Source organism: Dasypus novemcinctus, chromosome 15 (assembly GCF_030445035.2).
Source record: "Dasypus novemcinctus isolate mDasNov1 chromosome 15, mDasNov1.1.hap2, whole genome shotgun sequence".
NCBI lineage: Eukaryota > Metazoa > Chordata > Mammalia > Cingulata > Dasypodidae > Dasypus > Dasypus novemcinctus.
In genome coordinates, this window is record NC_080687.1 from 16,566,184 (window position 1) to 16,806,664 (window position 240,481).

General features: G+C 39.7%; 2 protein-coding genes across 2 annotated transcripts; one reads left to right on the plus strand and one right to left on the minus strand.

Moving 5' to 3' along the window:
* Positions 1 to 8,229: 8,229 nt before the first annotated feature.
* On the minus strand, positions 8,230 to 42,206 carry FGF9 (fibroblast growth factor 9). Its single transcript, XM_004467548.5, has 3 exons — positions 39,919 to 42,206; positions 30,187 to 30,290; positions 8,230 to 9,397 (listed from the first exon to the last, which is right to left on the minus strand). The coding sequence occupies exons 1-3, from the start codon at positions 40,193 to 40,195 to the stop codon at positions 9,152 to 9,154; spliced, it is 627 nt and encodes a 208-aa protein (XP_004467605.1). The 5' UTR covers positions 40,196 to 42,206; the 3' UTR covers positions 8,230 to 9,151.
* Positions 42,207 to 94,600: 52,394 nt separating this feature from the next.
* Positions 94,601 to 223,680, plus strand: MICU2 (mitochondrial calcium uptake 2). Its single transcript, XM_004467547.4, has 12 exons — positions 94,601 to 94,879; positions 121,433 to 121,577; positions 152,886 to 152,917; positions 153,002 to 153,077; positions 167,124 to 167,171; positions 168,180 to 168,262; positions 189,323 to 189,388; positions 201,259 to 201,356; positions 213,466 to 213,637; positions 220,635 to 220,743; positions 221,381 to 221,538; positions 223,002 to 223,680. Exons 1-12 carry the CDS (start codon positions 94,670 to 94,672, stop codon positions 223,104 to 223,106), a joined length of 1,302 nt encoding a protein of 433 aa, XP_004467604.1. The 5' UTR covers positions 94,601 to 94,669; the 3' UTR covers positions 223,107 to 223,680.
* The last annotated feature ends 16,801 nt before the right edge of the window (positions 223,681 to 240,481 follow it).

Here is a 240,481-nt window from a genome sequence, read left to right on the forward strand (position 1 = left end):
TAGTGGTTTTGATTTGCATTTCCCTAATGATGTCAAACATCTTTTCATATGCTTATTGTTCATTTGCATATCTTCTTTGGAGACATGTATATTCAAGTCCTCTGCCCATTTTTTAAGTGGATTGTTTGTCTTTTTGTTGTTATATATTCTGTATATTAAACCCTTATCAGATATGTGATTTGCAACTACTTTCTCTCATTCTGTAGGTTGTCTTTTCACTTTCTTGATAATGTCCTTTGATAAACAAAAGTTTTTAATTTTGATGAAATCCCATGTCTGGTGATTTTTGACTGTATGCAAGACATTGCCAATTTTACCTTGCTGGGTGCTGGATATGTTTTTTAGTTCCATAAATATTCTTTATCTTTATTCTGACTTGATGTTAACTTACTTGGAAATAGTTTGATCATTTTGAGTGATGCTTCTAAAATATGTTACATGAAATTGGAACAGTGTTTAGTTTGGGGCTGATTATTCCCCACTACTGTGAATCTAGACACTTTCTAGTCTGGCTAGGAGAAACAAACATTATTTCTGGTCCTTTGTAAATGCCAAGCACCGATACCCATTATCCTTTAAGGTGTTTCTTTTCCCATCCTCAGGTAGTTTCCTTTACCATGCATACCCTGTCACTTTCTAAAGAGCAGTAACTAATCAAGTATGCTTATAAGTTGTTCATACATTCATTTAATGGTCCTTAATATAGTTCCTTCACTGTGCTCAGAACCATTGGGTGTGGTTCCCAACATAGACTTGTGACAAGCTGTCACATGTTTCTGAGATTAAAACAGCTAAACAGAATTTTGGAACTTCACTGCTGTTCTGAACTAAAAATAAAGAACTAATCATTATAAAGCATGCCAAAATGTATGCTGTATTACATCATATTAACTTTATGCATGTTTCGTTTTTCAGAGACACTTATTAATTCAAAGTCAAACCAAGAATAAATCCTTTGTGGAGCAATTTTAAACACTAGTTGAATAGGAACTGAAAGAAGATCTCCAAATGGTATAAGTCCATTATTTAAAGTGCTTCCTTTAAAGAGATGATACTCTGATTTAAACCACAGCCCAGTCCCCTTCCCTAGGAAGAATAGATATTTTCCATAAGGGAGAAAAGAAGAAAAGTAACAAATAGATCTTTAGTATAGAGTTTTTTATAGCTTATGTCAATTAGCTTAGGACACTTCCACAAGGTGAAGGCATAAGTCAAATGGGTCAAATATTTGCATGTTGTACTAATAACTAATTTTAATAATTCTGGTTCCACCTTCATAATCCCTGGAACATAGTAGATAACAATAACTACTTGCTGAATAAATTAATAAGTTGCAATCAAAGGTTCTCTTCACTTAAATTTTGGTGGCTTCCAAGTCATACATTGGATATTATAGGCATGTAGAAAGATCTTGGGTTTACCTAACATTAAAAATCAAGTGTCAAACAATTTTTTTAAAATTTGTTTTTAAAAATAGCACCAAATGTGACCCATGACTATAAAAAGTAACTTTTATTTATCCAAACTACAAATAATATTTGTGATTTATATTTTATGTTTAATTCTTCTACAATCTAAGCTTTTGATATTTGAAAATATACAACCAAAGTATCTATAGAAACTAGCTCATTAGGACATAGAACAACTCATTTGAGATGCACCAGTTTGGTCACTTCAAGGTACTGATTCATTTGACAACACTTAGGACCACATGGCACACAGAATCGGGCCAGAACATGGACATTTGCTTTGGGCTTGGAGGTATGGGCTTTATTTTTACTCTGCTTAATTTATATGTCTCAACAAGGAGCTTTGTTAATGCAATATAAGTCATCCACCTAATCATCTATATTTATAAAGGGATAGGCATTTTGCATCTGGAAGAAAATGAAAGCTCTGAAATGAGAATAATAAAATTCAGCCTGTTTGCATAGGAAATATGCCAGGAGGAAGAAAGAAAAAGCATATATATAGGCACATTACAGTCACCACAAAATTTAAACTTGCTTCTTTCAAACAGATCATCAGAAGAAATGGCCTGATTTCTAGTTTTGCATCCACTTACCAAAGAGACATTCATTATCTTCATTTATCTCTAGATGGCACTTCAGATGCTCTATGGATGGCAGCATCATGGAAATGTTCTGCAGTTAGATTTTTCCCAACCAGGGATGGTCATGATGTATGTGCTGAAGAATGGAGAGTTTCTTTTCTTGCCAATATGCCCTGCTTTGGATACTGTTGTAATTCAATTAGCCCTCATCTCCTAAGCCAAATTTAAGATCATAAAATTCTTCTGGGGAAATTCTAAAGACCATCCATCACACTCTGTCAGTTCTTATTCTTTAACATGTGTTTAAACATGTCTACTCCTTAAATGTGGGTTAGAGAGAAGGGGATCCCAAGAGAGTGGGAAGTCATGTTACCCCTATAACTAGAAAAGGAAACCAAAGCAAACATAAGGAAGCCACAAGGAAACCGATTAACTACAGATTTGTAATTCTGGTGAAGACAAATAAAATGAAAGGTTTTATCCATCTAACCAAAATACATAATTTCATCTCTGGTATTAAAGTTATGGTGATATGCCCATTTATATTTTAATCTGATGGGTTCAGTGGGAGCAGACTAGGCATTTTCCAAAGCTTCATTATTTCTTTTAGCCCAGTAAATGACGTCTTCACTGAGCTCTGATAGTCTTAAAACACAAATCTACAATTGATAAACTTTTGGATTTCCTTTGCCTCTTCCCTTGGATTTTCCCAAAGGGAAAAAAAAATGGGGTGGGATCCATTCTGTTTATTTCAAACCAGGCTCATTTTCTGCCAAAAAGGAGCTAATCTACCAAAAGAATATGTATCATCATATTTGAGTACACACTTTTAAAAGTTGTCCTACGTAAAGCAATAGGACGAATAGGCTGCTTCTAACTGGGTTCTCATATATTAGTATAAGTTAAATGCATAGTTGAAAAGAGATGAAGTTCCTAGAAAATTGTTAAAGTTGGCCCACTTGCCTTGGATATCCCAAAGACTTAAGAGTACCATGTGTTTACATAATCAATTACATAGAACCCAGATGGCATTTAAGTAATAAGGTCAGAATGTAAGCTCCATGAGGACAGAGATTTTTGTCTGATTTGTCTACTACGATATCCTCAACACCATTCCACGTCATATAGCAGCTGTGCAAAACCTTTATTAAAAGAATAAAGATATATTTAAAAGATTATGTTAGTTTCACCTTGTATTATCCTGCATCTTATTGCAGATTTTGTTTATAATGTGAGATAAATGTGAGGGGGAATATTAATGCAGCAGCTAATTGGGCAGAAGCCAAAAGCCTCAAAGTGCCTTCTGAACATGGCCATGGGCAAGTCCAGGGCAGCAGGGCTGGTCTGACTCAAAGACTGGGTCCTGATCACGTCCACAAACCAACAACCCACCACAAGAGTAGGAAACCCCCCAAGACTAATATTTGTCCACACTTTACACCATTAGACTCAGCCACACTCTACAGGAAAACCTCAGTAAGAGATAGAATGAGCCCAAATTCCCAAAGCACTTTCACAACACATTGAGAATGCCAGGAAAGACAGAGTTCTCTTTTCTGGAACCCCTACTCATCCTTGGCATTTCAGCTTAGACATCACCACTGAGGTCTTCCTAAGTCTGATATGGGTGCACTTAATGCTCCACCGCCCCCAGAACCTTCTTTATTGCAGGACTTATCACATTCTGCTGTGATGCCTGTTTGTTTAAATCCTGTGTATGCCATCAGGAAGTGTGCTGGTCTTCTTTACCACTGATGCTAGCTCCACACAGTAGGATGAATAAAGGAGTGGAGGGAGGGAGGAAAAAAAAAACAGAAAGAGAGGGAAGGAGAAAGGAAGAGTGAGGTCAGCTCTAGAGTAGAGGGGAGTTTGGAGTACTGCTGCCCTCTGAAAGAGCAGCTATCATTCTAATAACTTTATTTGAATGTGGTTAAAGGGGGAAATTTTAGGTGTCTGTGTTACTAGAATAAAAAAATTGTTAAAACCATACGACTGTACAACACAATGAACATTAAGGTAAACTACTGGCTATAGTTAATAATTGTAATAATATAATTTCACCAGTTATAACAAAAGTGCTACATTAATGCAAAGTGTTAATTAAAGGGAAAACGGGGGGGGGGGGAGGTATGGGAACTCTGTTTCTGTGTGATTTTTCTGTAAACCTACAACTTCTCTAATAAAAATACATATAAATATAAATAATTCTAATATCTTCACAGACTAAAAGATTGGGAAAGCCTTCTTTTTGTTAGAAAAAAACAAATCTTACAAAGCTGTCATTGACCCACCCTGTACATAGGCATATACTAGAAGCCAGAGGCAACAGCCAGGGAGAGCTCACAGAATGTTTTGCAACATCCCACAGAATGGTTAGGAAAAGCCTGCATGAGTGTTTTTAAAAATAAGTTTCTCCAAGCTGCGCTACGAACATAGTCAATAATACTTGCTTGCCCTTCCCGGTGGAAGGAGGGCAGAGCCAGCTGTTCATCTCAGAATATTCTCATTACCCAACTTTTTGCTTTTTAACCCCTTAGTTCCTAGCATCAAATTTTCCTAAGTCCACCAATAGCAATGGGAATCATAACCAAAATCCCAGAAGTAATTAAAAGGAGCTTCAGAAGGGGACAGGGAAGAAAACCAAGAGCCAGTGCAGGCGCAGCTTGCCAAGGCTGTTGAGATATCTGGTATGCCTACAAATGTTTCAAATTAAAACTAAAATTTCAAAGTGGGGTAGGGAATAGGGAGTTAAGGCTTAAAGTGTGCAGAGTTTCTATTTGGGATGATGAAAAAGTTTTGGTAATGGATGGTGGAGATGGTAACACAACACTGTGAACATAACTAACAGCACTGGATTTTATATTTGAATGTGGTTAAAAGGGGAAGCATTCGGTTGCATATATTATACTAGAATAAAAAATTTTCTTAAAATCCATGGACTGCACAACACAGTGAACCCTAAGTGAAACCACAGACTAGAGTTAATTGTACAACTATAAAAATGTGCTTTCCTCAATTTTCTTTTTAAAAAGTATTTTTCAAGAGGCAAACTGGAGTAAAATTTGAGAATAACTGAAATTCTAAGTAAGCAAACTATCGTTTACTATTAACCAAAGAGGAGAGAGGCTTCTCTTCTGGTGTTTTCCTTGCTTGCCTTGTGGCCTTCATGGTAATTGTCCCACCTTCCAGGCTATCAACCTGAGCATTGCAGCTGTGCAGGCAGACAAGCGGAAGAGGACATGTGAAGATAATCTTTCACTTACAGAGAAGTATAGAAAAGCCTATTTCTTATCTCTGCACGTTCCTCCCTGAGGAAGAAAAGGTTACATCAAAATGTTTCCTAAAGACCCAAGGGCAGGCGCCGAGGCAACCTGGAAGTAAAAGGTAGAAATCACACTCCGAAGCCACCAGTTAACAAATTTGCAACCAAACCTTTTGTGGCCAAGGGCCAACCTATGAAACGAATCCCTGAATTTTGGGTGGCATACCGAAGGAGGTAAGGATCATTTTTCATACATTTCCTCCCCACTCCAATTGTAAAAATAAAATATCCGTTTTAATAGGTGAAATGTCTGTGGATAAATGTGGGTATTATAGAGCATCTATAAAACACACCCACGCACCCACTCGCACCCACACCTGAGAGAGACTTGACAGCAACATATCTTCTGAATCCATTTGGATAACCCCCACCTTCCCACCCCCACCCCCCCACACACACCATTTCATTGTTCTTTCCCACAAGTGGCCACCAGGAAGAGCAGATCTAAGTTTGGCACATTTCAAGGTCAAATGACGCAGCAAACAGAATTTGACCTCAAACAAAATCCCTTTGTCCATCTACCCATCCATATAAACGTGCACGCACACACAGCGTTTTGCCTCCTGCAGATTCATAAATCTTCATCCCAGAAGATAACTTGCTTCTTCATCTAACACACAGAAGAGGCATCTGGACATACTTGTTCCTCCCTTCTCCACCCCCACTCCCATGCCCTCCACATGCACACAACAGCTGTATGTGCAAGGACGGCATGTTTTAAATTCCATTGGTTCATGTAGGCACAGAATCTGAAGCAGCCCCAAAATGGACATCGAGTAAAAAATACCAGTTTTCAAAAGTCTGTAATCATGTATTTACACAAATTACATAATCCTGTATGTATTTACATACAATTACAGATTATCAAATAAGGAACACAATGTCGTCTTGGTAATGAGATGAAATAGAATGAAAACACCATCAACTGAAGCCATTCGTTTACTACAAAACAGGACCTGGCAGGGCAGGGTCCCCACACTGAGCTGGCCTGGCCTTCAACACTGCTTGGGTGCATTGACGGGGGGAGAAGGGTTCAGTCTATGCTCATTAAGTCTTCGACCAGGGTGCAGGTGCGGGCCCAACAAGGTACTGCTTTAACTGGCTGAGCATCTGTCTGCCAAACAACTCTCTAGCTCATGGACTGCAGTCCACTAGGCTTGGGTCTCTTAGGGTAAGAACTGGCTGCAAACCTGTGAGAGCTGGGATGATGCCCCCCACTGCCCAACAGGACAGCAAGCGGAAGGAAACCCTGAGCCTTCTACTCTCTCTGTAATGCCTATTTACATAAATTGCATAAGTCAGTATTTATTTATTTACAGACCATTACAGTTTATTGTATCAGTTGCCAAAAGCATATAACATCTTGCTTTTCTTTCAAAAAAGTGTAGCATTCTACAAGGAATGGTGGAGATTTTTGTCTTGTTCACAAAGTTGGTTTTTTTTTTTCCCTTTTAGGCTGATTATCTAGTTTCCCATGCTACTTTTAGTTTTAGCCGTCTTCTAAAATCAATTTCTCCAATGCGAAACATCATACCTATGACATCCTAGAATCTCAATTCTTCCCTGTGGTCAGATTGTTGACGTTTTTCAACCAAAAAAATATATATATATAATCAAATGCTTTTGGAAAAACTAAAGCCTGAATAGTTGCATATTTGAGTAGCAGCAAAGAAGGATACTACCTGTTGGAATTAAATGCAATTTCTGTTCAGAAAAAAAAAAAAAAATCCCAAGAAATCAAAGGAAGAAGACATTCTGACCTTTAAATAAATGGACTATTTTACATTGCTTCTGCCCCCTGGCCCCACAACAGTTCCTAATTCCAAATGCTAGACTTCAGTTTTCCTCAATGCCCATCAGGACACTGCGACATACTGTGCCTTGGACTCCTGGAGGACTACAGGGCTCCTGGCAGTAGTCATGTGCTTCTATCTCATATAGCTGCAACTTGCCAGGGGCATACTTTTATTTTTCTTAGAGAATGTGCACCAGAGCAAAACAAAGTTGGAATATTAAATTTTAAAGTTACCGACATAAATCCCAACCCATTTTTTAACTGTCACTTTCAATTTTCCAGCATAACTGGCTAGAAAGTGTTTTATGTGGTATGGGAATTTGTTTTAAATTCCTTTTTCTTAAATATTGCTTTAAGAAGTTGGCTCTTTTCTCCTTAGTATATAGTAACAAACAGTCTTCCTTGCCCAAGGGCAAGCTCCAAAGTTATTGCTACTAAAGAAATACGTATCCTTATGCCTTGCAGCATAAAACGTTATAAAAGCCTTGTAAAAGATATTCTATACAGTAACCTCCCCTCTAAAAAAATCTGAGCTTGTGAAGACCATTTAAAAAAAACAAAACACAGTCAACAAGTATAATACTTTCCCCCTCATTATCATTATTGATAAAGATTTATTAGTTTCATTTTGCAAGTTTTACTTTAAGAAGGGTGCTATTACCATGTATTAGGACAGTTCACATGGAAAGCCATTTTCCATAGATGTTACAATGACCCCTATGGTACTTGTATAATTTCTTATTTGATAGCCAAATGCACAAATAAAAGTTTACAGGAATGATCCTGCTAATCTGATTCTTGTATCTTAAAAAAAAAAAAAATCTGTGCTAAGCTTTTTATTTTTTATTTTTTTATTTCTTGAGACTTCTAAATTAGTACAATGTATTACTCCTGTCATTCTGGAGATTGGCTAAAATAGTTATTGTTTAGCTTTGGTATATTCTGTGATAGATTTTTTTAACAAATAGGAACTATGCCAATCCTTATACTTTCCACAACCGTGAAGTTACAATGAAGGAATAAGTCACTTATGAGAGAGGAAATATTACAGACACAGAATAAAAGTTCGAGACCCAGTTCATCTTTAATCCTCTGGGGTAAGCTATGAAACAAGCAGTGTAAAGAGTGATGCTCAGTGTCATGAGTGATGTGCATACGTTTACAATAATATGGGCACAAAAGAGATTGTCGCCTTAGTACATCAGGGTCTTTAGAATTTCTCGTATCCATGCACCGTTATATTTTCTTGCATGAATTTACCACAGGTTCAGAGCGGACTTGCCATTTAATGCTTACAGAGCCTAAAGCTTCCAAAATGCCTATCTGGCCTGTACATATTTCATTAAAAATAAACTCTATATAATAAATAAATATATAAAATAAATAAAATGTTGCCTTTGGAATTTCTATAAATAAATTTAACTTTTTTTTTTACTAAGAGGTCTTTGCTTTAAGTTCACTGGGATGGCACCAGCGAGAATTAACTGAAAAAAGTCTTTTAAGTAAGACTGCACCCTCCATGCCTTTGAAAATGCAGCGTAGCCTTGAGCGGGTCACCAGCCAAAATCCTGATGAGTCGAAATATGGCAGCTATGCTGATATACGATGAAGTACAACTGATCAAAAATTTAAAAGCGTGTCTATTTCCCAGCATGCATCAGGCCGTTTCCTCTTTGCTTTTGCTTCCATTTCCCCTCTCACTCACACACTCACTCCTTTGCTCTCACTCTCGCTCTCTCGTCCCTCTTCTCTCACAATAAATCAAGCAAGTGGGCATAGGCAATCCTCCAGGAGGACAAACCTTTAAGTGCAGAACAAAATCAGCATGTTCCATCCAAGCCTCCATCATACATTATGCATGCGACAAAGTTTGGCCACAGTGGAGCTGAAGTGATGACACAGCTAATCAATAAGAACCCACCGCGTGAAACCTTTATAGTGGTTACGTTTTTTAAGGGCTCAAGTGAAGAAATTGTCTTTGTCAACTTTGGCTTAGAATATCCTTATATAGTTCAGGTACTTTGTCAGGGTCCACCGGTCTAGGTAAAAAATGGGTAAATTTTTGATGCCTTTTAGTCCTAGTCCCTTCCCGTGGAGTTCCATCTTTATTTAATGCAACATAGTATCGTCTTCCAGTGTCCACGTGTTTATATAGATTCGATGAGTACGTGTTATACCAGTTTTCTTCAAACTGCTCTCTGAATACACACTCTTGGGTTAGTTTTTCCTGTAAAAAGAAAACACAAATAAATATGTTGCAAAAATTAGCTGCTTTCCATGTTTAAAGTAACATTTGATTGCGGCACAATATAACCCTGATGAGAAAACACTGATTTTCATCCATTTGGCAAAAATTGCTTAACTCTGTAAATTTAACTACATTCTCATTTCTTACCCGCAATCCCTAAAGCACAAATGATTCTGGGTGTTATCTAGTTAAACTGAGGACATTCTTCCAAGAACAGGAGCTGCTATAGCTTCTAAATCTGTTCAAGCCACATGCCAATTATTCAAATGAGTCAAACAGGCAAAGGACAACGAAAGTAATGGGGTGTTCTCATTTCTCCTACAGCAATTAGGATGGTGAACATCCTGAGAGTGAGAACGTTTGCTAGAGCCAAAAATTCAGATCACTGCTTCATCTTTAATATCTTTTTTTTATAAAGTACTTGCTACGCAGACCAATATCTGCAACATTCCCGGGATGGCAGGTATTTTCCGCCCTTTGAAACTACGGGATCTATTTGTTACTCTTTCAGAGCGCTTTTCAGACATCAGTGTGCAGACGAATCATCTGAGCTGCTTTGTTGAAAATGCAGCTTCCTGAGCACCAACCCTTTACAATTCTGAGCCAGAAAATCTCAAAATAGGCATTTTTAATAGGCACCTGGGCAGGGCGAGGCAGATAATCTTCGGTAAACATTTTAAGGTAGTATGACTTTCTCTCGTGACTGAGTAGAGAGAAGTAAAAGCAAATATTCCCGTCTTCCAATTTCTTCCAACTTTGGCATTAGAAGGCTCCATCCCCTCCTCATCTCAGGCACACAGCTACCAAGGAGAGAGCTGCACTTATTCCTACACTTCCAGAGGGAAAAGTTCCCTGTCTTCTCCTTCCCCTCAATCTTGATGAAAGCCTGAGTCCCATTTAACCCCACAGCTTAGAGCTCCTTTGGCTACGGGCTCCACCAGCGATTGTCCGCACATCATATGCAGAAACCGTGTACACGCTCCTAGCAGAATGGGGGGCTTACGTGCTAGCCCCTGGAGAAAAGGGCAGGGGGACTCAGTGGGCTGTTGCCTCTTCTCGCCACTAAACTGAAACATTTCAAATATCTACCTAGATAGTACATTTAAAAAATGACTTTTTAAAAATATTTACCAGGCTCTTGCCATTGAGGAGCGTACGTAAATAAGATAATAAATACACATACATGCTAAGAGCCAAAAACAGTAGGACATTATCCTCCATTTCTCTCAGTCAGGGCCAGGGGACAGACAGCAAAATTTACACAGCCCCCAAATAAAGACATCCTTTTACTAAAATGCACACAGCCAAGAAGGGAATTTAGTCTCATGAGTTCATCAAGGTCCACTGGGCACAGCCCACATCTCCAAGTGCTTGTGGAGTAAGTCAGTAGAGGACAGGAAGGGAAATTTGACAAAACCATCAGACCACGCTGCTCTGCTCTGCTAAGTTACCCAGGGTCTAAAAACCCACCTAGAATAAAGCCTGAGCTCTTCCTAGTGATTCAAAGCACTGAGCAGGAGATTAACAATATCTTCATCTCAAAATTGGTGAAGAATTTTTGCTAAAGGAGTTGAAACAGTTGAAAGCAGAAAGGAAGACCAATGCAGGGTGCAAGGACAGAAAAAAAAAAGACAAACCCAAGTTGCTGATGCTGAATTTATAGGGGCAAAATGAATTGCAGAAAGGGAGAAGTTATACATAGCTGCACAACTGGACTGGTCCCGTTTTGGGGCTCGCTAGCAGAAGCTCTACACTGCAGCGGGGGGAGGGTGGACAGTGGAGAGGCAATATTTTGCCTTCCTCTTCTTGTAAACCTGGAGGGACATTCTTCTGTGGATACACAACAACCCACACTCCTCCCACAGTGGGCAGAACCAGGCTCACTGCAATTCCTCTTTCATCTCTATTAAAACTGTCGGAACAAAAATAGTGTGTTAAAGACATTAACAGCTATTTTAGTCTATACTTCCATCTGTGTAATAAATAGTCTCCTCACAGGCACGATCATTCCTGGCTAAAATGGCTGGCTTGAATTTGCTGCAATTAAGTGAATTTTCTGAACAAATTATCTGCCTTTTTAAATTATACAACAGACCAAAGTACGGAATCGTCTACTGGGCCTTTAGTTCTACAAGGGACATGAAAACTAATTCACATTAAGCCTTCTTTTTCTCAGCAGGAAATCACATAAACATTGTGAAATTAATCTTCATTTCAAAAATTGAATACTTCCTCCTCCTTTTGGAAGCATAAGCTATGCACAAATTTATATTTCATATGCACAGAAATCATACCTGTAGCACGGTGATGGTTTTCAGATTAGAAATACATGCACAGGGACCTCAGGACCGAGAGCTAGTGTACACAATTGTCAGGATGCTGGCTTTGAAGCCAAAAGCCAAACTCTCACCCCAGCTTCGCCCCTCCCTAGCTGCAGGACATTTACACCAGTTACTTAATCTCTCTACCTCTCAGGAGCCTCACCTTTGACACAGATTACTTAAAGTTAATTTGAGAAAGGGCGCTTTAAAAAGATGAAATCACAGACAGCTACCAGCAGGCAGGAAGAGCTCAATAAACCATGGCGGTCGCTGGCACTGTGTTAACGTCAGACTCTCTCAGAAATGGAACAAACTTCCCAAAGCAGCTAGTCCACTTTTCCCATTCCATGTACGGGACGGTGAGGCCCAGATGTGAAATGATTTGCCCAGGGTCCAGACCACAGGATCTTGTTATTACTGTAATGAAGCCATTAGAGCTAGAAGTTTCCAGGAGCCCTGCCAGACGCTGTCCTCTCGTGACAGCGCCCCCTGCAGTTCCCCTTTAATGCCTCCAGGTACACTCCACCAGTAAGGTCCTGAGGCTTCCAAAGTCGGGCACTGGAGAGGGCTCCAGCAGGGAAAGGGGTGAGCTCCCAGGGCACGGGCAGGAATTAAATGCAGTGGTTCTTCTAAGAGTCACGTGTTCCTTCCTTCTTTTATCTCAAAAGGAGGAATGGGTGGAGAGAGGAGGAAACCAGAAGACACAAATTCTACAGTCACAGAGGTGATGCGGTCTAAGAATGGGGCCCTAATTTGTTTTCAGTATTTAAAAAAAGGTTTTCATCTACCCCTTTTCCCCCCAGAATATGAACAAACCTGTTAGAAAAAAATGTTGAATAAACTAAGAAATCAAAGTGGCATTTTTGCTGCTCAGTAAACACTGTTCTATTTCCCCTGGCAGGCTATCATAGCATCATATAACTTTCTAGACAACCCAGGAAATAAAGTGAATTATTCCATCTAAGCAGTAACATCTACAGCCAACATTTTTCACGATGATTAAGAGTTCAGTCATCTCAGCCAGTGGAGGATTGTATAGCTTCACTTAAAAGGGTGAATGTGGTTACGCGGCCATGACATTGCAGAACCACGGGTACCTTTCAGCTCCTGTAATTATTACACTAGTATACAATGCCACTCAGACAGACTTGCATGCCTTCAAATTTTAAAATGTCATTGAGAATTAAAGACCTTGTTCCTTTATTCTACCATGTGTGTGTTAAAATAATTTCCTCCTCTTATTTGGGATTATGTCAATATGTAATTTTTGCTTTAGACAAATGATAGATGATGGATAGATAGGGAAATAGAAAGCTAGAAAAAGAGTACTGAGATTTACGGAATTAATCTCTTTATGACCACACTTCAGTACTTAGTGGTAAAATATTTAGTTGAGAAGAATATTTATATATTATATATTTGTATTCCAAAATGCCTTTTATAAACTTAGAACTAAATAAAATGATTCAAGTTGGGACAGCAAAAAAACATATTAACCTGTACTATTACACATATACAAAGAAGAAAGAAAAGTGTCTGCCTTCAAGAAACTCATACACTTTAGAATTATACAACTCAGATGTTTTAAAACTCACCACATGTTTCCAATGCAGACAGTTTATAGAGTATTCCACTATAAAGTGATCAATTCTTGTTTTATTGTATTTCCATGTTTTAATTTCTTTTTTAGATTATTTAACTGTAGCTGTTTATGGCATACCTATCTTTGAACTATTGGATTATATCACTAGGTTTAGGTGGAGAATGTGGATTTAATTCAAAAGTCTACTAAAGTCTATGCTTTGGAACAAAATCTGGTGAATGTTAGCAACAATGGAAACCTCTTTTCATTTTATATCATCAAATTCTGAGCAATGAGGAAAACTGAAATTAAAACATCAAAACTTTTACCAACCCTACAAAAAACAAAATATAATTATGTGAAAATTACAGTACACCCCAGAAACCCTTTAGCTATGTTTATAAGATGCAAACTGAGGTGGACACCAATTTGAAATATTGGAAAATTTGATAATGTGTAGTCCACATGGGCATTATGCCCAATTTAATTCCATGCCCATTAAAGGAAAAGAAATTGAAGCTGTTTCAAAATTTGAGACTCAATAATAGGTCTCATCGAAAATACATAGACTTAGATCAAGTTGCTCTTATAAAGCATGATTTCCATATTAACATCTGTATGGTGCTTTAATGACACCATCCAAACAGCTGCCTTTATTCAAATCACCCAATGAGTTGCTTAAACTACTTGCATCAACTACTACAACACATAAATCCACGATCAGTGGCTATACAGACCCTGTCTTAATTGTAGAGTTCCCGCACATTTTAGAAGTTAATGATTTGATGCAATCACTCATGCTCATATCTGCTGTTTATTACAGTCATGGTATTTAAAACTCCCTTAACCACGATTACTCATACAGCTGTACTCTTCCTCATTAATAATCTAGCAGTAAAGCCTTAATGGGAGTTGTTGCGCGGATGGGGGTGATTAAATATCATGACTAAAGGACCATTAATAAGAAGCCAGGTCTTTTAACTCCCGTCTCTTGGGAGAAGTCCCGACCAGACAGAAAGCAACAAACCCAGAGAGAACAGGCAAGAGGGCACTATTTCTTATTTGATTAGAAGCTCCAATTCACATCCAACCCCCTTGTGCCCTTGCTATGCCTCACCTTGTGTCCTGCTTTTCAACACCTCTTAAATAACCCTCTATTCCAGGTGGCCATGCTTCTGTTCATAATAATCACTGGGATTGGGGCAACAACTGAATCAGTTATGTTGGGTCAATGTAAACAAAATGAAATCAGTAGGTAGACAATTATTCATTTTGTTTCATTAAATAGAAAAGCAAGAATTCCTACATTCTCCCACTCCTATCCCACCTTTAAAAACAAACGAACAAACTTCTCCCAATAAACTGCTCACTTGAGTATTTAAGGACTCAAAGATTGGGGGGTCCCAATGTGAACGTAGATGTGCACACACACATGCACGCGCCCACACACACACCATTCCATGCTCCCCACTCACCAGCTCTGTGGCACCGATAATGCTGTCCAGGACAGACCTGACAACTATATGACAGACTGACCTCCTTTACAAATCAGAGTCCTTCCTTCAGAGTTGAATATAAAATGATTATGTGTTTAGCAAATCATATTAAATTTTTACAACTTTCAAAACATTTTCAGAGCTAAATTTCCACAGGGGAAAAATATCTTGTTCAAGAATTCAAATTAGAGAAGTTCAACATTCACTTTAAGAAATATTTTTGCTTGCATTAATGAGTAATCAATATACATTTAATTCTTCCACAAACAAGCCAACCAGAAAAATTCATCATCTCTTTTTCAATCTCGGAACACCAGGTTTAAAAAAAAAAAATCACCTGTAACATTTGTTGGACTTTATTATCTGATAAGAGTAATATTGTCATTCAATGACCAGCTAAAATGCACATCAAAGACATCCAAATGCTGAGAATACTTCCAACTAAATGCTACTCTTTGTAAAAAAAGGTAGAATGCCCTTGAAAGCTCAGATTGACAATGGAGGAGAAATGGAAAGCTAAAACACTGAGAGGTGAAATTAAGGAAAGGTCAGGAATTCAACAAAGGCACTAAAAGAGAGACAATTGAGTCCAACTATTCTGTTTCCATGATATCATCAGATAGATATATTGCAGGGGTGAGGATTAAAAAACAAACATGCACCCAAGACTTTCAAAAACAGACAAAGAGGGTTAAATTCAGGACTCGGTTTACAGAAATAAAATTAGAGAAACTGGAAGATGGATAAAAATAATGTGCGTCTAAGCCCAAAGAAAATGTCTGAAGGACTTAAAGAGTCACAGAATTTCCTTAGTTCAAAAAGTGCCAGTCTTACACAAATACGCACATGGGCTCTGACAAATATGGGTGGGTTGATGAACATTCCTGGGACTCAGTTTCCTTATCTGTAAAATGAGGGAATTCAACTAGGAGATTTCTAAGGTCCCTCTGGGACTCAGATTCTGTTAACCCACTCTTACAAACACTAAAATGTGGAGCATAGAATATGTTATCCACAATAACTTTGGAAGGACATATTGAACAGGAAATGAAAAAGAAACTGCAACGAAGGTGGAAAAAAGGGAAAGAACCCAAGTAAGATGTGTTGCATCAGTCCACTGCAGAGGGGGAGGGTGAAGTGGGTCACAATGCGGACTGAATTAATGCTTCTAGAAGCAGCCAAGAGAAGGGATTGCTCTTTCAAGGAGAAAAGGACAGGAAGAAGACAGCCTGGGGGCGGGGGGACGACAACAAGAATGACTCCTTTCCTGTTCCTGGGAGACCATAAGGATTTCATGCTCCTTGAAGGTATCTTGCCTACAACTTTCTTTGCACTTTGGGGCCTGCTACAATCCCCCTCTCTCTCAACTTTGACCTCAATAAACATTGCTCTTTAATGTAATATCTGCCTGACCAATAAACCCTACATCACGAACGTCCCTGAGAGAACTTCCTTGGAAGAAAAAGCAAATCCTGTAAGAAAACCAAATGCCAGCAACGTGGTAGGGGGAATGCTGGACATGTACAAAAGGCAGGTAAAATGCAATGCCAAAGAGAAATAATAGCAGGACTCTCTCGCCATTAATTGATATATTCAAGGACCCTTGAATTTTTTCAAACACCCCAAGCTTCTCCCCGCATCTCCACCTAACACCGACAGAGAAGTCCTGAGTAAAATTTTCGGCAGGTGAACTTTGCCTCCGGCATTCCCCATACCCTTTGGGTCCCCGGATCCAATGCCTAGATGCCACTGTCCTTACGTCAGCCCCAGGTTTCTCTGGGACCAAACCTGCCCTCCCAGCCCCCACCACGGCATATATAAATTGGCCCTAACCCGCTAGACAGTGACCTGTCCTGCTTTCAGACTGTGTCTAACTCTCTCAGGACCTTTCTCTATGCTAACAGCCCACATCTATTCCTTATCAGGTCTAAGATCATTTGATTCCTTCAAGATACCAAACTTGTATACATCTGCCATGGGCCTTTTGACAAATAATGCCTTAACCCCGATAAAATGATTCTAAGGGTAGGCATTCCATGTGCTAGAACCACCTGGTGAGTTCACCAATAATCACATCAATTCCTACTAAAAGAAATTTCTCTAACAATGAGTTGCATGTGAGAACAAAGTATGTAAAATTCATCCTGATAAATATACCTGTATGGTTAACATTTTACAGCAGAATTTGAGGGATGTCATCTTTTGATCTGAAGGAAAATTTTTCTTTTCAGAGACTATTGACATCGATCTTAATTTCAAAATTCAAACTTGCAAGAAACAACATTTCAGGGTATCCCACACAAAGCTGCACCAGAACCATACTAATCCCACGCCACGGGAATCACCATTTGGTAAGTGGTTGCAGTGAGCCCAGCACTGTGCCAGCTGCTTGACAGGCATTCACCACTTTAATCCTCACAACGACGCTGTGGAGTCGCCGTTAGCCCCGATTCACAGCCACGGCTCAGAACACTTAAGCAGACTGGGCAAAGTCGCCCAATGTGTTGGCAGTCAAGGTGGCACCTGCAGCCCGGAGCTTCCACGACCCCTGGCTTTAATCTCAAGTTCAGATGGCACAGAATACAAGTAGGGACTGGAATACTCCACCAAAACACAATCAACTGAAAATCCACTTTACAGACAGCGCGAGAGAAAGAAGACAAGCCGAGTCAAGACATCCAGGAAGGAAATGATCTGAAACACAGCAATCCATGTGGAAAATTCCAAGAGAGGGGAAGGAAAGAGGGAGGAGTAGGAGGGAGATCAAGCCAGGAAAGTAGAAAGAAACCTAGGGCTGAGAGTGGCAGCAAATTATATGAGATAATACAACATGGCAGGTAAAAAAGGCAAAAGTAACCCAGGCTACGGCAAAGCAATCACGCTGTGCACCACAGGGAGAGCGACGTCTTTGGCATGACCTTGGCAAGTCTGTTCTGAGAATACTGCATTAAGCTTTGGGCTCCTCATCACAAAGGAGAAGCAACTGCAGTGGAGATTTCAATGAAGAATTACAAGAGAGAGACAGAGATTAAGAGCGAGCAGGTCCGTTTATGTCAGGATTTAACCACCTCTAGAGAGGCGGCGAGAAGCCAGCTCTGTGCGCGTTGCTCCCACTTAGCACCGTGACCCTTGAATCCTTGGGGGGTCCTCTGCAACAGGGGTGTCAGTCACGATGCTGATGCAGCCGGCACGGCAGGCCAGCAGGCTGCAGGATGATGCTTTTGTTCAGGCACCAGGCAGGCCCTAGCCCTGGGTGTGGGGGAAGCAGGCCCTGGGTGGGGGGGAGGCAGGCCCTGGGGGCGGGGCAGGCCCTGGATGGGGGGAGGCAGGCCCTGGGTGGAGGGTGGCAGGCCCTGGGTCGGGGGGGAGGCAGGCCTTGGGTGGGGGGCAGGCCCTGGATGGGGGGGGTGGCAGGCCCTGGGTAGGGGGGTGGCAGGCCCTGGGTGGAGGGTGGCAGGCCTTGGGTGGGGGGCAGGCAGGCCCTGGGTGGGAGGCAGGCAGGCCCTGGGTGGGGCAGAGGCAGGCCCTGGGTGGGGGAGTGGCAGGCCCTGGGTGGGGGGCAGGCAGGCCCTGGGTGGGGGGCAGGCAGGCCCTGGGTGGGGGCAGAGGCAGGCCTTGGGTGGGGGAGTGGCAGGCCCTGGGTGGGGGGCAGGCAGGCCCTGGGTGGGGGGCAGGCAGGCCCTGGGTGGGGGCGGAGGCAGGCCTTGGGTGGGGGAGTGGCAGGCCCTGGGTGGGGGGGCAGGCAGGCCCTGGGTGGGGGGAGGTAGCCAGGCGCTGCTGAAGCTGCTGGCTGGCCAGGGGCTCCCGCCTCATTCCCGCTGGGGCTGGCTTTTGGGGTGAGGCTCGAGGGCACCTCCCAGGCCAGGACCCAGCAGCATCGTCCCCTGGGCGGCTAATGATGCTGACAGGGTGGGACCCTTTCCCCTCCTGGTGTTCCGCTGGGGAACTACTGTGATTAGTAAGGGAAGAAATTGTAGTAGTGATGTGGAGAGGGTGGCCACGGTGGCTGCTGATGGTCGGGAGAGGGAAGAAGAGATACGGTGTGGGGGCATTTGCAGGATTTGGAGTTGTCCTGGGTGGTGCTGCAGGGACGGATGCTGGACGTTGCGTGTCCTGTCGTGGCCCACTGGCTGGACTGGGGGAGAGTGTGGACCAATGTGGACCCCTGTCCATGTGGTGCAGCGGTGCTCCAGAATGTATTCGCCAGGTACAGGGGATGTGCCGCAATGATGGAAAAGGTTGTTGATGTGGGAGGGGTGATATTGGTGGGGGGGGGGGGGTTATATGGGGACCTCATATTTTTTGAATGTAACATTTAAAAGAAAATAAAGGGAAAAAAAAAAAAGCTTCTGGCAGCAGGTGGGAGAAAGAAAAGGAAGGATGCCAGAACCAGCCCGCACAGAACACATCGAGCAGCCACCCAGTTTCCAAACGTTGCCACAAGTTGTCTTCCCACAGCTCTTTTCTCTGCAGAGAACACATTCCTGTTTTCCTCCAGCCATCTCTGTAAAGAGTCCTGACATTCTCCCTTACCCTGAAAATTAAGCTCCCTCGTCCCAGTTCCAGAGCCCTTTGTGTATCCCGCGATGGGAGCATTTATCACACCAAACTATCATTCTTGGTTTATATGCTTCTCCCCAACAAAGGTGAAAGTTCTTCCCGAGCCAGTTCTAAGACCATCCCACAAGACAAAGTACAGTGTGCATTTGTATGTCTCTCCAGCACCTACGCTGTGGGAGGTGATCCACAAGTGTCTGCCGACTTTGTGAAGGCGAGAAAAAGTAAGGGACTGAGAATGAATGAATGAGTGTGAGAATGTGTGAGGGGATGAGTGTGTAAGAAAGTGAGTGGGCATGTGACTGAGTGAACTAGTGTGTGTTGTGAGAGGGTGTGGGAGCAAGGGTGTGAGAGTGTGGGAGCCGAGTGTTGGGGCAAGTATGTGTGTGAACATGCGTGAGTGTGTCAGAGACGGCAGGCGAGTGTATGGCTGACAGACTGACTGACGGCAGAGTGCTTCCAGCATGAGCCCCAATCCCTACCAGATTGCCCAGCAGTGTTCATTCCCAGGACTCAGGAAGAAGAATGTACTTTGGTCTGTCGACAACTCAGAAGAGAAGCAGGAAACCTGGCAGTTCAAAAACCATGTAAGAAGCCAAGGCTCTATTGAGGGGCTAGCTCAGGATGGTCCCCACCTTCCGTCTATTCTGAAAAGGGGGGCAACCCTGGAGAGGATCCCAATGGAATTAAGGACGTTAGAAGGTCGGTGAGGAGGCAGAAGCAGCAGGAAGCACTCAGAGGCTGTGAGGCAGCTTCTGTTTTCCCCAGCACTGCTTTCTACTGCCGGACTGACAGGCCCCGTTTACAGACTAGTTGGATTCCTCATGTGTGCAGCGAGGAAAAGCAGGAGTTAACGGTAAGGGAGCCAAGAGTTCATTCACACACCAGGCACTGTCAGTAAACTAAGTAAAATACCACCAAGCAGACACAGCAGTTTTCAAACATCTAGAAAGGCTACTCTGTAACAAACTCATTTTAAAGTGTTAGTGAATTCACTGGAGTTTTTGTCATAATGTGGTTTTTTTTTCAATTGAGATGAGAAGTACAATTACTATTGTGTGAGACTCCTTATGCATTTTTTTAAGATTTTTTTATTTATTTCTCTTCCCTCCTCCTCCCCCCATCCCCAAGCTGTCTGCTCTCTGTGTCCATTCGCTGTGTTTTCTTCTGTGACCACTTCTATCCTTACCAGCAGCACCGGGAATCTGTGTTTCCTTTTGCTGCGTCATCTTGCTGTGTCAGGTCTCCGTGTGTGCAGCGCCGTTCTTGGGCAGGCTGCACTTTTTTCACACTGGGCGGCTCTCCTTAAAACAGGGCACACTCCTTACACATGGGGCTCCCCTACGCAGGGGACATCAGCGCTGCACATGGGCCAGCTCTACACGGGTCAAGGAGGCCTGGGGTTTGAACCTGGACCTCCCATGTGGTAGGCAGACACCCCATCCATTAGGCCAAGTCCACTTTCCATCCCTTACGCTTTTTATCACAAAGGAGCCTATGCCAGCTCCTTACCCCAGAGCCTTCCAGAGATCAGAAACCACTGGTCTGTGAGTCTACTCTTCCAGCTCCTGGTACCTGCTCGTGTATTAGCTGCTCATAAACCAGGGACTGCCAGATTCCCTTTTTGTACAAAGAAGACACAGGTGATTTGGCATCCCACTGACAATGAGCTCATTCATTTATTCATTCATTCAAGTATTTAAGTGCCAACCATATGCAAGGAGCTGGCAGTACAATGGGAAACAAAGAAGCCAAGTCCCTGCCTTCATAGAGTTTGCTCAGGAACACTGAAGAACTGGGGTAGAGTCAGGGCTCTGTACAGGTCTGACCCAGCGCTTCCCACAGTGACTCCATCAAGCTTTCCTCAACACGCTTTATGCCTAGCGCTGAGGCAGGGAGATGCCAGAAAACGCCGTGGTGTGCAGCAGGAGGAATAGGAGTTGAAGCCGAGGGTGGCGAGGGAGAGCAGCTGGGCTGGTGTGTAAAAGCTGTGCCCTCTGCGGCTGAAGAAAGACCCTTCCTGAGTGCATCCCCCAGCGACACAGAACCACCTCTTCCTACCTCTCGTCCCCGAGGAAGGAGAACTTGTAGTCAGAGGAATTAATGATCAAAAATAAACCCCTCCCCCATAGCACACAGCATAATTACAGTCCTATTGTTTTCTCAGCTGTGACAAAGGTACCACTCTTGCAAAATGTTAATGGTAGGGAAAACTGTGTCTATGAGAGGAGGGTATATGGGAATTCTGCATGATTTCTCTGTAAACCTACAACTGCTCTAAAAAAAAAAAAAAAAAAAAACAGAAAAGGAATTCCAATAGGAAGCACTCCTCTAGGAAGGGAGAAAGTTCGTACGCATTCTGTCTTACACAAATATGGATTACCTACTGTGTGCCAAGCACTAGACTAGGTGAACAGCTATACTGATGAGCCCACTAAACACCTCATGAAACCTGTAATATATTGGGGATGCCAGACAAGTGAGATAGACAGAGGGATGGATAAAGACTTTTTGGCCATACCAACCTGAAATGTTTTAAATGTACCTTCCTTGCTAAAAAAATAGAAACTTAACCAAAAATAATTAGATAAATAGATGGCAAATATTTTAAAAGATATGTTTCCAAAAACTAATGGCCACCAGTATAAATGTTAAGGATACAAATGAAACTAAATCAAAATTAGGCTAATCAAAAGAAAAAAGCTTCAGAATTATATCTGTGAGAACGAAACAAGAAAAACAAAAAAATTTTTAAGAAAATGAAAAACTGAAAAAAAAGTCTGTGAAGTAAGTAATAAAATATTGCACCAATATGTAGTTAGTTCTAGTAAAATCACTTCTCACTCCAAAGAATCAAAGTCATTCTTAACACGGTCACACAAGAGTCACAGATTTCTGTAGCATACTAGAAAGTACTAAAGGAGGAATCAGCAGAACTATGTTCGAATCCTCATTTGTCACTATCTCTGGACCTTGAAATAAGTCATTAAGCCACTAAAATGTCACTTGCCCCATCTGTAAACTAAGGACACTGTACAGATTAAATCAAATGATACAGCAGAAGATGCTATTCTGAGGCACTGCCTGCTCAATCATCAAAGAACTATTGTTGAATTCTTTGAAAACTGTCAATGGACTGATGTAACATAAGGCGACGCTCAATTAACCAAAGATCAATCTAAAACCACCCATTTCCAGAGCATACCAAACAAATGACCTTTTTCATTTCCTTTATATGAACTGCATTCTTTTGAGACTCCAGATACAGGACATGTCTGAACGGCTACCATCAAAGTAATCTGAACCAACACAATACAATAACGAAATATCAAGCTTGGGGGTGCCTTGCCACTGGGCACAGCATCCTGTTCCATAAACACACGAGGTTATTCTCCTTGTTCAAAAGTTGCTCAGAAAACCTAATGGAGACAGGAAAGCCTCCAGTAAGTGCCAAGGAAGAGGTCCTTCCCCAACCAATCAGTGACCCTCCTTCCTAGGGCTTCACCTCTATCATAATGTATTTCCACACCGGCACCTGCAGATCCTTGGGAGACAAAGACAGAAGCTGGAGGTTACAAATTCTCTACAAGAATGTTTTACATATGGTATGTGAATATATCTCAATAAAACTGCTTAATAATAATACTAAAATAGAATCTTTACTTTTCTATTTTCATTGCAATGAAAAAACAAAGAACCATTTTAAGCATATTCTAGATTATCCAGATGAATACCCAAGAGCCAAACACCGCCATCCAAGAAGGTATTTATATTTAAAGCTTATATGGCACTAAGTAGTTCCATTCCAACCAGCGGGGGCTAATAGGAAAAGCAAAAGACATGCTTAGGATGTAAGTGGTAAGTTTGAAATGAGTGAGGGCCAGCTGACATAATTTGGTTTCCCAGTCATTCAGGTAAAGGAGAGAGGTAGGGGGCATGATCATGGTGTCCTCTGAAGAACAGGCAAGCTCAGCTCCAGCAAACCTGTGCCATATTCACAGGGAGGTCATTTTCAGTCAAACAAGAGCATCTGTATTAGTGTGCCAAGGAGTGCTGATGCAAAGTACCAGAAATCTGTTGGCTTTTATAAAGGGTATTTATTTGGGGTAAAATCTCACAGTTACAAGGCCCTAGAGAGTCCAACTCAAGGCTGCTTTCTCATCAAACCTCAGCTGCCACGTGCTGAAGCAAGATGGCGAGTGCTCTCAGACCTTCTTCCTCGTAAGGCTCTGTGGGCCCAACTTCTTCGGATCTCAGCTGGAGGCTGGCACAGGACTCATCTCTCAGGGCTCTATCAGTCTGGCAGAGGGCTCATTTCTTTCCAGGCCTTCTCAGCTGCTGTTCACTTCAGCTGCAAACAATCAGGCCAATGGCTCATCACCCCCCAAGGCTCCAGTATCAAAACTGACCAAGTTCCCTGCTCTTCCTATGTGTCTTTTTGAGTTGAGTGTCCGTTTTTTATCACACCAAGGGGGCAGGGACTCAACCAAGAATTATGCCCTATTGACATGGTTGAATCAAAGCCCTAACCTTAACATGAATTAATCAAATACATCTCAGCTGAATCTAATACAATCAAAGGGTATCACCCTGTCAGTCCTCTTTTGGGGATTCATAAATAATCTCAATCTGCCACAGCATCCATCACATTCAATCAACTATGTTCACTTGGATTTTATCTGTCTTACACCTTAGTTTGAATAATATAAATGTTTGGAATTACAGTTGTGTAAGAGGGAGACTATAAAGAGTTGTATCTAGCTTTATGTTTGTATTTAAATAACATAAAAGGAATTTAAGGAGGCTGGGATACTTTATTTTTTCCCTTAAAAGGGATTGATATATTACTCAATTCTGGGACAAGTTGATCTACAGGGTTCCTCCCCTCTACTCTCCTATGGAAACATAATGCAAGGAACTTCTTTGGCTCACATACCTTTACCCAACAGACAAAAATGCTCTGTCATATTTATTAAAAGAAAGTCTACACACATTGTAAACACAGGCAAAATAGCATCATGACTTGGCTACTGATTATACAGATTCACATAAACCATGGGCCGAATTGTATCCCTGGAAATACAACAACCAAATCTACCAGTAAAACTCTATTTTAACAAGCACCTCCGTCAGTAAGACAACAGGGTTCCAAAGCACTGATATGGGCTACAAGAACTCGGTTTGAGTCTTCACGCTGACATTTACAAGTTCAGTACCTTTGATCAAGTTGCTCAACCTTTCTAGTTTTCAGATTTGGTAGTTAAATGAGATAGTTAATATGGAAACAGCTGGGCTCTACAAACTGGCAACTCCATTTTAAATAGTGCTATCACTGCACGATACTAATACATGGTAAGATTGTGCATTGTGGGGTTTATGGTCGGTTGAAGAACTAGGTCAATAAACATTTACTATGTGCCAACTGCACAGAAAGTGTCATGCTGGTACTTTAAGAAACAAAAAGGTTATAAAGACAGAGACTCTGACCCCAGAAAACTTAATCTAGTGGGAGAGAATAATGTGATGTTTAAGTTTATGTGTCAGCTTAGCCAGGTGATGGTGCCCAGTTCTTTGGTCAAGCAAGCACTGGCCTTACTGTTACCAGGAGGACATTTCATGACTTAAATCATCAGTTTGTTGATTGCTTCTATGGCTGGTTACATCTAGATTCCACCTAGGAGATTGCCTTCAACAATGAAAGAACTCTCTTCCAATCAGTTGAAGGCTTTAAAAGGAGAAGTGAAGGTTACAGCAGTCAGAGGAGACAATTTTCATCTCTGCTTCAGCCTCTCCTGGGGAATCCATCAAAAACTTTCATCCGAGTTCCCAGCTTGAGGCCTGCCCTATGTAATCTGGACTTGCGCATCCCAACAGTCATGTTAGACAATTTTTATAAAAATCTCTTAATATTTACAGGTATCTCCAGTCAAGGAACCAACATGAATTAAAATTCTGGACCAAATAAAGTGCTATAAAAAGTATATAAACCCAGAAGTACTTGCACTTCCCAATCTGCATGATACTCTTTTGCGTCACCTTTGTTGCAGATTCTGTTGCTATACTTTTTATATCATTCCAATTTTAATAACTCTTACTTTTTAAATGAAAAGGTTAGTCACCTTTCATTAAATACAAGCTTCTTAAAGAGATCCATCTGTTCATAGCATTATTTTTTAATAAGACATTTATTGTGATCAATTATCTTGCTAGTACCCAGATATGTAGATTAAGACCCTAAGTGTAACAATCTGAGCCTTACCTCTGGTCTCTTTGATAAAAACAAAAGCGACAAATGTAATTTGTCCTCTGGCCATGTATGCATGCATGCATATGTGCATGCATGTCACCTAAAACCCTCTCTAAATTTCGTTCAGAGAGGATGTTCTGATCTTCACATTTGAAGGCTTATGTGCCCAAAATTGCCTGCCTTTCCTTTTCTGAGAATCCTATTCATCTCTCAAGTTTAAATTTTACCCCCAGCTTCCAAAGTGGTGACTTAAACATTCACTCCTCTGAGCCACCAAGACATTTGTGCATTTCTTTACTACAATGCATTTCACATTGCACTGGATTATTTATATTTCCCCTACCGGATTTTGAGATATTTGTTTCACTGTTATGCATTTAGCACAGTACCAGGAATATAGTAGGTATAAATGTGTGGAATGAATGAATGAGCATGTAAATGAATTAGCACATGAATGCAATAATCAAACTCCATTTCAGAGTTAGAATTATTCAGGATTTCTTCTAAAAGTCGAAAAATGTAGTTTTTCCTATTTTCCCATTCTAATAGGAAGTCAGAATCCTATATATTTTTCTGAAGAAGTATTAGCCCAAGACCTCGGGCTTCTTAGATCTACTCTGAAGGTAAACTTGGAGGGGGAAAAATGGATGTAATTAATCCAAAATACCTATTTTTTAGTGAATTTTTACTATGCTTACACATTAAATTACTTTATGTTACTGCAGTTTCCCCCAAATCCCTATTCACCTTGCTTCATTCTGAGATCAGTCTTTTCAAGGTTTCTCTAATATTTAGAAATAAAATTTGTCCACTCTAATTTACTCTGCTCTACACAACTTCAACACAGGTAAAGATTCTTTATGCTACAATTTTCAGTGTATTTAATAGCATGATCACTGCCTGCTTCTTTTCTTTCCTTCTCTCAGTTTCATCACAATGAAAATGAGATATTTTGGTCCCCCCTTATTCCACTGCCAACCCTCAACCAAGTGGAAAATGTGATATTCCCACCCCAAGAAGTGAGGATCCTCTCATCATCATTCTCCCACTCATCTGCATTAGATACAGACCAGAGGGGAAAAAACCTGGCCGCCCAGGGAGCTTCCCTCCCAGCTCTGTACATCAGAGGCAGAAAGATCTGGCTGCATGAACCCTTTGTGTACACAGAGAACATGATTTAGGCAGAGAAGACTCAACAACACAGCCTGAACTATCCCAAATGTAGACTTCTTGAGATGCGGGGGGTAAAACGACATGCAGTCGTCTAACTCAAGCACTTCCTCTGACAGATAAGGAAAATGAGAGCCCATACCTAGTGAGCAGCAGAAGCAGAATGAGAGCTTCAGTCTCCAGACTCCTGTGCCCATGCTCTTTCCACTACACTACCTTTTTCTCCAGCTTCAGCCATTTCCCCCCTGGGCCAGACACACCAGGGACAACATATACACAGTCCAATTAAGCATGGGAATGGAAGGCAGTGACTCTTCCTCCAAGTAGAGGCCTGACTATTCCCTGGCCATACAAGCAGGGAAACAGAGATCCAAATCTACATATTTAATGAAGGATATAAACTAATGACAGTTTTTCATTCATTTCAGTCCCATGAAAATGCAAGTCCCATTGCTATTCATCAGGCAACATTTTTCTAAAAATGCGGCCCATGCCCTTGAGCTACATTATGGAAAACAGAAATACAATTGACCAGACTATAAACCATACAGTTACTTGCGGGCTAATGGAAATATTATCCAAGTATTCCGGGGGCCCAGAGGAAAACATGAGTAATGCTGACTCGAGTAATAAGGGTTAAAGTTAGGGCTTGGTGAAGGCTTAGCAGAAGAGGCAATAGTATCATCAGACCTTAAAGAAAGAGTGCCAGTTCATCACGCAGAGAAAGGAAGAGAAAAGCATTCCAGAAGGAGGGACTAACTTGGCCCCGAGTACAAACCAGACTGCATGACATGTTTGGAGAAGAGCAAACACACCGACTCAAATTACATGGGGAAAGAGTCACAAGAGATGACACCGGCCAAGGAGAGCCAGGCAGTGTGGTTTGTGAAAAGTACTGAATGCTACGCCAAGAATGTGGACATCATCCTTCGAAGGCTTCTCTGTGAAGGGATTTGAACCGAGGAATGACACTCATATCTGGGTTTCCAAAGGTAATTGTGCCATTGGTGTGGAGAATGGATTGGAGATGGGGGAAACTGGATGCAGAGAAGCAGCTTGAGATATTTTTCCACAAGGAAATCACAATAGGGCAAAGTGTTCCTTGTCTACGTTCCTCAGGCAATGCCCAAGCCTGCTGACACTCCTCACACGTGGACTGCATTTCCCAAGCAGCTTTTCTTGGCTTCTCCCCTTGGCCTCACTGGGATTTCAGGAGTGGGATGGTCATCTGGTTGTGTGAGGTGATAAGTCCATTCCTCACCATGCATTCTGCGTGTTAGGAAATCCTAAACGTGGCTGTCTGGATTCACAGAAAACGTACCAAGGCAGTTCTTGAGCTCCACACCACCTCTCCATGTCACCAGGTGACTCTGCTCCCAGCACTGAGGTGCCAACTGGGGAAGGCAGAGACAGGAGGCAGCACGACAGGAAGAGACTAGTAAGGAAGCCACGGAAATAATCCTCATGCAGAGAAAAGACTCGGCGGGGACGCAGTTGTAGAGGCAACTTTGCTGAATGCCAAGTTAGATCTGCTCTCCTTGCCAACCAAAAGATCTCAGAAGTCTCTTATCACGCCAGTGATGTTATCTGATAGATTGTCAGTGGCGAGTGTGCCGCATAGGTGGTTCACGGGGTAGAGGGATAAAAAGTACGGCCTCTATTTGTGTTTATTTGTTAATTTTATCCTTCTCAAATTTTACGTTAATGCAAGTTTTGTAAATATTTTTCAACTACATTTTATAGATAGAATTTCTAAATAATACATATATGCTGAGATCATACTAAAAAAAAAAGAAAACATTTTTTTGGTTGGAGTATGTTGTTAAAAACGTTTGGAGACTCTTGTGATAAACTAGTCCCTTCCATCCACTAGAAGTCAGAATTTCAGTTCTATACCCAAAAAAGCATTTAATGAGTTCAAGTGTGATTGGATTAATCAAATCCAGTCCTGAAAAATCCTGAAGTTGTGACAAAATGAGAGCATCACTTTACAGTTTTAAAATGTAAAAGTCTCCTTCATCTTGTATCTTCTTCATCTTCTTTGCATTTAAAATGTTGACAAAACTTACTTAGAAAGCAAACTTTGTCTAAATCAAGTACTGTTTTTAAAAAACTAAACTCAATCCTGTACTTAAAAACGTTTAAAATAACCTTTGCTTTCAAGGAGGGACTTTTCTTAAAAGACTTAAATATATAATTATACCAACCAGTCTATAGTTTAAAACTTTACCAAGGCAGAAGAATTATATTTGTATTAAAAATGGTATGTGTTATATCCAAATCACACCAGCCATGAGTTACTATCATCTGGAGTTTTTGAGTAAAACTTTGATAGTCCTTTTAGTCCTTGCGTATATGTTTTTACTAGTATATAGATAGAACAATTCAAGTATATCTAGAAAAAAATTCCTGATTCTATCTTAAAATGCTCTTCATTTCAGTCACCTGAGGACTCCAGAAATATTCTCATTCCAAGCTTCTTTTTATTTTCAACCTTTTGTGGGCTCTAACCAAAGTTCTTATATTTCAAGTAATATAGATTAAATTCTCATTTGACCACCAATAATTGTAATGAAAAACTAAAGGTTAATTTTACAAGTTTTAATGTGAAAACCCCAATTTAGTGTGTTAATAACTAATAATTATTCATCTTCACATATTTAGAAGTTTAAGTTCCTATCATATCCCATGCACTGAGGCTTAGTCTTAGTAAAGAGATACAAATATGCAAAGTCAGTTCTCTGGACAAGACCCAAGTCCCATGAGGGGCAGGGTCTCTGTCTCATTCATTGCTGTGCTCCCAGCACCTGGCATAGCACCCGGCACCTGGCCAGTCAAATGAACACTGCTTACAAACCAGCGGAGATGGACAGTAAGAGAGGGGAACAAGAAACTCAAGGACTTGCAAATAATTACAATGCTCTTCACATACAAGAATATCTGACAACAATTTCCATCTCCCTCCTCTCCGCACATAATGAAAATTTTATGTAGCTCAGAGAGAGGATTTAAACTCACTTCATGGTCTATTTCTAATTTTAATTACCATGCTTGGCAAGGCTGGAAAAAGATCATTTCGATTCATTTCAAAAATAACTCCCATTCAATAGGAGATGGGATTTTTCACACTTGCCAATTTTTTATTTACTTGATAATGAAGATGGTCTGGCATATAAATAAACCTTTTTCTCATAAACTTGGGTCTAGTGGAGATGCAGTGCCAATACCTATTAAGTAAAAACGAAATGGTTTCCCTTCAAAAAGTAATTAAAGACTTAAACTCTTTCTCCCAAACAGACTCACTTTAATTTCTAGCTATTTTTAGTGCAGAGAAAATACAGTCTAAACTAAACATGGGGCGTACAAGTGGGCAGTCTCTCTCCCAGAGCACTTACCGATCCATACAGTTCGCCCTTCTCGTTCATGCCGAGGTAGAGTCCGCTGTCCACGCCTCGAATGCTGACCAGGCCCACTGCTATACTGATAAATTCCAGAATGCCTGGGAAACAACGGCAAGGGGCAGAGAACAAGTCATAATTAGGATCGCAGCATCACACGGTGTTTGTAAGAGGACACTGTGCCCATCTCCCAACTCTGATCATCTCCCACTGAAGAACTGTCTTCTATCGTAAAGCCACTGCCTAGAAGAACTGACTTTTCAACTAAATTCAATCGCATACTAATGAGATGAGACCTAATGGCATGATGACTTACAAAAAAACCAGGTGGTACAGTATTGTGGATGTGAATAATACCACTGAGCCGTACACTTGGAAGGGGCTGAATGAGACTTTTGCGTTGTATATATATTACCACAATATTTTTCTCAAAGCTAGGATCGACGTAGATGTTAATTAGGCTAAGAAGTGGTATGACAAATCAATAAATATATTCTAATTAACCTAGAAGAGTTTCATTTAACAGAAAAACAACTTTCTCCTACTTTAAAAATGTGAAATTAAGTATTTATATATGGCCATACATCAGTTAAAAATTCTTTTCAGAGAATTGTTTTATGTCTCTCAAAATAAAAAGCATGAAGTGCCAACTCAAATCTTGATTGGTTTATACAGGAAATTATCCAGTCCTCAATTGTATAACTTTACTGAGCTCCATCTGGAAACCCACACACATGCTCAGTATTGATTTTTGCTATACTATTCCAAACCGTAGAGAGATTATTAAACAATTAAGACAACATAACATTCTGGGAGACAATGCTGGTTCCAAAAACACCCTGATTTTCAAAAGGCATGGAATAACTACATCCTGAAATCAAATAAAAATATTGATCTTTTATTTCCTTTTCTCCTCTTGCTTAGCTCACCCAGAATAGCAACACTTCAATTGGACATAAATCCAGAATTTTATGGCCACACAACCGCTTCAACTTCTCTAACTATATTGTTTTAAACTGATCACCCCACAATATATTTAGAACAATGCTAACATTACTTGGGCTCAGCCATTTTCTCATTTTTTGTTATAAAGTGCTACACATTGCGTAGAGCTTGTATTAACACATAGCTAATGCTGAGTTCTCATTTTTAAAATATCTTCAAATATTAAAAGTTTACTTACCTTAAAGAGTTTAGGAAAAAACTAAGGCTAACACTGTGCTATAGTCAGTCTCATGTGACTAATAAAAAAGCACTTACGTGGATTTTTTAAACAATTAATTTTGCAACTCTCACAAAACAGACTGTGCAGCAATCAATAGGAGACATGAACTACATAAATCTAATGATTGAACACAAGAGAAAACTCCATTCCAAGGTTACATAAAAAGAAGAGATATTTCTTTTGAAAGAGTATTCCTAATTATTTTATAAGCACAAAATGTAACAAATATGCTAATAGTTTACTATATATTTACCTAGACCTGCAAACTTCTTTATTTTAATAGTGTATGGAAAAAATTAAAGAGAAATTACAATTTAAGTTTTAGATCTGATAATCTATGAGTATATCATGAAAGATATAGCTCAAAAAGCCAGCGTATTACTAGTTATCCCCACTTCACAAAACAAATGGAAGGATAAATTAGGCAACATTTCTACATGATTCAGTTCACATGAGGTGCACTCTGTTTTTGAGGCAATCATTTAATATCATGGCATTAATTTCATTTCCAAATGTTCAAAATTGTGGCATTTTATTACTATTAGGAGTCGCATATATGTGAATCGCTTTTTGGCTATCTGAGAAAGCAGCACCACATGGGTCCTAGTTATCCTGAGAACATGGAGGAGTTGGTCAATGTCCAATCTACACTATAGAATGAAATATAGGAAGCATTTTGCCCCTTTTGTGGTCTGAACAGTGTAATTTGCCAGCTCAGTGAGGAAAGGTTTCACCATAAAACTAAAAGTCCTTGCATCCTCTAAGAGGACATTGATGAGCTCTTCATTTTGCCTAGACCTGAGGCAGTTCTGAGACCCAACAATGAACATTAGGCAAGGTGGCCCATCATCTACATGACTTCCCAGAACCATTTGTCTGGTCTGCACAACATCCTAACAGTAAGAGCTGGAGTACTTGAGCCGGAGTCTGCGCCAAATGAGAGGCCTCCTCACTTAATTCTTAGAACAACCCTTGACGTTATACCAGCTTAATTCCTAGTCCTCAAAGGGGGGGAAGTGAGGTTTGAGGTTAAATAATTTGCCCCCAAGCAATCTGACTCTGAAGCCCTTGTCCTTAACGATTGTGTGCCTGTGCCAATCTGCTTCCCTCCCCCACCCCCACTGGGAACTCCTTCAGTGTCTATGATTTCTGTACCGGCTTCATGCAGTAGTGAAACCGGAATCCAAAGCCCCAGTGGGCAGTCCTGAAAGTAGTGGAGGGAAGGAGAGGTTTGTTCTTGGACTGAGCCCGGTCCACAGGTAGAGCACGGGCTCAGAGAGGCCGAGCGCTGTTCACTCGCCATGCAGAACTTGGGAATGTAGACACCTGCATCTAGACCATTTCCTCAAAATATTTCTGTATGCAGAGCCCACAGCTTTTTCTGTTAAGGGATGTAAGTTCTGAAACTGGTTCAGTCATCAATACCTATGACTTAATAATTCTGGGTTATTTAATAGCCAATATTAAAAGAAAGGATTTATCACTCTGAAATAGGAATGTCTGCTTGAATCAACCACTAGAAATCTTCAGTTGGCTATGCACATGCATCTTAAAGTAAGGCCTAAAAAACATCTCAATATTGGAGACAGAAAAGACACACAGGAGCCAAGTTACGTTCCCATCAAATTAACCTCACACCAAGATCAACTCCCAAGGCAGCCTGGCAAATGCTCCTGCGTGCTAGAGACTGGAAGCTTCTGGGTAGCTGCAATTGTGACGAATTCTCAGCACTTTCATTAAATGGAGTTTCATCTGCAAGTTCAGAAAACTACTACTAATGTCCTGTATTCAAAGAGGGGAAAAGCTTTCTTAGGCCTAGTTCCCACAGTCTTTTTCCTGGTAGTGACATTCTGCCTTGAGCAGCACCAGAGGCTGAGCTTCAACTGCCAAATCATCCCTCTTCCAGCCTTCCCCCAGGATCCCACCCCACCAAGAAAGCCATTCCAGCTCTCCTTGGTTCCAGGACAGGTGGAGCCAAGGGTGGGCCTGTGACGTTCCCTACCAGAGAAATGCACAGGGGGGGGTGGAGGGGCACATTCATCCAGCAGCCTCGAGTTCCCAAGGACCAAAAAGTCAGCATTGTCAAGGCTTAATTTAAAAGGACAGTTTTTGACTATGGGGTGCAGTGATGCTCAGAGATGAACTTACCAGGTGCAATGGATGTGTCATGATGGGAGAGAATGTTGCTGTGGGGGGAGTGGGGGGCGGGGGCGGTGGCGGTGGGGTTGAATGGGACCTCATATTTTTCATAATGTAATTTAAAAAAATAAATAAATAAATAATTTTAAAAAAAAAAAGGACAGTTTGCTATAGGGAATGACGGACATGTCTTGGTAATGGATGGTGGTGATGGCAGCACAACATTGTGAATGCAATTAAGAGCACTGAACTATATATATCTGAATATGATTAAAAGGGGAAATGTTAGATGGTATATATGGTAACAGAATAAAAACTTTTTTTAAAAATCCATGGAACTATACTACCAAGTGAACCCTAAGTTATTGCAAGGCGTTGAGGATGAGGTGGGGTATGGGTATCCTCTATTTTATGCATGATTATTCTGTATACCCACAACTGTTTTAAATTTTTTTTTTTTTAAGTCAGCATCACTACTTTGGTCACCTGGAGTAACAAAGAGCCCTTAAGATGTATTGTAAAATGTCCAAAAGTGGACACTTAAAACAATCAGGTGAAATTCATCAGCTCCTGCCCTAACACTTCAAAGAAGTTATTACTTTATGAGAATTAAATGAGGTTATTTAGAATACTTAGCACCGTGCTTGAAAGATTTAAGGGCTCAAAATACTGTTGCTGTTGACCTAATCATCATCGTTATACAATTTGGACATGAAAGCATTAAGATGTCTATCTTCCTTCTTCTGGCATTGACAAGACAGCTGCAATTCATACGTACTTATTTATTTATTCAACAAACTATTATTGAATGACCGCCACAAGCCCAGCACCACACCCATTAGTAGAGTATATGAAGATGAGTAAGCTCTAGCCTAGGCCCTGTACCCTCAAGGAGCTTACCATCTAGTGGGAGGTAAGGACAAATACATAAACAGAGAAATGTAATCATGTGGTGAATACAATGAGAGGGAAATGTACAGGGTCTGCTCAGGGTCCAAAGATGGGCAGCTCAATCATCTGTGAGAAGGGGAGCTCGAGGAGCCTTGCAAAAGAAAAAATACCCAGGAAAAGTCTCCAAGGTGCTATCCAAACACCAGAAAAGATTTTGTCACTTCATATTACCACACATATCTCTGTAGCTCCCTGGAAAAGCAGAGACTTCAAAAATAACAGTCCAGACTTTTTCTGCGGTCACCTCAGCGGTCAAGGACAAGCAGAATACCCAGATGCATGAGTCACAGTCATCCCATCACACTCGGAGAGAGCCAATGAATGCTGTGAGGTCAGAGAGACCTGGCAAGCTGGTGACACCCCCCCACCCCAACCAGCCCACAAGCTTAGCCTTAAGGTACCTATCTTATCCCCAGGGAACCACGGAACTTCAACCAGGTTGATTTCCCTCTCCGGGCCTGGGCCTGAGCCAAGCCAGCATTTCCGAGTGTACCAGGGAGCATAGCCCACCACCCCTGTCCTCCGTTTACATGAGCGTGCAACACAGGGGTGAACTCAACCATCGCCCAGGAGAAGGCTTTGTGTAGAAACTCCCCAATGTTTAGTGATCAAAGGGAGAGAAGGGCAAGAAGGAAAGAGGGGGGCATGAAGGGAGGGAGTGGGGCTTGTGTAGAACACGAAGGCTGTGGACCTTACCATGTGTGCATGGCAACCTGTCCCTCCTCTTGGGTGGACACCACCTGGACAGCCTAGCCTCCAAAAGGTACAGTGATGGGTAGTGACAGCAGGGCATGGGAAACACTGAGTCTGTGACTCGTGTCATTCCTCTCTTCTCTTCCACAGCACAAAACAGTCCTGCCTGAGGACATGACCGTGGGACCCCACGGGTTTTGTTGAGGTCAGAGATCATCCCTGGTCCACAAGAGACCAGATCCATTCCTAGACTTCTGGAAAATGACCACAGCAAACCTTCCTCCTTTAGGGGTCAGCCCCAGAGCTCATCTGACTCCCTTAGCTCTGTTCAAATGGACCATTAACCCAAGGCTGGCCCAGGTCCCAGAGCCCATATGAGCTGGGTCTCACAAGGCCACACAAAGGCCAGCAGGGGCAGTGGGAAACTGCTCCACACCAGTCCCTATTAAACGCCCTCCAGCCTAAAAGCACACCAGGTTTAACAGAGCCACAGTCTTAAGACTACAAAAAAATGTATACAGACTGTGGAGAGAAGCATGACATGAGGCTTTTGAAAAGAGATTATTGACCGATCTCCCTACAGAGCTTCCTGTTAGCCAGAGAATTCTATACCAGGGCTGCCAAATCAATCATTCCAGGGCCCTGGGTCAGAGTAAGTCAGAGTCTATACCAAATTCAGCAAGTCTCAGCACTGACTTAGGAAACGACAAACTGAATGGGGAGTTATAAGGCCACCAACTCTCCGAAGATCTGAACCCATCGTGAGAAGAGCTGCTAGCTGTTCCCTTCCTGAGAAACTGAAGAACCAGATCCATAGGCCACATTTTTTTTTTTTAAGTGCAAACCTTGGTCAGAAGATTTTCCTTATCTCCCCTTTAGAAAATATCACACTATCTATCCTCTTTCTCCCCTCTAGTACAACTTCCCTCTCACCCCCTTGGAATGGGCAGCCCCGTTTCGGTGCTCATCTGGGTCCTTGCAGAACTGTCACCCCAGACCAAAAGGCGCGGCAATGGAAAGCACTCCATCCTTCCAGAAGATCAGTGGCCCCACTTCAGGCATCACCTGGTATGTGGAAATGATCCAAGTCAAACAGGCCATCAGGGCCAACACTCGCTTTCTTCTTGCTCTGCCTAACCATTCCCCCCATTGGCTTTGGCCTCACTTTTCTCCCTCTAGCAAGTTCAGGGACTTTCAAAGATGAAGCAATATGAAACGTTAGCTCTTGCTCCCCTCCACCTGTTTCCCCAGAGCTCTAATTCCCAGCTGCCCCTCTCTAGGCTCAGCCTTATCACCACACTAGGAGCCCCAAAGGAAAACAACGGGCTCCCTCGGTCTCCCACCTAAGTGGTCACTGCCGCAGCTCCTGTTGGAACCACAGTAAGACTCTCCTCCCCCACCCCATGTCCCCTGCACTGCTGCTGCTGTGTCACCACCAGGCTTGCCAGCAGCTGCAGTCACCTGCGTCTGTGTGGGCGTGGCAAAACCCGGTTTCCAGCACGTTTCCTTCTGCCGTCTCATTTCAGGTAGAAAAGGCACCTTCTATTTTAATCAAGGTGTAAACCCCCACCACCACCACCCCTGACACAACCCCCCTACCCAGAGCCGCCCTTTTCTCGGGCATCTGAAGAGATCCTGGCAAAGAGGAGCAAGTCCCTAGATGGGAGCGGAGTAAAGAGGGCAGAAGGGGAAGTAGCGGCAGGGCGCTGGGGTGCCAGGTGCGAGGAGGCCCCGTGCCCCTCGCCGCCGCCCCTGCTCCCGCGCCTCGGAGCAGCCTCCTTCCGGGTGGGGACGAGAAGGCGGGCGGCAGCTCCCGGCGCACGCACGCACACCCGGCGGCTCTGCGCCGGGTTGCTAATATTGGGACCTGCCGCAGTGGGAGCAGCGGGAGACCGTGCGGCACTGCTGTCACCCCGGGGGCCCGCTCCTCACCGCAACCGGATGAAAGACTTAAATAGCCCTCCCGCCTCGCCCTCCTCCCCGCCCCCACCGCGTGCAGCCACCCTCAGCTCCATCCCAGCGAGGGTGAGTGGCAAGCGGGGCGCCCGGTGCGCGCGCGCCCCCTGCCCCTCCCGGGCCCGGGCTCCCACTCTCTCCCACCCACACCCACGCAGAGCCTCTTTGGCTTTGGCTGCACCTCCCACCCCCGCCGCCCAAGGTGACGGCGCCGAGCTTGTCTAAGGAGTTGAGATGTCACTTCCTTGGCGACACCTTGCTCCGGCCTTCGGGGGAGGGTCTAGTTTCCGTGGCGGATGCCCCTGAACCTGCCGTCCTCTGCCGCTGACCCCAGAACGCCCCTCACCTGCTCCCACGCCCCGCCCCAGCCTGGCGGCCCTCGCATCCCCGCTCTCCCGGGTGCCAGTTCCTGGATTTATAATGACTCAACTGCGTGCGACAAACGTCCTATCCTAAAGGTGACTGCATCAAAAAAGGAGGGGGCCTCGGGGAAGCGGGGGTGCGGGGGCCGTGGAAGAACCGAACTCGGGCGTCCAATGGCCTCTCTTGACGCCAGGACCAATTGTGCTGCTCGGAGGGGGACCGCAGGGGTCGCTCCTGGCCCGCGGCTTGGCGCCGCGCACAATGCAGCCCGCCCCCGCCCGTGGCCCACCGCGCGCTCCCGGCTCCCCCGGGCGGAGGGGCCAGCGCGGGCCAAGCCGCCTGCCGCCCACCTCCGCGCCGGGGCTGCACAATGGCCCGCCGCGCGCCCCTTTGTCCGCCCCCGCTGGGAGCCAGGCCCGCCTCCGGGGTCCCCGCGGAGCCCACCTCCCGCCCGAGGGCCGCCACGTCCTCCGTAGGCCGGGGGGAGGTCAGCCCCCAGCGCCCACCGCCCCCTCCGCTCCGGCCGCGGCGCTCGCCGGAGCCGTGCCCACGGCACACACAGCGGCGCGGCCGACTCCTCCCCCCGCACGCACACAAAGAGGAAGCCCGGGGGCTGAACTTGGGCGAAAACCGGGCACTCGGTGGCCTAGAGGCGGGTGGAAGGCTCTCGGCCCCCGCCTGCGGCGAGCCAAGGGGTCCCGAGGGCTGCACAGGGAGCGGCGGGGCCGAGAGCCCGAAACGGGGCGCGCTTAGGACCCCGCGGAGCCGGCGGGCCCAGCCCGTGCGCGCCGCGGGCCCGCCGGCACCTGCCGGCCCGCAGCCCCGGCCGCCCTCCGGGCACGACGCCCCGGGAGCGCCACCGGAGCGGGAGAGGCCACGGCGCGCCGCCAGCCCGGCTCCCACGCCGCCCGCCCGGCTCGCGGCCTGCGGGGCTGCGGCCAGCGCTCGGCACGGCGGCGGCCCTCGGCCCGGCCCGAGAGCCGAGGCGCTCGGGAAACTTTCCTCCTCACTTTGGAACAATTGGAGCTGCCTCGGCTGCTCGGGGTGGGAATTCTCTTTCAACTGAGTAACGGCAAAACTAGGAGTCACCAAGTTCTGTTTTTAAGCCTGGAGGGGAGACGACCCAGAGAAATCTAGCAGGTTCGGCTGAGGCTGCGGGCTGAGCAAAGGGGGGACAATCCCGGGGGGTCTGGGACCACCCCCGCGCCAGGCCTGATTCCTCCTCACCTTCCCTAGATCTCTAGACTAGCATCACCTACAGCCCCAGGATCCTCAACCGAGAGTTGAGATCATGCTCCACATCTGGCATTTTTAAAAATCCGCACAGGACTTTGTTTTTTACGACCTAGTTTAAGTGTTGTCAGGTGAGTTCACTAAGAAGTTAACTCCTTCCAGCAATCTGCTTGCCCAAACGGGGGGCTTAATTTTTTTTTTTTTTTTTTTTTAAAGAAAGAAAAACTAAAAAAAACAAAAAACCCAGCGCCCCCCAACGGGACTCAGCTACTTGAGCTCACGCTGCCGGGGCTAAGGCTGCCTCGGCAGACACGTGTGTGCGGGCACTTACAAGTGGACCAAGTCGCCAGCCCTCGAGCCTGCAGCCCTCAATGCTGAGTCACAAACACCGGCCTCTGGAAGTGAAATCCTCGGAATGCCCTTTAAAATTAGCTCGCGGCTTTTGCACGCGCGCGCACACACACACACACACTTACATCAGAGACCCACTCAGGAAGCCCACGCTGCGCCGAGCACTATAGAAATGAAAACACATAGGTTATAACCGGAGAGCTGGAAGGACAAACCCCTTCGGAAGTCGTTTTCCCCCAAGCCCTCTCCCAGGGCTGCTTGCTGAGCCTGAAATAGGACTTTACTCCTCCAAACAGAACCATCAGTCAGCGACCTTCGCCTACTGGGTGGGAATAAACAATACGCTTAAGTTACAATTCCAGCAGTACACTTATTGGAGGACAAGGAAAAGGTGGGCAAAAACTATTTGGGCACCTGATGGTAACCACTGCCTACAGGAACCTGAATGCATTTTTAAGTGTTTAGTAGGTAATGATGAAAGCTAAAACTCGTGGAATCAGTCCGTTCAAAAGAAACTTCCTAAACCGGATCTTCCCCGTGCATCTGCTGCATAAGAGCTAGGGACTTGGGCTATATTTATAAATCATGACCCCCCCCCCCCATAGGAAAAAAAAAAGAACGAAAGGCCTCTCAGTTCAGACCTGCATCGTACCAGCAGCAGACCTGCAATTCAGGAGTTTTTTTTTTTTTTTTTTTTCCCCTGAGCTGGCAAGAGACAGATTCCCTTGCCTGCATCCCCCTCCCAGCCACCACCTCCTTGGTCGTTATAACCCCAACATTGCATCGCATGGCCATCAAAGGGTTAATGGTGTACCTACCAAAGCGGCTGTGGTCTTTCCTGGTTCCCTGGATTGTACCGTTGGGGAAGATTTCTAAGTGAAATCCAGTCCTGCAGTAGAGCTGCCTCCGCCTGAGAATCCCCTTTAAATGATCCAAGTCCGTGACTGCGGGTCCCCTGGGGAGCCCCCCTGCTTCGGACTGACCCAGGTGGTCGCTTAACAAAACCGGGCTGTCCACCGGCAACACGGGCACATTCCCAAACGGTACCGCATCCTGCACACCGAAATAGTTCCCAACTTCTCCTAAGGGAGCCATCAGAGGACTGGGCTTTCGGAGCACAAGAATAAACAATAACGATGGTGTCAAATCCAGGAGATATTAGGCGAGGTATATCCAACTCTCCTCCCTTACCGCAGTTGCAGAAAGAAAGAAAGATAAAAAAAAAAGAGGTCCTTTTCTTCAATCCATTAAATGCATAAATAAAAGTAATATGCTGTTTTCACTGGCACAGGTTCAAGGTCAAACCACTGATAGTCTAAGAAACCACCACTTTATACTCACACACTGACATATTTATAAACATATATATGTATCTCTATGGATAGATCCCCAGCTCTTAGCAGGCAGTAAGGTCTTCGTCCCATCCAACCGTAATAAGGAAAAAAATCCGTAGTTTCTCCATTGGGTTTGAGATCAGAATGACCATAGCAACTTAAATACCTAGGCGTTATTATAGGGATTTTTAAGATGCACGGGCTACGTCAGAATTTACGGATCCTGACTCCAGGAAGGCATGCGCTGTTTTTACTCTCTAACGGACTCTGCAGACATCAGCATGAATCCTTCAAGGGGGAAAAAAAAATCTCACGTTGTTGGCGGAGACCAAGCTCCCCTCCCGTTCCCCTCTCCAAAAAATAATCACAATAATAATAAAATGAAAAGGGGAGGAAAAAAAAAAAACTTCAGGCGTCCAAAGCTAATATCCAGAATTCTCCAGCGGGTCCGCAGAGGTCGGTTGGCTCGGGCTGAGTGGAGAGCGGCGGGCGAAGGAGAAGGCGTCCGGGGCTCGCGTGCCGCCCTGGCCGGCGTGAACAGGTGTCGCCCGCGCCGGCTCCGGGAGCGCCGTGTCGGGCGCAGCGGTGGCTCCAGCGCATCCCCCGCCTGCGCGCAGAGTGGCGCAGGCAGCGGCATTGGGCAGGGTTTAAGGTAGCGCCGCGGCGGCCGCCGGCCTCCCGCGGTCCTAGCGTCCGCCCGCACCTGCGGCTGCAGCACACCCCTTCGCCCGCGCGAGGCTCGAGCCCCGCCGACGCCCGCCACTCTGCGGCAGTGGGTGCAGCGGGAGCTAGGGCGCGGGACTGCGGGGGGGATGACTAAGGGACACTTGCTCTAAAAAATGAAAGCAAAGGAAAGATGCACACAGAGAGAGGCGGGAGGCAGAAGCCACGAGTCTCCTTAGACGCAAAGTTTGCCTGTGGATTAGAAGCTGCTGGCCTAAAATCTTGCTCGCTGTGAAGATGGAAACGAAGCACCGGTGTAGGCTCAGACTTACATGGGGGAACTGGTTTTCACTTGGCCGCTGTAATCTTGCATTGCATTATAAAAGAGGATTGACCCGAAAGTTTGAGGGAAGGGAATTAATGAAGTGGGTGAACATGGCAGTTTCTCTTTCCTTCTTCCAGGTACACAGACGCGCGAACAGGTAAGAAGGATCTGAACCCAGTGAGGTCCCACTCCTCTCTTGCTCACGCACACACGCCCCGCAGTGTGGCACCCTTCTCGGTGGCGTTCGGAGCGCGTGGATAGGTTATCTCTGGAGAATGAAAGGGTTGCGGCTATTTTCGGGTCCCACCCACTGCCGAGGAGTCCTGCAGCACCGCATGGGGGGAGGGGGTGCTAGAGAACTGCCTGTCCTTGAGTTCCCCTGCACCCCAGCCTCGGGTGTGCGTGGAGGTGTAGGTAGTTGGGTTCCCTCTTTGCCTCCCAACTACCCTATTCGGACGAGTCATACCACCCTCCGCGCGGCCTCGGCTCGGGAAGCTAAAAGCTAGTTTCAGTCCCTCCCTCAGTCCCAAACCCCGGGGCGGAGCGGGGAGAGCCGAGCTCGAGCTGGTGCGAGCCCTTTGGGCCCCGGAGCCGCGGGCGGAGCTGGCCCGGCTTCTCCTCCTGCCCCACCGCGGGGGACGCACGTGGAAAGCGGAATTGGGGACCGCGGGCTGAAAGTCCGCTCCGGGCCGGCGACCTTCCGCGCCCAGCCGGGCACGGGACAAAGGAAACCGCAGCACAGGGCCCCGGGGGCCCTGCCCGCTCGCGCCCGGCTGGCCCCGCCGCGGAGCCGCAGGCACGCACTGCGCTCCCGGCTGCCGGCCCGCGCGCGCGGGACTCCCCTAGCGGCGGCCGCGCGCAGAGCAGCGCGGCGCCGCCACCCCGCTCCCAGGCACCCCGCAGCCCACCCGCAAGCCCCTCGCGCTCCCCGGCTCCTCTTTGTTCCCGGTGTCTGATAAATGCCCAGCTCTCGGGTCCAGAGGATGAAAGTTGCCGAGACTTGAGAGCAGCTCTGGCCCCCAGGACTTGCGAGGAAGGAGTCGAAAGCAGAGAAGGGAACCCTCCAGTGGGAAAGGGAGTCCTAGTGTTTTCAGGGGCGAGAAGTTGAATTCGCCCCAGTAGTCGAGCTAAAAGCCGAGACAGGAGCCACCCAGGCAAGCACTTCTGCGCAAGGAAGGGTTTCACAGGGAGATGAAAGGGAACAATGAATTTGCAGATTTCTTGGGCGCTGGAGATGCGGGTGACCTGGAGCGACCTTCCCCCGGCCCCCCAGGGCGGAAGGAGTGCTCCAAACCGCAGGACAAGGAGGAAAGAGAGAAAGGGTAGGACGGTCCGCCCCTCTTTCCACTCCCACACGTCTTTGCCGCAGTCCCGGGTCACTGAGTGTGGGGGCTGCTGGCTCTGCGCGTCTTGCTTACGCTGTTTGAAGCACAAGTGCCCTGCCCCGCGGTATTTACAACAGTCACATCATTGGTGGTACAGAGCGGGCTTCTAACGTTAACTGCTCAGTGACAGATGAAAGAGGCTGGGGAGGAAGTGTCAGTTCTCATAAACCACCCGAATAGCTCACAATAATCACCGGAGGCAGCCGCCCGGGCTTGGGGTAGCAGGCGCGTTACTGGATCACTTGGGTGCAAAGTGCAGGGTGGGTTACTTTTTTTTTTTTAAGCCTGATAGAAGAAAGACAGGCAGAGAGAGAAATGCAGACTGGGAGATACTTGCTCAGGAGAGAGCCGAGCAGCACGCGGACATTTCCACCACCCCCCTCTCCAACCACATTCTCGCAGCCGGAATTTAGAGTCAGCCAATGAGCCAAGACCGTTTCTGCCTCTGGATCCTGCAACATCGTTACTGTCACTTTAAAAAGTGATGCAGCAGTGCGCGAGAGGGCGAAGTCGCTGATCCAGCACTTTCCCAGGTAGACGCGGGGCTCCTCCAGGGACCTCTCTTCCACTGCAGCTAGCTCAGTCCACACTTCCCCTGCATCCCTAACTCCAGCTTCGGGAAGCTTTTGCTGCTTTCTTGCTCTTTGACTTGCCCCTCGGCTTTGCCGCCTCCCCCCCCCCCCCCCCCCCCATTTGGTCCTTTTTGCTCTTAGGGTAATGGGAACAGTGCCCTTTCTGTCACTGACCGCATCATATTTCCGTGGCACTCGTCCACTTGCTTCAGCTGACTTTCTCAAAATTCTCTCGCAGCCCCGCACGCTGAGCGTGGATGTGTCTTCAGGCCTGTAAGTAGGCTTCACAAGAGAGACACGTGGTGTCCCTGGATTAATGACACCTGTCCTGGAAGATTGTTGTAAGGGATAAGGAAAGCACATAAAACAAGTAGCACACAACAGATACTCAAGACATAGCTATTATTCTACTTTTCCTTACGTAGTTCCCCACAGATTTCTACCCCTGGGGTATTCGGCAACTATTATTATTGATTTTAATCCCAAAGCTCTCCTAGGCTATCTGGCCTCAAAAGCCTTATTCCCCTCACCTGTGTTTTCTATTAAGTTTATTGTCCAGCCTTTCTGCTTTCAATATAATAATTAGGCCCGGCCCGGAGTAAGTCATCACAGAAGTAAAGAAGGGCGTGAAGAGGACTGAGCACTAAAGTAAGAGTCAGCTGCTCTGGGATATGTTGTCCCCAACTCTCCACCCACGAAGTGTGGGATTGCAGGCCTTTCCGCATCTGCCCAGTGGGTTGCTGTAAAGGTCAGTTTATGCTACACGTAAGCAAAAGTGGCAGCCTCCATTTGCCTCCACTGCTTTGTTCATTAGCACAGATCTCCCCTAGTGCACATCAGTGATTCTTTTTTCGAAATCCTTGCACTCCCAAATGCAGGCACCGCAGGATCCTTTCCATCCTTTCCTACAAGGGTAAAAGAGTAACTGTGCCTTGCCCCTCCCACTCTCCCCCACTCCCACCCTACCACCCTACAATCTACTTCGGTGCATTGATATGCAAAGGAGCTTTTGTTGGGGAACTGTGAGGGACCTGGTTTGGGGAGCTGGAAGTCTGTTCTGTCTGATCCCACAGACTACGACTGAGCTTCACTGGTAAGAGGATAGAACTATTGTAAGCCAGACACTAGAAAAAGTGCTTTTGTGCTTTGTCTTTTTAATCCTCAAAACTACTTTATGAGATAGGCACTGTTATTACCCCCATTTTGCAGATGAGAAAACTGGGGCTTATAGAGCTGAAGTAACATACCTATTGCCACAGTGCTAATAAACGGTCCATTGACCCCCGAGCCCCATTGTGCATCACAGCCCTCTAGTACAACAGACACATACTTTTAAATTTTAAAAATAGCATATTTCCACAAAACAAACATGCAGAAATAAATGGCTTACATACATATATTAAATAACAGCCAATTAAAAGACATAAAGAACTCAATGGCAATAGGAAAAAAAAAAAAAGATTCCCTAGGAATAAAATGAACCCAAAAAAGTGTGCAAGATCTATGTGAAGTAATATTTTTAAAGTTCCCTAGGGACACAAAAGACGACTGGGACAAATTGAAAGGCATATAAGGTCCTTGTATAGAAAAATTGAATTTCATATATATGCTAATCTGTCCTAAATTGAGCTAAAATTTAACATGCTCACAATAAAAATATCAAGTTTTTAATTAGATGCACTGATGCTAAAGTTAATATAGGAAAATTAATTGACAAGACATTTTCTAAAGAAAAATGAGGCAACTAATCATACAATATTTTTGAATATTTTTAAACTATGATAATTAAAACAGAGGGATATTAGCTATAAACAAACAGATAAAGCAATAACAGAATAGAAATTCTAAAAATAGACCCAAATACATATGGGAGTTTAATATCTGATAATCAATCAATGGGAGAAATTACTTATTGAGTAAATGGTTTTTTAAACAACTGAATAAACATCTGGGAGAAAATAAGCAGTATCTATTCCTCATACCTTATATAAGGATAAAATCTATAATGGAACAAAGATTTAAATGTAAAAATTAAAGCCTTACAATTACTAAAAGAAACAGTGGGAGAATTTTTTATAATCTGAGTTGCGAAGGCCTAACTGTGTGAGAGAATCCAAAGCCTAAGTGAGAATTTTCATGCTGAATTCCATCAAAATATTTTTTTTAAACTTCATGGGAAGGGAAAGTAAATTTAAAACAGAAATGACAAAAAGGAATAAAATATGCATCCATGTCAAGGTAAAGGACATTTTCCTACTATATAAAGAACTTCTGCAAATTAGCAAGAGAAATGCCAACAATAGAACAGTAAGCTCAGAAAAGGAAATACAAATGACTCTTAAACCTTAACAAACATGCTCAATGCCATTCATAATAAAAGAAATGTGAAGTAAAACTATGCCCATATACCATTTTTTAACCTATACGCTTGGCAAAATATCAAAAAGTTAAATAAAACACTGTTAGAGTTTGGGGAATCTACATACTCTCCTGTGTTGCTAGTGGAGATTAAACTGACTCGGCCTTGATGAAAGGCACTTTGATAATATCTATTAAAATTACAAATACACAAACCCTTTGAGTCAGCAGTCTCTCAGGAAATTATCTTAGAGATCCATGCACACATGTACAAAAACTTGTGTGCGTAAGAATCCTCATTGTGGCATCCTTTGCAATTAGCAAAAGATTGGAAACAGTCCCTGTATCCATCAAGGAATGACTGGCTAGATTAATTAGGTAAATCCATAGAATAGAATCCTATGCAGCTTGTTTTTAAAAAAACAAAACAGGACGCTCTTTTTGTATACGGATATAAACTCATCTCCAGAAGATATTGTTAAGGAAAAAAGAATGCAAGCAAATGCTGTAACTCCAACCATTTTCCTCCACATAACTTCACGTGCATGATTTGACACATCTCTGAAAATGTAATAAAGTCAAAGTCATCAGGCAGTCAGGGAAAGCTCTGCAAAATCCTATTCCTTTCCATCTTTTCCACTGTAACTCTAGTTCTTTCTTGAACAGTTTCCAACTTTTTTTCCTATCCATTTATCTTCCCTGCCTCTCCTTGTTCTTCTGTCATAAAATGTGACAAAGTCGTGCAATTTCCTTCCTGCTTGTAATTGTTCCAATTTTACATCACATTGCCCATTCAAAATGACCCATCATCTCCCACTCCCACTTTACTGTGGCCGTTAAAACTCTACAACTTTCTAATTTGAGCTCCTGTTCCTTGCTTTCCTCTTTATTTCCATTTTTCTTCACTCTTCTTTTGGTACTCCAACATAACCCATTTTACTCTTTCTAATCCTATTTCCCTACTTTGAGGATACAGATGGGGGTATAACTAATAACAACAACAGTATTTATCAAGCACTCTATGCAAAGATTTTCACATCCATTATTTCATTTAAACTTCATTTTCCTATGAGTCAGACATTATTATCTCTACTTTTTAAGGCTGAAGAAACTGAGACTTGGAGAGGTTAAGACACTTGACCAAAGTCACATAGCTGGGAAATGATGGAGCAGAATTCTAGCACAGACTTTGCAACATCAAAGCCTGGGTTCTCAACTATTTTGATATGCTATGTGTTTTAACAGTAAAGTAAAATAGCCTAGCTTCCACTGAACATATGGTGGGTTGGGGAGCTTTCCCCTTTTCTCTAAAGGCCTCTTCAATATTTGCTTTTCCCTTGATAGTTGATGGAATACCCCCAGCATCCTTTGAGAAAGATGAAGAACAAATAGCAAGTCACTTTTCATTGGTGCTGCTCATAGTCTCCTGAAATTAATGTCCAGCTCTCTAAATCCAGAGGTCAATTCTCAGTTCTCAACCTATCCTCTGAGCTCACAGCAGAATTTGACAGAGTCAATCATTCTCTCCTCTTGGATATACTCTTTTTTTTTTTTTTGGAGGTACCAGAGATTGAACCCAGGACCTCGAACATGGGACACAGGTGCTCAACCACTGAGCTACGTCCACTCCCCAGACACACTTTTTAAAATCTGTCTTCCATGACTACAGCAAACATTCTAGGTTTCTTCCTTTCAACGACCTTTTTTTCTCAGTTCCCTTTGCTGAGTCATCCTTTTCTTCCCAACATCCAACATTTGGAGTGTCTACAGGATTGGTTATCAGATCTCTTCTTTTTACCATGTACTACTCCCAAGATTTACCATCTTCACAGCTGCCACTTTGGTTCCACGTCACCAACAAGTCTCACCTGGTTTACTGCTATGTCTTCCTCACTAGTCTCCCTGCTTAATTGTTTTACCTACAAGCTGCATAACCTAGATCATGTTAGCCTCCTGGGGCCCATACACCTCATTACCTATAACATCATTCATTATCTGGCTTGGCTCCCACTCTGATTTCATCTCCTACCACTGTCCCACTTGTTCACTCTACCCCAGTAAAAGTGGCCTCCTTGCTGTTTCTCAACTATGCCAAATCCTTTCCCACGTTATGGCTAACCTGCTTGGAACATTGTTCCCTCCAGCAGCCATGGTTTTTTTCCCTCATATCACTAATCTCTAAGGAACTGTCACCTCCTCAGAGAAGTTTTCTTTAATTATTCTTCTGAAAATAGCTCTTCTCCTATCACTCACTATCACTATTTTTCTTCACGGTAATTATCACTGACAATCATATTTACAATAATAACATAACCAAGCCCTTGCTCTTGTGGAGCTTGTATTTTGTAGAGAGAAACAGATAAAAAGCAAGTAAACAAGATATGATGGTTAATGTTGTGTGTCAACTTGGCTTGACTATGGTGCCCCATTGTTATGTCAAGCCCTAGTCTATATGTTGTTTATCTTGTAGATGTGATTAATATCTACAATGCATTGGCTTTAAGTAAAGATTGCCCACAATAACGTAAGTGGCCTGCCTCATCCAATCAGTTGAACATATCCTCCACCTCTATACTATTGAGAAGGCAAGACAGTTATCTAGAGGTTGTCTACATCTGTTATAATTCATAGAATTAATGAGCTAGGAGCTTCATAATGGGTACAATTTCCCTGCTATTTAGCCTTAGAAGCATTTGATCAAATATATTTGATTCTGTGTTTTCTCTAATCAGCCGCTCAGTGGAAAACACAGTCTGCGGTGATTGTTTTATAAGTGTTGTAAATGCACTTTTACCAAGATCTAAAAAGACAACCCATTTAATAACTATTTTTTTTAAGATTTCTTTTTATTTCTCTCTCCTTCCCCCCATTGTCTACTCTCTTGTGTCCATTCGCCGTGTGCTCTTTTGTGTCCACTTGCATTCTTATCATGCAGCACCAAGAAACTGTGTCACTTTTGTTGTTGTTGTTGTTGTTGTTATTGCGTCATCTTGCTGCATCAGCTCTCTGTGTGCACGGTGCCACCCCTGGGCAAGCTGTGCTTTTTTCATGCAGGGCAGCTTTCCTTGTGGGGCGCACTCCTTGTACGTGGGGCACCCCTACACGGGGAACACCCCTGGGTGGCATGGCACTCCTTGTGCGCATCAGCACTGCATGTGGGCCAGCTCACCACACGGGTCAGGAGGCCCTGGGTATAGAATCCTGGACACTCCATATGATAAGCGGATGCTATCTCAGTTGAGCCACAACCACTTCCCCCATTAATAACTTTAAATCTTAACTTCAGGTGTGTGTTCCTATTTTAAAATATTTTTTTTTAATAAAATGGTTTTTTTTTTAATCTTAACTTGAATCTGTACCCATGTGGTTTTTTAAGTGAAGACTAATAAATGCTAGTAAGTTATTGAAGACTATGTTGTTTAGCTGACAAATAATCTTTCATTTATTTTTATGCCCTAGATGGGAGAGCATGTAGACTAGCTGGGGCTCAGAACTTACTAAAGGAAAGGCTTCCTGGACTTTTTCATGGACAGTCATGCCCAGGGAGGATGATTTCAGAGATTCTTGCTGACCCAGGCAATCAAGTATACCTATGTCAGAGGCCTGGTAAATTGAGATAGTCAATGTGTATAACCTTTGAAAATTATAAAACACTGTGATCTATATGATAGAATCCTTGACATAATTTGTTCATTTTCAAAACTAAAAGATGAGATGACTACTTTGGGACAGGATATAGTTGGTTGAGGCAAGTCAGTAGTCCTTCTGTACCATCTAGGAAAAACTGCATAAATTACAAAAGTCATACTTTTAAAGGCATCTGAGAGTTGTGGAAGAAATGAGTTCGGGAAGAACTAAAATTATGGCAGGAAAAAAAAAACTGTTCCAAGGCAAGCTGATGATTGACATTTGTTTTTGGTCCTAGGGGAATTTGTTGATTCTGACCATGTTGAGAATTGGGCTTTGCTCAGTCAGGGAGCTTCTGTTTAGGAAAGATAAACCAGCAAAGCTTTAAGCAACACAGGGCTACTGTGACAAATTGGAAACTTGAGGACATCAGGCTCAATGCTGGGTTTTCTCCACAGGATATTTGCTGAGTTCTTGGGCTCTACAGGATGCTAGGCAAGTGAGCCTGAAGGTTTCTAAAAGGCAAATAAAACCTTCCACACGTACATGATGGTTGGGAAACAAGAAGACTCTGGGGAATAAAGCCTGCTCTAAACATAAGGCTGGTTTCCCTTTTAAAATGTTTGCCACATTTTGAAACTCTAAGGGTCAAGGAAGCTGGAGAGCTGGCTTGAGAACCTCTGAAGGGCAGAGATAGCTTTCCCACAATCTTTCAGGGCTGAGGAAACTTACTCACCAGGCTTTTCATCAAAATCCCAGAAGGCCTGGTTTCAAGAAACAATGACGAGCCAAAAGTCAATGGAGTGTCATAGTAAAACTGCATCCTAGCCCTAACCCAACTCAATTCCTGATTGGATTGAGGTGATTATCCTCTCATCCAGTCTGTTTTAAAGAAGAAAAGGGATACTTTCCCTGATGAAATACAACTTCGTTTGGAGAGTTCCATTTTTATACACAATGTCTGGCACATAATCAACAATATATAGACATGCAAAGAGGCAGTAAAATAATGAATGATAATAATAATAAAAAGAAAACCCCCATAAAATAGAAGCAGACCACATGAAAAAAAACCACTACTGGAATTAGTAGACAAGAACTTTAAAAAAATTAACTATAATTAGGGAAGCGGCTGTGGCTTAATCAGTTGAGCTCCCATCTACCATCTGGGAGGCCCTGGGTTCGCGTCCCGGGTTCTCCTTGTGAAGGCAAGCTTGCCTGCACACAGGTGGCCCGCAAGTGCCATGGAGCACCACCCAGCCTACAGATGCCATGGAGAGCTGACTCAGCAAGGTGACGCAACAAAAAAGAGAGACAAGCGAAAACACAGAAGAGCACACAGCAAATGGACACAGAGCAGACAGCAAGCAAGCCACAAGGGGGGAGGGGAAATAAAATAAATAAGAAGATTGCACAGCAAATGGGAACAGAGAGCAGACAGCCACACACAAAAAAAAGCCACAAGGGGGGGATAAAAAAATAACTATCATTAATGTGCTCAATTAAATAGAGTGAAAGATGGACAACATAGGTGAAAATATAGAAAATTTCACCATATAATGGAAATCTACTAAGAATAAAACATTATAAGACTAAAAGAAACCATTATCTGAAATAAAGAACTTAATTAATCAGTTAAATAGCAGAATGGACATAGCAGAAGATAGGATTAGTGAATTGGAAAAAATATCAAACGAAAATGCCTGAACTGAAGCATAGAGACAAAAATGGACAGGGAAAAAATTGTCTAACAAAAACAGAAAAAAAGAAGAGAGAGAGAAGAAGCAATTTTCAAAAACATAATGATCAAAAATTTTCCAAAACTGGTGAAGGGACATCAATCATAAATTTAAGGAGTTCATTATACCCTTTAGCAGAATTAAGGACCAAACTGGCCCTTCTAAGAAAGGGAATGTGCAACATCTTTAAGCAACTTCTTCTAGATAGCTATTGTAATTCAACAACGCCTCTTTTACTGTGTCGTTGTAGCTGCTATTCAGCTGAGCTGACCTTTGGCATGATGGTGAGCAGTACTTATGTAGTATCTTCCAAAGGAGATCAGTAAGTCCCTGTGCTCAAAACTTCTCCGCCAACATTAGCTTGATTAAAAAAAAAAAAAAAATAATCAGAGGACAGAGTAAAGTACACACTCTTATCCAGACCTAGACGAACTGACCAAACCTAGAACACAAAACAGATAGGAAATTGTGGGTGAGCATCTACACAAAAATAATTGAATAGCATGTTTTCAAAGAAGAATAGGAAAATATGACCAATCCCAGCATACGACACCATTATAGTCAACATTGGCATGGCATTCTTAGTTGCAATATTTCTTGAAAGCAAAGTAAGTGAAAACAAGTTTAAACATGTCAACAATGGTTATGCTTCCTACTCTACATTGATGTAATTTGATCATGTACATATTTTAATTGACCTACCATATTTGGGATTGTTTACTTTAGTGTGGTATTGCTTATTCAGTATGATGAATATACAGTGAAAGAAAAATAAAAATTGATTAGTATTCCTAAACATATGTAAATATGGAGAGAATTCTGTATTTTGAATTTCTCCTCATATAAAAAACTAACAGTGCTAATTATAAATCTTTGATGATAGCTGGGTTTTGTTTTTTTTAATGTCCCTCCAATTGAGTTGGATGAACTATGCAGCACTTTTTCTGTCAACCTCAAGTATGTATCTGATTACGTGAATTTTGTGTGGGTTAGTTATCAGTGACTAGTCTAAAAAGTCTATGGCTTTTTCCTCAGTAAAAATTATTGGAGGGAGTGGATGTGGCTCAAGCAGTTGAGTGCCAGCTTCCCACATGGGACATCCTAGGTTCAGTTCCCAGTGTCTCCTGAAAAAAAACAAAAACAAAACAAATGAAAAAAATCAATTCAGGGAAGCCAACATGGTGCCATCTTCCTATGTACAATGTCTGGAGTTCAGTCTCTGGCCCCTAGTACCTAAAAAAAAAAAAAAATTATTGAAATGTAAACTAAATTTGAAAACATGAGTTGAAGTGGAGCATAAATGGTCAACACACCTAAAAGAAAAAGGGGATGTTTCATTTTGCTGAATTTTAGAAAAACCTTTATAATATACGGTAAAATATGAAACCAGAGTCTTTGCACATTTTCTTTTCCACCAAACAAGATGAAAAGGAATACTCTTTCATAATTTGTATACCTTAATCCAAAAAAGGAAAGAGAAAATAAGCAAAAAGGGATAGTAGGACAGGGTGGAAAGAACATATTTCTTAGACATTCTCCCATCTGGCAGGACAGGCAAGCGCTTTCATTGTCCCAAAGCCAATTTCCTCATCTCTACCGTGGGAACAATAATGATACTTGCCGCCCACTTGTTTTGAGAATAAAAAGAGATAGACTATGGAAACTTCATAGTACAGGGCCTGGTAACTACAAAGGGCTTCATAAATGGTAATTCTTATTAACATGCAAAAAATAATTTCACCTGAAGAGTAAAGCTATTTTCAAAAGGAAAAAAAGAAAGAAAATTATGAGAAAACTAAGTAACAGCCAGGAAAAAAGCCAGGAGAAAAGATCTAAATCCAGTTTGATTGCCACCCTACAAAAACAGTGTATCTGGGCGTGGGGTGGTGCTGTGGAGGAAGCCTGAAGGAGATGCCCCAAAATAAATGCTGGCAATAGGTCTGTTTGGGTCATAAGCCTATTGCTGCTGCCTTTATTTTTCAGATTTTTTCACTAGTGTGATTATACTACCTACATAATGAAAAAATATAGTTTGAAATTTGAAAAGCTAAGTGATGCCTCTTTTTTTTTCCATAACAAATTGCATACTTCCTAACAGAGGCATTCGAACTGTTGTTTTCTATGCTCCAGAGCTGTTTGCAGTGATTGCTAATGATTTCATTTGAGTCTTCATTTATTGAGAGCTGTGTATAGGAGGAAACGAAATCAATGAGATAGGATCCATTCTGCACTACATCCCGCATACTAACAATGCTGGTAGTTGTCTAAACCTGTTTGAGCCTGATGGGTCACTGAATCAGGGTGCCACCCAGAAGCAGAACCAGATAAGGACTGGGTGACATGTTTATGGGGCCTGGCTAGGCAAGTCTGAAATCCATAGGGCAGGAGTTGAGGCTGCAGTCTAGAAGCAGAATTTCTTCTACCTCAGGGAAATTCAGTGCTGCTCTTGAGGCCTTTCAATGGATTAGATTAGGTCCACCAGATTACCAAAGATAATCTTTACTTCCAGCGACTGTAGATGTTAATCGTATCTACAAAAGACCTCCACGGCAAAGCCTAGATTGGTGTTTGACGGAATAACTGGGTTCTAAAGCCTAGTCAAATTAACATACAAAACCAACTATCAGGAAGCAGACTTGGCCCAGTGGATAGGGCGTCTGCGGTTCAAACCCCGGGCCTCCTTGACCCATGTGGAGCTGGCCCATGCGCAGTGCTGATGCACGAAAGGAGTGCCCTGCCACGCTGGGGTGTCCACTGCGTAGGGGAGCCCCACGCGCAAAGAGTGTGCCCTGTAAGGAGAGCAGCCCAGCGCGAAAGAAAGTGCAGCCTGCCCAGGAATGGCACCGCACACATGGAGAGCTGACACAACAAGATGATGCAACAAAAAGAAACACAGATTCCCGTGCTGCTGACAATAACAGAAGCGGACAAAAAGAACACACAGCAAATGGACACAGAGAACAGATAGCTGGGGGGGCGGGGAAGGGGAGAGAAAAAATTAAATAAATCTTTTAAAAAAATAAAATAAAACCAACTATCAGTCACTTAACATTTCTCTTCATTTTCTCCTACTTCCGAGTTTACATAAAACCACTAGTAACTCAGCTCATTTCAGACACCACGGGAAATACCTCGGGTAAATCCCTCACTTCCTTCCCAAAGCCTCCTTGACACGTATATGGTGAGTAGAGCGCTTCACACTTAGCTGAACCATCCTGAAAACAAACACAAACTCAAGATCTCAGAGGTTTAAAAACTCTTTCACTAGAGAATGGCTTAGAAAGTTAGGACAGTATTCTTATTCTGGGTAGGCTGTTGCTTTAATGGGGGAGAAAACCACAGTAGAGAGAGATCAGAAAAGGCAATGAGAAGTAAACTTCGCTTCCCAATTAACCACAGTATCAAAAATTAGGAGGCAAATTGTGGAGACCGGCCATGATTCTCACACCAGAGGTTCCAAATTCTGTGCGATTGTTGTCCTTTCTTAAGCTTTCTTTTTATTGGGCAATCTCTTATTTAAATGTATTTTGGGTTCTAGTCCCTTACAATTTACATTTTTGGCCTTATTCATGTCCCAAGTATCTGGACCAGAGATTCTCAACCAGGGTCCTTTTGCCCCCAGGGGACAATGGGCAATCGAGAGACTTTTTTGGTTGTCTTGAGTAGGGGAACCTACTGGTAGAAGTCAGGCGTGCTGCTAAACATCTTATAATACACATGCCAGTCTCCAGATACCAAGAACTATCCTACCTAAACTCTGATCCAGACAATACTCGCTTGAATTCTACCACAGATTTTAGTCAAGTTCCTCAAAAACTCGGTCTGTGGAGGAAATAACCTTGTTGAATTTTCTTAACCTTTAGTGTCCACTTTGCAAAAATTGCCCTTCAAAATCTGTTCAGAGGCACTCTCTGCCTAGAGGAGCCCGCACCAAATCTTGGTGTGTATTTCCATCTTTTTCTCCCATTTCTCAGCAAACTCTGTTCTTTCCCTCATTTCCCAAATAAATTTTTACTGGCCTAACTGAAAAAAAAAAAAAAAATCTGGGCAGAGATTTTAGTTATTTTGAAAGGATAAAATGAAGTAAACATATCCATTTTTTAAATAACTGAAAACACTAATTTTCTGCATTGGTCAAAGTCATTATTGATTATAGTTAAACTATTAATTTTAAATATGTATAACATGTCTACCACACTGCAGTTACTTAATTTATAATGGTACACAATTTACACTATCAATTTAGAAGTTAACATATTTCAGGTAGTTTATTCAATTTTTCTCTAAACATTCTCAAACTGAACCTACATTAAGCATTGTTTGCTTACTTCTAGTTGATTCCATTTAAAAAATGGAATAACTTAGTTTTTCACACTCTGCCACAATGAACATGCAAGATCCTATAAACATGGGTATAGTTCCATCCTAGAAGCTGTACCCGTCTTGGCACAACTGTTGCAAGAGGCGCTGCAAGAATTTGAAAGATGCCCTCTGGAGTTGTTCAACTCTGTGACCCTGCTGAAGGGTGCTCTGAGCTGCTAGGACCGAGCACTTCACAGGAATCCTGCACAAAGAGACTGTTCCTTTAGCAGAGTTCTTCATGTTGCAATTCTCCCCATGAAGCAGTCCTTGCCTGTCTATAATATACCTTTCAGTCCAACAAACATGGATTGAACATACCAATGTTCACAGCATCATTCACAGTAGCCAAAAGGTCGACGCGACCCAAGTGTCTGCCAACAGAGAATAATCAAAATGTGGGTCTAGACATGGAATAGAATATTACTCAGCCATAAAGGAATGAGGTACTCAACACATGCTACAACATGGATGAACCTTGAAGACATTATGTTGAGAGAAATAAGCCAGACACAAAAGGACAAAAAACTATATGATTTAACTTCTATGAAATATCTAGAATAGGCAAATTCAGAGAGAGAAGTAGATTAGAGGTTAGTAGGGCCTCGGAAGAGGGGAAATAGTTATTGCTTAATGGGCGCATTTTTTCTTTGGAGTGAGGGAAAAGATGTGCTAATAGATAGTGGTGAAGGTAGCACAACATTGTGACTATAATTAATGCCACTGAACTGTACACATGAAAGTGGTTAAAATGGGAAATTTTGTATTACTGTGGAACCACAGCTTTTCATGAAGTCCAAAAATACAAAACAAAATACATGTATTAAACTCCTACTACATGCATAGCCCTGAGCTAGATGCTAGGGATTCAAAGCTACATAAGGTATGGTCCCAGCCCTCAAGGAATTCACCATAATGCTATGGATTAAGTGATATTCTAGTAAGAGAAACATACTGGGGAAGAGGGAAAGAGGTAGATGTGGTGGTCTCATCAGGCCCTGATCTTATCCTGGGTGTAAACCTTTACTAGTTATGCCACCCAGTCTATTCTAACTACTATATTAGTACCTGCCTGACTTTCAAGAGATTAAATCACTTTTAAAACCTCTCAAAATCTTCTCCTCTAGGATATAAGTTGACTGTATATCTTGTAAAAAACAAACAATGTGTCCTTGTATATTACACACTCGTAAATATTTTGAGATCATATGTGTATGTGTGTATCACGCCTAGAAGTCCATTTTGATCCAGCCTATATGCAGATGTTATGTTATTTCAGATGGAAGAAACATTTTCCCTCTGTGTAAGCACATTCACCCACTTACAAATTAGGCACGCAATATATTCTTGAATGTACAGAACTCTTATACACGGTTTACCATTCTGTTGTTCATCACTCTGAGACAATGACTCAGCATTTATGTATGTTAAATAAGTTTATATCTGTTACAAGTTTTAAAGAGAGAATGAGATAAAGCTTAAAGATGCTGGTTTTAGTTTGCTAAAGGAGGCTGCCAAGGCAATATACCAGAAATGGATTCACTTTTACAATGGGGATTTATTAACTTGTACACTTACAATTCTGAGGCTGTGAAAGTGTCCAAATCAAGACATCAGTAAGAGATGCTTCTTCTCCAAGCTGCTGCTGTGAGCGATCAGGCCCATAGCTGCTCATCTCACTCCTCTCCTCCAGGCCTCCTTGCTTTCAGCTTCTGGATTCAGTGGCTCCTCTCGGCTCTGAGTTCCATTGATTTCAGCTTCTGGCTCCTGGGGCCTTCTCCTGGATGTTTCTGTTTCTGTGCAGCCTCCTCTCTCCCATTTATAAAGGACTCCAGCAAAAGGAACAAGACCCACCCTGGCCTATGCCCCACTGAAGCAATCCAATCAAATGGCTCTCAGGAATGGACCAATTTAAGAACATACTTTTCTAGGGTCCACAAAAACTCAAACTACCACAATGCTTCTTGACCACCTAGCCCCCCCAGTTTTAGGGAAAACTACCTCAGACTCATTGTTTTTCCTTCCATTAGAATTGCACTGCAAAATTCTCGTTGCCATTCTTCCCTTTCTTTGAATTTAGATTTCTTTTGTAACAGGTTGCTTGGCTCCTTTTGTACTTTACTCAGTGGGGATGGCCACTGTCTTCTTGAAGATCCCAGTTCTTCCTGTATTTGAATGCTATCTCTAAGTCTCAGGCCAACTGTGCCTTCCCAAGCAAAGTAACATTGATTTCCTTATTTCCTTTTCATTTTCCTCACCTTCCAACCTTAAATTATATTTTTGGCTTTCCTCTGAACTTTCTCTTCTGTAAGGTATGTTCCCCAACTCTTTGTCTACTGATATATCCCAAGTCCCAAAAAGAGGCATTATATATATTACGTGCTCAATAAATATTTGTTGACAGGATGAATGTTCCTGTCTCACATTCCTCTGTTCCAGGTCTGATTATATCTGATAAATGTATTTATTAAGGTAATATACCAAATAATGGAATTCTCCCCTCCTGATCAAAAGTATGTTGATTATTATGATGCTTGTTTATATATTACAGCTATCTGCTAGATTACAAGGAGATAAATTTTCAAGTTCTATAAAATATACTTCTTATAGCTACTTTCTAAAATGTTCTCATCCACTTTGAGGCATTTTTTATTATTTTTATATGCATTTATCTTGAAGTTATGGCATTAGGTTTGCCTTCAGCTATATTTCATTTCTGGTTTCTAAAAAGCAACATGATACCCTTGTTCCAAGTCCTGGTTCTGCCATTACTGATAAATAACCATATTATTTAGCATTATAGGTCTATGAATGTTGAGATATGCATCAGAAACCAATTTTTAATAAAAGGGAATGCCAACACTTTTATTTTTCTTTGTGAATAATCATCTTCTGTTTGACTTTTGTTATAGAGCATTTTAATTTCTAGGAGAATGTCTTTGGCTTGAAAAAAAAAAAAAAGTGGTAGATTGACCCTCAGATAAAATTAAATCTAGCCCCTTTACTCTAGGTGGGTTTACTGTTGCTACCTTAGATTATACAGAGAAGAGGAAAACGAATTATAGAAGGAATCTGAACAACCATGGAGGCTCCATTAGACCTTGGCAGAGGCCCAAGAGACCACCAAGCTTGCTCATAAATACACAGTGTCTAATAAAAATGTGATGATTATTATTATACATTTATTGAGCAGCAAAAATGCACTAAATTTAAAAATGTATGCAACCCTGTTTTTCATATCTCCTGATGGGTGCGTAGAAACTGCTAGCTGTTTTCCCCAGAAATTGGCACATTGTTCTCACTGCCTGATGGTTGCCAGGGGTCACTCAGCATCTGCTCAAGTGTGTGAGGTTGTCTGTGGGCCTGGTAATGTACCTAAACCCATTATCGTACACTAGTGCCCCTTAATTATCAATCAAGTCCCAGTCTATGGATTTAACCTATGGGAGACAAGGACATTTACCACATCCAGGGGATTTCTTTTCTATTTCCCTAAAGAAGAGGATCCTGTTGAGCTTTCCTTAGCTCCCCCAAATCATACACAAAAGTGACTTAGTGTCCTAGATCTACTTCTCATTCACAAACCACTTCAGGAAATCACTGCAATCTTGGTCAAACTCCCATTCTATCAGCAGAATAACAACAAAAATTAGTTCCTTGGAGAATTTCAGAACTGCCCCAACAACGATTACTTTACGAGCACTTTATCAACTCTTAGCCAAAGTGTCTTTAAAATATAGCAAATGTTTAATGAGTGGGAAACCACAACTTGTATTTCAAATCAGAAATAGGTGCTTTGTGAGTGCTTGTTTTCCCCCAAATTCTGCAATGGAAAGAGTCAAATGAAATCAATAGAAAGCTCTTATTTTAAATAAGAGGAGGTCTGTTATTTTTCTTTGTGCTTCCTCTTCTTTAAAGCTACAAGTTACTGAAATGACTCAAGCCAAAGTAGAGAACTAATATTACAGTACCCAACTAGCCTGGGCATCATTGCCAGCTCACTGCCTATTTAAGGCCAGTTTTTTTAAAAAGGTCCCCTCCCTTTTTTGAACTTGCAGTTATTTTCATGCACAAATAATATAATTTAAATTGGTCATTTGAGAACTGGATTCAGAACTGTCTGCTTAATCGAACTGAATAAAGGATCACCTTCCAGTGAAATTATATTTTATGAGCAATTTTCGTGTCTACATGCTATGGCCAAAACAAATGCCTAACCCTAAGAATGACAGCAAGGACTCTTTTAAAACTTTGTACACTAAATATATATGTGATTTTCTCCCACCCTCACTTTTCTAAAATAATAAATCAACAAGTATACATAAACGCATTGAAAGAAACAGATTCAAGGTTCCCACACTTTTCTTCTTTTTCCAAGCAAAAATGACTTGAGTCAGTCAATTATGCTCAAGAAAAATTATTATGGGGAAGCAGATGTGGCTCAAGCAATGGGGCTCCCATCTACCATATAGAAGGTCCCAGGTTCAATACCCAGGGCCTCCTAGTGAAGGCGAGCTGACCCACGCGGAGTGTTGGCCTGCACAAAGTACTGACCCACTCAGGAGTGCTGCCCCATGCAGGAGTGCTGCCCCACATAGAAGTACTGGCCCAAGTGGAGAGCTGCAGTAAGATGACGCAACAAGAAACACAGAGGAGAGTCAATAACAGACTTAGCAGACCAGGGAGCTGAGGTGGTACAAGAGAATGATTGCCTCTCTCCCACTCCAGAAGGTCCCAGGATCAGTTCCTGGAGTCACCTAATGAAAACACAAGCAGATACAGAAGAACACACAGTGAATGGCCACAGAGAGCAGATAATGGAGGAAGGGGGGGAGAAATAAATAAATAAATCTAAAAAAAAATTATTATGGTGAAAAAAGCTCAGCTAATTTTTAAATTTCTCCCGAAAACAAATTGCTGTCTTTTATCTAATTTTTATATTTTTAAAAAATCCTCTTCTGCCACTCATTCAACACCTGTGTGTAAACATTGTGCCAAAACTACCAATGTATTAAATTCAGTAAAAATAAATTAAATCGTTAAGAGAAAGAGTTTTCATGGCTGAAAATTAAGCAGTTCTTCTCAGGGCCAAGACCTGAGCGAGGCAAGTGAGGCAGGGACCTACAGCACAAAATTGCAGAGGCCCTTGCTGTCAGGTGCCAAGCGTGCCCTTGTACGACCCTAAGAGTGCGCCTCCCTAAACTTTCCCCACTACGTGTCTCAACAGCTTCGCCCTGCTCCTGGCCTTGACCAGGGTCAAGCCCCTAAGTGGGCAAGGTTGGTCATTCTACTAGATTAGGTCAAGCTCAGCCCCATCCTCATGGGATCACAGTAAACCATGCTGGGACCTTAGAATACGGTGGCTCCCATAGCTGGGACTGGAAGCACATTTGTCACACGTGTGGTGTTAAAAACCTGTTCTGGTAAACAGGTTCATCCATTTCCAACAGCACTGAACGGCGCTGACTCACAGCTGGAGAGAATTCAACCCTCTTTATGGATTTCCATCCCTTGAACCTTCTTCGGTCCTTTGTCCCTGCGTTTTTCTCTCTAAAGCGTGACAGATAAATCAGAAGTCAGAGGCTGGGGGAGGGCAAGTGGTTTTGTTTTCCGTTCCCAGCTCTGGCCTTGTGAAATGGGGTGCCTTTGTGAACAACGGTTTTTGAGAGAAGGCACACTTCTTTTCGCACTTGGTATTCCAACTTTGTTTCTGCAAACAGGAAGAGGTTAGCTCCACATTATATCTATTTTCACTCTCTCAGGAGCTCTTCCACTTCCAGGTGACATGAAAACCACTTCTAGCTAACAAAGCCCGAGTACTAGTCCCTGAATAGACGTTATCTCAGGCCTGGTATTGCTCAATGAGATTAGTCTCTAACTAATGCACACTGGCCTGATTGAAATGGCTCTTCTGTAATTGTTGCCATTATCAAGGCTACCATTAGGCAGTTGCCAGAAGACTTCCTGGAGGGGCTCACCCTGGGGGCCCCAGCAGCCCCTCTTCACTCCTAGAACAGTGGGAGCCGCACTAATTTCCATTCTCCCATCCATTAGGGAAGAGAAGCAGCTCATTAGAGGTCCTACCCTCTCAACTCCAATTACCCCTAGATAATAACAAAACATGGAGCACACTAGAAACTTTCAGAGGTTCCAACAACCATTCCTCTCATTCATGATCTCTGTTGATTACATCCACAGAAATAAACTCCGGACCCCCAAATCTTCTCACAGCCAGGCATGTCAACCTGATAATCAGCCATGTGAAGGCTGGGTCATGTTAATTTAAAGGGAGACCGAGTGTTTCTATCTCCACAGAAGACTTTTAGAGGAAATGTCTAGCATAATTGAAAGATTTTTTTGTTTTGTTTGTTTTTAACACATCTTGCAAGGAAATTCTTTCTTCTATACTGGACTTTGATATTAATCTAGGAAATTTTAATATCTCTAACCTTTGTAGAAAACTGCAGAGTTTAAAATCTAACCTGACCATCCCCCTCTCCACATCATATTAATTTTAGGAGGAAAAGGTATATCTCCATAATGCTGTAATTGTTGAATAAGAAAATCCGTCATTCAAGATGTTTTTGGTGTTATGTAAATATTCCTTCAAATATGCAGAAGAATATTTTGGGACTGTTATTGTTTTGATAGGTCTTGTTCATAAGTACTGATGAAGGAGAGATTTTTACAGATAATCCAAGCAGCACCCAGATATTTTAAAGACACTAGTGGGAGAGACAGCCCCATGGTTTCCTATTATCCTAACCTACTGGAACATAATAGAACTGTCGGAATTACATGAAATCAGCTCTTTAAGTAGTAAAACATAAGTCAGGCTTCTGTTTATTCTGAGGCAGCATGAAAATATAAATTGTTACTTCAAGAGAGAAAATGAAAACAAAGCATATAGGCGCCCTCTTGTGGAAAGATCTAATATTACCACCTCTAAGTTTCAGACTGTCCCAGACTCATAAACATTCAACTTCCTAATTATTGCTCAAGTGAATACTTGTCCTGCGAGGCGAAGGTATGGCTGTTTCATTTGCTCTGCAGTCAGAGGCCTTGCCTCCCAAAATTCCAGCTCTTGGGTTAACTGAACAAGCTGTGAGTTTCCAGAGCCCTGAATTTGCTGAGGCTGCCGTACATGTAGTGCTTCCTCTACTGGAATTTCAGACAAGACCTGGGAGGGCCTGCCTTGTGGCAATTCCTGCATGCCTCACTTTAAACTCTGCCCCTGCCAGGACATACTGAAGCCATCAGAGCCTTATCACTTCATTTCTAATAACCCTGGCCTCCCCCTTTAGCAAACATTGTGTGTCAGTTTTAGAAAACTTGATATGCATAAATCTGTGGTCATTAAGTTAAGAGCAATGAGCGCTGTTCTTATGTTTGGAAGACATGGGACAGGGCAAGAGCTCTTTTTGGAGCATTTGTAGGGACATATTTTAATTGCTTAGTACCTTGTCCGTCTCTCTCCTTAGACTATGGGAGACGGACTATGGGCTGTCTTTTTTGACTATCGCACTCAGTACCTTGCACAGGTTCCCAGCTGTAATTTAACAATTACGGCTGCACAAATCCCATTTTGATATCCAAATTTTTCTGCTGGAAATAGCAGCCAAGAGAACCATCCAGATAGTAACATGCATGTGGTAACAGCAAATGCATGAAAGAATTATGGTCAGGATGGCAAGAAGTTCCTCAGTAGCCAGTCACAAGACAGCAGAGGTGATGGGAGGGAAAAGGCTGGGGGCAGCTAAAACTCTGTGGCCTAAGTATGACACAAACTAAAAGCCGTGGTGCTCCAACTGTCGAGAGCATCGAACTCTAGACTGTGCTAAGACAGCTACTCAGTAGGGGGCTGGAGAGAGGGCCATGGTCATTTCGAGAACCTGAGGACAATACGGCCTAGAGAAGCAGTATCCTCACTGAGTAAACTTACTCGAGGCATCGGGAATAGGCTGGCCCCCAAATATTGTCATCAGTACCATCGGGTTGGTGACCACACGACAGGGATGTGAATGAGGTAAAACAGTTTCTGAAGGTTTTTCGGGAACATGTAGGGCATGTGTTTTTAGATCTTTTTTTTTTTTAATCAGTCAAAAATGGTTGAGCTGCATCTTCTTGTTACCTTCCATTTCAACCAACTAGATGCCCAGTTGTATCAGAATTAAGCAAGAAAGACAGCTAAGGAAAAAGAAAACACTGCAGGTAGGACATACAGTTTCTTGATGATTTCATAAGAATTAAACAAGACTTTCATCATTAGCGATCTAAAATGATCACTTACTAGACTATATTTTTAAAGCCTAGTAAGAAATTGTTTAACTTTATTTTTTACTCATTAAAAAAGGTAAAATCCTTATCTAGAAGAAAGTATTTAACTGGAATCAGCAGACCTGGTTATATTGCTGGATTCAGCACACATAACTTAAAGTCTCTGGGTTCTTTTCATTCCATTTGTAAACTAAGAGAGGGAACAATTTTAACATTTTCTCCCAGACTTAAAATTATATAATTCCTTTAAAAATTGAGAAGGGCCAAATATTTCACTTTTATTTTTATTATCAAATATATTCTCTTATTTGTATTGTGCACACACAAGACAACTAAAAATTAATTCGTTAGGGGTGGAGGGTAGGTTTAAAAAGAGCAGTATATTGACAGTGTAGTTTGATTACTTCTTCCATGAAAGGTGGTACAACACCATAGTTAAGAAGGAAATGGGGCTCACACTGGCATAGGGAGAAAAATATTCTCCCTACTCTACAGCCTGGGGTCCATTTTGTGCAGCCAGAGACATGGAGATACAAGGCACTCCTGGTGGGGTGCAGATCTGTGGGTTGCAACATGGGAAAGAAAGAATATCTTTGAAACCAGACCAGCTGGGTTCAAATCTTGGTTCTGCCATTACTTCGTGTCCACAGACAACTTGCCTAACCTCTCTGTGCCTCAGTTCCCTCATCAGTAAAATGCAATAGCTTACTTCATAGTGCTGTTGAGAAGATAAAATGAGCTCGTGTATATAAAGCATTATATTAGTGCCAGGCTTGTGGCAATCACTTATGTTAGCTATTAAACCATACTTAAGTTCCCAGAAAAACATTTTTGTTGTTGTTAGTTGGTACTTAAGAAATTTTCAAAGTCTTATACCCAAATGCATCATGGAAAAGAGTACTTTTTTGAGGTCAATTAAATAGTCATTCAAAACTAAAATGAACTTCTAGAGAATTCAAGCATTCATATTGATACATATAATGGACAAACAGGTCTTTCCCTCTTGTTATACAAACAAATATTAAAATAATAATACCTTTCATTCTATTAAGATAGCCCCTCTTTTTCCAAAGAGGTTGGTATGTTTTTGTAAGTGTTTTCTTTAAATATCTTGACTAGAGGAAAGAATCACGGTTAAAATACAACATGCTTTGGAGGAAATAATTATGATATAGTTTTACAACCTTAAACTTTATTGAGGGAAAAAATTATATACACTTTGTCATCTTCAATATTATTTTTAAAAGCATCACATTTTAAGATAGACTTTACTATTAATTATTATTATTAACAATAATAATACCAATTATGATCATTAGCCCTTGGCAGCTGCTCAGACAAAGAAGCTAGAGACTCAATAAGCTTCTTCAGTTTAGCATTTTCATGCAACATATAATTTTAAAATACTGAAAATAGATTTAAACACTAGTAATTCTATATTTGTTTCCTTAATAGTGTTGTGATGTAATAGATTTCTTCCCTTTTTAAGTTTTTCCCCCAGCTGCAGAGATAGCAATTATTCAAAAATGTAGCTCACATAACACTTAAAGATAGAGATCCTAAAAATCTTACTAGAGTTTGGAGTAACATATATCACATGAACTTTGTTCATCTTGGCACATTTTATTATGCTTCTTGAATTCAGTTTATGTCACGGACTAGAAAGAAATATATATATACACACACACATACTTTTATAGTTTAACTCCATGTTAAAAAGAAACAGTCAAGAAAAGGAATAACAAATTCCCTTTATAACCAGAAAGAATACAGCAGGAGAGAGAGAGAGAAGCCACAGGAAGCAAGAAGCTGAAATCAATGAAACCTGGAGGAGAAGGAAGTGGCCTTGCCATATGGCAGAGAAGCTAAGGATTGCTGGCGGTCAGTCTTTGGGAAAGAAGCCATCACCTTGATGCCTTGATTTGGACATTTTCCTGACCTCAAAACTGTAAGCTAATAAATTCCTATTGATTAAGCTGATCTATTTCATGGTATTTGGGGGAGCAGCCTAGGAAACTAAAACATTGCCAATAATCACAATAAAATTAAATGGACTAAGCTTGCCAAATAAAAGATGGATTGTCACCTTGGTTTTAGGACTTGAAAAATATTATAAATCAACTAGACCTAACAGACATATAGAACATTTCACCATATAGAACAATAGCAGAATATACAATCTTCTTGAGTGCAGAGGGATCATTCTCCAGGAAAGTCACAAACCCAGTCTCAATAAATTCAAAAGTATTGAAATCATACAACATATCTTCTCTGACCACAGCTAGAAATGAGTAATAGAGGGAGAGTTGGAAAATTCACAAACAATACACTCATAACAGCCAGTAGGTCAAAGAAGAAATCCTGAGGGAAATTGTAGAGTATCTTGAGGTGAATGAAAACAAAAACAGCATAAAAAAACTTAAGGAATATAGCAAAAGCGGGGCTCAGAGGGAAATTTACAGCTGTGAATGCTTATATTACAAAAGAAGAAAGATCTCAAATAAGTAACCTAACCTCACACCTGGAGGAATTAAAAAAATAAGACTTAATTCAGCCCGAAATTAGTGGAAGGAAGGAAACAATACAGATTAGAGTGCAGATGAATGAAATAGAGAATAGAAATTGTTGGAGAGAATCAGCAAAACTGAAAGGTCTTTGTTTGGAAAGATCAATAAAATTGACAAACCTTTAGCTAGTTTGACAAAGAAAAAAAGAGAGAGGATACAACTAAAATCAGAAATGAAAGGGTGAGACATAGGAGGTGGGTTCCAAAATAAAAAGAATTATAAGAGGTTACTATGAACAATTACCCGCCATCAAATTAGATAACCATAGACAAAATCCTAAAAACATACATATTACCTAAAATGATTCAAGAAGAAATAGAAAATCTAAATGGTCCAATAACAAGTAAAGGGATTGAATCAGTAATCAAAATTTTGCAACCAAAATCCAGGACGAGATGACTTCACTGGTAGACTTTACAAACATTCAAGCAAAAATTAACACCAATTCATTTCAAACTCCTCCAAGAACATGAAGAGGAAGGAACACTTCCCAAGGCATTCCATGAGGCCAGCATCACCCTCATACCAAAGCCAGATTAAGACATGAAAAGAAAAGAAAATTATAGACCAATATTCCTTATGAATATAAATGCAAAAATCCTCAGCAAAACACTAGCAAACCAAATCCACTAGTGCATTGGAAGGACTATACACCATGACCAAAGGGATTTATTCCAGGTATGCAAGGGTCGTTCAACATAACAAAATCAATGTAATACACCACATTAGTAGAGTGAAAGAAAAAAATTATCTCGAATGACACAAATATATTTGACAAAATCCAGCACACTTTCTTGATAAAAACACTGAGAAAAATAGGAATAGAAGGGAACTTCCTTAACATAATAAAATGCACATATGAAAAACCCACGACTAATATAATACTCAATGATGAAAGACTGGAAACTTTCCCCCTAAGATGAGAAACAAAACAAGGACACCTGATGTCACTGTTGCTATTCAACATTGTATTGGAAGTGATAGCCAGAGCAATTAGGCAAATAAAAGAAATAAAAGGCATCTAAATTGGAAAAGAAAAAGTAAAACTATCCATATATGCAGATGACATAATCCTATAGATAGGAAATACAGAAGAAACTACAGAAAGCTGCTAGAGCTAATAAATTCAGCAAAGTGGCAGCATGTAAGATCAACACAAAAATCAGTGGTGTTTCTATGAACGATTCAGATGTGAAATCCAGAAGACGATTCCATTTATAATAGCAACTAAAAGAATTAAATATCTGGGAGTAAATTTAACCAAGGATGGAAAGGGCTTGTATGCAGAAAACTACAAATCATTGCTGAAAGAATTAAAGAAGATCCAAATAAATAGAAAGATACTCTATGCTCATGTTTGGAAAACTTAATATCGTTATGATGTCCATACTAGCCAAAGAGATTTTCAGATTTAACACAATCCCAATCAAAATTCCAAGAGCCTTCTTCACAGAAATGGGAGAGCTAATCATAAAATTCATATGGAAGGTCAAGGGAACCTGAATAGCAAAAAAAAAAAAAAAATCTTGAAAAAGAACAAAGTGGGGAACTCAGATTTCTCAATTTCAAAATTTATTACAAAGCTACAGTAATCAAAACAGTGCAGTACTGCCGTGGAACAAACATACAGACATATGGAATAGAATTGAGAGCACAGAAATAAACCCACAGATCCATGGCCAACTGATTTTTGACAAGAGAGTCAAGTTGAATCCATGGGGAAAGAATAGTCTCTTCAACAAATGGTGCTGGGAAAACTGTGTGTCCACATGCAAAAGAATGAAAGTGGACTACTACCTTATACCACACACAAAAAATAACTCAAAATGAATCAATGTCCTATACATAAGAGCTAAAACTATAAAATTTGGATAAAATATAGGGAAATATCTTCAGGCCCGTATATTAGGAGTGGTTTCTTCGACTTTACACCAAAAGCATGAACAAAAAAGAAAAAGAGAAATTGGACTTGATCAAAATTATAAACTTTTTGTGCATTAAATCCAGAATTATGAAGAAATCCTACAGCTCAACCACAAAATGGAAAACAGCACAATCTAAAAATGGGAAAGGGCTTGAAAAGAGCGTTCTCCAAAGAAAATATACAAACGGTCAATATACATGAAAAGATGCATCTTTAGTCATTAGAGAAACACACGTTAGAATCACAAAGAGATATCACTTTGCACCCACCAGGATAGCTATTATTAAAAGAAAAATAAAAGGGGAAAATGGTAGAATTTTTACAAATTGAAGACCTGGGAAAAGAGATTGGAATTAACTAGGTGGTAACCCTGGAACCCAAATGGGTATTTGGAACCACAGGAATGCCAGAGGAAGCAAGAGTCTGTAGCTAGTTCAAATTTTATGAGTGAAAGAAAGCATGAATCAATGATCAGCTCTCATTTCTCAGTCCCATGGCAGTGGCAGCAAAAATAGCTGCAGTGACAGCAATATGTCCTGGATTCCAGGAGCAGCTGGCTGAAGTCAGGGCTGGCAGAGGAAACTCTGGGGTTGAGGGTTGAGGGCGATCTAGAGGAACCGTGAGGGACCAGCACAAAAGCTGGTCTCAGTTTTGGTCCTCTGGGCAGCAGCACTTCCGGTCTCCCACCAGCATCCACCTGGTCATAAAGAGCTAGTGCACCTTCTTACGCTGTTTTCTTTTTCTCCTGTGTGTAGGTATTTCCTGCTCTGGCAGTTCCAAGAGGCCCAGCACCAACATTGGCCTTAGTTTTGGCCCTCTAGGCAGCAATGTCTGGCTTCAAACCAGCATCTACCAGGACTTAAAGAGCCAATGCACCATTTTGTTGGTTGAGTTACTTCTTTCTCTTTCTTTCTTAGTTAGTCTGGCAGATCCCCCAAGGGACCGGTATAAATGCTAGCTGTAGTTTCTCTCTACAGTAGTGTCTTCTGAACTTACACCAACATCTACCAGGACATAAAGAGCCAATACACCTTTTTTTTGTTTTCATTTTTTTTGTTTATTGGTTTTTATCATTCTGTTTTGTATTTTTACACACCTGAGGGATGAGCGGTGATACTGGCCTAGGTTTTTGCCTCAAAAGCAGCAGCTTTCAGCTTTCCACTAGCACATAACAAGAGAATTGGAGAGGTAGATCACTTCATTTTTTTTTCTTGTTTTGTGTGTCTGTGTATGTGTATGTTTTGTCTGTTTGCTAGCATTTTTTTCTTCCATCTCTCTCTCTCTCTTTGCTTTTTTTTTTCTTTTCTTTGTCTTACAGACTGAAGAATGGGAGAACCAGATTTCCAGAGTGCCCACAAAAAAATTACAAAACATACAAGGAGACAAGAAAGTAAGGCTCAGTTAGAGGGAAAGAAAAAAAGAATTGGACAGCAAATATTTTGGAGAATGTTCATATTCTAGAACAACTCTCATAAATAGAATTAATGAACTAAAGGAAAACATGGACAAATCACTAAAGGAAACCAGGGAAATAACCCATGAACAAAGTGAGAACTTTAGTAATGAGATAGAAATTATAAAGAAAAACCAAAAGGCAATTTTGGAACTCAAATATACAATAACCAAAGTGAAAAATTCAATGTGGGGGTTCAAGAGAAGATTGGAAGAGGCAGAAGAAAGAATCAGCAAACTCAAAGACAAAACAAGTGTAACTGTCAAGGTTGAGGAGCAGAAAGAAAAAAGAATGGTGGGGGGGGGAAGCTGGAGGAACTTGTGGAACATCATCAAGTATATCATGTATGCATCACAGGCAGAAGAGAAAGATAAAGGGTCAGAGAAGAAGAGAGAGATAAAGGATCAGAAAAAATATTTGATGAAATAACGGGTGAAAATTTTCCAAATCTGATAAAAGATAACAAATATACAAATCCAAGACATACAACAAATGCCAAGCAGGATGAACCCAAATGGATCTATACTGAAACACATTATATTCAAGTTGTGGCATACAAAGGAAAAAGGCAGAATCTTAAAAGCTCTGAGAGAAGCAATGTGTCACAATGAGCCACATCTGCTTCCCCCCCTTCCTCTTGAGGCTCCATAAGCCCAACCTCTTAAGGCTTCATGCTTAACTGAAGTCCTCTCTCTCCTGGCATAGGGTTTGTTTTTGTCCAGGCCTCTTACATCAGTCTCAGTTGTTCTGCTTTCTTCTGAATCTCAGCTGTAAGCTATCAGGCAAAAATGTCTCATTTTTCCCTTCAGCTTCAGCTGTTTGAGGCTCTCCTTTCTGTCACGTGGCAGGATCAAAAATGACAGAGCTCTCCCTCTCTGTCTGTCTGTCTGAGTGTCCATTTATATTAAATCCATCAAAAAGCCTCCAAAGCAATCTTAACAGGCAATCTAATCAAAGGCCTCTCAATTGAATTTAATATAATCCCAGGACATCACACTCAGAAGAACAGATTAGTTTACAAACATAATCTTTCACTTTTGGACATTCATAAATAATCTCAAACTGCCACAGATAGAAAAGACATGTACACCAAAAACTACAAAACTACAAAAGAAATTAAAGAAAACCCAAACAACAGGCAATGTATCCCATGTTCATCAAGTAGACCAGTTAATAGTGTTAAGATGCCCATATTACCCCAAATGACCTACAGATACAGTGCAATCCTTATAAAAATTTAGCAGTTTTTTTTTTCAGAAATGGAAAAAAAAGCAATCCTCAAATTCATATGAAACTGCAAGGGGCCCTGACTGGCCAAAATAATCTTGGAAACCAAGAACAGAGTTAGAGAACTCATACTTCCTGACTTCAAATTGTACAAACAAAGTGCCAGTAATCAAAAAAGTGTGGTAGTGGCATAAAGATAGATAAATACATTAGCAGAACAAACTTGAAAGTCCAGAAACAGATCTACACATCCATGGCTAATCGATTTTTGACAAGGGTGGTAAGTACAAGCAGTGGAGAAAGAATAGTCTCTTCAACAAGTGGTATTGGAAAACTGGCCGTCCACATGCAGAAGAATGAAGTTAAACCCCTACTTCACACCATATAATAAAACCAATTCAAAATGGTTCAAGAACCTAAAATTAAGAACTAAAATTTTAGGCAAGCGGACGTGGCTCAACTGATAGAGCGTCTGCCTACCACATGGGAGGTCCACGGTTCAAACCCCGGGCCTCCTTGACCCGTGTGGAGCTGGCCCACGCACAGCACTGCTGCACGCAAGGACTGCCATGCCACACAGGGGTGTCCCCTGTGTAGGAGAGCCCCACATGCAAGGAGTGTGCCCCGCATTGAGCCAACCCATGCAAGAAAAGAGCAGCCCACCCAGGAGCAGCACCACACATGGAGAGCTAATGCAGCAAGAAGACACAACCAAAAAGAGACACAGATTCCCAGTCCCACTTAGAATACAAGTGGACACAGAAGAACACACAGCGAATGGGCACAGAGAGCAGACAACGGGAGAGGGGGGAAGGGAAGGGGAGAGAAATAAATAAAATCTTTTTTAAAAAAAAGAACTAAAACTTTAAAACTCTTAGAAGGTAACATATGGGCAATCTTCGTGGCCTTGGATTCAGCAATTGAATCTTAGATGTGACACCAAAAGCATGAGCAACAAAAGAAATATATATATACATTTGATTTCATCAAAACTTAAAACTTTTGTGCATTAAACAAGATTGTCAAGAAAGTGAAAAGACAACCTAAAGAATGGGAGAAAATTATGTCAAACCGTATATCAGAAAGTGCTTAACTTCCAGAATATATAAAGAATTTTCACAATACAGCAACAAAAAAGATAAATCACCCAATTTTATAAATGGTCAAAAGACCTGAAGAGAAATTTCTCCCAAGAAGATATACAAATGGTCAATAAACACCATAAAAAATGCTCACAATCATTAGCATTAGGGAAATGCAAATCAAAACCATAATAAATTACCATTTCACACCAACTAGAATGATGATTATTTTAAAAATGGAAAATAACGTGCTGATGAGGATAAGGACAAATTGTAATTCCACTGCATTACTGGTAGAAACATAAAGTGGTACAGCCACCATGGAAAGAAATATGGGGGTTCCTCAAAAATTTAAATATATACTTACCACATGGCCAGACAATACTGCCTCTAGTATATACCCAAAGAGAGTAAAAATAGTATCACAAACAAGTACTTGTACACCAATGTTTATAGCAGCATTATTCATAATAGCCAAAACCTGGAAACTACACAACTATGTATCAACAAATGAATGACAAAGTGGTATATATATACAACAGAATATTATTCAACCATCAGCATGCATGAAGTGTGAGACATGCTGCTTGTATTAGTCAGGGATCTCCATATATATGTGTGTGTGTGTGTATGTAAATACGTAAATATTCTAATATGTTAGGGTTTATTATAGGACTTGGATCACACAACTGTGTGTAAGTCCGAACTTTGTAGATCAGGTCGCAAGCTGGGAACCCCAATAAAGGTGTTAATGAGCTCCCCAGATTTCCTAAGAAAGGCAGGCTGGCTGAAGTAGAATTAGAAATTCTTCTTTCTGACTGCTGAAATAATTAATTCTTGCTTTAAGGCCTTCCGTGGTTTTGGATGAGACTTCTCTCATTGCTCAAGGCAATATTCTTTGTTGATTATAGATGTAATCAGCCACAGATGCAATCAACTGACTAATGATTTAAATCCACAAAATATCCTCCTGGTAATTTACAGGTCAATGCTTGTCTGACCAAACAACTGGACACCATAACATAGCCAAGTCGACACATGAACTTAACCATCACACCGCTACATAAGAAAACCTTTCACCAGATGCAATGGATGTGTCATGATGATGGGGGAGAGTGTTACTGTGGGGGGAGTGGTGGGGTGGGGGCGGTGGGGGTGAATGGGGACCTTTGAATGTAATATTTTTTAAAAAATGAATAAATTGAGTAGAATTTGAAAAAAAAAGAAAACCTTGAAAACATTATTGTCACTGAAATAAGCAAGGTACTTAAGGATAAAAACTGTATGATATCAGTTAGAGAACAGAAACAGCAAATTCACAGAGATAGAAAGTAAATTCGAGTTTACAATGGGGGATGGAAGTGCAGGGCAGGGGAAAGGCAGAGTGTTTGAAAAAATAAAATAAAATAAAGAAAACCAATGTACAGTACATATGTGAGAGGGCAGGAGCCCAATCTTAGACACAGAACTAAGACTTTAGACTTACTTAAGCTCCATGATCTGAATTATACTTTGAGTTTGATTTTTGTTTTGACATTGTTTTTGTTTGTTCATTTTTTGCTAACTCCTTTTACATTTGTTCTCTCATTTGATTTCATTTCCATGCCTAATGGGACCCAACCATGGACCCTCCTTAAGGGAGATGAAAAAACAAAAATGTAAATTTTTTCTGAAAGAGAAGAACAAAAGCAAAGAAACTATAAGGATTCTTTTCTTTTTTAATTATCATGTTTTACAAAATAAAAAAGATTTTCTCTCAACTTGGATAGGTCCCCCACTCCAGCATTGCTGTGTACTCACTTGGCAAGGGAATGTAAAATCATGGCCCATCAAAGACAGAAGAGCCTTTAGGGAACCTTTAGTTCATACACCTTGTTGACAAGATGGATAATGAAGGCAAGGAAGAAGATAGGCCCAAGATCCCACAGTTGGTTGGTAGAGTGAGGAGAAAACAAAGGCAGATAATCTTCCCAAAATACCAGAGTCACCTACTTAAATGGTCTTGTCAGGTACCTCAAAATAAACCTAAGATGACATCTAAAGCTCAACCCAGCTCTCCCTTTCTACCCTCGAAACAGGAACAACAACAATAAAATGGAAAATAACTAAGTGTTGGTGAGTATGAGGAGAACTAGGAACCATTGCACATTGTTGGTGAGAATGTCAAATGGTATAAGGGCTGTGGGGAGCAATGTGGCCTTTCCCCAGAGAGTTAAATACAGAATTATCATGGGACCTAGTAATTCCACTGACAGGTATTTATCCAAATGAATTGAGAATGGGGATTTAAACAGATGTTATACACCAATGTCCACAGCAGCATTATTCAAGATACCCAAAAAGGAGAAACAACCCACATGCCCATCAACAGTTAAATGGATAAACAAACTGGGATATATCCATACGATGGAATATTACTAATTTTCCTTCATAAAAAGGAATGAAGTTCTAATAAATGCTTTAACACGAATGAAAACTTGAAGACTTTATGTTGAGTGAAATAAGGCAGACCGAAAAGGACAAATATTGTATGATATCACTTCTATGAAAATACTTAGAGTAAGCAAATTCATAAAGACAGAAAGTAGAACAAAGATTGCTAGGGGCTGGGGTGGGAAAACAACAGGGAGTCACTGCTTAATGGGTGCAGCCTTTCTATTGACGTATTTGAAAAAGTTTTGGTAATGAATGGTGGTAAGGGTAGCACAACATCGTGGATGTAATTAATACCACCAAATTTTACACCTGAAAGTGTTAAAATGGGAAATTTTATATTGTGTGTCACCACAATACAACTTAAAAAAATAATCTAGGCGGTATGATATCAAACCAATAAGAATTCAAGAACAAAGGGAAAATAGAGCAAAAAAATCAGTCAAACACATAAGACAATAACTTGGTTTCAAGTACCTTATGATTTCCTTAGAAAGTTACATATACAAATTAAGATGACAATTATCAAATATCATCAAGTTGGATAATTAGGAGTATGAGGAAAAAAGATGTAGAATTTGTGTTGGCCCTTAAAACTATATAAGGGTAGTGTGTGTTCTTTTAAAGTTATTTTTTAAAGCTCATGTCCAAAGTAGTTTGTGTCTTTGATGAATGTGAAAGGTAGGATACAAAGCTTATGAATTATTAAGGAGAATTGGTAATCTTAATAAGTATTTGATAAAAATTAGAATTTTAAACATACTCATAATTTCAATAGGCAAGCAGGAAAAGCAGATAAGAGAGAGAAGAAATATTTTATTAGCAAAAGATAATCATGTAACGTGAATATATTCAAAGCAAGATATTTTTACTCCAAAGACCATGGAAATTCAGAACCACCTGAACTATACCCCTATAGATGTTTGACATTAGAAAAAGATGCAAAATGAATTTGTCAACACATAACTAGAAGGAATAAAGTTTAAATGATTAATAAGCATTAATAGTAAGATACTTGGTTGTACCCTGGCTGTTTCTATTTCTTTAAATCTTGTTCTAAATCATGTATTGTCCTTATTGCAATGTCATATAAAATAGTTGAATCTTAAAAATAATATAGCCCTTCCTTTTACAAATAAGATAAAGGAGACCTGGAGGGATCAAATGACTCCATTAATTGTTGTGTTCTTATTTTAATGAAGATTTTAGTTTAAAGAAAAAAACTTAATAGCCACTATATTTTATGGTGGCTAAATTAAATTTAGCTTAGAGAAAAGCCTTTGCTTGACTGTGGTTGGCACCATCCTGCTCATGACCACCCAATTTGCAATGCTACTTAAGGGCAATTTAAGAAAGACAGTTTCATCTGATCTAGTTTTGCAAATTCTAAACTGTAAAGTGACAGCAAACCTCATATGATAATTACAGTCATTCTTCATCTTCGTAGTTTTGTTCTTCCCAGAGGACGTTTTCTTAGAAATTTATGTAGCCACACTATCTATACTTTTTAGGAAGAGGGAGGAAGATAGCATATATAGTAGCACTTTCTTTTAAAAGTCTCATTTATTTATTATAGACTATTATGCAACCATTAATAAAAATGTCAGGGAAGCGGACTTGGTCCAGTGGATAGGGCGTCCGTCTACCACATGGGAGGTCCGCAGTTCAAACCCCGGGCCTCCTTGACCCCTGTGGAGCTGGCCCATGTGCAGTGCTGATGCACACAAGGAATGCCGTGCCACGCAGGGGTGTCCCTGCATAGGGGAGCCCACGCGCAAGGAGTGTGTCCCATAACGAGAGCCACCCAGCGCAAAAGAAAGTTCAGCCTGCCCAAGAATGGCGCCACACACACGGAGAGCTGACACAGCAAGATGATGCAACAAAAAGAAATACAGATTCCCATGCCACTGACAACAACAGAAGCAGACAAAGAAGAACATGCAGCAAATGGACACAGAGAACAGACAACGGTGAGGTTGGGGGGGCAAGGGGAGAGAAATAAATAAAATAAATAAATAAAAATGTCAGACGACATTAATTGACATAGAAGGATGGCCAAAATAAACCATTGAATGAAAAAGTTGATTAACAAATAGCGTGTAAAATATGATCCCATTTATGATGTTTGAAGAAACCTAGGGTTTTCAATTACTACCACTTCCTAAACTTCTCTCTTTTGTTCTTCCCCTTGCTTTTCTACAACTTCTACCTCTGCTGGTACTGTAGTGGGTGATAGAGATACGATGCTTGGCATCCTCCATTCTTTTTAAATTATTTTGAAAATTAGGTAAATTTTCCAGTTAAACATTCTCCAAAAGAGCCAGTTTTTATTATAGTTCTCATCAACAAAAGTCCAGACTCTCTAATATATGTAGGTACTTATATCCATGTTTGAAATATCTTCCTGCCCCAGAACTACACTTATCTCAGCATGGCTCCCCAAAATCTATAGTCATTGGAATTGAATTCCTGGTCTTCAGACATTTTGAATATGGTATTACTCTCGCAATAAATATTTCTGTTGGATTGGCTAGAGAGGAGATGCTTGTGCGCTAGTGCCACCTATTGTTTAAAAAGTAGATGAGATTATGAGTCACTAATCAGGAGAAATTGGCTTAATTTTGACTTGTATCTATCAAATGATAGAACCACTACCTTATTTTTCATCTATTTCAATAATATTGTAGTAGGAGAACATGAGTAGTTATATTTTATCTTTGTATTTAAGACAAAGACTTTTTGTTTTTTCCATATCTGATTAGACTAACAATAGTAAGCATACACACTCCAAGCACAGAAAATAGGTTAAGATTAAAATTTAAAAATAGGTAAATTAAATAATGAAGTGTGCAACTTATATATAAAGTTGTCAGTGTTATAGTCAAATTTTTTTACAGTAAGTCATTTCTGTATAGATACCAAATCTTCAACTATTATAACATACGCATACTTTGATCATTTTTCCATTTCAACTCCAAGAGTTGGCCTGAAATAAAATTTTAAGGATCTTACTTTTAAATCAACGCTTGGTGGCTACCTTCGAAATTCAAATAAAACAAAATACTCATTAAAATATTTCCACTCTTAATCTCCACTCCCAAGAATGAAAAATGTTAAAAGGTAAGAAAATAAGAATTATGAGAAAGGATGAAAGGCACTACAGTCATTTACAGTCTCATGAGATCCTTTCAACTTTGGCTTCTAAGAGAATCAACAACAGGATTGCCCTTGGAACCAGAGGACAGTAACCAACCTCCAACCTCAAAGTGCAGCGCTTAAGGCAGACTTTACCTCCTAATCCTGGAGAGAACATCAAGAGCTCTGAGAATCTTAGGGTGTCATTTAGGCCAATTTCCCACCCAAAGGAAGAATGCCTTTTAAAGTATCCTCAGCAAACAGCCAATCAGACTTTTCTTGAACACTTTCTGAGGAGGGAGGTTAAGGCCTCCTAAGGAAGCTGGTTCCCTTGTTGGGCATTTCTAACTCTCGGGAAATTCATCTTTCAAATTACATAAAAATAGAAATGCCTGAAGGATTCACTTCAGAAGGCAAAATTAGTTTTTCTTTTCATCATCTCCCAACACAGCTCTCTCTTCTGAGAGTCCCATGCAAATAATAATATTGTAATATTTTTTTGCAAATATATTCTACAACCTTTCAATGACCCATTAAAAAATATAAAAACCCCTCAATAATAAGACTTCCTTGAATCAATCAACAAATAATTATTTAGATTAAATCCTGAAGGGGATATATGGTTCTTTCCCTAGAATCCTTAAATCTTTCCTTACTCTATTAATGTTTTCTATTTTATATATGTTTTCATTCCTGAATTCAGTCATGTTTAGTAAATGCTATTGCTTTTGTCCCTCAGTATCTTCCCAATATGGTAAGTTTACTTTAGATGTGGATAGTGTATTGTAAAGTGTGGCCGTCTCCCTTCTCTCTAAAAACCATTCCTTAGTTGTTCACAATATTGATCTCTGGGCTCAGAAATACAAGTCCTGACTGTTCTTCAAAATTCCAAACATGCATTTTCACTACCTGCTGGACTTTTCTGTATCAGTGTTGACCAAATACTTCAGATTCCACAAATCCAAAACAGAATTTTTACTCCCCTCTTCCCCGCGTCCCTTCTCCTTAGCATAAAATTTCTCCAACTCTGCTGCCCTGCCTTTTCCATGCCGATGGCAAGATTCCAAGTGCTTCCTGTTTCCCCTCAACTTCAATAGCCTATCAAGTTCTTTTGATTCTACCTCCACAAAATGCTCCAAAGCCCCTGTTTTTTCACATCCTCTGCTCCTTTCCTGGATCAGGTCTCTTCCACCTGACTCCTGGGCCATTTCAACAGCTTTCTAGCTGGTCTTCTAGAACTCCAATTACAGAGTTTGATGTTTCCCCATTAAATATAAAATAAAGTCCAAACACTTCAGTCTAGAATTCAAAGCAAGGTCCTTCAATCCTGGAGTGAATCAGCTTTCTTCCACCACACGTCCCTTGAGCCATATCCTCCAGAACATCGTCTCCTCTGGCCTCCCTCAACATTGGTAGTCAGGGAGTTCTGAGGGGAACGCCTTTCAAGGAGTATCTGCTAGTTGACATACTCTCCATTCTTGAGTTCCTGCAAGCCCCATCACCTTTTCCAGGAACACTGCAAGTCATAAATAATCCCTCCTTCCCCAAATACCCTCCAAACATTTTGAACCTCTATTGTCACATTTATCCCATTTTTACCTTATATTTATTTATGGAGTTATTCATTTACGAGTTATTTATATATGAGCCATTCTCTTTCCACTAAATTGCAAACATCTTGAAACCAGGGACTGTGGCCTATTTACTTATGCATCATCCATAACTTCTATCAAAATCCTTTGTTCATAGTGGGCACTTTATAAATACTTGTAATAACAACAAACAAAAGTCTCATTAAAATCAGAGTAGATTAACAAATAGCATGAACCAACTCCTCAGGAAATTCTAAGAGAAGATGGCCTCCCTATTTTCTCAATTATTTTCATGTCTATGCATTGACTAATAAGATGCTGTAGATTGCTACAATGTGCTATGGAAGGGAATAAGACAGGATGGAGAATTGAGAAAATCCATTCAAGGAAAACCTAGCTCCCATCAGACATAAAGAACCTTACAAACCCTGCCCCACAATTTGTCCTCAGAATGCTGGATTGAAGCTGTTTTATTTGTGAAAGATGAGCAATTTCACAAAGCACTAATAACCTAGTGGAAAATATGCAAATGTGCTTTGGAAGTTCTTTGAACACATAATCTATTTCCTCCTTGCTTGTGGACTACCAAGAAACTAAATGGAAAATAGAAGAGTAAGGGAAGACAGAAAAGAAGCCAGGGGTCGGGAAGAGTGGTGGGAGAGAATAAAAAGCACAAGAAGCAACTTAAAAGGATGAGAAGTGATTTACAACCTGCGTGATGTACAGTGTGTCATCACTCCAGTCTCCGGTCCTGGGCCGTCTTTGATCTTTCTCGCGGCTTGTCTCATCTGCTCCCCGGAAGGACCAAGGGTCAGAGTAATGCCATTTCTTCTCTCTTGTTAAATCTCATGCTCTCCCCACATTCCTGTTTCCTTGCTACCTTCCTTGTTGCAAAACCAATGACCTGCATGTACATGTATGTGTGTATTTAAGGTAACTAAGCATGTTGAGTAATTGAAAAAGCTCTTAGACCAAAGAAGGGAATTGTAAAAAGTTCACATGCTCCTTCCTGAGATAGAGTTAATCCAGTTGGCCCAGATCTCTAAACATTGTCATTTGTCTACTTACTAAATATTTTAAATATTAAGTTCTGACGGGGTAACTTCATTTTATTACTGTTTAAAATCTCAACCAGACGAAAGAAGCTGTCAGTGAAGAAGAGAAGAAAGTAGTACAAGAGTAGGCAAATATTGCATATAGTAGGTACTTAATAAATGCTTGTTGAATGAACGAATAGAAGCAGAATTATCAGAAAATACCATAAACCATTTTATTATTTTATAATAGGTCAAATTAATTGGTTATGATGTGAGTAAAGAGTATTTCTTCATCATTCTTTTCTCCCCCACACTTTTTTGTGTGTTACCTTTCAAACAGAGTATCAGATGTCTGCTTTGTGCATGATTTTGTGCCATTCATTGTTCTTCTCATACTACAGTCCATGAGAATCTCCTCTGCCCCTACACCTGAAGACTGTCACTACCCTATCCTCCCTCTGTCTCCTCCAAAAGGAAAATGGTAAGTGATTGAAACTGCCCCTTCCCTTACCCTTCTCCTCCAGTTTAAACACTGTCTGAAACATTTCCTCAATAACCCCTAATCACCATTTTAATCCCTTTATGCCTCTCAAAGTGCAGCAATGTCTAAAAGAACTTTCTGCAATGATGGAAATGTTCTGTATCTGTGCTGGCCAATCTGGAGGCACTAGCCACATGTGGCTGTTGAGCATTTGATATGTGTCTAGCACTAGTACAGAACTGAATTTTGAAATTTTTATTTAATTTTAATTCATTTAAATATAAATAGCCACATGTGACATACTGGACATGTACTGTATGGAATAGCAAAGCTCTAGAGTATTTTCGAGGAAACCCATCTATTTCATTGCTTCCATTTCCTGCTTCCTTATACTCAAAATCAATAGATTGCCTGCCCCTACTCTGCCTATGAAGCAGCAAATATTTGGGGAATTTACGAAGATGCAAAGTAACCTGCCATGCAGACACTCAGATAATCCATTGCTGAAAGGAATTTTATCAGAAGAATGAATTACCCAGCTCCACCTGGAATTTTCATCTGATATTTCCAATGACGTATCAGTCGGTCAGCATTTCTTAACAGCTGCTATATACAGGGTGGTTTTCTAGACACTCTGTAAAAAGTAAAAAAGATCCTGATCAGGAAGAGCTTTTATTTAATTGGGGAATATCTGTCATTCACAAAGAAATAATATACATTTATCTGTTGCCTTATTTTTTTTTTCTTGTTTTTTTTATCTACTGTTTTATACTATAAGCAGCTTGAAGAAAAAAACCATGTCATTCCTAGGGCACATATGGTCTTCAGTGCACAGCATTAAGTCTTGCTGCTTGTTTTAGTGTCCTAGGCTGCTCCAAGCAAATTCTATGAAATGGGTCAGGTTCAACAATGGGAATTTCTTTGCTCATGGTTTTAAGGCTCAGAAAATATCCAAATTAAGGCATCATCAAAACGATACTTTCTTCCCAAAGACTGGCTGCCAGTCACTCGTGGCTCCTCTGCCACATGGCAAGGCACATGATGATATTTCCTGGTCTCTCTCTTCTCTTAGGTGTTTCGTTGATTTCAGCTTCTTGCTTCCATGGCTTTCTCCTCTCTTTGTCTGAATTGCATTCTTTTATAAAGGACTCCAGCAATAGGATTAAGACACATTCTGAATGAGCTGGACCATACCTTAACTGAAGTAGTCTCATCAAAAGGTCCTACTTGCAATGGGTTCACACCCACTGGAATGGATTAAATTTAAGAACATTTTTTCTGGGGTACGTACAGCTTCAGACCAGCAAAATGGGAATCCCCTGGGAGCCGGTTAGAAATGCAAGCTCCACCATTCCCATGGAATCAGAACTTGCATTTTAACACAATGCCCAGGACATTTGCACATTAAGGTACTGAAATGTACTGATCTACACTATTCAGAATGTTCGCACTGATTTCAATAAATATTTGGTCTTGTTATAGGATTTAATAGGCTGGTATTGGGCTTATATTTTATGGGGTATTAAATTATTTATAAAGAAATGAATCATCAATTCGCTAATTAATCATAATTTGAATTTAAAAGTAGTACCTTGTTGTGGAAAGAGTGATAAATTTAGACTAGAAAACCTGAATTTTCTCTTTATGATTCTGTTATTATCTAGTTATATAACTTTGGGCAAGACATTAATTTTGCATGGTTTCAGTTATTTTGGTTTTATTTTTTAATTACTATTCATTTAAATTTATGTAATAAGGACTTTCTACTCATTGCTCCCAAATCCGGGTCACAAAAGAGTAACAATAAGACAACAAACTATTTTTTTGTATTTAAAAAAAGTGTAACATTGAAATCATACATTTAGCCATGATACAGTTAGCCAGAATTTGCTCTTAAATTAGCAGACCTTCACTGACTTCCAAATGAGAGAAGTCAAGATTTGAGTCATTTTAGACACATGAGAAATTCTCTCATTTTTAAAGACTTCCGGAATTAATAGAGAACTGATATTTAACAGTCTTCACTGTAAATGAACCTAAATCCTTCAATCTTTAAGGTATAGTTTGAGCCTGATTCTCATAGTCAAGGGAGATTAAAGACAGCTAGTGACCCCCTGCTGAAAAGAGCCTTTCATGTATTCCTTACCGGGGATTAGTTGGCAGTTTGGTCAGAGTAAGACCCTCCGCAAACGGTGCAGGGGCTATTTGCAGGGGGAGGTAATGGAAGGAGGAAGTAGGACAGGACAAAAACAAAGGCTATCTACTTTACACTACTGCCTAGGGGTCAAATGTCGTTTGATTCAAGGGGGGAAAAAAGGAGATGGACACAGTTCTTCCTTTGCTCGTGTTTTTGTTCTGTTTAGTTCTATCGCATGAATGTGCAGACTTTTTCTGTTCAGCTTCAGTAACTTCATACAGTCACTACTTTGTAAAATCGAAAGCAGATCTGTCCCCAATAGAGACACCTAGAGATTTTCCAGGACCTCAATGTTCTTGGGACACAGAAATGCTATATTTAGATCCCAAACTTCATTCAGAGAAAATGTGTTTTTCCTTTAAGGATTTGCATCTATTACCTCTACTTTAACCAAACATATTTTAAAGTTTAAAAAAGCTTTACCTGCCAAGACAACGAATCTGAAACATTTTACACAAGAAAATGTGTTATTTGGTTAAAGCATAAATTTGAAAAACAATGAAAGGTGCATAAGAGTATATAATTTGTTTTTTATTTATTGAACAAGCTGTTGGAAGAAAACTTGTCTTAACTATTAACTTACTATATTTTAATACCTTTTAAAATGTTTCAAATAGCAACTCCAGTGGAGCCTGTAAAAATAAGTTTAAATTCCAAAGTCAAGTGGAGCATGAAAATTCGGTTTCATTTTCAAAACTGTGCTGTTGAGAAATATGCCCTAAAAAGCAATTCTCATTTTACTCCCTTATAGCTCCAACAGCTGCAGGATGAATTATAAAATGTATTTAATCCAATGCGAAATTTAGAATTTTGATCTCTGAGGAGTGTATTTTTGAAGAGTTTCACACATGCTAGAAAGAGGATTTAGAACTTTGATAAGGCTTCAGAAAAAGAGAAGCACTGTGAAATTTTAACAAAGGACTACCTTATTTCCCCCTACCCCCAAGAATGCCTCAGATCTATCCAATACAATTTAATACTTTATGCATAGTATTATATATGGATGTATAGTACTTTATTCCTGAGTTTTACACAATTCTGAACACATCATATTATTGTATACAAAAAGATACGTTATGCAAACAAATGCAAATCGATATTCATTTGTTCACAAATAAGCAAATGTTATGCTTCTATCATTCTTACATAAGCATATGTATTTATTTTTCTGATATTCGCCTACGATAACCACAGCCAGGGTGATTTTTCAAAGCCCATCCCAGAGGATCTGCGTGGGTCTCCAGGGAAGTGTGGAAATGGCTTCCATTGCCTTCTGGCTGTCCTGATGGGCCTTAAAGGACAGCACAGCTGCCTTCACATCTACTACTGGCAGGCTTCAGATACCGTTAATGTCACAGACTTATCTGCACTTACAAGAACATGTAATTCATCATTGCCAACATCTTTTTAAAAATCACAATACAGTCCTTCAGTATAATTTGCCCTAGGGAAAAAAATCTGTTTAAAATATGCTTATAAAATTCTTACATTAATGAATAGTGCCCCATGTGTTATCTAACTACTGTGCATCTCTTACACTATTAAAAGATTTTTAGGAATGGGTTGATATTCTGTAAGCACTATATTCTGCCTAAATAATAATTAAGATTATTATGCTTTCTTTGTATCTCCATTTGAGTGAGAAATGAAACGTTTCATCCAAAAAGATTGTAATACACGCTGAGATAATTTGAAATGAAATATAGAAAAGCAAAACTATATGTGCATCATGTACCTCTAATAAAAGATTGATTCTAATATCGAATTGTTTAGCACTATAATGCCCCTTGTCTGAAGTTCCCCATTTTTTTAAAGTATGTTCCATTGGTTTCATCTAATTTCATTTTAAATTTCTTAACATTTTTAGATCCACATATGTTAACATTTTTATTAATAAATCTACCAAGAAATATTTATTAAATGTAATTGGGAGAACTACCGAAAATCTAGAAGACATGGTACAAACTCTCAAGGAGTTTATATCCCAACTGAAGAATATGACAAAACAGTTAACAAAATCTATATATTTTAAAATTTATTATGTATTTATACTTGATCTTTACCAAAAAAAAATTTTTAGTCATTTAAAGAAACATTAAAAAGGAATTTATTTATATTTTTTATAAGAGAGTATGGTGACAGAAAAAGAAAGATAATAAATCAGAGTCACGTGTAACATAAAGGCTTATACAGCTACTAGAGTTAGCACAAAGTTGGCACTGAGGGAAATGTGATCAGCACAAGATGCAGAGTGGACCAGGTGCCCAGGTGAGGGCCCTTTTATCATTTCCAGAACCAAGAAAAATTCCTACTATGGATTCTACCAGGAGATATAATATGAAGTAGTGGTCCTCAATGAGAGTCTTCTAATAATATAATAGTTTCATTTTGCTGCACAACATTGTTTACAGTAATGGCAACAAAACACAGCAAGTAATTGAGAACTACGTTGGACAAGTTAGATGGGAATTATTAATAGATATCTTGTCTATTAGGGTAATTAATGCCAGTCACTGCTAAAGATCAACCACGAAAGCTCTCTGTAGCTTAATACAATCAAAGACAAAGTTAAGTGTAAATTATGTGTTTCTCCTTGGCAGCTATCCTCCCCATTAGCTACATCCTCTGAAACACATCACTTCCAAGTTCCCTGCAGAATTTGCCGCACAGCGTGGTGGAAGGTATGCTGGCTCTCAACCACCTTGACTCAGAACTGACACGTTACCTCTGCTTACATACTATTGGTCAGAAGGCAGTGACAGGGCCATGCCTCACTGCAAAGGAACCTGGGGATGTAACTTCCCCAGTGCCCTGGAAGAGGAAAATAAAGTTGACTTCTAACATTGTCTCTGCCACAACTGAGAATTCCAGACCAAGGATATTGGATTTGATCCCAAATGCATGGGACGTGTGACTCTCAAAGGGGAATGTACATGCCACAGGAATGCACCAGGTGATAGGGGAACATAATATTAAATGTTGTTACATTTTAATCCCAAAAAAAGAGAAGAAAATACATAGTCTGTAAGTCAGATGGTCACATGCCACGATATGCAAAGGACCCTGAGAGAAGAGGAAGAGTTCCACAATCTGGAGGGATTGCTAGAAGTGTCCTCCCCTGATCATGAGCTTTCAGAACATTGTCAGATGTTTCAGTTTATGTGTGTCCAGTTAGGCGGATTTACTGGTTACATTGTCAGTTCTAATAAAAAAATAACCCTGACAATAATGGATGAAAGGCGTTCAAAGACCCCTGCAAACACACTGCAGAAAGAAGGCAATACTGAAATGCACACACTAATTAACAAGAAGAAAAACAGCAGGGCTCATGCTTAAGTGCTCCAGTTTGATTACGAGACATAAACAACTCATCAAATAAAGCCAGCCAAATGAGAAGAAATAGAAATTATCAAGAAAATTATTTGAAAAACAGATTTATATCCACTATTGTTAATGAGGAATCTAATCCTAAATGTGTATTGCGCCTTGAGATATTAGCTGTAGATGGTATGAAGCCAAGAAAAGAATTTAAAATACGCTATTCAGAAAATGAAGATTTGGGGTGAGTTTTGAACCCAGTAAGTTTGAAAAAACAAGTGAATGACATCAGAGAAGTGGGAAAATTAGGAGCACCAACAAAACTTTTCCTAATTGGTGGATGGAATTTTAAAATAAATATCCTAACAGTACTTGGCCCCTGGTGCAAGCAGAGTGCTACTCATGCAAACTGAGTCCTGCCTTCACCCACAATGTACTCCAAAGCCTGAGGAACATGGCTTATCCACACGGGACAGCTGCCAGGGAGCAACTCAGAGCAGCAAACAGATCTGTGGAAATGCCATTGGACAGCAAGTCTCCGTAGCAACTAGGGGAAGACTGTCAGCCACCAGTTCCACTCAGTAGACAGCTTGGGGATGGGTTTCTCTCTCTTCTTTGCAAAGAAAAGAGAAGTGTAATGGAATTAATTTTTTAATTTTGCTTTTTAAGAAAATAAAAATCTCAAAGCTCTTGCACAAACTTAGTGGCTTGGTGCTTTGCCCCCTTGTCTATGATATTCTGGATGTCTTGAGGTGCACATACTTGAGAATTTTTATTGAAATCTTGGGACCAAGGAATATTTCAGTGGATTCCCCTCAGTCTGTGAACCTGTGAAACCTAGAAAACATGTTATTTGTTCCCAGTATACAAAGGATGTACAGTTTATGGTTGAAAACAAGCAAAGGAAAGGAAAATGTTATTTTATTTCCTGGTGGGATATAATGAACATTGGCGATATTATAACTGACTTTAAAATCATCAAGTTCCCCTGACATACAGAATCTGTTCCAAAAATGTGTTTTCTAAGAAAATCCTGGTTGCAAAGTCAGATTCATTTGGAAGCACATTTCATTACAGCACAGGTCCCTCTCTCTGTCATGCAGAAGTGTTACAGAGCACTTGGACAAGACTTTCTAATCCACTTCATCTCATTACCTGATGTCCCCCCCCCCCCAACTTCCTAGTATTTTGTGAAACATGCAATTTTTCTTCTTTGTGAAGTTTTGTGTGTCCTTTGGATTACAAGACCAAAAAATACATTTGGTATGTGGGCTTTCTTTTTAAGAGTCCTTATCTTTTAAAAATACATAATGAAATATTTAAAATAAAGTGATGTGATTTCTAGCAATTGCTTCAAATAATCTAGTTGGGAGAAATGGAGGAGGTTTAGATGAAACAACAGTTGATAATTATTAAAGTTGGGTTAAAAGTTCATGAAGGTTCATCATTATATTCACTCTAATTTTGTATACATTTAAAATTTTTCATAATACAAAGCTTGAAAAATGCAAATATAATTATTTTATTGCTTCAGCTAATATTATACTCACTTCTACTTGGATCAATATATTTGTGTAAGATATCTTATTGAGCTACAACAGTCATTAAAATCTAATATCTAAATTAACTGAACACAAAAACAGACCTTTATATTTCTATCACTTGAAACTTAAACCAGAACTTTCCAAATTAGCAAAGCTCATTTAATCACACTGGTTTCATTAAAGTATATTAATATTTTTAGAGAGAGCAAAACACTGGTTGTAGTTTTAATAATAAAACAAAAATAACTAAATGGGGTACATGCTTAAAAATGTTTTATACAGAGAGGGAGACAAACAAATGTTTGGAGACTACTACACTTGACCAAGCACCATGAGGGAAAACTCTGTCTTATTTGTCTTTGTATCTTCAAGCCGAGGGCCTATGCTTGCATATAATTCACACTCAATACAAGTTTGCTGAATAAAAAAAAAAAAAAGACCATTTTGTCAGTGGCATAGAATCAGAATTTTAAAACTGGACAAATACAGTGAAACCAATCTTCTCATTTTCCAACAAGGAGAGAGAGACTTAGAAAGGTTAAATCACTCAGCTAATGGATATATGGTGAAAGAAATGTTTTCAGGAAGATTGATCTGACATAGATATATGGGATGCTTTGGAGAAGAAAATGACTAGAAGCAAAGGCGCATGCTAAGAGACCATTGCAATAATCAAAGCATGAGGTAATGAGAACTTAGACAGGGATGATGGGAATGGAATGAAAAGCAGAGGAGGATCTGAAAGACACTGAAAATATGACTCTTGGCAGTGCTTTTCACTGTCAGTAAGATTTAATCTTAACTTATTTCTACACATGCTGTTATCAATCATGATACCCAGATATTTTTACCCACAGCCCCAAAGTACACAAAAAGACATGATTAGCAATTCTTTTGACTCATCTAGGGCCTCTGGAAGTGATTCATACCCTCCATGCTACACAATTATCCATGAATAAATATGGTCCACACTATATCTATTCCAAGCAATGGTTCTTAATAATGTCCATTCATATGCCATTTACTCTATAACTATAGAACTGAGTCCAACCTCTTTAACTTATCTTTTGAGATCCTTCATATTTACTCTGCTCCATTAATATAACCAATATTAACACACATTATTCTGTAATATAACAGTAAACAATCATTGAGAATCAGGATAGCAATTTTTGTTTATCTTCCCTACACATGCTAAGATCAAATATGCAGTTGAGTTAATAATCTCTTCTGTTAAGATGGAAATACATTAGAGTGAATGTTTTTGATAAGAACAAGTTGATCTCTTTGTTTCTCAAGACCATCAACCTAGAGGGAAGCAAAGTTTTGATATTGGTAGGAACAAAAATGATTTAGAGAAGCACATGGGATAGTGGGATAAGTAAGGCCAGGATAAAGTTTGGACAAGCAGAAGACAATCACTGGGTAGAGTGTCTGAGATGCAGAGGAGATCAGCCACAAGATGGGGTGGGAAAGTCAGAAAAGAGACATGAGTATCCCAAAGACAATTGTGTATTGGGTCAAGAGGACTGGCAACTGGGTGGACTGGAAGAGAGTGTAAACTATAATGTGGACCAGCAGTGCTCAGAGATGTATTCACCAAGTGCAATGAATGTCCCATGATGATGGAGGAGACTGTTGTTATGGGAGGAGTAGGGTGAGGAGGGTGGGGAGTATATGGGGACCTCATATTTCTTGAATGTAACATTTAAAAAAATAAATAAAGACAAAAAAAAAAGGTGAAATTTAACCAAAGACATATTACATGCTACTGGAGAAAAGAATTTAGAAACTAATACAGGTATACATACAAGAAAAAAAAATACAGGGAAGCAGATGTGGCTCAACAGATAGAGCGTCTGCCCACCATACGGGAGGTCCAAAGGTTCAATACTCAGGGCCTCCTGGCTTGTGTGGTGAGCTGGCCCACGTGCAGTGCTGCTGCACTCAAGGAATGCCGGCCCATGCAGGGATGCCCCCGTGTAAGGGTGGCCCCCATGCAGGGAGTGGCCCCTGCGCAAGGACAGCTGCCCCACATGAAACTGCAGCCTGCCCGAGAGTGGTGCCACACACATGGAGAGCTGATGCAGCAAGATGATGCAACAAAAAGAGACACAGAGGAGAGATAATAAGAGATGCAGCAGACCAGGGAGCTGAGGTGGCACAAGAGAATGATCGCCTGTCTCCCACTCTGGAAGATCCCAGGATTGGTTCCTGGGGCAACCTAATGACAACATAAGCAGACGCAGAAGAACATACAGCAAATGGACACAGAGAGCAGACAATGGAGGGAGGGGGCAGAAATAAATAAATCTTTTTTTAAAAAAAGAAAGAAAAAGAACATTATATCATTGATGTGGATTCAGTAGCCACTGGAGTTGCCAAAGACAGGGAGAGGGAAAAAGAGATGAAGTATGGGGGCATTTTCAGGACTTGGAATTGTCCTGAATGAGATTTCAACCACAGATACAGGCCATTATATATCCTGCCAGAACCTACAGAATTGAGTGGGAGAGAGTGTAAATACAATGTAAGCTATAATCCATGCTTAGTAGCAATGCTCCAATTGTGTTCATCAATTGCAATGAATTTACCACACTAATGAAAGAAGTTGTTAATGTGGAGAAGGGTGGGAGGTGTGGGAAGTGGGGCATATGGAAATCCCTTTTGTGTGTGTGTGTAACATTTTGTGTAATCTACGTATCTTTAAAAAAATGTAAAAAATATATTAAAAACAAAAGAAAAAAAGAGAGGACTGGCGACTGCTTCATATACCACTGAAAATCAATGTATGGCCCCCGTTCGGCCACCGAGCTGTTCAAGGCCTGTTCTAAGCCAGGCCTTCTGCTCCAAGCCACATAGAACTCTTCTCTCTATCCTAAACACTTTATATTTAGTCATCCTCCATGCTCTCAGTCATATTTGGACAGCCTCACTGAGACCCAACTTTCTAAACCTCCCCCACTTTCCAAGTTCCAGATCAAGTCTCTTCTCTTTAAGTGCTTTTCTGACTGTTCTAGACTATCACAGTTGGCCTCTTTACACTGCAACAATTAAAGACCATCTTGCACTGTTTTGAAATGAAGGCCTAGTCTTTTCCAGTGAAAAGAAAGCTCCTTGAGAAGAATTTTTCTGCCATATCGTTTTTATCCCTCTTACAGAAAAAGAGCACAGAGTAAGTGAATTAAAAATGCTATATTTTCTAATTTTCACACTTTCAAACTATCAGTATGTTTATTCTGTTTTTCTCCAATTACCACTTAAAACAGCATAAAACTTGTAGTTTTAAAAGCAGTTCCTTGTTTGGGAATTGACTTATAAACTATATGGTGGAAAATACAGTCTCGCCAAAAACTTTCTGTACAGCTGAAAATTAAGAAATGAACAAAGCTGGACCCTAAAAAGACCAATATAGTCAATGTGCTTAGACAAATGTCAGCAGCTGCCAGGGAAGATTTCAGACTTAGGATGGTTACTTGGCTTGAGATTGGTTCTATTATAAGCATTTGATTCTTCTGCAAAATAAAAGTTTGAATACATAGAATCTTAAATGAGCTTTCTAGAGGCCTGGGCACATGACACACACAAAAACTAATTACAAAGCAGTTTTCCAAATAGGTTCAGAGATTTTCAGCAAAAGAAAATGATTAAAAATTAGGGCTTCTGTCTTGGAAAATAAAGTACACCAAAGGAATAATATATTTCTGTATGCCTGACACCCAAAGAATGGAAATAGGCACCACAATTGTGACATTTATTTAATTACTTTTTCATATAATCATTATTGAATATCTAATATGTGCCTAGGGAACTCTGTAATAGGTGCTGGGGAAATAGAAAGGAATAAGACCTACTTGTCCTCAAAGATCTCAAACTGTGGGAGAAACGCAACAATGTTTTAAAATGTGCCAAATGTTATAATTGAAATATTATATTCTATCTTGGGCTTGGGGCCATGAATGAGCAATAGTTGTCTGGTTTCATTAAATGGGTAGAGGAACAGTGTGAATTAGGCAGCTTAAAGCAGAAAAGTAAAGACTCTGGTCTCTGGAGATAAACAACAGGCTAGAAGGTAAGACATTTAGGATGTCAAAACATATTCTAGAGATTCTATAATCACCATTGGACAAAAATAAGCTAGACATCAATAATCCAGGAAAGTAAGACATATGCCAAGAGTTGGCAGAGGTGAAAAACAGATCACAGGTCTGGGAGGTCAGGCTAGATATGAAAGAACAGAAAAGACTCAGGGGTTAAGACAGGCTAGAGATCTGGGTCCAAGTTGTCAAGGACATTTTCAGTCAAGCTCATTTGTGATCAGAGGGCAGGAGTAAGCCAAATCTTGAAGAAGGTAAACTCACATCTGTTTTGAGCTCATCGTATGCTAGGTATTTGGCTAGTCACTTCATATAGAATGTCTCATTTAATCTGCCAAACCATAAGAGTTGTTTACAGATGAGAAAACTGAGACTCAGAGAGATGAAGTAACTTACCCAAAGTCACACTGATCATTCTGGTAGAGCCAGGATTCAAACCCTGTGGTTTGGCTCACAAGTCTGTGCACCATGAGTCTAGTCTATTCACTTCCTGCCTGGGAAGGCACATTGAAAGTGGTTTCAGCAGCTGGGGAAGAGTGAAAAGCTCTAACTGCTGATTAATTTAGACAAGCCAGCCAAGAGAAAGGAAGCAAGGATGAAGGGTGGATCATGAGAAAATGATCCAAGGAACTTCCATAAGGTGGTCAAATCAGATTCAACATATGAAGCAAGTTGTTACAGGGTGCATCACGGAAACACAGGCTTAGACACCACAGAAACTTCCAGCAAATGACTACTTTATTACTTACATAGCATGAAGAGTTCAAAACAACAGGGGAAAAGATTCCATCATGGATAGTCCCTAGGGGAAGCCAACTGCTTGGATTAGGGTCAGTGGGCGGTAGCTCCACAGGCCCCACTTTGCATCAGAGAAGAAAGACAAATCTGTGCATCCACCCCAGGGGGAGAGGGCCTGCCCTGATTAAGCATCCTGTTCTCAGTTTCCAGGTTTTAAGTCTAGATGGGCCTTTTCGTTAAACCAAACATCTCCCGGGTTGTAGAACGGAAACAAACAGAAACATATGTACACAATAGATATATGTGCTTGGGGGCCAGGTAGGGAAGGAAGATGTAGGCCAGGGCTGGGAGATAGATGCTGAGAATGTGTCTTTGACATCCCAGCACTTGGGGGGGGGGGGGGGGGGGAAGGAGGGGATTGTTTTGTTTTTTGCAAAATTTCAAGGTGGCAGTGATTTTTTTCCTAAGATTTATTTATTCTTCTTCCTTCCCCTCTTCCTGTCCTGCTGTTTTTGCTGTCTGTGTGTTGTCTTATCTTCTTTTTCTCTCCTGTAGGATTCACCTGGATTAGATTCTGGAGACCCCTGATGTGGAGAGAGGTTCCCTGTCAATTGCATCACCTCACTTCCTGGTTTCTGCTGCACTTCACCTTGACTCTCCCTCATCTCTCTGATGGGTCATCATTTTGCTGACTGACTTGGGAGGGCACTGGCTCACCATAAGGGCACTTACGTGGGCACTGACTCACCACATGGGCACGCTTTCTCTTCTTCTTTTTCACCAGGAGGCCCCAGGCATTGAACCCGGATCCTCCAAAATGGTAGGCGGAAGCTCTATCACTTGAGCCACATCTGCTTCCTGGTGGCAGTGATTTTATGTTTAGGAGCCTTGGCACCTTTAACATTGGGTTACTGCATGCCCAAGTAAAGTTTCCAACAGCTTGAGAAATTTTAGATGTTGAACAAAAGTTCATTAAGTAAATTAATTTAATAAGGGAAAGTGAAGACCAGAGAATGGAGGATAAGATTGTAAAAAAAACAAAAAACAAAAAACAAAAAACTGAGTGTTCTGCCTCAACTAAGCCAAGTCTTACCATGTCAGACAGGCCAGGGATATTCTTCCAAGCCTGCAGGAGGGAAAACATTTGGGTCTCTGATGACAGGGACCCCCCAGAGTTAATGGGGGAGATAGTAGTCTACCACAAAGACTTTATGGGAACAGAATTTAAATTTAGCATACAGCAAATAGTGATTTCCTGAAATAGAAATGGCTATTTTTTGTCTGGGTGTTCTTAAGAAAATATTTCATCAGAGTTAGAAGGCTGGGATAGGGTATGGTTTAGTGGAAAGGAAAGAGAAGTCAAGAATATGTACATAGGAGGGGATAAACAAGACAAATGGGGTAGAGAGTGTTTAAAAAAAGTTTGCTTAGTTGCTAAAGTGAGACCGACCAAATAGAAGACCACACATAACTTATGTTCTTAAGGAGGGTTGTTTTACTAGGAACTGGGCAAGCTAATTGGTATTATTTAAAATGACTTGTGAGAAGGTATCTGCACTTTATATGCGGACAACTGAATAGCATGATATATTGTTTTGTTTTCAAAATTTCTCAATATAGGGCTTGTGAAGGTGCTTCAAGCAAATCGAATTTTCAGGAAGATGTAGAATTTTTCAGTTTCACACTCCAGCCCCTTCTGGAGTGGGATTCTACTTTTAAGATCATAATCCATCATAAAGGCAAATCACCCCATGTACCACGCCCCTGCTGCCTTTGGTTGTCTGAGGTGCCTATCTCGCGCCCTTGGTGCTTTCCTTTCCAGCGCCCTCGCAGGACCCAGCAAAAGCTGGACTCTCCGCCAGTGACCAACATAAAGACACATTTCCTTGTTGAAAAGGTTGGTGCTCCCACAAACAGAGGGCACCATTTTCCCTTAGCTCTGAGGAGAAGGCGACCCGCCCCCCTCTAATTCGAGCCTCACATCTCAGCCACAATCAAGAAACAGGCCCGCGAAGAGGAAGCGGAGGCCGCCGTGTATCTCGCGAGAGTTGGGCGGAGGGCGGCAGTGAAGTCGAACCAGCTGTCCAAGGCGCACTTCCGCAAAAATGGCGGCGGCCGCGGGGTTCGGTCCTCGCCTGGCGGCCTGGGGCGGAAGGCTGCGGCGTGGGATGGTCCCCAGCACACGAACCTGGCTGAGTCCTGGTCCCTTAGCGGCGGCAGTGGCTGGAATGGCCCTGACAGGAGCAGGAGTGGCCTGGTACAGCGGTCGCTTGAAAGCCGCGGCGCCTCGGGTCAGCGTCACGGTCTTAGCACAGGTAAGGGACGACTTTTTCTACGGGCCAAGCCAAGCCCCTCCCTGCTCAGACGCCCTTTGCTGGGAGGGGTCTGGGCGGGGCGGCCTTTCTGTCTTTTGGAGCTAGAGTCTAGGCTCAGCTGCAGGAGACCCCTGGGATTCTCTTTCCGCGCCGTGGCCCCCACGAGAGGCCCGTGAGAGCAGTTGAGTCATAACCGGGTTATTCAGCCTCCCCCGGATTATTCCCGCGAAGCTAAATACAGTGAACAACAAGTTGACGACACAAATTTGGTGTTGATAGTATGGGCGTGTCTTAACTCTCTTGATTTGTTTTTTCACTGTACGTTGTTCTTCCGTCATTGATGAAGCTAAGATTTGGGGATCTGGGGTAGGTATATGTCCAGTTACCCCACCCGGAGATCATCTTCATATACCTTTGTTAGCCTGTATAACTACAAGTTTTATGACTGGTTCCGTATATAGCCCTTAATAGAAGACTTTTTTAATCATGAAAATGTCAACCATAAATATTAACTTGTTGATAATTTCCAGATATTAAGTCAACGTAAAGAACATTTATATGATCATAAACATAAACCTTAATGCTGGCCACAAGTACTAAGCAAAAATTAATTCTTCTGAAACCTCATGAGTACATTTAAGTTTTAATAAGATTTTGTATGTGAATTTTGTTGAAAAGCAAAAGGAGTATCTTATTTTTCTGTTTATTGGTTAGATTTACATTGTGCCTACTGAAAAGCTCAAGGAACATTCAGATACAGCAAAAGAGAGGAAAGTAGACCTTGTGAATTGAAATGTTGACAAATGCTATTTTATACTTGGATTAAATTAAGATGCCATGTAGATAACACATACAGTAACTCCCCTCCTCACACCATTTCTGATCACAGGTGGTAGAAACTATCTTCTAGTGTTTTCTAGCATTTTTATTGTGTCAAGCAATCCAATTTATTATTCGTCATTGGGTTCTGTGTCTCTGTTCTCACCTCCTTAATCCATCCTGTTTTGGACTCTTAATCTTCCAAGATGCCACTTGAACCACATAATGGACCTTTCTTCCTCCAAAAGTATTAGTGCCTCACTCTATGAGTATAAAACCCACATTTTTTAAGCTTTGCCATCAGAGCCCTCTATAGGTGCCTTTTGACCTACTCTTACTCAGATACACCTTCCAACCTTAATGATTCACTTACTGACCCCAGTCTATGACTTGAATTTTCCCACCATACCAGTTTTTAAACTCTGATTTTTATTCATACAATTTTCAAATGATATGCTAAATACTGTTGAGGACTCTTGTCAGTCCAGATATGTAAGACATAAATCCTGGTCTTCTTAGAAGGGACAATTTCAAAAGCCTTTGTGCCCTTGTCCCCTGCTTCACTCACCAACTTAAATGCTTGTTTCCTTCAGTGACTGACAGCATCATATTTATGCTACTAGGTTTAACTCAAATCCTACCTAGTTTGCCTTAGTCAACTAAAGCCTTTCATTCAATCTTAGTGCTTTATGATAAATGCTATGAGAAGTATAAACAAGTATTTATGTATCTTTCACTTTGTCCAGATTGTATAACATGAAGGAAATCATCAAAAATTATAATAAAAACTATGTGTGGTTTCTGGTCTTAGTGTGTACCACAATAAATAGCATATATAAAAACCTTTACTTTTAGGAATATAAATTAGGACGAATGGAGCTTAATGTCATTGAACAGATGTTTTGGTTTTGTTTTTAAAATTTTCATGATGACAAATATACAATACAGAATTTCAGTTTTAAGCATTTGTATGTGTCCAATTCAGTGATATCAATTACATTTGTGTAATTGAGACACCATCATCACCGTCTATTACCACAACTTTTTCATCAGGCCAAACAGAAACTCAGTCCCAATTTCTGTTGTTTTAAGCCACCAGTTTGTGGTACTTGATTGCAGCAGCACTGGGAGACTAAGATGCCTTTTATTTCCTTGCTTCTATTAACAAAAATAAACAAAAAACCTATTTGCAGCATTATCACAAAGTGTGCTTTTCCATTTTTCTACAAAGGATGATAAATTAGGAACACAGATTGTTCATTAAAGAATATTGAGTAAAGTGCTAAAGTAGATTTCTCTTGATGGCCACATGTTTCATAATTCTTCCTTTTCTGGGAATGGTTTCCAATACTCAGGGATGACCCCCGGTGGTTATAGTTGTACTGTGTAAACCCTGCCCTATAGCCATAGTTATTGATTCAAGGGAAAAATCTATGACCCAAATTTGGCCAAACACAGTCTCTCTTAAAAGAATTTGAAAATTGGAACACAGTTAAATAGAAACTAGGGAATTACTGAAGCAAATCCCTGTTAATAGCACCATCAATAGCCATGAACTTCTGCTGCAGTCCATAAATCTGTCCTTATTCCTTCCCTTCTTGAGCCTCAGTTTAACTCTGATTCTATGAAACATCCAGTGTCTTTCAGAAAATTTCTGCTTCCTCAAGCCCCTTAAGATAGCAGAGTTAGCTTCTGTTGCTTAAAACTCAGGGAACCTTAACTAATGCAAGTATCTATTGTAATGCTAGTCACCGGGAATACAGTGCTAAGCAAAACAGTTATAGATCTTCATGAAGGTTAGAATCTAATGGTAGAGGCCATTATTAAATAATTACTTAAATAATACTGTAAATTGTCAGTAGGGAATAATAGAGTCAGGTGAACTTAATGGTAAGACTAATATGGTGTTGATTGAAATATAGTACTACTGAGCTAAGGCCCCTACTAGCGTCTGAATTGTCCCTGAAATAGACTTATGGGAGACTAGCTGGGGTGAGAAGAGGAGTGAGTAAGGGAACAAAGACACACTTGACAATTTTAGGTGAACTTTTCTATCTCCGAGTTTAAGGATAAAATTTAGTTTATCTCCTTTTTTTCCTCCCCTATTTCTGGTCTGTTTATTTTTAAATTCCTGAAATGTCCCCTGGGCTTCTAAAAACTTTACATCAGTGTAGTATTTTGGATTCTCTCCTCAGTCTGGCACTTTTGACCTAGTGAAAGTTATACAGGAACTATTTTATTATCGTTTTACAAGTTCTGTTGATACAGCATTTGTTTAATCTGTGGTTGAACCAATTTATAACAGTGGTTTCATCCTTTTACCACCAAAGAGTGCCACACATTCTTCTTAGCAATAATGGCTTAATATAGCACAGGTTGGGGGGCCTATAGTTTGAAAATCATCAGTGATTTCCCAAGAGAGGTCTGTTAGCCCCTTCTTCACCACCACTACTTTGGGGGCGTGCGTGCATACCTGAGAATTACCAAGATTGGTGATTAATAAGCTGGCATCCATGATACAAGGTTAATACACAAAAATCAATAGCAGTTCTACTCACTACTGATACTCAATCTGAGGAGGAAATCAGAAAAAAAATTCCATTTATAGTGACTAAAACAATAAAATATTTAGGAATAAACCTAACAAGGATATTAAAGACCTGTTTTTGGAGAACTACAAAACATTGCTAAAAGAAGCCAAAGAGGACTTAAATAAATGGAAGGACATTCCGTGTTCATGGATTGGAAGACCAAATATTGTTAAGATGTCAGTGCTACCCAAACTGATTTACAGATTCAATGCAATCCCAATAAAACTCCCAAAAGCCTTTTTTAATGCAGAAATTGAAAACCCAATAATCAAATTTATTTGGAAAGGTAAGGGGCCCCGTATAGCAAAAAAAAAAAAAAAAAAAAAAAAAAAGTCTTTGAAAAGAAAAACAAAGTTGGAGGACTCTCACTTCCTGACTTGAAAGCATATTAGTTATCTATAGTGGTAAAAACAGCATGGTACTGGCATAAGGACAGACAGATGGATCAATGGAACAGAATCAAGAATCCAGAAATTGACCCTCACAGCTATAATCAAGTGATTTTTGGCAAAGCTGTTAACTCCACCCAGCTGTTGCCTATTCAACAAATGGTGCTAGGAGAACTGGATAGCCATATCTAAGAGAGGGAAAGAAAACCCCTATCTCACACCTTATACAAAAATTAACTCAAAATGAATCAGGCACTTAAATATAAAAGCGATAACCTTAAAACTCCTAGAAGAAAAATCTTCAAGGTGTTGTGGTAGGTGGTAGTTTCTTGAACCTTATGCCCAAAGCATGAGCAACAAAAGAAAAACTAGGTAAATAGGACCCCCTCAAACTTCAACACTTTGCACCTCAAAGGACTTTGTCAAAAGGGTGAAAAGGCAGCTGACTCAATGGGAGAAAATATTTGGCAATCACATATAAGGGTTTAGTACCCATGATATATAAGGAGATCATATAGCTCAACAATAAAAAGACAAAGTATCCTATTAAAAAATGAGCAAAAAACTTGAAAAGACACCTGTCCTAGGAAGAAATACAAATGGCAAAGAAACATGAAAAATGTTCATCATCACTAGCAGTTAGGGAAATGCAAATCAGAACTATAATGAGATACCATTTGACAACCTCAGACTGGCTGCTATGAAAAAGTCAGAAAACTAAATGTTAGAGAGGATGTGGAGAGATAGGAATGCATATTCACTTGTTGGTGGAAATGTAGAATGGTACAGCCACTGAGGAGGACTGTTTGGCAATTCCTAAGTAAGTCGAATATAGACTTGCCATGGGACCCAGCAATACCATTGCTAGGTATGTACCCAGAAGGCCTGAGAGCAGTGATACAGACATTTGCATACCGATGTTCATTGCAGCATTATTCATGAGAGCCAGAAGTTGGAAATAACCCAGATGTCCATCAACTGATGAATGGATAAACAATTTTGAAATATACACACAATGGAATATTATGCAGCTGTAAGAAGAAATGAAATCATGAAACATGACAAAATAGATGAACCTGGAGGACATGTTGAGTGAAGCAAGGCAGACACAAAAGGACAAATACTGTATGATTGCCCTATTATGAATTAAATATATTATGTGAAATATTAATATGGGTAGAATTGCATATATAAGACCGTTTTTCTTTGAAGCTAAACAGATATAAGTTAATAGTACAAAATGTTAATATCAGACAAAAAACCCAAAACATTATACTAAGTGAAGGAGACCAGACACAGAGTACTAAATATTGTGTGTTTCCATTTATGTAAAATGCAAATATAAATCAATTTATAAAGATGAAAGGAGAGTAGTGGTTATATAAGTCCGAGGAAGGAATGCTAAGGGTCTGTAGTCTTTCTTTTTGGAGTATTGAAATTGTTCTAAAATTTTTGAGATGAAAATGTACAACATTGTGATTATACTAAAAACGATTGATTATACACTTTGGATAGAATAGCCAGAAACAGTAGCTATGTATGGTGGGGGAAGCACAGAGAGATTGAGAGGTATGGAATTTTCTTGTTTTTTGGGTTTTTTTTTGTTTATTATTATATTGAAATGCTCTAATAATGACTGAAGTGATGAATAAACTATGTGTTTATAGCAAATATCATTGATGATATCCTTTGGATGAATTATATGTTTATTTTTATTTTTTTAAAGGTTTATTTTTATTTCTCTCCACTTCCCTCCCCCATCCCTGCCCCAGTTGTCTGCTCTCTGTGTCCATTCACTGTGTGTTCTTCTGTGTCCACTTGTATTCTTGTCAGCGGCACCAGGACTCTGTGTCTCTTTTTGCTGCAGCATCTTGCTGCATCAGCTCTCCTTGTGTGCAGCCGCCACTCCTGGGCAGGCTGAACTTTCTTTCACACTGAGCAGCTCTCCATACAGGGCGCACTCCTTGTGCGCGGGGCTCCCCTATGTGGGGGACACCCCTGCGTGGCACGGCACTCCTTGCACACATCAGCGCTGTTGTTGAGTAAGCTCATCACACGGGTCAGGAGGCCCTGGGTGTGAACCTTAGACCTCCCATGTGGTAGGTGGACCCCCTATCTCTTGGGCCAAATCCACTTCCCAAATTGTATGTCTATTAATACCAATAAAATTTATTTATTAAAAAATAAGCCATCTCTTGATAACATTTTTTTTTAATTTTCTTTTTATTATGTTTTTTGTTTGTTATTTGTTGGGTTTTTTTTAGAAGGTACTGGGAATTGAACCCAAGACCTCAAACATGGGAAGCAGATGGTCAACCCCTGAGCTACATCCACTTCCCAAAGAGAGTTGTTTGTTTTTTAGGAAGTACAAGGGATCAAACCTGGGGCCTCATTCATGGGAAGCAGGTGCTCAACCACTTGAACTACATCTACTCCCCCCATTTTATTTTATGCATTAGTATGTTTATAGTTATTTTACTTGTTATTACAAGATGGTAATACCTTGTAATAGATAATATAGATACATATCTATATTAATAGTGATAATATCTTTCATTTTGAACCATCACACCAAGTGATTTTTCCAGTAAAGATAATGAATGTATATCAGTCAAGCCATACACTTTTCAGGTTTCCCTTGTGACCAGCCACTTGCTTTGTGTGTCAGTCAAGAATTAAGGGTTGGAAAACGATGTTGCTCAAGCAGTTGAGTGCCCACCTACCACATGGGAGGTCTTGGGTTTGGTTCCCATGCCTCCTAAATAAGACAAGCAAGACAGCGAGCTGGCACAACAGGCTGGCACAGAGAGCTGATGCAACAAGATGATGCAATGAAGAGCCACAATGAAGAAATACATTGAGAGACACAACAAGCAGGGAGCGAAGGTGGTTCAAGGTATTGGGCGCTTCCCTCCCCAAATGAGAGGTCCCAGATTCAGTCCCTGGTGCCTGCTAAAAAAGAAAATGCACACACAACGAACAGACACAGCATCAGTGAGCGCAGACAGTAATGGGGGAGTGGGGATAAATAAATAAAGAGTTAAGGGTAGAATTCATAGTTGTGAAACAACAAATAAGCTGGAATCTTCCTTTCCTTTCTTCCATCTACAGTTATTGAAGTGCCTACTCTGCAGGCAGTGTGCAGAGTATGGGGATTCGAGACAGTCTTACTTGTGGAGAAAGTATCAAAACTTTAAGTTAACTGAAAATTAGTTAGGGAAACTGTTGCTATAATCAGGATAGATTTGATGATGGCTAAGTTATTGAATGAATTTGAAAGAATTTAGAAGATAAATTTGTAAAGAGTGAGTTACAGAATTTTTATGTAATATGTAATTGTATTGTTTTAAAAGTAGCTATTCTCTCTAGGCTGAGGGAGCATGATGAATGAAGGCAGCAAAGACTCAGGAGAGCTCTTCTCTCACCTCCAAGGCTGAGTCCAGCCTTTTTGAAGAGGGCAAGGCTCCACTGGAATAGAAAAGTTGCCAATGGTGAGGAGACTTGCCAGGTGGCACAGGCCAAACCTGATCTGTAGAAGAAGCTTGCCAATGCCAGAATGTGGGGGCTGCCTGGAACTGCTATACAGACTCACCTACTGGGTGGGAGAGTGTGGCCTGATGGTGCTGCTGGAGCTGGTCTGTGTGGACCACTGGGCTCCTACACTGAATTTGAAAAATGAGGACAGGAACCTTGTAATCAGCCCCTTGTAAGGAATGCCATCCTAACTGGCAGCCATATGATCTAACATACCTACTAACATAGATTTACAGATCTACCCTCTCTGACATTGTTAAAGAATATATGAATATAGGACCAATTGTCACAGACTTGTAATAGCTTACTTTTTAATATATCAGTTCATTGGGTTTTTATAAATGTTCCTATAAAGTACTAACAAGTGGGAAGCAGATGTGGCTCAAGCAATTGGGTTCCTGTCTACCATAAAGGAGGTCCAGAGTTCGATTCCCTGGTGAAGGCCTGCTGGCCCACATGGAAGCTGGCGCACACAGATTGCTGGCCCGTTTAGGTGTGCTACCCTGGGTAGAGTGCTGGCCTGCACAGAGAGCTGGTGCAGCAAGATGACACAACAAAAAGAGACACAGAGGAGAAACAATAAGAGATGCAACTGACCAGGGAGCTGAGGTGGTGCAACAGAATGAGCACCTCTCTTCGTCTCTGGAAGATCCTGAATCAGTTCCCCATGCTCCTAAAGAGAAGACAAGCAGACACAGTGAATAGACACAGAGAGCAGACAATGGGGGGCGGGGGCGGTAATAAATAAAAATAAATAAATATATTTTTAAAAGTACTAACAGTTATTTTTATGAAACCTTGGTGTTATAAGTTTAATACAAGTAAATAATGCATCTTGGATTGAATCTAAAAATTATTAAAATTCTAAAATAGTAAGAGAATACCAAAGATTGTTTTTCTTTGTTATTATTTAAATTCATATTTTGATTTATATTTTTTATTTTGTAAGAGCAACCTAACTAAAACTAATGGTCACAACTTTTAAATAACAGAGCAAGAAATGTGGACCATTATGCTTAAACAATCAAATGAAATATATTGATTTTGGAAGAGAACTTGCGAGTTTAATTAGATGTAGGCCTCTCTTTTTCATACCATATCAATGAAAGTTTTAAAAATCTAAATAATAAGAGGTATTTTAATTTGCTGTAAGAGCCCTAAACAATTTAAAATTTAAATTGGCATTCCTTTCTTATATTTTGAGCTCTCACTATATTTGTGGTGATTTTTTGTGTGTGTGAAAAAGAAAAAAAAATAAGATCAAAACAATGGGTAAAACTAGAACTTATTGGCACATACTGCTAATGTGTTTGTGTGCAATTCACTGGGTTTAATGGTCGTGCATTTAAAATTGCTATGCCAAAGGCAATAAACGGAACAGCAACATACAGAAGTTCAGTAACCGTGAAACAGTGTAAGCCCAGTGAATACTGAGGCTTTCTTGCAGCAGGAAATTAAGAATGCAAAGAAGATTTTATACTTTATTGCCTCAGGTAAAAATGTCTATAGAAACAAATAGGTGATGACAAACCTTTGATGTTAATAAACCCAAATGGAAGTCAAAAATTAAAGTGGGTAAATGGCTAGTTTATGAAAAGAAAGACGATAAAGTTATACCCTGTAATTAGATGTAATTTGTGCTTTTGACATAGTTATTTGCCCTGCATGAATGAGAGGTTGTCTTATATTCCTTCCTTTTATAATAGAGGGAAAGTACTTATATATCCTATAAACATGTATTAAAAGAAGTAACTTTCTGGTGGGGAGGGGGAGAAACAAGGAAAAAAGAAAACAGCATAATATAAAAGCAGAAGCATATTTTAATCTTTCAATTTGCAATTATATTTGTTCAGTGGAACCCAAATAAAAAGTTATTACAATTTGCTTATATTCTATAAAATATATGTTCTAGTAGATAATGTATAAAAATTAATGCTTTTGGGAAGCGAACTTGGTCCAGTGGATAGGGCGTCCGTCTACCACATGGGAGGTCCGCGGTTCAAACCCTGGGCCTCCTTGACCCGTGTGGAGCTGGCCCACGCACAGTGCTGATGCGCGCAAGGAGTGCCCTCTCACGCAGGGGTGTCCCCCGTGTAGGGGAGCCCCACGCACAAGGAGTGAGCCCCGTAAGGAGAGTCGCCCAGCGCAAAAGAAAGTGCAGCCTGCCCAGGAATGGCACCACACACATGGAGAGTTGACACAGCAAGATGATGCAACAAAAAGAAACACAGATTCCTGTGACGCGGACAAAGAAGAATATACACATGCAGCGAATGGACACAGAGAGCAGACAACAGGGGCGGGGGGGTTGGGGGAGAAGGGGCGAGAAATTAAAAAAATCTTTTTAAAAAATTAATGCTTTTGTTACTATAAATTTTGGAATTTTATGAATTATGACAGTTCTTACATCCTAAATTTCTAGTAAAGTATAAGAATTTAAAAGTTGTATTCATAGTTTAAAAAGTGGTAAATATTTGTCAGAGTAAACTAACAAGGAATATATAATCTACTCTGCACAAATAAGATTATTATTATAAACATCCTCAGGTTAAATAATGTTAGTATAGAAATAATATTTAATGAGTCATATTTAGAAAATCTTCATTGATATCTACAAAAGTTCCATAAATGTGTGATGTGTGAAATAAAAATTGTAATTACCAGTAAAATTAAGAAATAAGGCCTTACAAAATCTTAAGTTTAACTACATGTATATTATATGCTTTATCTGTTATCTGCTAGAAACTTTATTTCTCAAGTGTGTTTCCTGTTAGAAATTACAGTTCCAGGCATCTTCCTCTTCAGTCCCTCATCACTTAGATGGTATTCTGCCCTAGAAATGCAGACCATTTTAAAAGTTAGACAAAATGAACCTCAATTAGGAAAGCACAAAGTTTCTCCACAAATTGTTTTAGATACTCTGAAGGAAATATTTGTATACCTACCGTTTGGGATTATCTTGCCATTTTTTCCATTCAGGGGTATATACACAATCAGGAAACAAAATAAAAAATAACTGGGTTGATTTCTGTGTTTTTGTGTATGTACAACATAAATACCAAGAGATTAAATCACACTATTTTAAATGTATTTACGCTGGACATAATCTCAAATAAAATTTATTTTTTTAATTCCCCCCACCCACCCCCCGATTCCCTCCACTGCCTGCTCATTGTCTGCTCATCTTCTTTAGGAGGCACGGGGAACTGAACCTAGGACCTCCCATTTTGGAGGCAAGTGCCCAACTGCTTAAGCCACTTCCACTCTGCTGGTTGCGGTGGTTGCAGCGGTTCTGGTGCCTACAGGTTGCAACGTATAGTTGGTTGCAGCATCTGCTTGCCTTCTTTAGGAGGCACTGGGAACTGAACCCAGGACCTCCCATGTGAGAGATGGGCACTCAATTGCTTGAGCTACATCTGCTCCCCCCTCTCACTGAGTATTTTAAAGACAGAATATTTTTCAGTTTAATTTGGCCATAATTGCCCAGTGAAGAACCAGCTCAAATCAGAAGCAGATCCCTAATATGGCATCTGACTCTGTTCAAATCCACAGTCCTGGGGAGTTCTAGAATGGTTGGACTTGTCCCAGGATTGACATCTAGGTTAGGGGATTGCTCTAATGGTAGTGTAGAACTGCTTTAAATGTTGCTTCAGTAGGTGCATAGTTGTGACTGCCATACTGCAAAGGAAAAACAGTAAACAGCTGAACACCTCCTAAAGGTTCATCTAATTATCAGTCCGGCATACATTAACATGTATATAAAAGACTTGTTTCTTCTAATAGTTCTTATTCTCAGATTAACCAAGAGTAAGAGTCTTTAATGACAAGTCAGAAAAGGATTATAAGGAAGAATTGGAATTTAGCCAGGAAACTATTGCAATAAAAAAGTAGTAAAGTATTCCAGTGATAATCTTACTTCCTTCAGAGAGTTGCAGTCATAGGGCAAACTGTTGCTTGATAATGGGAAAACAGGCAAATCCAGAGAATCACCTTGTACTGGGCATAGAAGCTGCCACTAGAGCCAGCAACTAGTAGCAACACTTACAGGATAATTGGCTAATTTTCTAGACCTAAGCCAGAGTAGCTTGAGAGATAAAAATTCCTGGGGACGAGATTTAGGGGGACCTACACTTGCATTAGTTTTACCTCCAGTAAGCCATTAAGTCTTAAGGATGAAGCCCCTAATGCTTTTGGACTGGGAGAGGGGGAAAGTAACCAAATCTGCAGTATACCCAGAGCATTCTACTCTTAACAAAGCATGTCCTCAAGGAAAGGAATTTTACCAGAGGCGGACTGCCATGGGGGAAAGGGTACCCAATGCTAGCCCTCTCTCACCTTTAATGTTGGAGAAGGAAAATACCTAGTTCCAACCCCCTTTGGCCTTCATATCTTATTTCAGGAAGGCAGAAGAATTTTGAGAAATACTTAATGAAGGTCACAGCTCAAGGGTAGAGGTCACTGAAAGACAGACCTAATATTAGGATTATAGAATGCTTCCCTAACCCCATACCTAACCACCACATCAGTAATGACAGGGAATTACAGCTGAAGAAGCTGCAAAGCTCAGGCCCTGTTTTATAGAAATCTCTAGGTAAACCCAAAGACAATAGTGGAGACAAAAACAAGGACACTAGAGGAAATTTTAGTCCTGACACCTACAACTATAGCAAGTAGATAAACATAAAACATAGCCAGATAAACAAAAACCTCACACCAAAAGCCTGTTTACCTCAGCTTGCTTTATCAAATACATTGTCAGTATTTCAACAAAAAATTACCAAGTATGGTAAAAGTAAAAAACATTGTCCGAAGAGACAGAGCAAGCAAATAAATGTGAAAGGGAATAATGGAAGAATTGAAGAACAAAAAGGGTATAAGACTTGCAAAGACTAAGTTGAAAATAGGCTTAGGAAAGTTCTACATTACCAGTAGTTAGTTAATGTACATGTAAATGGGTTAAACTCCAGTCAAAAGACAGAAATTGAAAATCTTGTACAATCTACAACTTGGTAGGGTACAAGAGCGGCACTCAAAAATCAGTAGTGTTTCTGTCTACTGAAGAGGAAATTAAGAAAAAAAATCCCATAAGACAAATTAGAAGAATCACGTGTCTCAAAATAAATTTAACCAAGGATGTAAAGAATTATACATAGAAATCTACATAACATTGTTAAAAGAAATCAGAGAAGACCTAAATAAATGGAAGGATAGTCCATATTTGTGGAATGGGTGACTGCTGTCAAGATGTCATTTCTACCCAATGTGATTTACAGATTCAGTGCAATCCCAATAAAAATTTTAACACCCTTCTTTGCAGAACTGGAAAAGTCAGTGATCAAATTTGTATGAGAAAAGGCCAATGGAATCAAATTGAAAGTTCAGAAATAGACCCTCACGTCGATGACCAATTGATTTTAGACAAGTGGGCCACGTCTACTCAATTGGAAAAGAATAGTCTATTCAACAAATGGTGCTGGGAAAACTGGATCTCCGTTTGAAAATAATGAAGGTGGACCCCTACGTCACACGACACACAAAAATTAACTCAAAATGGATTATAAGAACAAGCATTATAAAACTCCTACAAGAGAATGTAGGGAAACATCTACAGGACCTTGTGTTAGGCAATGGTTTTTTTAGGCTTTACATCAAAAGCATGAGCAGCAAAACAAAAAATATATGGGACTTCATTGAAATTTAGAACTTTTATGCATCAAAGGACTTTGTCATCAAAATAAAAAGAAACCTACAGAATGGGAGAAAAATATTTGGAAACCATGTATCTGGTAAGGGTTTTAATATTCAGATTTTATAAAGAAGTCCTAAAACTCAATAACAAAAAGGCAGCCCATTTAAAAAATGGGCAAAAGACCTGAATAGATTTCTCTTTAAAGAAGATATACAAATGGCTAGAAAATGTCATCAACATCATTAGCCATCAGGGAAATGCAAATCAAAACCACAGAGAGATACCATTTCACACCCATTAGAATGACTGCTATTAAAAAACAGAAACAAAAAAAAAAAACAAAGTAAGTGTTGGAGAGAATGCGGAGAAATAGAAACACTCATCCATTGCTGGTGGCAATGTAAAATGTTCCACCCACATTGGAAAACAGTTTGGCAGTTCCTCAGAAAGCTAAGTATAGAACTGCCATATGACCTGGCAATCCCACTACTAAGTATATGCCCAAAAGAACTGAAGGCAGAAGCTCAAACAGATATTTGAACACAGCAGTATTATTCACAATTGCCAAAAGATGGAAGCAACCTAAGTGTCCATCAACCAATGAATGGATAAATAAAATGCAGTATAGGCATACAATGGAATATTGTTCAACTGTAAAAAGGAATCCAGTCCTGATACATGTGATAACGTGGATGAATCTTGAAGACATCATGTCTGAGTGAAAAAAACTAGACACAAAGGGACAGATAATATATGATCTCACTGGTTTGGAACAATTAGAATAAGCAAACTCATAGCGTCAGAATTTAGGCTATAGGGTACTAGTGGACAGGGTGGGGATAGGAATGGGAAGTAAGGCTTAAAATGTACAGGGTATTTGGAATGATGGAAATGTTTTGGTAGTGATGGTGGTGATAATAGGACAACCTTGTGAATGCAATTAACACCACTGAAATATATATATATATATATATGATTAAAAGGGGAATTGTTAGATTGTATAATAAATATCGTGACAATGTATTTTTTTAAAAAATCCATGGAAATACACTGTACAAACAGTGAACCCTAAATTAAACCATGGACTCATAGTTAATAGTACAATTATAAAAATGTGCTATCATCAGTTGTAACAAATGTTTCATACCAATGAACGGTGTTAGTGGTGGGGTAGTATAGAGGAACTCTATATTTTATGCATAAATGTTCTGTAAACCCACAAGTTATTTAATACAGTGGGGGAGGGGGGAGGTAAAAGAATATAGTGAAACAAAAAGCAGAATTTTGCATATTTTCATATAGGATTTTATTGTTTTCATTTGAATGTTCTCTACAGCAATGATTTCTCTCCTATTTTGCTTTATTCTGTATAGACAGCAGTTGTGTATTCCTTATTTTAATTAATCTGTATTAGCAATTTTAATTAAATGTGGGACATTTTTACAAGTCCTGGTCTGAAGAGGTTTCTCATTTCAGTTTCTCAGCATACTTAGTCATGTTGGGGAAGATTTTTTTTCTCTCTCTTTAATTTTAAAAGGCACCTCTACTATATGTAGAAAATTGTCCAATATTCATGTCACTTATTTAAAGTTCATTAACTATATGTTCTAAAATGGTGGTAAAAGATAAGCTTTTAAGATTTCACAGCTTTATTAAGTGATTCATCAATGGGCAGCATCCCATTTGGAAAGTAGGACGCTCCGCTGAGAGAGTGAAATGGGGAAGTTCATATAGGGTGATTGCAAAAGCAAATGAAGAAATGTACTTATTGACTGACTTTAAGTTGCCATTTTTACGGGGGAAGGGAGTGTTAAAAAGTAAGGAGCAGATATATATTGATTAGTATGGTGTGCTTATCCATTCTGAGAAACTTTTCTGCTGGATTGAATTAGTTTTATCACTAGGTGTTGCTTATTAGCAATCTTATAGGAAGTGTGCCTTTTTCTTAGAAAATCCCTGCAGGTCAATTTTTTGTCCCTGGAAAAGCTATTCTCAGAAAGGGGCCTTCTCCTAGCAATGCCCAATGCAGATAGCCATTTTACTTTACTTTAACAATGGGCAATACTTCAAATTGAAGCATTTTGTTTTGCTAATCATTATTACATTTTACCATATTATCACTCATATTTGCTGATGCTTTATCATATATTTTTATCTTTGCATAGGTTGTGAATTTGAGAATGTGATAAAAGTTGTGTGTTCTTTTTTCTGAAAACACATACAAACATTTCCTATGTTTTCAGGGAGTTATGAACACTGGAAGTATAACTTGTAGCATGGGGTTAAGAGCCTGTGTTCTAAGTTTTTATGTCATTCCCTTCCTGGTTCTTATGTTCTCCCTTCACATCATAAAATGTTTCAAATGTTCTATCTATATTATTTTCCAGTTCACTGCTTTGATCAGCATAACTCCTAGCTTTTGGGTGATATCAAATCAGATCATTTATGATATTTGCCTCTTACCTTTCAACTGTTCTTCCCTTCTGTCCTGACTTTGTATGTTCCCTGTCCTAGCCCAATGTTTTCATTTCCTGGCTGCCAAAACAAATACCATGCAATGGGTTGGCTTAAACAGCAGGGATTTATTGGCTCACAGTTTTGAGGCTAGGAGAACTTCAAAATCCAGGTGATGCTTTCTCTTAGAAGATTGGTGTTCTGGGGCTGGCTGCCAGCCATCCTTGGTCCTTGGCTTTTCTGTCACATGGCAGTGCACATAGCAGCCTCTCCTGGATACTCTTCTGGGTTCTGTTGACATCTAGCTGCGGGCTGCCCTCTCAGGCCTCTTTCTTTGTAGCTTTTTCTATAAGGCATTCAGTAATATTAGGAGCCATCCTGATTCATTTATACCACACTTTCACTGAAATTTTATCAAAAAGTCTATTCCCAGTGTGTTCATATTCACAGGAATGGTTTAAAATTAAGAACATGTACATAGCTCCAAGCCACCACACCTAGTATATATTCTGTTAGTTCTGTTTTCTATCTTATACTGTTTACACCTTTTTTTTTTTTAAGATTTATTTTATTTATTTCTCCCCCCGCCCCCGTCCCCACCCCCTGTTGTCTGTGTCCATTTGCTGCACGTTCTTTGCCTGCTTCTGTTGTTGTCAGTGGCATGGGAATCTGTGTCTCTTTTTTGTTGCGTCATCTTGCTGCGTCAGTTCTCCCGTGTCTGCAGCGCCATTCCTGGGCACGCTGCACTTTCTTTCGTGCTGGACGGCTCTCCTTACGAGGCGCAGTCCTTGTGCATGCGGCTCCCTTACACGGGGACACCCCAGCGTGGCACAGCAGTCCTTGCGCGTATCAGCAGTGCGCATAGGCCAGCTCCACACTGGTCAAGGAGGCCCGGGGTTTGAACTGCAGACCTCCCATGTGGTAGACGGACGCCCTATCCACTGGGCCAAGTCCGCTTCCTGTTTACACCTTTTTAAGTGCAACACATGCTGTGGGGAGCCACCCACTGTGAGGTCTGTTTACAGCCTCTCACAACATGGTGGAGTTCACAAATCTGCCCTGTCATTTCCTTATTCTTCTCCTCCCTGCTTCTTTGTTCTCCCCCTCCCGCCACTACTCAGGTGACCACAGCAATACGCATGCGCAAGGCACGAAACTCCGCAGACCCAGCACAAACTTTCAGCCAATCCCTTCCTTGGACGTCTGCCACCCACAAGACCAGCCTATCACCTATGTGCACGTTCCCTTCCCTCTCTATATATCCCCATGTTCTACCCCCAGTAAATGAGGCTTGATCAGAATCCTGTCTTGCCTCCATTCTTCTCGTCTCCTGCCTCCATCCCCCCCTTCCCCCGCTTCTTCCCACAGGCCCCTGGAATCCGCCCCCGCCGGTTTCGAACAACATGCCTTTGTCACCACATTCTTCTTCCTTCTTTAAATTATAAAGATCCATCTTCCAAGGGGTTTTATTCACGTTTATAATATTTACCCTCTATCCTATAAGTGCATTAGGTTATTCAAGTATCTTAGAGTCTAAGGAATTTACCTATGAACAGATTCATAGATTCATAGGAAGGTTATTAGTACTGATAGTTAGATTTTTTTAATAAAGTTTTACCAAAAATATGAGACTATCTAAACAATGGCCTACAAAAATTTAGAGACGATTTTAAGTTAAACATTTTGACAAAATCCACCTAAGCCTTTCGATATTCAGAGTTTTGCTTTGGTACTTCACAAACAATTCAGGTTTGGAGATTCGGGTTGCCTGGATCATTTCAGAACTGCAGATTTTGTCTATTCTAGGCTACAAATATCTTTTCCTTCTCTTCTCCCACCCTTTTCTCAAGATCTAACTGGTGAATTTAGGAATAAATTCACCAAACAGATTTTTTAAAGGGAAAGATTACCCATGTGAGCTGCCCTGGATGGTGCTTCAGAGGTAATCACCGGACATTGTAAATCCTCACAGGGCCTACATGATGGAATAGAGGAGAGTATGGGCCATGATGTGAACCAATGTATATGAGGTGCAGAGGTGCCCAAAGATGTACTTACCAAATCCAATGGATGTGTCATGATGATGGGAACGAGTGTTGTTGGGGGGGGGGGGGGAGAGGGGGGGTGGGGGGGGTGGGGTTGAATGGGACCTCACATATATATTTTTAATGTAATATTATTACAAAGTCAATAAAAAATAAAAAAATTAATAAAAAAAAAAAAAAAAAAAAAAAAGATTACCCATGTGTCTCACGCCCATCTTAAAGTAAATGTGGAACAGTTTATCATAACATAAGTTTTCACCAGTTTTGTTTCTTGTATATGATTCTGAAATTCTGAGGAACCAGGAAAAAGATTTTTCTTTAAAATGCATCCACAGAACTTGCTATTTGGTACAGACATCAGTGCTGTCTGGTCAAATAGTAATGATTGTGCTACCTTAGGATGATTCACTGACACAGTGAATACTTCTTTCCTGCATTTGAAATTCTGTGAAGGTTGAGATGTAGAACTCACTTTCCCCATTTGATACCATCTTTATAAGAAGGGGAAAGATAGTTGAAGGATAAAAGTGCCTGTGGGTACTATTAATAGTGGCAATTCAAGTGGTGTAAATGTCCTACCTTAAAGCAGAAAAATCTGTTTGGGTTTTCTCGTAATCATTCAGCAAATTCCACTGTGCAATTTCTTTTTCATCTTCCTTGTTAAAAGTAGCTGCAGAAATCCATGAAAGTGTGAATATCTTATCATGAAATATGTCAAAATTTTATAAAAGTGGAAAGGGAGGTTTTGACAAATTATTGCCAGAACTCAAATGATTTGTTCTGTGTTAGTGCATCACAGATACAAAGCAGAGCTTTGCTTGAAGAGTGAATTAATTTGCCAAAATATTATTATATATAATCAGATTTCTGCATATCATTACTTATTTAGTAATGATTTAATTTTTAAATACCAACAGAAACATGAATGGCTTGCATCTTAGTACCTTTTTTTAGTAAACTTTACATGTTTTGCCAAGGCTTGGTAAAATGTCTGGCTTATTTGTTGCTCATCTACTAAAATAATGTTTAATAGCACAATTTTATAAGTAGTGTAGTAAGTTCTATCATTGAACTCCAAGCTGAAGGCAAAAAAAATCAGTTAAGACCTATATCAACCATGGTTTCAGTCTTGAGAGCCACCAGCTTATTCATTTAGATTTGCAGAAGTCGATGTGAAGCAGCCGGTGTAATCCAGTCAGAGCATTCTGTCGCTGACATTCCATGGTTTCTGGTATAGGCAGAAAGTAAGTCAGTATCCTTTGGTACAATTATCAGTCCCACCGCCTGTTAATGGCTTTATCTCTTTTTCCCCTTGTTAGGAAGGTATTTTTTAAATCTAAAGTAATTAGCAGAATGAGTAATTTGTGAATATAATATAAAGAATTAAAGGGCCTTTGTTTCTGTTTGTATGTATACCTTAGTGAAATTGCATATGGCAGAGTACATACCCACATATCTAAAGATATTTTACTAAATTGCTAATAGGGTTTAAGCTATATAAGCACAAAACCAAACTTTTCATATTAATCCAAAAGCTGAAATATTTAAAATTGTTATTTTTTTTAAGATTTATTTATTTTTACACACCCCCACCCCTACCCCCTATTGTTTTGTGCTTGCTGCCTGCTCTGTGCCTGTTCATTTGTGCTCATCTTCTTTTTAAGGGGGCACAGGAAACCAAACCCAGGACCTCCCATGTAGTAGGCAGGTGCCCAACTGCTTGGGTCACATCTGCTTCCCAAAATCATTATTTTTTTAGTATCACACTTTGAATTAGGAATTGATTCCCATTCATAAAGATCCATTTGTTCCTGGCATGTATTTTATTTTTCAAACCATCTGTATGTACTAGGTGCTGGGGATACAGAGAAAAAAGATAGTTTCTGTTCTTGAGGAATTCATTGTGGTAGGAGACAGATAATTCCAGTAGAGAGTCATTAAGGCTTTGATAAAAGTTTATTCAAGGTTCTTTAAGTGTTAACAGGGAGGATACCTATTCCAAAAGGGGTACACAGGGAAGGACTCCTAGAGGAGTTAAATCTGAGTTAAATGTTAATGAATAAGTGAGCCACAGGATAAGGGGGCCAAGAAACAACGAACTATATTCTGTGCTTCATAGTCACTACTTTTTGTGAAGACATTTAATTATAAACAGAAGCATGTGATTACTTAATCTGTCTTTTCGAAAGGTATGCAATGAAATTTTATTGAAGTTTGTAGCAAAGTGAATACTGACTCTAAGAACGAATGAATTTTTGAGAAATCGTGTTATCAGTAATCAAGAATAAGCTTGGGTGAAGCAGGTGTGGCTCAACAGATAAAGTGTCCGCCTACCATACAGGAGTTCCAAGGGTTCGATACCCAGGGCCTTCTGGCACATGTCGTGAGCTAACCCATGTGCAGTGCCACTGTGCACAAGGAGTGCCGGCCCACGCAGGGATGCCCCCGCATAAAGGTGCCCCCTGCACAAGGAGTGGCCCCTGCGCAAGGAGAGCCGCCCAGCATGAAACCTCAGCCTGCCCAGGAGTTGTGCCACACACACGGAGAGCTGACACAGCAAGATGACGCAACAAAAAGAGACACAGATCCCCAGTGCCACCTGATGAGAATACAGGCAGACACAGACGAACACACAGAGAATGGATGCAGAGAGCAGACAATTTGGGGGGGGGGGGGGGGGGGGAGGAATAAATCTTTTTTTTAAAAAAAGAATAAGCTTGGCATTTTCAATAATTCATAATTTTGTACAGACCAAAACATATAAAAATAACACTAGAAAGGAATTTTTAAAAACAAATTTTTGTTTTTAGTAAGAAATCTACATTTGCTTCTGCATTCTAGCTTTCATTTACTATTTTTCTGTTTATCAGGAAGTTTTTTTTTTTAATTTGTTCTGTTTTTATTTTGGCTAAAATTTCTGTTTCTATGCAATAAGCAGTCATTGAAGTTTTTTTTTAATAACTCCAGTTTCTGACCGAAATTTGGTTAGGGTATTATGGGGCTTGAGTTACTTGGTGGTAGAGAGGCAAACTGCCATTAGTATTCAGCTACAAGCTTTAAAAAGCCATCCTCAGTATGAGTTTCCTATAAGCTGAGGAATCAAAAGGAGGGTACAGCCATTTTTTGGGTATTGAGAATGTTGAAGTCTGAGTGGGTCACAACAAATATGGGAGCATGGGGAAAAGGCAGTGCAAAATACTATGTGGATGAGTCATTTTCCATCTTCAATCCCAAACTATAAAAATACTTACAGCTACAGACTGCAGCTGTTCTCTTAGAAGGAATGGGAGGAAGGAGAGAGGGATCCTTTAATCCAATCCTTCTTTGCTTCCTACGGTGCCATTTTATATTGTAAGATATAGTATCCTAAATGTTATTATCCCTAGTAGTAGCCTCTTGTTTATGACTCCACCCTCTGATAGCTGTACTTTCCAGCTTGCTTAAAAGTTCTCAATTTCAAGGAGACCCTTTTGCATGTATGTGTGAGGTTCTTGTTTTGTTCCTGAGATTAGGTCATAGCTTATATCACAAAAAGTTCCTTGTTGCTGCTCTGGATCTACCTTTCCATTACCCAAAGAAGACACATCATGGTTCAGATAAATTTACTGATTCTAGACCTGTGACTAGTTTTCTACTTAAATTATATACAGTTGAAAAATATTAGCTGGTATAGTTCTCATTTTGAGAAATAAGAAGTGATGAAAGTGTCAAGGTTGATAAATAACATTAGATAAAACATCAGAGTTTGAAACTTAAACCATGTTTGGACATACACATTTGCTGAAATGGTGGTTGCTCCTGTCCTGCTTCTTTCACGGCCCTTACTACCTTCATTTATGCCTCCCTCACTAGAAAGTGAGAGCGCCTCTTGTTTCGTTATTTTATGTCCAATACAATGTGTGGCCACGGGAGACATGTTTGTTTATTAAATAAATTGATGTTGAATTATAGAGTTCACAAGTAGTATTTTTCTCTTTCATACGGCCTAAAAAAAAAACAAAAAACTCTAGCCTTTTTTAATCAATTGAAACCTAATTTTAACTTCTGTTTTGAACATAAACAAAAAATACATGTAGTTGTGATGTAACTCCTAGAAGGTAATTATGGAGAAAGGGGAAATAGGTGCTCTGTACAGTATCCTAATGAGAGAAAGCAATTACTAGAAGGGAAGATGCTTGTTTCTTTAGTGATCAGTGGTCACTCATCTCTAGACAGAATTCTATGTTTTTGTTTTTAAATAATCTATGTAGGCAAAAACCATTTTCTTTTCTCATACTCATCTAATAAAAGATACCCTAGCTCTTTTCCAGCCTCTGGATATAAGTCTAGACTAGACCGTCACTACTAGGTCAGATAATATATTTTCAGAAACCAGGGAGTAGTTCCCAGAGCTTCCACGTTCCCTAGGATTACCTTTTGTCTCCTTTGCTAACACTTGATCACTTTGTAGAGTTTATTATTGAGATGTGGCTTATGCAGTGAGTATTTCTAATTTAGTCAGGCAGTATTTTGTTTCATACACAATAAAATCTCCCCAATTGAGAATAAAGTAGAAAAGTTCTATCCAATGAGTGAAATTTTCCAATTGTAAAGTTTTCTTTTAAGAGAACTTATTCTTTCAATTACACCACAGACAGTTCAAAGGCAATAAAGCAATTAAGTTTTATCCGTGTTATTACAAATGCCAAAATAAAGGCCCCAAATGAATGAGGTTTTACTATATTTGTTTAATGCAATGTATATATATTAGAAGTATTAGCTGTAACATGGTAAGGAAGGCCCTTTCTTTTTCCCGCTTTCTTCCTGGGGAAATGCAAAGACCAAAGAATGTTCAACAAAGAACAGAGAACTTACTTTTTCCAATTTGTCATTTCATGGATAAAAAGTAGAGACAGAATGGTGAAGCACCTGTTGCTTTAAAAGCAATAAACTAGCGAAATGTTTTAACAGAAGTCATCAGCTTTCAAAGATCTCTTTTATCCAGTTCACATCACTCACTGCTCCTAATTCCTTTGTCACATTTTTTACTGCATTACAAGTAATCCTTGAAATCCATGGAGCATTTTATATATAACCAGAACCATGTGGATGGTTCTCATGTGTTCAGCATAGTCCCATATTCCAACATTTCTTCTGTTCCTCCTTTCCCATATATTTAGCTTTAAATGTAGGTTTGAGAAATCGATAATTGTGGTAACAGAGGAATTTATCCCCTGCTCCAACCTCTTTCTACCTGTGAACACTCTAAATTCGTTCTAAGGTGGGTTTAGGATAGTAGAATCACCAATAACGCTGTAAGTAGCTCTTTGATCTCTGCCACTGCATTCCGTACTGAGTCCTCCCTCTCCGCCTAGCTGGTTCCTTAGACAGCTGCTTCTCTCATGCCAGTCCATTGGTTATTTATATGTAACAGTATACATTGGTCAAGGAATAGATTTATAGATCTTAGGAAATCTCATTATTCAGATAAAGGTTAAAATTGATATTGTTTGTCCCAGTGCTCTTGGCATAGTTCTAATAACTGCGATAAATAGGTTGGGGTGGAGGTAGGCAAAAAAATTTTTAGCCTTCTGTATTGAATAGCTTGAATGTTGTTATCCCTCTCGCTTTTGTTTTCCTGCATAATATTTAAGGGCAGTATGTGTCTTATTTTTTTGTATATAAATGTTACAAGTTACTCTGTTAGGGCAAGATAATAACTACAATAACAATAAATCTGCTTTGGTCCATGGTTACACTCCCCACTTATCTTTGTTTATTTTTCAGTCTTGATGGATTTGGGACGATGTCCACTCTGGCTGCTTCACCCTGAGAAAGGACATAGATATTATGGGGCAGAGGAAAGGAATTGTTTTGCTTGCTGTTGAAGGTTCTCCTTGTAGGGGGATGGGACTGGCCCATCATCATGGTTTTGTTAGTTGTCCAGAACAAGCCCAAAGAACTAGAGAGTTGGCTGCAGCACTCTTGGGTTTCAGGGCTCAGTCAGCATGTGAACAATCCGAAGATTTAAGAAATATACGTAACAGGTAAATTGAAAATTATAGGTTTAAATTAAAGGAGTAGAAGAATCATGGTTAGGGGAATTATTAATGAATTTAACTATGTTTTATAGAGGAAATGATTTTTCATATATTCCCAGTAGAACCTGCCGTGGGATGTTGCTTTCATGAGGCTGTGTGCCTTGCCATGTTGTCTGGACGTCCCTTGGGCCCTTGGGAGCACTTTATTTGAGTGCAGAATTTTACACATGCCTCACCTGGGGTTTTAAATGGGATGTTCTGATCAAGTTTTCTTATTTGCCAAAAACAATGTGGATAGGTATCTTTGGCTCTTTTCCCTTTTGATCGAAGCACTGTTTTTCCTTTCCATTAAAATATTAGCTAACGCGTAGAATGTTAATAGTTTATAACAACTGTTCAGCCGTTCAGCTGCCTGAAGGATTTGGGAAAGAGCTGAGCTATGGACTGTTGCAGAGGGCAACACATGTATGTCCTAGATTTACTGCCTATTCTGTGAAATTGGGGTTTAGCCCATCTTATGGGAATGGTTTTTGGGTTTCACTTTGTTCCCCCTTTTGGGGTACCTGCAACTTAAGAAAAAAGTCCTCACAGTTCATAGATTTTTAGTTACTATGGCCATGAATACAGTTTTTTCCTCTACCTTCCCAAAGTATACTTATATTGCTAGCCGCCTAGCACAGTTGTTCTAGGAAATTATTTTCTATCCATCATCCACCTTTTGGCAGAATGCAAGAGGGGAAAAAATGGCAAGCATTGAATCTGTAATGAGTGCAGTGAGTGACAGGAACTTCAAGTGGCACATTCTGTACTTTTTTTTTTTTTTTTTTTGGCTTGCATGGTCCCTGCAAATTGGAAGATAACAGTGACAGCACTACCTGCTTCCTTAGAGCACTTTATTCCACTTAGCTAAATAATTGTAGATGATGATAATGTGAATTGCTCCATAGCTGTGTGCAGACACAGCTGAAGTGAACACATCCTCATCATTGAAGTGTTCAGAATTTCATCCTCGTTCCATTATACTGCAGTTCTCGCCAGGAGAAGAGGTGGTCTTCAATTCTGGTGGTGTCTGACAGTCTTGTCCAAATTACCAGTATCCAGGTGACTCTTTCAGGACAAATTTAAAGTGGAAGGTTAGGAGCTATCTTTAGCATTGCTGTTTTTACTTAATTTTGTTTTTGTTTTTGTTTGTTTGTTTGGTCAGGTTAGGGGAGGACCGTTTTACAAATTTTGGCTTTCTGCTTTCTTACCAATTTATGGATTTTTTTTTAATCTGATTTTTTTAAGCATTAACTCTCAGGAAGGTACATTATACATGGTCTTAGGGAAAACTAACATAGAGAAAGGGCCTTTCTGGATTTTTTTTCCAAGTGGATTCCTATACAAATTGAAACTAAAAACCAAAAATCTGAAGAAGAAAAAAAGAAATTTAAAACTTGGTTTATGCAGCAGATCCTATAATGCCTGCAGATTCCAACTTCCTCTAGTACTGATGTTCTCTCCATAGCCTAATAACAGCTCCAATACTTAACAGAGATTTTAGGCACTAACAGCAACATTTATACTGAAATTTATATCTTAAATAAGTTGCTTAACATTATGGTTTGCCTTATAATACCTTTTATCCTTGTAAGGAATTAATTTAGCTGTGGGGGATAACAACAGTCACATTTCTCTTGGCATCCTGGAATCCATACACCAATGTGTGGGCATACAGCATCCTTATTCTATAAGTGACACCTCATTATATCTAAGAATGCACTAATGGTAAACTCTTTTTAAAAATGTTAGGTTAACAGTATTGGAAAAATGAAAGGATTTGCATCTTGTGGTCTAATTTTATTTTACATGTAATAATATTGAGATGACAACCCCAATATATATCCACTTGAATTTTTCTGAAAGACATTCTGTTTTTACTCACAGTTCTAATAATTTTCAGTTTATGTAAACATAACTCTGGTATTTTATATTACATTCATTCTACAATGTGCTTTGAATATTTAGTAGATCAGACAGTAATGCCTAATTTATGCAGCATCAAAGAGGTAACAGGTGTTCTGTTAAGTGAATTTTCCAGATAACAAAAATTGCCCTTGTATGCAATAAAATATTTTCTTATGAAAGATTTACATTAACAACAGTTAAACTGCATTGAATGTTTTCCTACATTTCAAACAGAATATTTTTCACATAATTAATAGTTTCTCAGTGATTTAAGGATTATCACCATGAATAGACTTTGAGGCAGTTGCAATAACATTAATTGGTCCCAGACTATGGTACCCATATCTGCTTTGTATTTTCTCTCCTACTTCATGCTCAGGCTATTAGATTTCCATTTTGCCATTACTGTACTTGATTCTAGCATTTATAATTTAATGTTTTTAATATACTCTGGATTTTTAAACTAAATAACCAAGTCAATTAGATTGACATAGAAATTGAGAGTAAACATTGAAGGATGTTGTGGTTCAAGTTGAAGAGGTACCTTAGGAAAGCAATTCTTACCTAGTCACCCTGGTAACAGTGGCCTTCCTGGTGTTCCTTGACTCACCAAGGTTATCAACTCACAGTCTCTTCTTTCTTTACCTTTTGCTTTTAAAATGTTCTTCCTCCAGTGAGCCCACTAGCTCCACTTTAGTCTCTTTAAATGTTACCTCTTCAGAAAGGCCTTCCTAATTATACTGTCTAAAATAGAATCCCTTATCACTGTCTGAGCCTGCTTCCTCTTTCTTCATGGCATCTCACATTATTTTGTACATTTATTCACTAATTGTCATTTTCTCTTTCTGGAATGTAAGTTTTGTCAGAGCAGTCGTGCTCACTGCTGCATCTTCAATGTGCTTAGTAGCATGGTAAAAACTCAAATATTTGTTAAATGAATGCTTTAAAATTTGGGGAGTTGTTGATTTAAAGACTAAAATTATACCTTAGAATCCTTTTAATCATAGCCAGCTCTGGAAATAATATTGAAAAAAAATCTTAAATTGTGATTTCTTTTTCTTTTAGAAAAATGTTGACTCTGGGCAGATGGTAGGGAAACTATGTCTTCGAAAACAGCGCTTCCTGCAGTTTTCTTCATTGGAACATGAAGGAGAATATTATATGACACCAAGAGACTTCCTCTTTTCAGTAATGTTTGAGCAAGTGGAACGTGAGTTGTTTTTTGGTTTTTTTTTTAAGTGAAAATAATTAAACCTTGGGACTCAAAAATCAGCTTTTCTTTACTTTAATATATCATTCTTTGTACCTTGCATTTACTTATTATTTAGCCTTTTCATTCCTTGTGCAAAAGTAAGGTTAAACATATATATCTATCTTATAAATTATTATTTTATATATGAGTTTTTCTATAGAGAAGAGGGAAAAATAGGTAAGTTTTTAAATGTCACTAAATATATTATTAATAGAATAATTAATTTTCTGGGATATTAAGGCAGTATTAATGTTTTAACTTGAGAAAAAAAATGAAACTAGACTAGAGCAGTTATGAGGTCCATATAATGAAGTCATGATGCCATATATAACTAACTCTGAAAGATATGATGAGAAGCAAAAATTTAAAAACTATAACTACATAATTTTCATATATAGCCAATTTTCAATTATTCTAAGTGTCAGAAATTCTTAATTTTATTATCTAAACTAATCCCTTTTGCTCTGCAAAGAGTAGGCATGTACCCTATCCTCTCTGCTCCACACTGCAGCAGCATTCTATAAAGATTCTTGACTTCCTGACATCTTCTAAAGCACACTGGAAGTACTGCCTTATAAACAGCTAATATGGGGCTAAGCCATGGTAAAGACTAAGAGAAGTATAGACTAACTTGAAAAAGGCTGAGGACTTAGGGAGGCCTTCAGATATTGAAGGATGATATGAACAAAAAACAAAATAAAAGATCAAAGCATATTCTAGGAACAATAAGTCCATTAGTCGATGGGACCAAAGTATTGTGTTGGGGAGTAATGAGAAATCAAATTGAAAGACAAACAAAAGCTACATTGTACAGGGGATTTCAGTGACCCTATCCAACCACCAGAGGAGTGTATATTTTTCAGGAGTCATTGGTCTTTATTTTGAATCAAAAGAGGGAGCATTGAACGTTTATGAACAGGAAATTAAGATATTAAAAATATATTTAGATTATTTTGAAACAGCTTCTTTGGAGAGTATGTTGGTAGTATGTATCAAAAGCTTTAAAAATACTTATTCCCTTTGGCAAAGTAAGTTTACTATAGAAAATTAGTCTAAGTAAATAATCAGAGATGCAAAAAGATTTCTTTTAAAAAGTATTGTATATCATGTGAGTCCCATTTTGTAAGAACTATATAAAAGAAAGGAAGAAATTATTTTAAAAGTTGGCTATTTTTTTTATTAAGTAGCCTTAAGATCTGAGAATCCCTTTGAGGAAAAAAGTCTTCTTTTGTTTGGAGAAAATACCTTAAGGGATCTTTCTAGCTAAGAAAGTTAATGCTCTTTGCATGGTAGAGATTTAGACCAAAATATGTTAAATTTGTCTACATAATGAAAAAATAGGAATTTTGGAGCTATTAGCTGTCATTTTGAGAAAGGGCATCAGGACCCTAGACGAGAACCCTGGAAATGAATGGTCTAGAAGAACGAGACCATTCTGGCAAAAACTTGCAAGACCAAGCTGAAGAAAATTAGCGTGTGACTCAGTTCACACACTAATTCCACTCCACTGCTGGAGTGGAAGTGGGAGGCCTATATAATTTAACTGGAGAGCCTTTTTTTTTTAGGAGGTACCCTGGACAGGACTTAATATGTGAGAAGCAGTAGCTTAACTGCTGGAGCTACACCAGCTCCCCAGCTGGAGCGTTTTGACCTTGTTAAGGCATTCATACTGAAACATTTTTCAAAGTACTCTGCTACACAACTAAACATTTTTTCAAGCCTAATCAGGTCTCTAGGCCCCAGTTTATAATCCCTAGTCTTTAGACTTAATACAATTACAGTAATAATCCCAGTAGGGTGGGGTGTAGGGGTATATGTGTGTGTTTATGTTCTTTGGCAAGCTGATTTGAGAACTTATATGGAAGAACAAAGGGCTTGGACTAGCTGAAACACTCCTGAAAAAGAAGAAAATGGAGAAGTTGTCCTATCAAGTAATAAGATTTATAAAGCTATAATAATTAACATAGAGAAGCATTTTTGTGGGAATAGACAAATTAACCAGTGAAACAGAATCGAGAGCCCAGAAACATGTGGGCAGATATGGAACTATGAGATGCGATAGAGGTGGTATTGCAAATCAGTGAGGAAAGGAAGGCCTATTCAATAAATGGTGCTAGGACAATTAGATATTCATATGGGAAAAAATTAACCATTTTTTATACCATTCCTTACACCATACACAAAACCAATTTAGAACACTCTAGATTAGTAGAGTTGTGGTTGCATACAGTTGTGGGATCTGGTGTGTGGGGGGGGGTGATGTCTAAAATGTACAGAGTTCCTTTTAGAGGTGATGAAAATATTCTAAAGTTTACTGTGGTGATGGTTGCACATATCTCTGAAAATACAAAAAGGTTTATATTGAATTGTACACCTTAAATGGTGATTGTATGGTTTATAAATTATATCTCAGTAATGCTGTTTAAAGAATGAATAGTCCTTATATACATAAAGTGAATATAGTTGAATGCATGGATGAATCTTGGAGACAAAATTTTGAGTAAAAAATCAAGTTCCAAAATATTGTGTGTAGTATTAAACAGGTTTTATGGAGCTCAAAATAAATATATTTGAACATTTAAGTGTTTGTAATAAAACGGAATTTTTTAAAATTAATGGATCATGAGACACAGTGTAAGGTAGTGGGTACCTCTGGCGGAGAAGTTGAGGATGGCATGGGAAGAGATACATCAGTAGATGTGCTACTGATAATGTTCTAGTTTTGGGACTGGGTGATGAATTTAGAGATATATATACATAGAATCTTCTGATGTATCAAATGATATACTTAAATTTATAATAAAATGAAAACAATTTAGTAGGTAGGAGTCCACATAGTAATTAAGAAGAGAAGAGCATGCCAGGTGCATGATAAAGATTTTACATAGTCGCCATCTCAAAACAGTAGGACCTATTCAGAGATATGGCCAATGGTTGAGTATGAGTACATATGGAGGAGTGGCAGAAAACGAGGCTGGGCAAGTAGGCAGGGCCTAAATTGTGAAGAAGAGCCTTAGATGCCATCTTAAAGAAGTAGACTCATCTTGAATGTGGCAGGGAGCCTTGGGAGGATTTTAAGCTTCAGAGGCAGGAGGTGGTGGCTGTCTGGGCTGAAGGAAACAAGGACCTGAATTAAGGCAGTGGCAGTGTCAGGGTGGTGAAAGAAAAAGACATTTTAAAAGTAGTTTAGAAATTGGAATCAGTAGAACTAGATAGATGAATGGTTAAACGTGGTGGTGAGGAGCAGGGGAGAAGGTGGGAGTATCCTAGAATGACTTCATTCAACATTGATTCCCATGCACTGTGCTGGGTACTGGTGATAGAAAACAAGATAATTCTTATAATAATCTATTTAAATAGACAAGTATAGTATAATGCGTAAGCACTGTGCTTAAGAAATGCCCCATATTTCTAGATTCCTAGTGGAAGCCATTAACCAAGATAGAAAATAAACCATGAATAAAGGATTCGAGGTTAATAGGATTTATAGTAACTGTACCCTTCTACATTCATTCACTTATCCATTTATTCAGCAGATGTTTATTGAGTGTCCAGTTTGTGTCAGGCATATTATTAAGTGCTAGGAATGGCAAGAGAATAATTTATGATCCTTGCCTTAATATAAACAGATGAATGGAATAAAGCAAAACAGATTCAGTAATAAAGGTATGTATTTGGTATGGGGGAAAAGGAGGGAATGGTTAGTTTAACCTTGAAAGAGGAACATCTCAGGAGAGACTTTATGGGACACCCAATGCCTCACTCCAGCCTTGAATTAGTAAATATTCTCCAGGTGAAGTAGGGGGAAGTCATTCCAAGTAAAAAAAATAATAATTGCAATGAAGAAAAGGAAGTGAGAAAGAGCACATTTGAAGAAATAACCTTGAGTGACACTGCTATTCTGGGGATAGGATGTCCGTCCTCTGTACTCACCCCATGTCAGCCCCTCCTTCATCACATTTCAGTTGTTCTTAATGAGTGTCCAGTTAGCTGTTAAGCTGCTTTGTCCGTCTTCTATAAGTAATAAGAGACTAGTAGGCAGTGTTTTGCTAACGTCCACAGTGTTCACCAGGTGGATGTATTTCCAAGAACTTACTTAACATGGAATTCTTTTTTGAGCATCTAAAAGGACTAGGTTTTTGTGGAATATACTTGGGAAGTACGGGTTGGTTTATTTATGCAGCAGGGAAACCTTTGTATAGTAAAAAGGGATTTCTTCTAGAACTTATTCCATGCCCATAACCATATTGCTTCATCTCTCAAATATTGTTTTTAGAGTACTTGGCTGATGACATCTCCTCAGTCTAGGAAACAGACCATCCACTGCCTTGTCAACAGATATTGCATAGAGACCTTATAAAATACAAAATTAAACTTCCCTGATGACTTGTAGAGTAGAATGAAAACAGATGGAAATAATAAAGACTTGTCTTAAAAACTGAACAGTAGAAAGAAAAATGCTTTTCAAGTTTATGGAAAATAGTGAGGAATACAAAATAAATTTGATTGAAAATATTAAAACTCAAAGGTGACTCTTTAAATTTTAAAGAAGTCATGTTAGAAACTTTAATAACCAGATACTGTGGAATATTATAGTTAAGAGATTAAGCTAGACATTATATCAGTTTATATTAAAACTACTCTCTATAAGTTGAATGCACAATTTCAGAAAGCAAAAATATTTCAGGATTCTAAATGTACTTTAACCTGATATCCCATAACAGAAATTTACTCCCTGGTATAACCATAGTTTCCTTATTCCTGCTATATGTTGCTTAGTTACTATACTATGCATGTGTAAAACTTTTGAGAGGGTTAATATATAAAGCAATTTTATACATCAACAAAAAGAAAAGTGAGTTAAGATATGAAAAGTAATTCCCAAAGAAGGAAAACAAGAAAGTGATAAACATATAAAGTCATGTTCTGCCTCTTCAGTAAAGAAATACATAGTAAAACTACTGTGAGATACCCGTTGGCAGGTAAAATGGTAATACTCAGTGATAGCAAGTGTTTTGGAAATGGACCCTCACATATGTTCTAGGAGAAATGTAAACTGGTATAGCTTTTCTAAGCAAATTTTGGAAATTTCGATCAATGCGGCGGCTTGCTTAGTCGGTAGAGGTGGGGTCTGGCTGCGGACGAGGGGTCGGTCCAGCTTAGGACGAGGGGTCGGTCCCACTTGGGACGAGCGGTCGGTCCGGCAGCAGACGAGGGGTCGGTCTCACAGGGGTTGCGCGGTTCGGCTGACGGGGTCGCCCGGCGAAGCCGGCGACGAAGGGGTCGCCCGGAGAAGCAGGCGACAAACTGGGGACAAGAGAGGCCAGGCCCTTGTCGGGGGCTCCCAGGACTGGAGGGCGCACGGCAGAAGAACTACCTCGGAGACAAGGTAAACAGGCAAGTCCAACTTTATTGAGGGAGAGGCAACAGTTTTATAGGGGCTGGGGAAGGCTGATTGGTCGAAGCCAAGCCCTGTTCTGATTGGTTGCGGGAGAAAGGTCAGTGGGAGGTACTGGACGGGGTAGGGGTGGTGATTAGGGATTGGCTGTTGCTGTTGCTGGGGGAAGTGGCAGGGTTTAGTGATTGGTGGCTTCTGTTGCTGGGGTAGAGGGCAGACTTGAGTTTCCCGCCCACGCCTGGCTGTTGCTGCTGTCGGGGGGGAGGGAAAAGGGCAGACTGGAGTTTTCCGCCCTGCGCCTGCGCAGGGAGAAAGAAGGCATCGTGTGGCGCTATCTGGGAGGAGGGGCGGCCACGGAAGCATGGCTGCCGAGAAGGGGAGACCCGAGGGCACTCTGCGCCCATGCCGAGCTTCCTTCAGGGGTGGCGGTGGGCCCGATCAACCACCCTATTACAGGGGCAGCGGTTTGGAATAGGCCTACTGTGGCCGCCGCCCCCCGTCAGGTCAGCAAACCACACTTCAGCCCGAGGGGTGACCACAGATCAAACTCCTTTAAAAAGTGTTTTTGTTTTGGTATAGCAGTTTTATTTCGAAGATTTATTTTTGGTAAATAATTCAGAAAATGCAACAAAGGCTAGGCTTTATAAGGATGTTTGTGGTAATTCTGCATGTCATGACTGAAGATCTGAAGCAACTTACATATTCAGTAATAAAGCACTGGGGAGCGGCGGACTTGGCCCAGTGGTTAGGGCATCCGTCTACCACATGGGAGGTCTGCAGTTCAAACCCCCGGCCTCCTTGACCCGTGTGGAGCTGGCCCATGCGCAGTGCTGATGCACACGCAAGGAGTGCTATGCCACGAAGGGGTGTCCCCCGCGTAGGGGAGCCCCACGCGCAAGGAGTGTGCCCCATAAGGAGAGCCGTCCAGTGTGAAAGAAAGTGCAGCCTGCCCAGGAATGGTGCCATACACACAGAGAGCTGACAGCAAGATGATGCAATCAAAAGAAACAGATTCCTGTGCCACTGACAACAACAGAAGCGGACAAAAAAGATGCAGCAAATAGACACAGAGAACAGACAACCGGGGTGGGGGGGGAGAGGGGAGAGAAATAAATAAGTAAATAAATCTTTTTAAATAATAATAATAATAAAGCATTGGTAAAGTGAATTATATAATGCAGCCATTAAAAAGTCTCTGTACAACAATATTTGTTGTCATTAAAGGATGTTCATATACATAATTAAGCAGGTTAGAAAAAAGTATATATAAATTAATTGCATTTTTTTGTTATATATTCATGTTTATAAACAAAATAGGGTCTGTCAGGATTTCACCAAATTGCAAATATGTTCACTGTTGCTTATGGAATTATCAGTGTTTATATTTTCCTGTTGCTCACATGATTTTCTTCTTTATCCACAATAAACATAACTTGTATGAAAAGAAAAAGTTAAGTTGAAAACAGTTCTTAAAGAAATCTATATTTTAAAAGAAAATGAAGGAAGAAGAGCCAATTACAGAGATGTTAAAAATATGTCCATTGACCAAGAATGAGAATGCATTGGCATTGACATGAAGGGAGGGTTTGCTCAGTGGTGTGGAGTTAACAGAAATATCCAGTGGATTGAGAAATGGAAAGAGGATGTTGGATTTGGTCACTAGCATGGGTCATTAGGACTTTTGGTAGATCAGTTTCAGAAGCATGGTGGTTAGATAAATTGAGAATGAGAAGGAAGTGAAAATGGCAGGTATAGACTACTTTTTCTAAGAATTTTGGTCCTAAACAGAGAGGATGATAGTGTGAGAAGAAGTGTAATGAAAGAATTCTTGAGAAATATTTTATAGCTCAACAACCCTTGATGATCAGAAATATCTATGCTGTATCTCTTAGTATAATTTATGCTCAATTTTTCACATTCAGATTTCAAGTGGAGGCTGTAGAAACATGATCAACACTCTGAAATATAAATATTTCATATACTTGTAAATAATATGTATTGATCTGTTTTCTTTTCACCTAACTCAGCAGTTCATCCTTTGACTTTCTTTCATTAGGTATTTGTATTTGTACTTTTCTTCCTCATCTGACATCAACTATTTTTTAGTCTTGTGCTTAATGCAGTTAAAGAATTTTCTCCCGTTTTTTTAAATATCCTTTTATTTTATCTAATATTTACTTTGGTCTACCTTATTTTATGCACAAGTCCATGCTATTCTTCTAATAAAGTTCAAAGTTTCCATGACTTTCTTCTTTGTTTCAAGATTTTATGTAACTTTCAGCTAAATCAATTTTGTTTCTTACAACATTTCCACTTGTATTATTCATTGGAATGCAATTAAACTCTATCAGAAGGCATTTAGCTAAATCAAAAATTCAGTAATTTTACAGGCCAAATAATACCTCCTTTATGTAGATGATATACTTTATCTTCATTTTTCATCATGGATAAGAAGAAAAATAATCTTGATTGCATTCCTCCAGATCATGATGAACCAGCAAAACAAGGGAAAAACAGGGCCAACCCACTGACCCATGATCTCCGTGTGTAAACAGTAGGAAAATAAAACCATCCAAGATTTATTAGATCCTAAACTAATTTTTACCTGATAGCCATCTTTCTAGCCTTTTTACAAATAATATACTTTATTAATAGTAGTAGATGAGCCTTATTTAAACAATCTCTTCATGCCTCTTTTGAGTGGAGGCTGGCTGCTTATTTTCCCTCAATCCATGCTGAGTTGTGGGGAGATCATTCTCATCCTCAATCCCCTATTGCACTCTCTTAAAAACTATAAAAATGTGCTCCTTTGAACCTTGGGTTATCTAGCTGAAACACCATTTTCCCTTTCTTGATGCTGTTTTCTACTGACTTCCTTTAGCCTTACAATTCTTTAGATCCCTTCAGGTCCAGTGATTCTTACCTTCATTCATACCATTCACTTCCTATGCCCATTACCTGGAATTGTTCCAGTTTTGAAATCTAAAATTTAAGAATCTGGGAAGCGGACTTGGCCCAGTGGTTAGAGCGTCCGCCTACGACATGGGAGGTCCACAGTTCAAACCCCGGGCCTCCTTGACCTGTGTGGAGCTGGCCCATGCACAGTGCTGATGCACGCAAGGAGTGCCCTGCCAAGCAGGGGTGTCCCCTGCATAGGGGAGTCCCATGCACAAGGAGTGTGCCCTGTAAGGCAAGTCACCCAGTGCAACAGAAAGTGCAGCCTGCCCAGCAATGGCACCACACACACGGAGAGTTGACGCAGCAAGATGATGCAACAAAAAGAAACACAGATTCCCGGTGCCACTGACAACAGAAGCAGACAAAAACAAGAACATGCAGCAAATGGACACAGAGAAAAGACAACTGGGGGGGGGGGGATAAATAAAAAATTAAAAAAATAAAATTTAAGAATCTCACCCTCTAGCAACAATCTGTTACCCATCCACTTTACTCACTTTCTGACACCCACCTCTAAAAACTTCTAGCCTCAACTATTCAATTATTCCCAAGCTCTCGGCTCCTTCCGGATCTTCTTCCTTCCTTGTAGCTATATGGTTTGTCATTTTGCCACTCTCTAATAACTACTTTCAAATATCTTTCTCCAATGTCCTTCTATTGAACCTAGCTTACTATGAGTATTGGAGAAAATCACGTAATTGTGCAGGTTGGAGCCACCACAAGCATGGTATTCAGCTTCACCTAGAGCCCCCGCAATCATTAAGTGGCAGTGATGCTCATCATCCTAATTCCTCCATCCTCTCCTCTATTCCGTCGTTCTTTATTATTTTTTTAAAAAAGATTTATTTATTTATTTAATTCCCCCTGCCTCCCCTGGTTGTCTGTTCTCTGTGTCTGTTTGCTGCGTTTTGTTTCTTTGTCCGCTTCTGTTGTCGTCAGCGGCACGGGAAGTGTGGGCGCCATTCCTGGGCAGGCCGCACTTTCTTTCGCGCTGGGCGGCTCTCCTTACAGGGCACACTCCTTGCGCGTGGGGCTCCCCTACGCAGGGGACACCCCTGCATGGCACAGCACTCCTTGCGCGCATCAGCACTGCACATGGGCCAGCTCCACAGAGGTCAAGGAGGCCCGGGGCTTGAACCGCGGGCCTCCCATGTGGTAGACGGACGCCCTAACCACTGGGCCAAGTCCGTTTCCCTCTTTATTTTTTAAGATTTATTCTTTTTTTAATCTATTTCTCTCTCCCCAGCCCCTCATTGTTTGCATTTGCTGTGTCTGTTTGTTGTGTGCTGGTCCTCTTTTTCCTTTTTAGGAGGCACCAGGAACTGAACCTGACCTCCTATGTGGGAGGAGGCATCTAATCGCTTGAGCCATTTCAGCATCCTGCTTTGTTATGTCTCTCATTGTCTTTCTTATTCGTGTCTCCTTGTTGCATCATCTTATTGCATCAACTTGCTGCGCCAGCACATTGCATCAGCTCACTGTCTTACTCGTTTTCTTTAGGAGGCACTGGGAACCTAACTGGGACCTCCCATATGGTAGGTTGGAGCTCAGTCACTTGAACTATATCTGCTTCCTCTATCATTCTTTCTATCTCTAAGTGGCTCATTTTCTTAAACTTACAAATATTCTCATGTCTTTGCTACCTTGAAAAATCATGACTACAATCTCACATCTGATTGCCATTTCTCTTTTCTGACAGATTTCCTAAAAGTGCCATCCGTATTTCTTCTCTCACTTTCTCACAATACATTTACTCTTTGCTGCACCAAAATCTGGCTTTCTCACCTCTCTACTGGATGTTTTCTTTTTAAGATTACCAATAACCTCCAAATTACCAAGACCAATGTCTCAATGACCACTTTTTCTGCCCAATCTTAATGAAACTTTTAACAGCATTTACCACTGTGGACCACTTCCTCCCTGAAACTCTTTTCTCCCTAAGTTTCTGTGATAGAAAGTTTCTGCTTTTGTTCTTTCTTCTGTATGCATTCCTTCTCTCTCTCTCTCTCTCTCTCTCTCTCTGTGTATGTGTGTGTGTGTGTGTGTTAGGGAATGAGGGAGGGGGATCCTTTTTCTCCTAATGTGCTCCCTTCAAAGATCATCTGTGAATGATTTTATTGTCTCTCATGACTTTAACTGCTTAAGTGGTTCTAACTTTGCATATTTCCATCTGTAGTCCAGAACTTTTTGTGGCTATCAGAAGTACATATCTTGCTACCTCTTAGACACTTAACATTTGTGTGTTATTCTTACAGACACCTGAAACTCAATCTACTAGAAACTGAATTCATCATCTTTCTTATCAAACTTTTTGTTTTCCTGTGTTCTCTTTCTCAGAGGTGGCACAACTACAATCACTTTCCTAAGTCATCTAGCTTGTCCGGAATTTTTCATAGTCATCTTCATCTTGCTCGTCTCTTATATCCAATCCATCACCAAGGCCTGCTTCTTCTGTTTCCTTAATTTTTTTATCTGTCCCATTCTCTCCATTTTAATGTCCTTTGCCTTAGTTCAGGCTTTCAGCATTTCTCCCCTAGATAACTGCAGTTGCTTCCTTTCCTTTCGTCTGGACCTCTGTTTTCCAAACCAACTGATCCATCCTCTCATGCTCTTTAAGCTTAACCCTCAGGGCCTTCTTGCTCTGACTTATGGTTATTTCTGTCCTCTGAATTTCACCCTTCAGACATACAAAGCAATTTCAAAACTAATTATTCAATAATAAAACTATATAATAAAGTAATGACATATCGTCATGTGAAAACCACATAAATTTACTTGAAGAAAATGTCCCCAAATAGTCAAATTTCTTATGACTTTTTCTTAAGGTAATTTAAGCATGCTGCTTATTTCAGTAGAATATAATGTTTGTTGTATTTTCCCCCACATTATAGTTTGTTTGTTTTTTTAAGATTTATTTATTTCCCCCACACACACACTCCCTGTTCCCCCTGTTGTCTGCTGTCTATTTGCTGTGTGTTCTTGTGTGTGTGCTTGTATTCTTATTAGGCAGCTCCGGGAACTGATCCTGGGACCTTCTGGAGTGGGAGAGATGTGATTACTTTCTTGCGCCACCTCAACTCCTTGTTCTGCTATGTCTTCTTATTTTCTCTCCTCTGTGTCTCTTGCTGCATCATCTTGCTGCACCAGATCTCTACGTTGCCGGCACTACTGTGCAGGGTGGCTTTCCCATGCTGGGTGGCATTCCACACAGGGCAGCACTCCTACACTCGGCGGCATTCCCACGTGGGCTGGCACTCCCCATGGGCCAGTTCCACATGGGCCAGCTCACCCTCACCAGGAGGCCCTGGGCATCAAACCATGGACCTCCTATATAGTAGACGGGAGCCCGGTTGGTCGAGCCACATCTGTTTCCCACATTTAGTTTTGTTTTTTTTTTTAAAGATTTATTTTTTATTTTATTTAATTCCCCTCCCCTCCCCTGGTTGTCTGTTTTCTGTGTCTTTTTGCTGCGTCTTGTTTCTCTGTCCGCTTCTGTTGTCGTCAGCGGCACAGGAAGTGTGGGCGGCGCCATTCCTCGGCAGGCTGCTCCCTTCTTCGCGCTGGGCGGCTCTCCTTATGGGTGCACTCCTTGCGTGTGGGGCTCCCCTACGCGGGGGACACCCCTGTGTAGCACGGCACTCCTTGCACGCATCAGCACTGCGCTTGGGCCAGCTCCACACGGGTCAAGGAGGCCCAGGGCTTGAACCGCGGACCTCCCATGTGGTAGACGGACGCCCTAACCACTGGGCCAAAGTCCGTTTCCCCACATTTAGTTTTAATAAATTAATTTTGGCATCTTCAGAATTAAAGCTTGTTGAAAATGTATTTAGGAATACCAAAATGTTATTATATTTTTATATTATGTTATATATAATGTTAGAAAATGAAAATTTTGTGGTCAAGCTTTAATTTCCTTTTTTGCCTTAATGATTAGCATTCCAATATTCTGTGATATAATGTGTACAATTCTATCTTAGAACTAATGGCATTATAATAGCATAGGTAGAAGAGTGATGCAGTCTTTCCACCTTGGTAAATTTTGTTGAAGGATACTTTATTTCTATTCATTTAGGAATATACAGAGCTGCATTTTTACGTAGCTAACCAAACCAAGGCACGCTGAAAGTGGGTGAAGTATGCGCCAAAGCTGCCACACCTCATTTGCAGGCATCATAATGGATGTATAAGGAAGACTGCTAAAAGTCCCTTCCCAGTATTCAGAACAGTGAAGGGACTACCTGAGTACTAAAGCCACAACCTGACGTCCTGTGCCTCTGTCCAAACACTATTTTCGTAAGCATACAGTCAGCTGCCACAGTGCCATAAATCTAAGTTAGATGGGTTCTTGAGGCCAAACTAAAAAAATTTAACATTAGAGTATAAATTACCATTTCTCTCACCACCACCACCACCACTTCTATTATTACTTCTCTGACCTCAGCTCCTCTTACCCTCTTAGCTCATGCCAGTCCAGCCATCCTGGACTCTTGGCTTTTCCTCAAATACCACACAAATGTTTCCTAGAATTCCTGTTCCTTGACCATGGAAATTTTGTCTGTTTTGCTCAGTGACATAACCAAATGCCCAGAATAGTAATTGGTACATAATAAATGTTCAAGTGGAGATGTTAAGTAAGCAAGTTGATATACAAGTAGGGGAGAGAAATGAACTGGAGATGTAAATTTATGAATCTTCAACGTACAAGTGCTATGTAAAGCTATGAGGCTATATGAGATCGCAAAAGTAAGTTTAGACAGAAAAGAGGTCAAAGGACTGAGTCCTGAAGTATTCCAGCATTTAGTTGTTAGAGAAATGAGGAGAAACTGGTAAAGGAAAGTGAGAAGAGGCAGATAAGGAGGTAGAAGTAAAGCCAGGAATTATAGTGTTGTGAAATTCAAGCGAAGAAAACATTTCATGGAGGTTGAAATGGTCGACTGTGAAAACGCTACTGAGAAATCACATAAGAAATCACATTCTACATCTACTGATATAGAATAGGCAGAGAGTTGGGTCAGACCAGTAGGGTCAGCCAAGGCCATATGACAAAGTAAAAGAGGATGGTGTTGATGTGAATGCAAGGGAATAATTTTTCTTAAGTATATATTTTTTAAAGATACTTAGACTACATAAATGTTACCTAAAAAATACAGGGATTGCTGTATGCCTTGCTCCCCATACCTCCCGTGTTTTCCCATATAAACAACATCCTTCATTAGTGTGGTAAATTCATTGCAATTGATAAATGCATTTTGGGGCATTGCCACTGAGCATGGATTATAGTTTACAGTGTAGTTTACACTCTCTCCCACACAGTTCTGTAGGTTATGGGAAGATATATAATGGCCTATATCTGTCATTGCAGTGTCATTCAGGACAATTCCCAAGTCCCAAAATGTCCCCATTTTATACCTTTTTTTTCCCTCTCCTTGCCCTCAGAGCCTCCACTGGCCACTGCCTCCACATCAATGTTATAAGTTCTTCCATTGCTAGAATCTCAATAAGTCTATAGTAGAATACCAGTAAGTCTACTCCAGTCCATATTTCATTCCCCAGTCCTGAGGATTCTGGGATAGTGATGTCCCCTCCACCTCTATTTGAGAGGGTGCTTCAATTCCACAAGCCAATGGATGGGACTCTCTTGCTTGCAGTTGTAAGCTCTCTCAGTTCCTTGGTATGGTGATTGTCCAGCCTTACCTCCTAGTTAGTTGTCCTGGGTGAGTTCAAAGAACTGGAGAGTAGTTGTTGCAACTCTGCTGAGGCTCAGGGCCCAGCTGGGACATGGACAGCCCAAAGATTTAAGTCTCTTGGATGTATACCTACCAACTCCAGCACCAGCTATAGGTTCAAGTAGAAGGGACAGATGAGCCATGTGTAGGGAAGCCATATCTGAGTCCAGCTCTGTCTCTCTCAGGAGCACAAATTCGAAAGTCAGGCCCAAACTCCAGAGCTATCTGTCCTGACCATAGGACCTGGGGGTCTCCAGAGCCTGCAGGAGTCCCACTATTTGGGATAGTATCTACTTTGGCTCTTTTATGAGATCCTGCTGAGATGTGCGTGTTACCTCTGGGATGACCTCCTGACTCACTTTGAAGTCTTTTGGCCATATAAACTCATTTGTCTTTACCTTTTCCACCTTTTATTTGAGGTCTTTTTCCAGTTGCAATGCTAGCTGGTACTAGGTAGTAAATGCAAGGGAATAATTAAATGATTGAAAGAAAGGCAGAGAGAAGAAGGAAGAAAAAAAGAAAAGGAAAAGAAAGTAAGTTTAACCTGTTGGCATTAACACTTTACTCTGAAAAGTTTATAATTAGGGTGACTATAAAATTTATTATGGTACACATGCTGAAGATGCTCATGTGGTCCCAGTCATTGTGGATTTACCTTGGACCTTTGAAATTCCAAAAATACCTCTTAAATGTAAAGGTTACTGTAGTTAAAATATATAGTTCTTGTCTTTGCAGCTTTATAGCTGTTGACTTTGGTCTATTCTGTTAATCTGAGATTGTTTACTGCTCTGAAAAATGAGTATCATTTCATCCTTTCTACTCAAATGTGATAACAGAATTTCCCAAGCTTTCTTGATAGTAAATTCGCTTGAGGACTTGTTAAAAAGTCTGAAGTCCTGCTCTTCCCACATCTCCCCCCAAATTTTGGATTCAGATAGTCTGGAATGGACCCATGGAATTACCATCTCCATCCTCCTATCTATTTACCATCTCTGTCTCTGTCTACTTACCTCCCTACCTACCTACCTCTCTCTCTCTTCTATATTCCTGTATTTTTAACACAGATTAATTGGGAATTGCTTTGATCAAATAAGTTTGAGAAATATTTAACAATATGTGTGAAGATGCTTTGAGATGTGTCTATCTGTGTAATCAAGGCACAGGATGGCATTTCAGAGTCAAACAGGGCCTGGAATCAATATTATCTCCACCACTTAACTAGCCTTACTGTGATCTTGGGTAAGATACCTAACATTTCCTGTCTCTGTTTCCTGATCTGTGAAATACTAGTATCTACCTTATTATAATAGTCTTATTGTGATGATTAAATTAGAAAATGTGAGAAAAGTACAGCTACTATCAATTATAATTAATATTCATAATTAAAAGACTAAAAGGAACCTTTTATGCACAAAAAGCCATTAATGCACAAAACTCATATTAAGTTTTAACCATTCTCAGAAAGACATTAACAACTAAATAATGTGTTCTGTTTTTTTTAAAAGATTTATTATTTATTTATTTCTCTCCCTTTCCCTCCCCCTCAGTTGTCTGCTCTCTGTGTCCATTCACTGTATGTTCTTCTGTGACCACTTCTATCCTTTTCAGAGGCACTGGGAATCTGTTTCTTTTTGTTGCATTATCTTGCTGTGTCAGCTCTCAATGTGTGCAATGCCATTCTTGGGCAGGCTGCACTTTCTTTCACACTGGGCGGCTCTCCTTACGGGGCGCACTCCTTGCATGTGGGGCTCCCCTACACGGGGGACACCCCTGCATAGCAGGGCACTCCTTGCGCTCATCAACACTGCGCATGGGCCTTGACACGGGTCAAGGAGGCCTGGGGTTTGAACTGCAGACTTCCCATGTGGTAGGCAGAAGTCCTATCCATTGGGCCAAGTTCGCTTCCCTAAATAATGTGTTAATAACCAGCATTAACACACATTTTTTTACAATTTGAGATTATCATATTGCTTTGCAACCTAATTTTTCCCATTTAGTATATCATAAGCAGTTTTCTTGGTCAATTTTTGGTCAACATTTTTCTAAAAGGTTGTTTTTAATGACTACACAATACACATACTTTTTTGTTTAATTTGTTCCCTAATGTTAGAACATTTTTAGTTGTCTATATTTTCTCATTATTATGAATACTACTATAGTGAATATACTTTTTCATAGATCTTTGAGTAACTCTGATTATTTCATAGGATAATTTTCTAGAGGTATTATAAAATATAAACATTTTAATAGAGTCTTTTGAAGTATATTACCAAATTGCCGGTCGTATTGATTTCTCCTTCTTAACTGGAAAATTCATCATCATTTTTTTAGTAGTAAATTCTGTTTTATTTCATTATATTTAAGCATAAATCTCCTTTTCAAATCCTTTCTTACTGCCTATTGAATGAAAAGAAAATGGTATTTTGCTGTGGCATCCTAGAAAGTGAAAAAGGGCCACACAGCAGTTATAGTTAGATCAGTATTAAGAAAATGAGAAACAATATATAAAAATATGAATTTGAAAAATAGATGTATTAAGGGCAGAATATTTAAATTAAAAAACGATTCCTTTATTTCAAAAAGGCTTTTAAATTAATTCATTGTCCATTGGAATTTACAGACAAACCATGAAATCTTTGATGAAGGGACTTAAAGCCCTTATATAAACTTAAAGTTAGCTTAAAAATCACAGCAGGGAAGCGGACTTTGCCCAGTGGTTAGGGCGTCCACCTACCACATGGGAGGTCCGCGGTTCAAACCCCGGGCCTCCTTGACCCGTGTGGAGCTGGCCCATGTGCAGTGCTGATGTGCGCAAGGAGTGCCGTGCCACACAGGGGGGTCCCCCACGTAGGGGAGCCACACACACAAGGAGTGGGCCCCATAAGGAGAGCCGCCCAGTGCAAGAGAAAGTGCAGCCTGCCTAAGAATGGCGCCGCCCACACAGAGAGCTGATGCAACAAAAAGAAACACAGATTCCCATGCCTCTGACAACAACAGAAGCGGACAAAGAAGAAGACACAGCAAATAGACACAGAGAACAGACAACCGGGGCAGGGGCGGGGGGGGAGAGGAGAGAAATAAATAAATCTGTAAAAAAAAAAATCAGGCGACGGACTTGGGCCAGTGGTTAGGGCGTCCGTCTACCACATGGGAGGTCCACAGTTCAAACTCCAGGCCTCCTTGACCCGTGCACAGCTGGCCCATGCGCAGTGCTGATGCGCGCAAGGAGTGCCCTGCCATGCAGGGATGTCCCCGCATAGGGGAGCCCCACACGCAAACAGTGCACCCTGTAAGGAGAATGCCCAGCGCGAAAGAAAGTGCAGCCTGCCCAGGAATGGCGCTGCACATACGGAGAGCTGACACAACAAGATGACGCAACTAAAAGAAACACAGATTCCCATGCCACTGACAACAAAAGAAGCAGACAAAGAAGATGCAGCAAATAGACACAGAGAACAGACAACCGGGGCAGGGGAAGGAAGGGGAGAGAAATAAATAAATCTTTTTAAAAAAAGAAAAAAAAATCACAGCAAATTGAAAATTATTCAAAAATTAAGATAAGACATTTCATTTATAGATTTCAAAAGAAGTCAATGGGAGAATCTGATAAACTTTACAAAATATTTATCAAAAAGGTTTGTAGAATCATTTATATTGTTAAAGTTTTCACTGTCATGGAATTATGATTAATATATGAAATAAAATAGATATTTACCTTACCTGTGTTTTCAGTTTTTGTTTTACTATTTTTGTTTCTTGTATGAAAAAAAAAAGTAACAGTTGAGCTCTTCTTAAATATTCAAACCATCACCTTCCCCTAGTTAAGATGGCATATCTTTGTAGAGAAGTTTTAGAATTATTTTCTGTTCTGATTTGTCCTTTTGTGGACCCCAGGAAAGTATATTCTTAAGCTAACCCATTGCTATGCATGTAAGCCTATTTTATGTGGTACCTTTTGATTGGATCACCTTAGATTAGATCACTCTAGTTAAGGGCCTTTGATTATATTTCAGGACCCAAAGGGGTCCTAATCCTTTTACTGCAGTCGTATATAAACAGAAAAGAACACAGAGAAAGACAGCTGCCATTTTTACTCTGCCGTGTGAAAAAGGACTCCAGGATCATCTACAGCTGCTGAAAGCCAGAGAAACCCTGAGAGGCTGAGAGAGAGGCCAGATGCTGGAATCAGCGGAGCACCCCAAAGTTGAAGAGATGAGGCCTGGGGAGAGATGAGCATATCACCCACAGCTGAACCCAGGAAATCAAGAGAGTCTAGAGGAGAAAGAGAGACAGGCCACCATTTTGCCTTGCCATGTGGCAGGAATCCAGGATCAGCAAAGCAGCCTTTGGTGAGACAGAGCATCTCTCAGAATGCCTTGATTTGGACATTTTCCCAGTCTCAGAGCTGTAAGATTTGACTATAATAAATTCCCGTTAAAACCGCCAACCCATTTTTGGTTTTTGCATTGGCAGCCTTTAGCAAACAAAACACTTTCCTTGTCATTGAAAATTTAGTCAGAAAAATGAGTACTCAAACCACCAGCTTTTACAAAATATGTCATTCTTATCTTAGAGTTGAACACAAGGAAAAATCAAACATTAATATAAGATTACCTTGGTAGTTGTTGGGTTGTGGGTTTTTTTATTTTAAAAAATGTATTGAAGTATATCATTCATACATGAACATACATAATGTATGTAAAAGTTGTAAACTTAAAAAGAAGCGTGCATATCCTCATAGATCACCCCACCAACCACCACCACCACCACCTTGCATTGTTGTGCAACATTTGTTATAAATTCTGAAAGAGCATCACCAAAATAGTTGTTGGTGTTTTTAAGGTGCAAATGAGCCTTAATGAAGGCTATCATCCTGAAACATTTGCCTCCTAGTACTTCTGAATCCATTTATATACACATAAATGTATATATTATTTTTCACTATTTATATGGACTCTTAAAATGTCATGTCTTATTGAAAAATGTTTTATTTCATTACCTTTAAGGAAAAACCTCTTTTTCAATTCCTTTCTCACTATCACTAAATTAATTAAAAGAAAATATACTTTTGCTCCATCTTCCTAGAATGAGGAAACAGACAAAGCAATATTCAGGTTTAGTTCAGACACTCAGTTCATTTTCCAAGTATCTTTTAAACATGTTTTTAAACCTGTCTGTGTCTTATTAACTCAAAACTATGGTATAGAATGCATCAAATTTACTTCTTCTATTTGAATTTCTCCTCTTAAAGCATTGCTGAAATTTTAAAATTTACATTCCTTTGTTTATAGTACAAAAACATGACCTTTGGCTTTAGACTACCTCCCTTTATTTTTTTATTTTTATTGTTGTAACATATACAACATAAAAGTTCCCATTTTAACCACCTTCAAATATGTAATTCAGTGTTATTAATTACATTTCTGTGTGTGTGAACCCTTTGTAAGTAGGGTGTTTTGATGAGGCTACTTCGTTAAGGTGTGATCCTCCTTAATCAGGATGGGACTTAATTAACTATTATTGGAGTCTTTTACAATTATATAAATTTAAATTTTATAAAATTCAGACACAAAAAAAAAAATCCAGAGGGAGAAGCCAGAAGCTGAACATCAACAGAATCCAGAAGGGAAGGGACAGACCAGAGATGCCACCATGTGCCTTGCCAAGTGACTAGTTAAGGACCAAGGATTGCCAGCAGCCAGCCACAGAATGCCACAGTCTTCAAGGAAAAAGCATCATCCTGATGATCCCTTGATTTGGACTTTTTCCTGGCCTCAAAATCATAAGCCAATAAATTCCCATATTTTAAGCCATCCCTTTGCGTTGTATTTTCTGAGCAGCCCAGAAAACCAAAACAGTGTCCTTTTAGACACAAAAGTTTTTTATAATTTTGGTTAAGTCAAGTTTATGCTTTTCCTTTGGTTCCGTGTGTTTTTTGGTTGCATACTGAAGAAACTGTTTGCTAGCCCACAGTCATGAGATTTATACCTATGTTTTCTTCTGAGAGTTTTCTAGTTCTTTTAGGTCTTTCATCTGTTTTGAGTTAATTTTTACATATAGTGTGAGGTAGGGGTTCAAATTCATTCTTTTGCCTGTGGATATTTGGTTGTCCAAGCATCATTTGTTGAGAAGACTTTTTTTTTTCCCCTCCCCCTCTCCAGTTGTCTGTTCTCTGTGTCTGTTTGCTGCGTGTTTTTCTTTGTCCACTTCTGTTATTGTCAGTGGCACGGGAATCTGTATTTCTTTTTGTTGTGTCAGCTCTCCGTGTGTGCGGCGCCATTCCTGGGCAGGCTGAACTTTCTTTCGCGCTGGGCGGCTCTCCTTACGGGGCGCACTTCTTGCACGTGGAGCTCCCCTATGCGGGGACACCGCTGCGTGGCACGGCACTCCTTGAGCATGTCAGCACTGCACATGGGCCAGCTCCACACAGGTCAAGGAGGCCGGGGGTTTGAACCGCGGACCTCCCATGTGGTAGGCGGACGCCCTAACCACTGGGCCAAGTCCGCTTCCCAAGAAGACTTTTTAATTTACCTATTTAGTTATTTTGGTTCCAGTTTCTTTTCTTTTTTCTTTTTTTTTCAGTGAAAATATTTTGATGGATTACCCAGAATATTTGCTTCATTGGTTTTTCTTTTCTTCTTTATTTTCTTGTAAATGTTACATTCAAAAAACATGAGGTCCCCATCTACCACCAACCCCCCTCACCCCACTCCTTCCACATCAACAACCTCTTCCATCATCATGGGTCATTCACTGCACCTGGTGAATACATTTTGAAGCACTGCTGCACTGCATGGACAATGGTCTACATTGTAGTCTGCACTCGCCCCTAGTCCACCCAGTGGGCCATGGCAGGACACACAATGTCCAGCATCTATCCTTGCAGCACCACCCAGGACAACTCCAAATCCTGAGAATGCCCCCACATCATATCTCCCCTTCCCTCTCCCTACCCTCAGCAGCTACCGTGGCTACTTTCTCCACATCAGTGCTACAATTTCTTCCATTACTAATCACACAGCAGAACACCAGTAAGTCCAGTCTACTCCATAGTCTATTCCTCCATCCTGTGGACCCCGGGATGGTTATGTCTGGTCCCCCTCTACATCAAGAGGGGCTTAGATTCCACATGGATGATAGATGCAGTTCTCCTGCTTGCAGTTGTAGGCACTCTTGGTTCCCTGGTGTGGTGATTGCCCTTTTTCACCTCCCTGTTAGATGGCTGGGGTAAGTCCAATAAACCAGAGGGTAGGAGTTGCAAGTCTTCTGAGGCTCAGGGCCTGGCTGTCACATGGACAGTCCAGAGATTCAGGTCTCCTGAGTATACACCAACCCCAATGCCAACCACAGGTCCAGTAAAAGTAACAGAAGAGGCATATGTAGAAAGGTCACATCTGAGTCCAACTCTATAACACTCAGAAACACAAACTCTAAAGGAGGGCCAACTGACATGGCACTGAACTCCAGAGTCATCTGTCATGACCGTAGAACCTGAGGGTCTCTGTAGCCCTCAGCAGAACCAGTACCTGGGTTTCTATCTACTTTGGCTGTCTCCGGTACCCTGCTGAGGCATGTGTAAGCGTTACTCCTCTGATGACCTCCCAGCTCTTTTTTGGAGACTCATAACCATATAAACTCATTTGTCCTTTCCATTTCCCCCTTTTACCCAAAGTCAAAAAGCAGTTTTTAACACCTGATATTACATGTAGGCTGAAATATTTTGCTGGTCTGAGTTGACCCCTTTATTGAAGGTCTTTTTCTAGTTACATCATCAGCTGGTGCTTGGTAGAAATCCCTCAGTGCCAGGGAGGCTCATCCCTGGGATTAATGTCCCATGCTGAGTTTGGCTTAGAGAGTGGCCGCATTTTAGCAACATAGAGGCTCTCAGAAGGTAACTCTTAGGCCCCCTGCGCCTCTAGGTGTAGTTCATATTTCAGGCATACAAACTTATGATCGTATCCATCAGTATCAAGGGCTTATTGTTGGACCATCCATCTTTATTGGTCTTTGCCATTGCACTTGGGGGATTGTTGCTGTTCCATTGCTTCATTGGTTTTTAAATGTGGTTATTAGGCTTAGTGTTACGCTTAGGGTAAGAATCAGGATTAGGGTCACTAATAGTTGAACACAGTTGTTGCTGTAGGTTTTCTTCCTCAGAGGTGTTTAAGCTCATTTACATCTCCACAATAATAAAACCTACATTTGAATACTCTTCTTAGAATGCCATGTTCTTAATTAATCTGACTTCTCGTGCTTCCTACTGATTTGTTAGTTGTGTTTGAAGTATGTGTCTTTGCCATCAGTTTTGTAGTTGGGGCACCCATGACAGTGCTGTCTTACAGAGACCATCGTGATATCAGGTTGTTTTGAATTTCCTTTTGTTTAAAGTTATGCTTCAAAACTCTGCCATTTAAATACCAATCTCTGACAGTCAATAAACTCGGGTTTTTTTAACAAAGATTTGGTGAAATTGGAACCTTTATACACTGGTGGTAGGAATGCGTAGCCACTTTGGAAAACAGTTTGGCAGTTTCTCAAAATGTTAAACATAGTTACCATATGACCCACTCCTAGGTATATACCCAAGAGAAATGAAAAACATGTCTTCACAATGGCTTGTACACAAATGTTCATAGCAGCATTATTCATAATAGCCTAAATATCTAAAGATGAATGGATAACAAAATATATCCATACAAATGATTTTATTTGGTAATAAAAAATGAATGAAGTACTGAAACATGCTACGCATGGGTGAATCTTGAAAGCATAATGCTTAGTGAAAATTGCCATTTACAGAAGACCACACATTGTTGATTACATTTATATTAAATATCCAGAATAGGAAAATCAATTGAGATAGAAAGTAGATTACTTAGAGGTGACAGAAATATTCAGAAATTAGATTATGGGAGTAGTTGTACAATTCTGTGAATATACTAAAAGCCACTAAACTATACAGTTTAAATGGATGAATTTTATGGGACATGAAATACCTCTTAATAAAGCTGTAAAAATTATTAAGTTAAAAAATACCAATCCTTTTTCCTAATTGAAAATAGAATGTTTAAATATCATATTTTAGGGGGAAAAATAAATGAAGAATGATGCCAAAATAATAGAACCTGGTTCTTATTTTTCTAATATCAGAGAACTCACTACAGATCTCAGCAGGTATGTAAACCAAAACATTCATCTAGTACACTTCTAACAGGATAGTGTACTGATTCATGAGATCCAGCTGCTTATAGTATCAGAAGTTTTAGAAGCATAGATTAGTAATAAATTCATTTTCAAAAAAATTAGCTGTGTAGGCCTCCAAGGACTCACCAAGAAGCCCCATTATCCCATTTCTCCAGTCAAGCCAAAAATGAACAGGTCTGGTGGACCTGTACCAGAAGCTTACTTTGCTCACACATTAAACATCATTCAAAAGTCTCAAGTTCTCCAATATCTCTATATATTTTCTGCTCTCTGGGCTTTGTTCTAAACACATACACACACACACTTTCCTCCAAGAATGAGCCCAGAAAGAGGTTTCTAATTGCCATACTGCAATATCACACATATCTTAAAACGTATTTTTAAGACTGGACTTCTCTGAAAGGATACTCAGGAAGGATGCCTTCCCTTCTTTCCTTATATTCTGCAGACATTTTTGTGCCTATAAACAAATTATTCATTGTTCCTGTCACGGGAGCACTCTTTTTCCTCTGAATAATATAAAAAGGAATCATGAAAATAAAGGGATATGATAATCAGAGCTGTGATAAAATATGAGTTTAAAGCCCAAAGCATGTTTTTATTACTCTTCTTCTAACATGTATAAAATAATTCTGAATATAAGATTCTTTGGAATTCCATCCAGTTGAATCCTACTTGAGGGAATTTCTATAAAACAAAACAAAGTAAAAGTAGATAAATTAAAGCATTTAATTCTAAAATTATTCAAGTTGCCAAGAGAAAAATAGACTTGGATTCCCTTTTCTTGTGTTTATATACACATGACTTCTGGTTCACTTTCTGTGGTATTTATAATAAGCTGGAAGAACTGTTTGCTCTTATTTTTAAAAGGTCATTTATCAACACAAATTTGTACTGTTTGAGTGTGGCATCAAGAAGCATTAGCCTAAAAGATTTATTCACTAGTGCCAAAAAGTGTAGTCCATCCAACCTATCCCCTTTCACAGTTGAAACATTTTATTATGTTCCCAAATTCATTCTGTAGTGTATTTCTGATATGAAGGATTCTTAATTCCTTGCTGTTTTGATATCTGGTTTTTTGGGGGTTTTTAGATACATATAACCCTGATTCCTCAAGCAGCTCAGATCAGTCTGATATTTAATGCTTAATACAGACCTTCCAGAATATAGCCAATTAATAAGATATGAGCTCTGCCCTCAGAGAGACTTCATTCTAGTTGTAGAGACAAAACTACTGCTTACATTAACAATTATTTCTTTGGTTACATAAGTATTTTTGTTCTTTGGAAGCATGCATGAGTTCAAAGAGCATGCCTCAAATGTTTAGAAAATAAATCATTAAATAGGGAGGGAAATGGACATAGCTCAAGCAATTGGGCTCCCGTCTACCATATCGGAGGTTCAGAGTTCAATGCCCAGGGTCTCCTGGTGAAGGCAAGCTGGCCTATGTGGAGTGCTGCCTTGCTCAGGAGTGCTGCCCAGCGCAGAGTACTGCTTCATCTGGGAGTGCAGGCCCACGCGGAGAGCTGGCACAATGAGATGACACAACAAAAAGAGACACAGAGGAGAGAGAATAAGAGACGAAGCAGATCAGGGAGCTGAGGTTGCACAAGAGAATGATCCCCTCTATCCCACTCTGGAAGGTCCCAGGATCGGTTCCCAGAGCCGCCTAATGAGAATACAAGCAGACACAGAAGAACACATAGTGAATGGACACAGAGAGCAGACAATGAAGTAGGGAGAGAAATAAAATAATAAAAGAAAATATATATGTAAAAAATAGAGCATAATTATTCATACAGAAAATCCCAAAGAATCGACAAATGATAAAGCTGCTAGAACTAATAAGTGAGTCTATCAAGGTCAAGGGTATTGTTTCTTTAAACTAGGAATCTCAGATGCATTATGCTAAATTTCTTACACCTTCCCCCACACTCTAGCTCATGACCTTATTGCTTACTCGTAGAGAAAATAGAAGTCAATAGATAAGGACTACTGCAGCTTCTTGATGCCACTTGTTCTCTCCCTCCCTCTCATCACAGTAGGAGACACTTATAGGGCTTAATGTCTGTCCTTAGACCATTCTGAGACCTTCCCATCTCAGAACTGATTCACATGCTACTTTTCTAATTGGAATGCTTTTAATCCCACTTTCCTGGACTAAGTTGTAGTACTGCAGATCTTACCTTAAACATCTCTTATTTGCAGTAGCTTTCTCTGCTTAACTCCATGCTATATTATGTCCCTCTATTATATATTTTCTTAGCTGCTGTACATCTCCATTTTATTAGTTTTTAAACTCTAATTACTTAATTTGTTGTGTATAATATTCTTATAATGCTTGAATTTGAAGTCAGATTTCTTATTTTATTCTTCCAGAACAAGTTAAATCTGTTTCAAGACCCTTGCAAAGTTGGCAAGTAGGCTAGTTTTAGGCAACTTAAGAGATCGTCATTTGTTTTCCTCCAGGAAAAAATACCAACCAGAGGAGAGCTCTTGCACTCACTATTTAAATATTCCAGCAAAAATAAATAATACATGTGCTTTGTTGAATTTGCCCCCTTATTTTTCTCCAGTTACCACATTTATCAGTGTATAATATATACTTTTATTTGTGTATTGGGGGCTTAGTTGTTTTACTAATGTGTCATTTTCTGCCTTGGTTTCCATGATAGCTGTAACTAAGTATATGCAAGTATTGGAGTGCTAATTCTAACACTGATGCCAAGTTCCACATATTTATGAAAAAGATATGAAATGATGGAAATGTCTCTATTGTCTATTTTTTTTTTATGTATCAAAAGAACATTTAACCTCCAGCAATATGAAATTTCATTAGGTACTTTTGGTAATGTGTTATACCTTATAATCATCAAATAACTTTATTTTGGCCAGAGGCAAAGATTTATTTGACCTGTAACAAAACTTAATATTTATTAATGCAGTTATACTTATTTTAAGTATTAAAAATGTTTTTCACCTGTAACAAGATATGCTTGTACTTCATAAATGATGTGTTTTTACTTCATAAATCCTCTGTAAATAGTGAAAAACACATGGTAGAATCTCTAGAATAGGTGGAGACCTATAAAACATTCTAGTACTTGAGCCAGAATTCCATCATAATGCTTGAAGATCTGTAACTTGCCCTGACAAAAAAAAAACTGACAAAAAAAACCATAATGTATTTTCCATTCTTTCTTACTTGTACAGTGAAACATCACAGCCTCAACCCTAGATCTGCTTTAGTTGCTGCTGTTTTTTTCACTCATTTCATTATTTCCACGTCTGCCTTATTTGCTGTTAAGTTTTTTACCCCATTTTGTTATTTCCATATATAAGTGCATGAACATATATGAACTAGTTATGAAAGTAATGAGACTAAATATTTATGCATATGAGTGTAGAACTGGCCAAAGAGAGAGGCCAGAGTCCCCTTTCTGCTCCCCACCCCAATAAATATTAACAAACAAACATAATGATTTGCAGATAGAAAAATGTGGCCCCAAAATATTTGGGTGTATTTAATGTGGCCTGGTGTGGTTATTGTTGTCAGAAGGACAAGGTTTCATGGCGCTTCAGATTCAGGCAGGAGATCAGGTCATGGACCTCTTATTTTGTTGCTCTGGTCCATGAACAAGCAGCATAAAAGTAGCTATGCCTGGGTACAAAGACCATCTACTGAAAAAACCCAGGGTTTTCTGTGGGTTTGAAACTCCACAACCCCTACTTTTATTTAGGGAAAACTGCATTAAATTAGGAGAAAAGAAGGCAAGGAAGAATAGGTGTTCACTACTAGTACCTACCTTGTCTTTTTAAAGTTTTTAATCTGAAAAGGCATTTTGTGTAAAAAAGTGGCTTTGGGAAGTGGATGTGGCTCAAGCAATTGGGCTCCCGTCTACCATATAGGAGGTCAAGGGTTCGATGCCTAGGGCCTCCTGGTGAAGGCACACTGGCCTATGTGGCAAGCCGGCCCACATGGAGTGCTGGCCCACGCAGAGTGCTGGTCTGTGCAGAGTACCTGCCCCACGCAGGAGTGCTAGCACACGCGGAGAACTGGTGCAGTAAGATGGTACAACAGAAAGAGACACAGAGGAGAGACAGTAAGGGATGCAGCAGATCAGGGAGCTGAGGTCGCACAAGAGAATGATCGCCTCTTTCCCACTCTGGAAGGTCCCCAGGATCAGTTCTTGGAGCCACCTAATGAGAATACAAGCAGACACAGAAGAACACACAGCGAATGGACACACAGTGCCTACAGTAGAGAGAGGGGGGAGAAATAAATAAATCTCTAACAAAAAAAGGTGCTTCTAAACTTTCTACAAAGAAAAGCTAATCCATTATCATTTTCTAATCATAGATTCCTTTTTGAAAAATGTTATTTACAAGGTAAGTTGCACTAAGTACATGATTTCTCCATTTTGAATAAGGAGAGGGTAACTTCTATTTCCCCACAGCTAGAAGTCTGGTTGCCAAACAACTAAACCAATAAAATCCATACCATGAGAACAAAATACAACAGTAACCCTCTCCTTATTCCGTTTCAAGTAAAGATTTTGTTTTCATTAAGCACACAATTTTTTGAAAAGATATAATTACTAAAAAGGAAACTGGCTATGAAGCAGATATAAAAACCCCTCGATAAACTTATTTCTAAGAAAACCTTAGAAAGCATCTATAAAGAAGTACCTGGTCATCTTCTACCTACCAAGTATACATTGTTACTTTCTAATACTTTTTGAGTTGGGTACAAGGATTAATCTCTTTTTAAAAAACTGATCTGAAAATAAAAAATAAATAAACTGATCAGTCTAACCATAATTGTTTAAAAGTAAAAGTGCACATGGTAATGAATAATTTGTAACATAGCTTTAAGAAAAGCATTGTAAGGCATGTGAATTGCAATGAGTTTATTGTTTTTTTTAACTTAATAAAATATACAAAGATAGGTAAAATACATACATTACAACTCTCTGGGGTTTGTTTTCAGTATTACATTACTCCATATTTCTGAATGCACATTCACACAGTTTTATAAATTAAATAGTAACTTGTCTATTTGATCATCTCCTAATAAAACAGCACCTGACATTAGAATCTAAAGTTCTTTGTTATTGGATGACACATAATAGTTTTTCACATAATAAAAATTATCCCAAATTAGTAACACCTAAGCTTATATACATGGTCATAAAGATTTCTAAAAATTACTTTATAAATTTTATTTCTGCCTAACAAAAGGGAAAATCATAATATTCAGAACTAATGTTTGACTAATAATTTGAAATTATACTTGACAATTTATTAACACCAGATAATAGAATTTGTCCCTAGTAGATTTTCAGTCCAAAATAAGTAGCCCAAATTCCAGAAAAGACATCTAAAAGCACTCGTTTACTTTGAATCTGTCCCTTGAATCTTCAAAGACTATATAATTATGAGGAACTTCATAGATGAGATGATCCTGAGAGCAAGAAGGGATGTTTGTGAGGCAGTGGTTTTTGTGAGAAACTAAATGAACAAAACTTGATGTATAAAATGCCTGATCAGAATATGCCCCAACAAGAACAACAAACACAAACGATTGCTTCACAGTTATGGCGGATAGGAAGAAAGTGATATAGACAGTAAAGAACATGGTTGTAAACCTGAAATTGTTACCCAATAGGAAATTATTAAAAGTACACTGTGGGAAGTGGACTTGGCCCAGTGGTTAGGGCATCCGTCTACCACATGGGAGGTCCACGGTTCAAACCCCAGGCCTCCTTGACCCCTGTGGAGCTGGCCCATGCACAGTGCTGATGCACACAAGGAGTGCCATGCCACGCAGGGGTGTCCCCCATGTAGGGGAGCCCAGTGTGAAAGAAAGTGCAGCCTGCCCAGGAATGGCGCCACACACACGTAGAGCTGACACAACAAGATGACACAACAAAAAGAAACACAGATTCCCGTGCTGCTGACAACAACAGAAGCAGACAAAGCACACGCAGCAAATAGACACAGAGAACAGACAACTGGGGCTGGGAGCAGGGGGGAAGGGGAGAGAAATAAATCTTTTTTAAAAAAGTACGTTGCTTTAGAATGGACAGTCGTGTTGACTAGCTTCTTAAATTTGACTGATGTAAGATTAAGATAACTTTTCAAGGTTGAAAAGGGTAGCTTTCTAAAACATGAATGTTTATTAAAAACCAATGAAATCAAAAGGAAACTTTATTTCTAAAGGAGCTTTGGATTACATAGATATTATATCAGAAATATAGGTGATTCCCATATAACCCATCCCTGCCCCCTCCCCTTTCCCCCATTAACAACATTTCATAAGTGTGGTACATTTGTTACAATTGATGAACACATATTGAAGCATTACTACTAGGAGGATCTGTAGTTTTCACTTTGTACTGCACAATTTTATAGGTTTTGACAAAATGGATAATGGCTTGTATCCAGCTTTGCAGCATAATGCAGAACAATTCCGGTGTCCCCAAAATGCTCTGTGTTAGACCTGTTATTCCCTCTCCCTTCCCTCAGAACCTCTGGTGACCACTGTCTTTATATCAGTGTTACAAGTTCTTCCATTATTAGAATAATAATAAGTCTACTTTAATCCATTGTTGCATTCCCCCCTTATGTTTGTTCATTCCTTAATCTCGAGGATTTGGGGATGGTGATGCCAATGTGCTTCCACTTGAGAGGGGTCTTAGATCCTGTGAAGCAGATGGATGGAACTGTTCTGCTTGCAGTTGCAGATACTCTTTTTTTTTTTATGGGTGCTGTCCATCATTATCCTTTCGTTAGTTGTCCTGGAAAGTCTGATGAACTGGAGAGGAGGTGTTGGCTACAACTCTGCTGAGATTCAGGGCTCAACCAGCATATGAACAGCTGGAAGATTTAGGTCTCTGGGACATATTTAATGGGTATAGTGCTAATTATAGATTCAAATAAATGGGGCAGAAGAACCATGTATAGAAAAATTATAAAGGAATGTAATTCTGATACATTAGAGAGATAAGTATCATATATTCCAAGGTAAGGCCCACCAACAGTGTGCTGATTTCCTGGGGTTGCCTGCCCTGCTTATAGTGTCCAGATGTCTCTAGAGTTCTCAGGAGTACCCCTGTTGGAGACATGTTTACTGTGGCAGTCAATGAGTTCCTACAGAGACATGCATAAGCATAACCTCTGGTATGACCTCCCAACTCATTTTGAAAGCTTTTAGCCATAACAACTCATTTGTATTTAATATTTCCCCCTGAAGGTATAGGTGTTTTTCCAAATGCATCACTAGTTGGCTCTTGGTAATAATCCCTCAGTGCCAGGGAGGCTCATCCCTGGGAGTCATGACCCTCTTTGATGGTTATGTAGTGAATTTATATGCAGAGTTTGGCTTAGAGAGAGACAGTATTTGAGCAACAAGGTGGATTGCAGGAGGTAACTCTAAGGCAATATATATTACTAGGCTAAGTTTGAATTTCACAAGAACAAGGTTCATAACTACAAGCATCAATATCAACGGCCTGCCATATTGGTTTGTCCTCCTTTGCAAGGCACTACCCATGTACTCTAGAGATTCTTGCCACTCAATGAGAGAATGTAGGAGGACTCACCAGAATGGGAATTCAGTATTCCATTGGTTATTCTGTGGGTATAATCATATGAAGGAAAGAATCATGTTTGACAAGAGTTTAGGATGTGAAAAGGTATAAGTCAAAGATGGTTATATGACTGCATATGCATGAGATAGGATGAGTAAAATTGAAACGAGGTCTTGCAAAAAAAAAAAACTGTTATCTTTGGGTTTAGACTCAGATTTATCTGGTTCATAATTTTAGTTTAAAAATATTAGCTAAAATTGCCCAAACTTTATTTTTATAAATATTTGTTTTTGTTTTTTTTAAGTGTTTTTCTTTCTTAATGTAAGTTGTGTTTTACTAGTACAACCAAGAAATATGGGTTCTAAATAATGTTTCTTCCTTCCTGTAGGTAAAAGTTCAGTCAGGAAGCTGACAAAAAAGGTAAGCAATGTGTTTTTTCCTTTCCTTTCTTCTTTTGCTAAGAAAAAATGGTAAATTGAAAGATTTTAATGTGTGTATTCAAAGGATATCGAGGACGTGCTGGGAGGAATCAGAAAAGCTCATTGTGGATCAACCTTTTTTAGAGACCTTGGTGATAAAGGTAATTTTGATTCATTTTTAAATTTCTACTTAAGTGTTTTATTTAACCAAAGGAATTAAGGTATGAGATTTGTAACTGTACATTATAAAATAAACAGTAGAGAATTTTCCTGGAGAATGTAATCATTTAATATATGTTTAAGGAGAAATTGCCTTTCTCAAACTCTTTCAACAATTACACACAAATTATTAAAACATCAGTGTTAACTGAAACTAGAAAGGGAATGAGGCATAGTATCTATGGTAAGAAGAAGGCCTCAAAGAGAATCCAGAGGAGCACCAACACTTAGGGATTAAAAGAGAAGAAATGGGCGGCAGACTTGGCCCAGAGGTTAGGGCGTCCGTCTACTACATGGAAGGTCTGCGGTTCAAACCCCGGGCCTCCTTGACCTGTGTGGAGCTGGCCCATGCGCAGTGCTGATGCACGCAAGGAGTACCCTGCCACACAGGGGTGTCCCCCTCATGGGGGAGCCCCACGCACAAGGAGTGCGCCATGTAAGGAGAGTCATCCAGCGTGAAAAGCCCAGGAATGGTGCCGCACACACAGAGAACTGACACAACAAGATGACGCAACAAAGAGAAACACAGATTCTCGTGCCGCTGACAACAACAGAAGCTGACAAAGAAGATGCAGCAAATAGACACAGAGAACAGACAACTGGGGTGGGGGGGGGAGAGAGAAATAAATAAATCTTTTTAAAAAAAAGAGAGAAGAAATGCCCATGAAGAAGACTAAGGAAGGGTGATCAGAAAAACAGAGGAAAACTAGTAGAGTGTTATCACAGAAGCCAGGTGGAGAAAATGCTAAAGAAAGGGAGTTATCAAATATTTAAAGATCAAGTAAATTCAGGGGTCGAATGAGAATTATCCACTAATTAATTTCAGTGGCAAGTTTGTGACACTTTAGTAAGCACAGATTCAACGATGTAATAAGATATGAAGACAGTTTGTAAAGCATCGAGAAATGAGTAGTAACATGGTATTAAGTACACCCAAGAGATGTAGGTGTGAATAGAGAGAACAGAGGGCAGTGGCAGGGGAAGAACTAAAAAGTCAAGGGTACCTACAACTGAAAGCAGGAGAATTGCAACCAGCATCCATGTGGAATCTAAGCCCCCTCTTGATATAGATGTGGAGTGGACACGGCCATTCTAGAGTCCACAGGATGGAGGAATAGAGAATGGATTAGAGTGAACTTACTAATAAGTAACTATTGTGATTAGTAATCGAAGAAAATGTGGAATTGGTGTGAAGAAAGTGGCCATGGTGACTGCTGGGAGTAGGGAGTGGGAGGAAGAGATGTGATGTGGGGCATTTTCGGTGGTTGGAGTTGTCCTGGGTGGTGCTGCAGGGACAGTTACCAGACATTGTATGGCCCACTGGGTGGACTGTGGGAGAGTGTGGGCTATGGTGTGGACCATTGACCATGAGGTGCAGCAGTGCTCAGAGATGTATTCACCAAGTGCAATGAATGTCTCATGATGATGGAGGAGGTTGTTGTTATGGGGGGAAGTAGGGAGTAGGGGGTATAGGGGACCTCATATTTTTTGAATGTAACATTAAAAAGATAAAGACCAAAAAAATTGAAAAAAAAGGTCAAGGGAATGTTGGTTTTTGTTTTTGTTTTTATTTATTTCTCTCCCCTTCCCCTCCCCTCCCCCAGTTGTCTGCTCTCTGTGTCCATTCACTGTGTGTTCTGTGTTCATTCACTGTGTGTTCTTCCATGTCTGCGGCACCTGGAATCTGTGTTTCTTTTTGTTGCGTCATCTTGCTGCATCAGCTCTCCATGTGTGTGGCGCCATTCCTGGGCAGGCTGCACTTTTTCGCCCTGGGTAGCTCTCCTTATGGGGTGCACTCCTTGTGCGTGGGACTCCCCTATGTGGGGGACACCCCTGCATGGCAGGGCACTCCTTGCATGCATCAGCACTGCGCATGGGTCAGCTCACCACATGGGTCAAGAGGCCCTGGGTTTGAACCTTGAACCTCCCACATGGTAGGTGGACTCCCTATCCGTTGGGCCAAATCTGCTTCCCTGGTTTTTGTTTTGATGGAGAGACTTGAGCCTATTTCATGCTTTTGAGAGAGAAAGATGAAAACTGTAGCAGAAAGAAAGTACAAATAGCTCAAAATCCTGGAAAATATGAGAAAGGATTGTCTTGAGAGCACAAGTGGAATAATTGGCAATAGAAAGGATAAGTAGCAGTATGTGCTTTTAATGCCTTCAAAATAAGTGCATGTAATCAATAATGGCACTAATAATTACAGATATTTATTGGGGGATTCCTGTGCCTCAGATCCCATACTGAGCTCTTTACATGTAGTAATACATTTAATTCTCACAACAGTCCTCTGAGGAAGGTACTGTTATTCGGTATTCCTGTTCTGCAGATGAGATAACTGAAGCACAAGGAGGTTAAGTAGCCTGCCCAAAGTCACATATAGCCAGTCAATACAGTTCATAAATGCATTCCCTAATTCAAGCCAAATAGTATTCCCAGACAAACATAAGACAAAAATTTCACTTCGGTAAATATCATTCAAATATATTTATATATGTTCATACTATTTTACATATAGGCAAAGGATCTCCCCTGGTCCTTTTTATCTAAAAACAAGTCTATATTTGACAAGTATAGAAAAATGTTCATCTGAAGCTGACAATAAATTAATAACTGATAATCTTTTCTGTGGTCTGAAGACAGATTTGGGGAATTAAGAAGTGGGGGCCACAATTGGTAATTATTAACAAATAAGCTATTTGATAAGCAATATTTCCTTTTTGGGGTTCAGATGCCAACATTACTATGTTTTATTTTCCTTCTCTATGAAATGTTACATGACATACTTATTGTCACTTAAAAACAAATGTTGAGAATGTAAATCTCATGAAATTACTATGAAAACTTCTGTCTTCAATATAATGATTATGAAACATTGATTTAAAAATTATGTTTTAAAAAATTTTTATTCTGTTACTATAGTAGTTTGTTAAAAGTAATATACCAGAAATGAGTTGGCTTTGATAATGGGAATTTATTAGATTAAAAGATTAACAGTTCTGAGGTCATGGAAGTGTCCACATCAAGGCATCATCAAGAGATGCTGCCTCTTGGGAAATGGATGTAGCCGAAGCATTTGGGTGCCTTCCTACCACACGGGAGGTCCCAGGTTCCATTCCTGGTGCCTCCGAAGAAGCCAAGCAAGACAGCAAGCTGACTCGACGAGCTGGTGCAGTGAGCTGATACAACAAGATGACACAACTAGGAAACATAATGAGAGACACAACAAGCAGGGAGTGGAGGTAGCTGAAGTGATTAGCTGCCTCCCTCCCACATGGAAGGTACCAGGTTCAGTTCCTGGTGCCTCCTAAAAAAAAACAGAGATAGTAGCATAAAACAATGGGGGGATGGGGACAGATAAATAAATAAATCTTTTTAAAAAAAAGAGAGAGATGCTGTCTCACCAAGTTTCAGCTGTGGACAGTCAGGCCCATGAAAGGGCATAAGAGCAGCTGTGCTGGTCTCTGCCTTGTCCTCCAGGCTTACTTTCTCCCCAGGCTCAGTTTTAGATGATCAGGCATATGGCGTCTCTCCTCCCTCCTCTGGATCTCATCTCTTTGAGCCTCTCCAGGTCTTCCTTCCATGCCTCTGTGCTCTGCTGACTCCAGCCTCCAGCCTCTGGGACCTCTCAGCCTCTTAGAGTAGGGTTTCCCTGTCTCTGCCATTTTTTTCTATGTGGCTATGCATGTTTTTACCCAAGTAAAAGGATTAAGACCTACCCTGGGCCATGCCCTACTGGAACGATCTAATCAAAAGGAAGGTCCCCTAACTGAATCTAATTAAAAGGTCCCATCTACGGTAGGTTTACATGCACAGGAATGAATTAGCTCTAAAGACATGATAATCTCGGGTCCACCCAGCTTCAAACTGCCACAGTTACCATATATGTATTACCTAACATTTCCCGTTTTAATCATTTTTAGATATATATTTCACAAACACACAGTTCTGAGGTTGAGAACAATCAAAGGCATCATCAGGTGATGCTTTCTTCCCAAAGGGTGGCTGCCAGCAATCCTGGACTTCTCTGTCACATGACAAGGAACATGGTGGCATCTGTTGGTCTCTCCCTTCTCTTCCAGTTTCTGTTGCTTTCAGCTTCTTGCTTCTGTGGCTCTTTCTCCGTATTCATCCTATTTATAAAGGACTCCAGTAAGAAGATTAAGAACCACCCTGGGCCAAGCCTTAACTGAAGTAACCCATTCAAAAGGTCTTACTTACAATATGTTTACACCCACAGGAACGGATTAGCTTTAAGAACATGATTTTCCAGGATACATACAGTTTCAAACCACAACATGCTCCATGCTTTCTTGTGGGTTTTTTTTTTTTAATATTGTTTTGGTTTTTTCCTTACCATCTGGTTTGTTTCTTCTCTGTCTCCTTCACAGGCTCTCTTCCTCTACCCAAGACGTAAAAGGATTTAAAACTCAAATATTTACAGGGGCCAGCAGATAGTACACATCTAAGAAGTGACTGGGTGTGATAGGAAAGGTGATGAAGCTTCTGGTGAACCAGACAGCATATGCCCTACCAAAGGCCACTCAGACTCAAAACTTTTTAACCATCATGTTACTAAGTTTGTAACCCCTACTAAAATGTTGGGCCCACTCCTGGACCTTCTTCCTCCATATGCTCTCTAGTGATACGATCCATGTTTGAATATTGTCTAATGCCACTACCCTCCAAACTTCCATCCCAATCCTCTCCTTTCAGTTATACATTTGTATATCTACTCCTACTTGGATATCCTATAAGCAACAACATGGTTGAATCATACAAGCTTATTGTTGAGCAAAAGATCATGAAAGAATGTATACTAGATGATTACATTTATGTAAAATTCAAAAACACAAAAACCTAATCTATATTATTGGATGTTGAGGTAGTGAATGGTTTTAAAAATATGTATATCAAAAATATTAAGTAGTTTTTCTACCTTCAGAATGAATTTTGAATCCAACCATTTCTCTCCATCTCTGTACAACCGTCCTATTCTAAGTCATTGTCATATCTCCTCTGCATTACAGTAATAACATTCTAACTGGTCTTCCCTCTTCTACTCTTTGCCTGTCTAGCTTATTCTTTATTTGGTAGCAAGAGTGTTCTTCCTAAGCATAGCAATCTCTAGTGCATTAGAATAAAATCTGTTGCAATATAATAAAGTCTAAACTCTTTACTTTCATAATCTTTCTAGCTTCATCTCATGTTATTGAAATCCATCCATTTCTCACACACTCGTCTTTCAATTTTTTGAACAAATGAAAATATTTCCCAGCTCAAGGTCTTTCTTTTGCCTGCAACCCTGCCCCCACTTCTCATCTTTGAGGCCTGAGTATCTGAAAGGCTCTCCCTAAACATTCTTTTCTTTTTTTTAAGCAAATCAGTTTTATTGATACATGTTAATAAAGCATAAATCCATCCAAGTGTATAATCAATGATATTTATATAGTTGTGCATTCATCACTTCAATAATTTTTAAAGCATTTTCATTATTCTAGTAATAATAACACAAAAAACATAAACCAAACTAAACTCATCACCTCTCAGTCTCTATGCTTTCTCTACCATACAAAGCTGCTATTCTATTTGCTTCTCTCTAGTTTATTCATATTTATATTTTGTAAAAACAGTTTTATATATGCAATATCACTCATATTTGTATTTTACATGAACTAACCATTCTTTTTAAATGGAACATATTTTCTACAACCACCAGGACATCCAGCATATCTGGCTCACCATAATACTCTATTTGTTTCCATTATGGTAGTTATAACAAATTGTAATGATATATTTTATTACTTGCTTATTGTCTATCCTCCCCTCTGAACTGAAGGGTGGGGACCAGCTCTGTGTTCTCTCTACTGTATACCCACATTCTAGTGTAGTATGTAGTACAAAATAAATAAGAATGACCCAGCTCTTACTAGCTTGGTCAGAGCCAAATGCCTGAGTACAGAAACTTTTAAAAAGACCATTCCAGGGATCTTCCCTTAGACAAAAGTAATTACTAAGTCCCAGAGTTATTGAATAGACCAGACTTTTTCTGTATCCCCTTCCTGCATTTTGCCTGCCAGTGCTTGACAAACTTAAGTATCAGTTGTCTTCTGAACTGGTAAAGTTCAACCAGATCCTCCTAAACTTAGGAATCCAATAATTAGATGATTAGAATGGGGTGAGTTTGAATGAGGGAGCTGACAAGTCAATCCTAAAGGAGCAATGAGGACTCCTGTATCTTACAGGAGATAATTGGTAAGACTTAACAAACTTTGAAGAAAGTGGGGAAGCGACATGACAAATCAAAGGTAGTATTTTTGAGGCATAAAGTATGATATGAGAGTTGGGATTTCAAAGAGCAGTAAGCAGACTAAAATATTCTCTTGATATGAAAAAGATAGTACTGATAAAGATTATATAAAAGAGGTTATGGAGGCTTTGAAAGCAACAGTAAGATTTGAAGAGGACGGTAGAAAGTTATTCCAGTTTCCAAACTGTTTAGGTACAGTCTTAATTCTTCACACTAGCAAAACAAATCTAGTAGGTGTTCCTTGTTTTCTTCCTGGAATTAATACCAGTGTTCTCTCCATCCAGCCTCTGCTTACAGCAGCAGAATCTGTGTAGCAGTTTTCTATATTGGCAGATGGGAAGTTAGGAGAGGGTAGTCCCACCACTTCCTAATCAGAAAATTCTGTTAAAAGTATAGCTAAATCTGGAAGTCTGTGCTTCTGGGCTCTGAAAAGGATTGTAAATCTATATCTCTTTATCACCTTTGGCCCTCTTCTATGAGGGGGATAAAATAGGTATTTGTTCTCAGAAGATAATGAGAAGGATTTCAGTAACTTCTTTTGAATTTTCTTCAACTTTGAGTTACACACACTCTTATTTTTTACACATCTTTTTAATAAGAAGATAAATCCACCAGTCTGCTCCCAATGGTTTCCTCTTTGGATAGTTCTCACTCCCTGTTAACGTAGCTGGAGGTCTATTTATATTCTCAGAATGAACAGGGACATTACACATTTCCAGAATTTCTTGAAGAAGAATTAAAACCAGTATTTCTGGTCGATTGGGGATTAGACCCTTACTAATGGACTGTTAGAAAACTAAACAGATAGTGGAAGTCCACAGCAGAAAGTTTGATTTTTTTTTCCCCTAAGGCAAAGTCCAAGGCTATTCATGTGAGAAATAGAGGAAAGGATGATTTGATAGATAGATAGATAGATAGATAGATAGATAGATAGATAGATAGATAGATAGATAGATAGATGCTTTATGAGGAACTGGAAGCAATAATTGAGGGCTGCAAGGATAGATAATGTAGTTTGCATGCATTTCAAAGTCAGGAAGAAAGGAATAAAAAGGAGGCTGCAGGAGGAAAATTAGAGTTAAACCTACCATTCAGACAAAAGTGTATAAAGAACAGACTTCATTAATAAAGGACTAGCAGGGAAGTCAGGACTAAAAGATAAGGTTTAACGATAAAAAGAAAAGCATTTGAGAGAGAAAAGAAGGGAAAAGAACAGAGTTGCATAATTACAGGAGTTAGAACATCATGAAAGGGAAGTAAGAACTATTACCTTACCATTTGTCCAAATACCGGCTTCACTTAGCATCAGGCAAATCACATGCCACAAGTTCTCTTGGCTCCTCTGAAATACACTCTTCTCGCGCTCTTTGTCCCTCTCTTTCTGTCATTTGCTTTTCCTCCTCCCCATGACCACTACACATTGGTACTTCTTAGCAGTCTGTCCTTGGCTTGCTTTACTGCTTTTCTCCTTCCTCTTCTTTGGTTTTAGCTTCCATGTATACTGATAACTCTCAAAATGTCTCCAGATCAGGCTACTCTCCTGAGCATCATCCAAACTAGTATCCAGGCACCTGCTTTTGTATCTCTCAGTTACCTTGAATTCAACTTGTCCCCAACTAAACTCATCATTTTCCCCTCATCCTATATCCTTGGTATCATTTAGTGACACCTCTCACCCAGCTTGCTCAAGTTAGAAACTCAGGAGGTGTCTTTGAACCCCTCTCTTCTCTCTCTTTTCCCTTCCCAACCTCCATATGCAGCAGAAATCTTTCCAATCTTGCCTCCTAAATATTTTTTTAATTTATCCTCTTTTCTCCATACTTCTGGAAAATTTACAGGAAACTGAGTAAATGACTTTGTCACTTAATAGGTAAAATCTCAGTCCTTTAGTATAGCCTAGAAGCCCTGTGTGGTCTGAGCACTACACAAACTTGCTTTCTCCCTCTCTTGTCATTCTACATATGATGTGCCATGTTAGCTTAGCTTTTATCCTCTACATATGCTCTTCCCTCTGCTATGTTAGAGATGTAGCCCAAGTTTTGCCTTTTTGAAACGTTTTGTTTACCTCAGTGAGACAGAGCTGATCCCTCCTCTGTGTTCTCCTTCTCCTTTATATATCCCTCCAGCCACATTGCTTTGTAAATGCTTGTGCATATATCATCATCTGTTTCTCTCTTAGATTGTGAGCTGCCTGCAGGAGAAGGCCAAGCCTTTCTTTTATAAACTTCTGAGGTCTAAGCACAGAATCTGGCATGTGGTATATGCTCAATAAGTATTTTTTGACTGAACAAATAAATGAAAACAAAGGATAACTAAATTAAGTATTAAATTGTGAGGGAACCTAACACAATGAGAGAACTAAGCCTTTTGTATGCTCTAGCTATAAAGCCTCATGTGATTTGATAGTGGGTAGAAAAAAATAACATTTATAAGTGACATAGGAAAAAATATTGAGGAAAGACTTAGCAGTTATTCTTTGTTTTTTTTCTCTAAAATATGTGACTTGAAAATGTATATTCCAACTTAAAGGAAAACACTAATGTGAATATTTATTTTATAGGAAAGATTTAGTAGGTGCACTTGTGTTAAGTATATTTCATTGTTGATATTAATGAAGTCATTTGAAAAAGAAAAAAAATGAATAGCTAAATTGGCAACATTTTAAAATATTCTATTTTACCACATATAAGAACTGCCAATATTTTATCATTTTATAATTTACCCACTGTATTAGCCAAAGGGGTGCTGATGCAAAATACCAGAAATTGGTTGGTTTTTATGAAGGGTATTTATTTGGGGTGGGAGCTTACAGATACCTGGCCTTAAACCATAAGTTACTTCCCTCACCAAAGTCTATTTTCACGTGTTGGAGCATGATGGCTGCCAACATCTGTGAGGGTTCAGGCTTCCTGGATTCCTCCCTTCCACGGTCTTGCTTCTTTCTGGGTTCAGGGTTCCTCTTTTCCCAGGGCTTGCTTCTTCCCTGGGCCCAGGGTTCCTCTCTTCCTGGTGCTTGTTTCTCTTTCATCTGTGAGCTTACTTCCCAGGGCTCCAGCTTAAGGCTTCAGCATCAAACTTCAGCATCAAAAACCCTCAACTCTGTCCTTTGCCATGCCTTTTATCTGTGAGTCCCCACCCTTTGGTGGGTGGATGCTCAATGCCCTAATGACATGGCCCAATCAAAGCCCTAATCATAACTTAATCATACCCAGGTATGGACCAGATTACAAACATAATCCAATATCTCTTTTTGGAATTCATAACCATATCAAACTGCTATACCCACTATACATTATTATAAAGAAAAGGTCATTTTAAATAATTATTGTTTTTTTTTTAAGTTGAATTATCAATATAGTATTATCCTCCAGGGTATACTGAATATAAATTATAAGATATGTCATAAAATATAAATGTATTCTCATGATAGATGTGGTAATCTATCATGTAGTTCTTTGGGAACTAGTATTCTCAAACTAGCATGCAGTACATCATTTTTTATCATGGCTGTATTTTAAAATGTTTGTAGGGAAGCATAGTACTAAGAGAAATTAGTTGTTTCTTCTAGTGGATTCTTTAACAAAATTTCAAATATAAATTATTAAAATATTTTCCTATTTGATATGTAATTTTGAAGCATTGCAAATCATTTAAAAGCATTTATTTTATAATTATATGTAATAAAGATTCATTAACTGGTTTCTCTAATAAATAGTCTAAAGTGTCAGTTTTCTTTAAAAGCATTTTTAGAGGGTATATTCCTGGAATACTGTTAAAGAACTATATTGTTTATCCACAATCTATCTTCATATCTTAGGGCACCATTTTGCCACTGTCAACTATTCATTCAGACTTTTTATGTAAGTCAATATTTCAAAGACGCTGGAATTTTTCTTTTCAAAAAGTTCACTTTGCATAAAACACATGTTTTACCTGTGTCTAAAGAAAAGTGAGGTCTCCTTTTGGCACCAAGCCCAGCAGTAATATCAGTGCAGTCTAGCAGTTTAGTTGCTTTTTCATGTTGCCATATTCCTTTGAGAATTAGAAAAAAGCTTCCACTCTTTTGAGGCTGCCAAGGGATGAAATACTTTGATCCTTCAACTATCATTAGAGCACTTCTCACAGGTACAAAATATGACAAAAGCACATTTAATTTATTCTTCCTTCATATAAACACTGAATATTTTTAAGAAAAATATCTAAATACTTTACTGCAGGCTTTTTTATTAAAGACAAGTACACCTCCTGCTCCAAAATAACAACAGCAAGATTGGTGATGCAGAAAAGTTTTTCGTTCATTTAAAAACATGTAAAATATAAACCTGAACAGAAACAGACTTGGCCCAATGGATAGGGCGTCTGCCTACCACATGGGAGGTCCGCAGTTCAAACCCCAGGCCTCCTGACCCATGTGGAGCTGGCCCATGCATGGTGCTGATGCGCGCAAGGAGTGCACCCCGTAAGGAGAGCTGCCCAGTGCGAAAGAAAGTGCAGTCTGCCCAAGAATAGCACTGCACACATGGAGAGCTGACACAGCAAGATGACGCAACAAAAAGAAACACAGATTCCCGGTGCCACTGATAAGGATAGAAGCAATCACAGAAGAACACACACAGTGAATGGACAAAGAGAACAGACAACTAGAGGGGAGGGAAGGGGAGAGAAATAAATCTTAAAAAATATATATGTATATATATACACATATATATAAACCTGAAGCTAAAACACTGAATTGTCTAGATGTCAAATCCTCACTGGACTTATTCTGAACTACTTTTGGCCCTGTGTCCCTGCTTTATTTGACTGTATTCTTCTTCATAGAAAGGTAAATACATTCCCACAATCAAGCCCTGATTCCTCATGACTGAACTGCCATAAGAGTTTATTTTCCATTGCTTCTTCTGCATGAACAGTATTTTAAGACAATCATTTTTTGCTTTTCAGTTTCAGTTTCATCTAATCTGATATGTGTTTCCCACTTATACCCTACCTGCTTAATTAAAATGTTTACTCATCGTTCAAAGACCATTTTTAGAATGACTTCCCCTGTCAGACCTCTGACCATCTAAACTCTGGAAAAGATTTCTTATTTTTCTAAGCTATAACTCTTACTGTTCCTGTCTCTCAGTACTACTTAGCATTTTCTAAAACACTTGCATTTTGGCCTCCTGATTTAAGTATACTATACTGTCTATGAAGTATTCTTGCCAAAAATCAAACCTGAATCTGAGCACACTACTGGTTCTACCATTTATAGGAAATATAGAAGTTAGAAGAACACATGAAACAACACCAAGAAGATTGAATCAGCAAAAATTTCTAGACTGTAAGAAACCTTGCAGGACAAATGGCCAAGTTTCTTCAACTATTAATTGAAGGGTACCCTACCCCCCAAAAAAAGAAGGGAAAAACCTGTAAGTTAAAAGAGATGTAAGAGAAGAGATGTTATCAACCAAGTACAATGTAAGCTCCTTTGGATCTTGATTTAAACAAACAAAAAAACAAGTGGAAATTTGTAACACTGATAGGAAGTTTTAAAGAAATTAAAGAATTATAAGTTTTAGGTGTGGTAGCTGTATTTCTTTTTGAAGTTTTTTTAAACAGTCTTTTTAGACATATAGCCTGAATTTTTCTCTCTGAAATGATGTGTAGACTTTTATTCAAAATAATCCAGTGGAAGATGGGCAGAGAAGTATGGAAAGGGGTATAAAAATAAAAGAAGACTGGTCATTAGTTGATGACTTTTGAAGTTGGATTTCAATATATTTTCAATATAATTATAATCTCTCTACATTTGTATATGCTTGAGGTTTTCTGTGGTAAAAAAATTTGTAATTGTGCATTTTGCTATATTAAGAACAAAGCTTGGCTGGGAAGCAGATTTGACTCAACTGATAGAGCGTCTGTTTACCACATGGGAGGTCCAGGGTTCAGACCCAGGGCCTCCTGACCCGTGTGGTGAGCTGGCCTACGCGCAGCACTGATACATGCAAGGAGTGCCTTGCCATGCAGGAGTGTCCCCCACGTAGGGGAGCCCCACACACAAGGATTGCACCCCTCAAGGAAAGCCGCCCTGCATGAAAAAACTTCAGCCTGTCCAGGAGTGGCGTTGCACACACGGAGAGCTGACACAACAAGATGATACAACAAAAAGAGACACATTCCCAGTGCCACTGACAGGAATGCAAGTGGACACAGAAGAATACACAGTGAATGGACACAGAGAGTAGACAGCGGTGGGGGGGGAGCAGGGAAAGGGAGAGAATTTTTTAAAAAAGAAAGAACAAAGCTTGGGAAGTGGATGTGGCTCAAGTACCTGGGCACCCACCTACCACATGGGAGATCCAGGATTCAGTTCCCAGTGCCTCCTAAAGGAGACAGCAAGATAGGGAGCGATGTGACAGGTTGATGCAAAAAGATGATGCTGTGAAATGACACAACCAAGAAACACAGGGAGAAAACACAATGAGAGACACAACAAACGAGTGGAGGTGGCTCAAACAATTAAGTGCCTCCCTCCCACATGGGAGGCCCTGGGTTCGATTCCTGGTGCCTCCTAAAAAGAATATGAGCAGACAGCAAGCACAAATAATGAGGGAGGGAGAAATAAATAAAATAAAAATAATCTTAAAATTAAAAAAAAGTACAAAGCTTATTATCCAGAGGGAAATATTGTTTAGCTTATCAGGAAGCTATAGTTTCTAAGTTTATTGGAATTCTTAGGATTACAATCAACATAAAACTTGACTCAAGCAAGAAAGAATGTTTTTTAAATGACCAGACATAGTTTCAAGCCAGCTTAATCCAGGCCTGAAGGATACTCAGTCATCACCAGTATCCATCCCACAGGCCTGCCAGTTAGAGATGGGCACCATCTCAGGCTCTAAATACTGGCCCTTGGCATCTCCAGGCACTCTCTAATGGCCTCACTTTCCTAAGTATATCATTCTCACATCACCAAAGCAGATATAAAGGAAATCCGTGCTCCAGCATAGTCAGCAGAAGTCCTCCAGTACCTCTCTGAGTAACCCAGTGCAGATCATGGCCATCTCTGACCCAGTCCCCTGCAGCCAGACTGATGCAACCTGCATATTTACTTGGGCCTGAGCTACGTCCTATCCCTAAACCAGTTCCCACAGGACTATGAGGATTGGCTTGGGCTAGACAGCATCTACCTCCCAAGGTGAAGGTGGGGTCAGTCCTACCCAAACGGCATGTTTGATAACAGGAAGCAATGGTTCCCAAAGGCAAACAAGTTACTGTTATAAAGATTTATTCATTACATTTTAAATAATATGACTTCTGATATAGCCAAATCTCTAGGATTTCACTGAATTTTTGAATTTGCTTCACTTGAGATATGATATTACAAATGGTAAAATTTGAATAGGCATTACTTCAAATGATGCCTTGTAAATAAAGCCTCTAGAGAACACCTCTTATTTCCTAGCTACTTAATAGTAATAGAAACCTAATGAAAAATAGTGTCATCTTTTTTTCATATTAGTACTGCACTTAAACTCTTCTATTATAAAATTTTCCACCATACTTGGAGTGATTATTTCAAGCAAAAACCTATTTATTTTCAGTTAGGTAAAATTTCAATATTAATATCTCTGTGATTAATTTGAAACTATCTGAAACTTACTTTCTGATGTTTTTATTTTATTTCTTTCAGGGCTGATTTCATACACTGAGTATCTTTTCTTGCTTACAATCCTCACTAGTAAGTATCCCATGATTTTTCTCAATGATCATGTGGAATGGGAAGGATTGGGGGAAGTTTGGTATTTATTTCTTTAAAATCAAAAACATTATTGGTACCTTAGTTTCTACATCTACACAATGATAGTGTTGGATTGGATTATCACACTAGGACTCCTTTACTCCTTGCATTTTTTCTCCCCATAACTTTGTCCCCTTAATGGAAGGCTCATTGAACAGAAAAACCATAGAGGTAGCCTTCGTTTAAGGATATTAAAAGCCCTCATCTGACATTCTACTGAATTCCTGACCTATACTTTTTTAAAGTGCCATGGTTATGAAAAATAAGGAGAGACTGAGAAACTGTCTCAGATTGGGGGACAGTAAGGAGACAATGATGACTAAATGCAACATGGTGTCTTATATTCGACCCTAGAATGGAAAAGCAACATTAGTGGAAAAACTGGTGAAATGAGAATAAAAATCTGTATAGTTAATAGTCCTGTACCAATGTTGATTTCTTAGTTTTGATAAATGTGGATATGTAAGATGTTAACATTAGGGAAAGGTGGGTGAAAGGTATATGGGCACTTTCTATACTATCTTTACAACATTTCTGTAAGTCTAGAATAAGTTCGAAATAAAATGAAACCTTCTCTGAAAAAGGTAAGTAAAGGGTAATAATCAATATGAGAATAACTGAGATACTGTAAGAAAAATGGGAAAGCCCGTGGTAGAGCTAAAGAAAGAAATTCATTTATCAAGTGAATGTTGCTACAAGAGTAGAACACTTGATGGCAGAGCAGCAGTACCCTAGAGAGAAGGTGCTGCAGAAGGCAGGAACAGAGCCTGAACAACAAATACCAGCCTTTGAAAATTGTTAGCATACAAAGAGAATAATTTTTTCTCTGTTCAGACATTTACTCACATAGTTGCTGATGGTTATTTCAGATTTGAAGATGTATAGATTTGCAAATAATTTGTATTTCACCAGGACCTAAATAATTATTCATTTTTCTCTTCATTCCAGAACCCCACACTGGATTTCATGTTGCTTTTAAAATGCTGGATGCAGATGGCAATGAGATGGTAGAAAAAAGGGAATTTTTTAAGGTAAGTATATCTAATTATTTTAGGTTTATATTAGACTTGTTCATAATAAATCACATTGATATTTGAGTAAAAACTTTACATTTCCATCAAAAGCAAAATTATATTCACTGTTTATATATGAAATATCAAGAAATCATTTATACATTCAAATATATTAAATTTTCTATAATGTAACCTTGATGAAACCAATAATAAAATTCCAAAAGGAGAAATAAATGAAATAAACTTAAACATCTACAATTTTTAGGGTTTTTTTTAATGATTTCAACAAATGATAATACATAGAAAGGGCTACATAAGCTATATAAGTACTTTATAATTTATGTTGCACATACATTAGAAATTAATTTTCCATTAAAAAAAAAAATAGAAAGCAGACTTGGCCCAGTGGTTAGGGCATCCGTCTACCACATGGGAGGTCCGTGGTTCAAACCCTGGGCCTCCTTGACTCGTGTGGAGCTGGCCCATGCACAGTGCTGATGCGCGCGCAAGGAGTGCCGTGCCACGCAGGGGTGTCCCCATGTAGGGGAGCCCCACGCGCAAGGAGTGCGCCCCGTAAGGAGAGCCGCCAGCGCGAAAGAAAGTGCAGCCTGCCCAGGAATGGCGCTGCCCACACTTCCCGTGCCGCTGACGACAACAGAAGCGGACAAAGAAACAAGACGCAGCAAACAGACACAGAGAACAGACAACCGGGGAAGGGGGAGGAATTAAATAAATAAATAAATCTTTAAGAAAAAAAAGGAATAGAAAAATAGAAACTTAAACCCTCATATAGAAGAGGTAGCAAGTGAAAAAGTCACAATAGGTATAAATTGGTACAAATTTTCCAGGAATTTGGGAAGCAGACTTGGCCCAATGGATAGGGCGTCCATCTACCACATGGGAGGTCCGTGGTTCAAACCCCAGGCCTCCTTGACCCGTGTGGAGCTGGCCCATGTGCAGTGGTGATGCATGCAAGGAGTGCCATGCCACGCAGGGGTGCCCCCCACGTAAGGGAGCCCCACACACAAGGAGTGCACCCCATAAGGAAAGCCACCCAACACAAAAGAAAGTGCAGCCTGCCCAGGAATGGCGCCGCATACACAGAGAACTGATGCAGCAGGATGACCGCAACAAAAAGAAACACAGATTCCCATGCCGCTGACAACAACAGAAGCAGACACAAAGAAGAAAATGCAGCAAATGGACACAGAGAACAGACGACTGGGGCGGGGGGGCAGGGGGGAGGAAGGGGAGAGAAATAAATAAAATAAATCTTTAAAAAAAAATTCTTTTCCAGGAATTTGCTAAGGCTGTTTGAAAAGCTGAAAATACTTTTAAGTGTTTCCTAAGATTTGGCTCTAGAATACCAAACGAGTAAATTTCACTGTATTCCAAGAAAGTTGATGGTATTAACAAAATATACCTCAGTGTACATAACCTATTGGAAGCATGGCAGTATGCCATTTAGGATTATACATTTTAATCTTTTAGAGTCCTTTGTGGAGAAAACAATGATGAAAACATGTAGACAAATACATAGCACAGTGCTTAGCATGTACTAGATACTTGGAAAAATCATTGAATTAGTGAATGCATGGGTAAAGGGCAAGTTTATTACACTTTCAGAAAGCATTTGAGATGTGGAGCAAATGGAACACTCATATTGCTGGTGAGAATGTAAAACGGTACAAGCATTTTTTAAATATTTTTTATTTATTTTTAAAAGACACTTAGATTACATAAAATGTTACATAAAAAAATATAAGGGATTCCCATATGCCCCACTCCCCACACCTCCCACTTTTCCCCACATTAACAACTTCTTTCATTAGTGCGGTACATTCATTGCAATTGATGAACACATTTTGGAGCATTGCCACAAAGTGTGGATTATAGTTTACTTTGTAGTTTACACTCTCTTCCACTCCATTCTTATGGCAGAATATATAATGGCCTGTATCTGTCTTTGCAAAAATGTCATTCAGGACAATTCCAGGTCCCAAAAATGCCCCCATATTACCTCTTTTTCCCTCTCCCTGACTTCACCTCCAGGGGCCACTGTCTGCACATTAATGAGATAATTTCTTCCATTGCTAGGATCACAGTAAGTCTATATGAGCAACATGGAGGCTCTCAGGAGGTAGCTCTTAGGCACCCTACAACACTAAGCTAAGTTGCAGTTTCAAAAGCAGAAGTCTCAAAAGCATCGTTGTCAATATCAGGAGCCCACTGATGGACCATCCTGCTTTAATAGTCATGTTCCAATGGCTCATGCTCCATTAAAGAATGTGGCAGAGCTCCCCAGGATGGAAATTCAGTCATTTTTTGGTTGTTGTGTGAATCTCTACCAACTGTGACAATGTCCCATGAACATTTGAACACATTTGTATACCTTATATGTATGCCCAGGTGAACTTCTTCCCATGTACTCCCCAGCACTGACACCCACACCAATGATCCTCCCCTGCCATAGTTGTAACCCTTCTGTAACCCAAAATTTCTTCAAAAATAAAGCCAAGAATATTGCCAAATTCAATTAATAGGAAAATGAGGTAGTAATGATAGGTTTAAGAATAAGAAATAAAATACATAATTTAGAAAAACTAAAACTAAAGTTTAAAAAAATGGGGTATTCAAAACATGAAAAATATTTTTTAAAATATTTTTATTGACATTCTTCTTTTCATCACGGTAACTGTTGTCCTGTATGTACAGTGGCATTTTCTTCCATTTCTTCCCAGTGCCTTACTTTTCATTTCATCTTTAAAGAAGTTTTAGGCCACAGTAAAGTTATATACAGAATATAGGGGACTCCCATATACCCAACATCCTCCCCTTTTTCTCCCTTCCTTATTAATAATCTTTTTACATGTGGATGGTACATTTGTTACAACTAATGTACAAATATTAAAACATGGCTACTAACCATGGTCAGTAGTTTACTTTATGGTTTACATTTTAGACCATATACTTTTATAAATTTTTGATGAGCTTTAACATGGCCTGTGTCCATCATTGCAAGATCATGCAGAACACTTCCATTTGCCCCCTAACTACTCCTTCCCTTCCATCTATTCTTTTCCTCCCTCTGCCTTCTCTCAAGGCCCACAGCGACCACCAGGCTTTACTCCTTGAAGGACAAGATTCGTAGATACTTGCAACAGCGCTGAAGGCTTGACACATTCATCTTTCCCCCCCATTGGGAACCACCCATGCTCTCAAGAGACACCCTCCCTCTGAGAACATATCAAGCCTCCCTAGGATGGGAGTCCAACTCCTTCCTACTCATTTTGTGGGTCTCCCCACACTGATACAATACACTATGACAAAATGATCACTCACACATTCTCTAGAAGTCTGCTTCCGGTGCATCCTGTCCCAAATGCCCGCCCCCCCCCCCCCCCATCCAACACCCTAAACTAGCAACCCTTCCATGTCATATTGCCAAATGAGCATTCCTAACGTTGTAGTTTCAACCACGTACCTGCCAATCCCCAGTTTTCATCTGCTGCTTCCCCTAGTTCCATGGACAGTCCAACCCATCCTCCCCACCCTAACCCCCTGTCAAGCTTGAACCACCCAACCCAGTAGTATCCCTACATCCTTGTCATATCCCTTCACTGCACAGCTACTCACGTCCACCTTATAGATTTTGCCCATGTGGATGTTGGCGCACAACCTTCTCCCTTTCTGTTTCCTGTAAACCTATCTTCCAGACTGTAGCTCTCTGAGTCAGCTCGCTTTGCTTAATTCATATCAGAGAGGTCATGTAATATTTGTCCTTTAATGTCTGGATTGCTTCACTCAGCATAAAGTCCTCAAGATTTATCCATGTTATCCCATGTGTTAGTAGTGTATCCCTTCTTACAGCTGAGTAATATTCCATTGTATGTGTATACCATATTTTGTTTATCTGTTCATCTGTTGATGGGCATTTGGGTTGATTCCAACTTTTGGCAATAGTGACTAATGCTACTATGAACATTGGTGTGCATGTATCAGTTTGTGTCCTTGGTACAAACATTTGAGAAAAGAAAAATAGGTAGGTTAAATATGTTCTTAGCATAAGACCTAAAAATTCCGCTCCTTTCATCCCAAAGCAATTATACTATGCAGAATTTATTCTTTTCTTGATAACTCAGAATTGTCATTATAAAAATCAATTTTACAGTGATGAAATAGTTAGACCTTGAGTATATTAAGGATATATACTTACCCTTACATTGAATGGTCTTATACTTTTGTGCTTTTAATTCATATATCTGGCTTTCTTTTTCATCCTTACTGTCAGGATATAACCTGTTCCTTCTAACTGTTACCAGTGTGAATGAACAGCTGGCTTTCCTATCCATTCTAGTCATCTTTTTTATTTTTCTTCTAATCTCCTGTGTACAGTAAAAACAGACAAAAGGGTTTGTAAAAAAAAAAAAAAAGTATATAGAGTCTATACTTTGAACTTGCATTGTCCTGTACAATAGCCAGTTGCCACATGTGGGTACAGGGACCTTGAAACAAGGCTAGTGTGTCTGAGAAACTGACTTTTTAATTTTATTTAATTTTAATTTTCTCACAAAATGTAGAAGTTAAATGTAACAAATAGCTATATAATAACTATTCTATTTAATTCTGCCAAGATTATTTGGAAGTTTTCATGTATTCAAAACTATGTTAGAAGAAAGAAGCATTTGAAAACATTTGTTTCTTTACAAAACAAGTATGAACAAATGTTAACAAATTTACTTGTTTCTGAAGAAACAGTGTGTATTAGTCAGGGTTCTCTGGGGAACCAGAATCAACAAGAGATATCTGTCAATAGTATACGATTTTGTAAGAGTCTCTCGTGTGACCGTGGGGGTACACAAGTCCAGGTTCTGCAGGCAGGGGCTCCAATGAAAGTCCAATGAAGGTTCTTAACAAGTTCTGGGAGACATTAGCTGTCCAAAGATGACCTGGGAAATTCTCTCTCAATGCTGGAATCACTCCTTGTTTTCAGGCATTCAACTGATTGGATAAAGCATCACTCATTGCTGATGGCAGTCTCCCTGATGGATGTAATGATAACCAGCTATCTATGATTTACCACTACGTAAAGTCAATGGTGACTAAAGTCCATAAATGCCCTTTTATTAACAGTTAGCCCAGTGCTTACTTGACTAAACAACTGGCACAATTACCTGGACAAATTGACACAGTAGTCTAACCATCACAGTCCACCCCTTGTCAACTCAGCAACCGTAAACATTACCTTAAGCCATATTTAGTCTCTAAGTAAAAACAATAACAGACATATATATGTATATTTCTGTCTAACAATGTTCAACTCTCCTGCATACAACCAGAAACACATTAATTCCCTACAGAATAGGGTGCAAGTTCTTGGGTAATATTCACTCTTAAACTTGACATCCTCAAATATTATGACATGAAACTAATATAACTTGTTATATGGTAAGGAAAAAGTTTGGGGAAGAAGAATTTGTTTTGTGTACATAGACAATCATCTTCATAATGAAACAAGGAAGAAAGATTCTTGACTATTACAGTCCTCGTTTCTGTAAATGGTCATGTGGTCGAAGTTCGTATTTATCACTACCTTCTTCCACTACCCATTCCATGTTTCCATTACCCTCAGCAGCACTTCAGCTGGCCGTGGTTCTTTGCCTGATGGGGTGACCCAAACTTTCATTCCTGAAGATTCTAGGCCATTATTAGTCCTGCTTGAATCGAGTTGTTGCAATTTCCCATTCACTTTAATTATAGGACATGGCAGTACTAGAAGATGCCCTAGAAGACCTCCTGTATTTCAGGCAAATTCTTCTTTATCCCCATTATGTAGAGACAGTCCTATTTTCTCTTGATAGTCAGGATGAAATCACCCCAGCCAGTTCAGTAATTCCCTTCTTTGAATGTTGTTTCAGAGGTAAGAGGAGCCCAAAGTGGCCAGGTGGCAGTTTTAATTTCCAGTTCAGTGGGATCATTGTTGTGTTCCGTGGTGACAGCAGTCCTCCTTTTGGGACTAAAACCTGTAGACCAGCAGAGTTTGAGGTTGCAGGGACAGGACACAAAAATTTTTCTAGTGGGTCACTAGGGGTAACAGTGAGTGGTACCACTCCCATTTCATCCCTTGATTCCTGGACCCATGGATCTTGGTTATGGGAGAAACAACACCATAGAGTGGACGCTATTTAGAGCATACACAGCCTCCTGGAGAACATTGCCCCAGCCCTGCAAGGTATTGCCACCTAGTTAATGCCATAATTGAGCCTTCAAAAGCCATTCCACTGTTATATCAATGCATCTGCTTCAGGGTGATGGGGAACATGGTAAGACCACTGAATTCCCTGGGCTTGTGCCCATTCCCACACATCATTTGTGTGAAATGTGTTCCTTGATCAGAAGCAATGCTGTGTGGAATGCCATGGTGGTAGATGAGGCATTCGGTAAGTCCACGGATGGTAGTGTTGGAAGAAGCTTTGTGTGCAAGAAATCCAAACCCATATCCAGAGTATGTGTCTACTCCCAGTTAAAACAAATCGGTGCCCTTCCATGGTGGAAGTGGTCCATTGTAGTCAACCTGCCACTAGGTAGCAGGCTGGTCATCTCGAGGAATGGTGCTGTGTTAGGGGCTGAGTGTGGGTCTCTGCTGCTGGCAGATTGGGCACTCAGCAGTGGCTATAGCCAGGTCAGCCTTGGTAAAGGGAAGTCCGTGTTGCTGAGCCCATGTGTAACCTCCATCTCTACCTCCATGGCCACTTTGTTCATGAGCCCATTAGACAATGACAGGAGTGGCTGGGAAAAGAGACTGAGCATTAGCCACAGAGCAAGTCATCTTATCCACTTGATTATTAAACTCTTCCTCTGCTGAAGTCACCCTCTGGTGAGCATTCACATGGAACACAAATATTTTCATGTTTTTTGCCCACTCAAAAAGATCTATCCATATCCCTCTTCCCCAGACCTCTTTGTCACCAATTTTCCAATCATATTCTTCCCAATTCCCAGACCATCCAGCCAAAGCATTGGCAACAGCCCATGAATCAATGTACAAACACACCTCTGGCCATTTCTTCTTCCTAGCAAAATGAACAACCAGGTGCACTACTCAAAGTTAGGTCAACTGGGATGTCCACTCTCCTTCAGGGATGTCCCAGAAAGGGGCTGCAGTGTTGCAGCTGTCCACTTTCAGGTGGTACCTGCATACCATGCAGAATCCTCTGTAAAGGAGGCCCGAATTTTCTGTTCATCAATCAACTGGTTGTAAGGGACTCCCCAACACACCAAAGCTGTGGGCTGGGGAAGAAAGGGTAATATGGCAGAGGTGGTGACTGTGGGCATTTGGGCTACTTCTTTTGTAACTTATTGTGCCTTCAGGACCCGATTGAGCCCTATCTCATATATACCACTTCCACTTTATTATGGAGTGTGACTGTGCATGCCCAACTTTATGGTTTGGTAGATCAGACAATAACCAAGTGATGATAGGCAACTCAGGTCTCATGGTAACTTGATGGCCCGTGGTAAAGTGTACAGTCTCTACTAAGGCCCAGTAGCAGGCCAAAGCTGTTTCTCAAAATGAGAGTAGTTATCTGCAGAGGATGGCAGGGCTTTGCTCCAAAATCCTAAGGGTCTGCATTGTGATTCTCCTATAAGGGCCTGCCAGAGACTCCAGACAGCATCTTCATTTGCCACTGAAACTTCCAGCACCATTGGATCTGCTGGTTCATATGACCCAAATGGTAGTGCAGCTTGCACAGCAGCCTGGACCTGACATAGAGCCTCTTCTTGTTCCAGTCCCCAATCAAAACTAGCAGCTTTTCTGGCCAGTTGGTAAATGGGCTGGAGTAGCACACCCAAATGAGGACTTATACCTGTCTCCAAAATCCAAAGAGACCAACTAAGTATTATGCCTTTTTTTGGGGGGGGTGGGGGGGGGTGGGCGTCATAGGATGGACAGGATCCAATGATCCTTACTAATAGCACTTGAGAAAAAAGTGTTTGCCAAATCAACAGATGCATGCCAGGTACCAGGGGACGTGTTGATTTGCTCAAGCAATGATACCACATCTGGGACAGCAGCTGCAATTGGAGTCACCACCTGGTTAAGTTTACAATAATGTGCTGTCATCCTCCAAGATCCATCTGTTTTCTGTGCAGGCCAAATAGGAGAGTTGAACGGGTATGTGATGGGAATCACCACCCCTGCATCCTTCAAATCCTAATTTCTGCAATCCCTCCAGGAATTCGGTATTGCTTTTGGTTTACTATTTTGCTAGGTAGGGGTAGTTCTCGTGGCTTCCACTTGGCCTTTCCAACCATAATAGCCCTCGCTCTACAAGTCAGGGATCCAATGCGGGTATTCTGCGAGTTACTGAGTATGTCTGTTCCAATTATGTACTCTGGAACTGGGGAAATAACCACAGAAGGGGTCCGGAGACCCACTGGACCAACTGTGAGACAGACTGAGCTAAAAATCCATTATTCACCTGACCTCCGTAAGCCTCTACTCTGACTGGTGGACCACAGTGACATTTTGGATCTCCTGGAATTAATGTCACCTCTGAGCCAGTGTCTAATAATCCCCAAAATGTATGATCATTTCCTTTTCCCCAGGGCACACTCTGATCTCTTTGGGGAAAAGTGGGAGGCCATAGATCTCTTTGGGGAAAGGTGGGAGGAAGATTAACAATATAAACTTTGGGCAGTTTGACAGGATCCTTTCCCAAGGAGACCTGGCCTCCTCCTTATTCAAGGGGCTCTGGGTCTGTAAACTGTCTCAAGTCAGGGAATTGATTAAGGGGCCGTGACTCTCTGCATCTGTAATTTTGAGTTAGAGTTTTGTTCACTCGACTTAGAACTCTTGTTTATACAGATCCAGAATAAATTTAGTAGACTGCCCGTCTATTTCATTTCTAGGTTCCACATGATATATTAGCCAATGCCATAACTCTACCCGACTCAGACTATTTTGAGTGCTTTTTTGAATTTGCCTTTCATTGCGGTAGCTACACCCACTTTGACTTTGGCAATTAACTCCTGATACTTGACTTCTACCAGACCAACCTCCAGTCATCCCCATAATGTTTAAAGATTCTAATTCCATCACAGCCTTCCCTACAGTAATATCTACTACAGAGAAGAGCAAGCACAGAGCTCTTCAGGGAAGATGGAGTGTCATATAAATTTATTCCTTACAGTCCTAGTTAAAGGTATGTCCTCAGGACATTCCTGGGGTGGGTGGGCAAATGGTACATCCATTCTAGCATTCCAGTCTCCCTAAGCCTTTGCATTCCCTCTTCTTTTTACCAGGGCAAATCAGGCATCTCAACCTCAGACTTGCTAGGCCATATTTTGGTTTTTGTTTGAGTCAGCCACCCAAACAGTTAGAGCCTTTCTAACCCCTCGAGCTACAGCGTTGAATCCAGAATTTCTGCTTAGTGCACCCGTATCAATAAATGCAGCCTGATCCAACTTTATATTGCTCCCACCATTATTCCACACCCTTAGTATATGCTCACACATATTCCCCTGATTTTTAAGTTGGAAAACTTATGCTGTTCTTTCTGAGTATACCTTACTTCCTCATGGGTCACACATTGTATTTCACCTTTGGGGGCTTTTTGTGGTTTTAGTCTAGCAATAGGTCTCAAAGACGAGAGAGGTGGTGGGGTTGGGTAAGGAGAAGGATTAGAAATGCCTTGCAAGCTACTGACCTCAGGCCTTTCCCTAGCATTTTCTACTGGTGAGACAGGATTAATCTCTTCAGGCAGGGGTTGGAAGGTATTTTCCTCAGAGCGGACTGGAGGCTCTGCAGTGCATGCTGGAGTTTGGCTGGTACATGCCGCAGGGCTGGGAGGAGGTCGGGACTCCCTGAGGCAGGCCTGAGGCAGGCCAGGGCAGGCTTCAGTTTGACTGGTACCCATGTCAGGACTAGAAATTGTTTCAGACTCCCTGGGCAGGCTGGTGGCTGGTGATACAAGGTTGACAAGGTGTGGTCTGGACAGGGCATGCCATCGCAGGCTTATCTGCTAAAGTCTCAGCAGAATTCAGGGTTCCATATCATCATCATCCCATATGTCTCTATCCCAGTTCTCTGGATTCCACTCTTTTCCAATCAATGCCTTCACTTTAACTGCAGAAACCCTGTGGAGTTGAGATTTTAGTTTCCTTTGTAACTCTACTACTCATACAATTAAGTCTGAGTTTGGTTCTCAGATATTTCAAGCCTGTGGCTACAGGAGACAAGATTTTCTTTCAGAGTACACATAGAAACTTTTATATCATTCATGCAGTGTTTAAGTTTCCAGTTTGAAGCCTTTAACTCATCTCTTTGTTTTGTAACAGTGTTCAGAGTATCTAGGAGGAGCCAGCCAACATCATTATATCGTTTGAGTCCACAAAACTCTGTTAAGGTGTTGAAAGTACTCTCACCCAGATCCTTGCTTCTTATAAGCTTGGAAGTAGGGGAATCCAAGGATGCTATATTGCCTATCTTGATTTCCAACTCGCACCATGGACTGTTAGCAGCCTCTTCATTATTGGAAAGGGAATCATCAGTACCCTTGAGTCCAGTTAGAGTAGAGAGCCAATTGTAAAACTCCCAGAACCACCTCAGACACCCCAAGACTCTGTTTCTCAAGAACCACTCCTGGTACCAAGCCGTGTTAGTCAGGATTCTCTAGGGAAACAGAATCAACAAGAGGTATCTATCAATAGTATGCAGTTTCATAAGAGTCTCTCACATGACTGTGGGTTTGCACAAGTCCAGGTTTCACAGGCATGTTACAACCACAGGCTCCAGTGAAAGCCCAGTGAAGGTTCTTGACGCACATGTGAATAGACAAGGATTTCCAGAGATCATGGCTTTTACTCAGGATCTCAAATAAAAATCAGGTAGAAAAGGAAATACTCTATAGTCAATCATAAATATATCTTTGCATTTAATTCCATTCAGGCTTAAGAAAGCAAAAATAATATTACTCTGTTTCTTTATTTGGTATGTAGATAATTGCATGTTGTAGCAGAATTGATATAATTGATGAATTCCAAAAAGAAATATTGGATTATGCTTGTAATCTGATCTGTACCTGGGCATGATTGAGTTATGAGTAGGGGTTTAATTGGGCCACGTCATTAGGGCGTTGAGTCTCCAGCACTTGGTGGGTGGGGACTCACAGATAAAAGGCATGGCAAAGGACAGAATTGGAGCTTTTGATGCAAGGGTTTCTTTTTTTTTTTTTTTTTTTTTTTTTTTTTTTTTTTAAAGCTTTATTTATTTATTTAATTTCCCCCCCTCCCCTGGTTGTCTGTTCTTGGTGTCTATTTGTTGCGTCTTGTTTCTTTGTCTGCTTTTAATTCTTTGTCCGCTTCTGTTGTCGTCAGCGGCACAGGAAGTGTGGGCGGCGCCATTCCTGGGCAGGCTGCACTTTCTTTTCACGCTGGGCGGCTCTCCTCACAGGCGCACTCCTTGCGCGTGGGGCTCCCCCACGCGGGGGACACCCCTGCGTGGCACGGCACTCCTTGCGGGCATCAGCACTGCGCATGGGCCAGCTCCACACGGGTCAAGGAGGCCCGGGGTTTGAACCGCAGACCTCCCATATGGTAGACGGACGCCCTAACCACTGGGCCAAAGTCCGTTTCCCTGATGCAAGGGTTTCTGATGTTGGAGTTTTGATGCTGGAGTTAGATGCTGAAGACTTAAGCAGGAGCCCCAGGAAGTAAGCTCATAGAGGAAAGAGAAGCCAGCCCCAGGAAGAAGGGAACCTTGAACCCAGAGAAAAGCAAGCCCCAGGAACATAGGAACCCATGAAACCTGAACCCTCACAGACATCAGCAGCCATCTTGCTCCAAATAGACTTTAGTGAGGGAAGTAACCTATGCTTTATGGCCTGGCTTCTGTAAGCTCCTACCCCAAATAAATACCCTTTATAATGCCCAGCAGATTTCTGGTATTTTGCATCAGCACCCCTTTGGCTGACTAATTCACATGTAAATATCCCAAAATCCACATCTGAATTAAAAAGAGGAAAGGTCAAAGGCAGGTAGGCTCCATAGGCTATTGCAGGAAGCCACTTTGTAACTATAAATGAAAAGTAGGAAATGGAATCAAAAGGTAGTGTGAAATACTCCTAAATAATCAGGGCGTCAAAGAAGTAATTCAAGACAATTCAGCAAATTCTTGAGACAAAAGAAAATGAGAACACAACATATCAAAACCTATGGGACATGCAAAGGCAGTGCTTAGAGGAAAATTTGTAGCCCTCAGTACTTACATTAAAAAAAGATGAAAGAGGGAAGGGGATGTGGCTCAACCACTTGGGTGCCTACCTATCACATGGGAGATCTGGGGTTCAGGTCCCAGTACCTCCTAAAGAAGATGAGGTAGACGCCACACCCACTACAACAAGCAGACGCCTAAACGAGCAGATACCAAAAGCCAGCAGATGCCACAGCCCACGGGGAGTGGATATGGCTCATGCCATTGGGTACTCACCTACCATATCCTGGGTTTGGTTCCTGATGCCTCCTGGAGAAGGCACTCAAACAATGAGCAGACAGACAAGAGAGTCATTGGAGTGAGGATAAATTATAAATAAGTAAATAAATAAATAAATAGAGGAAATAGATCTTAAAGTAAAAGAAAGAGGGAAGCGGACATGGCTCAACTGATAGAGTGTCCGTCTACCATGTGGAGGATCCAGGGTTCGATCCCCAGGGGCTCCTGACCCATGTGGTAAGCTGACCCATGTGCTGTGCTGCCGCACACAATGAGAGCCGTGCCTCGCAGGGGTGCCCCCGCGTAGGAGTGCCCCATGTGCAAGGAGTGTGCCCCGAAAGGAGAGCCACCCCACATGAAAAAAGCACAGCCCACCCAGGAGTGGCGCCACGCACACGGAGAGCTGACACAGCAAGATGACGCAACAGAAAAGAAATGCACTTTCCCAGTACCACCATGTAATGCAAGCAGACACAGAAGAACACACAATGAATGGACAGAGAGAGCAGACAATGGTGGGGAAGGGGAGAGACATTTTTTTAAATAAATAAACAAAACCTTAAAAAAGAAGGACAGCATGGTACTGGCATAAGGACAGACAATTTGACCAATGGAACAGAATCAAGAACTCAGAAATTGACCCTCACATCTAGTCAAGTGATTTTCGGCAGGGCTGTTAAGCCTACCCAGCTGGACCAGAACAGTCTATTCAACAAATGGTGCTGGGAGAACTAGATAGCCATGTCCAAAAGTAAAAAAGAAGACCCCTATCTCATACCTTATACAAAAATTAACTCAAAATGGATCAAGGGCCTAAATATAAAAATAACAACCATAAAACATTTTCAAGATCTTGTGGTAGGTGGTAGTTTCTTAAACCTTACACCAATAGCCCAAGCAACAAAAGAAAAATAGATAAATGAGACCACCTCAGACTTTACCTTTTGCACCTCAGAGGACTTAGTCAAAAGTGTGAAAGGCAGCCAACTCAATGGGAGAAAGTATTTGGCAATCACATATCTGATAAGGGTTTAATGTCCATGATATATAAGGAGGTCATACAATAATATATATATATTTTTTAAAGATTCATTTTTATTTCTATCCCCTCCCTCCCCGCCCCCCCCCCCTTCCCGTTGTCTGTTCTGTGTCCATTCTCAGTGTGTTCTTCTGCATCCACTTGCATTATCAGCTGCACTGGGAAACTGCATCTCTTTTCTGTTGTGTCATCTTGCTGCATCAGTTCTCCATGTGTGCAGCACCACTCCTGGGCGGGCTGCGCTTTTAATGTGGAACAACTCTCCTTGCGGGGCACACTCCTTGTGCATGGGGCACCCCTATGTGGGGACGCCCCACGTGGCATGGCACTCCTTGCATGCAGCAGCACTGCATGTGGACCAGCTTACCACATGGGTCAGGAGACCCTGGGGATCGACCCCTGGACCCTCCATATGCTAGATGGACGCTCCATCAATTGAACCATGTCTGCTTCTCAACAACAGTGAAAAGATAAACTATCTGATTAAACAATGGGCAAAAGACTTGAAAAGACAGCTGTCCGAAGAAAAAATATAAATGGCAAAGAAACACATGAAAAAATGTTCAACATCACTAGCAATTAGAAAAATGCAAATCAAAACTACAATGATATATCATTTCACATCGATTAAACTGGCTGCTATGAAAAAGTCATGAAACTGTAAATGTTGGAGAGGATGTGGAGAGAGAGGAATGCTTATTCACTGTCGGTGGGACTCTAGAATGGTACAATCACTGTGGAGGATGTTTGGCAATTCCTAAGGAAATTAGATATAGACTTGCCCTGGGACCCAGCAATACCACCGCTGGTTATACACCCAGAAGAACTGAGAGCAGTGACACAAATAGACATCTGCACACTGATGTTCATAGCATCATTCACTGTAGCCTAAAGTTGGAAACAACCCAGGTGTCCATCAATGGATGACTGAATAAACAAATAGTGGCGTATACACATATCGGAATATTATGCAGTGGTAAGAAGAAGTAAAGGTGTGAAGCATATGACATGAAGCATGGATGAACCAGGAGGACATTATGTTGAGTGAAGCAAGCCAGACACACAAGGACAAATACTGTATGACTGCATTATTATAAATATATTATGTGGTATACAAATAGGGTAGAATTGTATATATAAGACCATTTTTCTTTGAAGCTGAACAAATGTAGGTTAATACTACAAAATGTTAATATCAGGCCAAAAAAAATTATACTAAGTAAAGGAGACCAGACAAAGAGTACTATGTATTGTATGATTCCATTTATATAAAATGTAAATATAAATCAATTTGTAAAAGTGAAATTAGATTAGTGGTTATGTAGGACTGGGGAAGGAATGCTTACAGGTATGGAGTCCTTTTTGGAGTCATAAAATTGTTCTAAAATTTTTGAGATGATGAATACACATCATTGTGATTATAAAAAGCCATTGATTATACTCTTTGGATAGATCATATGGTATGTGAATATATCTCAATAAAACTGCTTAATAAACAAATAAATAATTGTGTGAGAATAACCAGAAATGGCAGCTATGTACAGCAGGGGAAACAGAGAGATTGAGAGGTGAGAAATTTTCTTGTTTGTTTTTTTGTCTGTTTTTTGTTTATTATTGAAATAATGAAAATGCTCTAATGACTGAAGTGATGAATGCACAACTATGTGATTATACCAAATACCATTGATTGTACACTTTGGATGAATTATATGTTTTATTAATAGGTTTTAATGAAATTGATGTGTTTGGGAAAAAAAAAAAAAGGAACCGAGAGTGTGACATAGACTCTATAGAACCTGGTTTCCCTTGGATTACAGGAATGAGGAAAAGGAAGAACCAGTCATCATTGCTTTTTCCAGCTCACCTGTCAATATTATCAGCAATAATAGATCAATATTATCAATAATAATAGTATTGATCAAAGAGAAAAAGAAAACTAATCCTAATTGAGGGCTGGTTATGTCAGACGTATATGTTATATTACTGAATCTTTACAGAAACCTGCAAAATAAGTAGTGTTATCCCCATTTAAGATGAGAAAATTGAAATGCAGTCAGTATTGCAACAATGATTTGATTTCAGGTTCACCCAATTCTAAGGCCCTGCTCTTTCCTCTATGCTAACCTCCCTCACTTGAAGAAGTCAAAGGAGGACTGGGTTGAGAGAGCTTAACTTCGAGCTTAGAAATGTTCAACTTGATGAATTGATAAGACATCTGTATACATAGACAAGTTGAGCAAGCAGCAATACCAATAGAACATCTTGTAGAGATAAGCAGATGTAACAAGCAGCTGTCTGGAGATCAAAAATGTTGCGAGGATTAGGAAGCATCCTGATGGAGATGGTAGTTAAGTCATGGGAGTATGGACTTACAGGGGAAGGATGAAGAGAGAAGAGGGCTAACACAAGAGTCTTAAGAGAACAGTTTTATTTAAGAGGTCAAACTGAGGTTCAGAAGCCAAGGAATGAAATTAAGGAGCAAAGTAGTAAGCAGAGTACCAGAGATATAAGAAGAAAGCCCAGAGAATGCAATGTAATGGAATCCCAGGAAGAAAAGTTTTCAAGTAGGATAGGAACCGAGTAGAGACCCCCTTAAATTTCATAGGTCAGTTTCAAAAAAAGAGTGGTAGGGGTCAATGCCGTGGAGCTAAGGGACTTAGGAGGAAATAGGAAATGCAGAATTGGTGGAAGTGAATTTAAAAAAATATTCTTTTGAAATGTTTGATGATTAAGGAAGGCGTTCGATTTGAAGTTAACTTAAGGAAGAAAATGTATCACTCAGCACAAAGTAGGACCGGCAATACCAGTGTCTTAAGTCACCAGGTACCATTACTCTCTAGCTACCTCATTCTACCTCAGGTTCAAGAAAAGTATGTATTTGAGGTAGGGGTTATTGTTCAAGTGGAGGTTAATGGATTTGAAAAGGTTGTGATTTTTAAAGGTGAAATTTTATTAGGTTAATCAAACTGTTTAGAATTTGTACATAGCATAATTCCCTTTGACCAGGCTGAACTGCTTTTATTCTAGGGGTTACACAGTATAGGAAGCCAAATCTTAGAAGTCCTGTGTCCGCATCCCTAGAATAGTAAATTTGGAGATAACTTTATGAAGCAGACTTAGTAGAGTCCCTGGTAATATCACTTACATATTCATCAGGACCAGAGTTTTGATGCACTATAGTAATGTTTGGTGGTAACTCAAGGCGAAGTCACAAAGCACAATAGGTAAAGGAGACACTGGAACGTGAAACCAAGAAAAGGCAAGTCGGGACATATTGGTTTGTTCTATTTCTTCTTCTGGTCTCTTCACAGTGAAACAAAGCTACATTAACGTGCCTTCTACTACACAGTCTCTTTACCATATATACAGCCTCTTTTCCTGCATTTGTCTAACATACTTCAAAAGTTTTTCAAATACATTTTTAAAAATAACACCTTAGCATGTTGAATTTATGAAATACTTTCAGAGTACTACAGTTTTCTCCTTAAATGTCTGAAAAATTCTTAAATGATCACCCCTTAATCAAACAATACCACAGTAGCATATGTCAGGGATTGATTTATTTATTATTTTATGGTTATAAAGGTCAATCTTGTGTGCTTACCTAGAAGGTTCTTTGTGCTGTTTTTAGAAGTAAAATACTAAACTTCATAACCTATGGAGTGTAGTACAGTGTCAATTTTGAAAAAAATCAAGGTGGAGGTCTACCTTTATATTATTTCATTTCCATAGACCATGTATTATTAAACAGTAAACCTAATAAATAGCATTTTATATGTGAAATTTTATGGATGGAATAGTTCTTTTCAGATCAGAAAAGCATATTTAAAGGGCACGCTTTCTCTTGTGCTTATCTGAATGTTTCCTCAATATATGTTATCTCACCTACTGCTTTTCCCATAGTAAGTACTAGAAAAGTAATGAGAATTATGTTACTACCCAAAACATAAATGTAACAAAGTGATTTGAACAGAAATGCAAAAGCGACCAAATTTATTGATATAAATTCTTGTGAAAATATCCTGAAATGCACATTGGCTCAATTTTATTTTTGTGTTATGTGGGACATTCATATGTAATTAACATCAAGGTCTATAAGCTGTTTTAGTAAGTATATCACTTACTTCTTTATCCTAAGAACTAGTAAAGTAGTTTGTACTGTTCTCTATCAGATATTGATAAATAATACCATAAATGATCAAAGCCAGGAATATTTAATCCATTTAATCTTTACCTTGATATATGGCATATCTGCTTATTTGGGGTAAGTGCCAGGGTGGGGAAAGTACAAGGTGAATCTCAAACATCTAATTGTGACAGGAAGTAAAGAAATGTTCAAAGAATGATGGGAACTTACATATTTTTTAAAAAACATAGTAACCAACTTGAATAGGTTCTACTGCCCAAATCTAAACAATTTGACCATTGCAATAAATGATAGTAACAGATTTTATCACTTTGAATAAAGTTGGAAAACATGAGTCCCTACTTGGATGGATGGATCGATGGAACGATGGGTGGATGGATCAATGGATGGACGGATAAGTGGTTAGTTGGAAATCTTGATGTATAACAAAATATTTTTATAGTTTCAAAGTACCTGCACCAAAAATACTTATTAGTTTCAAAGGGGGAAAGAGGAGCTGCACAATGATAAAGCCTGGCAAACACCACCTTAGTCAAGTAGGTGATGAAAGTAAACATTGTCAGTAATGAAACAAATTGAAATCGTGTATCCCCTGATAGAATGCAGTGAGAAGCAGACTGTATCAGTTTCTGCATAAGATGCATAACCTGAATCTAGTCATGTGGAAACATGAGACAAATACATGCTTCAAAATAACTCTCCCAAGATCTTCAAAAGTGTCAAGATCATAAAAATATATATAAAAGAAAGATCAGTCTGGAATTCTTTAGAGATTAAAGAGACATGATAACTAAATGCAGCTTATAATTTTGAACAAGATCCTTTTGCTGTAAAAGACATTAGAATAATTGGCAAACTTGAACTTAGTCTGCAAACTAGATGTTAATAACATATCAGTGATAATTTTCTGATTTTTATTGTATTATTCATAATAGCCAAGCAATGGAAACATCCTAAATGTACAGTGGATAAATTGATGAACAAAATGTGGTATATCCATATAATGTAATATTTTCAGCAATAAAAGGGAGTCAAGTACTGATATACTACATTATGCTAATAGAAAAAAGCCAGTCACAAAATGCACGTATTGTATGATTCCTTACATGGAAAGTCCAGAATAGGCAAATCTACAGAGAAAGAAAGTATTTACCCATTGCCTAAGGCTGGGGGAGTTAGGGGAAATAAGTGGTGACTGCTAAAATGTATTAGCTTTTTGTGGGGGGTGATGAAAGTATTCTAAAATTAGATTTTAGTAGTAGTAGTGCAACTTTGTGAATATACTAAAAACCATTGAATTGTACAAATTGTTAAATTGTATACCATGTGAATTATATCTTAATAAATATTCATGAGTTAAAGGGGGGGAAATCACAAGGGAAATTAAAATAACTGCAAGTCAAAGAAAACAATCACAAGGAAAATAATTGTAATTTCTAACTAAATTATAGTAAAAATACAACCTACAAAATTTGGTGGGTTGTGGGAAGTAGATGCGGCTCAAGCAGATGTGGCTCAAGCAGCTCCTACCACATGAGCGGTCCTGGGTTCAGTTCCTAGAGCCTCCTAAAGAAGATGAGCAAGGCAGCGAGCTGACGCAGCCAGCTAACATGGCAAGTTGATGCAACAAGATGATGCAACGAGGAGACATAACAAGGAAACACAATGGGAGACACAACAAGCAGGAGTAGAAGTGACTCAAACAATTGGGCTTCTCCCTCCCACATGGGAGGTCCCAGTTTTGGTTCCCGGTACCTCCTAAAAAGAAGATGAGCAGACACAGAGAGCACACAACAAACAGAAAGCAGATAGCAAGCTCAAACAACAAGGGGGTAGGGAAAAATAAATAAATCTTTAAAAAATCAGTATGCCAAAATTGTCTATTTTCATGTACTAACAGCACAGGTAGTTAGAAAATGAAATTAAAATCAGTTCTACTTAGGGTGGTGTGACAGTTTGAGATTATTTTTGTGAATCCCAAAAAGAGAAAGATTATGTTTTTAAACTAAAAAAGAATGCATACTACATGATTCCATTTATTTGAATATCTAGGCTAGGCAAAACTAATTTAGGTAGAAAAATAAATTGGAATTCTAATTCTGCCTCTCTGAGGATTCAAGGAAAAGAATTGACCAGGAAGAGATGCAAAGAAACTTTCTGAGAAAACAGAGATGTTCTACACAGTGATTGGAGAATAAGTACTGACAATGTATGGCTCAGATTTGCGCATTTCACTGAAAAATGAATGAGCTGTAAATAATAATTGAGAGGCGTATGGGATATAGGTAGAAATATAGTTAAATCCATGGCAGAATACTGGTCATTGTTGAAGCTGAATAATATGCATATGATGGTTTATTCTAGAATTTGGTTATGTTTGAAATTTTCCATAATAAAAAAAAATTTTTAAGGAGGGAGGTAAGCAAAAGGAGAGATGTTAGGGAACTGCACTTTTACTATAGCACTTGGTTTTCAACTTTAAAAAATAAAAGGGTAAAACAAATTGGAAGTTTTTCAACCCTTTTCTCTAAAATAAGTAAGTGAGGACAGGGAGAGGAGAGGGTTGAAAAGTTTAACTGAGAACTTTAGAGAACTAGAGGTGAATCATTTGCCTAAAACTGCAAGTATAATAAAGGCAATTGAATTTGGATAATTTGGAATTTCTCAAATTATTAACAAATAGTCTAGAAAAAAAATGGGTGAAGATTTTTCTCCTAATTCTTTTGAATCCGTAGAGATTTTATCTACGTTTAGATTTTTTTTTTTAATTCTTTCTTTTTTTAATTTGCTTTCCTTATGAGGATTGGTACAAATGACTCTGAAAGGTAGGTACGTTTTTTAATGTTCTCAATTTTAAGCTGTTACTGAAATTTTTAATTTCATAAGTAACAGAAGTGCTTTATAAATGCATAAAGGGAAAGAGAAGAAGGGAAAGCATGACGTAAGTAACTTTCAGAGCTGTGTTCTTGAAATGTGGGTATAAAATATCAGTGATAAAATTGTCAATGTGTAAAAACAAATTATGAATAAAAATTTTCTTTAAAGAAGGACCAAGGTAATCGTGACGTTTTTGTAGCCTTTTGAATGTGTTTATATTAAGTAACCTGGTTTTCTTAGGGGAAAAAAATTAGGCAAATTACAATAATAAAATTGTTAATAGTTTTAGATATGCATTTTTTCTCCTTTGATTCTTACATGATGGAAGGATAAAAGATTTTAAAAATTAGAGTTATAATGAAGAAAGAATTTTATTAACCATTTAATAAATATTGAATTTATTTTGTATTTTATTTAAGTATGTATACTTATATATTCTAAAATAAAATATGGGATCTATTTTTTAGGTTGTTTTGAAAAATCCAGTTGACATGTGTAAATTCATGTTTTTAATCTTTTTAGCTGCAGAAGATTATAAGTAAACAAGATGACTTGAAGACAACTATAACTAATGAAATAGAATGCCAGGTATGAGCAAATAAACTAAATATTTTGAAACATTATATTTATAATAGCTTCTCAATTCTATTAGTTCAAACAAGTAGTCATAGATAATTGGTAACATTTATCTGTATAAATACAGATCACGTGGTTCAAACTTTAAAAGGTGCACAAAGGTGTATATATAGAGCTAAGTTTTCCTCCCAGCCACCCAGTTCCCCTCCCTCAACAATTAAGTATATCTATATGTTTTCCCTTTTAATGCATATTCATGCAATAGCATATTATACTTTATTACACACTTTTCTTTTTTTATTTACTGTATTTGAAAATCTCATTCTTTTTTAATGGCTGCATAATACTTCGTTGTATGTAGTTAACAGTTTATATAATCCTTTTTTTTTAAAGATCAATTTTATGAATAACCATTCCCTTTTGAAAGATGTTTAACATGCTTCCAATATTTTGCTATTGCAAATAATGCTGCAATTAATAATCCTATAGTTTCATTATTTCACACATGAATATGAATATATCTGAAGGATAACTTCCCGGAAATTGAATTGCTGGGTCAAAGGACATAAATTTTTTTAAGGTTGTTAATAAACTTTGATAAATATTGACAAATACCTTCCATAGGGATTGAACCAATCTTCATTCCCAACAGTACTGAATCAGTAAATTTTCATTTGATAATCTTTTGGTCAATTGTAGTTCCACAAGCATACTTTCCTTAAGATTTTCTTAAATGTTCAAATCATTTTCTGTTTTAGATCTATCTAGTCTGCTATAAATTTTGCAAATTATTAAAATCACAGTTGTTTTTTTTTAAATTTCAGTCCCTACAAATAATCCTATACTGGACTTTTTTCAAGGTTGTGTATATCTTGTGTGTCCCCATAGTGCCCTGTGTGCCCCATATTAGAACACCTATTGTGTTAGTAGAATTGTTTTTTTTATTCTCTGTCCTTCTCTAGAATGTAAGAATGTAATGCTTCTCTTTAAGATTGTGTGAAGTTAGGGAACAGTCCACAAGACCACCCTCACTTTTTTTTTTTTTTTAATATAATAAATTTTATTTTTAAAGAAGTTTTAGATTACAGAAAATTTACATCGAAAGTATATGGGATAGGGAGCAGATGTGGCTCAAGCCTGCTTCCCCCATGGGAGGTCCCAGGTTCAGTTCCTGGTACCTCTTAAAAAAGAAAAACAAAAATGAACAACAAACAAAGCAAATGAAAAACCAACTCAGGGGAGCCAGTGTGGCTCAGTGGTTGAGCTCCAGCTTCCCACATATAAGGTCCCAGGTTCTATCCCCACCCCCAGTACCTCTAAAAAATTTTTTTAAGATTAAGTATAAGGATTCCCTTATACCCTATCCCCTCCTTCTCCCACATCTTCCCATGTTAATAACATCTTGCAATTGTGTGGTATGGTACATTTGTTAAAACTAAATATTGAAGCACTGCTACTAACCAAGGTCTATAGTTTACATTGCGGTTTACACTTAATTCCAATGCCCTGTTTTCCACCTGTTCTTCCCTCCCCCACCCCTCAGAACCTCTGGTAACCACTCTCTCTATATCAATGTTACATATTTTTCCATTACTACAATATTAATAAGTTTGCTTTGTCCATGGTTGCATTCCCCCCCTGATGTTTGTTCCTTCCTCAGCCTGGAGGATTTGGGGATGGTGATGCCTCTGCCTCAGATTGAGAGGGCTTGGGTCTTCTGGGGCAGATGGAAGAAACAGTTTTGCTGCAGTTTTACTTACTGTTATTTTGGATGGGGGTTGTTCATTCATCATCATTTTGTTAGGTGTCCTCAATGAGTCCAATGAACTGGAGAGTAGGTGTTGACTGCAGCTCTGCTGAGATTCAGGGCTCAACCAACATATGAACAGCAGGAAGATTTAAGTCTCTAGGACATATATTTAATGGGTATAGTGCTAGTTACAGGCTCAAATAAAAAGATTAGAAGAATCCTGTGTAGGGAAATTATAAATGAGTCTAACTCTGATACATTGGGGAGATAGGTGATCATATATCCTATATAAGGCGCACCAGCAGGGTGCTGATTTCAAGGGATTGTGTGCCTTCCCTATTGTGTCCAGGTGGCTCTAGAGCCCATAGGACCACCCCTATTTGAGGCTTTGTTCACAGTGGCAGTTAGTGAGATCTGCCTGAGACATGCATAAGTGTAACCTCTACAGTGACCTCCCAACTCATTTTGAAATCCCTTAGCCATAAAAACTCTTTCATGGGAAGCGGATTTGGCCCAGTGGTTAGGGCGTCCGTCTATCACATGGGAGGTCCACGGTTCAAACCCCAGGCCTCCTTGACCTGTGTGGAGCTGGCCCACGTGCAGTGGTGATGCACGCAAGAAGTGCTGTGCCATGCAGGGATGTCCCCCACGTTGGAGAGCCCCACACGCAAGGAGTGCACCCCATAAGGAGAGCTGCCCAGCATGAAAGAAAGTGCAGCCTGCCTAAGAATGGTGCTGCATACACGGAGAGCTGACACAACAAGATGACGCAACAAAAAAACAAACACAGATTCCCATGCCACTGACAACAACAGAAGCGGACAAAGAAGAAGATGTAGCAAATAGACACAGAGAACAGACAACTGGAGCGGGCGGGGGGGATGGGGAGAGAAATAAATCTTAAAAAAAAAAAAAAAACTCTTTCATGTTTGATGCTTTCCCCCTTTTGGTTATGGTCTTTTTCCAACTGCATTGCTGGTTGGTGCTTGATATTAACCCCTCAGTACAGGGAAGCTCATCCCCTGGTGTCATGTCCCATACCAGGGGGACAGTAGTATGTTTATTTTAGAGTTTGGCATGTTTATTTTAGAGTTTGGCATGTTTAGAGAGGACATGTTTGAGTAATACAAGGTTCTCAGGAAGTAACTCTTTGGCAATAGTTATTAGGCTAAGTTTCAATTTTACAAGAATAAGGTTCATAGTTAAATACATTAACATTGAGGGCTTGACATATTGGTCTGTTTTCTTTTATTAATCCCTGCCTATGTACTCAAGATTCTTGCTTCTCAATTTGAGAATGTAGCAGGACTTCCCAAACTGGGAGTTTAATATTTTGTTGTTTATTGTGTGGGTCTCCACCCACTGAGATAACACTCTTCCCCAGAGTTTTTGAAAGAGGAGTGCAACCTGCCATTCCCTAATCCACCATCTTGGATCTCTCCCAAATCCACCTCATTTCTAACAACTGTTGCAAGTTTGCAGGTCGCTGTGACCACCCTCAGGTTCAGTAATTAGCTGGAAGAACTCCAGAACTCACTGAAAACTGTGCCCACGGTTATAGTTTATTTCAGTGACAGGATGGAAAATAAAATGGAAGAGATGTATAGGGCAGAGTCCAGAAAAGTTCCATGCACATAGCTACTAGATGTCTTCTCCCAGTGGAGTTGTGGACAGCACTAACTTTCCCAGGATTGATGTATGAAAATAATTAGGGAAGCAGATACGGCTCAAGCAACTGGGCTCCCATCTACCATATAGGAGATCCAGGGTTCAATGCCCAGGGCCTCCTGGTGAAGGCACACTGGCCTATGTGGTGAGCTGGCCCACGGCAGAGTGCTACCCCAAGCAGGAGTGGTGTCCTGTGCGAGAGTGCTGGCCCACACAGAGAGCTGGCACAGCAAGATGAAGCAACAAGAGACACAGAGGACAGACAATAAGAGATGCAGCAGATCAGGGAGCTGAGGTGGTGCAAGAGAATGAATGCCTCTCTCCCACTCTGGAAGGTCCCAGGATCGGTTCCCAGAGCTGTCTAATGAGAATACAAACAGACATAGAAGAACACACAGCAAATGGACACAGAGAGCAGACAGTGGAGGGAGGGGAGAGAAATAAATAAAAATAAAAATAAATTTAAAATGTTTAAAATTTTTTTAAAAATTGGAGTATTGCCAACCAGAAAAACTCACCCAAACCTTGGTGTTCAGAATTTTTGCTGGACTCAGTCACATGACTGACCTGTCTGCAAACCTGGAATCAAACTTATTCCACATGACCCAAAGCTTCCACCTTAAATCACGTTATTAGTCTAGTTGTGTGGCCCCAAGGTCCCTCAGTAAACAAAGCAATCCTATCTTAGAGATCATCTCCCAGCAGCCAAGGACAAAGGCCATATTTCTCTTTGGGTAAGGTTATTTTCTAAACACATTGAATTCACATAGCCTCGTAAGCATCAGGCACATATTACATGCTCAGTAATTTTTTTTAATCTTATGCAGTAAATATTTTTTAATGAATGAATGAAAATCTAACAACATAGATATGACATAATATATTTAAACATTGACCTATTGGTCATTAAGATTGTTTCTAAATATTTGCTATTAGGAGTCATGCTGCAATGAATATCTAAACATGTACACTTAGATTTCTAGAATTGACATTATAGGTCAAAGAGCATGAATACATATTTCCAAAAGGGCAAAAAGCTCTGGGAGTCCGCAGATTAGGGCAGTTCTGCACAGCTCCTAGATAGGCAAAGGACAAAAACAATAACTGTAAGTTACTAAACTTTCACGGTGGCCAGGAAAGGCACACATCCCCATCCTCAAGGTGAGCAGCCTGGATAAAACCTGTGGCCCACTGCAGCTAACTGAGAGAGGAACAGACGTCTTCCTCCCTAGGAAGTGGGCGGGTGTGGCAGAGGGCAGAGTGGTTTCTCTTCAGTGAATTTGGCCAGCTTTAAAACTCGGCTCTGGCCAGACCAGAAGCACGGCAAGCAGAGGTTGAAAGAAATACCTCCCTGGAAAGATTTCCTGTGGAGCACTATCTGCTAGCCAGCTAGGAAACTGCAAGGAGGTCTCTCAATCTGAACTCCTGGAAGAAAATCTGCACACCATTAGTGAGTCTTTGGCCCAATTTTGATAACTTAACCTGGGCAATTTTAGAGACTCAGAGTAAGTTGAACCAAAAGAAAAAGAAGAGTTGTGAAGAAGAAAAAAAAAAAACTAGGCAAGAGAGAGAAATTGATCATCAGAGTAAATTCATCTACATATTCAGATGCCTAGACATCAGCAAAAACTTACAAGCCCTACTAGGAATTAGTAAGAGATAGCCTAGCCAAAGTAACAAGCCAAATAATCCGATTAGATAGAGGATTTAAGACAACTAATCAATGATAATCACACAAATCTCCTAAATCAATTTAAATTGTTGAAAAGAAATGTGACTAAAGACTTAATGAATATTTAAAAGATACTGGGATAAGCATAAAAAACAATTTGAAAGCCTGCAAAGAAAAGCAACAGAGCTTATGGGAATGAAAGACACAATAAATAAGATTAAATATAACTTAGAGTTACATAACAGCAAATTTGAATTGATAAAAGACAGAATAAGTAATAACAAAGACAGTACATCTGAACTTGAATGGACAGAACAGAAAGAGAAAAGAAAGGAAAAATGGAATAGGGTCTCAGGGAATTGAATGGCAATGCAAAACGCACAAACATGCATTATCAGTGTCCCAGAAGAAGACAAGAATGGAAAAGGGGCAGGAAGAATATTTGAGAAAATAATAACTGAAACTTCCCAACCTTTATGAAAGACATAAATATCAAAATCCAAGAAGGACAACACACCCCAATACAATGTCCAAAAAGGACAACACACTATATCAGAGATGAAGAGGGTATTCTGAAAGCAGCAAGAGAAAAGCAAAGCACACATACAGGGGAACCTCAAGAAGACTAAGTGCTGACCTCTCATCAGAAACCATGGAGGTGAAAAGAAAATGTTGTATGATGTATTTAAAGTACTAAAAGAGAAACACTGCCAGTCAAGAATTCTGTATCTAGCAAAACTGTCCTTCAAAAATGAGGATGATTTTGAAGTCTTCACAGAGAAACAAAAACTGAGAGAGTATTTATCAAAACACCAGAACTACAAATGATACTGAAGGGGAGTGCTGCAGCCTGAAAGGAAAAGACAAGGGCAAGATACTTGGAGAAGAGTGTAGAAATGAAGTTTTTTTAGTAAGGTTAACTTAAAGGACAAAAAGACAGACAACAGTAAGATAGGACAATGGAAAAGCCAAAGGATAAAATAGACAAATTAAGTAATGCCTTTACAGTAATAACACTGAATGTTAATGGATTGAATTCCCCAATCAAAAGGCATACACTGATAAAATGGGTAAAAAATATATGAGCCATCTATATACTGTCTACAAGAGATTCATTTCAGACGAAAGGACACAACCAGGTTGAAAGTGAAAGATTGGAAAAAGATATTCCACATAAATAGTAGCCACAATTGGAATAGCAATATTAATAACAGACAAAATAGATTTTAAGTGTAAAACTGTTATAAGGGATGAAGAATATCATTATATATTAATAGAAGGGGCAATTTGCCAAGAAGAAATAACTATAAATATTTATGCTCCTAACTTGGGTCCCCCAAGATACATGAAGCACACACTTGCAAAACTGAAGGAAGAAATAGACGTCTCTACGTTAATAGTTGGACACTTCACCACTCTCAGCATTGGATAGAACATCTGGACAGAGGATAAATAAGGAGACAACTTGAATAATATGATAAATGACCTAGACCTAACACATTTGTAGAGCATTTTACTCCAAAACAGCAGAATATACATTGTGTTCAACCACTCATGGATATTCCTACAGGATAGACCATAGGTTTGGTCACAAGGTAGAACTCAGTAAATATAAAAAAGATTAAAATTATACAAACACTTTATCTTGCAATGGAATGAAACTGGAAGTCAGTAATAGATGAAAAAAGGTAAGATTCATAAATATATGGAGATTAAACAGCACACTCTTAATCAGTGGGTCAAAGAAGAAATTAGTAAATATTTTGAGACAAATGAAAACTAGAACACAATATATCAAAACCTATGGGAGGGAAGCATACTTGACCCAATGGATAGGGCATCCATCTACCACATGGGAGGTCCGTGGTTCAAACCCCAGACCTCCTTGACCCGTGTGGAGCTGGCCTATGCTCAGTGCTAATACGCACAGGGAGTGCCCTGCCACACAGGGGTGTCCCCCATGTAGGGGATCCCCACACACAAAGAGTACACCTGGTAAGGAGAGCTGCCCAGTGCAAAGGAAAGTGCAGCCTGCCCAAGAATGGCACCACACACATGGAGAGCTGACACAACAAGATGACACAACAAAAAGAAACACAGATTCCCAGTACCACTAATAAGGATAGAAGCGGTCACAGAAGAACACGCAGTGAATGGACACAGAGAGCAGACAACTGGGGGTGGGGGAAGGGGAGAGAAATCTTTTAAAAAATAAATAAATAAAAAGGTGCTGGCAAACTTTGGAAAAAAAAAAAACCGATGGGATACCGCAAAGGCAGTGCTGAGAGGGAAATTTATAGCCTTCAATGTTTACATTAAGAAAGAAGGAACTAAAATAGAACACCTAACTGTACACCTGGAGGAAATAGAAAAAATAGAGCAAATAATCCAAACCAATCCAAAGGAAAAAAATAGTAAAAATCAGAAGAGAAATAAATGAAATTGAGAACAAAAAACAATAGAATCAACAAAACCAAAAGTTGGTTTTTAGAGAAGATCAACAAAATCAACAAACCCTTAGCTAGACTGATAAAGAATAAAAGAGAGAAGATACAAATAAAATCAGAAATGAGAGGGCAGGCATTACACTGACCCTGCAAAAATAAGAAAGATCATAAGAGGATACTATGAATAACTGTATACCAAAAAAACAGACACTATAGAAAAAATGAACAAATTCCTAGACCTCAACAAAAAAGTCACAAGTAAAGAGATTGAAACAGTCGCCAAAAACCTTCCAAAGATGAAAAGTCCAGGACCAGATGGCTTCACAGATATACATATATTGTTTGGAATGGCCATTTAAAAATTACGGGGAAGTGGCTGTGGCTCAAGCAGTTGAGCATCTGTGTACCACAGGGCAGGTCCCAGGTTTGGTTCCCAGTGCTTCCTAAAGAAGAGGAGCAAGACAGCGGGCTGGTACAACAGGCTGGCACGGCAAACTGATGCATCAAGTTGATGCAATGAGGAGACACAACAAGGAAACACAATGAGAGTCCCAACAAGCATGGAGCTGAGGTGGCTCAAGTAAATGGGTGCCTCCCTCCCACCTGGGAGGTCCCGGGTTTAGTTTCTGGTACCTCCTAAAAAAAAAAGACAAGCAGACACAGAGAGTACACAATGAACAGACACAACATACAGCAAGTGCAAACAACAAAGGGGAGGCAGGAGAAATAAATCTTTTTTTTTTAAATCATGGGATCTATATTTATTGTATGGGAGTGTTCCCCTTGTTTAAAAAAGCTGGTTTGTAAACAATACATGTAATTATTTCATTTGTAATTCTTAAATAGGGAGATTTTGCTGGGCTTTTAAATTTTTCTTCATGTTTTCTGTTATTTAAATTTCTTATTTTGAGCATGCAACATTTCTATAATAAATATAAACATAAACATTTTTCATTTTTTAAAATAAGCTTTTATATTCTCTTTAAGGACAATCTTTTACCATTTACGTTTAGATGGATAAGATACAGTTTGAGGGAAACGGACTTGGCCCAGTGGTTAGGGCGTCCGTCTACCACATGGGAGGTCTGCAGTTCAAACCCCGGGCCTCCTTGACCCGAGTGGAGCTGGCCCATGCGCAGTTCTGATGTGCGCAAGGAGTGCCCTGCCACGCAGGAGTATCCCCCGCGTAGGGGAGCCCCACGTGCAAGGAGTGCGCCCCGTAAGGAGAGCCGCCCAGCGCGAAAGAAAATGCAGCCTGCCCAGGAATGGCGCCGCCCACACTTCCCGTGCCGCTGACGACAACTGAAGCGGACAAAGAAACAAGACGCAGCAAATAGACATAGAACACAGACAACCGGGGGAGGGGGGAATTAAATAAATAAATAAATCTTTTTTTAAAAAAAAGATACAGTTTGAGGGAAGCAGATTTGGCTCAATGGATAGAGCATCCGCCCACCACATGGGAGGTCCAGGGTTCAAACCCAGGGCCTCCTGACCTGTGTGATGAGTTGGCCCGTGCACAGTGCTGATGTGCACAAGGAGTGCCGTGCCACGCAGGGGTGTCCCCCACCTAGGGGAGCCCCACACACAAGGAGAGCTGCCCAGCACAAAAAAAGTACAACCTGCTCAGGAGTGGCGCCGCACATACAGAGAGCTGACGCAGCAAGATTATGCAACAAAGAGAGACACAGATTCCTGGTGCCGCTGACAAGAATACAAGCGGACACAGAAGAACTCACAGCAAATGGGCACAGAAGGCAGACAACTGGGGGTGGGGGGCAGGGAAGGGGAGAGAAATAAATTTTTTTTTTTAATCTTTAAAAGGGAAAAAAAAGACTGATCATAAGAACAGTATATTGAAATCTCTCACAAGATATAAAAATTAGGGAATAAATTTTGAATTTGTTATTTAAAAGAGAGAACCTGAAAAGATTTTAACTGTCAGTCTCAAGATCATTTATACAAAATTGACTCTTCACATTACCATATGAATATAATCCAGAATCGATATAATCTATTTAGATCTATAATAGTGTTATTTATGTACTGTTTTTTTCATTCTCCAGTCTTCACTTGTCTCTTTCTATTTATCTTATCCTTAAATTCTTGTTTGTATCATAGAAAAATTAATATGGCCCTGAAGTAAAAATAAAGAACACTTCTGCTTCCGGGAAGATGGGGTCGATTTACTTTTCCCTATTCCTCCTGCTAAGTATAATTTAGAACCTTGAACAGTATATACAAAACAACAAACATGATTCTGTAAGGTAGAGAAAAGAGGGTAGACTAGTTAGAGCCCTGGGAATTCAAGAACAACGTGGTAGTACATTATCTGAGTTTTGTTTTTGCCTCAGTTATCCCAGCCTATTGCTGAAGAAACGAGTATTCCATACACACCAAAGAGTGCCAATACAAAAAGCCCAAAAGAAGCCTTCTGTTTCTAGCCAGAAGAACAGAAAAGGGACAGGTTAGCAAGACAAAAACTTTTAGATAATAATTACTCTACTCCAGCTAAATTACAGAGAAAAAAACTGGGCCCACGCCAACCAACTGTGCCAAGTGGGGAGCATACTTCCACCCATAGCAGACTATACTGAGGCACCCAAATTGCACCACCCAGCAGTAACAAGGCACTCTTACCCCTTGCCACTGGGGTAGCATGAGAGGAGGGCTAACAGTGAATCAGGACTTCTACCATCGCCCAGTGCTAAGGAGACCACCTTCCCTTCCCCGGCCTTCTGTGGTGCCAGTGGAGGCCAGGAGGAAGCAGTAAGAAGGCACTCCAACTCGTCCAGCCAGGGTAATATCAGTGGAGCCAGAACTCCCACCTCTACCCATCAGTAGCAAAAGCTTCCTCAGGTATTAATGGAGGCAAGTGAAGAGTGTGGACTTCTACCTTTACCTATTAGGGTGGGGACATTTCCCAATTCATTGTGTGAAACTAGTGTTACCCTAATCTCAAAACCAGGCAAAGAAAGTACAAAAAAGAAAACTGCAGACCAATATTCCTCATGAATATGGACAAAAATCCTTAACAAAATATTAGCAAATAGAATTCAATAATACATAAAAAGGACTATACACCTTGACCAAGTGGGATTTATTCCAGAGATGTAAGCTGGTTCAGTATTCCATCAATCAATCAAAATAACCCACCATATTAACAGCGTGTAGAATTCACATGATCAATCAGTGCAGAGAGAAACATTTGACAAAATGTAACACCCATTCAAAGTAAAAACTCTTAGAAAAATAATAATAGAGGGGACTATTCCCAGCATATTAAATAGCATCTACTAAAAAGCCTACAGCTAATGTAATGCTTTTCCCCCCAAGATTGGAATAGGCAAGGATGTCTGCTGTCACCACACTTATTCATTATTGTGCTGGAAGTTCTAGCTAGTGAATTAAGGCAAGAAAAGGAAATAAAAGCCTTACAAATCAGGGAGTTAAAAATAAAACTGACCCGCAGAGCAGGTGGAGCTCAGTCGTTGAGCACCTGATAAATAAACAGACAGACTCCAAAACCATAATCCGTAAAAGGAAATGTAGGTAAAACTTAAACAAAATTAGAAACTTTTCCTCTGTAAAGACCCTCCTAAGAGACTGAACAGACAAGCTAGGAGACTAGGAGAAAATATTTTCAAGCAAATATCTGACAAAGGATTGGTATCTAGAATCTATAAAGTACTCTTCCGAGAAGTCCAGTTAGGGGGCAGATTAGAAGACTTGCTGGACTTTATGACACCTAAATTTACTTTCTCTGACTGATAGTTTTCAAAATATATGACTTAAAGTTGTACTCTTTCATTGTTTGCTGATGATAGTTTTTTTGTTGTTGTTGTTAATTATTTTATTAAAGAAGTGGAGACAAATCTGTGAGTCTCCTTTACCTTTAAATGGAATTCTCACCTATTAATTTTATAATTAGGAAATGCAACTGTTACTCATTTATTTCTAACATTCAGCAAACACTCAAAGATTTTTCTGTTCTAATTCTCTCAGTGCTACTTCATTAGAAAATGCCTATTTTAAAATGTTATTTGAAATAACATTTATTTTGTCATTCTAAGATCTCTTTTTGACCTGATTTAAGATTTGTTAACTGCTGAATTTCACCTTGAATATTTTAGCCCTCACTGTTGTCTTCTGCTTAAAAAAAAGATCATTATAGAATGGCAGATGTAGAAGTAATGGCTACATCTCTTTTCACTTTTTTTTTTTTTTTTGTATGCTACAAGAATCATCTGTGGGGTAATATCATATGTCCTAAGAGTTTCAGTCTACAGGATCCATTTTTGCTGTTGGCTTATAATTACTTGAAATTATTGTATATTTTTTATAGGAACCAAAAGTGAAAGAATCTGATGTTAACACAACCCTTCAGATACATTTCTTTGGAAAAAGAGGAGAAAATAAACTTCATTATAAAGAATTTCGAAGGTAAATGCAAATATTTATATTCTTTGGGGGAAATTTTATAGGTAGGACATGAAGAAACAACTGAATATATTCATTTCCCAGAACTACATGCCATAAAACTAAATACTACTTGTCTGTCTATATACTATTTATCTATAAGAACTAAGCCTGGAAAATATAAACTAAAGTTACTATGCTCAAAGACATCTAACATTATGAAAAGTAATATCTGTTTTATAGAATACAGTAATTCTTTTTAGTAGCTTATTATTAGCAGCTAATGGATCTATGCCCTTCATATCAGTTCTTTTTTTTTTTTTTTTTTTTTTTGCAGCTGTTGTTGTTTTTTTGTTTTTTTGTTTTTAATTTTTTTATTTTTTATTGACTTTGTAATAATATTACATTAAAAATATATATGTGAGGTCCCATTCAACCCCACCCCCCCCACCCCCCCTCTCCCCCCCCCCCAACAACACTCGTTCCCATCATCATGACACATCCATTGGATTTGGTAAGTACATCTTTGGGCACCTCTGCACCTCATATACATTGGTTCACATCATGGCCCATACTCTCCTCTATTCCATCATGTAGGCCCTGTGAGGATTTTCAGTTCTTAATTTATTAAGTAAACCAGCCCAACTTAACTTAAAAACAATGACCATTTATTATCTCCGTGACTCTTTGGGTCAGTGGGGTGGCTCTCCCAATGTGGACCCGGATGGGCTGATCATGAGTGGACTCACCCGTGCTTCTGTGGTCCGCTGGTAGCTGGCTGAAGCTGGCTGCTCTAGGATGGCCTCGGGGCAGCTGTGCTCTGCTCTTTGTGATCTCTCATCCTTGAGCACAGGGTTTGGCAAACTTCTTCTGCAAAGAGCCAAAAAGTAAATATGTTCTCTGTCACAACCATTCAATTCTAGCATTGTAGCATGAAAGCAGCCATAAACAAAAAGTTAACAAATAGGTTTGTCTGTGTTCCAGAAAGACTTTACAAGAGGAGGCCATGAGCAAGATTTGTTCTGCAAGTCACAGTTTTCCATAGTTTCTCCCTGCTCTAGTAGGTAAACCCAGGCTGTTCTCGTGAGGGATCCAACAGAGAAGGTGGAAATCCATGAATGTGTTTTTAAGCCTCTGCCTAGACCAGCCACAAGTGAGAGTGAAAGGGAGCTGCAATTAGAGAACAGACAGTGTAAATCTAGAAAGGCCATGAATTCAATTCAGTTGGGGCCGTGAATGCAACCAGTCATCCACACCCCTATTTTTTTGTATGTGTATGTGTATATTCAAGTGTATAACATAGGTACTGAAAGGAAAATCAGAATTAGCAAAGCTCCTAGCAAAAGTAGTTTCTGACGTGGCACTTGGTGCTTGGTGATTGGATTTGAGGAAAAAGTTGGAATCCATAAAGACCCAAGTTTCTGAATTGTGTCCTAATTACAGTTTATCCTATAGCTGAACCATCTAGGGTAATTTTTCTCAAAATTCTAAACCATGACTCTTCTTGTATACTTGAAAACTCACTTTTTTTATGTTTTTTAAAGTTTCAAATTAAAGTAAATATTATGATTTAAAACAAGACAAAGCTGTTATCTTATCGATATTGATTCATACTGATTGTACATTCACACCAGTACTAATACACCCACCCCCTTCACTTTAAAATTCCCTGAATGAATCTTTAAGGTTGCCTCTAACTTTGATTTTCTTTAAAGGAAATTATTTCATTTGGAAATATTACTTTAAACATTTTTTTAAAATCAGTAAATAATGAGCTCTGTGAACTTTGCCGTACCTTCTGTAATTAAAAGCATTGTCCTCCAATTAACAAAAAATGCTTTTAATGCCGTTTTACAGAAACTTGCTCTCTTGGATAGAGCAAAGTTCCCCTAAGGTTAAAATTAATATGAGGCTAGAATTTATGGTAATACATCAAACTTTAAAATTTTACATCTTAAAATAAGAGAGAAAATGGCTTCTACGTATATGTTTTAAAAGCTTTCACCAACATACTGACCAAATTAATCAGTGAAATTCTCCAAAATTTTTTCAATACGTGTTACTTAGAGCTTTAAGTTTTGTTTTTATGGGATTATAGCCCATATTCCATTCTTATAAAAGGAAACATTTGCCTTTTCTGTCCTTCATATCAAGCTGCTTTGCATAGCCTTTCTGATAAAGGTTATTTATTGTTTTCAAGGTGGTGACTTAGTCTCAAGGGAAGTAAAGGAAAATGACCCAAGGTTATACCTTTTGTAATAGTTACAGTTTTGCCTACTGATAGTAATTTCTCATTTAGAGAAACAATATTATGTCTTGAAAAAAACAAAATTGAGATTAAAGCAGGCCTGAGTTCAAATGCCAAACTTCGTAATTTATTAAGTGTGTGACTTGATGAACAAGTAAGTTAGCCTGAGTATCAGGCAGTATCATTTGTGAAATGGTGATAATACCCACCTTATGAAGTTGTAAATTATATATAATATAAATATATATATTTACTTTAATTTAAAACTTCAAAAAACATTAAGAGAGTTTTTCAAATATACAAAAATGTATTTTATTTCAGATACAGTGTCTAGCTATAAATAGGCATAATATAACATAACGTAGACACTAATATCACATGTAGGTTAGAAAGATGAACAGAGGAAAAACAACAGTGAATCATAAAACAGACCCAGGAGTTTGGCTAGTACACAAAATGCAAACCATGAGAATCTAGATACTTGCTAAGAATAAACCACAAATTTGGCTCTAAACTCTCTGGCAGAAAATAGGAAGAGGGATACATGATCAGTTTCACCGTGTCCCTCAGTTAAAACAGATCCTGTATAAGAAGACATTTATTCCTCAATGTAAGGCCAGAAAGAAAATTCTCCATGGGGCAACATAAAAAGGACACTGTGTAGAAACTCAAATGAAGAGAGGAAGAAAGTTATGTAAAGGTCTGGAGAAGAATATTCTAAGCAAAGAAAACGAGCAAAGCCCTAAAGTGGGGGCCCTCTTCGCATGTACAAGGAAAAACTGTTAACTAAATAAGGATTTTGGCTTTTATTCTGAGAAGGGAAGCCTTTGGAACATTTTGAACAGAAAAGTTAAATAATCTTATCTGTATTTTTAAAAGATTATCTGGTTCTAATTGTATTTAATGTGGTTACATAAGTGAATATTCTTGTTCCAAAGAAATGTACATGGAAGTATTAAATGGTAAAGGAGCATGATGTATGTAACCTACTCACATGTGTACATAGGGAGTAGGTAGGTAGGTAGATAATGATAAAAATGATATAACATGGCAAAATGTTAAGAGTTGTTTAATTTAGGAAGGGGGTATATTGGAGTTATCTGTATTAATTTTGTATTATGTTTACTAGTATCTATCAACAGAGAAGGACAATCACAATTTCAAACTTGGAAACATGCTTCACTTCAACTTCTAGAATGAGCTTCTTTTTATTTAAAACCACTTTGCTCTTTAATAAGCAATTAGAACTACTAATAATTAACTACCAAAATTTTGGAAGTGGGTAGCAATATAAATGGAAAGAGCATTGCACTTGACATACAAATACCAAGGTTCAGGCCGTAGCTCTGCCATTTATTAGCCATATCATCTTAGGAAATCATATACCTTCTTTTAGGCTTTAAAAATATTTAGATGGCGATACTTGCCCTACCTACTTTACAGAGTTATGTGTACCAAATGAGTAAATGTAAAAGCAAATTATAAAACTATAAATTAAAATAATCTAAAAAGTACTCATATTATTCTTATTCACCTTTAATTAATCTTATTCATCCTAAATTCTGTTCTTTCCAATTCCACGTACATTAATATCCTATCCATAGACATGAGAAGTCTGGAGTTAACCTCTCCACCCCCCCCCAGTTGTCTGCGCTCTATGTCCATTCACTCTGTGTTCTTCTGTGACCGCTTCCATCCTTATCAGCGGCACCAGGAATCTGTGTTTCTTTTTGTTGCATCATCTTATTGTGTCAGCTCTCCGTGTGTGCGACACCATTCCTGGGCAGGCTGCACTTCCTTTTGCGCTGGGCAGCTCTCCTTACGGGGCGCACTCCTTGCACATGGGACACCCCTGCATGGCAGGGCACTCCTTGCGCACATCAGCACTGCAAATGGGCCAGTTCCACACGGGTCAAGGAGGTCCGGGGTTTGAACCGCAGACCTCCCATGTGGTAGACGGGCACCCTAACCACTAGGCCAAGTCTGCCGCCCAGCTCACCTGGTTAATCCCATAAAGTCTCCATTCCAAATTCCTTTTTTTTTTTTTAACTTTTTATTTTGAAATAACTTCAAACTTACAGGAGAGTTGCAAAAATAACACATACACACACAAATATATAGAACTCCAATATAACCCCTCACCTAGAAACTCAGATTTACTAGCTTTTAGCATTTTGCAACATTTATTATTCAATTCTATATACCTGCCTATTTGTCTATTATCTAAATATTTGAGAGTAGGTTGCATATATCATGCTTCTCTAATATTTAACTCTTCCAGGTATATTTCCTGAGAACAAAGATTCTCACTATATAACCACCTTAAGTATAGCTATCAAGTTTAAGAAATTTAGCATCGCTATAAAGCATAGTTTATATTTCTTTTTTTTCAGTCTTCTCAATAATGTCTTTTATTTCTGGATTGGAAAATTTATTTTTATTTTAGTAACATTTAAACAATCTAAAATTTCTCCCTTTAGCCATGTTCAGATATATAATTCAGTAGTGTAAACTACATTCACAATCTTGTGCTACCATCACCACCCTCCTTTACCAAAACTTTCCCATCATCCCCAACAGAAATTCTGTAGCAATTAAGCATTAATTTCCCATTCCTTACCCTCTTCTTAGTCCCTGGTTAACTATTCTTGTTTCTGACTCTATGAATTTGCTTAGTCTAATTATTTCATATCAGTGAGATCATATGTGTCCTTTTGTGTCTGCGTTATTTCACTCAACATGTCTTCAAGATTTATCCTTGTTGCTGCAGGTATCAGAACTCTGTTCCTTTTCACAGCTGCATAATATTCCATTGTATGTATATACCACAACGAGGTTCTTAATCACATCTGTAAAGTCCATTTTGCCATGTAAGATAACATAGTCACTCACAGGTTCAGGGGATTAGGATGTGAACATCTTCGGAGGATCATTTGCCCACCACAGCTCCCAGAGAAAAGTTGAAGTTTGTTAGATGGCAAAACTAACAGAAATCTATCCCTGTAGTATCCTGAAGCATAATATATGTATGATAGCTAGGAAAAATTGACCTAATTCTAAAAACCAATATTCTTTACACCCAACCTGTTCAGCAGTATTTATGCTCCATTGTAACAAAATATCAATAACTATTACCCATGATCAAAATTTAGCAGGATACCAATAAAGGTTGGTAGTACAAGAGAGTACCAATTGAAAAAGGGCTATGGCTGTAAGTTTCCCTAGAAATTTTGAAGCAGGGAACAGACATAATCACAGTATGTTTTTTAAAAAATCATTCTGGCATCACTGAAGCAGATTTCTAGCACTGTAGTTTTTTGTTTTGCCTACTCTGTCATTTCCATAAGTAAAATCATATAATATGGACTCTTTTGTGTCTGGCTTCTTTCACTCACCATAGTATTTTGGAGATTCATTCAATGTTGTAGTGTATCCTTTATATTCTAAAAAGTATTCCACTTTATAAATGTATCCCAGTTAATCCATTTGTCTGTTTATGGATATTTGGGTTGTTTGCAGTTTATGACTATTATGAGTAAAATAGCAATGAACCTTTTTATACAAAACTGCTTGTGAAGAATGTTGTTTATATTTTTATTTTACAAATGTCTAAAAGTAGAACTGCTGAGTCATAGAGTCATCTTTATATGTTTAACATTTTAAAGAAATTGTCAAAAAAGTTTCCCAAAATAATTTTATTTACACTCCCATCATCAGTATTTTAGATTTCTAGTTCTTCCATTTACTTGTCAACATTTGGTGTTGCAAATCTTTGTAATTTTCGTTTTTCCAGTGAATTTATAGTGATATTTTGTTGTGGCTTTAAAATGTATTTCCTTGACAGCTAACGATATTGGGCATTTTTTCATGTGCCTCTTGGGCATTTATATGTCTTCTTTTGCCCACTTTTTAAAATTTGGGTTTTTTAAAAATTGTTGTACAAGTTCTTTCTGTATTCTAAATATAAATCCTTCTAACAGATATGTGTGTGATGGAAATGTTTTCCTAGTCTATGGCTTCCATTTTCATATTCTTAATAGCATATTTTGAAAAGCAAATTTTTAAAATTTAGGTAAAACCCAATTTATCAATTTGTTTTCTTTCATGGTTGTTTTCCCTGTTCTAAGAATTCCCTTCTACCCCCATGTTGCAAAGGTATCTCATTAATTATAGCTTCTTCTAGAACAGGGGTTCTTAACCTTTTTTGTTCCATGGACCCCTTTGCCAGTCAGGTAAAAACACAGACCCCTTCTTAGAATGTAGCACCAGTTTTATGATACTCAACCTTGGCATGTCTTTAATTAAATTTTAGGATTATTCAAAATTATGTTTAACAACTTTCCCATAATTTCAATACCTGATAACCTAACATGGTTCATCATCTGTTCAGTTATTTTTGGCACTAAAAACACTGCGGATTTTGAGTTCTCTCACATTCATTAATACAAGTAAAATCAAATAACATATGACTTTCATCATACTTCCTTTTCTTTGACATTTCAACTTAAATTTGGTATGTAAAATAAAATGAATAATTTAATTGACAGTTTAAACTCTCAGTATTTTGTAAGGTTTTTAAGTAATTTGGTAAATAAGCATATAAATTAATTTTTAACTCTTAGATAGATGCAGATTACAGCAGTAGATCAGAATTCATGTCCTTTCTGGAGTTCAGTGTCTTTCCTAGAATTGCATGTAAAATTGCATAGAATTCAGATTCTTCCTAGAAACCTAGCAGCAAAAGAAAAATGTATAATAATGTACGTAGACATTTGCAGACATCACTAGGATCACAGACAGTTATATGCCGCAATATCAGCAACTGAAAGGCATAAACGTCAATTGCAGGGATCGACAGACTCACAGTGGGCGTGCCTGATTTACACTTGTCGCCAGCATATCTATTTTTGTTAAAAGTAACCTACTTATGAAAAATTATGAATTCTCCTTTAAACTGACCAGTTTTGTAAAATTTTAGCAGTTAATGAAAACAACTTACCTACTTACACTTATTTGTTAACAAACAATTGTAGACAGAGAAATATTTGAATGTAACACAATCACTGGGCAACCAAAGTGAGAATGCTTGACTTCACTATTTGCAGGACTACTAGGTGTTGAATTGCCAGCACAGATTGGTTAATGAACAGCTAGGTTTTTTGAGCTTGTGGGAAAAGTACATGCATTTTTTTTGTGCAACAAAGGCAGCTATTTTGTCTGGATAAAATGTGCAAGCGTCTTTGTGTTTGTCACATAAGACAATTTCAGTCTGTCATTTTTCATGTTTTGGTTATGAATTATAATGTCATAACTGTGTTTCTTCAATATGATTGGTTACCTAAAAATGTGGCTGACATCATGGTTAAATTTTCAACCCAAGTAGCTCAGTCAAAATCACTGATAATCATGCAGCACATGTTGAATATGAATATTTCAGCCATGTTTTAGTTCATGAGGTTATATTTTTTGCTTTGTATTTTTTAGGTTGTCCTTATAGTTACATTGATTATAACTGTGCAGAATTATAACTGTAATTTCTCCTTGCAAAATGGCGCCCCTATACTTTAAAAGATCAAAGACATCACTCAGGAGATCTCCTTCTGTTTGTTATCTATTCTTGGATGCCAGATAGTTGGCCAGCTATCCAGTCACACAGAATAGTTTGTACACAGCAGGACTGTGATCACATGTAAGCTAGCATTAGGGCTAACAACTGCCGAAATTTCGAAGTATGGATGAGCATAAGCAATTTTTCGAGATATACAACTGTAATGTATATGAAGTGAATACTACTGTCATTTATTGCATATATTCATAAGTGAAAGAATTGATAAGTTTCAGTTAGAGATCAGAGAAAATAAAGTTAGTTGATTTTTTTTTTCAATTCAAGATCATGGATCCCCCAGAATCTTTCCACAAACCACTTGAAGGTCCATGGACCCATGGTTAAGATTCCCTGTTCTAGAAGCTTTATAGTTTAACTTTTTCATTAGGGTCTGTAATCATTCTTGTATTATTTTTTGTGTATGGTGTGAGGTAGGCATCAAGGTTCACTTTCTTCCTTATGAATATACATAGTTGATTTAATACTATTTGTGAAAAGGCTCTCATTTCCCCCATTGAACTGTTTTGGGGCAAAATCTTTTGTCCATATATGTGTGGATGTATTTCTGGACTCTGTTCCATTCATGGATGTATTTCTTTCCATTCACCAGCACCCATAAACCGATTACCATAGCTTTATAGTAAGACTTAAGTCATATAGGGTAAATTCTCCAACATTGTTTTTCTTATTCAAGACTCTATTGACTATTCCAGATCTCATATAAAATTGAGAAATAATCCCTTTCCAGGACCTCTCCCCTTGGCCCCAGATACTCCAAACAGTCCTCACCACTGGCCACCACCAGTGGAGGGATAGCCAATAACAGCTGGGGCCCTTCTTAGTATTAGCAAAGGGGAGGAGTAATTAACAGTTTAAAAAGTAACCACACAAGACAGAGCTTGCTCTTACTGCCTAGAGGAGACCACAACAAATCTCTGTGTGAATTTCCCTCTTTTTATCCCATTTCTAAATAAGCTCTGTTTTTTTCCCATTTCCAATAAATTCTTTTTACTGAATGAGTGAGAGAGAGAGAGATACAACTTGCCTATTCTATAAAAACAAGTCTGTTGGGATTTTGCTTAGGGTGGCATTGAATCTATAGATCAATTTGGGAGTAATGACATCAGCAGTATTGAGTTTTCCAGTCCATGGTATAATATATCTTTCTATTCATGTAAGTTTTCTTTAACGCCTCTTAACATTGTTTTATAGATATCTAACATTCTCACACATCTTTTGTTAAATTTATCCCAAGTATTTTATGGGTTTTGGTTTTTTTTAGAATTTTTAATAAATGATAGTCTTAATTTCATTTTTTATTTGTTCATTTATAGTTTTTAGGAATATAGTTGATTTCTTCCTTTAATAAAGCACTCCATAGAAAGGTTGGAGAATTTTAATGAAAGACAGTTCCAAAGAGTAAGGGGATAAGAGTTTGACTGGATAGAAGACTGGAGAAGGGCATATTGGCCATGAATGAGAGTAAGGCACATGACAGGACTGGCTGTCCTCAGTTATTATTTCCAGGTAAGGATGAAGTTCCATGGAATTTGCAGACCTAATAAAGCTAGCAGGGATCATACAGATCACCACATAAAAGTTTTCTCTTTTTAAGGTACTTTTCCCATAGAGTTTTGCTCTATGAAATCATCAATAAACCTTAATAGGTATAAGAACCTGTAATTTTAATTTGCATTTAAATTTTTTTCATATTTGCCTTTATTAATCATTAATTCTTTTTTTTCCAAACTATTGATGGTTTAATCTTTATAGTGATACAGAAATATCCTTGACTTTTTGAACTTGAAAACAATAAAGCTTAGATAACACCAATACAGTTAAACTTTTTAAATCAAATTATGAAGTCGAGAACATTTTGTGACTATTAATTATTAGACAAACTGAAATTCAAGATTTTTATAATTTCTAGTTTGTGTCAGGGGTCCTCAAGACTACCCTCCAGCTTAATGATATACTAGAAGGACCCACAGGATTCAGGTTACAGTTTTATTACAGCAATAGGATATAGATTAAAATCAGCATGGGGCAAAGTCCAGGAGAGACCAAGTGTAAGCTTCCAGGTGTCCCTGCCAGTGGAGTCTTACAGGGACATGCTTAATTTTCTCAGCAACTGTATGTGACAACCCTTGAAATATTGTTAACCAGGGAAGCTCACCCAAGTCTCGTCTTCGTGTCCAGAGTCTTTATTGGGGACCAATCATGTAGCATGCAGTACCCGCCTGACTTCCTTGGCTACTCAATTTCCAGTCCCCGAAGGTCAAACCGATACAGCATGGCACTGGCTAAGGCATACAGAAACACGCCCATCAGGCAGAATATTCTGATGCTCAGAGATTATCTCCCAGGAGATAGTCAAGGAGGACCAGTCCTTTCTTTGGAATGTGCAGGGTTTGAATACTCCAGCCTGCTGTGTTACCCCGTTACTGGACAGTTTTCAGAAGATACTATAAGAAACCATGATTCATTTTAAACAACTAAGAAAAGATTGTAGACACATACACATTTAACTTAATGTTGTGTTCTACTGTTATGCTGTTTTCCTAGAAAGAAAAATTGGAGGTTGTGAATATCTACAGTGAAATCCTGCTAATTTTTGGTCAACGTTTAAAAAAATTAATAATTGGTAAATTCAGGGATGGGAATGATCTTAGTCTGAGTGTAAATATAGATTCTGTTTAGCACACAAAATGGTACCCTCTCTAGTTTATATTGTATTCATTTATGTAAAGCCCTGAGTAAATAGAATATATAGATGATTAAGAAGTCAACAATTTGTAGAAAATGTCAGTATAAGACCAGTTCAGTCTGGTATTTCCAAAGGTTTCTTTTCCATCTATCATCATCCTGTTCAGGTTTTGATTTTATTTTTTCTTGAATCACCTTTTTCTTTAACATACAAATAAATTCTTTAATGAGATAGATTGTTTATAATTAAATAAGAGCAGAATTATAGGGCATTTAATTTGTCTTTATACTTTTTAAAGGTTATATATTTTAAACACTGTATATTCTATATCAGTGTGTATGTGTCTATAATCTTTTCTTAGTTGTTTAAAATAAATAAAGGAAAAATTGTCAAAAAATATGGGCTTCAGACTCCTCTTTGGCTCCTGGATGTGATGTTCTGTTATTATAATTAAGGTGTATTAGTTTTTAATATATGTATTTCTTAGTGATCAGTATTATTTTATATGTTTAAATGACCATATTAGTACTGCAAGGTTATTACTCTTTCACAAAAGCCTTTGTACCACTTTCTTCAGGAATTCCATTTCCTTCATCAGTACTCATTATAAATTCAAATCTCTAAAAATGATTGCCTAAAGATGACATAATTAACAAATTAAAAGTCTTCCAAACCGTTTGTGACATCCAGAGATTGTCTAATGTATTACCTAACTTGAGAGCAAGCCAGAGTTGTACAAAGTAGTAACAATGTTCAGTCTTCCAAAGGGCTTCCAAGCCTGAACTGTGTGTGTAGAATGAGCCTATCCAGGTTCCTAGGCAGTTTTGTTAGCATAATTTACCAGCAATACAGGATCACCAACACAATGACTTTAAGACAGCCAGCCTGCTGACCCTGAATTAACCATTGATGCTTTACAACCTTCTGAGCTGGATTACAGTATTAGCATTTCAGGTTATTCAAGTTGCTTCTTCACTTAGTGGCCAGAGGAGATCATAAAAGGAAAAAAAGAAAGAAAAAAAAAAAAAACATCCTCAGGATGAATCAGGGCACAATTTGAAACAGTGAGGCCTAGCTCTGTGTGTTAGGAAACAAGTGCCAGAAGAGCTTGAGTTTATGAGCTGGGTCACTTCAAGCAATAGCATCACACAGGTTATGAGGTTAAAAAAAGAAAGAAAAAGAAAATGGTGGGCCCTGTAAGAAGTCTGTAATGCCACAGAGCAAAGCTTGCTCTTGGAAAGGTAAGGACTGCTAATTCCAAATATTTGGTTTTTTTAGAGTTTCATGCACTGCTCTGCATGCTGCTTGTGCATGAGTAGAGTTCATGCCTGCCAGAACTGCAGAACATCACCCAGTGATTATATTTTTCTTTTCTTTTCTTTTTTTTAGCGGTAGTATTACTATTAATGGTAAACAATAGACATAGAGAGCACCCAAATGGTAGAATTTTTAAAATAAAACATTGAAAATAAAATCAAATTTATCTACTAATTATAATTATTTTAATGTATTTATACTATAATGGTTCAATGCCACTCTGTCACTTATATCAATTTTATATTTTAATTTTAAGGTTTATGGAAAATTTACAAACGGAGATCCAAGAAATGGAATTCTTTCAGTTTTCTAAAGGTTTAAGCTTCATGAGAAAAGAAGACTTTGCAGAGTGGCTACTTTTTTTCACCAACACTGGAAATAAAGACATTTATTGGAAAAACGTGAGAGAGAGGTTGCCAGCAGGAGAGGTTAGTATACCATTTTATTATGCATGTGATAAAGATGGAATAACTTAGGCACATTTATGTAATTAAATAAAGTAACTTCCCAATTAACCAGGGCTGTACTACTCTCTCCATTTTTCATTTAAGTATAACATCAAGTTGAGGAACAGTCTCTGCATACTATTTTCCTACAAATGAACTATTGCCTAAGATAGAATCAGTATAGTCAAGTGTTTTAAAATATGAGTTTTGTATTTCTAGTGAAGTCAAAATAAGGCAAGAATATCTACTATCATCACCATTATTTAATATTGTCCTGAAAATCTTAGCCAGTGCAAATTAACAAGGAAAAGAGAGTATAAAATTTGAAAGGGGAAGTGGATGTAGCTCAGTGTTTGAGCACCTGCTTCCCATGTATGAGGTGCTGGGTTCAATCCCCAGTACCTCCTAAAAAACAAAGACCAAAACAAACAATTTGAAAGGAGGCGACAGTTGTCTTTATTTGCTTATGATGCAATTATATGCCCAGAGTACTCAAGAGAATCAATTGAAAACGATTAGAAACAAAAAGATAATATAATATTCTTGCATCTATGTGAAAGATATACTGTCAATAATGAGGCAGTATGGAAAATCTGAGCCAAATGTATACTGTGGACTTGGTAACAATCAGATGATTGTATCTTATCTGTAGCAAATGTTCCACCACAATGTGGTATGTTGATAGAGGGGTGTTGTTTGGGAATTCTGTACATGTGCATGATTGTTTTATAAGTTTACAACTTCTATCATAAAAAATATATTTAAAAAATAATAGGGTGTGTTGGGGGAAAAAACATACTGAATGTAAGATAAGAACTATGATTAGTAGTAAGGTTTTGACAATACTCTTTCATAATCTGTAACATCTCACAACAATGCAAGGTGTTGGTGGAGGGTTGATGTATGGGACCCCTATATGATGTTATACATGTTTGCTTTGTAAGTTCACAACTTTTACTGTACACTTAATTGTTTATATGTGTTCATATATAAATGATATAAAGATAATAATAGGGTTGGTTGGGGGAAAAATACTTTGGTTAGTAGTAATATTTTGACAGTGCTCTTTAATCATTAGTTAAAAAGGTTTAACAACAGGCAAGTTACTGATGGTAGGGTGAGTTATGAGAGTCCTGTATGATGTTATATGTTTGTTTTGTAAGTTCACAACTATAATTATACACTTATTGTTTATGTTTACACGTGAGTGATATCCTTCAATAAATTAATTAAAAAATAATAAATTTATGCACAATATAGTTTGGGACTCAGGAAAAAAAATAAAACGCATTCAATTAAGTGCCTGTTACAATGTTAATATATTAAAAGAAGTAACTGTCCTGTGTACACATTATGCTAGAAAATGTAATGTGTCGTGTGTATATATAAAAAAAGGATATCACCAAAATTTTAATAAAGGTTTACATATTGTGTTGAGATTTCAAGTGATTTTTACTTTATAACTTTATGTATTGTTTTTAAAAAAATTTTTTTTAATAGGCAAGTATTATGGTATAATTTTTTAAACTGTTTCCATTGTGAGGAAAAGATAAAATGTAATGAAAGATCCCATTTAAATTGCCATCAAAATATATAATAATTAGAAATATATTTAACAAGAAATATTTGGAGAAAACGTTAAAACTCTGATGGATATAAAAGAAATCCTATCTAATTATAGAGATATTCCCTATTATTGGATAGGAAGTCTTGGTATTATAAATATAGAATTCTCCCTCCTGGTTATATTAGTCAGAACAGCTTAGGCTTGCTGCAGTTACAAATTAACCCCATCTTAGCACAACCAAGTTAATTTCTCAGTCATGCTGGGTGACCATTGTGGGCTAGTGGGAAACTCTGCCCTCATAGTTCCTCAGGACCCCAGACTCTCTGAGGCTCTGCCATCTTGTAGTTCCATCCTCATAAACTATGGCAGGAAAAGACAGACTAGTTCATATTCCAAAAATTAAATGTTTTAGTCTGGAAATATCACATGACAGTAGGCCTTTGGCAAGACTAATCACATGACCCAACCTAACTCCAAGGAGGCTAAGAAGTATCACCTTTCCTATGTGCAGGAGTCAGAAGAGGACCAGACACTAGTGAACACAAATGGATATCAATGAAAATATCACTGAATTCATGGGAGGAAACTAGACAAGCCATGTAAACCTTACATGGAAAGAATACCCAGATATTAAACTGTACTATAAAACCTTGGTGATTGGGAAGCAGACTTGGCCCAATGGATAGGGCATCTGCCTACCACATGGGAGGTCCGCAGTTCAAACCCGGTACCTCCTTGACCCGTGTGGAGCTGGCCCATGTGTGGTGCTGATGCGCGCAAGGTGTGCTGTGCCACGCAGGGGTGTCCCCCGTGTAGGGGAGCCCCATGCACAAGGAGTGTGCCCCATAAGGAGAGCCACCCAGCGCGAAAGAAAGTGCAGCCTGCCCAAGAATGGTGCCGCACACATGGAGAACTGACAGCAAGATGATGCAACAAAAAGAAATACAGATTCCCAGTGCTCTGATAAGGATAGAAGTGGTCACAGAAGAACACACAGCGAATGGACACAGACAGCAGACAACTGGGGTGGGGAGGAAAGGGAGAGAAATAAATAAAAAATAAATCTTTTAAAAAAAAACAAAAACCTTCATGATTAAAATAGCTTGTTACTGACAATGAATTTGACAAATCAAGTGAACAGAATACAGTCCATAAATACTCAAATATGAGAACTTAGTATATATAAAATAGCCTATCAGATTGAGTAAAAGGAGAATTATTAATAATTGGTATTAAGGTAAGTGATAATTAGCTGGCCACCAAAGGGGGAAAATGAAGGTAAATCCCCATCTCACTCATCACTCTGAAATAAATTCCTGATGGATTAAAGAAAAGAAAAATGAAACTGAATAAATACTAGAAGAACATGTGGAAACAATTTTTCATCATAGAGTGGGATATATATTATTTTAAGCAAAACTCACAAATGGCTAATTTTCAAGGAAAAATTGATAAAACTTACTACTTAAATATTAAAATTCTGGGAAGCAGATGTGGCTCAAGTAATTGGGCTCCCATCTACCATATAGAAGGTCCAGGGTTCAATACCCAGGGCCTCCTGGTGAAGGCAAGCTGGCCCGCACAGTGAGCTGGCCCACACAGAGTGCCACCCCATGCAGGAGTGCTGGCCCCTGCAGGAATGCCTGCCGATGCAGAGAGCTGATGCAGCAAGATGATGCAACAAAAAGAGACACAGAGGAGAGACAATAAGAAACTCAGCAGACCAGGCAGCTGAGGTGGTGCAAGAGAATGATCGCCTCTCTCCTACTCCAGAAGGTCCCAGGATCAGGTCCCAGAGCCGCCTCATGAGAATACAAGCAGACACAGAAGAACATACAGCGAATGGACACAGAGAGCAGACAATGGAGGGAGGGAGGAGAAATATATAATTCCTTAAAAAAAGAAAATTAAAATTCTGTTGCCTCCCTCTCCCCCTAAAAAAATTATAAAGAAAGTTAAAAAAAATTTTTAAGTAGGGGGGAAATACTGGCATCACATGTTATAGACCAACTTCCTTAATTGATAATGACATATTAAAAAATCACTAAGGGGCGGCGGACTTGGCCCAGTGGTTAGCGCGTCCGTCTACCACATGGGAGGTCCGCGGTTCAAACCCGGGCTTCCCTCACCTGTGTGCAGCTGGCCCATGCGCAGTGCTGATGCACACAAGGAGTGCCCTGCCACGCAGGGGTGTCCCCCGCGTAGGGGAGCCCCACACGCAAGGAGTGTGCCCCATAAGGAGAGCCGCCCAGCAAGAAAGTCCAGCCTGCCCAGGAATGGTGTGGCACACACGGAGAGCTGACACAGCAAGATGACTCCACAAAAAGAAAACACAGATACCCTTGCCGCTGACAACAGAAGCAGACAGAGAGCACGCAGCAAAGAGATACAGAGAACAGACAACCAGGGTGGGGGAGAAGGGGGAGAGAAAGAAATAAATAAATCTTTAAAAATAAATAAATAAATAAATATCAAAACTTAGAAGGACCTAAGATTTTACCCTATTTAATATGTATTGGGATCTTAAAAATCAGTAAGTGTTAATAACTGAAATATCTGAGAGGTTACTCTGCTTTCCAGTTAGCCTGCCACAATTTCCTGGATGCTGGCAGGAAACATGAGACAGCTTTATTATTCATAACATAGCATAGCAGCATGAGCAGCATGTTTGTGTGAGTTCTCCCTTGCCTCCCAAATCCCATGGGGGAAATGGGAGGGGCCCAGGTAGATACTGTGCACGAATTGCTGCTGAGGCATCCCTGGTCCTTGGGAACCTGAATCTTTATAATGTGCTATATGTAAACCTTCTTGACTTTTGCTCCAGAGGGAGGCATTATCTTTCATTATCATGAACAGTAAGCAAAACTGTCCTCTGCTCTGGGGGGAGATATTTTCTCTACACTCAAGGCTATTGATTATGCAGACATCCCTGGAAACACAGGCTACAACAGGCACTTAGTGCCTCTGTTTGCAAGATATGCAGAAATTTGAGAGACCCATGGAGAACTCTCTCCCAGCAATAAGAACTTGCAACCCCCTATCCTTTGGTCTATTGGACTTATCCCAGCCGGCTAACAAGAAGGTGAAGGTCAACCACCACACCAGGGAGCCAAGAGTGCCTACAACTGCAAACAAGAGAACTGCATCCAGCATCCAAGTGGAATCCAAGCACCCTCTCGATACAGAGGTGGAGTGGACATAACCATCCCAGTATCCACAGAATGGAGGAATAGAGTATGGATTAAAAGTGGACTTATTGATATTCTATTCTGGAACTATTGTGATTAGTAATGGAAGTAAATGTAGCATTGATGTGGAGAAAATGGCCACAGTAGCTGCTGAGAGTAGGGAGTGGGAAGAAGAGATGTGATGTGGGGGCATTTTCAGGACTTGGAGTTGCCCTGGGTGGTACTGCAGGGACAGTTACTGGACATTGTATGTCCTCCCATGGCCCACTGGGTGGACTGGGGGAGAGTGTAAACTGTAATGTGGACCATTGACCATGTGGTACAGTAGTGCTCAGAGATGTATTCAGCAAGTGCAGTGAATGTCCCATGATGATAGAGGAGGTTGTTGTTATGGGATGAGTGGGGTGAGGGGGGTGGGGGGTATATGGGGACCTCATGTTTTTTTAATGTAATATTTTAAAAAAATAAAGACAAAAAAAAAAAAAGACATTTAACAACCCAAATTTGAGCAGAGGACATGAAGCAGTTTCCAAGAAGAGTAATCCACAAATGCCTGATAAACATATGAAAAGTGGTTAACTTCATTCACATTTGAAGATATGCAAATCCAAACACAGAGACCATTTTCCACCTATCAGAGAAGCAAAATGGTTGTACACAGTGACTAATTTGAGATTGTGATAGAAAGAAACTGCAAAGATAATGAAGTAATTATATGCACTCATTTTATATATGTATTTTATATATATATGCTTTATATACATATATACACACAAAAAGTGTCTAAAATATAAATGTACATCATCAAAAATAATTAACAGAGAGTGGACATAGCTCAAGTGGTTGAGTTCCTGCTTCCCATGTATGAAGTCCTGGGTTCAATCCCCAGTACCTCCTAAAAACAAACAAATGAAGAAACCAACCTCGTGGGGGGACAAATGTAGCTCAGTGGTTGAGTGCCATCTTCCCATGTACAAGGTCCTGGATTCAATCCCCAGTACCTCTTTAAAAATAATAATAATTACCAAACATAACCTGAAAAAACACCATCCCCGCTAAGTAAAGGAACACTGCCAGGACCCCTGAAACCCTAGGAGGCCCTCCTGATAGCCCTCCTCCCCCACTTCAAGCTCCTATCCTGAATTATAGCACTCACTCCCTTGTTTTCTTGATGGTATATTTTTATTTATACCTTGGGTGCATCTAAAAAGTTTGGTTAAATCTTTAAAAAGGGAAGTTCAGTGCAGAGGAAGGAGTTCAGACTTAGGAGTCAGACAGGCCTCATTTTCAATCTCAGTTCTGCTGCTTACTAGTTATGTGACTTTAGCAGGTGTATTAGTCAGCCAAAGGGGTGCTGATGCAAAATACCAGAAGCCTGTTGGCTTTTACAAAGGGTATTTATTTGGGGTAGGAGCGTACAGATACCAGGCCATAAAGCATAGGTTACTTCCCTCACCAAACTCTTATTTCCACATGTTAGAGCAAGATGGCTGCTGATGTCTGCCAGGGTGCAGGCTTCTTGGGTTCCTCTCTTCCCAGGGCTTGCTTCTCTTTCCTGTGTGCTTACTTACTGGGGCTCCAGCTTAAGACTTCAGCATCAAACTCCAACATCAAAACTCCAGCATTAAAAACCCTCTAACCCTGTCCTTTGCCATGCCTTTTATCTGAATCCCCACCCACCAAGGAGTGGGGACTCAACACCCTAGTGATGTGGCCCAGTCAAAGCCCTAATCATAATTTAATCATGCCCAGGTGCAGACCAGATTACAAACAGTCCAATATCTATTTTTGGAATTCTTAACTACATCAGACTGCTACAGCAGGTCATTGCCCCTCCTCCAGGTCTTTCATCTGTACAAGCAGAAACATACTTCCCTGGGTTACTGTAAGGATTCAAATCATAAATGACATTTATTCAACAAGTTTATTGATTCCTCCTGGTAAGTAGAGATGAATCAAGTCCTCACTCAAAAAACTTACAGTTTAAGAAACAGTCAGAAATAGAGAGCTACAAAAACAAAGCTAATAAATATAGTCTGTTCCTCCTAATCACTAAAATCTCTAATCCTATTATTATTCTGTGTCTCAAACTTTTTATTAAGCTTGCTTAGAAAGCTCTTAAGTTCATAAGCTTTATGTGATAGAATAGAGAACTCACACTTACATTCATAAGGTTATTTATATAAAAGACTGTAATGAAAACTCATTTTTGCTATTTTATTAGAGCATTACTTTGGATGAGTTCAAGTCATTTTGTCATTTTACGACCCACTTGGAAGACTTTGCTATTGCCATGCAAATGTTTAGTTTAGCACATCGCCCTGTCAGACTAGGTAAGTTATATGACTCGTTTAAATTCATCTTCTATAAACAATTTCAGCCTATTCTTCAACTAGATGATACCAGTCATAGAGTAGTTACTAGTAAAATACTTGATTGGCCTTTTATTCAGTGTGGTTACTCTGAACTTACAACACCAACACTGCCATTTAACAGTTGTTTTATTTGTTTTTACCTTCTCATTTTTCCTCTTAAAAGGAGAAGGAAATATTTAAATAAATGTAATTAAATAAAGTAACTTCCAAATTAACCAGGACTGTACTACTTCCATTTTTCATTTAAGTAAGGACAATTTTAGAAATAGTTTCTGCATACTATTTTCCAAGTAGATTTTAAATCTGCCTTTAAAATACTGATTAAATTAAAGCAGCTTGCTTCTCTTGCAGTTACTCTTAAAATACTTTACACAAATTTATGATTTGGATATGTTCTTGATGAGCATTTTTGTTTTCATTTTATTTCCCACATAATGAAAATTTAGATTCATTCCATTTGTACTATTTCACATGGCTGATGAATTACTATTATTATAATTTTGATCTTTCTGGAGAATTTTTATTGGATTTGGGGAAATGTTTACCATATTAAGTTAAGGGGAATAATGAATTATTTTATGTTTCTTTTTCTTAGCGGAATTTAGGAGAGCTGTGAAAGTAGCAACAGGACAAGAGCTCTCAAACAACATTTTGGACACTGTTTTCAAGATCTTTGATTTGGATGGTGATGAATGTCTTAGTCATGGAGAGTTCCTTGGGGTGTTAAAAAACAGGATGCATCGAGGCTTATGGGTAACAGATTTTGAGCTTTTAAACAACTCCATATTTACATGTAATTAAGTGAATAGTATTAAACTTAGTATTAAATGTATAGATTCATAAATTGAGTTTTTATCATTTATAAGTAGATTATGAACTGTAGTTGAAACCCTGAAATATCTCTTACAGATGGGATTCAACTTGTTTTGCTTTGTTTTATTTTTAATCTGAAACTAATCAGAAACCACCTATTCCGAAATCACGGCCTAGAATTTGACTTTGGGCTCCCGAGCCAGACATACCAAAATTCAAGTCCCTGCTCTACCATTTAACTGCTGAATTCACAAAGCTACTTGATTTTCTGAGCCTCAGATTCCTCATCTGTAAAATGAGGAAATGAATAAATTCTACAAAAAAAGTATTGTTGTAGGAATTAAATGTAGTTATTCACTCAAATTCACATCTTGATCTCTAACTATGAAAGAAATCAAACAGAAAATTGTGTTTAGAGTCTGCTAGGTACACTCTCATGGAAGCAGTGTGCAGGGAGAAAACAAGGTCCAGAGTGAATCTACGGGGTGAGTAAGTAGTTGAGCCAAAAAAGAAGGAGGGAGTAAAAAGGGAAGAAAGGGAGAGAGAAATGGTAAGGTCATGAAAATAAAGCTATTTCAGCTTTCCAGAGCAAGTTCGACTTCTGCTACAAACATAATTTATAGCAAAATGAATATATATGATTTCCATTAGCAAACATGTTTTACAAGCTTGTAGTCATCCAGCACCTCATACTTAACGACCATATTTCTGGACATTAAACCAAACTCGCAGTTAATCGTTCTATATTCATGAGAGCCTCCTGCCCTTTCTGAATAAGTATTTAAGAAAAGAGCTATAAGTCAATGATAGGAAAAAGAGCATCTGTAATCTAAAAAAGACTTATGCTCCCTCTTGGCTGATCTCCAGCAGTGCTGCATTCATTATTGTGGTCACCAGGATCCCAATATTTTTTAACCTTTCCTTTTTCATTCTGTGAAAAGGGTAACAACCACACAGTACTTTTAAATCACAAAGCACTATGTGAATTAGATTATTTCTACTAGTTTTAGGCATGTAATTTCTATTCCACATAGCTAAATAAAGTTTACCAGAAAAGGAGAAACATTTTAAAATATTATAAAAGGAAGGCATTACAAAATAATTAAAATTTAAAACCAAAATATGAAAGGAGATTGCCCAAAATTTTCATTATCCTCTTAGGGAAGGATCTCTACTAATTTATACCTAGTCAACCACAATTTCTTAGTTATCATGGAGACATTCTTACATACATTCACTTTAGCTTTTATCCTTATTTTAACAGTTGTGTAGCAATTATCTTTTGCCATAATCTACCTCAAATACTTTTTGGGAAAGTGTGGGAAATAATAACATCAAGTACATATTAAATGATGTTTAACCTAAAAGAAAATGACCCCTTAATTTTTACTTTTGGCTAACAGGTACCACAACAACCAAGTGTACAAGAATACTGGAAATGTGTGAAAAAAGAAAGCATTAAAGGAGTAAAAGAAGTCTGGAAACAAGCTGGAAAAAGTCTTTTTTAAAAAAGATCATATAGGAATTACATTGCTCCAACTGTCAGAAGTTGGAATTTTTTTAAAGTACTAGATGTTTATCTTCTTAAGTCTTCATTGATTTCCTTTGTAATATATAGATGCCTTGTACTTGCTTTCTGATTCAGTAATTTCTTAATAAGATTTCAAGGAAGAACTCATTAGAAAGGAACATATTCTTTCACAACAACAGCTTTTAGGTTCTGTCAAAAAGCTTAGGATTGAAGTAATATTTTGTACTTTGATAAGGTGGAAAACCTACTTATTCACTGATTTCTTAATCAACAATAGCATGCTATGCCCTCTGGAAAGGTAAACCAAGAACTTACTGGAAAAGGGTTCTTGATGCATAGGCCAGTATCAATTCCAGAAGTCCAGATGTTCCTAATATGGTAAATTAAGTTTAAACACTCATTTCAGGTTTTCTATCTGTGTCTTACATCTCTTATAAACTTCTTGTGTGTTTCATTTCTTTTAGCTTGGTTGATGTTAGTTGTCTTAAAAATAACATGTAAGTTTAAATATCCTTTAGAAACAATAAAATATTTATATAGATTAAAAATTACTGAGGTGCTTTTTATATGTTTTTTTTAAAAACTATATATTTTTAAAATGTAAATACACTCATCTCTTGCCAACCTCATTAGGTTATGTTCTTAAAAACTAGTGGAGTTGGCAAAGTTTTACACACATGATCAGGGCATGGGTTGTAGGAAAATGTTTAAAATGACATTAGAAACTGTGGGGAAGGGGTATATAGGAACTGTACTTTCTGCATAATTTTTCTCCAAACCTACAACTGCTCTAATAAAGTAAAAACAAAATTTAAAAATGTTTTAAATGGCATAAGAAATTAACAGTAAATATAAAGTGATGTTTTTAAAAACATGGTAAACAAAAATTATATCTATATAGACATATATATAGCATATATATATGCTTCTCCAAAAAGAAAATTGCAAAGAGAATATTTAAAGCATGTTCCACTCCCTGGATAAATGGCTGACTCCAAGGCTAGGGCAGGGAATGTGCAAGATGAGCCTTGGAACATCTTGTGCCTAAAAGTTTGGATATCCTCAAGTTAATGAAAAGGGGAACAGGTGTAGCTCAAGTGATCAAACACCTGCTTCCCATGTATGGGGTCCTGGGTTCAATCCTCAGTACCTCCAAAAAAAATAAGTTAATGGAGACATGTCAAAAGCACCAGAAGCAACTTGAAGGGGCTCCCACTGGCCAAATCTAGGACTGTTTGACCATCAAAATAAATAATAGTAGTGGATTGTAACCCACTGAATGAAATAAGAATTGCTGAGCTTACACTAAAATCAATTGATTGATTGATTGATTGATTAATGGCGACAAGAGAAAAGCTCTTCCTTGCAGTTGTTAAAGGATAAGGCCTTGAAGTATGTTAATCTGCTACACTGGAAGACTATTACAGAGTAATGTTTGAGATGACAAGTGGTAAAAGCTTTTGTCCAATTAATACCAAAAATACTTATTTTGCTAATGGTTAAAAAATATAAATGTGCTCCAACTTTTGTTTTAGAAATAATTATTTAGAGTTATTAATAACTAATATTTTAATTTTTCTCTTTTTAAAACCAAAACAAGAGAAAAGGGTAGATAATGTAAAATAGTATAGCAAAGTGGACTTGGCCCAGTGGTTAGGGCGTCCGTCTACCACGTGGGAGGTCCGTGGTTCAAACCCCGGGCCTTCTTGACCTATGTGGAGCTGGCCCACGCGCAGTGCTGATGCACGCAAGGAGTGCCCTGCCACGCGGGGATGTCCCCCGCATAGGGGAGCCCCACGCGCAAGGAGTGTGCCCCATACGGAGAGCTGACACAGCAAGATGATGCAACAAAAAGAAACACAGATTCCCGTGCCATTGACAACAACGGAAGCGGACAAATAACACACAGCAAATGGACACAGAGAACAGACAACTGGGGTGGTTGGGGGGAGGGGAAGGGGAGAGAAATAAAAATAAAATAGTATAGATATGCATCCTCCACCATTTTCTCCAGCCGCAAAAATATTATCTAACCATCTTACCTGTCTGCACAGATGCCCTAAGGGTAAAGATTGGGGGTATACAAATCCAAAAGTTAGGATTGAGTTTCTGGTGTCTTCACAATGTTACCTTAAATATTCCAGCTGCCTCAGCTAGCACTTGCTCCTTCCCTGCCCTTCTTTCCATAGCCTCCATGAATACTGTATTACAGCTACGTAAAACTCCAACTTTCCCCGCATACACCATGTGCTTTGCACATTTCCCTCCTTCCAAGCTTTTTACAGATGTGATTTCTTTCTGACTTGGGTGCTTTTTCTTCTCTCTCTTGTCCTCCTGGTTAAATTGTAGACATTTAGAGATTCTAGACACCATGCTGCTCACATATCTAGTTTGTCTCCACTAAATTGTGAGCAAATCAAGAGCAGGACCAGTGCCTTATTCATCATTTTATGTGCCAACCTAGCCGAGTACCTGGCTTATTAAAAGCATCCAACAAATATTTGTTCAGTAAAAGGAAGGAAGAGAAGAGCAGAAAGGGGCCAAAAAGTAGGAAGGCTGAGGGAGGGAAAAAGGAAGACAGGGAGGGAAGGCAGGCTTTCATGCTTCCTAAACCCTTCTATTGGAAGTAGCATACAATGGTGATTTAAAAACAGAAGGACCCTGCTGTGAGGGAACTTACTATCTAAAGGCAAAGGTTGAAAGCTCACCTTTTAAATTAAGAAAAAGAAGCAAGTGTGTTAAGAACTGAAGGACTTTTTAAAGTAGGTACAACCCTAGGTATTGGTTCTTGTGAGGGCTACAGAGACCCGCACGCTCTATGGTCATGGCAGATGGAGTTCACTGCCATCTCAGTTGGCCCCACATTGGAGTTTGTGTTTCTGTGTGATGGAGCTGAACTCAGATGTGATCTTTGTCCACAAGCCTCTCCTGTTACTTTTACTGGAACTGTAGTTGGTGCTGGGGTTTATTGTATACCCAGGGGACCTGAATCTCTGGACTGACCATGTGATAGCCAGGCCCTGAGCCTCAACAGACTTGCAACTCCTATACTCTGGTTTATTGGACTTATCCCAGCCAGCTAACAGGAAGGTGAAGAAGGTCAACCACCACACCAGGGAGCCAAGAGTGCCTACAACTGCAAACAGGAGAACTGCATCCATCATCCAAGTGGAATCTAAGCACCCTCTTGATACAGAGGTGGAGTGGACATAGCCTTCCCAGGGTCCACAGAATGGAGGAATGGAGTATGGATTGGAGTGGACTTGCTGATGCTCTATTCTGGAATTGTTGTGATTAGTGATGGAAGTAAATGTGGCGTTGAGGTGGAGAAAGTGGCCATGATGGCTGCTGGGGGTGGGGAGTAGGAAGAAGAGATGTGATGTGAGGGCATTTTCAGGACTTGTGTTGTCCTGGGTGGTACTGCGGGGTACCGGACATTGTGTGTCCTCCCATGGCCCACTGGGTGGACTGGGGGAGAGTGTAAACTTAAATGTGGACCATTGACCATGTGGTGCAGCAGTGCTCAGAGATGTGTTCACCGAGTGCAGTGAGTGTCCCATGATGTTGGGGGAGGTGGTGGTTGTGGGAGTTGGGAGAGGGACCTCATATTTTTTTAATGTAACATTAATAAATAAAGGCAAAAAATATATTAAAAAATAAAAATAAAAGAGTATTTAGGGGACTGAGGAATTTTCAATTTTTCAAAGCCAAAAGTATAATAGCATTCTGAAACTGAAACACTTGAAAATGAATAATGCAGTTTTGTTATTATTACTTGATGATTGTTGCAAAATTATTTGGTCCCATTTGAAAAGAATGTGGATATCTGTATCAAATAAGCAAAGTATATTTGTCATTGTCTCCTTAGGAGCATGGAGACAATTGCCTTGAAAGCAGCTGCTGGACTCCCTTATAATCTCAACTGAATCTTCAGACATCTTCTTATCATTTTGTTGAATAAATGATCATTAAATCTCCTATTATTTTGGTTGCTTGTCTTTCTCTACCCAATGATAAAGTTCTTGGGGAATATCCGGGGCTTTTCTTTGCTTCCAGAAGAAGTCTTTGTTCTGGATAGCAGAATCTTGGGGGTGAGGGTCTTCCAGCAGCCATTGTGGGAGTTACTGACCTGTCAATAGATGGATCTGGACTCTGCCAGGTTCCAAATTCGTCTATTGATTCCCTATCTTACTAGCCTGCTTCAGATCCCTGAGCCCTGCATTCACCCCTCTTCTCTTCCTTGCCCACACCCTCGGGGATCTCATTCATACTCACTGTGTCCAAAACGGACCTGATCTCCCCTGCCCTTTTTCCAAACCTCTTTTCTCCACACCCCTTCCTCTCTTGTTCCTCCACACAGACCAAGCCAGGCAGGCACCAGACCATCATCTTTACTCCTTAACTCCTCCATAGTGAATCAAACCCTACCAATTCTGCTTCACTGAAATCTCCCAAACATGCCCATTCCCTTGCAACCCCTTTGCCACTTAGCTCACGCCGTGATTAGTTACTATTTAAATTACCTCAACAGATTCAGAACCGTTACCCATGGCATCTGATCCCCAGGAAGAGCTCCATGGTGGAGCACCCAGATTCTGGTGTTAGACTACCTGTGATATAGGCTATGGGTGGGGGGCTGTTCATATCTTCATAGATAACCTGAGCTCTGTGTTTCCTGAGCTGTGCACGTGGGACAGTGAGAGCTGCAGCCCTGCCAGTGGTAATCATGGCAACAATTCCAATACAGAAAAAACAATTTAGCAATGCAAACTCAATAAACTTTAAATATTCAGGGAAAATGCAAACCAAATATGCTAAAAGCTTACCTGGAATGTATGAAGTCCATGCTAAAAGCTTACCTAGGATGTGGGAGATATGTGTTAATTCAAACTTATTGAGCACTGAAACAAAAGACCATTTAACTCTTCCTCTGTATAAAAGGAACTGGAAAATCTTGTTCGGGCTAGGATATTGAATGAGAAGCTCCGAACCCAGCCAGCCATAAATAAATTTCTTTTTCCTTCCCAAAATTATTACTGAGTCCTGGCCTTTTCTTTCTTTCTTTCTTTTTCTGTCTTTATTTTTTTAATATTACATTCAAAAAATATGAGGTCCCCATATACCCCCCACCCCCCTCACCCCACTCCTCCCCCCATAGCAACAATCTCGTCCATCATCATGAGACATTCATTGCATTTGGTGAATACATCTCTGAGCACCGCTGCACCTCGTGGTCAGTGGTCCACATCATAGCCCACACTTTCCCACGTTCCACCCAGTGGGCCATGGGAGGACATACAATGTCCAGTAACTGTCCCTGCAGCATCACCCAGGACAACTCTGAGTCCCGAAAATGCCTCCACATCTCATCTCTTCCTCCCTTTCCCCACACCCAGCAGCCACCATGGCCACTTTCTCCACACCAATGCCACATTTTCTTCGATTACTAATCATTATAGATCATGAATAGAATATCAGTAAGTCCACTCTAATCCATATTCTATTCCTCTATCCTGTGAACCTTGGAATGGTTGTGTCCACTCCACATCTATATCAAGAGGGGGCTTAGATTCTACATGGATGCTGGATGCAATCCTCCTGCTTTCAGTTATAGGCACTCTTGGCTCCCTGGTGTGGTGGTTGACCTTCTTCAACTCCATGTTAGCTGAGTGGGGTAAGTCCAATAAATCAGAGTGTAGGAGCTGAAAATTGTTGAGGCTCAGGGCCTGGCTATCCAGAGATTCAGATCCCCTGGGTATATATTAAACCCCAGCACCAACTACAGTTCTGGTAAAGGTAACAGGAGAGGCTTGTGAAAAAAGATCACATCTGAGTCCAGTTCCATTACACAGAAACACAAACTCCAAAGAAGGGCCAACTGACATGGCATTGAACTCCATCTGCCATGACCATAGAACCTCTGTGGGTCTCTGTAGCCCTCAAAAGAACCAATACCCGGGGTTGTATCTACTTTATCTGTCTCTGGGACTCTACTGAGGTGTGCATAAAGGCGACCCCTCTGATAACCTCCCAGCTCTTTTTGGAGACTCATAGCCATATAAACTCATTTGTCCTTTCCATTTCCCCCTTGATTCAGGTCAAAAAGCATTTTTAACTCCTGGTATTATATGTAGACTGAGATATTCTGCTGGTCCAAGTTGACCCTTTTATTCAAGGTCATTTTCTAGTTACATCATCAGCTGGTACTTGGTAGTAATCCCTTGGCACCAGGGAGGCTTATCCCTGGGAGTCATGTCCCACACTGGGGGGAAGGCAACGCATTTACATGCTGAGTTTGGCTTCGAGACTGGCCACATTTGAGCAACACGGAGGCTCTCAGGAGGTAACTCTTAGGCACCCTGCAGCTCTAGGCCTTGTTCTTATTTCAGTGCACAGGCTTACAAGCATACCATTAGTATCGAGGGCTCATTGTTGGACCTTCATTCTTTTTTGGTCTTTGCCTTTGCATTTGGGGGATTGTTGCTGTTCCTTTAGGGACTGTGATAGAGCTCCCCTGGCTAGGAACTCAGCACTCCCTCAGTTGTTGTTTTTAATTGTAGCCACTATGAAAATATCCAAACATTTTTATGTACCCTGGATATATGCCCTGTAGAATTCCTTGCCAACCATGTGTCCCCTGTCTATAACATCCCACACCAGTATTCCTCCGCTGCCATTGTTGAACCTCTCTGTGATCCAAAACTTCCTGAAAAGTGAAGCCCAATATATTGCCAGGTTCCGTTAATAGTAAAATGGAATATAGCAATGAGTTTAAAGGTTAGATATAGAATATATATTAATTTGGAAAAATTATGGTAAAAATAAATTGGAGTAGCAAAAAATTTAAAAATGCAAAAGCTTTGTTTTTGATGTTTTGTCTTCCATCACTGCAATAAGTATTGCCCTGTATGCAAATTGGCAAGGCAACTACTTCCATCTTTTTCTCTGTGTCTACGTCCTATCTTTTTCTTTTTTTTTTCTAATTATTAAGCTTATCTTCACAAGAGTTTTAGATCACAGTAATTCATATATACAATATACAGTACTCCCACATATCCAACATAAAACCCTTTTCCCTTGCACAGCAATAATCTTTTTACATATTCATACTATATTTACTGAAACTGATGTACAGATATTGAGACAATAGCTTTCAAACAAGGTAACATTTGTGTTTACATTGTGGTTTATATTTTATTTTATTTTATTTTTAAGATTTATTTATTTATTTCTCTCCCCTTCCCCCCCCACCCCAGTTATCTGTTCTCTGTGTCCATTTGCTGCATGTTCTTCTCTGTCCGCCTCTGTTGTTGTCAGCGGCACGGGAATCTGTGTTTCCCTTTGTTGCGTCATCTTGCTGTGTCAGCTCTCCATGTGTGTGGCGCCATCCTTGGGCAGGCTGAAACTTCTTTCGCGCTGGGCGGCTCTCCTTACGGGCACACTCCTTGCGCATGGACTCCCCCACGCAGGGGATACCCTGCATGGCAGGGCACTCCTTGCGCGCATCAGCGCTGCACATGGGCCAGCTGCACATGGGTCAGGGAGGCCCAGGGTTTGAACCGTGGACCTCCCATGTGGTAGACGGACACCCTAACCACTGGGCCAAGTCCGCTTCCCTGGTTTATATTTTAGACTATACAATTTTCTAAATTTTTAATTATCTTATGTTTTACAGTATGATTTACATTTTAGCCTATCAGCCCCTATATATCTTTGGTGTAATTTAACATGTCTTCTATCCATCCTTGTGTACTCTTGTGGAACACTTCTATTGCCCACACAGTTACATTGGTTCCATCTATTCAATATCTCTTTCCCCCTCCCCTTAGGGCCCACAGTGACCGTCAATCTTCATTGTTTGAAGGACCGTGTTCAGAGATACTTGGGACAGTGTTGAGGGCTTGACATGCTCAACTGCCCTAATGAACTGGGAGCCACCATTTCTCTTGAGAGATACAGTTCCCTCTATTTGAGGGCATCAGTCCAGTCCTGGCCTTTTCATACACAAATAATTGAACCTCTCTTGATGTCTACAACACATGGGTTCAAATTCAGCTCCCCCACTCATTAACTATGTAACTACATAACCTTTGACATCTCTATGCCTGGTTTCCTCATCTAAAAAGTAGGGATGACAATAGTTTCTGTGCCATAGGGTTTGTGTGAACATTAAATGAGATGACACATAAAACATCCTTGGAGCAGTGCCTGGCATGGAGTAAGCCCTCAGTACTGTTATATATATTATTATTATCATTTCAAATCCTCCTTCACAACAGATGGATTTTTCTAAAACATAATCCGATCAGGTCACTCCACTGTTGACAATCCTGTGACATCCCATAATAAATGTCAACTCCTCCATGATCTTGCCCCGCGTGCTTTCCAGTCTTGCCTCCCACCACTTGCCCACACAGCCCTCACACGATGGCAATGCGGAATTATTTGCTATTAACCCCATTTTGGCCATGTTCTTACTCCAAATAGTTTCACAGCTAGTGCTCTTGTTGAAGATGCTTCTGAGGCAGGTTAGTGTAGTGAGAGGGAAGGCGGCTGAGACCCAGCAGATAACGTGGCCGTGAGCAGACGACATGCCTGGCAGACAACATGGCCGTGAGATCCTGCCCGGAAACCTCCTGAGGGGAAGGCTGCTACTAAAGAACAAAGCCGGAAAGATCCCATGAGACCCTGGCCATGAGATCCCATTTGGAACTCTTTCTGGGGTCAAGGTGAAACCCTGGATAACCCCAAACAGGCCTCCTTACTGGGCCCCTGAGCGCTAACAGGAGGAAATGCTGAGGCAACCAGTCAGAACAGCAAACAGCTGCGGGAGGAGGCAAGGTTTTATAAGACCTAACCCGGGGCCTCACTCACACGTCTCACCCTGCAGCACACCCGCAATCCATGTCTCAGATTGTGTAGTTCCTTTTCTTGTTTCTTAATAAACTCTTTACGCCCTTGCCTACCCTATGGCATGTCCTTAAATTCTTTTATGCGACATAAGCCAAGAACTTAGAAGTCCAGAACCCAGAGCGTTCCGCTAACGCTTCCACTTGAATAACTTCTTCGAGTGCCACTTCATCTATGAACGTCTCCATTTTTCTCCCTGCCTTTCCCTCAAACTAATTGGCAGGAGCCCAAATGCTTAAGTCACATCCACTTCCCTATTTTATTTTATTTTTATTTATGAGGAACCGAGGATTGAACCCAGGACCTCATACCTGGAAAAAAGGCACTCTAACCACTGAGCTACACCCACTCCCAACACATAAAAATAAAGCACTAACTTTATTTTTAAAAAATAAAGCACTAACTTAAATATAAATTAAGAATTAAAATAAGTTATAATAACATGTTCTATATGTGTATTTCAAAGACTACCACACTAGAATACAAAAAAAAAAAAAAAAAATCCCTATATTTTTCTAAAACATCCCCTAGGGTCAGTGCCATCTAGAATAGATCTCCAACCAGTCAGCAGCAACAACAAAACAAATGAGGAACTCAATAGAAAAAGAAGCACATACTCAGGATTTTGGTGATTCACCATGGAGAAGTGAGGGTAATAAGCAGGAGATGGATCTGAGTGACTAAGAATGAAATATTTGAGCTCACTGTATGTAATTAGAAAAATGCAAACTAAAACAAGAAACCAATTTACAAGGCAATTTACCAATTTAACTGAAACAAGGTAACAAGATTGCAAAACTAGAAATCTGAAAATACCAAATGTCAGTGTGGACCTGGGGAAAAGGATCCCTCTGGATCCTTTTTCTAACCACTGCTGGTTAGAAAACAATCTGGCTGTCTTTTTTTTTTTCTTTCTTTGAATCTGGTAGTCTTTAGTGAATTTTGTGTTTAGCCTGTAACTCACTCTTAGACATATAGCCCTAGAGACACAAGCACTAATCTACATGAGGACATATGATTGTAGTAACAGGAAGTTAGAGGCAACCCAAGTGTCCATCACTAAGGAAATGCTTAAGAAAACAGAGTGAGTGCAGACTGTGCAATACCATAAAGGAACTAGAACAAGGAATGAGATCTACTTAGAGCAACATGGATAGATCTTCAAAATATAATATTGAGTTTAAAGCACAAGAAACAAAATCTATAGCTAATACCATCTGTATACATTAAAAACAAATCTATATAAGCAACATTATTTGGAAGGGGGAAGGAGAGGAGGGAATGGCAATGGGAAATAGGAATTTTAAAAAACAGCAACAAAATTAGAGAGTTATTGCTTAGCTCAAATATTATGGTGTGGGAAGCAGACTTGGCCCAGTGGTTAGGGCATCCGCCTACCACATGGGGGGTCCGCCTACCACATGGGGGGTCCGCGGTTCAGACCTCAGGCCTCCTTGACCCGCATGCAGCTGGCCCACGCGCAGTGCTGATGCATGCAAGGAGTGCCCTGCCACACAGGGGTGTCCCCCGCGTAGGGGAGCCCCACGCGCAAGGAGTGCACCCATAAGGAGAGCCGCCCAGCGCGAAAGAAAGTGCAGCCTGCTCAGGAATGGCCCCGCCCACACGGAGAGCTGACACAAGATGATGCAGCAAAAAGAAACACAGATTCCCGTGCCACGGACAACAGAAGCGGACAAAAAAGAACATGCAGCAAATGGACACAAGAGAGCAGACAACGGGGGGGTTGGGAGGGAAGGGGAGAGAAAAAAATAAAAATATATAAATCTTAAAAAAAATTATGGTGTGCCATGACCTAAGGAGTATGATTAACTCAATTTTATGCACCTAAAGTCCACTATAAACCAAAACAAGAATATAAAGGATCTAAACTGAAGCATGCAATATCACCTTAAAGAATGGCTTCAGATTAGAATTTAATAGAATATATCAACATAGCTAAAGAAAGTCTGTCTTGAGATCTTTTTTTTTAAAGATTTATTTTTTATTTTTTTCTTTCCCCTTCCCTACCCTCTCCCCAAGTCGTCTGCTCTCTGTGTCCATTCACTGTGTGTTCTTCCTGTGTCTGCTTGTATTCTTGTCAGTGGCACCTGGAATCTATGTCTCTTTTTGTTGTGTCATCTTTCAGTGTCAGCTCTTTGTGTGTGAGGACGCCACTCCTGGACAGGCTGCACTTATTTTGCATGGGGCGGCTCTGCGTATGGGGTGCACTCCTTGCATGTGGGGTTCTCCTATGCAGGGGACACCACTGCGTGGCACAGCACTCCTTGCACACATCAGCACTGCATGTGGGCCAGTTCATCACACGGGTCAGGAGCCCTGGGTTTGAACCCTGGACCTCCCATATGGTAGGTGGACACTCTATCTGTTGCACCAAATCCACTTCCCTGTCTTGAGACCTTAACTAGTTCAATCAATAACCTATTTAGATTACTTCCAAAGGTTTCCAGTAGCACTTAAACAGGAACCCTGACCATCGTCTCGAGGTTCTTCATGTCCTTGCCCCTGATCCTCTCCAACCTCACCTCCTATTCCTCTCCCTCTTACTGAGCCACCTGGATGGCCGTCTTGTTTTTCCTGGAAACTAACAAGCTCACTGCTGCCTCAAGGTCTCTATCCTTGGCCTCTAAGGATCTGTTTCTGGATCTTCCACAGGCCACATGCTTTCACATCATTCAGGTCTCTGCTCAGAGGTCTCGTCACAGAAACTATCCTGTACCAATCTCCATCACTCTCCATCCTCTTACCTTGTTTTTCTTTATAGAACATTGTCAGGTGAAAGTACATTCCGTATTTTTTTAATTTGATTATCATCTGTCTACCCTATTAGAATTTCAATTCCAAGAGAGCAGGGAGGAGGCGGACTTGGCCCAGTGGTTAGGGCATCCGTCTACCACATGGGAGGTCCACGGTTCAAACCCCGGGCCTCCTTGACCCGTGTGGCGCTGGCCCATGCGCAGCGCTGATGCGCGCAAGGAGTTCCATGTCACGCAGGGGTGTCCCCCGCGTAGGGGAGCCCCACGCACAAGGAGTGCACCCCGTAAGGAGAGCCACCCAGTGCGAAAGAAAGTACAGCCTGCCCAAGAATGCCGCCGCACACACAGAGAGCTGACACAACAAGATGACGCAACAAAAAGAAACACAGATTCCCGTGCCGCTGACAACAGAAGCGGACAAAGAAGACGCAGCAAACAGACACAGAGAACAGACAACCGGGGTCGGGGGGGGAGGGGAGATAAATAAATAAATAAATAAATAAATAAATAAATAAATAAATAAATAAAAAGAGAGCAGGGAGTTTTTCTTATTTACCACTGCGCTCCCAGTACTTGAAACACCAGGCTCACAGTAGATGCTCAATTCATATTTTTTAATGGTTGGATAAATAAATTTTAAGAGCTGTGGGTCATCCATGAAAACAGAGGAAAAGTCTCCACAGAAACAAGCAAGGCAATGCTCATTCAAAAGCTTTCCAGAGAGAGCGAGGCTTAGTAATGGAACACCTTCCTTTTGTGACAGACCTATCCCTCCCAGAAGATGGGCACATTAGGTTACCAGAGCTTGTTGATACTAAACACTTCAACAACATAGTCAATGTCCCTTGTTCTTATTTTATGGTCACCAAGCAACCATCTGATAATCTGGCCCCATACGGTCTGCTTACAGGTAAGGGGCACTCTGAGCAGGCCAACCTCTCCTGGCCATGCTGTGGCCTTGGCAAGGGCCTTTCCATGTATATTCATTAGAACCTTTGGACACAAGCAATAGAAAGCCCTCTTGAAACAAGTGAGACACAAGAGGAATTTCTTAGAAGGATATAGGGGTGTGTCACAGAGGCAAATCCTGGGGAGGTCAGGGGAATGACTGGGGATTTGGAATCACTCCACCAGGGACTTGAAAACTACCAGAGCTCTCTTCATTCTTTTCTCTCCTTCTTCCTGTGTATGAGTTTCATTCTCTTGCCCCATACCAGGGAAAAATTAACTCTGCTCTCCTAAATTAAAAAATCCCTAAGAAAGGTTTTGATCGACTGGCCCATCTGGATCAGGTTCCATCCCATACCAGTCAGCTGTGGCCAGGAGGCAGGGTCTGTAAAAGCATGGCCACTCCATGACCCCAGGTGGCTGGAGTGCGGCAGGGCCTGAGCATTTTTTAAAAAAAGAGGGTTACTACTCTCAGAAGAAAGCAGGGGAGCTGGGCAGACACACAAATTCTTTGAAGTTCTATGCACTAAGACTAGGTTAGGGGCTTTTGGGGCCATGTAGTCCAAGCTTAGCAGATTTCTGTAGGTTTTTTCAGCAGGACAAGCTAAACTCAACACCAGAGGATCGGTGTTTCTCCAAAAAGAAAAATAAAGGTCAGAGGAACTTTCAAGAAGTTGGCTGCCTGACCAAAAAAGATACTTTGAGCAAGTTGTACCAAGAATGCTATATACTTAGTCCTTTTTCACCAATACAAGAGCTATGTAAAAGATTTTAATCTGATGTGCATATTTTATCTTCTTCTACTCCTACTAGGGCACGTCTTAGACTTTTATTGTGGGCCAGGGGGTGAGACAGGGAGACGGAGGTCGCTGGAAAGGAGCCAGCTAGGCCTTCAGCTGCCAGCCCTCGAGTCCTGGGCATTCCTTTTCTAAGCCTACAAGTACCCCATATTCCCTGCCACCCCTCATCTCCCCATGTGACTTATAAGCAGGGAGGCAAGAAGCAAGGAAGGAGAAAAGCAGTGCCTGCCCTGAAGTGCTAGGCTCTCGAACCCTTCTCTTAATGATATATGGAACGTTTCTCTGGACTATAAACTCTCTGCCACTCGATGAGAAGTACAGCCAATGTCAACAAATGCACATGTTAAACAGCTGAGCTGTAACTCAAGCTCATTACGGAGAGGAGGTGTGCACACTCAAAAAGAGGCTATCTGACCTCTGAAGAGCTAGCCTGCCATGTGTTTAGCCAGCGTTCTCTGACCCTTGCCTCTTAAACAACAGATGCTTTCCTCTAAATAGCAACAGTCAAGTGTATTTTTAAAGAAATATCCCTGATATTCCTTGGGGATGTACAAGGCAAACTGCAAAATTAGAGACTGATGCAAGTAAGCAAAGAGATATAAACACAGGCAGCCTAGGACGGGTCAGGTATGGAGTTTTATTTCATGGGAACTGCCATGTCCTCAAAAGCTGGGGTGCAAATTGACCCCGATCCCAGGTCCATAGAACAAGCAAAATGGAGAGAGAAAATCATGTTGAGAAAAATTAAAAGAAACGTATCACACATTTGTTGTAGCCCTACAGGTCATTTAAAATAAAAGAAGGAAATAGAAATGTTCCACAAGATGGCACCCTTGCTTTTCCAAAACTTTTTGTCTTCTTTTCAGCATCAAGCATGATCCTTAACAGAAAAACCAAGCATATGCTAACGAAAATAAACAGAAAATTACAGACTATGTCAAAAATGACTTGTTTTCTGAAGGAAAGCACTGTGGGGACTTTGGAGTGAGGTGCCTTAGCTAAATATCAGCTATCTCCTAGAAAAATGAACACTGTTTCACCACAGTTAGCGTTAGCACGTGTTGTTTGGGTTTGGCAACACTCAGTGAGGAAGGAATTAGTCTTAGGAATCTCTAGACAACACTATGGCATTTGGATATTTTATTTCTTCAGCATCATCAGTATCAAATTGTTAATGAAGCCTGAGACCTGGTCTGTGCGATGCATTCTACTAGGCGCCCATCTTCTTTCACTGAGACCGTCTCTTTCCAAGAGGATGAATGAAAGAAAATAGCTTACTTATAACACCTGAATTCACAAATAAAATATTTAAATACTCAGTTTTAGGAGAAAAATACATAAAACTCTTTATGGTCTTCAGTGTCATACATGCTGTTCCCATCTAGAAATATTTACAATCCAAAGACAATAACAGGAATTTTCACCGCAGCATCATTTCGATCAGATAATAAAAACCTGGAAGCCACTTGAATGCCCAGAACCATGGCAATGGATGAAGGAAGTGTGCCATCGGTGTACAATGGAATTCTGGGTAACTGTTAAAATGAAGGAATCAAATAGAGTTACAGGATTGTGCTGGTTACTTAGCTAATATCTCTCCCTTCCAACCCAGCCCTCTCTTTCTGTAGCTGCTTTCTGATGCTGGGAACCTGGTCTCTACAAACCACCTTTCTTTCTCCTTGGCCTGAGGTTGTGTGTGAGGTTCTACAGTTAGGGGGCCCTTGAGAGACCGGCCCGAATGGAGGAGGGGGACCGCCAGCTCCTTCCTGTTTGTTTGTGGCCCTGCCAGGATCATCACGAGAACAGTTCTTCACCCTGGCAGCAGCAGTTGGTGCCAGTCTCGGGCTTTTTTTTTTTGGCCCTTTTAGAATAAGCCTCATTGTGTCCCACTGGGCACCAGCACCAGCAGGCGGACGCCCCCTCCCTGAGCATGGCAGCCTTTCCTCCAAGCTTCTGGATTCGAAGGCCCCCCCCATCTCTTCCCTTTGTGCCCAGGCCCTCAGGTGGTGGCTGTTTCTGAGCTACCCTGAGTTACCTCAGGGTCCTCTTTGCTTTCTAAGTTCTCCAGTACCTGTTAGTTTCTTATATCAAATTGTGTTAAAATACTTAATGTGTAGATAATATATATATACATGCATATATATATAAAAGTACATATACTGCATATAAACCTATAAATACATAGATATATAAATTTCATCTAATCGTCACAACAAAGACTATGACATATATTATTATCCCCATTATACAGAAGAAAATGAGTCTCAGGTGAGATAAATTCCACAATATCATGTAGCTCATAAATGAGAAAGCTGGGCTTTGAATCCAAATATCACTGATTCCGTAATCTGTATTTTTTCCACTATGCACTAAAGCTGTTTGGACCTCAAAGTCAATTTTCTTCAACAGTGTTCTACATCATAGCTCAACCCCTAGGCTAGCCCACAAATGGCTTTTTACCTCCCAATGTAAATACAGTCTAACCCTGATCTGTGCTTCTGTGATTAAAATCATTAGGAGGTTGAGAAAACTGTAGGGAAAGCATGGACATCCCTAATTTCAACTTACTTGTCATTGATTTGCTTCATTAATATGATTCAGTGCCTTCTGGTGCCTGGCAAATGTGCTGGGCAACTAATGGAAAGCAAAACAGGCCCAGTCCCTCCTTCAAAAGGCTTACAGTCTAATGAAAGTCAAAGTGACAGTCTTTAATTAAATAATAATACCAAAGAGAGGTACCCAAGTATGTTATACAGGGATCTAGCATAGACTGGCCACATAACCACAGAGTTGTTTCAAAGGCTGAGCGCCCCCCAACAACAACTTGGTATCTGCCCCTCTGAATGTGTGGGATGACATGCCCACTGTGCTTTGTTTATCAGGAACGTGTCTGGTTCAATCCAAAGAGACCTCTGAGCAATATCACAGTGGTAGAGACATTAGAGCAAAGTAATGTTTCCTAAAATCCTTCTATTTTTTGATAATTTAACTCCTTGCCTCCAACATGACATTCCTGTAGCCTAAATACAACCAGTAACTTATTATACGACCACTCTCTGCTTGCTACCACTTGACGGAGGAAGCATAAAACATGCCTGGATTGATCAACAAGCAAATAGCCCGGAAGCTTTTTTCGGGGACAGTCTTCCAGAACTGCAGAAACACTAACTTTGACCAAACTGACCAAATCTGACCTATCTGATCAGAAACTTGTACAGTTATCAGGGTCGGGAATTTATCTGTCACCCTACATGAGAGCTAAGTTTTTGAACTCCCTTTCTTTATTGCATTTTGTTAGTTAGAAAACAGATTATTAGACAACTATGCAGCAAAGAAAAAGAAAAAGATCTTGTTGCAGGGAAAACAGGGTACATGCACACCTTCGAAGTGCCTCCCCCCAAATATTTATTCATTACTGTAATGGTTTGAACCGATGTCCACAATTCTTTGATATTTCTCCCTCCAGGAGGTGAAATTAATTCCCCTCCCATGGAGTATGGCTGAATTAATGACTGACTTCTAATGAATAGTAAAGAAAGGGGGGTTTAATGTACCCTTACAGTGGGGAACCCTGGAAAACAACGCCTTAAGCAAGAGGTTAAGGTTAACCTCGCCGGTAACACTCCCCCCCCCCCCCCCACATCGCGCAGTGACGTCACACATTGCAATGATTCACCTGTGTGGTTTCCTTCCCCCCCATCCATAACCACAGGCTAATCATGAGAAAACATCAGAGGAACCCAAATTGAAGGATACTCTACAAAATACCTGACCAGTACTTTTCAGCCCTGCTTTTCCATGAAAAACAAGGACAGACTGAGAAATACTCAGAAATTGGGAGGAGCCTAATGCGGCAGGAGACTAAATGCAATGTGGCAGCCTACATTGGATCCTGGCACAGCAAAAGGATATCGTTGAAA

What these genes read in the sequence shown, in the direction of transcription:
- MICU2 (XM_004467547.4), top strand. Translation starts at nt 94,670, where the DNA reads ATGGCGGCGGCCGCGGGGTTCGGTCCTCGCCTGGCGGCCTGGGGCGGA. An exon ending in AAAAAAGGGAATTTTTTAAG is followed by an intron (nt 168,263 to 189,322) that starts GTAAGTATATCT and finishes TAATCTTTTTAG; the next exon opens with CTGCAGAAGATTATAAGTAA. An exon ending in GGATGCATCGAGGCTTATGG is followed by an intron (nt 221,539 to 223,001) that starts GTAACAGATTTT and finishes TTTGGCTAACAG; the next exon opens with GTACCACAACAACCAAGTGT.
- FGF9 (XM_004467548.5), bottom strand. Translation starts at nt 40,195, where the DNA reads ATGGCTCCCTTAGGAGAAGTTGGGAACTATTTCGGTGTGCAGGATGCG. An exon ending in GAAAGACCACAGCCGCTTTG is followed by an intron (nt 30,291 to 39,918) that starts GTAGGTACACCA and finishes GTTGTTTCCCAG; the next exon opens with GCATTCTGGAATTTATCAGT. An exon ending in AGGGCGAACTGTATGGATCG is followed by an intron (nt 9,398 to 30,186) that starts GTAAGTGCTCTG and finishes TTCTTTTTACAG; the next exon opens with GAAAAACTAACCCAAGAGTG.